The sequence below is a fragment of the Colias croceus genome, chromosome 13 (genome assembly GCF_905220415.1).
Source record: "Colias croceus chromosome 13, ilColCroc2.1".
NCBI lineage: Eukaryota > Metazoa > Arthropoda > Insecta > Lepidoptera > Pieridae > Colias > Colias croceus.
Genome location: NC_059549.1, coordinates 3,282,296 through 3,570,653, shown reverse-complemented (window position 1 = coordinate 3,570,653; position 288,358 = coordinate 3,282,296). Strand labels below are relative to the sequence as shown.

At 33.3% G+C, this 288,358-nt stretch overlaps 15 protein-coding genes and 1 pseudogene across 21 annotated transcripts; 7 read left to right on the top strand and 9 right to left on the bottom strand.

The window, feature by feature from the left end:
* Positions 1–23,223: 23,223 nt before the first annotated feature.
* LOC123697035 lies at positions 23,224–25,624 on the top strand (annotated as a pseudogene).
* A 486-nt stretch (positions 25,625–26,110) lies between these two features.
* Positions 26,111–27,973, bottom strand: LOC123697005. Its single transcript, XM_045643417.1, has 2 exons — positions 27,540–27,973; positions 26,111–27,339 (listed from the first exon to the last, which is right to left on the bottom strand). Exons 1-2 carry the CDS (start codon positions 27,665–27,667, stop codon positions 26,160–26,162), a joined length of 1,308 nt encoding a protein of 435 aa, XP_045499373.1. The 5' UTR covers positions 27,668–27,973; the 3' UTR covers positions 26,111–26,159.
* A 28,200-nt stretch (positions 27,974–56,173) lies between these two features.
* On the bottom strand, positions 56,174–61,526 carry LOC123696997 (toll-like receptor 7). The gene is made up of 2 exons (XM_045643406.1): positions 57,457–61,526; positions 56,174–56,409 (listed from the first exon to the last, which is right to left on the bottom strand). Exon 1 carries the CDS (start codon positions 61,295–61,297, stop codon positions 57,542–57,544), a length of 3,756 nt encoding a protein of 1,251 aa, XP_045499362.1. The 5' UTR covers positions 61,298–61,526; the 3' UTR covers positions 56,174–56,409; positions 57,457–57,541.
* Positions 61,527–66,179: 4,653 nt separating this feature from the next.
* On the bottom strand, positions 66,180–80,323 carry LOC123697000 (UDP-N-acetylglucosamine--peptide N-acetylglucosaminyltransferase 110 kDa subunit). Of its 2 annotated transcripts, XM_045643410.1 has the most exons (10): positions 79,993–80,323; positions 79,593–79,803; positions 79,068–79,251; positions 74,126–74,194; positions 72,501–72,697; positions 70,781–72,422; positions 70,232–70,523; positions 69,265–69,445; positions 68,864–68,968; positions 66,180–68,347 (listed from the first exon to the last, which is right to left on the bottom strand). In XM_045643410.1, exons 1-10 carry the CDS (start codon positions 80,126–80,128, stop codon positions 68,188–68,190), a joined length of 3,177 nt encoding a protein of 1,058 aa, XP_045499366.1. In that variant the 5' UTR covers positions 80,129–80,323; the 3' UTR covers positions 66,180–68,187. The 2 variants fall into 2 exon arrangements, with proteins under 2 accessions (XP_045499366.1, XP_045499367.1); XM_045643411.1 differs by lacking the exons at positions 79,068–79,251; positions 79,593–79,803; positions 79,993–80,323 and adding an exon at positions 73,117–73,223.
* Positions 80,324–84,827: 4,504 nt separating this feature from the next.
* LOC123697001 (protein inturned) lies at positions 84,828–98,920 on the top strand. 2 transcript variants are annotated; one of them, XM_045643412.1, is made up of 13 exons: positions 84,828–85,052; positions 85,158–85,330; positions 85,604–85,707; positions 85,796–86,716; positions 87,104–87,345; positions 87,721–87,811; positions 88,274–88,451; positions 93,781–94,006; positions 94,415–94,511; positions 95,131–95,213; positions 97,245–97,427; positions 97,969–98,124; positions 98,635–98,920. In XM_045643412.1, the coding sequence occupies exons 1-13, from the start codon at positions 84,952–84,954 to the stop codon at positions 98,738–98,740; spliced, it is 2,661 nt and encodes an 886-aa protein (XP_045499368.1). In that variant the 5' UTR covers positions 84,828–84,951; the 3' UTR covers positions 98,741–98,920. The 2 variants fall into 2 exon arrangements, with proteins under 2 accessions (XP_045499368.1, XP_045499369.1); XM_045643413.1 differs by lacking the exon at positions 97,245–97,427.
* A 12,019-nt stretch (positions 98,921–110,939) lies between these two features.
* Positions 110,940–115,109, top strand: LOC123697004. 2 transcript variants are annotated; one of them, XM_045643415.1, is made up of 10 exons: positions 110,940–111,292; positions 111,459–111,584; positions 112,140–112,238; positions 112,314–112,529; positions 113,119–113,271; positions 113,523–113,748; positions 114,214–114,515; positions 114,593–114,728; positions 114,804–114,857; positions 114,938–115,109. In XM_045643415.1, exons 1-10 carry the CDS (start codon positions 111,086–111,088, stop codon positions 114,976–114,978), a joined length of 1,560 nt encoding a protein of 519 aa, XP_045499371.1. In that variant the 5' UTR covers positions 110,940–111,085; the 3' UTR covers positions 114,979–115,109. The 2 variants fall into 2 exon arrangements, with proteins under 2 accessions (XP_045499371.1, XP_045499372.1); XM_045643416.1 differs by lacking the exon at positions 113,119–113,271.
* On the bottom strand, positions 114,981–116,373 carry LOC123697007. Its single transcript, XM_045643421.1, has one exon. It carries the CDS (start codon positions 116,294–116,296, stop codon positions 115,388–115,390), a length of 909 nt encoding a protein of 302 aa, XP_045499377.1. The 5' UTR covers positions 116,297–116,373; the 3' UTR covers positions 114,981–115,387.
* A 2,825-nt stretch (positions 116,374–119,198) lies between these two features.
* LOC123696999 (exportin-4-like) lies at positions 119,199–137,746 on the bottom strand. Its single transcript, XM_045643409.1, has 15 exons — positions 136,561–137,746; positions 136,166–136,444; positions 135,224–136,051; positions 134,868–135,034; positions 134,370–134,537; positions 133,898–134,004; positions 133,439–133,595; positions 132,659–132,818; positions 128,030–128,190; positions 127,186–127,316; positions 126,780–126,931; positions 126,355–126,524; positions 126,021–126,120; positions 122,945–123,130; positions 119,199–119,743 (listed from the first exon to the last, which is right to left on the bottom strand). Exons 1-15 carry the CDS (start codon positions 136,609–136,611, stop codon positions 119,270–119,272), a joined length of 3,291 nt encoding a protein of 1,096 aa, XP_045499365.1. The 5' UTR covers positions 136,612–137,746; the 3' UTR covers positions 119,199–119,269.
* On the top strand, positions 129,067–130,894 carry LOC123697008. Its single transcript, XM_045643422.1, has 4 exons — positions 129,067–129,313; positions 129,411–129,702; positions 130,069–130,378; positions 130,827–130,894. The coding sequence occupies exons 1-4, from the start codon at positions 129,129–129,131 to the stop codon at positions 130,874–130,876; spliced, it is 837 nt and encodes a 278-aa protein (XP_045499378.1). The 5' UTR covers positions 129,067–129,128; the 3' UTR covers positions 130,877–130,894.
* LOC123697009 (putative nuclease HARBI1) lies at positions 130,364–131,678 on the bottom strand. Its single transcript, XM_045643423.1, has 3 exons — positions 131,292–131,678; positions 130,989–131,209; positions 130,364–130,767 (listed from the first exon to the last, which is right to left on the bottom strand). Exons 1-3 carry the CDS (start codon positions 131,491–131,493, stop codon positions 130,390–130,392), a joined length of 801 nt encoding a protein of 266 aa, XP_045499379.1. The 5' UTR covers positions 131,494–131,678; the 3' UTR covers positions 130,364–130,389.
* Positions 137,747–138,065: 319 nt separating the features above from the next.
* LOC123697006 (acetyl-CoA acetyltransferase, mitochondrial) lies at positions 138,066–140,398 on the bottom strand. 2 transcript variants are annotated; one of them, XM_045643419.1, is made up of 3 exons: positions 140,134–140,398; positions 139,694–139,882; positions 138,066–139,407 (listed from the first exon to the last, which is right to left on the bottom strand). In XM_045643419.1, exons 1-3 carry the CDS (start codon positions 140,188–140,190, stop codon positions 138,385–138,387), a joined length of 1,269 nt encoding a protein of 422 aa, XP_045499375.1. In that variant the 5' UTR covers positions 140,191–140,398; the 3' UTR covers positions 138,066–138,384. The 2 variants fall into 2 exon arrangements, with proteins under 2 accessions (XP_045499375.1, XP_045499376.1); XM_045643420.1 differs by lacking the exon at positions 140,134–140,398 and adding an exon at positions 139,956–140,092.
* Positions 140,399–142,094: 1,696 nt separating this feature from the next.
* LOC123696998 (sodium-dependent transporter bedraggled) lies at positions 142,095–159,965 on the top strand. 2 transcript variants are annotated; one of them, XM_045643407.1, is made up of 16 exons: positions 142,095–142,217; positions 142,442–142,677; positions 144,103–145,186; positions 145,296–145,426; positions 145,718–145,999; positions 146,538–146,728; positions 148,618–148,755; positions 149,124–149,358; positions 150,663–150,880; positions 151,201–151,395; positions 153,536–153,664; positions 153,794–154,147; positions 154,663–154,730; positions 155,949–156,075; positions 158,829–159,025; positions 159,438–159,965. In XM_045643407.1, exons 3-16 carry the CDS (start codon positions 144,150–144,152, stop codon positions 159,838–159,840), a joined length of 3,705 nt encoding a protein of 1,234 aa, XP_045499363.1. In that variant the 5' UTR covers positions 142,095–142,217; positions 142,442–142,677; positions 144,103–144,149; the 3' UTR covers positions 159,841–159,965. The 2 variants fall into 2 exon arrangements, with proteins under 2 accessions (XP_045499363.1, XP_045499364.1); XM_045643408.1 differs by lacking the exons at positions 142,095–142,217; positions 153,794–154,147 and adding an exon at positions 142,241–142,306 and having other exon boundaries at positions 153,536–153,760.
* A 10,927-nt stretch (positions 159,966–170,892) lies between these two features.
* On the bottom strand, positions 170,893–180,348 carry LOC123697003 (cell division cycle protein 20 homolog). Its single transcript, XM_045643414.1, has 10 exons — positions 179,760–180,348; positions 179,580–179,686; positions 179,311–179,478; positions 178,845–178,938; positions 178,419–178,648; positions 177,800–177,946; positions 177,367–177,494; positions 176,847–176,994; positions 176,318–176,517; positions 170,893–171,518 (listed from the first exon to the last, which is right to left on the bottom strand). Exons 1-10 carry the CDS (start codon positions 180,058–180,060, stop codon positions 171,419–171,421), a joined length of 1,623 nt encoding a protein of 540 aa, XP_045499370.1. The 5' UTR covers positions 180,061–180,348; the 3' UTR covers positions 170,893–171,418.
* A 5,646-nt stretch (positions 180,349–185,994) lies between these two features.
* Positions 185,995–190,010, top strand: LOC123697010. The gene is made up of 4 exons (XM_045643424.1): positions 185,995–186,375; positions 186,739–186,942; positions 189,341–189,508; positions 189,646–190,010. Exons 1-4 carry the CDS (start codon positions 186,336–186,338, stop codon positions 189,927–189,929), a joined length of 696 nt encoding a protein of 231 aa, XP_045499380.1. The 5' UTR covers positions 185,995–186,335; the 3' UTR covers positions 189,930–190,010.
* Positions 190,011–191,215: 1,205 nt separating this feature from the next.
* On the bottom strand, positions 191,216–215,123 carry LOC123696993. 2 transcript variants are annotated; one of them, XM_045643401.1, is made up of 20 exons: positions 214,956–215,123; positions 210,742–210,899; positions 209,887–210,114; positions 209,355–209,563; positions 208,180–208,480; positions 207,424–207,656; positions 202,490–203,045; positions 201,887–202,077; positions 201,079–201,196; positions 200,493–200,673; positions 199,404–199,748; positions 198,834–199,092; positions 197,920–198,072; positions 196,999–197,275; positions 196,362–196,701; positions 195,724–196,016; positions 195,278–195,415; positions 194,306–194,502; positions 193,542–193,694; positions 191,216–193,151 (listed from the first exon to the last, which is right to left on the bottom strand). In XM_045643401.1, exons 2-20 carry the CDS (start codon positions 210,877–210,879, stop codon positions 192,989–192,991), a joined length of 4,473 nt encoding a protein of 1,490 aa, XP_045499357.1. In that variant the 5' UTR covers positions 210,880–210,899; positions 214,956–215,123; the 3' UTR covers positions 191,216–192,988. The 2 variants fall into 2 exon arrangements, with proteins under 2 accessions (XP_045499357.1, XP_045499358.1); XM_045643402.1 differs by lacking the exon at positions 214,956–215,123 and adding an exon at positions 212,287–212,429.
* A 16,635-nt stretch (positions 215,124–231,758) lies between these two features.
* LOC123696996 (toll-like receptor 6) lies at positions 231,759–236,581 on the top strand. Its single transcript, XM_045643404.1, has one exon. The coding sequence runs from the start codon at positions 231,939–231,941 to the stop codon at positions 235,962–235,964; it is 4,026 nt and encodes a 1,341-aa protein (XP_045499360.1). The 5' UTR covers positions 231,759–231,938; the 3' UTR covers positions 235,965–236,581.
* Positions 236,582–288,358: the final 51,777 nt, after the last annotated feature.

Genomic DNA, 288,358 nt, shown 5'->3' with positions numbered 1-288,358 from the left:
TAAGTGTTTAAGTGAATTAGTTTCATTTTATTAAGAAAAAAAATCCCGTGTCTTATCGAAACAGTGAATGTTACATCCCTATATTGAATAAAATAACGACAAAGTTAATAGCTACGGAAAGTCTAGCGCGGGTAATGGAAAAACTTCTTTAACTTATCACGAGCATAATATCTTGGGTCTGTTAATAATTGTTAATTAATGTTTTATTTGTACTCCGCAGTACGAACTCAGTCTATCGATAAAGCTGAACAAACCCTAGCGTGCTTGCTTACCTAAATAGAAAACAGTTACAGCTTGTAGTGTGACTATGGCTCATAATATTTGGAGACTTCTATATTTTTTTAATTCGGTTAAAATATCGTTGATAGTAATGCATTTGGAATATTTCACTGCAGAATTTATCTTTTTATCGCCTGGTTCCTTCTTAGGTTTTGAGGTTTTTTTTTTATTGTGCTTTAAATGGCATTAACAGTTGATATAAATGCGAGCACTGCCGTTTTTATTATGGACATCTAATATTTTATGAACGCTCCTTTATAATGTCCAACAAAACAGATTTAAATACACAAACACCCTTCACTCCCTCATTTAATGTAAAACTTACAATTCTAAGAAAATAAAGCTATAAAAAAGTATTAACCGCAGTCACAAAGCAACAAGCAAAAAATACGCAACTCTCTCACTTTCTTCTAATTAAATCAGAGACAAAGAAGTTCTCGCTTTTCATTTAAAACATTAAGGGTGGGTTTCACCGCTTGCTGATAATGTCCCTGATAATTAACAGTTAATTTGACACTTTTTGAATTTCATACGATATTTGTCATTTTAATTTACAGTTAAGAAAACGGAATATATGAGGAAGCTGTGAAACCGGCACACAATGTTTTTCTTTTCTATGTTTTTTTTTTATAACAGAAATTATTGGGCTTTTTTTGAAGGCCCCAATGGCGAAATTTTCCGGGAAACACGCAACGGAAACAACAGTCGTTCCAAAGCTTCACCGTACGCGGAAGGAAGTTGCAAGTGTAGAAGTTGCGTCGATGGTGGAGAGGCAACCGCTCAAACGTGACGGAATGTTCATCAAATCAGCAAGTAATAAGCTCCACACAGAGCAAGAGGTCTCACGAAGCAGCTCGGTCTGTGTGGACGTGGTTCGCCGTTCGTCCGGCGACAACTGGTAAAGTCGCAATTTCCCTCGGCCGGGTATTGAATAAAAATAAAAGCTTGTCCGAAGCCCGCGTGTTTCACAGTCCCTCTACTCCAGATGCAATTTCCCTTCCGGCACAATCGCTTGTATGCACAAAACACGGACTCATTAGTTGAATATTACGCTATCGCCAATAGAGATGCTTGCTATCCGGAACGATAACTTTGTACGAAATACAACCGCGGTAATTAGTTCTCCCTGTTTCGTATAATGCCAAATTGTTAAGGAAATGTTAGAGAACTAATTTAAATTGATAATAATGTCGCTGATCTTATAAATAATATAACTATTACAACACAATATTCACTCCTCTATTACTTGTTATTTGTGTATCAAATTCAACATTTTCCTCAACGTTTATGAGAAATTTTTTCAAATAAAAGTTTTTCTTCGTCTTACCTATAAGATACAGATTATTATTAAAATAATCTTAAAAATTTTAAATGCTTTCTCAATCTTCGTTATTTATCAATTTTGATACCTTCTAACGCATAAAACGAAACAACAGAAAAATCTTATATCTTTCGACCAATATTCAATACATAGTCTAATAAATATTAAAAGCATGTACCAGATGAGTTGTTAACTAAATTCTCATGCTCAGAGTTTGGATTGTGTTAAATTTGTTTTTGTTTCCAAGTTGTTAAGTCCAGCAATTGTATTCAACTCGCTAACAAAACTTTGCAGCTTTCTACGCGACCTAATCGCAGGAATTTAAGTTTAGAATTGCAATTAAAGTCTTATTTATTTATTGTGGTAAATATTATAATACTTGGTTCAAAACTAGAGCAAAATTTTATATTTAGCATGATTATAGTAGCTTAGGTATTCCCGTGGGTTTGATCGTGTCGTTTCCTATGGATAAAATATTTAGAATACTAGCCAATTACAAAAAATCACGCTGATTGCTCTATTTCATGAAAGACAAACGAACAAATAATAAGTTCATTATCACTTACACACACACACTCACTCACACACATACATCTGCACACGTATTATATTTGTAAACTTTAGTTGATGAAGAACGGGTCCTCCTGACACAGATTTTTGTAAACTTACTAGGAGGACTCATCCATTTTCTGTCTTTGAAAATTGTGTGTATGAAATAAATATATTTTTCATTTTCATTTTGAATGAACTTCATTATATTATACATATATTACTAGCGGTCCGCCCCGGCTTCGCCCGTGGTACCTACATGTTTAAACTATCCTATCTCTCAAGTTGGATCGAACTGCACATGGTGTGCAAATTTTATTATAATCGGTTAAGTGGTTTAGGAGTCCATTGAGGACAAACATTGTGACACGAGATTTATATATATTAAGAATAACATAAGATTAGTTGTAGTAGTAGGTAGGTATAGTTAAAATTGGTTTATATATTATTTTGAAACATTAAGTGACTCGTTAAATATTTGCCTTTAAAGCCTAACTTTGAATATTCTAAAAGATAGTAATTAATCAAAATGTCTTGCTACCAGATTGAGACTAAACTTTTCGATCTAACTTAACCTAACTTCTGATCCGATTTTACCAAAAATAAACTCAAAATAAGCGTAATTATTAAATTAAAAATATATAATTAATAAACTACATATTTATAAGAGAGAGATTTATAAGAGATTTAGAAATAGTTTATAAAGATATTATAGACTTAATGGTTATTTTGGTACATTTAAATTATTAAAGCTTATGTACACTGTAGCATTTGAATATCATCAGTAATCGCCTTTACAATTTAATATTGATTTGAAAATCAAAACAGTAGAAACAATATTTAGTGAGTAATTTATTACTATAAGCGACTATAAAAACACAATATAACGTTACACTCATAATCCATATACATTTTATTACCCATACCGGCATATTTATAAGGTACGTATGAATTTTGTTATAAAAGCAACACGTGTGCAGTTTATTTTAGATATGAATTCATAAAATTTTTAGTACAAAATCAGCAATATATTTTCGTATAAACCGGCTCATTTTCAATTCACATAAAATCTTTTGGCTATTCATATCTGGTTAGCAAAAAATGTTTGCGACAGACTGAATATTAGCCGTTTGAAACCTAATATAGTTAAGTGTGTGTATTCCCTTGGGCGAAACGTGTATCTATATCGGATACGGTTGATTTTTCTTTCTTTTAGATACATACATACTGAATGATTGGTGTAATTTGCTATATTATTTTTACTATGTTATTTGGGATACATTATGTTCTTTGGGTTTAGAAAAGGGATTTTACCACTTAGTCTCTTTTTGGTATAATGGGTAATGAAAATTCGTGACATGTGTCATTGCAAAAGGAACAAGGAAGGAAATCCTTATAGCACCTCATATTGCGGTAATTTATTGCCTCACAAAGTAGATTAAAAAAAACTGAAAGCTGCTTGACCGAAATCTATGTATTCCAATTTCCATTTTACCAGCCAACTCCTCCTTCTAAATCTGGTTCCACATAACACGGAAGTTCAATTAAAGCCCCACATTTCCCTCAATCAGCGATCAATTGCATTATTGAATCATAGTAAAACAATAACAGCATGTAATACAGCGATCGGATGCTAATTGCGCCGGCGCAGACTTATAAATATCGGTCTAAGTGCATCGACCGCATTTGTATCGCATGGTATTTCGGCCGTGTGGCCTGTCGACGGCTAAATACACTGTAATGAGAATATAAGAAACATTTTTTAAATTCAGATGAATATTGAGGTATGTACAATAATGATAATAACTCCAGTAACGTAAGAACTTCGTTAATCTTATCGTGGTCGTACTTAGTAGGTAAGTAGTGTAATATTTGCCTTTTTGTGGAATGCAGCAAATAACAATCAGGTAAAATTACTTTGATAGATAGATAGATAAAATATTTTTTTGGGAAAATACAATTTATTGTGATCCTAAATTAATTAATAAATTACTATTTATCAAACCATATTCAAATTAAGACCATATTATACAATATTACAAGTGAATCACCGGCTATAGTTTCTTTACCATCTAGTCAGTCCGATCTATTTTTAATTAGAATAAATAGAATGTAGAGAATTACTTTTATAGAAACGCTGCTACATTGTAATCACTTGCTTACTTATTATCCCGGCGCGGCCTAAGATGATCCCTATGACACTGACAGTTATTCTCAAGAGACAAACTTGTAATGGCGTCACCATTAAATTAGAAACGTATTGGAGGCGTCTAAAAATGGCATTTATTAATTTTTACGTAGCTTTATCCTATTATAATGATATTCCGTTGGAATTATAACAATTCTTATCATTTACGAGAAATTATATCAATCTGACTTTACGTTTACGTCCTTCAAAACTTACATCGTTGGCATTTATCGACTAGTGCGGAAAGTATCGATAAACAAATTTCGATAATGGAAACGAGTTCACATTCTTTCCATGCTTAAGCTATAGTTCATTCACTATTGAATGGAACAGAAGATCGCAGCATACTTAATTAATAATTACCGTTCGCGTTAATTTACTTACCTATGATAATATAAGTTTTTTAAAAAAATTAAATGGGGGATTCCATTTTCATGATAAATTAATATACACTGTGTTAAACGGGTTAAAAATTACGAGAAAATGATAAGGTGTATTTTTATGTTTTTGAAAACTTTCGTTTTACTTACCGTTTCGTTTACATAATAGACGTTAAAAATTCATTTTATAATATTTGTAAAAACATGTTTACCGAGGTGGCTGAATGCAAACCACGCCTTTGCCTATAAAATAGTAAAGTATCGACAAGATCCATCATACGAGCAATCACTAAGACGAACTGTCATAGGGATCATCTTAGGCCGCGCCGGGTATAGTTATTAGTATTAATTTTATTGTATTGCCTTCTGCTATTATCACTTATCAATAAGAACAAAAGATAAAATGAACCACAGACAGTAAACGTCGAAATGTTTCCCCCATATCTATTATATTTAAAAATTACCACGCCCAAATCGCTTGCTGAACATTGGTACAATTTACTACAATGATTCGTAGCTGCACCTAGAGCATATATTTTTCATATATCTGTCAGGCTTTCCATTTCATATTCAGTATGAAAATAACGTCTTCTTTAGAGTACCTTTAGTAGTAAATGTGCCTCTTAGTGCATCTAGAGCTTATATTTTTCATAAATCTCTCAGAAGGAAATTCTGTAACCAATTATTTCATATTCAGAAATTAACGCCTTTTTTTAAAGTAGGTACCTTTCACAGTAAGTGTGGTATACATAATGAGTACTAAGAACTAAGAAGCGAGAAACATTTTTGTAAAAGAGCTCACTAAATGTAGTTAGCTACAAATGTAACACGATCTTTATCCCTTTACAAGCCATTCCCCAACGTTTATTGGCTTCTCTGCGGACGTTATCTACCGATGACACTAATTAATAACATAAGTCATTATTCCACATTTGCAGTTGGATTTTAATGGTATACTTTTTAACAAGTATCTATGGTCCTATCAAGGAATACAAAAATCTCAAAGGCATATATTTTTAAAAATTAAAGTACCTACCTATCGATGTTCTTAGTAATTAATAAAAATCTTTGCAACTTATTAATTTGATGGGTTAAAATATTGTTTTCTTATTCACCTTAAAAAAATATCTCAAACACGCATTAGTCGTACCTGCAGACATTTTTTTTTCAGTAGTAATCTATAGATAAAGTGTTTTATCATGTTCAGGAAATTATTTTATTTAGTTTACATTATGTTTTTTTTGTAATATTTTTTTTTAAATATCTGACAATACCCTTCTTTTATAACAGTTTACAACAATAACTAAAGTGGTCCTATTCAATCTATCGAGCGGTCATGTCTAGACCAACGCAAACATTTATACAGCCGATGTACCTACGCAAAATATCAATCTACGCCTAAGTACTATGGTATAGAGATCGCAAACAATACAAGTACCAACCCAATATAATGTTAAGTGAATGGTTAAAAATTCATACATTGTTCATTGGGGCTAAGTGGTTTAGAAAATTGATAGAGTGCGATCAATTTATTACTAGAAAAATGTATTTTTTTTTTATAAAATATTTGTAGTTTTTGCAGGCAACGCTACGCTTAATCTCCTTAGTTTGTCATCGCTTAGTACCCTTAACCTAAACAGAACTGTTTATATAAAGTAGACGCTATAGGAACTAGAAAAAAGAAATTTATATATCCAATATTATATTATTATATCCATCTTATACAAAAATAAGCACCTAGAATTAAGATGAAATCATCAACAAATTACAATTTAGTTAAAAAATTCCGAATTTTGATTGAATGTTCAACAATTATTACGCTTTTCTCGTGAAGGAATGATTTTCAGCTTTTGACAATATTCACAAGAAAAGCAGTCAAATATCAATTGAAAATCCGAGAAATGAAACGTTGTGAAGGTTGTAACAAGGAGAATATTTTTAATTGAACGTCGCTAACAAGGTGTCGCTTTTAAATAGGTCGCTATTTTAATTTATACAAAATATTCCTTCCATTTTACTTTAACAATTAGACGAAACAGGGTTCAATGTAAACAATATATAACAATGAGCAAAGAATAAAACTTTACTTTTCACACCTCTAATCTCTATATTAAATTTCTATTATTACTACTTACTATTAAAACTTTTGAACTGTTTCCGTATTTTTATATTGCAAAATAGGTAATCATTAGACTGACTGACCCGTTCGCATTGGCTTGGTTGGTAGTGGCCCTGCCTTCCAAGCCAGAGGTCGTGGGTTCGATTCCCAACCCAGGGCAAATATTTGTATGAATAACATTAAAATTATATTATATGTATGTTTATCAGCCATCTGGTTTCCATGACACAAACGAAAGCTTAGTATGGGATCAGATCGTGTCTTGTGTGAAAATTGTCCTAAAAAAACATAAATATGTATCTAATCGTTTATTATTTAAACACAATAAACAATCCTCACTTTCCGTAATCCACAGAAATTCCGTCCCTTCAAATTCAATGAATATTGATAAGCAAATAATAATAAAATCGTTACTATAAATCACGGGGCATATCGGACAAAATCTTTTGATTAACGATTTTCCGAATAAATATTCAATTTGGTCCGCATATAAAACAATCGATACATGCTTTAGTGGAACCACAGAGTGGAACTATTGTTTGAACACGGAACTAGTAACCTTACCGTGAAGTTTCTATACAAAAGTTTGACTAATGATAAAACACACACAACATCCATGAAATATTAGACGTTAAAATTCTTCTATAATAATCTAATCGTGTATAGATATAATTAAAGGAACACTGAAATTGGTAAAAATTGAAACTACAGAAGGTGTTTGTTATTCTGTGAAAGTTTTCAATATTCGGAATATTTGTATTGTTATCTGTGTATTCTCATTTTCTTTTATAATAGAGACTGAATAAAATAGCAACTTCGCTTGGATTTTATCGTTATAAAAAAATCTCACGTATTATAAATTTAAGCCAAAAACCTATAGTAATTTGGTCCGTTAAAAAGACAACAAACTACTATTCATAAACGAGACAAAGAAAAAAAGAGCGCCTGAGTTTGCACTTAGAGCTTATAATCTATCTTGCATAAGAGACTGGTTTTCAAATTCTAGACATTAGCTCATCAAAAATGAGCCTCTAAAGTAAGTACTCAGCAAATATGGTCGGGTAATTATTATGAATCACAAACGTGCAAGCTTTGAAGATGGATAGGTATTTGTTACTCTTTCACTCTAAAACACGTACTAACTATATAATAATGTGTGCTTAAGCATCTGAATCAAATTTGGCACAGACATAGACTATATTATCTCTAATTAGGTATATTATGTACTCACAGTATACATAAACAGCATATGTACTACATTTTTTGCAGATACCACGCAAATCCGCCTCTACCTAGCAGGATTATAAAAATGTAGAATGAAATAAGCAATAAGCATTAGCATGCGAGTAGCCTTGCTAACACCGTTATAACTCAATATGTTATAGCTATTCAGTTGTATTGATTTATGAAACATCTCCGCGTGGGTGTTGATACATGCTTTGCAATTTTATATCCTCTGAAATACTTATTAAGGTCACAGGTTGGATCTAAATATGTCATGAAAAATATGAGTATGAATATAATACAGAATATGGAATGTTATATGTTCTATTTTAATAAAGATATCATGAGGAAAGTCTGGGCGTCAGCATTTTACATACTTTTTGATAAGGAATTTGTGAATGTACCTTGAAGTAAAATGATATACCTAATATTTTTTTTTAATCGCAATAATAATATTATCCTAGATTACCTACGTCCTACAGGGTACACATGAATCCTATTACAAATCTTAAATTGAATATACATTCTCTGATATTTTTATAATGTTGATTGAATTTCAGATTTCTAATTCAAAGGGCAAAAGCCGTTATTATGTTCAATGAAAAAGTTTCATTTTCAATATTCGGATAGTACTGAATGCTGTTTTCTCACTTCTTTTAATAAAAGTTGAGAGTTCTTTTTCAAATATTTTTTTTGTTATAACAATATTGAAAAGGGATATTTTCGGATTTAAATAGTAAACGGATAAATAAAATTACCTTAATTGATGCATTGGGCTGGAAAATCAAATAACCATTTCACGTTAAATTAAAATTCTCAGACTCATTTACTAAAGGTATTTTTTTATCTATCACATGACATCTTCGCCTACTTCTGTTACGTCAAATGTTCATTATTTCCACAGATTATTTCATTTCAATATTATAGTCCTTTTCAACAAGGATGATTCCTGTGACCTTGCCTGTGACACATCGATTGTTGACACGTGTAGAGATTGCCTTTACTGAAATCGTATCAATTGTTTCCGATAATCGATAATATTTTATATGGAAATGAAATCGATTTGAATAAAGGACCAAAATCAGTTATTTCGGTATTTCGCCAACAATTAACTAAGGAATCTTAGCAAACAACAGCGACAAAAAGTGAACAATTACAATTAGTAATAATAACACAATACCACGTAAAGTATCAATATAAAAATGCAACTTGTATACAAAGCTGACGGACTCGTACAGACGATTGACGCGATTGACAAACGATCACAAGATGGGCGTCGATTATATGATTTTCCAACTCTATAATTTTTCAACGTTCGATTTCATGTACACGAATTGCGTAGGTATTATTTTTTTGTGTTATTTTATTTTATTTTTCGTTATATTAAACTAAACAATACTGTTTTTGTTTTAGTAGCTTAAGATGTTTAATTTTTATATTTTTGGTAATAATGCCGCCTGGAAATAAAAATATTATGCATTAAAATTATTTTTGCTTTTTAAACATAAAATACGTAATTCGGAACACAATGAAGTGTCGCAGAAATCATCCTAGCTGAAAAGGACTTTAATTTCTACAGTAACAAAATGAAACCAAAACGAAATATAGTTCATCGAAATTAATGCAAAACAAAATCAAAAACATGTATCAAATCATATTTTTAAATCAGATCCACCCAAAACTGAAATAATTTAAATTTAAAAGGATTTTTTTTACTGAAATAACAGAAACATGGGTCTTCCAAATATTGTGGGTTCTGCCCTAAAGCCGTATCGTCATGCGATAAATTAAAAGCTATTCTTACAATAATTGCTAAATGATCAAAGCATTTTACAGCTTACATAATACGGGGAACTTTTTACTGCTTACACAGCGAAAAATGTAGGCTTTTCATTCCACGAGCCGGCCCCTAATGATTCGTTAAGGACACTTGGTTAAATTAAAAATAATTTATTTTTAAAAACCTCTCCTTTTACAGCTGACGGCTTAGTCGCTTTCCCGGCTTAAAATAAACATCCCGTTTTTGTAATTAAACATGAATTTTTGGAAACAAACCACAATAATTGTTCGTTTTAAAATATACATCACATGAAAGGGATCTTGCTTGAAAAATACAACGATTTTATCCGCTTAGTGTAGAGATGAAAATTGTTTCTAAATATTATTTGATATTTTTATTACAATACATCACGTAAAACCAGTATATAAATACAGACAAATTGTAGCTTCATTTATAAAACGGATTTGAATAAAGCTCAAACAAACAAACATTAACCCTATTGTTTTAAAAATCCTCCATCCATAAAATGACAGAACATTATTCGGCAAAAATGTTATCAAATTTAATAGTACCATTTTCCTTTATAGCTCTAACAAAACATAGTTTTTATGGCCATATGAGCCACACAGTGCAGATAAAATTCAAAATGCCATTACAACTTTTGTTCGCGGCCACAGTAAAAATCATACTACAATAAAATGCTTACATATTCATGATTGCATGGTCCGTCATTCCCATTCATAAAAATCATAGACGGACGGAGACATCCCTCTTTCAAAACCACTGCGAAATTCAATCACAAAAGGCCCCAGACCTTGAATAATTTAAATGAAAACTAAGTGAATGATTATAGGGTTGCTACGTAATACGATACTTACGAAAAATCCTTTTATTTTCTTTGATTTATGTATATCAATAATAAATGTCCCCAACAAAGTTTTGGACTTTAAACGATGTCATTTCCTAATCGGTAGATATCTACAGAGTAAATACCAATAGAAATCATATTTTACAGTTTCGTAAATAACTGAAAGCTTGGTTTAGCAAGCAGATACCGTTTAACCGTTAAAGCAAAGACACAGTACCTACACTAAATTCTCTTCGGAATCAGTTCAAAATCTCAACGCTCGGTCAGTTTACTCAACGAGTCTCCGATGTACCAGTTCCTACTGACCCGAGACTCAACCAAGTTATTTATTCTGTGTGAATGTCGGTTATCCAGCCCGATAGATAATTTCTATGCAAATGCACTAGCGACCTGTTCACATTATTCTAACAAAAATGTCGATTTCGTAACGTTATCTTTGTTTGGAGTTTTAATGCGTCTTTCGAGCTATAAAATATTTGGTACGAATAGTTCGGCTTTATGTTAAGCGTTCGTAAATTATGACCGATTCATCTCGTATTTAACGCGCACAAGAGAACAGTTATGTCGCTGTGAAATTTTAAACATTTGGGAACAAGTGTAATAAAATGGCGGAGATTTCTGAACGATTCAATTTTCGAAATTAATTAAAGTTAGTGTAACCGCAAGGGAGCAGCGGACGTTTTTAATTTTCTTCCACGGTCAGCTTATAACAACTGTTCATTGCTGGGTATTATATATAATAGAAGAGCATTAACATTAGTGTATTGTGTAAGTGTGGAAGTGGCGTTATAATGACTTGTGTGGGCGGTTCGCTTTACACTAGTCCGGACATTAGAAAGCAGTTGATTCACAATGTATTGCGAACAACTTGTACCAACTCGGATATAGACGCACACTTTATACCGTAGATAACCATTACTTTACTGGAAATCTGTGTTATTTAGACTGTTATGTTTTCATGTACCTACATATCATTATTTGATTTATATTAATAGAAGAACAAATATAATATTGTTGGAACTGTTTACGTGTATTTCTGAGAATACTATAAGGGTTGATTCATGTTGATCCTACTGACATCAGGATATTTGCTGACAATAGACGATTTCCAAGAAAATTTAGTATAGGTAAATAAATATTGATGTAAGATCAAAAGGCGGAAAAATATATTTGACATCTAAAGTAATAACAAGTACTTATTACTAATAATTTCAATGCAAACGATTTTCCGATGATAGGTACACATTTTTCATAAAGTAGAATGTATTTATACTTTCTACTTTACTGGGTACAATATATATTTGCGTTATTACTGACACTTTTATCAATGATTAAAATTTAAAATAAAAATTTCGACAACAAAACAAACCAATTGAGAAATTGTCCCCAGTATAATTTTTTCAAGTAGGGATTTAATCATAGTATTATAAGAATAGATATTCAAATTACTCTTATTCTCTTTAAATAATCGCAACGAATTCTAACGGAATCATGACATAAATTAAGTACAAGGTAAAATAACATAATAGGTTTATTATGTCGCAGTCGTGCTTTAAATCGTACATATTCTATTCACAATGGGTTAAAATACATTTTAAACTGTATTTCGTAAAGTTAAGATTGAAAATTGTTTGCGTATATATCTTTGTCCCTAACATTGGGCATTTAACTCTGATTGTAAACCTAATGTTTTAGATGTGGATTGTGGACAATAGTTTATAGTGAACCTTGCATTCCACATTTTTACGCTACAATATTATGCAAGAATTTAGTTTTTATACAACTCTATTACAATAGAGTTATCTGTTATTTAACTTACACAGAAATTGATTTCAATACAATTAAATATGAAATATGTGGTCACATTATAGGACCTATCTAACACCTATCTAGGTTAATTCTGATATAATAATCATCATAGAACGTTTCGTCATTTTTAAGTGCAATTGTTGGAAAATACCATTTTCCAATCTAATAATTGGGTATATTATTTAATAAATGAATGAAAATTTATTTGCACAAAAACAAGGCAATAATACGAAAAAACACATACAAAACAAACACGTACAAAAAGGCGGCCTTATCGCTAAAGCAGCAATCTCTTCCAGGCAACCTTTAGTCGATACTATTTTATAAGCATCAAACACAGACAATAATATATAAAATACACAATAGTTATAGTTATACAGACATAGCACCCAGACAATAATCGAACCATGCTATACGAGTTTTATGTTCTATTTTACGACTGGAACACTCATCGATCAGCTGACCGGATAATGGGCGAAACCGTAAAGTACGCTTGAAATAAAAATGTCACAATATACTTATTATATGGTTTTATTAGAACACTATAAAGATCTGTATAACACTGATATATCCTAATTACCTAATCTATGCTTATGAGTATAAAGAAGTAGCGTCTGTTTATTTAATCGAAAACTTCTGGAACACCCATTGAGTTTTGGAACTATTTTCACTACCGCCTAGAAATTTTACTTTTGTAATGTTTACTAAAAGTTCCAGTCCTTCTTTCTTGGCAAAATGCAGTGCACCTGTGCACGTGTTACGGTTCGAATTTAAAATGTAACGACACATCTGGATTTTAATCCAGTTACCAGTATACTAGCCAATACAAACTTTCTGTCCCAGATTTCCAATCGAGAATTTAGTCAGGTCAAAGGACCTTAACTGCAAGCAATTACACAATAACTAACCAACAAATAAACGCATTAAACAACATCCTCCTGCAGAATTTGTTTCGTAATTTTAAATTCCTTTCTTCGTGCGCCTCGCCAGCAAACCCATTTTATCTAAATCACTGTTCTATCTAAGGCGATGTAGCGTGTACTGCATTTATTATGCTTACGATAATCTAATATGGAAATACAGGTTTCACAACTGGTTAAGCCACTAACTTATTGAGCGACTTACATTTTCTATTGATCTCGGGAAACCGCGTTAACTCGTTGGTTTTGTACTTTTGTATGACTCACGTACGGTAACTGTTGGCTAAGCTTTTAGAGAGAAATTAACACGCCTCTAATAATGCTTTTTCGTGTCAGTACTTAACACCTCTTTGTCGTATCGAATCTCTCCTTTTGTTGTTTTGGCGATGAACGAATTCATACATGGATTATGATTCACTGGATTAACAAATACATACCTATTTATAACGTAGAGAAACTATCCTTTTGTCCTGACTCTATCAATGTTTAAGACAATAATAAAATAGATTATGACATATATACATCCTTTTGTTGTAGATATCCCTCCTATTAGAACATGTCGCTTCGAGTCATCTTTCTTAATGAAAACGGGTAAGGAATGGAACTCTCTCCCTAGCTCCATATTTCCCGCACAATACAATCTGGACCTTTTCAAAGCGAGGGTGAACAGGCTTCTTCTAGGCAGACGTGCATCCAAGTAAACCACATCGCCGCTTTCCATCAGGTGGGATCGTGGTCAAACGTCTGCCTATTCATTATAAAAAAAAAAAGATTAACTGCAATTAAAATCCTTCATTGTATGTTGATCGAAAATAAGAAACGAATAGATATGTCATGTTTGTGTCGCATTATTATTGTCGAAGTAGTATGACGAATAGCATCTACCTACCTACAATAAAAAAATAAATTCAAAAATGTAGGCCACCTTCGGTATAAAAGCCTACCGACAGTCGACACTCATATAGAAGATGATAATGTATTTATTATATGTACCTAATATAACATTATGATGCCATTAACACTTATCATTTACGCATCGTCGTGTCAGTTTGCCCTAATTCCCATCACGCACGTGAAATTAAATAACAATTACATATTATTATTTTATTCCAAACAAACCAGAATTACGCCGCTAAAGCAGTTAAATGAATCAAAAGGATGGATAGATGCACAGAAATACAAACATTTTAAACATTATTAGGTATTGCGTATTTTCACAATTGCAAATCAATCTATATTGTTGCAAATACAAACGGGTAAGTACCTACTTCATATCGTTTTATTAATTTGTACATATAATGAAGAACTAATAGCTCCATGCGATTAACTCTATAACAAAGATTTACTTCCAAAATAGTTAAACAAATTACTTGAACGAGGAAAACGCGCGCACTAATGCGCAGTCATTTTCATAGATTCGCACCAAAACAAACAAGATTACGATCAAGGAGTTCCAAGTTATTGCTTCGCTTGTTACTTTATGTTTAAAATTATGTACGTGACCGGATTACCCGAAGTTTCATAATGCTATAACTTCGTACTCTCTCTTTCTACCTCTGTTATCTACGGATGTGTACATTCCGTAACTTTCTTTATTAATGGGGATACGGGCGCAGTAATAAACCTACTTAACTGTTATTAAGAGTGAAAATTACGTATGTATTTTGTGTTACAAACAATCGGTATGGTATTCGCTTCCGTGAAGACACGCCAAGATATTTTGAGTGAGGTTAATTAGCCGTGGAAAACAATAATAAAATGCCATCGTTATAGACAGAAAATGCTACAATCAAATCAGATATTTCAATTAATGAATCGTGTATTTATATGTATATATATTTAAAATACATAATATAAGAAAAAACATATAGCTACAGTATTCAGCTATAGTGTGAACACGTTCATGTTCAATTAGTAACAAAGATGAATTCCCGAATTGAATATAAACAGAGTTTCACATAAAATTATTCGGGGACCAAATCAACAAAATCAATGATAACACTTATAGTTGGATACATCGCCCATTTTTGCAAGTGACTACTATCAAGCTGATTTTCCGTTTGTAGCTTTATTTTGATGAGACACCGAATAATTTCGTGTACGAAACTCTCGATTGTGGTAGCTAACAGAGATAACAAGGATAAAATTTTTTGATTTGATGGTTCTCAAATATTTATTACGCAATTTGTAGGACAATATGTCTGTTGAATTATATAAACATTAACTACCTAAGTGAAAACAAAAAAATCAGCTTGTTAGTAATCATTTATGATTACCTCGTTATCGATACACTTTGGAAAGGGGGACTCTTTGAACAAACCATAGATTTTGTAGGACAAATATTTTTTCGAATAATTTAGGTATTTATCTTGAGATTGAACAAAAAATTCATTCAGTTAGTAATAAATATTTGAGAACCATCAAATCAAAAATTTTTATCCTTGTTATCTCTGTTAGCTACCACAATCGAGACTTTTGTACACGAAATTATTGGGCGTCTCATCAAAATAAAGCTACAAACGGAAAATTAGCTTGATAGTAGTCACTTGCAAAAATGGGCGATGTATCCTGAACTATTATTTCAAACATACAATATACTCGTACAAAGTACCTGCACAACGTTTAACATCTGACAATCATATGCGTATAGAAACATAAAGAAAATATTGTAGCGAGTCGCAATCACTGTGATCACATTATGAACGACAAGGCAATGGGTTCATCAATTCTCTTTATAGGCACTTTTCTTCGCCGTCCTCACTATCTGGAGTCGGGAGAAACGTTAAATTTTACGAGTCTGACTCATTTGAGACGAGCGATATTGTTAGTCATTTTCGATGATAAAATCCCATGGCGATATTTTCGAATCGATTTTGTTTTAACGCAATTATGACGATAAAGAATATCGTATCGCTATCGACATGTACCTTTAAGAACACAATCATAAACTTAATACTTAAAATCATTATAATCATCTATGTAACTATAATACAGAAAGCAATAATCTTGTTTATCCATGTTTAACTAATATGATCAACGTTCAATACACGTCTTACGAAAAGCCCCAAATACAAAATAAATTGAAATACAGTAGCGAAATATCATTGAAGTATTCTGGAAGTGTTTCGGGAATGATAATCTCAAAAGCTTCCAGAATTACAACCGTAAGACCGACACCTAATCTTTTATCTCGAAACTCACAATCAGAGAGCAAGATGAACAAAGGATTAGGCTAAATTTAAGGGCTGTAATGATTTAAGGGCGCGGTTAGGTTCTGCCGCAAAGTTTTATCTGGAGCGCACTGAACGCGCCTTAACGGTAATCCTTATTAATTAGTATGAGATGTGGCCTCAGACATTACGTAAACTCGCTACAGACCGACAACTGGCCAGCGAACTAAAATGGACCTTTCGCACACACAGCAAATGTTATATACAGATACATATATGTAGATACAGTTTGCGCTCTAGTTGCCAACACTGAAATTGTTACTAAGGTTGTGCTCACATGGTTTATGTGAATCTATACGCTTGGTGATTATGCATATTCAACGTTTTCAAAATTAAATTATCGAAGTACTTAATCTGCTTTTTGTATACAATTTTAAGTAATATACGTACACAGCAACGTGCAGGTAGATGCCATTTTTTATAATCACGATGAATTTGAAATGAGATTGTTTTTAAGGAAATAAGGTGATTTTCGTAGTATTTTATATAGAGTTTTTGATAATTGAGCAACGAAAAGCACTCTCGAATTAATATTTGATTTCTCAGAATCTGTCTAATTAATATACCTTAGTACACGGCTGATAAACAATGTGGGTGTAGGTAACTTAATAGATGTATAAAAAATTATATCTTTAAAAATAACTGTAAAAGCCTTAAAGCTTCTCGGTAAAAATCTAGCAAACAAAAAAGAGTCTATACAAACGTCTTTCCAGCACCACAATTTAATTAGTAAGGTGATAGGAACTTCCATCAAATGCAGGTTCGTTAGTTTAATAATATTAAAAATTCATCATGGCGCCAGAGGGAGGTATGAGAACTAGCGAGTACCGACTATCGCTTCCAGCAACGCTTAGCTAAAAGTAAATAATGCTGGTCCCTGTTACGTAATGATGGAAAAAAACAGACATCACTGATGTGAATTCCTCGAGAAATTGTCGAGAGAGCCGTAATTGGACGGCCGGGGAATGTCGCATGCCTCGCGAACTTTTTATATTACGGCCCGGTAAATTGTAATGATGAATCGCGATCTTGGGACGACAACCGCTTTCCACTTGTAAACTATGAAGTATTACCTATTTATTGTGTGCTATTACTCGGTACATCCGCGGTAGAGATGATTGTATCCACGTGTAGTTTTGTAGTACTGCGTGTGATGGAACAAGAATGCATTTGAAATTGTAAGAACAATTTCTAATAGTAGGGGAGCCCAGGATGCTAAATGTGGATTTACTCGAGCGTCACGGGAACCTATTAGAATTGGTAGATTAGACCATAGCGAGAAAAAAAGGTCCTATAATGTTTTCACTTTTAGCGGTGGGGAAGGGTTTTTTGATTTTTTTTAATTTAAAAAAGAAAAAAAATGGCTTGGAAATACTCAAGCGCGTTAGATATTGATATTTTGCATGCTCCAGGACGTCACTGAAAAAAAGTATACGTTAATCTGACGATTAAAGTGGCGATTTAATCGCTATGAAGAAAGGGTAAAAAATTAAAGTAATATTATTCGAGCGCGTCAGATTAATATCTGGGGGGGTTAATTACAATATAAGAAGTCCCCATTTCGCTAATCTGACGATTCGAGCTCAACCTTAGGGAATTATGGATTATTCAAATTTTCCAGCGGGGCCCCTGAGCGCACCCACCAACCATAACTGCTCATATTGACTAGAGGTACTAATGAATAGCTAAGGTACCGTCCCTAATAGTAATCTGACGCGCTCGAGTTAATCCCAAAATCCCCTCTTGGGCTCCCCTACTATAAGGAAATGTTCTAGAACTTACCGCTCTACAATCTGCAAAAAATCTGCATAAGGTACCTATTTTTCTTTAATACTACAATATAACATCATTACAATACGCACAGAGCAGACTAATGACGACGACGACGATGTATTCAAAAGCATAAGAGATAGTACCTACCTTAATTAGACGTACAGCTAAACAAATCATATTTCCAAAATTAAAATAAGGTAAATGAACGTATGCCCACGATCTCATATGTGGTCTAAGTCAATATGTGCATTGTTTACCCAGTTACCGTTCACCATTTCCTCTTTGCAATATTGTTTACTGAATTTTCGTAGCAATGTGAAATGTTCGACATTACTTGCAATTTTCGTGTACGTGGGTTGGAAGAATGTTTCGGCTTCTAAATGACAGTTGAATGTAGGTTATCGAAAACGCATTTGCCTTATATTATTTACTAGCTTCCGCCCACGACTTTCTACGTGCATCCCCGTTTTTCCCCGTTCCCGCAAGAATTTCGGGAAATCCTTTCTTAGGGGACGCCTACGTTATGACATCTACCTGCATGCCAAATTTCAGCCCGATACGTCCAGTGGTTTGGGCTGTGCGTTGATAGATCAGTCACCTTTGAGTTTTATATATATAGAGATACCAAAAAAGCTGGATTATAAAGTATTTATTAAAGTCAATAAGTTAACCAATAAGGCATTCGCTTCTTTGGTTTTATTACGAATTAAAAGTAGACTATCTAGGTTATAATTATCTAACTTTAGATGTTTGATAATCGAGTTGAATTTCCATAAATGTCAATTTTAAACAAAATATGGCTTTATTATCATCAAATCAATGTCTTACCGATATAAGTAGAAAATATACTCCTAAATATGCGTGTGATATATCTTACCGAATTAATTTTTTAATTGAACGATAGAAGATTGATTAGAATGCTTAATACAATAGAAATCCTTTTATTCTCAGACAGTATGTCTGGCATACTTCTCTTATTTAAAAATAAAGTTTTTGAATTCTTCCCTCTGATTATGTAGGAATGTTAGGAATTTTCATTTATACTTATTATGGTACCTTCAAATGGTTTTATTCTATCAGAATATGATATATAGGCTTAAATGTATTATGTCTCTTTGTATAGTTGCATAACCTATGCGCTAAGCTACCTAGTACTTTTCTATGCAAGGAGGTGTAAAATAGCTTCCTAATTCCGGTCTTCTAAGCTTTTATCGCGGTTGAAAAGCATCTTATACACCTATAACTTCTACTTATGGACACGATTGCTGTGTTTGTAGCTTGTACGCATCTTTAATTCCATTGTGTACAAACGTGTTTTACGACTAATTACTTTAAATTTCAGAGCTTTCATAGGATTTTGCTTAACTGTAAAAACAACAAACCTCAATTAAATTGTAAAAATGGACAATTAAATTGAATAAAACTCGGTGAATATTTTTTAGTAAAAATATATTTTAAATAAATCGCAATTCCGAGTTATCGTAAGCTCAATTGTGAAATAAAAATTAAAAAGATTTTCATTTAACAATTGGTCGCAATGCTACGGACAATAGAGCTATAGAAAATATGCTGGATTTATTCTGAACTGTTTAGAATTCTAAGAATAAATACGAATACAAAAGCACAATAGATACCTACTGTTAGTTAAGTTTTTACATATCATTTCATATTTTAGTTCAGCGTTTTAAAAGCATCTATGCGTTCAGGAAGATGGTGATTTCATCGTATAAATTGCATGGAAAAATACTGTTTGCATATAGTATTTTAATTTTGCTCTGCTCGTATGAACATTTTGTCGTTCCTTCTATAGTTTATTATTCACATAATATAACAAGACTCAGGATAAGTCAAGTATTACAACAGAGTTAAATTCTTTAGAAATTTATTTCTATCCAAAACTCATTTTTCATTTTTGTTCCACAACTAAATTTTATTACAATCTGTATATATTTGATTTACATAAGTCCAAATAATATTCCAGCAACAACAAATCAAACTAGGGGCAACACAATCACAAAATGAAAATTGCTAACAAAGTTTTTTCAATATTCACAAAAGCGCGAGTCGGCTTTTAGAAGTTTCCCGCTGAAATATTAAAAAGTTACGGTCGCAAGTCAATAAAATTCTTCATATTACCTTATTGAATAAGGCTAATAATTTCTAACGGTTATATTTAATACTTTTATTAAATTTTCAAAGTAAGTTTAAAGAGATTTCTGAACGCTTCGTCCAAAAGAATGTCTGCGATAGTAGACGGGTACATGCGTGAAAAATTGTAAAATTTTATAATTCAGACTTTATAGCCCATTCGTCTGTCTTAAGGCTGCCAAGGTAAAAAATAATACATAAGTTTTAATTGTCCACATTTCTCGGAAACTAGCTATAATACCTTAACTGATCCACGAAATTATGAATCACTGAGAATAATTTCAAGAATGACTCATTACTATAATGATTGCATTATCATTCTAATATTTAATTTTCTAAATGTATAACCCTATGTCATTTGTAGTAGAGTTTATATTCGGTTAAGTGTAAAAATATCGGGATACGGCTATGTACCGGGAACGGGACATCACGCGATACTTGGCGCCAGGCCTTACCTGGTCCAAACAACAAAAACAAATTAAATTCACCCTTGCTTGACATACTGCGTCTCTATCTAAAACATATTGTATGAATGAGATAAGAGACCATATATTTTGCCTATTTCGACAGCTGTAACTGTATTGATTTCAATTTGAACAATGCTGATGTTATAAACATTGTGGTTTTGGGAAAGTTCATTGCGGCATACGTCCCAAATGGGGTAACTAAATAATTTATTACTTTCGATTTCCCTTCCACTGAATTTTTATGAATAAAAGTTATCGAGGTTTGCTAGTTGAGGTGTGGGTAAATTTTCACTTTATATTATTACGCAAACAGAATGAAATTATGAGATGTAATAAATAGGTACTACTTCTATTATCTATATACAACGAGATTTTATAAAAGGCATTGTTTTCATAATAAATTAAAACTTTATTATCTTGCTTAACAATTCGTGCTGCATAATGGAAAGGTATCCGCTTAAATTTTATCAAAGGATAATTACACATTACTCAACAAAAATACGTTAATATAATCTGCAATAAATTGTTAAACAGTCCAATTATAATTATAATTATTAAAGGTATATTCATTACGATAAGCGACAGATTTAAACATTATTCGATATTCAGTTCCGCTGGATTGCCTTAATTTATTGTAAAGTAAATAAATCACCGCAGATTTTCGTTGCATATAAATTACTTGATTCCGTAAAAACATACATTGGAGTCGCGTCATGTTGGTAATATTGTAAATGAAGTGTCATAACTGTGTTTCAAACCATTAGTACAGATAAACGGCTCCGTGACATGGCGGCTGGCTAACAGCCAATAGCGAATACTTGTATTGAAATTGCTATTTTACAATTACTTACATGTTAAATATTTGATACAAATTGTCACTTGCAAATACACGCTATGCATTAACATTGAACAGCGTCCTTGAATAGGCAATTTGTTGATCTAAATTCTGTATATAATTGAATTATAGTGCCCATTTCACCGTAGATACTTCTTCCCGTATGAAGTTCACTTTTTCAAGTCTATCAACTTTAATTCAAAATTTAATTTTCTAAAGTTTATTTTGTTTCATACGATAGAAGTATAATATACCCCTAATCATAACTTAACATCAATGGCTTAAATATTAAGTAGACACTTCATGAAACATTTATTCCAAAACAATGTAAGCAGCAGAACATCCAGACTCTAATTTACCAATAAAATATCCAAGTAATTTAACCATTCATCTTCATTCCTGAGCCCACTGCCCAACGCCCACGGTTCTGGAATATTCTTCGAGCATTTTACTATAATCCGACCCAACCTAATCCACTCTGTTCCATTGAACGGATATCAATTCAGCGGCAGATGCGACCCACGGCCTCTTCAACTAGCTAATTTCTAAACTAAGACGATTACTTAGCAGATGTGACAAAATCTATATTGAAGTTTGAAGGGTTTTCTAAGACCTCTCGAGAACAATTGCGCATTATTTACTGTACGTGTTTTTAAAAGAAATCAGCCCAGTTTATTTGAAAAGATTGTGAATGATTGATACAGATTAAAAACAAACACCTACGTACTTCTGAGCACGGGGGTATTAACTTCATTGTAAACTTCAGTGGAAACCCAAATAAAAAAGTATACGACGCCCACACAGATCAATTTCTCGCTTTAGTAATTCATGTTTTCTTATGTGTTATGAACCTTGCAGGTCAGAATTATTAAAGTACTCTTTAAAAATATCTGACGTCACTTTTACTACGAGAATAGGAAATTCATCAATTTTTACCCGAATAAAACATTTTTGCTTTAATAACGATTAAAAAAGTATTAGTGAGACGAGACATCAAAGAGGTCACGCAATCTAGTTAAAAGAAAACTTTAAAATCATATTTTTTTTACTCAAGTGACTATCTTTTTTCTACAGCAATAGTAGAGGTAATAAACAAAAGAAATACTTGCATGAATTGTATTGAACCATAAAAAAATTGAATTATAAAAGTCGAATTAAAATGTACAATTTACAATATTTATTTCGATCGTAAAAAGGTGCAGTTAAAACTAAAGTAATAAACTATAGTTTGTAAGCGATTGCAGATTATTTCTTTAGAGGTCAACCATTGTCTACAGAATGATATCTATTAATTTTATTCGATCATGAAATTGTAATCTTTCAAATAGGCTATTTGACAAGGTTTTGAAAACTGTCTCAAATCATTAAGATACGTTTATAGAGCACACAAAACACATATTTCTTAATTTTTTGTAGTTATTCATTGAGAAAATGGAAAATAAAAACATGATATTCAAATATGCCGCCAAAACACAATTTTGAAGAATATGGCGGCTCGCGACCATGGTGACGTCACAGCGGCGTAAACATCAACTTGCTCCTAGTACTCCATGTTCGTTTTTGTTATAATTAAAGTTTATGTTAAGTTAATCTGCTTAAAAACAAGAAAATGAGTTCTTATAAGTGGTGTGTAGTTCCTGGATGCAGAAATACAACTATTAAAACCCCTGACAAACTATTTATATGTGCTCCAAAAGATATAAAAATGCGTAGAAAGTGGTTGCAGTTAGCTCGCAGAAATCCAAGTGATATATCAATTAAAACAGTTATATTTTTTTGTGAAGACCACTTCGATGTAAGTAGTAGTAAGTATGGTGTTGAATACCTAGTAGGCAGTTTATTTTATTTCATTACTTACCTGCTTGAGGTTAGATAATGATATATAATATGATATATTATACTAGACACAATTTCATCTGGTACCTAATGTTAATGACTCGCTTATTTACAGATTGAAAAAGACATGGCCAACTACTGCAAGTACAAAATGGGTTTCAGTCAGAAAATACTAATGGTAGATGGAGTTTTGCCTTCTAAATTTCATTGCCAGCCAGATCGCTGTAAAAGAATTTGTGAGCCTGGTACTTCTCGTTCTGCCTTTGCAAAACGGCAAAGAATCAACCTCATTGAGCAATGTGAAGCTGAAATCTGTCAGCCAGCTGGCACTGAGGATAAATCTCATGAAGGAAAGATGGAAGATATAATAACGGGTATGTAAACAATGTCTTAATAATCTTAGAAAAAAAACCTTAGAAATTTGCCTTGAGTTATACACATAAGTATAAAAGGAAGTCACATTGGTAACACTATAACTCTAGAATGGCTATACTCATTTAACTGAAAAAAAGCGGGGACTAGATATTCGGGCAGAGTTGCAGGCACAGAGCTAGTTATTAAAAAATGTTTATCTTTTCAGAACCTTCAACATCAGAGAAATCTACAACCACAGATCCAATTACAATTGCTGAAAAGTCAGTACAATTTAATAGTTCTTACAAACTTCATTTTAGAAGCAAAGCCGTGCAGACTAAAATTTTTACAAGAGATACATCTGTTTCACCTTACAAATACTCATTTGTCTCCAGCAGCACTTCTCCATTCAAGATTGATCAGCATCCTTTCCATGTTAAACTGTCAAAATCTGGTGTTATTAATATAAAGAAAAGAATTGGTTTTGATGAAGATAAATCAGATGCTGATGCCTCTTCTTTGTATACAGAAGCTCCCAAACAAGATTCGTCATCATACACACCTTCATCAAAGTTGTCAGATACTAGTGCTTCGAGCATTACAAATACAAATGAAGATATTCTGAAATTGCAGTCTTCGCAGATTAACTTGCAGTACATTGTTAAGAAACCAACACTGTACATTGGAATTAGTAAAGAATCTTACTTCATAGTTAACTTAATTCATAAGCACACTAATATACCACATGAACATATTTTGTTGTGTTTAAAAAAAATCAGATTAAATAATACTTTTTCTGAACTTGAAGATGACTTCGGATTCTCGTTGTCATATGGAAGTAAATTATTCACAAAGAATATCCCAGTCATTGCTAGTGTTTTGCGCCCTTTCATTGTTAAACTAGATAATTATTCAATCAAGAAAACCTTACCCATTTCATTTAGACACAATTACCATAATGTAAGTTGTATAATAGATTGTTTAGAAATCGACATTCAAAAACCATCAAAAGCTTTGTTTCAAGCACTGACATGGTCAGATTACAAAAAAGGTAACACTGTAAAATATTTAATATCCTGCACACCAAATGGCTTGGTAAATTATATTTCACATGGATTTGGGGGTAGAGCAAGTGATATCACTAAAATTGTGACTTTTTAGATGGTTTAAATCCTGGAAGTTTCATTTTAGCTGATCGTGGATTTAAGCATGTAGAACAGGTCCTGAATGAGAAAGGAATTAAATTGTTAAGGCCACCTAGTGTACAATCCGGATCAAAATTATCTAAAGCAGAAGTGCGTCAAACTAAAATCATTGCCAGCTTAAGAATTCACATTGAAAGGGTTATAAGGCGTTTAAGAGAATTTCACATGTTAAAACAACATTCAGTAATAAATCTAAATTTTCTGCATATTCTAGATGATGTGATTGTTATAGCATGTGCGTTAATAAATATACAGGACTCTCTTATAAAATAACTGTGCTATTTTATACAATATTAAAGTCTTTAGTTTTTGGAGTTAATAAAGAAAATTTTAAGTATATTTTATTATAAGCTTTTATTTAGTTTCACCTATCCCAGTGTCTGTAATGAAAAGTAATGACTTTATGTAATTTGGTCACAGGTAAAATGAGTGTTATATGGTCACAGCTGAATTTATATTTCTTCAATTTAGGAAGTGCAATTTGGTCACAGGTTTGTTCCAAATTGCTCTATGTTTGTTCATATGTTCCTTGGGGAAAGTTGTTAAGTTTCATAAATCGGATCAGTAGGTACTATTTATGTTATGAGCGCATAAGTATTTCTGTCTTTCTAACTTTGAAATGTTATAGTTTTTTCTCCAAACACTAGTTGGCTGTTCGCAGTGATTCTTTTCTTATTGGTTTAATAAATTAATCAAGTAATAAAAAACAGTGAGTTTCATCAAAATTTCTCCAAAGCAGAACCATCCTCTCAATATTATGGGCACTGTCTCTTACACCCAGTATGTAAACATCATTAGTAATTTAAATAAATGAAAAGACCTTGAAATAATTTATACTTTTAATTAACAACATTTTAATAATTTAAATAGCCTATTAATATGAAGTGCTACGTACTAGAATGGGATAAATATTAACTTTCCAAAAGGTTTCCACATTCTGCAACAAGTCATTAACATATTCATCATCATAATTTATTAGAACTATATCTACTTTTTTTGATTGTTCAAAATCAGGATGAGCCACACAAAAGTAACCTTTCTTCTTATTTGTCACATACATTTGTATCTGTACTTGAGCGAAATACTTTTGCATCACTTGTCCTTCTTTGAGGTAGTTAAGTTTCGTTTCCTCACTAGTTGGACATTTTACTTCAACAACTGCATCTTTACTTATTCCATCTGGAGTAGCTGCAACCATGGGGTATTTTGTAGACAGAAACACACCACAGGGCTTGAATTTCTTCTTCAGTTTGTTTTGCACAATTTTTATGACCGATAATTCTAGCTCTCGGCCTCTTTTCATTGCAGCAGTATCAGGCGTTTTGGCCCCCATAACTGCAGCTACTAAAGATCCATCAGCTGTTTGGCAGCGACTGGCTTCAAAAGCTTTGGAAGCTGTAATACGACTGTATCTCATCTCATACCAGAGAGGACTTTTATACTGGCTCTTAGTTGCTACTTCTATTGAAGTCACAATCTTTTCATCTAGCTGCTCTGCTAATGATTCAAGTAACTTGGTAACATTATTTTTAACATCCCCAGAAGTTTGCATCAGAAAATGATGCATAGAAAACTGCATCATATCACCATGCCTGAAATCATGTTGATATTTCTGAAGTTCACAGTTAGTTATTTTTCTCTTTTTAGCTTCATGAAGGAATTCCGTTAGCAAATCTTTACTTTCTTCATAACGAGAAGCTTGTTTTTTGCTCATCTTGTCTAATGTTATGAACTTCACACTTGTGCCTACTCTTGAAAGAGTACTTTTCTTCCAATAGCACTCAACCTCAGTGCAAGAAGGTTCTTCACTTCTACGATGGGTCCACATTAAAAATGCTACTGCATGCTTACAACCACCAGCTGAAGCAGCACAGTCCGTGCACTGACAGCTTATAATTTCATTTTTTTTCTCATCCACTATCATCACTACTTTGTAGGAACTGGCCTTCACCTTATGCTCTGGGCAGATTTTGCATTTAACTGTGCAAAGGTCAGATTCACGACGCAGTTGGACATATCCAATTGCATCATCTCCATATGATTCTCTTGCAGCCCTGCAAAGGAAAATAATCAATACAAACACGTCAATCCTATAAATCGGATGGCTGACACAGATAACTATTTATTAGGGCTGAAATGAAAAACAAAGGGCATAACCTAAAAAATGTATACTTCATAATTATTGTGCTATTGTGATTCATGTTTGTACATTTAACTAAAAAGATAATGAATGACGATTGAAATATTAACTTACGTAGCTGTTTTCACATTTCTCAATTCAGGAGCGTAAAAATCTGGGTTGTTTTTAAAAAACATGCCAACCATTATAGCGTCCACTTTAGGTAGATTTCTACTGTCTGCTTTTTCGAAATTAGGTTCCATGACAAACAAAATAGGTAACACAAAGAACAAAACTGATTACAGACACCAAGAAACAAAACCAAAAGCGAAATTTAATTTTAAGCAACGACGTGAGTAAACGTTGGGAATTGGGATCACTTGATAGTTACCACAGAGCAAGTAATTATTTACGCATATGTGACGTCATGGCAGATGCGGCCAATCATAGATGTTTTCGGTCACGTGGCAATTTTAAAAAATATGATGTTTTTTCTCGACGATTTATAAATAAATAAGTTATTATTTATATCATTTATTAATTTAAATCGTTTCAAAAACCTTATATATATATGGATTACACAAAAAAGTAATTTATTTTTTATATTGTCAAATAGCCTATTGTATAAGATATTTAATGGAGAATTTATTTTATATATTAGCTGACCCAATAGAAGTCTTATCTTTAGGTGCTTGGTCAAGAATAAGTAGTTAAGTTTTACTGAATTTTCTATAATTTCTCATAACCTTCTTATTTTTATGAATGCTCCTCCTCCTGTGGTAATAAATTTGATCAATCCATACTATATAATATTATAAATGTGAAAGTAACTCTGTCTGTCTGTTACTCAATCACGCCTAAACTACTGAACCAATTTACATGAAATTTGGTATGGAGATATTTTGATATCCGAGAAAGGTCATAGGCTACGTTTTATTGCGATATATGTACCACGAGCGAAGCCGGGGCGGACGACTAGTACATAATATAAAACAAAGTGATAATAAAATCAGTCTTTCCCTTAAGTGTTTTCAAGTCTCACGAATTAAAATACTCAGATGACTACATACACCTTATGAATCGTATCTATCGTGATCTTATTAAGATCTCATATACAAAAAAAAACATATTTTTTCAGGATTTAAGGTAGTAATATGATCTACTTCTGAACACCTTGAAGCTGTAACAACGACCTTGAACTCGTAACGTCTAAGTAAAATCAGGTCTTCAATTACTCCGGCAAGTCGCAATCCTCTCACAATACGAAGCGAGCGACTTGTACAAAAAAAACACGCGAAATGTATGTCACCGGAGTATCTTGTTAAGGCGACTAGTAGAGCTAAACGCGAGTTTGCTGCTAAATTATAATGCTTTAAAGTATATGATTAACAGCAGTAAAAAATCTCAGATAAATATATGATATTCTTCAGGATATATACTAGCTACATAGTGAGTTGAAAACACAATACAACTTATTTTACTCGATAGAAAAAAATCACAAAGGTACCTCTAAAAAAATCTTTTGATGCTTAAAAACCATACCAAACTACATGCAATCATTCTGTTTTTTCGGCAAATAATTCTACAAGCAACATCCTAATATTATACTGAGTTATTTTTTTAGTCCAATCAATAGAATTCGTGTAAATCGCAAATCCGTATTCCCAAACCAAAAACGTACGCATGTGTGCGTGAACGCCTGTGTACCGACACTACCGGCCGAGGCCTGTTGCTAGACGGACGTGTCGCTTGTTTCGCTAATTTTTCCCGCCAGAATTGTTTGTTTTTGAATCCATTTTAGGTACATACTTACTTTAAAACTGATAAATTAATTGTAATTTTGTAAATATTAAGTATGGGAAATAAAACAAAACCCTCCAAGAGGACTAAAAAACGTTCTTATAAATCAAATGCCGAGCATATGAACGATTGTAAAAGGTAAGAGCATTTTAGTGATATTATGTTTAGATATTTAGTATACATATATTTAGCATTATTATATTAGCAATTTTTTTTTAATTATCTTTATGAAGGTTTTCATATCAATATTTTTTACAGGAGAAAGAATGTCGAAAATATCAACACGGAAATTACTTTACACACGTAAGTACCTACACCCCATAACTAGGCTGTAATCAGAGGCGGCTCGTACGCAGGAGCGCTGGTGCATTGAACTTCCATAAATCTATACATATAATAAATCTGTAGAAGGGCCAATTCTGTACATTGAAAATATTGAAAAAATAAATACCAAGGGGTGTTACTGGATCGATACCAAACCCAAATATATGATTAAAAATTTTTTTGTCTGTCTGTCTGTCTGTATGTGAAGGCATCACGTGAAAACTAACGGTTCGATTTCGATGAAACTTGGTATAATTATACTTTATTATCCTGGGCGTAAAATAGGATACTTTTTATCCTAAAAAATACGTAGAAAAAAATTAATCTTAATTTTTCAGTTTTATCCATAGACGTTGTTCTGTAGAACCGCGAACACACGTTGCGTATTATTAGATATAGGCCTAGCCGTATTTGGGTCCAATAGATATTTATTTATAAGATGTCATTGTCAGAGTTACTCAAAATGGAGAAATAAGCCATCCACGCGAAGACCGACATCCGCGCGGACGGAGTCGCGGGCGGAAGCTAGTAATAATTATAATAAAGTTATACCTGTTCATTATTTAAAATCTATCGTAAAAAACTCCAATTCATCAAATCAATAAAATAAGTAACTTTACACATCCATACTAATATTATAAATGCGAAAGTAACTCTGTCTGTCTGTCTGCTACTCAATCACGCCTAAACTACTGAACCAATTTTCATGAAATTTGGTATGGAGATATTTTGATATCCGAGAAAGGACATAGGCTACTTTTTATCCCGGAAAAATGACGCAATCCCGGAAATCCCACGGGAACGGGAACTATGCATGTTTTTCTTTGACTGCGCGGGCGAGGCCGCGGGTGGAAAGCTAGTCTTATATATAAAAATGAATCGAAAAATGTGTTGGTAAGCGCATAACTTGAGAACGGCTGAACCGATTTCGATAATTCTTTTTTTATTATATTTTTTGAAGTACGAGGATGGATCTTATGTAGAGAAAACGTAAACATGTACAACGGGCGAAGCCGGGGCGGACCGCTAGTTACAAATAAAATACATCATTTTCGGAGCGAGCGCCGTTCTCAAGCGACGACGATTTTCTAATTTTGCTAAATAATAATTGAATTCGTTTTGAAATACTTTATAATTTTTAGTGTTTATATAGGTAGACATTTATAAGACATTTATAATGTGGTGCTCATTTTTTTTGTAAGTAATAAATTATACTGCTAACGCTATTGTATTTTCGTTGTTTTATTTCAAGTGAACACCCATACAATTTTGTCACGAGCTGCCTCTGACTGTAATGCATAAAAATAATACTATAAAGATAAGTAATATTTTCTAAAGATCGCAGCCTATTGATATGGCCGGGCAGTAGCTAAAAACTGATTTATCGGAAAATTGCGATGTTGGGTAGTGGGTACCTACCTTTTTTTTTGTTAGTGTGTATGAATGTTATGTAGGTATAGTTAGGAATAAACAACTTGAACATTGGGTGACGGTACTTTCGCGCAGGTCCACTAAAACCTCCCAAGCATATCTAAAATATCGCTTCTGCGCAGCCAAGGTCATTGTTCAAGTTGTTTGCCTACTAGTATAATACCTAGTCTTTTACTTGTACCATCGAGCTCACGATTTCCACAAAAAGAAATAAACAAATATTCCAATATTATCTTGAGAACCATAGAACTAAAAACAAAATAGAACTGACTATTCACGTAATTTTAATGTGTGTGTGTATTTTAGGTCAAAAGGTAGCGAAACTGATGTTCTACAACCCTTAAAGAAAATATCTAATATAGAACCAATGGAAAGAATCAATAATGAGTGAGTATTTAAAAAAAATAAAATTAAAATCTAATATATACATATAATCTTTATAGTCTGTTTGGAACACTTCTGTTAGTCCATTGAAATGTTTTTTTGATGTATAGGGGGGGTCAGTGTGAATCTAAAACCAAGTTTGTGCGGTCGCCACCATTGTCCCACGACCGCCATCTTGTAAATAGCGGTTAAAATGGTTTATACGATATATCTCTTAAACTATTTATCTGACTAAAAAAATTGTAAGCAATATTTGTTGCAAATTAAATTCTCTACAACTTTGGTTTCATAACTTTTTGTCGTAGAACTATAAAAAAAAAAGTTATAAGCGAAAATGTTCAGAAATTCAAGATAGAGATAATTTTACGAGAAAATTATATCAGACCATTTTCGTAGATTGTTTTCGAGGAACAACTTTTATTTTCAACATTTTTTCATAACATCAATAGCTAACGTTTTACAATTTACAGTGCTCCAGTTTGTTCGTAACGAAAAAATGTCACGCGTAACAAAAAAATGTTAAACTAAATTTTTTTTCAACCCCGATAAAGAAGTTTCACTTCAATAATTTCGTTGCGTATTATTTAGAGTTTGCTTTATCTCCTGAGTTATTCATTTGTTTTGCATTGTTTACAGGCAGACAATGTCTTCATGTTATGCTCAAGCTAACATGATAAGGTTTAATATTGTATTTTATAAATAACTTTCCAATAATCGATTTAAAATTGCTCATTTTTACTATACAACTATATGCAACATATTTTTCTTTTGCAGTATACGAGAGGATTTTACAGCCGACTTGGTGAGAACTCAAAATATTGAAGAACCCAATATAAATATTGAAGAGGTAAGTGTCTGATACCTTCCACATGTGTATTTGACTTATGTGATGGAACAGAGTAGGTCATTTGTATGTGATAATAATTAATGTACGCTTCAGCCTCAGTTGAACAAAAAAATAGACTATGGATTATTATTAAGTTTTTTTAATACCTACATAATAAAAGCCTTTTTCTATTTCAGTTTCAAATTTCTTATGATAAGGAAACAGAAATTCATGAAAAAAAAATTAACAGAAGGATTATTGATGTCACCCACTTCCTTCACGAATTAAAACGCATTTCTAACCATGGACCACTTGGATGCGGCTTTACAGAACTTGACCTGGTCGCTGAAACCCAAAGTGGTTTACAGTCAAAGTTTACATTTAAATGTAGGCTTTGTAATCAAAAGTTTGTCATTAATGGAGACAATTGCAGTGAAAACTATCTAAACATTAATATGTGCGCTGTCGCTGGTACTGTTGCAATAGGTGCTGGGCGTTCACAGCTTGATGAACTCATGTCAGCAATTAACCTTCCGTCGCTATCTGAAAAGATATATTCAGAGAACCATGAATTAATCAGTAGAAAATGGCAAGATATTTTATTGGAATCCATGAATCAGGCTGCAGAAAGAGAAAAACAATTTGCAATTTGTAATGGCAGGGTAAATAAAGATGGAATTCCCATAATAGATGTTATTGCTGACGGTTGTTGGTCCAAACGTAGTTATAAAAAGAATTATAATTCTCTTTCAGGCGCCGCTGCCATAATTGGGAAACATACAGGCAAAATATTATTTTTAGGCATTAAAAATAAATACTGTTGCACGTGTGCCCGTGCTGAAAATAAAAATATCAATCCATTAGACCACAAATGTTTTAAAAATTACAATGGTCCATCTACAAACATGGAAAGTGAAATAATTGTTGAAGGATTCAAAGAATCCCTACGAATGTACAATTTAATTTATGGAAAACTCATATCCGATGGGGATGCGAGTACATACTCCAAAATATTACGGGCTCGCCCGTATTCTGATTTTACTGTTGAAAAAATAGAATGCCGGAACCACATTTTAAGAAATTTTTGCAATAGATTACAAGCGCTCACTACAGACACTAAGTACAATATAAAACACCGCAAATTCATTACAAAAACAGCCATACTACGAACAAGATCTACTATTTGCAAATTAATTCAAAAACATAAATCTAACTCTGATGTCCAACTTTTATTTGAAGACTTATTAATTAGCCATCTTCATGGCTTCGGGGACCACACTAAGTGCAGATCATATTTTTGCAATAATATTGGTAAAACAGACTTGCCAAATGATTTTATTTTAAGCCCTTTGTGGCAAAGAATATGTTTTGTAGTACAAAATGTTGCGGGACATGCTCGTAGCCTAATATATGATGTCGACAGCAATGTTGTCGAAAGATTCCATAGCGTGGTGGCTAAGCTGGTTGGTGGCAAAAGAATAAATTTTTCCCTGAAAAATTCTTATGAAACAAGGTGTAGAGCCGCTGCCGTAGCATTTAATGAAAAAAAAAATTTATCTAAGTTATATAAATCCATTAATCAAGACAAAAGCCCGCAAGGTAAGCTAAAACGCCTGGAAAATAAACGAATTTGGAAAAATTTAAGAAATAAGGAAAATATTAAGCCTAAAAAACGAGTTTTCCAAAAATCAAAACCAGATCAGAATTATGGTCCAGATTGTTCTAAGCCAGACATTCCATTGGATATTTTGGACAATCTTAAAAAAAACTTTTTAGAAAATCTAAAAAAAACAGATGAGGAACGGCTTTTAATTGAAAGATCTACCGTGCTGCAAAGCGAATGCAGTGAGTGGCTCGAGCTGCGTAGGTCAATATTAACTGCATCAAATTTTGGGAAAGTTATTGGGAGGCGAAATAATACCAGTTGTCACAACATCGTGAGAGATATAATATATAAAAATAATATAGACCACGTTTTGGCCATAAAACATGGCAAAGATAGTGAGAAAATTGCCATCAAACAACTTGAAAATCAAGAAAGTATAAAAATTGAAGCTTGTGGGCTATTTATTGACGAAGAGTTGCCATTTTTAGGAGCCACTCCTGACGGTTTGCATGGCGATAGCGCAATTGTTGAAATAAAATGCCCTTTATCAGCTTACAAATCCGGTTTAGACGAAGCCATTGCAAAAAAAAAAGTTACCTTTTGGAAGAAAACCAGCAAAGGACTGGAAATAAATAAGAACCATAAATGGTTTTACCAAGTGCAGGGGCAACTGCATATAACCAAAAGAGCGAAGTGCTTATTTGCTGTTTGGTCGAACGCGAAAACATTACTCAAAACTGAGTATATTTTGAGAGATGAAATATTCTGGGAACAGAAAATGAAGAAAAAACTTTCGGATTTTTATATAGATTGCCTGTTACCAGAATTGGTGGATCCCCGCTATCCGAGAGGAATGCAAATAAGGAATCCTCCATACATTGAAGAGGCAATATTATGTAGAGAAAAAATTGACCCCCAATTAAACGTGGAGATTGCGGAAGATGAAGATGTAAATCGGCCTACTTGTTCGAGGTATTTAGATTTCCAGCAATTGTGAACTAGGGCCCGTCCATAAATTAGACCACTTCAGCCGAATTTTACTTTCTAATTTTTTTTTTTTTAATACTGACTGACCTTTATATATAAAATGTTGTGATAAAATTAAGTTGTTTTATTGAATTTATATTTTTTTGGTTTTTATGGCATTCAAATGCTTTATAAATATAAATTTATAAGGAATAGAAAAAATTCGAGAGAGAATTTCGTCCCGCCTCGTGATCGAATTTTTTCTATTCCTTATAAATTTATAAGTTGTTTTATTTTTCTACTTTTGTAATAACCTCCTAAAATCTAACCTAACACGATGACAGGTGATTGAATTCAATATTAAAATTTCATTGCAATTCAATAACATATCTTTGGCAAATAATTACAATGGGCGCCCGGTTTGGCGCGAAAGGATGCGGGTTCAAGTCCCGCCTCGTGATCAAATTTTTTCTATTCTTTATAAATTTATATAAATACATACTTACATTATAACATTTTATAAATTTTATTGGCTTATTTTTTATGAATCATATCTTATTTGGATATCTCACTTAATATATTATGTATTTTGAAATAGGACGAAATCCATCCATGCATCAATAAAATATTCACATAAAAAATATTTATATAATAATTTTAATATAACTACTAGTCTCTCTCACAATCGAATACTATTCAACACCATTCTATTTAATATAATTAACTACACGCAACGCGACTACTAGTACCATGCCCATCCGCGAAAAATCAGCGAGCGCTGCACTTGTGTACTAGTGTAGTACACAAGTGCAGCGCTCGCTACATTCACACGCAGATGCGACGGATGGGTGTTCTCATGAATAATACTTCTCAAGCTTTTATACATAAAACCAATGAGACCACATAACCGTGCCAAAACACTAACAATCACTCCAATAACAAAACGCTCCTTTTGAAACCAGCGCCAGAGCATTCGTTTAAAAAATAACACCGACGAAAGGTCCAATATAGGTTACCAACGAAATGTATATCACGCTAAACATTTAAATTATTTATCCATGTGAGTAGAATTAATTATAACCAAAAATATGAGGTGGCACTAATAAAAAATTAATTAAAAAAAATTTACTGTAACGCCGTGTCTGTTGCTTCTTAGGTCTGTGAATTTAACATACGTATTCGAAATGATGCGCGTTTAGGCGGCCGGCGGGCTGCAGCTGTGGCGCGGCGTGTGTGTGTGAGTGGAATGAAATGCTCAAAGTCCCTTACTTAGGGCAGCGCCTTAAACAAAGTCGAGATGGGATTGTTTTGTGGCACTATTGTGTTTTATATATCAACGTTCTAAAATCTCGCCTAGCTTCGCTTTGGCATGTGCTTTGGCGGTAATTATCTTTTTTTTTTTGGTTCTGTTGCAAGGAGTTCCATTTTGTTTATATACTCCTTCGCATTAAAAAAAAATATATATTTTTCTTAAAGTTTGAAAATGGAATACTATTTCAATAGCATTAACGTCGCCACTTTTTTATCTCCATCGGATGCACGGATGGTTTCATCTTATAATTAAAATTAATTATTTTAACCTTCCCAAATAAAGTCATTTAATATTATTCATACTTAAATTAAACATACAATGCGGGCTTTATTTCAACTAGTATCGTATATTTAATGCAACTAATTAAAGAAAATAAAAATATCTAGTAAGTTATATAGTATATTCTGTATAGTAAGTTCTAGATATTTATCAAGCAAGAATAACCTAATATAACATGTATTGACAACCACACGACACAAACATTTATCTTCATTTCTTTAGCACAACACAATACGGCTCAGTAACAATGAAATAGTAATTAGCTCAAACGTTCATCTCCACCTACATTCACATTTAAACGATTACTCATACAAATGTGCACACATCGATATTTCTTTGATTAAAGCTTTATAAGAGGTTATAGAGGCTCTAATTAAACAAAACAATAGTTCTTCTTGCTCATATATTACTCATTTATTTGTACATTCGTTTCGCAAGACTATATCAGAGAGATGTTTACATTATCATTTAATCTTAGATTAACACTAACAGTTTTAAACTGTAAAGTCAATATAAAAAGCTTTCTAAATTTTGACTCTACAGTTTTAAAACTCAATTCTATTTGACCCGACTTCTAGAAGCATCACCGGATTTGAAAGCACTTCCGTTGTAAACTCTAATTTCTAAACTAACCGTGGACACAAAAATCAGGTAAATAGAAATTGAATGGAAAGACAAGAAATACACATTTAAGGGAAATTGTTTTCTGGAATAGAAAATAAAAGATACACGAAATTCTAGTACCAACAACCATTTACATACTTAACTCAAATAAGAGTATGTAGTCGAAGAAACAATCCAAATACGCGATAGTCTTAATTTTTTTTAATATCCCGTTTCTTTTTTCTAAAAATAACATGTCCATTGCCAGTGCTAAGTATTGAACTATAAAGAAATATCAAAGGTCATAGACCATAGATAAAATAAAATAAAATATTAAATGGCCACGCAAAACGAAGACAAAACTAAGATGTTCGAAGTTCGAATGCGCTCACACACACACACACACTCAATAAACGTCTCTCGCAGATCATGCTCCGGTTTCCCCTGCAACGTGTCGTCAACTCTTTAAGTAACTAAATTAGTAGTCTTGATCGTGATACTAATTGACTGTCACTTTTAATTGGTAGTGCAGTATCCTTTTTAACACTAAACAGGATTCGTTGTTTAACATCATTTATTACAGTAATTGCAGACAAGTGCGAAATTATAAAAGGAAGAATGTAATTGTCTTTGTTATGCATGTATCTGAAGAAAAGTGTTAAAGAAGAAAATTTTAGTTTTTTTTAAGAAATAAAAGGTTAGTTTGCACACTCGTGAATACAAAATTTGGTCAATAGATTTATTTGGTATGTTTTTCCAGCAATTGTTATTGATTAACAGAGCTATTATCCAAATGTAAATGGTAAATAACCTAATCCATTGTCTAACAAAGCATTTGTTCTTCAAATGAAGAACAAACCAGTAATAAAATAAAATAACCATCATTTATATCTGAATCCAAAAACATAGTAAACATTTATTACCGCGTAATAAACATAGAGCTATATAACTAACCACAATCCTTCTTATCAGGTACTATATCTCCCGCTCCCATTTTTATTCAAATAAATCAACTGGATCCAATTTCAATAAAAATATGATAATTTTACAGTCACTTTCTGAAAGTGGTGTGATAAAATGATCGGAATAACCGTGTAAACTGTTTCCCTCATAATTCATAGTTGGAAAGAATTCTGTTATTACAAAAGTTGGAAAGTTCTTGTAGCGAAGCGGCACTCACGTCCTAAGCTCACAATGCTTCTACTTTACAAGGTTTTAAACGTCGCGTTTTACTATAATTTATTGTTATTTTTACATGACATTGTTACGTGACAAATTACTGGCTGTGAATTTGAACAATGTAGTACATTCTAGTAAAACTGAGTTATCATTATCGCGCGCTCGTGCTCATCAGTATTTTCCAATAAAAGAAATAACGTTTACATAAAAATTGAATTGTATATTTTCCAATAGTAAATGGTTAGCTCACATCTTACCCTATTTACTGAAAACAGTATAAAGGAAAATCGTGAAAAGTCTTCAAATAAACTTTATAACACGAAGAAAATAATAAAAGCAACCGAGTTTAATTAAAACCACATATATCAACACAAAAGGTCACATTGACCACGACCCGGAGCGTGATCTTATCTTCCAATCTGTAGCACATCTCACATAAAACATAATGAAAACCCTTGTAGGTAGGATCCTCAAAAGATTTTCGGTACATAATGGATTGACGGCTGAAATGTTTCATGCAAATGTGATTTTACAACATTTTCACACTGTTTGCTGTTTATAATCTGATAAAAGCTTTTTTCAGAACTGTCACATTGTTTATGAATATATTGTGCTGTATTTTTTTATAAAAATATAGGAGATATTAACTTTTGTATATTTAAAAAAACAGTTCCATTAAACATTCAAAATAGCTCAAGGTTTGTTTCGATATATTTTTTTTAATAATTCGTTAGAGACGACTTCATCACAATATAATTTAAATCTTTATACAAAATAATTTATACAGCGTTGTAATAATTTTGTCATAACTCTGTATGAGCCATTTAATTAGAGCTGTCAAAATAAACCCGGGAGCGCGAATACGATAAAATATCATAAAATATCATAAATGTTGCCATCCGATATAATTGAATTTCCGATTTAAATTATAATATTTAAAACCATTTTCTATTCTTCGATAATGCGTTCAATGGAATATTTTATACCTATTTAAATAAAAGAAAAATGGGGAGTCGAATTCTTGTATTTGATAAGGAAATATAGAAGAAGTAGGTATTGATATAAAGAATATAACAAGCACATAGTCAAACACTGTTTCCATTGTTCAATTTCATTTTGTTTAAATATTACTCGTTTATTACTCAGAATAAGAAATGAAATATAAAATATAGGCGCTATTAATATTTCTTAATGAAAATGTAGAAGCCCTTTGGCTAACACTCAGAAAAATAAAATATGTAGTAAAATATTGGCGAGGGTCCAAATTCCGTATAACGGCGAAAATGTAATAAGAAACGCCAAATGTCTATAATTCAGAGAGACCATTAAAATTCGGTTACCTCGGTCGGACCTACGGATGGCTATTACTTCGACGTTAGAAAATATAATAACATATCATTATTTCTCCTTTTAATAATACATTTATTGGGCTGCGTATAATAATATATTGTCGCATTAACAAATTCTTCACGTCCGGTAATGGTATTGACCATCCTACATGGATAATATTTTACCTATGGAAGAGGTTATAAAAGCTTCATATAGCAATTCCAATACGTCGTCGGTCTCCTTAGCTATTCTCGGACTGTCTTTTATATTGAAACTGAAGATTTGAAATTATTTTTATTGTGCAATTATAGATTCAAAGAAATTGTGCCAAATATGGATAACGTCGTGTATGGAATTGAATACAAGTAAGAACAGAAGTATAAACTTATAAAGGCATAGGTAGGTTATGTTTTCAAATATGGATTAAGAATTGAGACAAAATTTTAATAATTTGTTTAGGTAGCCTTCAAGCTGAATAATTTTGCTTTATAGAAAATTAGAAAATTAACACGCAATATCATATTACTTCTAATTGTAGCATAAAGTTAAACAAAACTATGTCCACAGTAGCTCTGAACGTGATGGTCGTCTGAATATCAAAGCAAAATTTAGTTAAGCTTTGTTCAAACTTCTGTGCTAACGTTACAACCTAACCCTATATTATTCTAAACACTGTTTGTTTTACTGGGATGTCTAAAGTGTGACATATTATAATACTATTTTTATCCTATTTCTACGTGATAAAAGATACAAATCGGAAGTAGACACATTTACAGCTTTTTTAATAGTGAAGCTATCAAGCTTTCAATCATGAAAAATGATAAGTTAGAATAATACATAAGTAGTTGTTTTTATTCGTCATGCTAATTTTTTTAATAATTTTTGAAGCTTTTTAGAAGCTTTCAAATCAAATCAAATCAAATCAAATCAAATCTGTTTATTTGCTCGTATATGGTCATACAAAGGTGTTAATATACAATATTTATATCACATATACTGCCATTGTAAATGGCGTGCAAAAATTTTTGAAAGTATAAATAAAATTATTATTATTAATATAGGTACACATTAATACATTCAATCAACAAAAAAAAGATAATAAATTACAAAATACATACAAAATTACAATTAAATTATATTAAAACTCATACATTAATGTCATTATCGTTCAAGTATTCCTTAACACTATAATAATTTTTAGCTTGCAGCAGTCTATATACTTTATTTTTAAAAATATTCGATGTCAGTTCCCTAATTTTTATTGGTAAGTGATTGAAAATAGTGATTGCCATGCAATACGCATTGTTTCTATAAAGCGCAAGGCGGATTTTAGGTAAGCGCAATCTTTCTCTATGTCGTGTGGTGTTTGTTTTTTCATATTTATCAAAGAAGCTAATATTTTTTTTAACGAATAAACATATTTCTAAAATGTACAGACATGGCAAAGGCAAGATTTTTAATTTTTTAAATAGTGGCTTACAGCTATCCATAAAATGGACTCCACACATTGCTCTAATACATTTTTTTTGTATTTTAAATATTGATTGTATTGCTACAGAGTTACCCCATATTATTATACCGTATCTAAGTACCGATGATACGTATGCGTGATAAGCGATCATGGCGACATCTAAATTAATTGTCTGTTTTAATTTTCTTAATACATACACAAAACGATCTAATTTATTTATAACTTTTGCAATGTGTGGTTTCCAGTTACAGAATTTGTCTAGTGTTATACCCAAAAATACACATTCATTAACTGCAGTAGTCAGTTGATTATTTTTGTATTTTATGTCAAGTTGTAAGTTTGTATTGTATGATTGGAAATTAATTATATTTGTTTTAGTCATATTAATTTGGAGATTATTTAGTTTTAACCAATTTATAGCGTCGTCTAAGACTTTAATTGTATCCCTTTCTAAGTCTTCCTTATTTTTACTTTTTATTATAAGCGTAGTGTCGTCTGCGAAAAGTATACTGTCTACGTTTATTGCGTCTGGTAGGTCGTTAATGTATACCAAAAATAAGAGGGGGGCTAATATGCTGCCTTGTGGTGTACCATAATTGTTGCATGTATACGTAGACCTGTATGATTTTTGGTGGGATTTAATGGTTTTAGTGATTTCCACGCACTGTAGTCTATTTTCTAGATAGCTTTTAATCCAATTATAGGCGTTACCTCTTATTCCATAGCACGACAACTTAGACAGCAGTGTTTTGTGACAGACAAAATCAAAAGCTTTTATCATGTCCAGGAATACACAACTAATGAGTTTTTTATTATTAAGGCATTCTGTAATTTGTTTTATTAATGAAAAGCATGCTACGGTGGTGGAGCTATCTTTTTTAAATCCGAATTGTTCTTTTTTAAGGATATTGCAAGATGTAAAGAAATTCTCAATTTTCTGAAGCATAACTTTCTCAAAGACTTTTGATAATATGGGAATTAGAGTAATTGGTCGGTAGTTGCTCATTTCTGTTTTTAATCCTTTTTTGTAGAGTGGCTTTACAATTGAGAATTTTAATTTATTGGGAAATATTCCTTCAGACAGCGATAGGTTAATTATGTATGTTAGAGGGGTAATTAGGTAAATTGCACACAATTTTAAAACTTTAGTGTCCATGTTATCATAACCAACGGAGTTAGTGTTTTTTAACGTCATTAATATTTTATAAATGTCTTCTTCGTTTACCGGTGACAGAAAGATGCTTTTAGAATTTTGAGGGAGATTAGGGTAAGAGTTATCATTGGTTTTGTTTGTAATTTTTGATTGTGATGATAATGATGTAAAGTAGTTGTTAAATAGATCGCATATTTCGTTTGGTTTAGAATACATTTTGCCATCAACGTGAATCTTATCAATTTCGGTCTTAAATATATTGTTATTCGTATGTCCATTAATTATATTCCACGCAGCTTTACTTTTATTTTTAGCATTAAGAATATATCGTTGATTATTTATTTGTTGTGCTTTGTTAATACATTTTTTGAGTATATAATTATATCTATCGTAAATATATTTGTTATGTTTTTTATTATGTTTACATTGGTGATATTTTAAATATAGAATCCTTTTTTTTATACAACATTTTTTAATACCTTTAGTTAATTTTTGGTTTTTTATGTGTTTGCATGTATATTTTATTTTAAGTATGGGAAAACAAAGATCATAAAATAATGTAATCGTGTCATGGAAATTGTTAAACGCTTCATTGGTTGTATGATAGTTATATACTTCAGAAAACGATAAATTTGAGATACTATCTATGAATTTTGCAATATTTTCCTTACTATGATCTCGTATGTTTTTATAATAAAAAGTGGGGTTGTCTTTTATTTGTTTGTTAATTTCTAGATTTATTGAAAGTGACTGTGCTGTCTCGTGATCTGAAAGTGTTAAATAGTGTAGACCCGATTGGGCCCCTGGTATGTTGCTTACTATAAGGTCGAGGGAGGCGTTTTTACGTGTAGGTACTTGTATATGGTTATTTAGATTGTTGTTACTGAGAATAGATTGAAGATCATTAGCTTTTTTTGTATTTTTCAGTGTATCTATATTCCAATCACCGCAGATAATAACTTTTTTATTGTTTTTTTTACAAATTTTACTTAATAAATGTTCAAAGTTGTATAAAAATGTAGATACGTCTGGTGTAGGTGTTCTATATATGCAAATTATTATGAGGTTAAATTTAATTATTTCAACGGCACAGTATTCAAATTGAAGAAGTGTGGGGGGAATGAGGTTATCGATTAGATTGTATTTGAGGTTATTTTTAATTAAGATGCAAGATCCTCCACGGCGTTGGTTTGGCCGAGAGAAGTATGAAACTAGTCTATAATTACTTATTCTCACATTTGGTTCTGATCCATGTTTCAGGAAGGTTTCTGTGAAGCAAATTATGTCAATATCACCTAAATCATTATGTAAGTTAGATAAAGCCATTTCATTTCAGCCATTTCGCTATATTTCAATCACTAGAAATATCAGACCATTACCATTCCTCAGCAGCATGATATATTTCATATTAATAAACATGTAAATTACAATTGTGATTACAATTAAATAACAGATTGTAGAGATAGCATTGCGGTAGCGCAAATCGATCCTTAATCTACAAACCTGAATACGCATATGCCTGAGACATTAATCTTTAAAGTGATTTATGACGCTTAACAGCTCTGAATATTAATTGCTCTGTGTTTGATTGTGAACAATAGGTATCTATGTTGCGGTTAGTGTGATAGAACCAGTAAGTATTTAAAATTGCAGACTGAAATACATTAGTATGCATTGCATTAGCTGGTCAGTAACTGTGTTCAGTTGGAAAGATTCTGATTGAAAACAGGCACATGAGATGTTGACTATATAAGCTAACGTGAACCTCTATTACGTTTTGTATGAAGGAGTTATGTACTATTTTTAAATTAATTTATTTCGAGTAATATTGCATCGAGATTTTAGAAGACATATGCCTCGGAGCTCTAGACAACGGCACAAACAATATCAACTATCATCAACAATGCGTCGTTTTACCACATTTTCACGAGGCTCCTGTCAACACGCCTTTTTTAGAGTATGATAAAAATATTACAATAAGATTTTTATTAGAATTATTCACACGTTAATTATGTTTATGTAAACTACTACTTACATTGTAACTTTTTAGTAATTAATATATGTGCTACTACATTGAAATGCAGTATAGTTTTACGTAGTTTTGTGTTTATCTAAGAGCTTTTTTCTCGGTTTAAATATGTATTTAACACGGAACATCACGTTGCCAATCAATTAAAAAAAATGCGATGAACGGTTATTATACATAATAAAAGAATGTATATTATTAACCGTAACATAGGTACTACAGGCTCGCCGTCGCGTGTTATTCCTACGTTTCGTTTCACGGCTCAAACGCGACGAATCGAACTAAATGTTGAACCAAACACGGGAATTTATACAAATATTTGGATAATTGATGACTAAAGGATTTATCTTCGTGACTGTTGTATACAATTTATGATTTACCACGTACCGTCATGTAGTAATTGCCTGGAGTGGAGGTTTCTTTCATGTGAAATTTATCACTTAGTCCTTTTATATCTAATTTGTACAGAATCGTATACGTAACTGTTAGATTTATTAGACGGCGTACAACTTGGGATTTATTTGTAATAGCATAACTTATCATTTCAAATTCAAGTGAAGAATTTAGAACTTATATTTTTGACAAATTCCAAAGGTTACTCTAATAATTCTAATAAAGGTAATTGTTCATCTGAAAAGCGAAGCTTCTTAGTTACCTACACCTTATATTTCACACACAAATAACCTAAAAGCACGAGATGTGAATAAATCACATTCCTAAAGATTTAGTCCTCTACATAACCACAGACATAACTTTATTTAATATTTTCAGTTTTTCTCGTAGTTTAATGTAAACGTACTTATGTATATTCAACTAATATCATATAGTAATAAATTACGTAATATTTAATATTCCTGTTTTATGTAAAATTATAAAGTGTAAATAAATAAAGAATATAAAAAAATGTGCTCGTATATCCATAACTGTATGACCTTTTTTTTCAAGTCAATGTTACTACTAAAAGTGTGTAAACATAAAACTAATGTAGTAATAGGTTCATAAAAGACTTGACTAAACGATTAAACAAGTCATTGTCCCCATAATAGACGTTGGATGTTATGACTAAGCACTTTTTATCCGAGGTATTACTGTGATGCAATTTAAAAGACACCGTTGAACTGACAGCGTAAGATCCGACTCATATATTTATTGATGCATGTTTTACATTACGCGCAAACTTTTATAATAACTATAATTTATTGTTGGGTTATGCTAAGTTTTAAATAGTATAAATATTAAAGGTAACAGAAGAGAAATTGGGAAAAAATACAGTAAACATTTTGAAGGCTTTTTTTCACATTCGCTACCAGCGCTTTCTATTTTTGGACGAAACATGTTTTCTTTAATCGAAAATAAAGATTTAAACAATATCTTTACTAAAATATTTATTTATTTAATGATTGTCTAATATCCTATCTTTATTTTTAGTATACTTTAATGAAGAGTCTTAATTGGTTCCACAAATATATCCATTGATCTATATCAAGAAATCTGTTCATTGAAATAGCAATAAAGAGTAATTTTATAATATTCTTTCATAAAGGAAAAACTTTTATCGTACGAAATAGCAGACGGGAATGGCCGAAACGTCTCGTCGCCTGTAATAGGTACTCGTAAAAGTAAACAACTATTATAATTTTATTCAATTAGCCTTTAACATATTATGCAAATCTTGTTGCATAAGTCGTAAAAACATTAACCCTGATTCTTGCTCTATAAAATTAAATATTATACTATAATAAAAACGTTATTACTCTTCAACGTTCCATTTTAAAATAACTCGCAATAGTATACACATGAACTTTCATACACACCGTAACTCGTAATAAAATGTTTTTAATGTGTCTATTTATAATAAGGGCACACAATTCGTTTACAAAATATACCATCTATTTTAGATATTTTTTAGTGGTTTGCCTTAGGCGCTAAGAATCTAAATATCATGTAGAGCAATTCTTAAAATAAAAACAATACCTTAAAAAAATCATCAATCGAATACCTGCTCGATAGTCTACACCTACACAAGAAACTATGATTCTACTTTTTAATCTTTTTAATTTAAAACACAGCTCCGAGTCTATAGAAGCAACTTGTAATTTGATCTAACATCCGATAAGTAATCGACAACAGCGCCGCCTGCTGGAGCTGCCGGTAAACGCTCTTGCGATTAACTCTTGACACCTTTTGTACAAAAAACGATGCTAAACGCACTTCTTTTGTTATTAAATTGCTTGCTGAGTCCACAGCGGACTATAATCGACTGTAGAATAAGTATGATTTACTATTGTGAAAAAGTAAGCTTGTATTTTGTTTAAATTAACCTTTTGTGACAAATAACTTGGATTATTTTCTTCATAATCAACCGTTCTGTGATGTAAAAACGCTACAGTAAGAAATACTTTAAACTTTGTAATAAGAAATACTATCTGTCGATTAAAAAAAAAAACATAAAATATAGACACGATACGACAAACTCTATAACAAATCACAAAATACATATCAAAATTGTTATCTATTCCAAGAATAGGTACACCGTACAAGGCAATAAGCGCTAATTGTTCAGAATATCAATAACCTCAAAAGTGAGGGCAATTAATATCAATCTGGTTAGGAGAATTAACGTTAAACCTAAAAGCCTCTAAATAAATATTCCTTGGCAGTATATCTGTTGACTCCGCTAATAGATCTAGCCCGCGCCCCGCAGTATTAAAAGCGGCGGTCTTAGCGTCGAGACGGTTCGAACTCAAATTACGTTACACCGCAATACGTTTAGTATGAATCACCTGTCATTTACCAGCGGCTAACGAAATTAACACTCATTCAAGGCATAAGTTAGTGTCGAACATTTGACATTCAATTTTCTCGGCAACGTATTGAAGGGCCGAGAGCCATTTCCTTATAACTCATGCTAACTTCGAAAGTTTTATTAAACTGCGCGGCCGTTTTATTTATGTTTCCAGTAAATTATTATACTTCTGCAGCTTATACAAAAGGGAATGATCAACTGTGATTGAGATTTCAATGATGAATTCCCAGCTCACAGAAACTCCGAACGTTAAATGTATCATAAAATTATGTGAAATGTGCAAATATTTTTAATGTAATACGATGAATTAAAATAATTTAATGACAATTGAGATTCTTAAGCTTAAATGATTTATATATTCTACATATTTAAATGTCGGCAATTTTGTCATTTTGGCCATCTATCACGGAGTCACTAGCAACAGGTCATAACCACAATTAAACTAAAACACACATACAAAAGTTATAGTAACTCTTGAACTAAAGCATCATAATATTCCACAAAACTGTACAAAAACAGCCCAACTAAGCCTATAAAACTAGCGCATATTTACACTTATATTATCCACGTCGCACTTCAACTTATAAATTAAACATTGGCACAACAAAGTCGGCACGATTTGCGATTGACGTTCTACTCGACCCAGTTTACAGTAACGAGTCTGGAATAAGAGCCAGGTGCAAACCAGTCGGGGAAATTTAACCTTTAGCTGTCAAATGACCTGATTTATACGAGGAAATTGGAGTCAATCATATTGACACCGATACCTCCTTCGCCTTGTTTTTTGGTCAAATCATTATTGGATATTAATTACCAATCTCGGTGAATTTTTAGTCATACCTACCTACGTAAATACAAGAGAAGATGCGATAATCGTGAAATTGTAAAATGTTTGCATTATATTTTGTAATTTAAGTCTCTATATTTGTATTTATTTCCTGGGTTATCAGCAAAAAAGCAGTTTCCGAAGTTGCATTGAAATAAATAAAAGCACAAATAAATAGTCGAATTACGTTCCAATATTAAGAGTAAATACCTACGGTTCCATGCATTCAACTACATATTTACCTTCGCTACTGGCCATGGCTGAGTGAGAGGTCGATTCTCGATTGAATGTGGGAATACCACTGTTTCAACATGAGTATCATCCCACACTAAATCCCATGGACATGTAAAGAATGTTAGTCTTAGTCATACATGGCATTTAGTTTCCGGAGAGATATTTTCTAGAACCATCCTTCTCATTCACTTACCATTTACTTTCGGCAATAACCGACATTCTCGACCAACTCGAGGGACCACGCTAATGATATTATTTCACTGTGTGCATCATTACATTAATAGGTGTTCTTATATTATATCCTGACACTTTATAACACCTATGATTATATTATGTATAGAAACATAAGTTTTTTTATAAACAAAGAAATCAATAAAGGAATCAAATTAATCAACCTCCAATTTATTATTGCTAACGATACCGTAATCTACAAACCAGAACTAAACACCCGAAGGAAATTAATTAAAGTCAATTAAATAGCGCCCAATACCTTAAGATAAATAGCATCGGTTATAAATGGATAAGCAATAAAACACAATGGAGTTAAATCTGCGGTCAGACTGGAGACTACACGCATAGCACTGCAGACCAGTTTAATTATACACGGGCTTCTTAACAGGTATCGACAGATCTGTTTCTCCGAACTAAATTGCTGGCCACAGATATTAAATCTTGGCACAGGCTTTAGTGGTATTTGCTGAAATATATGCGATAGTCTTTAGATGGCTAGATTAGGTCGGAACGTTAAATTCTCTTTAAGCACCTTTCCTCGATTGGCTTGAATTGTGGTTTAAGTATGTAGTTAAGTAGTTTTAAACATACATTCCTTATAGTTTTCCTTTTTTATAGAGACGTAGTAAATTATACAAAAAGAAAACATTGATATGTAATTTAGAACTTTAGGTAAATAAAATATATAAATTTCCTAATAATATAAGGAACGGTTATGGTTGAAGCCCAGAAAATTACTTACAAATGTGTTCTAAAGTATAAGATAAGTTAAACTTGCAGAGCTTCGCGAAATAAATTTAAAAAAGTCGTATACATAGACAATAGACATATTTATAACGTAGATTAGAGCGAGCTGAATCTCGCAGCATACTGAAGTTTGTAACCGGAAAATACCAACATAATTAAAATAATTCTTAGCTCGGAATTAACCAAGCTACATGTAACTTAAGACTCAGTAAGTGTTCCGTAGTTTGTTAAAGAGTCAGTCTAAAATCTACACTAATCGTAATATTCATGGTAAATTTTGCTCTATTTCTTTAAAGCCACTGAACTGAGTCTTGTAAAAACATTTATGTTACCTAATTTGAATGAATATTCGTGTTGATACCCATTACCCAAATATTATAACAAATTGTCGAACTTGAAACGATATCGTGGAATACTTTACTATTCAAGTCACTTACAAAATATTGTAGAGATACAAGATACCTTACCCTTTCACGTCACTTACATATTTATTCTAATAGCTTCAAGAATAAACCAAACTATTTCTATGAATAAAAATGAATTTGTCTCGTCTAATTGGTGTGCTCTTGTACCTTGAGAGCGGCTGCAGCGCAATTGCACTTCTAGCCGACTCGATAGCTCTTGAAGCAAGAATGACTCCTTCGTGCCAAATTGGCCAAGATATCTTATATTAAATTGAACACAACATTGTGTTCGTGAAATTGTTAACAGATGTCTTGTGTTTTATTTACTTTATGTGATAAGAAAAAATGGAATTTTAGTTTTGATTTTGGGACTTATACTTTTCTGTAGTGGTTTGTGATGTTGGTATGTTTACTTAGATCTAACGTATCTCGTGACGTATCTAACAACTATCAAGTTAAATTAAAATTATATTTTATAGATATATAGTTATTAGTTATAAAATAAAACGAACCACCGGTATTCTGTATCAACCTTCTATACCTACTTAAAATAAAAATTGGAAGCCTCCGTCATCTAAATTCCATTTCGGTGAAACTTTTCAGAGCATAAACAAACTTTGACATTTATGACCTCACTTTTGTCATAAAGTTGTATTTTATTTTCTTTCTTCATTATTATTTAGCATGTACTTGTGAATTGTGTAAAATAAAAGCGGATAACTTTAAAAATACGAGAGTCAAAAATATATGCTAAGTGCAAATCGTTGTCGGTAAATCTACAAAGTTCATTTATATACTGTCACTTCCATTACGCTAGTACTGTTAAGTATTATGTGCTTCTATTGAGTACCACAGCACTATAGCTTAAGCTATATATCTATTTATTATATAAAAGTTTACAGCACGTTCGATTACTCGCTGCATTCCTGTAGTCATACTTAATGATACTCGCATTACGTGTATCCAGTTCACACCGTTATGAATATCTACTTCACGTCCGTTTATATTATGTGCACTTACTGTGTATATATACTTCTTAGAATTCATACAACTTTAGTATAAATTCTAAGAAATGTCACTTTAAAAAAAAATTGCTGTGGAAATTCTACCTTTTTCTCCAGCAATTCTGGCCTGCGTTCTGATGCACGTAACACAATGAAGCATACCTTCTACATCTTACAAGTTATTTTAAATACTAGAAAAAATATATTTTATATCATCACAATATTAAAACAGAATAGATTATTGGTAGTTTCGTAGATAAATAATTCATCCTTCCTACAATAAAACTACTCCTCTAAAACTATATTCGAGACAACACTTTTCGAATATTATCCTATACAGTCCGTCGACATCATTGAATTAAATCGCAATTTACTTAGCCCTACAGAACAAAAAGCTTGCAGTTTTTTCTGTGTCATGTGTAAAATAGATGGTACTAAACGATAGTGTAGCCTGTATACACTCTGGAGTCTGGAGTCTCATTCGGTGCGGTCCTTGCCCCGGTGCGCTAATTAGTTGCGTTTAGATACATCTTCCACTGACCCATATACCTTATCTCGACGATTACGTAATTTTGCATTCTATGTACGGTGTACCTACTTTCATTGGAATTTCCTGTTTGTAACATGTTTATTGTATAGGATTAGGTAACCACATTTCTTTATATTGTTATTTGATTGTAATTTTCGCTATTCTAGCTATTTGGCTGTTGTAAATTAAGTAAACAGAGCCCTTTTATTTATGTCTCTGTGTCTGAATAAATTTTAATATTTTAATAAGTAAGGAGAATTTACTTAAATATGGTACATTCACTTTCCTATGACATCATACCTACTATTTATTTAACATGGGGTTTATTCTAATTTTTTTGATATGATATCATTATTATTTTCCTTTATAATTATAACTGAAACCACTTACATTCTGTTATTAAATGTGTCAATTTCAGTTTATATTAAAGGCTACAGTTTGTTACACGCAAATTGATCATACTGTGGTACAAACGCTCCCACTTTATCACAATGTTCGACGACCATTAAATTGTTTAATGCTTTGGTAAGGCCAAAATGGCTTACTACAACACGCAAAAAGCCCCCTGACCTTTTCATCTTTCCCACAATTTTGCTTACGTTTTTCTTTACACCATTCTTTCAAATTAATAATAATTCCGTCCTTTTGACCCTTCCGTTGTTCGTGTTACATAAAAATGTCAGTAATATAAAAGATTCCTATATGTCAGCGATCCAAAATAAATGCCACAAGACAGATTGGAAATCAGTAAAACGATTTCATATGCTATCCTTTTAGAATCCTAATAAATAGATCTGTCATACATCGTACGAATAAACATAAATCGTATGAAAATGAAACAGCGTTCCTATCGAACTGAAGTGGTGCTGAAGGGCCCTCGTAAATAAGGGATCTGTACACCTGTCCTCGGAAAATCTCAGAATATTACTCCATCTGTTTACTTCGCAACGAAAACAAAGGTCACGATGGTATTGATTTTGGTGCTAGATGCGAGGTTGGTCTGAATATGTCAGTCATACTGTTGCGACTTGCGACTGCCGCAAGATTCGCTTTGAAGTAAAGTCTACTTTTGTAAAACTGTAAGAAAGCTCTATATAATATGTAGGTACATTAAAATTTGAAGATGAACACTTGAATGCTTTGTCGCGAAAATTTGAATGGTAGGTATCATCAATTAAATGGTATACCTAACTATCGATTGAAACTTCAACTACGTTAACGTATTTATATTAACTTTCTCGAAAAATCTTATGTTTCACGAAGACTCGTTAAATACATCCGGCCTTCGCAGATACAAGTTGATCTGTTCTAAGTAAGTTTTGTTACTGTTCAGTGAAACCAAATTAGAGAAGATATTATGTATGTAGTTTACTTAAATTTCGCAACAAAATCTCTGGTTGAATAAATCACATTTAAAAACGCAATCAAAAACGACGTGGTCTATAATTGAAAATGGCAAAAGTCTTTTAATTTTTTATAACATTACGTAGAATATGAAAACTGATGAGGTAGATGACTGATAAGAATTGAAAACGTGCCAAGATTGCACGTGAATGAAAGTCTATAAAACGTTTTTGCGAGTTTCCAACTTTTAGAATATTATTCGTGCAAAATTTATGAGCTTTTTTGTCGGACGAAAATTGTAAGCTCCAAATTGTTTTGTTCAAACAATGGGAAACACCTGAAATTTGGTGACAGAGGTGCTTGTTTTGTTAAACGTGTTTAACGTTGACATTCTTGAACTTGTATGGTAATACAGGTGAACTCTATATTTTATTAGCATAGTTAATATAAATAATACAAAAAAATATATTAAAGTTTCGAATAACGTAACTATGAGCTTTTCTAAAACTTTTAATATACGCATTTTACACCCAGTGTGATTAAAAATACATTTAAATACTAAGTATTTTGAATATTTAAAATTTCTGTAATGATTAACCACTTATAAGAGCTTTTTTTACAGTTCTTTATCGCATCACTCCAGAAGCCACAGACTATCAAATAGGCATTCACCACAAGCTAGCCACCCACGTAACAAAGAATATCGCAGTCACATCACACACAATAGAGATTACCATTCACACATCGCACGCGACAGTTCGGAAAGAAGTCAAAACGCGTGTTCGAACAATAATAAATCGTTCAACAGCACGTGCTATAACGGTTTAGGAAATTGATATGCTCCTTGCCAATAATGGCATAATCCCTCGTTAATATTCTGCTTTGTGTTAAGCTGCAGCGGTTATTGGTAGGCCTAACCTTTAACCATTGTTTGAATTCAACGAATTAGAATAGCGTTCTATTAAACGAATTAAGATATATGTATACGAATAGTAATATAATTATTTACTTATCTTATATTTTTCAACTATTTGAGAAAATGTATTATGCTATATTGATAAAGATTAAATAAAGTATATTCTGAGTGAATTACTTTTAATTAATAATTTAAGAAAAGTTTAAACTCAGCCAAGAAAAAGTAAACCCAACAAGTGAAATCAATAGCTTCTTTCGTGATCTAATTTATAAATAACATCATAACACAATAATCAAGTGTTACCAGTTCACATGAATTAATAAAGACACTTTCTTAGTACACATGACGTAAGCTGTAACAATAGTGAATAATGTTCTTCATTGTAACAATGTACAACGCATGCTTGAGACACGCGCCACTAACATCCTACTTATCGCTACTGGACCAAATGTTTTGTTTTATGTATATATGTTACAGGAAATCTATGTAATCCGTCATTGTATACAATTCCTAGGCAATGTATACAATTCCTAAAATCGTACGGAAATGTGTGAAATAAATTATTTTATACACATTTCCTAGGAAATCTATACATTTCCTAAATAGCTATCGGAAATGTAAAACATTTAAGATATTGATATGTCGCAGGCAAGGGTTGGACTAAAGCAAAGGGGGCGCAGGACTTAAAAAATTTTTGATGGAGTTGGTGTCATTATAACACCTATTTATTATTGTTTTATCGTAAAGATTACGCTTATATAAGCATGTTTTATAGGAACAACTTTTCTCTAAAATCAAAAATAGCCGAGATATTCGCCCTCAAAGTTAGGTTAGGTTTAGGTTAGGTCACCGTTAGGTTAGGTTAGGTTAGGTTTGTTAAAAAAAAAACTACACAGAAATAGGAGCCCCGCGAAGCGGGGCTCCGTCGACGAAGATCGAACGATCGAAGATAATAATATGAACATAATATTATTACAATTTTACGGTATGACTGTTACCCGATTGTATCAATAAGAGCTATAATAAAAAAAATAACAACGTGTTTTATAACAGAAAGCATTTACTTTACACATTTCCTAATACGATATAGGAATTGTATACAATTCCTAGGAAGATTATACATTTCCTAGGATATGCATGCATTAAATAGTTTTTTAAACAATATTTTATACATTTCCTAAATGGTATCGGAATTGTACACATTTCCTAGGAATTGTATACAATTCCTTGATTTCATATATTTCCGGTAACATATACAAAGCGCTCTATTTTCAATTCTATTTTTTTTTAAATATACCTAATCAATATATGTATATAATAGCTAAAATGACGCCCTTAATTAGACTTACCATACTCAATATTCTAAAAAAACTTCGACTGCACAGTGCACTTTTTAAGTATTAGCATGTATATTTTTCATTTACAGTTTAGACTGAGGATAAATAATATAATATGGTCGTTTTTATTCATTTTCATACCAAATCAGTCATGGAATATAATAGAACACGGATAGAATTTTTTTGTAAACAACCATGCTTCATAAGTACTAAGTAGTTAGGTATGTGTTGTTACACGAATTATACTAAAACAAATTAGTTTTCTTTGTCGGTCGAACACACATAATTAAATCCAAATGACATTAGACAAAATATTTGATACTTACGAAACATAGGTACTTCATATAATAAAAAAGTGTCGTAAGACTTTAATTTACTAAATTATCACTCATAACAGAAACACAACGAAAGTCGTAATTTTTAACACATGTAACAGTAATAAACACATACAATAGCCGAGACATTTGAGCAGCCTATAAAACACTCCCTACTGTTTCATAACACGAATGACTAATAAAGTTTACATCTGTAATCAATGTTAATATAGATTTTACTTCTTTCTATTACATTATTATTATCTCTCACTTCCGTGTTAGATCTATGAGAATGATGTGAAACTTTTCGACAATAGATATCTACCGGTAGAGAGGTAGAGCAATCTTTGAAGTTGAAAATTGTTAGTTTTTAAATTCGCCATTAGCAAATAAAAATATTTTAGTAAGATCATAAAGATAACTAAAAGTCTATTAAACTAAATACATTTCACTTAAGTGCAAATATTTTATTAGTTTCAATAAGCACCATTCAAAATATTATAAATTATTTCTTAGCTGAAATAGAACAATTCAGTTAAAATGAAACCATCTCAACTCTGTTTGCAAAGTTCATTTTGTCAGTTCAAACTAAAACTGTAAAATTTAAGACAGCTCTTACAAGTATTAAGTCTAATAAAAATAACCCTTTGAATTGTATAAAAAGAAAATATCTTTAATTTAGACTAAGCCTCACCCGCGGCGCCGCTCCCTAGTTTTAGTTAAGCTAACATAATAAAATGAAACTCTAAATTAGCTCCTCGTTTTACAAGCAATAAATTTAATAGGCAGAGGGTGCTTTAGTCAAAGAAATTTAAACTCGACGACAATTCTGTTGCCGCACGGAGGGCGTCAAAATCATACCGGCTAATCTATTTTGACCGTTTATTTAATATACCAACCCCTTTCAATATGTTCAAGAATAAAATTTAATTATTAAAGTGTTTTTAGTCGGTAGTTACTTTTTTTTCAAACTTTTGCTGATTTGCTCTAACAAATTTATTGTCAGTTACCAACATAAAATAGATATAGATATAAATTATCAAGAACAATATCAATATTTATTTGAAATTACATATTCATATTTACTTAGATACTTTTATAAATCTACTGCTCGAAAAGATATATTAGGTACAATACGCAACTTTATTCCAATTCAATTACCATGAAACAGATGTAATCTATCTCGAGTCTCGACCACAAAAATGAAATTGGATTCGAAATAAAACATGTATTGTCCCTCGTTACTTTTATACAAACATCCATCATGCCAGGAGCTAGATACGTTATTTTATTTTATAACAAAAACAATGAGATTGTCTGATTGTAATATTGGTAATGAAATGTTCTTACAGGTAATGGATTCAAAAGGGATAAATTAAAGATAGCGATAAGTTATAAACATTTTATTAATCATCTATACAAACATCAGCCATAATCGAATAATCTACAATAATAATTTACAGTCTTTGAAATTAATACTTACAACATTCCATTTGAAACAAATTTAATAAATAAGCGAATCTTTTTAAATGCGAAATTTGGTATCGTTATTGTACAAAAGTTACACAACTATTAACACTATGAGGTCTATTTACAACATCGGACGACATATTTCATTCAAAAAGGAGAATGCCCATGAAAGTATGGACCACAGTATAGTGTTGCGTCAATGCCAGAGTGGTTTTTAAGGGTTCTTCGATATTCAACAGATTTTTACCAATTGATTTTTTTGTGATAAAAACAGGGGTTTTCAAGATATTGAGAAAAATGTGAATTAACCTCAGAACTTAAATAAACCCGATTTAGTTAGGTTTATGTGTGATTTAGGTAGTATTTTATCGTCTGAAGGTTATTTTTCGTTTAACATATTTAATCTATGCGTAGAGCTTATGCTTTCAGACAAAGTCTATCTGTTCATCGGCTAGTGTAGGTAGGCACCAGAAATCTTCCGGGACGGATTTCAAGAAAACCTAAATATATATTTAAAAAATACCAATAGAGTTTTTATTCGGTTTACATATTGTTGTTGTTGTTCGAATCATTATTTCACTACATATTCGAAGAAAGAAACAAATAAGAAATAACTGGTTAGGTACCTATCAAGCTATGTCATAATAATATTTTTTTTATATATATTTAATATTTATATTATTTTACTTCACTATCTATGTTAAAACAACCTACAGTGTATAAACAATACCTTATAGAGTGATTTTATGTTAATTGATTTTTTTTGTAATTCAATGAAAACAATAATCGATAGTAAATGTCATAATAGTTGCTCGGTTACCGTGGTAACCGGTAATGGATACTAAATCTATGGTAACGGATCTAAACAATTACATGTCTTATTAGATTTTAAAAAACATTCCCTGATCAAAATATAATATTTTCCGATAGTAAGAAGGCCTCTAAATTGCCGAGATTTTTTTAAATAGTATTGTTATCTTGATGCATGAGAAAAACCTGTACCAAAAATGTAAACGGTAATGCACACTAAATTTATAATAACGGATCTAAACAATTACATGTCTTATTAGATTTTACAAAACATTCCCTGTTCAAAATATATTTTCCGATGGTAAGAAGTCCTCTAAATTGCCGAGATTTTTTTAATAGTATTGTTGTCTTGATGCATGAGAAAAACCAGTACCAAAAATGGGCATTCTCCTTTCACAACAAAGCGACATGATCAACAAATGCCTACCGATACCGTTACAAAATGAGATCGTTCTTTTGTTATTTACAACTATGCTTTACACCAGGTACGTTTGGACTGTGTGTTGCAAAACCACAGATTGTGGGTGATTGTGGCGGCCTTGGAAATCATTAGAGGAATAATCAGAATCTATTGTGGAGTATATGTGCTCGGATAACGGGCGATCGCACGGCGAGCGTTCGGCGGAATTCGCAGACTTGCCGCACAGCGTTTGACAAGTGCTGTTTAATACCGATGCGTCCATTGTGTACGTATTGGAATTCCTTCCGTAATTGAGTCTTTTCAACTTGTGACCGCGCCGCTTAGACGACGGCATCGCGTACCGTAACCTTTCCCAAAAACGTTTCTCTTTCCACGTTATTTCTAAACCCGTTTTTAAATATGACTTCAACTCCGGATCTCGCGGTGCGAGCCCTACGGAGACAATTATTAATTTATGTGGAGTCTTACGAAGCGCTCGCTGTAAAGCTTGTCGGAATTCAATCTGAGACCATTCCGTTAAGATAAAGTTCTTTGTCAGAACAACTATTATACGCCTCGAGGCATCGGTCGCTTCGACAACTAAGTCAGGAAACTGAGCGTACGTCGCTTCAAATTGTGGAACGTCTCTATAATGTAAACATAGATGGTACGACGGATAACCATTCTCGAGCTCCCGCGCTAAAGATTCTATAACGAATTCTTCGTCTTTTGGGCTATAGCAAATATAAGCGTCGTAAAGCTTATCAGCATCGTTAAGAGCGCCCGCGAGGGGAAAGAGCTTAATGCCGCAATTTGAGTACAACCACATTCTGCAGGCGTATCTAAACGTGAACACTAAAACTAATATTAATAAAATAAGCATGAAACCGGTAAGGACCGAAGCCAATAATGGTATATTGTTGGAAACAAAAAACGCACTCATCATTGAATTGTCACTGATTTCACTACATACTGTCACATTTAAATTTAATTGTTTCTTCGGTGAATTAGCCTTTTCATTTAAACACCATAAGCTACGGATATCTATAACTTTTTCAACATTTTGTGATATGTAAGTTAGGAATCCTTGTAAATATTTACAATTACAGGACCATAAGTTATTACCGACATACAACGTTTGTAGTTTTTTGTTATTGTCCAAATGCCAAAGGCCATAATTTACGAGTCTATTTCCGTCCAGGCGTAAAACTTCTAAAGAACCCAAAAAGGTGAATGTTAAGTTCGAAATAAACTCAATGACGTTGTTTTGTAAATAAAGTTCTTTTAAATTATTTAGTTTTGAAAATTCAAGGCCCTGTAGGCGTTTTAATTTGTTATTATCTAAATGTAATATTCTTAGATCACCTAGTTCACGAAATGTGTTGTTTTGAATTGTGAATATATTGCTCGAATTAAGATAAATAACTAAAGCTCTTCGCATCAGTTCAAACAAAGTCTCATTAAGTTCTTTATAAGAATTACCGTCTAAGTAAATATGAGTCGCGGCTGATGGAATGTCACGAGGTACCATATCAGATTGCTTCGCAGAACAATCTACAACATTCGTCGACTTTGTCGAATCATGATAACAAGAACAGTCATGCGGACAAACGGCTTTGCAATTGCAAAACGTAAAATCACAACAATTACAATCATCTGGACAATGGCTGTCAAATTTACAAAGGAAATCTTTTACATGTAAAGTACTAACGGGTTGATTTTTGACACCACGAACGTAAGATTCTTTACATACGACATTATTTAAATCCATCACGAATGGGTATTGTCGGGAAGTAACGGAATTTATGAGTAAAAGCCATTTCATTGTACAGTCGCACCGAAAAGGGTTAGCGCTAATATAAAACTGCGGTAACGTCTTATCACCTAATCTCGCGATGCGTAAACTATTCGCGTCCAATGTCTCAATTTTATTAGCGTACATGTCCACACGCGTCAGATTTGTTTTGTCGACAAACGTATCTGGTTCAATAGTCGTTATTTCATTATTGTTCACAAACAACAATTCAATGCTATTTGGAATAGACATTGCCGATAAAGCTACGATCCGATTGTGGCTCGCGTCTAACGTCTTTACGCGTAGCTCGCTTTGAATTTTATAATAATTACCCAGAATTTCGATAAAATTAGCGTGAATATCTAGCCATTTCAAATTGGGCGGCACAAAGGCATAATCAAACCAAACTAAATGATTTTCCGACAGATTAAGCCATAACAACTTCGTCAAAGATACAAATACTCCATTTATGTCCGAAATGAAGTTACCATCGAGCCGAACGGCTTCCAATTGCGAATTTCTTTGAAACGTTTCAGTACCGATGGACTGTATTTTATTTTTCGCCAAATTAAGTACTTGCAGGCTAGGCATTCCCCAGAACATGCCCGCTGTGAGGTTTCCAATTTGATTTTCGATTAAACGCAAACCAGTTAACTGTGATAAATTTTGAAACGAACTGTTCGTAATTTCCGTTAATAAATTTTCACCCAAGTCTAATGACTTCAAAAACGGTAACTGTAATATAGCTTGGGGAACGTTGGTTAATTTGTTTGAACTCAAATCTAATTCTTTTAAATCGGAGCAATTTTTAAACGCGTTTTCGCTGACGTACGCCAATAAATTATTGTTAAGGTTTAATTTGTTCAGTATAAAAAGTCCATTAAACATATGATCTTCAATTGTTCTGAGTTTGTTTAAACCTAAATTCAGAGTATGTAAATTAAAAAGTGGTGAAAATGCATTATCTTCAATGTACCCTATTGAGTTATTAATTAAATTAAGGTTCTGCAAAAAGAACAGATCTTTGAACATATTCTGTGAGATTCGAGCGATAGCATTGTGAGACAGGTCGAGCACGATTAATCTTATTAGACCGCCAAACGTTTCATCTTCTATGTGGTCGCCCCTCAATTTATTCACTGAAAGATCTAAAACAAGTAACTGATCCAACCTGTTAAATATTCTTTTGGGTAATATTTCCAGTTCATTGTTTCTCATATAAATTTCACGAATTTCCCTCGTGTTTTGAAATAAACCTTCTGGTAGATAATTTATAGCGTTGTCTGAGAGATTTACAACTTTTAACGATAGAAGGTCACTGAAAACTCCTGCGGGCAATTCGCTTATTTTATTGTTTTGCAAGTAAAGTTGTGTGAGTCGTCGCAAGTGTAGTATTTCGGAATCAGCTGGTAGAGACATGATGTCGTTGTAGCTCAGATCAATAGTCTGCAAGGTGGAACCACATTTGTGACCGAAACCCAATTCATCGACAAACTTTATCTTATTGCGAGTTAAATTCAAAGAAATTATATTTTCCAAGGCGCAAAATAAGTCAGATGGTATTTTTCTGATATTGTTATGTCCCAAGTCCAAAGTATGTAACTCCCTGAGACCGTTGAATGCGCCGAAAGACATCTCCATCTCCTTATTATAGCCCCATTCATTATTCATGGTGCGTAACTGCAGCGACTTCAAACCGCGTAGACCTTCGAACACATTTCCAGGGAGGCGGAGAATTTTACAATTAGAAATGGTGATCTCTGCCAAGTCCTTCATTTTGCTAAACTGGTGGTCCTTTAGCGTACTTTCAAGCAGTTCCGAGCCGCAGTGGACTGCAAGCTGCTCCGCGCCATCCGAGTGCATCGAACCGACCACGTCCCGGTCTGACGACAGCGTCCGTACATTGCACTCCACACCGTTCTTGCCGGCCACTCGAACACAAGCATCTGCAGCGTCAGGCGCTCCCGTGAGCGCCGCGCCCATCACTAAACAAAAGAATATCACGCTAATTATCATTTTAAACCGCACTTTGTCCATTTCATTTTCACTTGTCAACTTGTTTTTATGAATGAAAGTTTAGTTCGTTTTTCACGTGTGATCATATTAAAACACGACGCGCGATTTGTACGGGGATACGTTTCGATTACAACGAATTTGTGTGGGATAAAAAGAGCGATGCACGAGTCTCATTGTAAAGTATAGACGCGATCCCCCTTCGGCGGCGGACCCGCGACTGCCGCGTACAATGAAACGCCATGAATGCGCGGCAACTAGCGAGGGAATGGGTCGCACCATCGCATTTCTATTGCCGCATATCAAATAGTCCCCGTATTTATGGTATTAGATGAAAAAATATTTAGTTACATGTTACGGCCGTTAAAACCATTTAATATACCTAACCGGTAAGGTTTAGTTTTACTGAACAAACTTATTCTTAAACCATAGGCTCTATGTTCTTTTAAATTCCGATTTGCCAGGTAACATGCGTATACTGAAAGAACTGCATTCCATAACTATAAACTAAGTTTCCTGTAGGTAAATAGGAAGACAATGCCATGCCTTGCCATGCATTGATATATCTATCCTATATGTGCCTATCTAGAGATATTACGATATTATAATACCTATGTAGGTATGATAAATAAGTTTTTTTTTTCTTATCTATTGAAATACCCAGAAAAATGTTAAGATGTTAAAATCATTTTTGCCTATTATTTGTAGCTATATGTTGTAGAAAATACTTACTTGTCTATTACAATTTACTTTTTCGTCGTCGTCTTTTGTTTTATAAATGTATTGTACTTACTTTTTTGCTTTTAACTCTACTAAACATATTGACTCTACATTTATTCGAAAACTCTACCAGACATAAAACTCTATAATATAAAGGCATTAATAGTAAAGGGGTTATTGTAAATTTGCCACAAAGTTAATTCGTCACCTAAAAAAGTATGTGTAAATTTGCCACACTTTTATTTTTTTAAAGTTAATTCGTCACGATTTAATATCAAGTATTGTAAATTCGTCACATCGATAATTTAAGTACAGATAGCAAAAAAATTAAACAATAAATTAATTTAAAATGTCAATTTGGATGGCGATGGACTTTGTAAAAACATAAGGAAAAGCATAACAAAGTTAAATTTTGCTAAAAACCAAGGAACATCTATTTTGTATATGTTCTAAAAATTCACAGCAGTTATAAAGAGTATTACTTAAGAAATATCTAATATCTACATTATTCTACATAGGTAATGGTAAAAAATCACAGTTCTCTCTATAAATATTTTTAAAATGTAATGAAATGAGAGCGGCTCTATAACTAATTAGACCGCCTCCTTCGTACAGTGGTTGACGCGTGAGCGTAAAACCGAGGGGTCCTGGGTTCGATTCACGGTGGAGACGAAGAAAAAAAAATGTCTCGGTCTGGCAGGACACAGAAGGCTGATCACCTACTTGTCCCTAAAGAAAATCGATCAGTGAAACAGATGTGTAATGCATCTGCCCCTTACCCCACTTGGGGACATGGGACTTCACTTCACTATAACTAATATTTATCACAATCGTATAAAAATAAGGATAAAATATTTTTCACCTATTTTGTATACAGGGTGTAAGGGACAGCCTCCCGAAAACTTTAACCATGGAATCATTCTGAGCAATTTTCTCAAAGAAAGCATATTGTGGAAATGAAAAAAAAAATTTCAACCTCCCATACAAAATTAGCATCTCACTCGAAAATTTTGTATGGGAAGCCGAATTTTTTTTTTCATTTCCGCAATATGGTTTCTTTGGGAAAGTTGCTCAGAAAGATGACCTGAGTCCATGATCAAAGTTTTCGAAAGACTGTCACTTACACCCTGAATGTTCTAAAAATATACAACAGTTATAAAAAATATTACTTAACATCTATATTATTCTACATAGGTAATCGTAAAAATCACAGTTCTCTTTATAAATATTTTTAAAATGCAATGAACTAAAAGCGGCTCTACAATATTTATAACAATCCTATAAAAATAAGGATAAAATATTATTCTTTTATTAACAAGTAAAGATATTGCTTACTTACTTACTTTACTTAAATCATATCCTATAATATTAGAAAAACACAAAGCAAATAAAAATCAAAACTCAAACAGACTAGCGCGTTTCATGATCATGACAATTAATAAATCACAGTTAAAATCACATTAATTATTTTTATAAGTCAACTTTCGTTTTCCATAAAAATAAAAATTCTAATACATAAAAAATCATTTCAAACTTTTAAAAAGCGCAAATCAATTTGACTAAATAATGAATTTACCTTATGTTATTGATGAATTTACCTTATGTGAATGATGACTGTAATATTAAAATGTAAATCATTATATTGCTGGTTTCATCGCAGGCTGAAAGGTATAATTCACTTGCCTTGCTTGCTGGCGGTACTTTACTACTTGTGGCAAATTTACAATAACCCGAATATACCTGTGACGAACTTACACATACTTTTTAAGGCATGTGACGAATTTACTTTCAATGTATGGAGTTTTAAAAACGTGACGAATTAACTTTGTGGCAAATTTACAATAACCCTAGTAAAGATAATGTGGCCTCGATGTATACATAAACTACATAAACATGAACGAAAGACAGACTTAATATCTAAGGAATTATAATTATTATTATGAAAGTTTTATGTATTATTAAGTATATGTATTTATTGTGTTACTAGATTAATTCTGCTTGTCCAATCAATTGATTGTTTTGAAAAATTATCAATTTTTCAAGAAAATCAATTGTTTTGACTACCTATATATTTTACAAAAGGATAGAATGAAGGAATTTGTGTTTCATTTACAATTTATAAAATATAGGTACCTAATAGCAAAGAATAAATAGGTTTACTTTAGTAGTATGTGTGGATTCCAAACTTTTCAAGATATTTTATGCAACGCCATCTAGCGCCGTTCGGTTCGCTTACATACCAAAAGTTTATTCGCGAAGCTTTTAGCTTAGGTAGCGTTTAGCTACTATTATGTATTCTGTGGCTTAGGGTCAATTTTATACTACGATTCTGCCTCTATACGAATAAACAATAGCTGAATGTAATTATTATGTCATATTCTAATGAATTACACACAACATATTAGAGCTATTTCAGACTAGCGTATTTTTCTACGCAAATACGGTCGTTTCAGCATACGAGCTTACACGCGCGCTCCTCGCTTCAAAAATCGGACTCGCGAGTAAGGGCACATTTCGGCGAGTTCACTCGAACCAATGGACCCAGTGGTATTGTGAATATGTACGATTCGTTACAACGTATCGTGCTTCTAAGCTTGTATAGTGTATATGTTACCGGAAATGTATGAAATCAAGGAATTGTATACAATTCCTAGGAAATGTGTACAATTCCGATACCATTTAGGAAATGTATAAAATATTGTTTATAAAACTATTTAATGCATGCATATCCTAGGAAATGTATAATCTTCCTAGGAATTGTATACAATTCCTATATCGTATTAGGAAATGTGTAAAGTAAATGCTTTTTGTAATAAAACACGTTGTTATTTTTTTTATTATAGCTCTTATTGATACAATCGGGTAACAGTCATACCGTAAAATTGTAATAATATTATGTTCATATTATTTATTATCTTCGATCGTTCGATCTTCGTCGACGGAGCCCCGCTTCGCGGGGCTCCTATTTCTGTGTAGTTTTTTTTAACAAACCTAACCTAACCTAACCTAACGGCTAACCTAACCTAAACCTAACCTAACTTTGAGGGCGAATATCTCGGCTATTTTTGATTTTAGAGAAAAGTTGTTCCTATAAAACATGCTTATATAAGCGTAATCTTTACGATAAAACTAGTGATGCAACGAATACTACTTTTACGAATACGAATACGAATACGAATATCAAACCTACTATTCGGCGAATACCACAGTGTGGCGAATACGAATACGAATACGAATATCTCGCCTTCGTAATAAAAGACTTATTTATTTAATGAATGTTTACTCTTATAATAATTAAAATTTACAATAGGCAAATTTTTATTTAAGAAACATAAAATTCGTAGATTTTCTGGTTTTAGGCGATTTTTTTTCAGTCTGGATGTTTCCAGCTGTTGAAAAAAGTCGCTGTTGAAATTTTTGGGCGAGTTTTTTCTGACTTGGAAAATGGACATCTTCTCGCCAAAAGGCCAGGTGGATCAGCAGTCTCTGCACACGTCATATTGTTACGCGCGATTTTTAAATCTGTAGTAAATACAGTTGCGTACAAAAATATTCGTTTTTAAATATTGGTATATTCGCCGAATACGAATATTCGGTAAATGTCTACTATTCGGCGAATACGAATATTCGTATTCGTATTCGTTGCATCACTAGATAAAACAATAATAAATAGGTGTTATAATGACACCAACTCCATCAAAAACATTTTAAGTCCTGCGCCCCCTTTGCTTTAGTCCAACCCTTGCCTGCGACATATCAATATCTTAAATGTTTTACATTTCCGATAGCTATTTAGGAAATGTATAGATTTCCTAGGAAATGTGTATAAAATAATTTATTTCACACATTTCCGTACGATTTTAGGAATTGTATACAATGACGGATTACATACATTTCCTGTAACATATACATACAAGCTTCGTCTGAAACCGCTCGTAAGTAGGATTACTAAATGAAACAAAGGGATTTGAATAAAACAACTTTTTTTTTTCACATATTTATTAATCACCCTAATTAACACTAGAACTTAGGAAAATATTTACAATTTGTGAATAATGAGGAAATTTACTAAAATCAACTGGGTAATTCACACTTACGCTAGTCTATTGTAAAATGGCATAATGCATTAGGAACAATGGACAATATCAAAGACGCACTCAATAGGCTTCATAGCTTTTTTTCTATCTTTTATTGAAAAATTGCCACATCGGCTATACAATGATTTCAATTTATTTGTGTTAGGAAATCATAGGTATTAAAAGTCCATTATTCCCTAAACAACATAGCAAGCATTATGTGTGTGGATACCTATCTTATGAATTTTATTCTCGACCTCCTAACTATATCACATTATTTTAACACACAAACATAATCTACTTAGAAATTACATAACAATCTTAGTCACATTATTGTTCTTTTTTGCATTAATGAAAGTAAATGCCAAAAACCAAAAATACTTATGTCAAAACTAAGAGGAATTACAAACAAAACCAAGTTTATTTTTTGAGTTGTTAACTGAATTAGTCATTAAATTCGATGTTTAAATCGTTACGCTAATATTATGATCTAATTCAATAAATTATACCTAGATCTAGTGAATAAACATTTTTTCTCCAGAGAGTTAGAAGCAAGGTCACTAGATATTTATATCATTCCGATTCAGTCTTACATATGATTGCTCCTTCTTAGATGTTCGGTTTCAATCAAGAACATATTTTATTCACTAAACAATACATATTTCGTCCAACATCAAATACAGCTACTACAATGTTTCATCAACATGTTAGTGACATTATTTAGAAACATAGCTGTTGTGACACTAAAACTTTGTATATATTTTTATAACTGTCATTTTTTCTGTGTCCCTCTTTTCTTTTAAAAAACATCAAGATTTGCAAGTATCGCTTGCAATGCACGGTCATAGACCTATGAGACAACAACCAAATACTTCATTTAGAAAATAATCTAATGAAAATACAGTTATATAAATATACCTATGTTTGCAATTATCATAACAAATGCTCTGTAGCTTTATGCTCATCTAACATTACTTATTCATTGTATTCTCTCTCACATTTAAGTGAGATTCTTTAATTTAATTCATATGAATATAGTTGATAATACAGTACATCTAACATGTATATAATTAAAAGCCAAATAGTTTTGTTAAAATACCTAATTACATGTATCAAATTTTAATATAATTTTAAACACTGCGATACCTTTCCTTTCCAATATCATATTAAAATAAGTGTCTTTTACTTACTACTAAAAAAATACTTCTGCAAAATAATTTACTTAAACTATCAAATTACTTTTAATGTTTCAGGAATACTCTGTAAGGTCTCAGATGCATTTTATCAGGTTAATCAATCAAAATGAAGACCTATGAAATAAGTTAAATGTTAATTATTGCAATGTCTAATGGCACATGCTTACAAGGCCACAAATGCTTATTGCAAATAACTTATTGCTTCCAGCAATCACAACTTTTCGTTAAGAATGTGATTAACACAACTGAAGCAGAAAGAAAAACATAACATGTAAAGAATTAAGATAACATATTATGGTCTTCATACTATTACAATATTGAAAATACATGTAGCTCTATACACATTTAATACTCAAGTACTAATGAAAAATTCTGTCCTATTAAATCCAATCAACATAAGTCAGGATAACAGTTTCAATTGAAACAACCCCAACATTATATTTACTACTATTTATTATGAGACGGTTCAAATTGTATTTATAATAACAATAGAAAATAATTCACTATTACATGGACAACAAGATTGAACTATTACATGTACTAACATTGTAACTGAAAATCACATCCCACAGGAATCTTAGTAAAACAAAATTTGTTGATTCTCTAACATGTAAAAATAACTTAAATTATAAAAAAATAGCCCATACGCGTGACTATTAATCAAATAATACCATTACAACAACACAATTTCAAAATCCGTAATAGTAAACGCTACCGGCAGTACCTAAGTCGAATCTACAAAATGGCGCGCAATGGGAACTGTCAAAGCAAAACTCACTTTTTAATCTGTGTCGCACGCCGCGTCACAATCACTGACACTATCTGTCACTGTCACTGTCACATCACTGTCACTTGTCACTGTCACTCAACACCAGCGGCGCTTCTTGGCCGCGCCCTCCCCAAGGTCGCAGTGTGGTTGTGCCTATTTGTCGATCGCCTGCACGTGGTCGGGGCGGTCGCCGCGCGCGTACCGCGACCACATACGGCTGTAGAGCATCTCCAGCCCCGTGGCGTAGGCTTTGCAGTCGAACAGCGGGCTCTCCGTGCGCGCGGCCCACACTTTTGCGCGGATCGCTTTGAGGCTGTTGAATGATAGGCAATGTTAGATATAGAACATTTTTCCCCTTTTATCTGGAGTCATATTTAAATAAAATTAAAATAGGTATAGAATATGCTTCTGCTTTTCGCTGCAATCATACTTAGAAGAAAGGAGTCAAATTATATTATGAAAACACATATAAACTATATTTCCAGCTGATATTGAATTCAGCAGTAATAAAAACGTGTATATACAGTAGTTGCCAGAAAACAGGAGAATCATTGAAGTTTTTATACATGTTAAAATTCCGGATTATGTCCTGAAAATGCTCGTTTTTGTTGAAAAATTTACATTGATGGTAGAAAATTAACTATACTCTTTTATATCCTTTTCAATTGAACAAATCTGTTTTTCTCACAAGGCTGTCTAAATGTTTATTTACAAATGCACTTAAACAAAATCATAAGGTGACATTGCTCTTATCTTTATAAAAATGCACTGAGTAAGATAAGTACATAAGTGTTAATAACAATATTATTATAACTGAGTATGTACTCACTATTCTCTATCAGTTCCTAGTCTTACAGCTATATCTTGATACTCCTGCCGTGTCCGGGCAATTAGTTCCGGACATCCGAGCGTGTTCAATTGTGAAGCCGCAACTCTGCAATAAATATACACACATGCAAAAATAAAACTTTTCTAGAATATGTGGGTAGTTAAAAGGCTCTCAAAGATATTGAAAATGATGAAACCCTTTTCATGTGCTGCTTCAAATCGAAAGTATTATATGAAAAACATTTTTAGACCAAAAAGGTTTAATAAGAAACAATGTGCCAAACCATTATCTATTTTCAAAACAATGTTAACTATTAGCTATTTTGAAAAAAGATATCCATTTAAAATTGCATACATAACATTAAAGAAAGTTATGTATTCAATTAGACACAAAGATGTTACCTTGAAGCCAGCGTCTCTCCAGGCAATGTGACCACAGGGGTGCCAGTCCACAATATATCCATGCTAGTTGTATGTCCGTTACACAGTGGCGTGTCCAGGCAAACGTCAGCCAACTGGCCTCGTCTCACATGCTCCTCTTTGGCCGCTACATTTGAGAATATTATGCGACCTGGTGGGAGACCTGGAAATAATTATAAGTGTTACATTATGTTATAAGAGCAGAATATTGAATTTTGTTACTTATAACATAACTAGCTAACGTCGCGATTCATAATCAATCTCACAATAGAATAATTATATTCTTTAAAATTAATCAAATATTTATAAACTACATTCAACTCTTAATAATAATAAATATAAATAAATGTATATCTTATTGAGATTATATTCTTTAGGCAAGCAACATACGAAAATTATAATTTGGAATGATTAATTGTAACATGTTTACTATTATACATAGCCTTCATGTAGAATTGAAATTCATTATTCAAAAGAATAACATCTCATATTTTACATCATCATAACCATTTAAATAATAACCGGAATTAGAAGATATGATTTAATAATTATTATCAACAACATATATTATAAGATTTAACCTTGAATGAGTAATGATAACATGATAAAAACTATATACAGATTATCGAGTTATCTTTCCATTTGTACTCAATGATAGATAACAAAATAATAGTTTAGTTTTTAAGCATATATCATTGCCGACAAAATAAATTGCGTAGTAAAAATGTTCTATTAAATGTTTTTTGGTAATACTCTTTTTGTATTATATTAGTAATTCATTCAAATCCTCCAGAGTGTAAGCACTGTTTTACTAATGAATTTTGTAAAAACTTACTGGACAAATAAAGTTATTTCATTTAACTTCAAGTTATTTCATTCAATTACTTCAAATTGTTATTTTCCTATTATACATAATATATAACCCACGAAATTTAAAAAGTCTCCTTACCCAATTGTTGTGCCGTAGCTTGCAAGTTCGGTTCACCAACCGCCGGGAACCTCAATAGCCATAGCACACTATTCGGCACATGTTTCAGAATATACACCCACATGTGCAACGTCAGGGGGTCTATCTTGTATAATTGGTTGAAGTTGCAATACACAACTGCGTCATCGGGCAAACCGTACTGTTGTCTCGTTGTTATAACTATGGATTGTGGTACTTCTTCGCCGGTGGCTGCCTTGTTGTTTGTTTGCGTTGTGGCCAGACCGTTTTGCAGGATAACCCCGTTTACGGATGTCTGGAACATGCATTATTATTAATATTTAAAGCAATTTTAATACAAACGAAATATTAAAAAAGATGTTTTTATCAAACTACGGAAATTCGTTTACGTATTGATATGAACGTGATAAGAACTTTTTATGATACAATAGTAATTTAGATTAAAATTAAAACTATAATTTTAAAGTTATACCAAAGATATAGTTTTGTTTTGTAGAACAATATATTTCTTTATTACTCACAATAGGAAATTATTCAATTGAAAGCATTTACCTGTACTTGTCCTGAAGCGATCATAGTCTCAATAGGTGTAGTGGTTGGCAACTCGGCAACCTTCAACGAAATTTCCACAGGTCTTGCTGCTCTAACGATTTCCTTAATCTCCTTTATGTCAGTATTTTCCACTAGCGGTGATAAATCAGTAGCATTAATGACAGCCACGTTATCAGCGACACTTCCTAAATTATTGTGCGATTTAATTTTGTCGCTAAGAATTAGCCTCTCTTGTAGATGCGGGAACATTTGTTTATGGTCACCGACAAAATAGGTGTGCGGCATGTATGCGAGCTTTTCGCTATATTGACTAGCCAATTCCAAAGGTGACGTCACGGCGTCTGTAACTAAATAGTCCATATAACTCGCTCCGCTAGTTCCGGGATAACCCAACCACATGACCTGAACCGGAGCTGGTCTCAGGGCGAATATTTCATTCCTAGCGCCTTTTGTATATCCATTCATGTTCACGAGAATGTGAATTCCATCTCCATAAATCTTATCAGCCGCTTTACCATTACAGGGTAATTGCGATAGGTCAATGAAATGTTCCGCTTCCCGGGCGATTTTAGAGCGGAATGTTGTTCCATCGTCGGGGCTGAGCGCATAACAGAAGATCTCGACTTTAGCGCGATCGTGTAGACCGGGCACGGATTGCATAAGATGGGACGTCGGATGATTACCGAAATCGCTGCTAACGTATCCGATACGCAAGCGCCCTTGCAAATCGCGAGGGAATTTGTATGGAGGCTTGTGCAATACTTGCACTTTCTCTAAACACAAATTGGCATGACGGGCGGCAATAGCCTTTCTGAAATCGTGTGTCAGTGGATACAGCATAGAGTGATGCGGATGTACCGATGGTAGTCTATTCTTTTCGAGCTGCTCAGCTACAATACTAACTAGTTTCTTCATCCTCGCCTCATAATCCGTCCAATCGCACACGATTTGCAAACAATGCGCCAAGTTGCAATACGCGTCAGGGAAGTCCGGTTTGAGTTTCAACGCCGTCCTGTACGACTGTATGGCTTCTGGAATGTTCCCTGAGTCCTTGTGAATACTAGCGAGATTACTGTGAGCGTCGGCGAACGCGGGATTAATTTGAATAGCTCTTGTATAACACTGTAGGGCGCCAGCGACATCTTGCATTTCTTTGAGCGTATTGCCCATATTACTGTATGCATCAGCGAATGTTGGCTGAATGCGAATTGCTTCCTTGTAATGCATGAGGGCTTCATTAAGTTTCCCTTGTTGTTGTAAAACAGACGCCAAGTTGCTGTGAGCGGCAGCAAATTCTGGGAAAACTTCTAAGGCCTTCAAGTACAAACGAGTCGCTTCTTCGATGTATCCTTGTTCACGTTTAATGTTCGCCAAGTTGTTAAGAGAATCAGCATGAGATGGACACAGTCTAAGTGCCGTATTGTAGCATTCCTCAGCATCGACGACTTGGCCTTTTTCCTTGAGAGCATTCGCCAAATTACAGTAGGCATCGGGGAAATTTGGTTGCAATTCAATTGCTCTTCTATAAGTGTCAATAGCTAAGTCAATAAGACCTTGTTCATAATACACACACGCCAAGTTTCCATGGACAACAGCATTGTTAGGTGATAGATTCAACGCTCGCAAATAAGCAGCTACTGCCCTGTGTAATGGAAAATAAACATTAAAAATAGTTTCCTGCCAAAAGCATTATGTAAAAGGAAAGTGGAATCATATTTACCTGTCAAAAATTCTAGCCTCCTTCAGTACATTTCCAAGGTTTATGTATGCATCCAAGAAATTGGGGTCCAAAGCCACAGCCTTTTCGAAATGATGGATTGCCAACCAGATTTCACTTTGTGCGTTAAAAACGCACCCTAAGTTACTCCATGCTACAGCAAAGTCTGGTCGTGTTTCAATAGCTTTCAAGTAACATGCCTAAACATACAAAAAGAAAATGTTAATTCCATTTTTCACAACTGATTGTACAATGATGAAACATCGAAGTATATTTTACGCCAAATTTGAAAATTACACCAAAGCCGCGGTTGGTAGACTGGGTGAGAATACATAAACAATTATCACCGAATCCCAACCGCAAAATAATTTACGCCAAGTGCACCCTACGTTTCGAAGCTACGCTGACTGCAAAGACACATCAGTAGGAAATGCAAACGACCCAATCTACAAATCATCTAAGTAAGCTACGAACGAAACAATAACGTAACGTAAATGGAAGAAATTGAAGACGCTTCCACTTCCTAACCGATGGAGGATGATCACGACAATGAACAATAAGAGCACGCGTTGTGTCCGAACCTGCCATATCAATTTCTCTCAAACCTTGTACACTTTACCTGCGTTACACAGAATGTTGTCATCTCAGCGTGATTGCGAGGGGAGTACCAACCATAACCCAGCTAGATACAGCGGCAGTCACACCTACTGTCTTACCAGACAACACCTTGTGAAAATATAACAGAATTAGTCGATTTTGAGTCAAACTAGTTCAGCCGATTGTCGTATAAAAATTACATCTTTTATGACTTGAGAGGATCTTTGCCAGCTCACGCTGTCTATTAGCAGAGTTGTCAGGCATGATGTGGATGACCAAATAATATTGTATAAATAAACATAACTTACTACGTCAACCACTAATGATATTATAATGATATAACCAGTAATGATATTATAAACACTACTTTGATTCCTTTGATCCTCTTTTGTAATGTATATGTTGTAAGAGATCACTACAAGCCAGGATTAAAAGTTACTAAGTAGTTATTTTGGAAGAAAACAGGACATATTAGTTATTTTATACATTTAAATTTATTCGTATTATTAGAATACTCTCCGTTTATCTTCAATCTACCACACATTGTTTATAAATGTAAAAATTATCATGTCAAAAGGAACACACAATTCTGTTGAAATGTAAATGTAAACAAGCATTAACATTGTGTGGAAAATTGGTTTAGGGTTTTTACGCAGATGCACAAAAAATCAACACAAATTTTTGTCGCTCGACATTATTGTAACAGTTGAAAGGGGTGTAATGAAAAATTCGGGAAACTAATTTTAAGCGTTTATGTAGTTTCCCGCATTTTTCCGCTGCCACAATAATGGTTTAAACAGTGGTTTGCTTAAATAGAATGAGTTTGCATTTTAAAAACCAATAAAGTCTGAAACGGTCGTTGAAACCATTACGTAAGCTACGCTCATGCAGTTGGAGAGTAATATATTTTACGCAATTGCAATGTACGCTGATGCCACAGAGAGTACTCTAATTTTAAACGAGACAAAGGCAAGAGACAGAATCCTGTTAACTTCAGAGCAAACCAGAAAGCGGAGCAAAATTGTATTTACCTTTGCCTCGTCCAGTCGTCCCAATGCCTTGAGCAAATTGCCCAAGTCGCTTCTAACGCAGTAAAGATCCTGTAACAATATTACTCGTGTATTTGGGCATTTGCATACTAGAATCAAGACGTTCAGTTTTAAAATTTAAAAAACCACCATATAATGTGTAAGAAATCAAGTTTGAAAAATTTTTTGCAATAATTATTGTACATTTAATGCACATGTATAACTTAAACAATATTATACATTTTTAAAATTTCTAAATTCCATATGATGACGAATACGTGACGCGAAACATGTAGCTGTTTACATTGCAGTAAAAACAAACATAAATTGAAATAATAACATAACCCACATACTTTTGACTGAATATATTTGTCATGTTTTAAGTGTACATGGCACATCGCCCAATGGGTAATTAAAGAACACGGAAATTATATTTGCGACCTTCAAGGGTGTAGCATTTATCTTAGTTAGCGAACAGACAATGTATATGTTTATGGTGTGCAGATGTATGTATTTAATCGACGAGCTATTCATCTATTTTTTACGATACAGGAAGTTAAACGAACACCTCAATGAAGTTTGCAATGCATACTTTCCTTTATGTAAAGGTTACGTTTAATTGCTACATTTGTTTTTTTATTATTATGTGTAGGGCCCGGATAAATATGTATTTACATATTTTTATTTGAAGTTGTTTTCGTAATTAATCATGGTTTCCAAGGTAAATATGTTATTTAGATCGTGAAAATTCAGGTTTTATTTTCCATATTTTTCCATATTTTCAATGAAAATCCATATTCCACAAAATATCAATAAATGTATCCATATTTCTATCAGCGCTATGAGTTTTCTAAAAATTCTGGCAAAACAATTCGCGTGTGGTCATTGACCCCGCTCGCCGCTCGCACTACCCGCTCAGCTACCCATCCGTATGCAATCCGTACTCAATATTACGAACAAATCAAAACTATTATTTTTGGATTCGAAAACGAGACTGCTGCCGTTGCGAACGCAAAAGAACTTCTCCAAGATGAGACTCTACGCAATGACTTGGTCTACATAAAAAGCAATTATTGCTTTTTATCACACCAGATAATGGCGCTTGAGAATTCTTCCACTTCACTTAACGAAAATTTGAAGATTATCGATAATATAGAAAAAAAGATTTCCGAATCGGAAGGACCCGCAGCTGAAGTTGCTTTCGTTCGTTCGTTGCTTGAAAATTTTAATTTCGAAAATTTAAAGAAACATGTCATTATTTATTGTAATTCAGATGTAAGTAAAACGGAAGATGAGTAAAATTGTATTTTTTTTTTTTTCAATAAACATTAGTATTATTAAAATTGTTGCTTTTTACTGTACATATTTTTTCCATATTTTAGTATTTTTAGTCCATTTTATAAGTACATATTTCGGAATTTTTAATACATATTTATCCGGGCCCTAATTATGTGTATAGAGATGTAAGATGCAGAATTTTGAAATAAATTATAAATAAATGGAAATGTTAACTTATTTGTGATAATCCATTACTCATAAATTAATGCAATTCTCTCTATAAGTTCGATCAATTTGAAGAACATAGTTGTTATGCAAACTAACAACAAAACAACTTTACCCGAATAAAATCTCATTTATCGCTAGTAAGATAATAAAATATATTTGTCGATAAAACCAAAATTACTTTAGTAATACTTTATTATAATAGGAAAATTAATCCGTTTATATCGTATTCACTATGTTATAATATAATCTATTGATTTCTTGATATTTGATAGGACGATAACTTAGACGGTACAAGGGATATCTTATAGGGGAGAAATGAGGAAATTGCTGGAAAAGTTATACGCGAGTGTATTTTATTACAATAGCTACATAATATATTATGCTTCCCGTGTATTCTAAGTTCCTTTTCGCTTCACTTGTATTACGAACCAAGTGTTATAGTTTATCCAATGAAAATTTAATAAATCGGGAGATGTCCAATTCATCAATCGTGTAGAATGTAGAGTTTTGTGTAAAATCATCGGGCACATTCATTTTTCAAATAAAATTGATGCTTCGATTTAAATTCAGACATAATATTTTATATCTTTCTCTGCCGGCTGCGGCGGTTTAAATTAATTACAAAACAACCGCTCGGCCAGTTCAGTCAGGAAAGCGTAACAAACATCGAATATTTTTCAAGTATTATAATCCGAATAGATAAAACATTGGCGATATAATGATAGGTGTATATAAACTACATATAATACAATAAATAATAATCATGTTTACATAATAGTAATTAAGGCTATAATAACCTCTATTGATCTATTGTCTCGTCTATTTTCCATTACATCAACGCTCAAGGCTATAATATGCTCATATATGTCGTATATATGGTTTATAATATGATCAATGAACGGAATATAACATCGAGGGCACAAACGATGTCACCTTGAGCTGTTGTTCAAAGCGGGCGATTATGTGCGACCAGTGGAAATGTTTTGTATGTAAATTTATGAATACGTTGACTAAGATCACAATCGCTTGGACTTGTAAAAGGACGGATATTGTATGGCGATAAATTTATACTGAGACAATGTAAACGTTTCAACGTTTACTTTAGGTGTTCCATTGCGAACTAGGTTTACTGCCGGCCAATAAAGCAACATTTCTTATACCTATAGCGGTTTCGTTTTGAATCCATAATGAATCAAGAACGTTTGGTCAGACGTAATCAAAATTTATAAGACATAGATTACGGTGATAATAAATTTATCAAAGATTTTTAGATTTATACGAAGCCACATTATAATTTATCTAGGTACGTACCTGCAGAAAATAAGCAAACAACAAAAGTATTTTTTAATAAATAGTATGCAAGTAAACTACACCGGCCGCGGCGCATACGTACGTTTATAATTTTCTCCATAAACCCGGATATTAATAAAATATCGCAAAAAAATACTAGGGTACCGGTTGAATTCGTTATGAAACAGAATAATAGCGCATTTACTATAGTAACCTTCACCTTTCCTCTAATTTAATTTCTCTTCGTACGTCCGGTTGTCTGGAAGAAATCGCTGCATAGCGAAAAGACCGCCAATTGTTGTAATGTATCCTTAGATTTAAGTCTTATTGTAATGATTCCAAGAGCAATAAAGTATTAATAAATATATAAATAAATAACCTTGTCAAGCTTGGATCAAAGTGAAATTTGTAAAAGGTGTGCATTGAAATCAGTGAACAGATTCTTAAGGGACAGCTGGAGCCCTGGATATAACTTTTTATGTTAAAAAGAAAGGATACACTGCGAATTGAAAGCGTCCCTCTTTTTTTTGGAGAACTTAGGTATGTTAAAATGGGATAATAATAGTAGCAACTTGAATACTTTTTTTTAATATGAACCAATAATGATCAAAAGTTTTATAATAACGTTTGTATTCTGAATATACCATGTTATTTTAACTTACGCATTCTCTACTTTTTATACATTTTTTTTTATTGCAATGAAAATTTTAGAAGCGGAAATAACTGCAGCGCACGTCAATAAATTTTGAGCGAAAATCTGAACATTCGGTCAAATGTGCTGTGTGACTAACAAAGCCAATTAAAGGCATATAAAAATCTAGTGTGGATAAAAATAAATACATGTCAAATAAACGCTTGTGTGTTACAGACAAATTGAATAGGTTTGTTGTAAAATTGCAAACTCATAGACCAATTATCATAGTCTCTATTATAGATGTGTGAATTTGTGCACATTATAAAATTTTCATAATGAGTAAATTGCTACTACATACACATCTAGCTTTCCGCCTGCGGCTTCGCCCGCGTTTTCAAAGAAAAACCCGCAGTAGTTCCCGTTCCCGTGGGATTTCCGGGATAAAACCTATCCTATATTGTTAGTTATCCAAGTTACTCTCTATATGTGTGCTACATTTCTTTGTGATATGTTCAGTAGTATTTGCGTGAAAGAGTAACATCATACACATAGTAATTTTTTTAAAGCAGATTATTTTACAAATAAGTAACATGTTAGTTTTTTTGTCAAGGTCATAACATAAACTTATCCCATTTCTTTTCTCTAACAGCTCATTTTAAAGTAGCCTTAATTATTTCTCAAACCTAAGGGAATAAAGAAAAACACAGAGACAGACAGAGTTACTTTTGTTGTATAATGTTAGGTCACACAATTTTTTTTATCTCATTTTCAAAGGTATATTTATTATCTAAAAGCTAGTATTCAGTTAAAAAATCTGTCCAAATTATTACTAGACCATAAACAAGCCCTTCTCATTGTTACATCATGCTAGCAGGAAGGCAATTTAACGACAGTCATATCCTACTTAATGATATTCATGTGAATATACTAAAGGTTAATCTATCGTGTACACTACAAAATCAAATTAATTGCAAGGTAGAAGGTAGCAGGTTTTTACATAAATATATCTTATTAATATGCAACTCACCTATTACCTGCTATAAAAATAATATTTTGAAGTAGATTTGCAACAAGTATATTGAAGCATACCTACCTAACAAGTGATAACTGCGTTAAAAACAACCGACTTCAAACTTGCACTTGCAACATTTACAAATACATACAGACAAATATGCTCATAAAATAAAAACTACTGGGCCTATCCGAATAACATTTTTATGGGACCAATTCGACACCATCCCGCAAAAAAGAATCACGTAAATCAGTTCAGAAACCTCGGAGTAATCAGTGTACATACATAAAAAAAAAACAAACCGGCCGAATTGATAACCTCCTCCTTTTTTTGATGTAGGTTAAAAATCAGATACATACTATAGGTATAACAAAACCACCCTAAACTTTTAATTATTAACAGGTACAGAGCTCTCTCTCAGTTTTCCTTAGTACCCATTCTTGTTATCTTTATTAACCAATAACTATAACTACTAGTAAACTATAGTTAACATATATACTCACTGGATTGTACTGCAGAGCCGTGACGTAGGCCTGCACAGCTTGCTCCATATCTCCCGCGGCCACCAGCGCCGCGGCCAAGTTGATGTACCCATCTATGAAGTCAGGCTTCAGCCGCACAGCGTGCCTGTAGTTCTCCAACGCCTCTTGCAGCTGACCCCTCTCTTTGTAGACATTCCCCAGGTTGCTAGGAAGAATTTAACATTTATGATCTGTCTGAATATCAACAACTACAAGACTAAATATTGTATATGAGTAAAGATTATTCACATTTTATAAATTTTCTATTCCAGTTAACCAACTCATAAAAATTGTTGATTTAATACTTGCAACAGTTAGATATATTTATTTTTCTAATATTTTTTGAGAATTCAATTCATCATGCTCAATAATTGAAGAATCTACAAAAATCTGTTAACAATGTCAAGGCCTTTTCATTAACATGTTGATATAAATAACAAATTAGTCTGTATAAAAAGAGTTAGTTAGTCTAGTTCAATGATAATCAAGAATAAAGTTAAAATTTACCTATAAGCTTCGGCTAACAATGGGTTCTGCTTGATAGCCAGTGTCGAGAAATGCGCCGATTTATCAAGTCGTCGGCATTGAAAATGTATAGAAGACAAAAGTAACAAGACACCAGTATTTGTAGCATCCTGTCGCCATAACTGCATACAATGTAATTCAGCGTTATCATAATCCCCCGCTTGGTACTCTCTATGCGCGAGCTCCAATAGTCCTGTGAAAATTACATTTACCACTTTATCAGTACAATAAAACAAAATCTGAAGTAAATAAAAAGGTAAAGTAGGTACTAAAAAAGGCTAGTGCTAATCACCATGCTTTGACATTGGAACTATTTATGGCATAAAAACTTTTGAAATGAACAATGATATCAATTATATAATATTATATTAATAAAACTTACCAACGGTAGATATTTGCTGTATATCAGACATTTTTAATATCACGGCATTAGCTGCAACCCCCACAATTTGTTGAGGCTGAGTCGTGACAGCTTGCGGCACGGCAACATTCGCTTGAGGTTGCATTTTCGTTATCATTATTTCAATTGCAGTCCAAATTAACAAAAAACAACCATACGTTACACTCACTCACTAGCACACGTTGAATTTATTAATCTACAAGTATTTTTCCATGATAAGCCATGGCAATTTAATTGAGAGAAATATATTATTGACGAATTGAAGTGCAATTCACTACAATTCATTATTCAATATCATTCTTTTCTCAAGCGAAGCCAATCCGCATCGCTCTAAACATAGACAATTAATTTGCGACCTGCGTCTTGTCTATGCCACAATGCTTGTCCGCTCCAAGAAGCTTATATCTAATACACTGGAGATTGCACTATGACCATTGACTTGTCACAAGAAAATATAACCTTGAATGACGTCAGTGTTGTTTTTTGTCTCTTTCTGTGGGTGACCACACTGGTTTCTATATTCAGGATTTTTCGAAATAGAAAAAACTAAAAATCATGGTCTATAAATAATAACGACATATATTTTTAACAGTATTAATTATATTATTATATTACTGGCCATACTTTATAGGTACATACAATTTTAATTGGTATAGAATGATAGTTTTAAATAACTCTTGGCTACAAAGCCTGGATATGAACCGATATATAGCATTAACTTTGTAAATAGAGGAAAGTTGTGTTTTGCATCAGATGCTGTTTACCAAATTGTAAGCTACTCAGATCTTCTTTTTAAACGCGTTGCTTCGACGGGTCAATTTCAAGCCAAAATCATCAAAGAAAAACTGTTTATAATAAACGCCTTGCACAAATTTCAGCTAACTTTACAAAGTTTATTTTTCAAAAGGTATTTTTTTCTGGGTCGTAATCCTCAGTAATTTTACCCTTGATGGGCACATATATTTCTTTTTATTTTACTTTTTGGAAAGCTGAAATACCTAAAACAAAAAATATGAGTTAAGTTAAAAAAGTATAAATTTCAATGTAAAAACGAACAATCTTATAACTACATGTGAGTGCAATACCGATGTCGAGTGTTGTTTCATTACTAGTAAAAATCTTGAAAATGGTGTTCTAAATTTCATCATAATATTGTTATTACAATATATTCTCTTCACTATCCATAAAAACTCGTCATCATGGTTACCTTACTTCTTAGATTATGGATTGGTCTCCGCGCGCGCTACGACTAGATACCGCCGGCGTACTCGAAAAATGCGGCAACTAAAAGTACGCCGAAATCGGCGTACCCGAGCCAGTCGTGTCACAAGCATTGTGTTGAGAGGGCGTACCGATAGTTTCTAAAGATTTTGGACAAAACCTGAAGTAAAATGCCTGTTTGTGCCATAAAACTGTTTAAAAAAAATACAACAAATAATAAGAAAGACACTGGGATCACGTACCATCAGGAATAATCGTATTATTCGATATTTCACCTGTACTTTGAAAATGTTGTTTACGAAAATACGACGCCATTTAGTGTTGCCGTACTGCATATCCCAAAAACACACTTTTAATTTGAACTTATTTTATTCATAATGTTTTTTTTTTCAATACCATTACTAACGCATATTATAAAAAAAATGATAATAACAATAATTTATTTCTGTTTAACCTTGTTTAACTGACTCATATATATGTTTTTTTTTTTTATTACCGCTTTTTTACTTTTAAAAAACCTTTGTGATAGTATAGTGGCATCGCAAGTGGATTTGAGTCACATGTTCATGGGTTCGATTCCCGGCAAGGCCAAAATGAAATAAAAATATTTTTCAAACTTCTTTCCAAGATAGCCCATTTCCCATTTTGGGGTAAAATTTATGTAGCTGGCAGTACAATTCTTCACACACACTAGCGTCCTTACAAATTGCCTTACACACACTACAGAACTGAGTTGCCGCACTCACGGAGCTATTGTTTTTAGGTGGAGCGGTATCTAGTCGTAGCGCGCGCGCGGAGACCAATCCTTAATCTAAGCCTTACTTGTTAATTTTGTTTATTGAAAACTTGTTGAAAAATGATAAAGTATTAGGAAAATAACAAATTTAACATGACTGCTTTCTAAAATGATGCGAAATTTTACAATTTTTGCCATTGAAATGATTCTAAACAGGTAAATGCAGGAGTATTGAGGAATATTGTAAATAACGTAAATTTACACTTGCCTGTGAAATTCTATGCCAGAATTTGGTGTCCAAACACTTCTGCAATTTTTCTCAATGCAATACATTATTTATATTCGGAAAATATTTATTAAATACGCAACAGTATTAACTTGAATATTCGAAGCGACGCAATTTTTTTGACACTTATGCCATATTGTCAAAGTGAGAGTTGCTACAATTTTATTATGGTAACTACACATAATCAGGGAGTATCGTTTTTTAATAATTGGTCCAGATACTTATTTTATTTAGCATAAATAATAATTGTCTCATCCAACAATGCTTCTGAATGACGTTGTTGGCAATTTATCAACAAACTCATGTACAAAAACTAACCTTTTGCACAGAATATTACGGCATACATAGTAGCCTTGGGAAAACTTCGTATTAACAGTGGCAATACCAAGTTAGGTGTGAAAGTGATAAAACACAACAATTTCTTCAATACTTTCTAATTTTCTTGACGACATTGTTACTTTCTTAGTCTTCTTTTTGTTTGGTGAACGATTTGTGTCATCATCAATATATTCATCATCAATACAGTCTGTTTTATTATTTGCTGCAGAAGTACTATCTTGCCCAGTCAACGAGCTGTCAGTGTTACTAAGTGAATCTGTAGTATTTTCTTTCTGGCTGCATTTTAACAAAAATTGGAGATGATGTGCATAGACGTATGTTTTTTTAGATCCTTGCCCCGACTTTGTTTTTAGGGATTTAAGAAAGGCATCTTTTATATTAATCCACTTCGTTGTAATTTTTTCACCTAAAACAGAAAAATAGGTTAATAATGAATAAATGAATATTCTGTTCCAGATACCTAGCAACTGGTTCAACATTGACGGATATGTACTACAATTACCGAATCGGCGTTGCGACTCTCAGCCAAATAATAAGATACGTTTGTCAGAAAATATGGATTTTATTAAAACATCGACATCTTCCAAAACCAACAAAAGAGAAGTGGCAAAAGATTGCAAATGGCTTCAAAAAAAATGCTCATTTTCCATTTTGCTTAGGAGCAATCGACGGGAAACATATCCGAGTACAAAATTTTCCACATACAGGTGCATTACATTATAATTACAAAGGATATTATTCCATTGTCCTTATGGCTATATGTGACTCTGAATACAAATTTATATATGTCGATACTGGAGCATACGGAAAAGATTGTGATTCTGCCACTTTTCAGAATACATCTTTTTGGAAACTATTGAATAGTCACGATCTAGAAATACCAAACCCAGAGAGTCTGCCACCAGAAAATTTGAAAGTTCCGTACAGTTTTGTCGCAGATGCAGCTTTTCCAGAAAACGAGCAAATTTTAAAACCGTATGGTGGACATAACCTGAGTGTGAAACAACGAGTCTTTAATTACAGACTTTCTCGAGCGCGGCAATACGTCGAATGTGCATTCGGAATACTATGCAATAAATGGCGTATATTGCATCGGCCACTAAATGTATCGAAAATGTTTAGCATGGATATAGTAAATGCCTGTGTTGTACTTCATAATATTGTCAGAGAGTATGATGGATTTTTCGCAAAAGACTACATGATTTCAAATAACCAAGACGGATTCACCAGTTTATCCTCAAGTAAAACAAAATCAACACACAAATCAGTACGTGGTGTCCGCACGTGTTTTGCGAATTATTTTATTTCCAATGAAGGCTCTTTGCCCTGGCAACTACAAAAGATATAAACATGTTATATCAAAAATAAAAAAATATACCTTACCAACTTGTTTCTTTTCATTCGTAGTTAATTCATCATATCCTTCTTCCAAGAAACGGAATATTTCGTTCCATGCCTTTTGTTTAACAATTTTATCTTTATAAGCTTCTAACGTTTTATCCCATAGGCATGGTCTTGATTCAATAAGTTCCAATAAAGTCACCACATCGTATTTAAATAACGCCATTTCGCTTGTACTATTTGTGCAAAACTGAAGCGGCCGCCGCCGGCGCCGCCCTGCCTCCCGCGCCTCTTGGCTACGCACGCACACATACAAATTTCTTGTAAGCACACACTACACTCTCAACAATGCCGCGACGATTTGATAGGGAGCGCAGTATGCTACGGCAACGGCACGGTAGATCGTTGCCGTTCACGGCGTGCCGTTGCCGTGGACGGTAAATTAAAAGCGTTTGCATACAAATGCATACATTTTGCTTTCCTAATTTACCGTGACGATAAAAACGTGCCGTACCGTGCCGTGCCACGGTAAATTATAAAAGCACCCATTTTCTTGTTACACGTCAAATGTTCATACCGAAATCTCCAGTGTATAAGATATAAGCTTCTTGGTCCGCTCCGAGGCGACATTAGAACAAAGAAGAAAGAACCTATAAAAATATTGTAAAGGGGTAGAAAATATTTTCAGTATCATTATTTTTATTCCTCTAATTATGTAATCAATTAATAACTAGTCATTTTTACACTTTTTGCCCATCGGTTCCTAATTTACATTATGGTCCATCATTTCCGGTAATGCCCTCTGAAATTGAATCGTGAGTAGGCTACTTCACAGGGATCGGGAGTTGCCATTTGCTAAAAACTAAAAAGAAGAAGAAAAAGTGGACATCAAAATCAATTTCACATGATCAAAACATCAAAACAAACTGTACGTGCAGTAAATAGAAATTAAAAAATATGCACAATTTGGCTTTTGGTTAAATAAAATTCATTCTTGTTATATATTAAGTTGATAAAAATGAGTTGTTTTAGAAACAAATTTCAATACGAGAGTCCTTGCGATTCAGACAACGATTGGACCGAATCGTCCGGCGATTCCAAATGTACGGATTCAGAAAGGTAAAGCATAAAATTGTTGTAACTAACACAATTAAATTTATTAGGTCCATGCCATTATTTGTAATCCAACTAATATAATTCATGCTCATTTATTCAATTCATCAGCTCGGTTCCTGAATGGGATTCAGACGTAGGGGAAGATGGGGAACTTACGTTTATTAAAATCAAGGTTTGCAATGAACCTGGAGATATTTCTAATACTGCATTATTGGAAAATTATGAAACATTCAAATTAAGAACAGATTTCAAAAGATCGTCTACAAGACGCTCTACCAAAGGTAGGTACCTTTTATAAAATGTAATTCAGTAAATAATCATACGACTAAAAACTATATTTTTATAAGCAATACCTACATATTTTAACTCAAAAATGAAATTGTTAATATCTGCTATGTTTACATGGCATAACTACAGCACTGATTTGAATGAAATTTAAATTTGAAAATAACATAAACAAAACTTAATGATAAAACAGCTCCTACTTAGGTTTATTCTTAATAATTATAATTTTTCTTTTGTATTATATACCAATACAATTTTCCATTGTTCAGGAAGAATCTTTAAAGCATTAAAATCAAGGAAAACAAGAAATAAAAACAGTACCAATATAAAGAAAAAGGATACTGACAATAATAATAAATTAGTTATTATTCAAGTAAGTTAATTTTGCACTAGTCAAAATAATATTTATACTTTAAAAATATAATATATGATTGCAATAATATATGGTTCCTGTGTTGTAGGTTAGTAAGAGCATGATATTTACTAGTGATAAAAATTGCCAGATTGAAAAGTTATTTGGAATCAGTTTAGAAACACATTCTGACGGGAAAACACTCATTGTAGCAAATTTCTTACCTGAGGCAAAAGCAATCTATAGCCCAAAAGTCAAAGCAGGGTACTTGCTACAAAAAATCAATGGAATTGAAGTGAATTCTTATAACATCAATAATGTTCTACAGAGAGTTAGTGAAGATGTCGATAGCCCAAAACTAACATTCCAAGTTGTGACGGAAGGCATTAATATTGATATAGAGAAATTGCTTCTATTAAAACAGTCACCGGATAATTCTATCACACAAATGCTAAAAGATTCTATGTGCTCTGTACTGTATATTTGTGGTAATGATATTGAATATCAAACCAATGACGACAAAGGAGTGTTATACTGCTATCCGAGACCTTTTAACCAGAACTTTCTATACAATACAAGAGGTGCATATGTTACTTTAAATCATTTAGCACCAAAATCATTGGGAACTAGTGAGCCTATATTATCAACACTGATACATAATTCCACACTAATCAATGTGGCATATGCGACAAATAACAATGATTTGCTGTTAGTTGCATTACCTAACAGTTATGTAGATATTTTTTCAGTTAAAAGAACAATTCAGGACATGGTGAGGATTTTAGAATTCCTATATGGATCATTACAGACTTGCTTTACGAAACCTAACAATGTTGATAAACTAGATGTATTATTTTGTCGTATTTTTGTTACACTGTTGTTTGAAAAACAGAAAAGTCTGAGTAATTCTATTGAAAACAGACAGTTTGAAGATGTAGTAGGTGCTAATGCGGTGTCGTTGCCTTTGGAAGTAAAGATTCAAGTAGATGATGCTATTACTGAGTTAGAGGCTGCAGATTATAGAGAATGGGTGAGTTATAATAATACACATTTACCAGTAATGCGTTGTAAGTAGTTAAATAACACCATATTTATACACAGCAAATTTATGAAAGAATTACGTTTTGAAGTGAAACTTCTTTAGATGTGTTGAGATTAAATTTCATGTCAATACAGTCACGTCATGGAGTAAGGCGACGATTTTGGTATCTTTGAATCTTGCCAAAGAAGTTTCACTTTTGACATGTGTGCTCAGCACACACATTTTTTTTAAACTCACTTCTTTTTTATTGAATAAAAAAATGCATAATACAACTGCAGTAATTCTATTTTATAATGCACACTGCACAGTATTTAATTTTGTGATAAATAATAAAACTAGCAAATCTTTTCTGAATCAAATTATAAAATTTTACAGACTGATGATGTAGAAAGCTTTCAAAGAATGTACACAGTGATTGGAGCTTGCCTTTATTATTCTGGTCATTTATTGAGTTCTCATTTACAAGATAATGATTTAAAGGAAATAAATGCATATCTCAAGCTAAATGGTGTTTTACGACTCAGTGTTGAGAAAGAAATTGAAAAACTGGTTATATGGAGAGAAGTGTTTATTAATGAACATAGGACTCAGTCTAAACAAGAGAATAATGAATACAGGTATTGTTTTACTACAATTTATTTGAGAGTAGAAATTTTTTTTTTGCTACATACAATGACTAGTTATAATTTAAGGGCTAATAAAAATTAAACTAGACGAATGTTGACAAATCCCTACTTTATAATATAAATGCGAAAGTAACTCTGTCTGTCTGCCTGTTACGCCTTCCCGCTTTAACCGATTTTGATGAAATTTGGCACGGACAATCTTTAGACCCTGAGAAAGAACATAGGCTACCTTTTAATGCGAAATATGTACCATGGGAGAAGCCGCGGCGGACTGCTAGTGCTATAAGCTAAGCTATAAATAAAATATTAATTTGGCAAAGTTCTCGTTTCCATAAAACTATTTCATCTGTGTCTTCACTTTTACAGAATTCCTGACGGGCGTTGGTTTATTCTCATAGTAGGAAAAGGACATTTTATTCTGGCAACATTAATGGAGGCTGGTGGTTGCACTGAAGATGTAAGTTTTTTATCTTTAATGCATACCTATAAGAAATTTTTACACTTGAACCTTTGCTTTTGCAAGTCTCATATCTTAAATTAATTACAAAATAAAGAAGTATAATCTTTTAACTTTTAACTTTTAACAAGGATCGTTATCTAACATGTTTTAAGTTTATAGTTGGATTCTTTTATTTAGATACAATTGAACTATCCTTTGCCAGTCCATTTTACTAGCTACTGTAACAATTCAAAACATAATCTGTACTAATATATACATATTATAAAGCTGAAGAAATTGTTTGTTTGTTTGAACGCGCTAATCTCGGGAAAAACTGGTCCGATTTGAAAAATTATATCGGTGTTAGATAGCCCATTTATTGAGGAAGGCTATAGGCGCTATCACGCTAAGACCAACAGGACCGAAGCAATACGGGTGAAACCGCGGAACACAGCTAGTAAATATATAATTTTCTTACAGGCAGTAGGAGTAACACCACCTTCACCGTTCTACGTGGAAGAATGTGAGAGTTGTCTGGAACTTCTATATGATGTAGGTCTCGACAAGTACCTGGCTTCGTGGTTCAATTCCAATTCTCAGCCGCAGTTGCAACTAACTCCAGTGAGGCTTACAAAACATGGGAGGAAAAAGGAAGGATGTAAGTATTTTATAAAATTAGTTGCTGTGCCGCGTGGACAAACCCGCAGGAAAATTGAAAAGTTCGACATGTGACATCCGCCAACCCCCACTTGGCCATTATGGCCTTTACCTTCATAGGAGGCCAGTATTGCTGCAGTGGGAACTATATGGGGCTGATGATAATGTTGATGATAACTGTAAAGTTTCATCTAAATCGGTTCTGATAGTTCATAGTTTTTATATCTGTACAAGTCTTTGATTATAATTGAACGAAATTTTGCGTACCAATCGTGTATACTTTAGAGCGACTTAAAAAGAGACTTAGAATGTAGACTTAAAAACAGCATTACAATATATGCACGAGCAGTTTCCTATGGTTGCGTTTTGGCTATGTATACATTGGAAAGACGCCACGTCGTACACACGCTTTACATCTTGCGTAGTTACCAATGCAGTAAAAATAAGAACTGGGCACGAAGCGGCAACGTCGCGTCGCGTCGTTCTTACTTTTATCCTTCTGATCTATACTAATATTATAAAGCTGAAGAGTTTGTTTGTTTGAACGCGCTAATCTCAGGAACTAATGGTCCGATTTGAAAAATTATTTCGGTGTTAGATAGCCCATTTATCGAGGAAGGCTATAGGCTATATATCATCACGCTAAGACCAACAGGAGCGGAGCAATGCGGGTAAAACCGCGGAACACAGCTAATAAAGAAAGTATAACTTTATTAAATCTATCAAATTCCTATCGAAGAATAGCTTTTTAAATTTATTTGTTCTTTTTTTTTTTTTTTTTTTTTTTTTTTGATATTACTGCGACCAGGCAATCTGTTAGGTAACAATTGGCCTTTATATTGTTTGGAACTCCGTCCGGGAACATGATATTGTTTCAAGGGGCTCGTCCAACGACTCCACCCTTGTAGTCCAGTGTTATATTTGTTTAATTTTTATCTATTTCAGAATCTTTTAGCAAGGTTTGTAATGTCCTGTCTTTTTAGCCTGATGTATTGTTGGCCTCCCTCTCCACTTAACGCTTGAGCAAGGTCGTTGGTGTGTACTGTTAGCCTTTCCTGATATTTCTGGCTGCTTTCGACAATTTGTTTTCGAACTGTGGCTATACCGAGGTCAAGGTACATGTATTTATTTGCAATACATTTGGGGATACCAAGTATTGTTCTGAGAGCCTTAGTCTGGAATCTCTCTAGGATTTCAATGTTGCTATTGCTGGCAGAGCCCCAAAGCTGTATGCCATAGGTCCAGATTGGCTTTAAGATTGTCTTGTAAATTAGAATTTTACTATTGTCTTTCAATTTTGAGTGGTGACCTATCAGCCAATTTAGGCTACGCAGTTTTCCATCAAGTTGCTTTCTCTTTGTCCATATATGTTTTTGCCATGTCAGTCTTCTGTCTAAGTGCATACCCAAATATCTAGCACTATCTTCTTGGGGTATTTCTTTATTGTTTAAGGTTACCGGCGGGCATGTTTCCTTTCTGAGCGTAAATGTCACATGCGTGGACTTACTCTCATTTGCTTTTATCCTCCATAGTTTTAGCCATGTCTCAATTACAGTGAGGTGCTCTTGTATCATGAGAGATGCAGTTCCTGGATCCTTATGGATGGATATCAATGCGGTGTCATCAGCATAAGTCGCAATCATTGTTTTGCTGTTCGCGGGGATGTCAGCTGTATAAATAAGGTACAGTATCGGTCCTAGGATACTGCCCTGTGGGACACCAGATTTTATCTCGTAGAGTTCGGATAGATCTTCGTTGCATTTCACCTGGTAGCTTCTTTTGGTGAGGTAAGATTTGAGAGTTAAATAAAAGCAGTGAGGGAGCTTCTCTTTCAATTTATATAGAAGGCCTTCATGCCACACCTTGTCAAATGCTTGACTTATATCCAAAAAGACAGCAGAGCAGTACAATTTGTTTTCAAGACATTTACTTATTATGTCTACAATTCGGTGGACTTGCTCTATTGTTCCGTGGTTTTCACGAAATCCAAACTGATGGTCGGGCAGTACAGTGAGTAGGTGTTCCTTAATTCTGCTGAGTAGTATTCTCTCGAACAGTTTTCCAATAATTGGCAGCAAGCTAATGGGTCTATATGAGGTCGTCTGATGCGGCGGTTTACCTGGTTTAAGCACCATCACCACTTGTGCTATCTTCCATTGCCCTGGGAAATGTTCGAGTCTTAGAAGAGCGTTGAAGATGTTGACAATTTTCATAATTCCTTTAGGAGGAAGATGTTTTAACAAAGTAGCATCGACCATATCATATCCAGGTGCCTTACCTTCTTTGAGGTTTCTGATTTCTCTAGCGACTTCTTTTGGACTAGTGCTTTTAAGAGGAAGACACATCTGTTTTGCCGAGCCTAGGTATGTATTCACCTTTGCCGTATGATCAGGATTACTCTCAGGGTGTGGTTGAAAAACAGTGTTTAAGTGTTTTGCAAATGTTTCAGCCTTTTCTTTGTCCGATCTAGCCCACCCTCCGTTGCTGTTGTGGAGAGGGGACATATGAGCTTTAGGGCGTTTTAGGGCTTTAGTTACTTTCCACAATGAATAATCTGTGTCAGCATTGGGGCTTAGATTTGTAATACGATTTTGGATGTTTTCATTTTCTAGTTGGCTAATGTAAGTTTTCAGTTCCTCCGAGAATTTGTTGAAAGCTGTTTTGTCGCTCGGATACCCGCTCCTGTGCCATATTTTTCTAAGTCTGCGGCGTTCTTTGATTTTCACTTTGATTTCTAGTGGATAAGAGTTTTGTTTTGGAGGCTTACCTTTCTGTTTTGAAGTGGCAATATTTGCAGCATTATGAATTGTCATATTGAGTTTTTCTATTTCATTTTCTACTTCATCCGGGGTTTTAAGTTTGCATTTCAGATCCACCAGTGTGTTTATTATGTCTTGGTACTTACGCCAGTTCGTGTTTTTACGGTTATATAACTTAGGTTGTGGTTGCAACAGAGTGATTGTTGAGCTTATGTTTAGGATGACAGGAGTGTGATCTGAAGTGAGGTCGATAGGTGATTCTATTGAGACTTAATTATTATCTATATTTTTTGTAACAAAGAAATCAAGCAAATCAGGTATCCTGTTCCTGTCATTTGGCCAATATGTAGGCTTGCCACCAGATAAGTATTCTAGATTCATTTTTTGAATTGTTTTCATAAGTTGTCTACCTCTTGGGTTATAGACTCTAGAACCCCAGTGAAGATGCTTTGAATTCCAGTCCCCTCCACAGACAAATCTTTTATTCAAGGTCGCAAAGTAGTTGTTGAAGTCTTGTTCAGATATTATATGTCTAGGCGGGCAATAGACGGCTGACAGTACAGTTTCCAATTTATTGTCTTCGATTATTATAGAAGTTGCTTGAATTTTCTCTGTGGAATAGTTCTCAATTGGGTAGTGCTTAATATTATTTTTAACAATAATGGCACTTCCTCCATGGCTGTTTCCAGATGGGTGATTAGTTGCATACATTTTGTAATTGTCAAAAACTGTGTGCGATTTAGAAGTGAACCTTGTCTCAGATATAAGTGCTACGTCAATAAATTCTGTTTTTAAAAATAATTCAAATTCTTGACGTCTCTCCGTCAAGCCGTTGGCGTTCCAAGTGACCACTCGGAGGTTTCGAGTCATTTTTTAACAAGGCTGCTGACTAGCTGGACCATGCGATCCATCATTTTGTCTACCATTGTTTCAACCATGGTCATTATTGTCTTTTGCTGTTTGTCAAGCATAGTTTCCATAAGTTTCATGATGTCGTTAAGGTCTGTTGTTTTTTCAAAATGTGTGTCTGTTAATTTTGCCTTGGTAGCCTCTGCATATGTTTTATTGAGATTGGGTACTCTTGAGTACCTGTTATATAAAGTAGGTTGCATATATGTAGAAGTTACGTTTTGTGATGGTGGATTTACTTTTGGCTTTGGTGCACTCTTTAAGACCCGTTCTTTGTATTGCTTGTAGATGCTACAACCTTTGTAGCTAGCCGGGTGTTTCTCTTCACAATTCGCACAAGTAGCTTCGGTGTCTGGTTGTTTAATGCAAGATGAAGTAGGATGATCTTTACCACATTTAACGCAACGGAATGGTCTATAGCATTGGTTCTTTGAATGACCAAATCTCTGGCATCTTTTACATTGAAGTATTTCCTTTTTTTTATATGGCGCTTCAATTGTAATTTTCATGTTATTCAAGTATTTTACCTTGAATATATCTTTATTGTTGCTCTTTGGTTCCAGGTCAACATAGAAGGTAGGTAGTGGCTCTTTTGTAGCCCGGTGCCTTACATTCACCACTTGTCTGACTTCATGTCCTATATTCGACAGCTCTTTGGCTATCTGTGCAGTGTCTTCTGATGCATGTAGCCCGCGCAAGACAACTCTATATGCTCTCTCGCACTTAAGCTGATAAGTATAGTGAGAAATATTGTTCGCTATAAATTTCTCTCTAATAGTTTTATATACCTGGATGTCTTTAGGCATGATTTTTATAACATGTCCAGATTTCAGAGTGGTCATAGTGTATGAACTATTGTCTACTATTTCATTTAAAACTTCCTTGAGAGATGTAATATTTAGGACACCAAAGATAGGCTCAGGTTTAGGAATGTATACTTTTTCTTCTTTCTTGTTGTCTTCTAAGGTATCTTCATTCAAGATTTCAAAACTATTTTGTGTGGGTACTGCAAAAACGGAAGTATTTTTCAGTTTTTTATTTGTGTCGTTTTGTATTGGGCTAGTTTCTTTTCTTTTATTTCTCTTTGTAGGAATTTGGTCTCTTTGCCAGTCCACCTTATTGTTTATTATTTCTAAGGGGGGGCTTTCTGGTCGAAGCTCTATCAAAGTCAGATTACTTTGTTCTGAATTTGGTTTGTCTGAAATTCTCTCTTCAGTTATCAGTTTTGCTGGTAAAGAAGAAGTCGAGTTGCTTCTAGTTCGAGTAAACATACTTTTGTGAAAAGTCTGTTGAATCATATTATTTTGGTTTATGCTTTTTTTTTGTTGATTGGTTTCGCTCATTTTGTTCCCACGAGTAGGGTCGATTTATAACCGTCACACTAGGGGTGACGCCCATTCCCCAGTGAAGGCACGTATACAACGTCGTTAGCCGGGTCCGACGAGGTTGGCGCTAGTAACTTGCCTCCCGCAAGCCATGCATCTTATTGGCGCGTATCCCACCTTAAGATTGGGGTGACTTTTTAAAGAGGTTTTCTACCTCGTAGCCCGGGCGATTAAGCCAAGGCCCCCGATTCCATAGGAAAAGTACTAAGAGTTGCGGGTTGTGTATTTGTTCTAAACACAAAAAACGCCCCATAATTCAACTTAACATTCTTTTCAGCTATAAAATCAGATATCATCAGATCAGCCACGCTGAAATTGTCAAAATCTCAACTAGACTTAAAGAGAAGGCACAATTCCTCAGAGCATATAAATACAAACTCCAATGAGATTTCCATACAAAATGCACATAGTACAAGCCATCATAATCTTTATTCTAATAAATATAGACATTCTAGCTTGGATGTCAGTTATTCAGAAGATTCTGGCAGTGTTAAAAGTACCAGGTATGATTTTTTTTTGTTGGTCTCCTAAAGAATTGGTTAGTCTTGGTAGAAATTAGCCGTCATGATTTATATATTTTGAGAGGGATAATACTGATTATTTTCTACAGCTTTGATAGGTAAAAAAATACATAACTTATGTTATTATGTGAAAATATTATAATGGAATAGGCAACTGGATTTTTTAAGCTATTGCATAGCTTCTATCGCGGGCCTTGAGCGCGGGTGGACCGAATCGAGAAATTCCGTAACGAAAAACCTCACGCTCCCCACTCCGACGGGCGGAGGTGTGGCTTGAAGGTATAGCATGCAATAGCTTTACCGCGGCAGTCCCCGAGTGACACACGTCTTTTTTTCCTTAATTTTATGTTTATTAAAAAGGTATTTGTTGAAAAAATATTATAATTTTAGTGAAATAAGCGAAGACCGTGTGATGGGCAGAAGAGCGGATAGAGAACAAAAGAGTCGCCGCGAGTCTTCTGGCTCAGATTCTGACTGGGATAAACAGGTAATATGTTATCTTATTTTATTTGTTTGCAATTACCCAATAATGGCTAAGTCGATATTGATAAAACTTTGCACATCCTCATCCAGTATTGCTAAATCAATTTAAGTGCATTAAATATTATCACATGTGAAAGTTCAATTTACCAAAATTTTGTAAAACATGTTCTGTCAGTGTTTTTAAAAAATTAGTTTAGTTTAAAACTAGATGGCGTTGTCTCATCTCAATGAATGCTCAAAACGTATCATGGCATTACCACAACATATTGTTAGCATTTTTATTAGAGACACAATGCGAAATTCAAGTTGTGGAATTTCACGTTGTGTCGCTATTTTTTCAATCATCAGTGAGCGTTTTCGTAATTAGGTATTGCTAATATTGCTATAATATCTATACTAATATTATAAAGCTGAAGAGTTTGTTTGTTTGTTTGCTAATCTCGGGAACTACTGGTCCGATTTGAAAAACTCTTTCGTTGTTAGATAGCTCATTTATCGGGTATATATCATCACGCTACGACCAATAGGAGTGGAGCCACGGGGGTGAAACCGCTAGCCGCTAACCGGAGCAGCTAGTCCATAGATATAATAGCAATAATTTAACAAAAACATCAAATTTACAGGACGGCAGCAGATCCAGTAATATTGACGTCTCCGACATAAGAAAATCATTACTCAGCGAATTAGATAATGTTACGGTACATCGGTAAGTTAAATATATTTACTGAAAAAAAAAACACAAAAACAAAAATGAATACGCTTTAGGCACAATATTAAATACGAACAGATATTATTTTAATTATACATATATAGTAGAGTGCCGTAAGGCATAAAAATGGTCAAACCTCGGAACCCAGGGCCAGTCAATGAATCTGTATATCAAGTATGAGACTGCATTATTAAAACCTCAAATAAAAAAGTTAAAAAAAAAAATTGACCGATCTCGATTTACAACAATTTTTAACAACAATTTACTGAAAAATGAGAGGCGGAAGGGGGAAAAAGTGTTTATAGTGAAAAATTTAATTTTATTTGTAATAAATTATATGTGCAGAGTAACTTCAATGTTAATTTATTAGATTAGGTATCGTAAAAAATAAGTTATAAAAAAGAATTATCATTAACTAAACACATTGTTACATCATTGTAAATTGTTGTCGTCGTCGTCGATCTCGTTGATATACTTAGATTGTACCTAGGTTGTTTTTAATTCTGCGAGTGAAAATTGACAATCATTGAATTTATATTTTTTTGGTTTTTATGGCATTCAAATGCTTTATAAATATAAATTTATAAAGAATAGAAAAAATTCGATCACGAGGCGGGACTTGAACCCGCATCCTTCGCGCCATTCCGGGTTGAGTTGGTTAGGCATCCGCCCCGGAATGGCGCGAAGGATGCGGGTTCAAGTCCCGCCTCGTGATCGAATTTTTTCTATTCTTTATAAATTTATATTGACAATCATTATTTTCTTCAATAGTTCAATATATTTGAAAATCTGCTCCATTGCTGCATCTACTTGCATTGTTACTGGATGAATTTTTTTCTCCCTCTGAGTCTGTTTTAGCGTTGTTTTTAAACGCATGTAACAATCCGCGTGATATTTAGCCTATTTAGTTCCCTGAGCTACTAAAATATCTAACACGCCTACAATTCTTTTATAAATATTGCGACAATATTCACTTTTGTCTTCAAATATCAAACTTATATTTTTATATGCATATATGCATAATATAAATGAAAAACAAATACTTACAATTTATGCCCCTATTTTCAAAGTTTTTAAAACTCAGTAATTTTCAGTAATTATTAACATTAATTTTTAATAAACAAATATCTTAATATATATTATAAAGGCGAAAGTTTGTAAGTATGGATATATGGATGTTTGTTACTCTTTCATGTAAAAACTACTGAACCGATTACAATGAAATTTAGCACACATATAGAGAGTAACTTGGATTAACATTTTTCTATATACTATTAAAAACATATTTTCAAGGTTTATATTAAGATTCATTGACTGGCCCTGGATTCCGAGGTATAAACCTTACGGCGCTCCACTAATATTATGTACTTTAAAGATGAAGCTAAATGCAGACGCAATAATTTTATAAAAAGTTTAATTGATTCAACAATGATTAAAATTTACCTTTGTTCCGTTTCTTTACACAAGTGTTAGAAACAATATTTGTGGTTATGTTTCGTCATTTTGATTAATTTCTATTTGCGATTCATCTATGTTCAAAAATATTTATCGTATAATACCATGGCCCGAGGGATCTTTTTCCTCAATACCTGGTGACTGGTCAGTGGTCCTATAAATCCTACTAATACTATAAATGCGAAAGTTTGTGAGGATGTGTGTGTGTGTTTGTTACTCTTTCACGCAAATACTACTGAACCGATTACAATGAAATTTAGCATACATATTATGAAATTATAGAGGGTAACTTGGATTAACACATAGGATAGGTTTCATTCCGGAAATCCCACGGGACCGGGAACTATGCGGGTTTTTCTTTGAAAACGCGGGCGAATCCGCGGGCGGAAAACGTAAATAATGACGTAGGTAATAAAAATTGAGTCTCTTTGTTATAAACTCTGATAAAGCTATTCGCTTTGTGTTACATACATTTATTCGTTTCATTTATATACTAAATAACTTAATTTAAAATGCCTTCTATATGCGATTTTCCGCTTACATCAACGGCTACAATAAGACTCTTGTTTACAGAATAACAGCCGGCGAAGAAAACGTATTATTTAACTTCATAAACCTCGAAACTGAAAGAGGTGTGCTCTTAGCTCCCGTCAAAAGTATTGAAAATCAAGCAAATAATGTCCTTTATTCATACATTTTGAAGACGTTCAGAGCCGCTTGTAAGAAAATACATGAATTGTTGCAACATGGTATAAAGTAAGCTTAGCAATATTTTTAATTTTGTTGTATAGGAGAAATTGTTTGCACAGCTGATATATTTTCGGGAAAGAATTTGTTTAAGATTTATTAGGTACAATAGATAACGTTCAAATTTTGATTAATATTTAACTCAACACATACCTTAAGATAGCAGAATTTATACAGTTTCGAAATTATATATGTACTTATAAAATTATATTATATCATATAATATGTACTTACTTATAAAATTATCTACACTAATATTATAAAGAGGAAAACTTTGTTTGTTTGTTTGTTTGAGTGATTGTAATGAATAGGCTCATAAACTACTGGACCGATTTTAAAAATTCTTTCACCATTCGAAAGCTACATTATCCACGAGTAATATAGGCTATATATACTATCACGCTAAGACCAACAGGAGCGGAGCCAGGCGGGTGAAACCGCGCGGCACAGCTAGTATGTAAATAATTTTGAAATCAATTATCTCAAATTTAATTTATGTTCCGTATTGTATACCAAATTACTAATATTTTTGTTAATTCATTTTTTCAAGGTTTAAAAAGAATCACTCGCCGTCGAATCAAATGAACAAAATTCTAGTAGCCGTAAAAGAATACGGGATGCTGTTTGAAGTGCCGCAAGAAATTTTGACCGAGTGCGGAATAATTAATAAGAAGAATTGTGAACCATTTTGCTTCTGGGTTATTGGGTAAGTTGTAGATAGATCTATAGATATCTTTCTCAATCAAGTATTAAGAAAAATTAAAAAAATACCTACTCCTTCTGATTGTTCCCATAGATATAAATAAATTCTGTTCTATTTATGCATACATTGCGTGCATTACCATTGCACATGCATTGTGTGCAATTTTCTACAAAATCGGGTAAATCTAATTTCAAAAATCTAAAGTTGTATAATATTTTAATTACATGTGAATAATCGGCATATATATACCTAAATAGAAAATAAAATAATGGGATTTATATATTTCTAGCTGCGCTCCATGGTTTCACTCGCGTGGCTCCACTTCTAATGGTCGTAGCGTAATGATATAATATAGCCTTCTTTGATAAATGGGTTTAATCCAACACCGCAATAATTTTTCAAATCGGACCAGTAATTCTTGAGATAGCGCGTTCAAACAAACTAAACTCTTCAGCTTTATAATATTATTAGTAATTAGTATAGATTATATAAAACTAATAATAATTATTACAGGCGTGTATTCAGCGACCCCGAGCCGAGAGAGCTTTACGTGTGTTATCACGAGTCGGTGCCGCAAGATCTCACGGAAATCGCGTATCTATTATCGTATTTAGAATAAGAAACTTCCAGAAAAAAAATGTTGTAGTAATTTAATTCTATAGTATGTAATAATATCCTTAAGGCCAGGATTTTCCGGAGTATTAGGCATTTTTGCTATCCCAGAACGCGCGAAATATATCTCGCGCGCGTGTCTAAGATGTACTTGCGTGACCTCGCCGCCCGCCACAGTATAAAATTTTCAGTAATATCAGTGGCTTTCATCATCATCAGCCCATATACGTTCCCACTGGTGGGACACGGGCCTCCTATGAGGGTACAGGCCATAATCCACCACGCTGGCCAAGTGCGTGTTGGCGGATGACACATGTCGTCGAACTTTTTAATTCTTCGACATGTCGGTTTCCTCACGATGTTTTCCTTCACCGTTCGAGCAGTGGTGATGTTACAACATGCGCAGATAAATTGAAAAATCAATTTAATTCCTGCGCGCTCGCCTGGTCTCGAACCCCGGACTTATCGATTCGAAGTCCGAGGTCTCACCACTGAGCCACCACTGCTCAGTGGCTTTCATATTTATTAAATTCGAATATATTTATTAAATACGAATACATATTATTATTTATAGGGTACAAAAATGAAATAAGGGTTATTTTAATTTTATAATTTTTATTTTTTTAATCATAAATAAACAAGGCGCAGGTAGGTTTTTAAAACACGATATTATTTCTTTAAGCTAAAGATTAATAACAAATAGTGCCGTTCGCAGACCCGTGATATGCAATGACTACGGAACCCAATGATATGGGCGTATCCGACATGCTCTTAGCCACTTTTTCAATAACAACGTAAGTTAAATTAAATATTAAAATTAAACACAAATTCTTAAATTAGGCATGTTTTGTCAAAATATAAATTAATTAAGTATTTAGTCTACTTTACACGTCAGTTGTCAGTGTCAGAGAAATAATTCTGCAATGCAATGCAACCAATTCAATAATTCTGCAATTTTTTATTGTATATAAACACTTATGAAATTGAATTTCAATGTAGCTGGGTTTTAATTGGAAAATCCTTTATGTTGGCCGATAATCATAGAACGTTATTGTTATATAGGTAAACCAGAATCTGATGGCAATTAGGGAAATCAAAATTTGGAGTGTGCAACCCTAGGGAAAATGGACTGAACGATCTTGATACTGCTTATTTTTTATTTTGTCCTCAATATCATTTGTCACATTACATAAATGGACAATACTGTACTTAATAATGAGATATCCACTTAATATTATGTAGGTACATACTTACATGTATAATATACAATTATACATATTACTTTTATACAGGTAATACATATTATTATTAACACATACCTATATTTGTATATTATTCATTACCAGTATGCCATGTGAAAATATCGATATAATCATAATGTAGATCAAAACTGCTCATAATTTTTTATTAAATAAAATAAAAAATAAAATAAAACTATGTTTATTTTCGTAAGTATTAACAGATACACACATTATAAAATTGACTTTACAGCTTGGACTTGACTATTAGCCGTATTGGAAACTCCTGTAATAAGTTTTCATAAAATTATATTCTAATCAACAAACAATATTATAGTTACCTACATATAATATTATTTTAATTTAAAGTATCAAAACGGGTAAGTCCAATGTACCAATAAAATCTTCAAATTTGAAAATTGTGATGTGTTTGACCCTTTTTCATCGAATGTTTTTCTATACATATTATAAACAACACCTATTGCTTGTGATCGCAGCTGCTTTTTCGACATTTTCGAAGATTTTTTAGACAAAATCCTAAAAATTATTCATCAACTGCAAAAAAGACAAATAATTTGACAACCAATTTGATAGTTGTCAAATAAATTGCCACATGAAAATCTTTTATTTCTTAAATATAAATATGCCATCAGATTCTGGTAGACCTATATCTAAGTTGATCTTTTTAAATTATTCAATATTTAGTTGTTGAGTTCGCAGCACCGGCTGGACATTTTGATCATCCTGGACTGGCTGGACATTGTGACCATCACCTGCTGCCAGACTCAGCACCTTTTTTTTTTTTTTTTTTAAGTGGGGAAATCTTGCATAGATACCCACGGCTTCTGGGGATAGGGCCGTGGGTTATGTCGGATTCCTACCGACCAAAACCCCACTGTATTCCGTCAAGCCGCATCAACGACGGGGCCACGGGTATAGGTAGATTTCGTCCGTGACCCCATCAGCAGCTGCCCGTCTCCAGGCCAACACTGCCAGACTCAGCACCTGCTCCGAATTCGGATGTGAATCTAATGTACTAATATTTTCTTTGTCGTTGTCGTCTTCGTCATCTTTTAAACAAATATTCGGAATTGGCATTCCTCTGGCATTTCTACTATCAATTATTTCAGGAAGCAAACACTTTTTTTGTAGAATTTTACTACTCTTGATTCCATTTTTTTCCATAAGCTATCATCTCTTTCTATTTGTATTATGGCAAAAATACATTTTTTTACGATTTGTTATGTGCAATCCGAAGTTTTATTTATTGTCACTGTTTTATTTTTTTACAATATTTTAGTATTTTAATTTTATTTTGCTCTATTGCCTGGGAAAGTCCAAGTTTCGCTGCAACTGTTGGGCACTTTACTTCTACCACTGTGTCATTTCCGACTAGCCCATCTGGTGACGCCCCAATGAAAGGATAGTTTTGGTCTATAAATAGTCCACAGGCTGAAATGGTTCTATTTTGTAATTTATTGTTGCTCTAATTTTTGTAATGCTTGCTTTTCATTTTCAATACCATGGGCAACAGAAGCAATATCTGCCAAGTTTTTTTTATATAATATATTTTTCACTAAAGGAGCAGTGTCTAAAGTTTATTTTCTTCTGCATATTGGTCCAAAATTTGAAGCAGTGATTTTTTTTCTGATTTCTAACCAATCACTAGACTCTCTTTGCAATACTGTTGATCTTTCAATTGCATGGCGATCAGCTGTAAGGGATTCTAACTGATTCAAATGATATTTTTTCGCTGTTTCCAGTTCCTCGGGAGCTGTTGTTCCATGACCATAGTCATGTTGCTTTTGATTGACCTCATTCAATCTTCTCTGTTTTCTTCTTCTTTCTACTTCTGCAATTTTTCCTCCTGGAGCTTAATTCAGAAAAGATTCTTGTACAGATAAAATTGCGCACTTAGTGTTAAAAGAAACAACAGCTGCGGAGCTTCTTCCTTGGTACCCCCGTTTTGAAGAAAAATTTATTATTTTTTCGCCAAAGAATTTAGCTATGACACTGTTAGAACACTCGACTTTATTTGTGTCTACATCTTCAATCAAACTACGAGCTTTCGCAGCTACGTTTGAAAGCAAGCATTGATTCGGAACAAGAAAGTTGAACTATGAATATTTTTTAATCCATCACCGTCATTTTTTTTCTTTTTGGCAATAATAGGATTGGCACATTTGGTGGTTGCCATATGTGTGTTATACTGTATTTATAATATCGTTATGTAATATCCCAATTGCCACATTTTTAGGGGTCTCCGAGGTGTTATGATATTTTATTGATTTTACTATGGCTTTTCGCATTGTCATTATTTTAACATTCGTAAGAGTTTTTCGGTGTATATTTAGTTTCATTACTGATTCCTCTCAGCTTTTTACAAAAATTGCGAAGTATATGATTACGGCACTCAATTTTTTCAACAGTAACATTCTGTTCTTTATATCAGCGTTTAAGATTTTCGCAGATGTTGAGGCATCACCGTCGTCAATCATCCTGCCATGTAGCAAGCCACACACATCGATATGTATGATTTGAAGCCTTCAACAAGAATTTTGGCTTCCATGGAATATGACGAACCCTGAAAGTTTTTAAAACATACATGTTCCTTAGGCACAATGCAATGTTTTTGTTTTCAGCTCGAGCACATATTATGAAATATTTGTTTTTTACGCCAAAATAGAGAATCTGACCAGTTTTTCTGTCAATGATAGCTGCAATGCCTTATAATTTGACCCATAAGATCTTGCACACCAAGCAGCATCAACATAGACATCTATTACCGGATATCCATTTTTAGTTCGTCCCTCGGCGAGTGCGAAATCTTTTTCTTTTTGAGCAGCAGCTTCCATCGAAGCCACTTCAGTGTCTTCCCACTTTGCATACTTTGAAGTTGTGTATAATTTTTTGAAGATACCACGGGAATATTAATCGCCTAAAATAATTCCTCAAACTGAGAATATCCGATTCCGATTCCAATCACAGCAGTGATTGCAGCTAAATTTAGTTCCAACTGATCTGCATCTTCTTTATTTTCATTCGAAATTATGCAAATTCGCTCATAATTGATACCAGTTATTTCAGCGGCTAATTTGGGGTTCTCAAAGAACCTTCTGCTGGTATTTCCATTATTAGTATTCCCAAATTGGATTTAGGCATATCTATTATTAGACCAGTCTCAGTGCGAAACCTTTTTTTTTTTTTTTTTTTTTGATCTTCTAGGTCATTTTCCTCTTTCGATTTTCTTTCCCTGTATTTTTTCACGTGAAGTTTGTAGGCTAAATGTAGGATACATTCAAATATCCGAATTCTTGGGTGTAAGACCGATATGCCGAATTCAAGGGCTTCAAAATTCACTTCTCTCGTATGGTCCAATTTATTGAAATCTTTCGAGGTTGCTCCACAGATGTAGCACCTACGTGTAGACTTTGTGCCTGTGGCTGCATTGCAGACTTTCCGTCTACCATAGTTATTATAAAACTGTGCTTGACTAAGAATTTTTTCCCTGCTATGTCGTGCTCTGTTGGGACTAAAGACCTAATAGCGCTTTTAACGTGTCTTATTTCTTCTTCAGTGACATCATTAGTTTCCTTGATAAATTGGAATCTCAAATTTTAATAAAACCACAGCAGATGACGTGAACGAACTGAACTTTTATTCAAGTAGTAATATTACACATTACATACATGGTGGAGCTAATGATACAAACTGATTTTGTTACCATATTAAAATAATACTTAACAAAATCAAAAAATGAAGTGACAATCACTAGCTTCTTATAAGAAAACAAAACAATAAAATTTTATGAGAAAGTTCTTGTGTAAAAGAGGAACAAACACACACAATTGTATACAAACTCTTACTTTTGTGGGATGTTAAGGAGCGTTTTAAATAAAATACTAATCATCCACAATGAGGCGTTTAATTCGCACGTTACAATAATTACAAGATTAAAAGATTAAACTGAGCGCACATCCGTCGTCTGAGCTAGCCGCCGCGGAATGAGGGGCTGACCGCTGACGAGCCGTCCGTCGCGAACAACTCTCGCGTACGAACCGGCGCGGGCGCGGGGTGAAGGTTGCGTAGTCCCGTTATGCGGTCGCTAAGCTGGCCGCCACACTTTTAACTATAAGTATATAGGATAAGATACTTTAATTAACCGGTAAAATGCCAAGCTTCTTCATAAAATAATAATGTTTAACAGAATTTAAACTTTTCGTAAGAATGTCTGCTGGCATTTCAGTTGTCTGTAAATAGCTTAATTTTATATAATTATTGGCTACAGCCTCTCTAACAAAGTTATATCTAATATCAATGTGTTTTGATCTCCGGTGGAAAATAGGATTCAATGCTAGTTTTTGAGCACTTTGACAATCATTAAATAAAGCAATAGGATCCGATTTTCCAATGATTTCAAACAATAAATTTCTTAAATAAATCCCTTCTTTACATACTTCAGACATGGATATATATTCAGCCTCAGTGCTGGATAATTCTACATTTCTTTGCTTTCGTCATTCAAAAGATATAACAGTATTTGACAACATAAAACAGAAACCAGAATATGACCTTCTGTCGATAAGTTTTCCATAGGGCCTGCTACATCTGAATGTATCAATTCTAGCAAATCCTTAGTCTTGGATGAACTTTGCTGGAATGGTAATCTGGTTTGTTTGTCTTTACAACATATAAACACATGATGTTTTATCTATTTCTGCCATGTTTGCAATCGCTGGTTTCTATGATCTGCGTCCAGGGCCGGATTTAGAGGTCCAGAGGCCTCGTGGCAACAAAGGAGTGGAGGCCCCCTCGCCTCAAATTATTTTCCAAATAAAATGAACAATTTTTCTCAGTCGAGTTTTTCAATAAATAATTTATTGTGAAACCAAGTAGATTCTCTTAGTATTTAACAAACGCATATAAATATAATCGGAAACAAGAATTATCTGAACTAAATTTTAGTGATAACGAACGGAACCTTTCGAGCTTTTTTTGCCCAAAAATCGTTGATAATTTCGCTGGAATCCAGTTCTCGGAGTAAATCGCTTTCAATGCTCAGGAGAGAAAGCTTTGATAGACGGTTTTGTCCCATCGTGGTTCGAAGCCTATTTTTTATAATTTTCATTTTTGAACTCCCTTTTGAACATTTGGGGTACTCCCGCAAGATGGGTAGTAAATTGGAAGTGCTTATCAGGGCCATTTGAGATTTTGATATTTCACTGATTGCCTGATTAGAGTGAACAAATATAGATCAATGATTTCTGTTAATATTTAAGATTAATATAATCAAATAATCATGTACTACAGTGTACCTACAGTGTATGTAGGTAAAGGTAAAAGTGAAAAAAAATATCAAAGGAAAAGATGTTTACTAGTTTTACAAGTTGGAATTTGAAAGATTTTTTTCCGAAGTATCTATTGTGGGGGCCCACTGCTTGTGGAGGCCCCGGGGCTTTCGCCCCGGTTGCCCTCCCCTAAATCCGGCCCTGTCTGCGTCACATACTGCGTCATTGACTCACAGTTTTCAAGTCGAATGTTGATGACATTTCGTAGCAAACCAATCTTCCTTGTATAGCCGGAATCATCAAACATCTTCTTGCGACTCCATAAATCATATGTTGTGACCGCCTGCTTAATGTGAACATAAGTCGATGGGTCGATTGACAATATTAGCTTCGCCTTGGCTTTCGCATCTTCCACTTTTTGCTCTGCAGTAGCGGTTGATTTCAACTGGCTTTGGATGCTCGCCGCCATGCCTTCCAACACCAACAAATTTTGAGCCGCAAAACACCAATCATCATAGTTTTCGCGCCCTCGCAACTTTGGAACACTTGCTAAGTAGTTCGTCATCATTATTATCACAAACATAGCAGTAACTTTAAACTTTAAACTAGGGTAAGGTGGGGTAAATGCGAGTACCATAACTAGAATGACATATTCAACCATAGACAACATTTTACTTTAACAGTATAAAATTTATAATTGCCATATATATGAAGTATTTAGTAGCCTAACGTTTTAAGTTATTTGTTTAATTAAAATCACTCTGATAATATAGATAATCAAATTTAAAAAAAAATTGGGACACTTATTACATTTACCCGGTGTTCAGGGGCAAATGTAATAATGTTGGTCAATTTCTCAGGGCTTTAGACAGTTGCAAATCAGGGGTAATAGCAATAAAATGCGAAAATTGAAAACTTTGGTTTTTTTATGTCAAAGAGATCATGAAAGCTTACAAAGATATGATTTTTTCCTTACAGACTACTTAAAATTTAAATCAATCAAAGTGTTTACGAAATAATCATATTTCTGAATTTGAAATCAAAGTTACTTTGATTTTAAATTGCTTGGTTATTGTAGGATTCGGCAATATTTTCACGATGGAATCAGCGGTGATTGTATCAACATCATCTATTATAGGCCATGCAAAAGTTGCTCCCTTACGTCTTACAAACTTTACCTCCCAACGACTGTCTATCTGTTTTTGCACGAAGCCTACGTAATATTTATGTCCTTTCACCAAAGTATATTTAACCATCACCCATTTGTTAATATGGATATCTAGCCCAGTCTCCTCTTCTGCCTTATTTTCTTTATTCATTTCTGTCATTGCTGCTTCATTGTCTGACTCAATAAGAACTTCAGCTTCCTCTTCCACCCATTCACTTTCGTCAGAATTTGCATAGTGCACTTCATTATCGGAGTCTACATCTGTCGTGTCACATTCTGAATCTTCAGTATTTTTCTTCGCTTTTCCTTCTTTCTTGCCATTTTTTTTGTTTATTTTAGCTTTTTTGTTTGCGACTAACTTTTCTTTTTCCTTTAACACTTCAAGCATTCTAGCAGACGTAACAACTTCAGCACCTGAGGCAACCTTACGTTTCTTTTATTTATTCAAAGGCATTTGTTCAAATGATATTATGGGCACGGTATTAAAGGCTAGCATCTCATTTGATTGAGGAGTTGCTGGTACGGAATTTTTCCTCAGAGTATTTGGGTGGTCCTTTTTTTAGATAATTTCGCACCATCTGGAAAGAAAGGGGTAATTGTAAAAACTTTACATTTGCCCCTTACCATGTTATTACAATTGCCCCAACACCAAAATTTGAAAAGGTAAATGCAATAATAGCCAAAAAAAAAACAACCTTCACCAGTTAAGTAAAAAATTGCATTTAGATTAATTCCCAACACAGAATATTAACATACTAATACAAAAAAAATTAAAAAAACTTACGTTTCTTTCAAAGATGAAAAACCGATTGAAGGTTACCTACGTTAACAAAGTGTGCAACACGCGGCATCGACGTCACTCAACTAATGACGTTTCATTCACTCATCGATTTGTCAAACTCTTTCGAATTGATCGGCACGAATTTCCAAAAGTACCTTACAGTGTGTAAATGGCAGCACCAGTTTTCTTTAGGAGTTAGGCCGTAAACACACCCTATTGCTAATACCCCGTTATTGCAATTACCCCACCTGACCCTATAAAAACCAAGAAAAATACGTATCTGGGCCCATAACCTAATAAAACCACAGCAGATGATGTGAACGAAGTGAACTTTTATTCAAGTAGTAATATTACACATTACATACAGCAGGTGGCGCTAGTGATAAAAAACTGATTTTGTTACCATATTAAAATAATAGATTTCCCTAGTTCCACTTTAGCAACATGTATTATGATCTCTTTTTCAAATTTAGAACGTTAAGTTCTTCAGTCTTTCGCCTCTTGCTCCTCTCACTTGCGTCTTCAAACGACTTGGATGGTCGACCTAGCCGTTTTTGTGAAGTCTCAACAACAGGTATTTCAAAAGTACCTTCCAGCCAAGACCGATTGTATTTAATAAAATTTTCTTCTTTATAATGAGCTTTGGTCCACCTTTGTTTGATTTCTGATTTGAAATGGGCAAAACCACGTTTCAAACTAACAATTTGGTCTTCATTGTAACCTTCACATGACAAAAGTTTATCTTTCAGAAAATTTAATTTGGCATCTAAATTAAGCAAATTTTCGTTCTTCATGAGGTCAAATAAGTATTAACGGGTCACAATCCTTACTCCTGATGTACCCGCTGAACCTAAAACAAACATATACAATTATGGTAAAAGTCGTTAACAAATATTTCCAACTTTAGACGAGTTCCACCGAATATTTTTAATCCCTCTAAACAGTATTTATCCGGACGTTTCCGGGGACGTCTTTGACGTGTTTATAAGGAAAAGGATCAAATAATAACCTATAATAAAAAATATAGCCCGATCTACTCCGATACATAAACAAAAACACTAGCAAAGAAAAAATATTGTAGGAAATCACGCGGCGGCGGGAGTCGGAGAGCGCACGACAGGTCTTACCTCAACAAAGCCTCGCGAGTCGCGGGCATCTGAAGTATTCTGAAGGCCCGCGCGGCCTCTATTTCGCGCGTATCTTGGTTTATTTTTTTATGTGATTTAAACTATACCTACTAATTCTTCAATATTTTATGAGACTTTGCCCTCCGTAATAGTAGATATAATACCTACATAAAATGTCTATGACTACTAAGAGCAATACTATGTCTATGACTAACACGGGTTGACTTCCCGATTTTTATGATCATACAAAATAATTGATATTGTGTTACCGACAAGACTCTGCGTTCAAATAGATCTTTGTGTGTGAAATATATATTTTCCAGTCGAAAAATAGTAAATTTATATTTATAAAGCATTTGAATGCCATAAAAACCAAAAAATATAAATTCAAGAAAAGGTCGTGTTCCATCGTTACAATATTGTATTCACTGAAAAGTGCTTCATATTGGTTGAAATGGTTGTTAAATCATCTCAATAGATGGCGCGCGGTGTGTCCCTTAAGACACATAAAACTGAAAGGATAGAATAAATTCGATTGCTCAGGCGGGTCACGAGTGGCTGAGTTGGTTAGGCATCCGCCCCGGAATGGCGCGAAGGATGCGGGTTCAAGTCCCGCCTCGTGATCGAATTTTTTCTATCCTTTATAAATTTATATTTATAAAGCATTTGAATGCCATAAAAACCAAAAAATATAAATTCAAGAAAAGGTCGTGTTCCATCGTTACAATATTGTATTCACTGAAAAGTGCTTCATATTGGTTGAAATGGTTGTTAAATCATCTCAATAGATGGCGCGCGGTGTGTCCCTTAAGACACATAAAACTGAAAGGATAGATAGATTCGATTGCTCAGGCGGGTCACGAGTGGCTGAGTTGGTTAGGCATCCGCCCCGGAATGGCGCGAAGGATGCGGGTTCAAGTCCCGCCTCGTGATCGAATTTTTTCTATCCTTTATAAATTTATATATATATATATATATATATATTTTCCAGTCGAAAAAAATGAATATTTCATTGTTAAAAATTAATCTAAAAAAGCGCAATAATCGGGAATCCTCCCCATAATACTCATTGCATGTAACAAATTCCTAGAGTAATATTATAAGAGCTCTCTTTCTGTTACAAAGAGAGAAAAGATCATTGTGTTATTTTTTTATCGTTGTATTAGGTATATCTGTTTATCAGATTATGCGGAAATTATTGAATATTTGTGAGTCATTCTTATTATATTCTTATAAAGAAACAGAATATCTCTTGTCACTTCCTAACGTCAGACACGTCTCCCCGTTAAAATTGACTAAAATCGACATCACCCGCGTCACCGGGTCAGTTAAGTTTGTGGCACTGTACACACTCTTGGACATATTTAATTGGCCACTTTCATTTTGTCGATTCATTTAAAATGATTGAACTGAGATTGAGATTATTGATTAAAAACTTAAAAAAGATAAAAAATACGTGTATTGTTTTATAATATGTATAGGTTGTCTGTAATGGTTTTCATCAAAGCGAAATTATAAAAACGATATGAAATGCGAGATGAGTGGACGGTTAAATGGGCTTCAGAGTATATTTCTTGATATTTATAATACTCTATTAATAAAAATGTATCGTTCATGTTGAAATGTATAATATCAAAAATGTTGTGTTTAAAAATATTCTCTTTATTTTAGTAAGTGACGAAAAATGATTTTGTAGTGGGCAGATTTGAGCATAGTAAAAAAATTTTAACCGTGTATTGAAACTATCCGTCCGTAAAATGTGATATATTTACATGTATTTCCTGTATTATTATAGTTAACTACATTTTTTATTTAATATTTAATAATATCCATGATAATATTTATGTTTTTTTTTAACATAAATTAGATTGCATGACTGCTATATTTTTACATTCTTATATTGCCTAAAAGTATTTACTATTAGGTAATAGGTACCTACTACTAAGTTACTAACATGAAGTCCTGTGATGAAGTCTTCCATAAAATGTGCATTTATTAATTCTTATGTATATTGCAAATAAAGACATTAAAAACAATTTATAAATTTATTTTATTTCTATAAAAAATTTCCTTATCATTATTGGATCGACAATTTTCAAAATATTGTTGTGAGATGGTTGTGAGTTGTTCTTTCCAACTGTTTATAGAATACTAGCGGTCCGCCCCGGCTTCGCCCATGGTACATATTTCGCAATAAAAGGTAGCCTATGTTCTTTCTCAGGGTCTAAAGATTGTCTGTGCCAAATTTCATCAAAATCGGTCCAGTAGTTTATGAGCCTATTCATTACAATCAAACAAACAAACAAAGTTTTCCTCTTTATAATATTAGTGTAGATTGATAAGCCGTGGATAAGCCCATTACATCTGTGCCCTCTTTAGATATAGCCTGTGGATATAACAATTTTGATATTCGTCTGATATTATTGATGTTATGGAAAGCTCTTGTAGTAATTACCTAGATCTTTTTAAAATATGAATTCTTTCAGTTTAAAGTTCGGTGATTTTCTTCGCATTATTTTTTAACAAAAAGCCACGAATCAAGAATATAACATGGCGTCTTAGAGCTTAGGGTCTGACAATTTCAATTTGACCGTTACGCTTTCTTCTGGCACAAAATTCAAAATTTCTTGTAACTTGTCTTTACATTTTACAACACAGAAATGTTCAAGAAATTTTTTACACCCAATAACTAAATATCTTTATGGAGAAACTTTCAATATAAATTAATATATTTAACGAAATCATCTTCCATGCAAAATGAAAATAGCGATGAAAATGATTCAACCTGCTCCTTTATTACACCAAGAGATGAAGAGGGTTCGCATCAAAATAACACAAATAAAAAACCCAGTTTGACCCAAACTACTGCAGCATCATTTGATTTCTCTAAAATGTTAAAGGAACTACAATTCACTGAATGTCGGAGTCAACTACAGCCTTGTTGTCACTTGCAAATGGTAGTTATTTTCAAAAAAAATATGAGATAGTTATAACTAAAGCGGCATACTATACATATATTCGTTCGGCATGTAATGAAAATCATATAACGTTGATTGGAAAATCCATGGCTTGACTAATTTATTTGATAAACATTGCAAAGGTTCATTAAATTTACTGTTACAGAATGCAACAATCTGTAAATTGAAAGAAAGCACTAAAAGGTTGCTGGGTATCTTAGATCAAATTCAGTCGAAAACAAATGGAAAATTAGCTATAACTGATAACAATTTGCCTGCTGATGACCCTCAAGTATGTACTTTATACTTAACTAGCTGCTCCGCGCGGTTTCACCCCCGTGGCCCCACCCCTGTTGGTCGTAGCGTGATGATATATAGCCTATAACCTTCCTCGATAAATGGACTATCCAACACCGAAAGAATTTTTCAAATCGGACCAGTAGTTCCCGAGATTAGCGCGTTCAAACAAACAAACAAACTCTTCAGCTTTATAATATTAGTAATACAAGTATACCTACACCTATAAGTTTGTATACATAATTCACGTTTAATTTATCAATATTAAAAACATAGTATACCTAACACTGTAATACCCTTTAGCGAGATATTAAAAAATTGAGATATTTTTTAATAAATATATTCTTAGGGTGGTGTTACAGTTCAATCGTACATACTTACAGCTACGTTATAATTTCGTCTCGGTATTGTGCGAGATTATATTTTGTCAGAATAATGAGTAAAATATGATCAGTAGCAGTAGTTAGTAGTGTTTTCGTTATCTTTACTATCGATCTATGATCTTATAAAAGTTCTAAAACTAATTTATATATAATATATCGTTTTATAGCCTTCGACCTCTACATTCAATGTCGCTGAAATAATTCCATGTGAGGCGTTAAAAAGTTTGGAATATCAAACTAGAGTATTACAAGCGATTAATATCGAGGTAAAATTTTCATTTTTGATCAAACTAATAAATACTTAATATTTTATCGTCATCTACTTATTATCCAATTTGTAGAGCGAAGACGATGATTGTTCCATTTACAAGAAACTCACACGTAAATGTCAATGCTTGAATGTTAAGGAATACAATGATTTCGTCATACATTTTAATGAGAACACCAAGTATACCACGAATAACATCGGGGAAATCGTTAAAAATATGCGCATTTTAAAAAAATTCTTGTATATGGGCAGTGAATACACAAAAAATGCTCTTATGTTTCTTAACGAGGTAAGTCACCTAGCTAATTACCATCTACTAGCTATTGCCCGTGATTTCGTGAGCAAATGAATTTCCGCAGTCTATCGGAAGGAATATAGGTTTATAACCGCGTTATAAAGTAGTTTATGTCGTTTTCTATCATCCTAACTATCCCCAAAGACAAACACGTAAAGATATGGAGCATTGATGCCTATAGGCTTTCAGATGTAAATTTATGGCATTTATTCGCTTGATCAACATCGAAAGGTAAACGTTTATCCGCTTGCCGTAGATATGTGCTGGTAGCTATCCATTGATGAACCTAATAACACACGAACATATATAATTCCTAATGTATGGGACGATGTTCCCTAAATTTTATAAACTACTAGCTTTCCGCCCCTGGCTTCGCCCGTATTTTCAAAGAAAAAGCTATTCGCGTAGGATTTCCGGGATAAAACCTACCTAACCTACGTCCTTTCTCGGGTATCAAAATATCTCTATACCAAATTTCATGCAAATTGGTTCAGTAGTTAAGCGTGATTGAGTAACAGACAGACAGACAGAGTTACTTTCGCATTTATAATATTAGTATGGATTATTGTAATATAATTTTTAGGGTTTATCCGAAAGTAAGTTTAAAGAAAAAATAGAAATCATTCAAGGGTGTGCTCATGCTGATATTTGTAGCATATTTGACGAATACTCCATAGTAACAGTGTGCATAGCCTGGCCTTGTAAAGTGGAATATTATGGCGATTCTGTAACGCAGGTTTGTGTATTCGTTTCTGAAACTAAAGGCAAAAACTAGTTATTTTTTACCTAATCAAATAAATCATCATACTTAACAATTTTCATCTCCTTCTTTAGACGTAAATCGTAATTTAGCTCAGGAAATTGCGACCGTTATCTCGTCAATATTTACGCGAGTACCTACCTATAACGATGTAGTTACATTTTTTAGTACCTATTTTATTGCGGATTTTTCTAGTATTTATTTTTATCATTATTTTAAATTCTCAGGCTTGGGCAGCGAGCTTATTACATAAATTAGCAGATTTAGAAGAAGGTAGAAGGTACTTGAATTTCAATTCAAAAATAACGAACGATATCAAGAAAGTGATTCGAAAAAGAATTTCCCAATTAGAAGCGGATACTGTAGACACTTTGAATGAAGTGTTGAATTTGTTAAGACCGTTGTTTGTCAAGAATCCAAATGTTACTTATGTCAGCAAGTCGGCTAACGAAGGTAATACCAGGTTTACTAACCGAGCCCAAAATACACAAATTATAAGTCCGTATCGATATGGAGTTCCTATGGTTTATCAGACTGAAGTCAAATATAGGAGAACGATAAAACCCACTTATACAGCTTAAAGAAATAGGTAATTATTTGCGGAATTAATGAAGACGCGACGTGATAGCGGGGCTATTAGAATAAATAAATAAATAATATTATAATATAATTAAAACGGTTTCAATCAACTTCGAGTAAAGGCTTCATACTTTAAGGATTAATTAGAACAAAAATTAAAAAAATAATTGATTGTACATAATATTATATTTTTTATGGTTATCATCTTCTGTAGGCGTATGCGCGACAGGCGACTGTTATTAAAACTATCACCTTCACCTCGCGTCTTTATTAGAGCGAATCTAAATGTTCTGTTCCAGTTAAATGTATATCTGTATAATTAATCGTGAGACATTTTAGGTATTGGGACCAGAACTATAAAAGATTTAGTAGAATACCGGGAGCACATGACGATTGACGAGATTTTTATGCATTTAGACATATTACGTAATTTTAGTCAAATTGAATTCGGCAAAGAGGAACTTACATTTAATTTGCCAGCACTGTTGTTATTATTCAAAGATTTACTACGAGAGTATGATAACAGTGAAATGAATATATTGATTATGAATATGTTAAATAACATAATGACGAAACATATTAAAAATAATCAGGACAATAAATCAGGAGGTCTAAGGGCTGTCGCTAATGCTTTAACAGAGGTACCTTTATTTGAAATAAAAACATAAAAAATGTTTAAACATTAAAATAATTGCTCAATTATAATTTTCTATTGTAGCCCATAAAAAGGAAGAATGAAGGTTGTCAGATGCCTCCAAAGAAAAATATAAAGAAACCAAATAAAAGTAAAGGGCTGGGAGTTTCACCTGTTAAATATTTACAAAGAAGTAAATTGAATCAATCTATGTGTAAAGGCAAGCAAATTTTGGGTATTTATTTGTTTTTGCTTTGGTCATACAAAATATCATAAATACACATTTTCTTTATAGACTCAAATAGGGAACCATCCAAAGTGCTTAACCGATCAAAAAAGTTTGATAAAGGTAAATAAAAACTTCAATCAAACTACCATATTGTTATATGAATAATATTATTAAGTAAAAGTATATTCTTTCTTTTACAGATTTGAGAGCTTCTATCATAATAGTGCCAATTGAAAAATAATATACAACAATAAATAATAATTTATTAGTCAAATATAAAACAATATAGCAAAACCTATACAATAAAATGATGTTAACAGTTCTTAAATATGGTTACATATTTATTTTTGTAATAAATTAATAGAACATATAGATTGCTGTCTTAATATTTTTTACAAAACTCCATTACATTTTTCTCCATATCCTTTTGAGTCATAAAAAGAACATTGGTAATATTAATATACAAATGACCGCAGATATCCTGTTTTGTTTTATAAATAACTGTTTATCTTCAAAACTAATTAAATGCATAATGGAATAAGCATATCTTATGAATGATAAATTCTGGTAAAAATATATTTCTTAATGAGATCTAGCATTAGGATCATGACAAAACCTTGTCTAAAATGTATGATGATTATAATATATTATCAGTCAACATTTCTATGATCATAATGATTTGTTCTTTCATATGTGAGACTTCTTTTATTCTGTGGAACAGGATTACTAGGTCTAAAGATCATTGCAACTAAAATGTAAAATCCACCTATTATCTTACTGAAAAAATCTAGAGTACCCAAAAACACTGGTGTAGAATTTTTTACCAATATGGAAAATTCTCTTAACAATGCTAATATAAAGTTTCCAAGAAAGTTTACAAAAGCAGTACTTCCAGTGAATAATGCAATGATAAATGCAAATATAAATGTAAAAAATTCCTTAACATTTCTTATTGACAATGCACTCTTCAATGTCTCTTTAATATCATTGATACTTTCAGTTATTTGAGTTTTTTCTTCTACTTGGCTTTCTTTTGGTTTAATTGTGATATCCTTCTTTGTTGCGCCCGTCAATATTGGTTCTAGCTCTAAATATGCTTCTGTTATATGCCTTATGCATTTTAAAGCAATTAATACTTCATTATCTCTAAATTTTATACCTTTAACTTGAAACCAAAATGCGCCAAAAGGTTCATTATCAATTTCTGTCCATAAGCACAAACTCGACGAAACATTTATGTTCAAAGTATCGGAGTTCGTAATGCCAATCCAATGTAAATTTGGATACACTGAGAGCAGTTTATGTACTGTTTCTAACAAATCTCTTAATAACTCTTTCTCAGCAGGACTTATTAATACAATATCACGGTATCCAATTTGCTGATCTACAAGTCTTCTCTCCAAATAGCGACCTAAGAAAATTCGCGATCTTAGTACGTCTTTTAGATATTTTTTCACGTTCGAAACAGCCATGTCTTCAAAACTATCCAACTGTGACGAAGTTACTGATGAATTCATAGATGGACTTTGTATCGAAACACTCATTTTGAGATAATACATAAATTACAAATAAAAAATTGAAGAAAAAATAAATTCACAACAGTCAACAAATGATCAAAACTCAAATGATATTGTGATTTGTGAATTGTGATTTTGATAGTCGTGCTCTGACATTGACAATGACAAACACTTGACTTTATTATACGTTCCATTTCATGGTCACGTTATCAGATTGAGGCAATATAATATTTCGTGGCTAGCTTTATTAAGTACCGCCGTTTTACCCGCATTGCTGCGTTCCTATTATTAATATTCCTTATGTTATGTCATTCTCGATAAAAAATATTAAAATTTAAACGATCGAACGTTAGAACATCCAGTATTTACATTTTGACGTGCAACGTCATATAATTCGATAAAGCCGGCTGCACGCACGAAAAAACATGACTCATGCGGCGTTACCTCCCTCTGACTCATCTGAGGCGTTCCACGTAAGGCTTGAAGTGCGAGCGAGAGCGCGGAACGAGCGACAAAGAAGCACAATCGGACGTTGTCACGTTCAACTATCGTCTGTAAACCGACTTTACAGACAACCAATTTTTTACGGTACTATATACGTACACTATGTTTTAGTTTATTTTTTACAAACATTAAATTAGGTAGCGTACACGTAGCGTACTGCGTATCATCAATTTCTTATGTACTGGACATTAACCCACTCGCTTTTTATGTAATTTGTCCCTTAGTTCTTTGAACCATGGTCACCTAGTGAGAAAGAGACAAGTTGGAACGAAAAACGCTCTCACTCGTCCGGTTTTTGCGCCATGGTGCACAGTCTAGATAGTATTCTTTGGTATACAGATGTGTATACAGACGAATTATAAAGGTATAGGCATAGGTAATAAAAAATAATGACTTTGTAGATTCTCTTTATTGGAAAATATTTGTACGTTTAATTATTAAAAGGTATCTAATACATATTTAAGGAATTAAAGACGATAAATATCTCGTGTTTGTCATAAAATTATTTTAGAAATATTACGTACACATTTGAATTATTTAAAATAGTAATACACAGTGATAATAAAAGGAAATTGATTTAATTAACTAAACATCGATATTAGCTACAAAATACACATACATTTAAGTTGTTTAAGATAATGTTTATCTGTCTGCAAAAATATTAATTTGTAATTTTTATCAACATAAATAATGTATAACTAGAAACACTATATTATATCTATTAATGTTTACATTATCCATTCTATGCACATCTGGCAATCTCGTTATTTTTAATTCTGTTAGGAATTTGAATTTTCATGGGACATAAAAACAACAACATTGCTAGGAAATATAAAAACTATTTAACTTATAAGTACATACATTTAACTGTTTGATAACACATTAGTGTTACAGACCTATGCACATTCACCATCTTAGGATATCTTATAATATTATTCAGAATAATAAGTACATAATATTATAATGAAAAATTTGAAATACGTATAAATAGAAAAATTCAAAATTTTAGCTTCTAAAATTGACTACAGATAAATGGATTTTCTCCTAACTAACTCATGCTACGCCCTCATAGTCATCAATACTCACAACCATTTCAATAAATTTTATTTACGGTATCGTTGTTATTTCTTGTGTTAATAATATTCTTCAGTAGAAACCCTGTAGATTTAGGCCTCTAACAATTTAAATATTTGCTAGAACTTTTAATTAGGGATTGTTTGCAAGGGGAAAAAGTTTCCTTATAAACACGAAATTTTTTCGAAACCCGTTTTATTATATTATATTTTAGAGGAAGCTTTTCACCAATATTCAATGGAGAGTAATTGAATTTTTGCTGTTCACTTAGTTAGTGGACCCAAAAAAAACCATACATGGCAAATAATCATGAGCTGATTTTAGGTGAATGCCCTATGCATACGTCATAAAAAAGAGCGTGGCACACGTGTCAGAAATGAAACTTCTTTGGCAAGATTCAAAGATACCAAAATCCTGGCATTACTCCATTACGTGACGGTATTGCCCATTCCACTTTAATAAGATTTTTTTTCGTATGGAAATAAAAATATTAGAAAATTACGATAAATTTCAGAACTTAATATCTTTATAAGATGGAGGTACATATTAGGTATAAAAGGTAAGGTAGGTTATTAGGTATTAAAGAAGTGTTAAGCCCTCAAAATGCATTTCTCGGTAACAATCAATTTCTTTCACTAAATCTTAAAATATATGAGAATATTATGTTAATATAAATAATATAATAACATAGTGCGACGCTAAATTATAAACAAAAGTTTAATTTATAATATGTGAAATCCTAAGATTCTTGTTCATTGTTGGACTTAAAAATATTAAAATAAGTGTGACTATATTTTGTTATCTATATTTACAATATCAAGTGACATAAACCTACCTGAATAATTATTAATAACTTGTTGATCGCTATTTACGACAAATAATCCAGGAAATTCATCCATACACATTCCGCATATTTATTTTATTATTTATTTTCATAGCATTCAAATGTTTTATAAAATGATAATTTTTAAGGAATAGAAAAAAAATCAAACACGAGGCGCAATTAGAAGAAATACGATTGCTCAGGCGGGACCACGAGTGACTGAGAAGCAATTTGTCTTGTCATGGCAAAAAGACGCGGGTTCGAATCCCGCCTCGTGATCGGATTGTTTCTATTCTTAAAAAAATTCTCAGCATATTATTGAGTGATGAAGTGAATGATAATGATTTATAACCTTAGTATAAATCTTAACTATATTTTATATATATGTCAAAGAATTAAAAAAAAACGAGAACAATTACTAGGTACAATAAATTTGTACAATTACTTTAATAAAAATTTTATGAGAATTTTCTTAATTCCCAATAAAATACATTTATACTAAACACAGCCCTCTGGAAGGACTACATCGATTGCACTTACATACTTAGTCGTATAAGTCTTTTCACCATCAAACATGGCCGGCACGATTTGAAACCAAAAAAGTCATCAGCTCCTTATTTTACAATAAGGAACCCGTGTACGCTAGCTAGGAACTTATCGAAGTTGTCTTGAAATCTAATTTTATGAGTTCTCAGTCCGTCGAAGAGAACGCCATTAGTTAAAACGCCGAAGGCTTCTTCCAATCTTGGGACATTCCCTGGGTCGTTGGCTGCGAAGGCATCTATGAGTTGTCTGGCCAAACCTTCTAGTAGGGCTGGTTTGACACAAGTTAGCGCGTATATCGCGGCACCGGCTGCCGGTATTGAATCCGGGGGTATTTCCATTTTAATTATAAGCATTAGGAGTAATTCCGCTAGAGACAGAAGTGATACGGCGTAAGGGTTGTCCGCGCCAAGCGTGCGCACTTTGTTCGCAATGCCGACTATTGTATCGCAGCAGAGAGTAGACACATCACACGACACTGCAGTTAAGCCTACGCGTAGGGCTGTCACCACCATGTTGAAGTCTTCTACTGGTAGACTGGTTAGCTGAAAACAAAATTTCGTAATAAGTATTAGGTATATAAGGTAACGGCACCAGTGGTGGACAAGCATCCAGTAATGGACAAAATAAATATAAAATTTAAATAATAAGACCAAAATAAACGTTATATAATTTGGCAATACTTAAAATAAAAGTTTGGTTCATAAACTATCAAAATACGACACTTCGTCTTATTCGGTCAAAATGTTTTGAAGATGGCATAAGTTTGTGTTTAGTTGCTGCGACTCGTTTCTAAGAAGTCCGTTTTTACTAAGGAAATCCTTAAGGAAGTGAGGACACAATTTTGTTTTTAAGAATTTTTATATAAATCTTAGCAAAATTTGACATTACTTTTATTTATAGTAGTTAAGTGTACGAAATATTACACGATTTAGTATCATGATAGGTTAAGTTGTTTAAATAAAATTCGTCAGTGTCCATAACTGGATTTAATTCTATGGATATATCCATTTATGGACAAATGTCGAAACTAAACTTTTTTTTAAGATATTAATTACATGCGCTTTTCTATATTGTCTTTTCTTTCTGATTAATAATATAACTATCACGACCATTTCGAACACAGGGTTCCAATATTGTACAACAATTGTCCATGACTGGATTTGCTTTGGTTCCTATAATGGACATTGATATTTTTTGTTAAAATTACACTCCCCGACAAATTGGTAATGCAATCAATGCCCTTAATAATGGGGATAAAGTAACAAAAGCCGCTGAAGGATTTGAAGTGCCAAGAATAATTTTGCACAATAAACTATCAGTTAAAAGTCCTAAGGTCTGCTCAATGGGTCCAACAACATAATATATATCTGAACATGAAGAATATATTTAAGAACAATGGGTCATTATGTGCTGTGCGACTCGTTCTCGCTTCATCCTCTATCACTGCGTAGATAAATCGCATCCATAAGCGCATTGTAACGCATCTATCATCTCTGATGAACTGTTTGGATAGCGATCCATTCCAATTTAGCAGCAGACAGCGGTCTGCTGCTAAATTCCACCACCATACAGCACACACGCTTAAATTTAATCCACACCATCTTGACAACAGTTTAAAAGAAGCTTTTTGCCTCGTGCTACAATTTGGAATCCATATCGATGGATCGATCAGATTAAGGCTGCTATTGGCGGTTCACTTCACGAGTGTAGCGGAATGCCAGGAAACAGAGAGATATGGTGGAACATCGTGAAGCGGGTAACATCTACCCTTCAAACCTCATGTTGACCACCCTTCACTCTGACTAGAGTGATACGACGAAGAAGAAGAGTTCCCAAAATGGATGGATGTGTGGCAGTACTTTTTTTAGTTATATTTTTCATCCCTGACTTATTGAGTAATAATAGAAAACCCATATTGTTTTTTCTTAACAGACACAACTCTTATTTAACGATGCATTTGTCCAATTTTTTCCTAGAAAATGGAAATTAAGACTGTTTAAAATATTATAAGTATGCAAAATAATTAATAAATACTATTTTTTATAAATACATCTCAGATTTATTGTATTCCAATCATCATTTGCAACATTTTATTGATAACTATAAGTCTTCTCCAAGTGTAAATAACTGGAGAAACAACTTTAGGTACAGTCCATAAATGGGTGTTCATAACTGGATGTTGTCCAAAACTGGTTGTCCATCATTAGATTTTAACTGTCCAACACTGATGCAAAAAAGTGGTTTTTTTAATTTATTAATAACTTCATTATTTATGCATTGTAACACAGAACTATATCGAGATAGAAGGAAAGAGTGTATGTACCTCGCGTGGCGAAAAGACGATTAATCATCGTCTTTGCTCGCCACGATGCTCAGTCTGTTCACGACCTCTCTCCGTGTGTGACGTACTAATGCAAACAGAAAATGGCCCCGTGCTCAATAATTAACTGTGCAAACACCACCAAAAAAAGTTGAAGGTGTCAATGAAAATATTTCCTTTGACGGGTAAGTACTTTTTGCCCTAAAATATCTGTTATTACTTATAAAACAATTTATTTTTGTGCTCCGTAATAATTTAATGTAAACGGTAACGGAATGATGCTACTTTTCCATTACGGCTTTAATTTTACACGCCAGACTGGACATGCATTGAAAACCAGCAATGAAAATAAAACATTCCAAACTGTCGAAACGCGGTAAAGGTTGATTTCTCATTTTTCTGTCAAAAGTAAGTATATAGAGTTGTACGCCACGATTTTCAATGCCGATTTCTTAGTCGATTCAAATCGATACCTATTGAAAACAGAAAAATGATAATTATTTTTTAATCCTATAACTAATATTATTGTTGGGTCGATGGTTTAAAATATATTTACTACATACTTATTGCAAATTTGTTTCAGTTTTCCGAAAGATACTCTTGTGAAAAATAAATGGATGGAAGCAAAAACTGGTTTCCTACGAAACACAGTCTGATTTGTTCCATAAATTTTCACGAAGATTCGTTTACTGGCCCATCAAAGCACTGGCGTGCAAGATTTGATCCGAACATACATACATTCATATGTACACATGCATATACATACAGTTTAAGTTAATAAAAAACTTGTAAAAATTAACATTCAATTTTATTCTCATTCTTCTGTCAAGGTCAAAATCGATTCCCAAATCGATTCCATAAAATGTTTTAACTACCTACATAGTTTCGATTTATTAGGGGACAATTATTTTGACGTTGTGAACATCACTAAAAGACTCGACGTCAAAGTACCTACGCAAAATGTTACACGGTCGGTTCTCATATAAATCGACGAACTATTTCCTTCTATCTCGATATAGTTCTGTGCATTGTAATCTTTTTTCTAACAATGGTTATGTTAAACTAACATTGAACTAAAGGTATTCAAAAACAATATCCAATAAAATTAAAAAACCTATGAGAAATTTGCAAAAAACTTGAATTTTTTCCTTAATCTGTACAAGACTGGTGCGAAGACGTTAGGTTGAATTTTAACAGTGGATAATTTTTGGAAATTATTTTTTAGACGTGTTATGTGACGATCCAGGAAAAGTTATGTCGCAAGAACATCGTATGCACATTGATAATGCAAAATTCTGTATTTATCACCCGATGAATTTTTGACGAATTGGACGTATTTTATCGACTCCTGAAGCAGTAGCAGCTTTTGCAGCAGCACCAGATATTGCAATTCGCGTCACTCGCGGCAGCAGCAGGCGCTCACCTGCACAGTGGTGTCGAGGTCGCGTAGCATGCGGTAGGCGTGGTGCGCGAGGGCGGGCAGCGCCAGCAGCGGCGGCGTCACGAGCGGCAGCAGCAGGCGCAGGCCGCGCGCGCACGTGTCGCCCACGCCGCGCTCGGCGCCGCTGCGCGCGATGCTGCAGATCAGCTCCATCAGCGCGCAAATGTCCTATGACATACGATTACTATTAGAACGATCGAAGCGCGAGTAGAACGCGGCTATGGGACTTCTACGATGTCGCCTGCCCGCGTACCCCACGCCAAACCAGATACGCCACGTACGCTGCGCAGAAACAGACTCAAACATAAGTTATGATGATGAGTGAAATGGATAATGGTGTTCAAACCTTTTTGTCGAATAATGTATTAAACTTTTTTTTTATGTCAGAGCAAGCAATGGAGCAGGTGGGCCACCTGATGTAAGGTGGTCACCAACGCCCATAAACATTTGTAACACTAGAAGTGTTACAGGTGCTTTGCCGGCCTTTTATGGACAAATAAACTACCATTTCAAAAATGTATTCGAAGTACCCATCTTTTAATTTTATTGCACGGATGAGTTTAAACCAATCATTGAAAAATAGGCCCTAAGTCGTATGAATGAAACCAATATAATAAATTCGGCTTGAAGGACCACAAAAAGATATAAATAAATGCGAGCCTTAGTACTACGTAATACTACGTATTACGTAGCAGTAAGGCTACTCCAAGATAGTTTGGGAGTACTGAAAATATTTTCTTGTACAAAATTATTTACAGTACTCCAAAATTAACAATGCGCATGCAGATCTTCGCAAATTATCGTATTTCCAAAAACACCCGAATCATTGAATCGTAAGAGCCCTAAACAGTTTGCACTTGCATTTTACACCTTGTTCAAAAGAAAGTCAACTGGTCATACACAATCGAAAACAAGTTGGGCGGTGGTGACGGTAGCCTGTCAGTCAAAAATCCGTCAATCCTCTTTATATATTGGTGGTGACTGCATGCTCTTTGTGTCGAATTTTATAGGGCTGCTATTACATGTCGCGGAAGAATTCTAATCAATACCCGCGGCCCCATCATTAAAGCGGCTCGACGGAACACAGTGGGGTTTTAGTCGGTAAGAATCCGACATAACCCACGGCTCCTTCCCCGGGGGCCGTGGGTATCTTGGAAGATTTCCCCACTATAAAAAAAAAGAAAGGGCTGCTATTACATACCCTTCTTGGTTTTGTTTTTTTTTTCGATGAAATGATTATTTACACAGGTAGGATAGCAGTAGGGAAAGTGAAAATGAAGGAGAGCATAATGAAAATTCCGATTTATCTACAATGTCAGAAATAAAGATAATACCTGATTCTAATTGTTTTTATTTTTATTTTTTGTAATTGTAATAATATTGTGGAATGAACAGTACTGTAAATACTTTTGAACTGTGATTTTCATGATTAGATTTCTACGATTTGAATGTAAAATGTTTGAAAACCATATATTTTACAATATAAACCTTGTGTTATTTTAACCTTCTTTTCTTCCAACATTACACCAGCTTCAGTAAGATACTTTAAAAGTATTACAAAATTTTCCAAGTAAATCAATCCAACAAATATAATATATTCGCAATCGTGGGGTTATCCTCGCTATTTACTTACGAGGAATTATCGAAACGAAATCGTTACAGGTAAATTAGCTTGGAGAAATTTTTGCGTTTAGTTTAGTAGTGTATGGTCAGCAAATAAAATAAAACAACATTTTATTTTTAGTTTTTATTTTATACAATATGTATATATTATATATATATGGGATTTTAAATTAAACTATATGTGTTTCTCCTCTGAAAAAGATGAGACTTTAATTTAATATTTGCACATTTAACATACGTATAACTTTTACAAAATGAACATGATTTTACAAAATGACAATGTTACTAAAATGAAAAATTTACTAACCTGAAAAAGAAACGACATTTAAAGTTTAATTCTTTAGTTTGAGAAGTCAAAGGCGTGCCTCGACCATGTTTTAACACTGGAGCCATTTTGAATTAACAATATAAAGTTACAACACTTACACACAAATTAAACACTTCAACAAATATTATAACAATAATAACAAATAATAACAACAATTAATCAATTAAACTACGTACATAATAATTATAATTTTTGAATGAAATGTGTGCTTTATGTTCTAACGGTACCAAACAACTGCATTTGGCACCTGCGGACAGCGTAAACTGGTTTATTCTGGTTTTGTGCGTGTTTCCACTTTCCACTATCAAGTGACGATTTATTTATTTGTTTTGTTTCGTAATTATTATGGTCAAATATTAATTATGAAACAAATTATAATGGACACGATATTTTATTGTTTCACGGTAGTCGCCTTGTCGTTTGCTCAAGGACGTGAAATTGAATGATATATTTTTTTTATAAAGTCAAAACCATTTTCTTTCAAATTAAAAGTTGTTTTTATTGAAAACAAAAGTGTTGCTAGGAATAAGTATAAAATTAAATAGTAATGTTAGGATATCGAAACATTTTTGTATAGGCCAGAACGATATAGTGGAAACGCGCTCTAAGATCTGAGTAATATACACACCACTACATATGCAAAAATTTCTCCAAGCTAATTTACCTGTACTTACATATCAATATTATTATGTGGGTATACCTTCGTATTACAATGTACTCTATGGTGTACAACATAATGTCGATATTCAATTGATATGAAACGCATGGGGCTACGGGCCATGCTATGGTTTATATTCCTTGAGTCAGTAGCTCGATGATATAGTCTCGGTACTACCATCGACCGCGCAAGGTGAGCGCACTGAGTCATTATTTAATATTATTTCAGTTATCTACCTAATTATAATTAATTATGGAGAGTTATTTAAATTCTCCGACATATATATCAATATAACACATACACATCCGTCCTCACAAATTTTCGCATTTATAATATTAGTAGGATAGGATAGGAAGTAGGATAGGATTATAAACTATGGTACCAAGTTATCATAATTTATTTGAACGTAAACAAAACACGATATAGGAAAAAAAAACCAATGTACATACCTCATACGCCTCTTCTTCGGCATCTTGTGGGATAGTTGATATTTTCCCTGAATTCCATCGCATGTACACTTCAAATGTTGTATTGCAGATCTCAAGAAATCTAAAAGGAACAAGATACAGATCAATTAATAAAGAGCGTGTGTGCCGAGCACACGTGTCAGAACTGAAACTACTTTGGAAAAATAAAAAAAATACCAAAATCGTCACCTTACTCCATGACGTAACGGTATTGCGATGACGCGACCTTGAAATTTTACTCTCAACGCACCTAAAGAATTTTCACTCCAAAAATAAAATTACAAAAATAAATGAAAAATCTTTCTAATTAACTTACTTATTAACATTCTGTTGTTGCACAGAGTGCAACATTCTCTTCGCGCTTTTGGCAAGGAGATTGAGAGCGGGCAACACTACACCCGGATAGTTATGGTACTTGAACAGAATTCCCGGTATTTTGTCCAATGCACCGATCAACATGAGGAATTGTTCGTCTACTGTTCCAACCTGAAATAATTTAATATTGAATAAGCATGTACGCACAATTCTTGTCTTATATAATAAAAAAATATTATACAGCACATTTAGCAAATAAAAAAACGGTAATTAAAAAGTCGGAAAAGGACAAAACGTTTTGAAATCAAAATATTATTGTGCAGAAATTTTAATTTAATGTTATGTAGTTAGAATCGATAATAATAATTTGCACGCGGTATATTTAAAAAAAATCATTTCATAAATACTTCTGCAAATTGTACATACTTCATGTACACCTTCAGTGACGCCAATAAAACAATCGAGGGTATCTGCTAACATGTTGCGAACTGGTTCCGTATCCGATTGCATATTCAATATATTCTGCAGTTTGTCCGTCAATGCGACTGTACTCGCTAATAGCCTGTTTCGTACTTCACCTAAAAATATAACATAAAAATTTACGTCAAAAAATTATTTTTTTAATTATAAAAGGTATATGACATCGATTTTGTTCAGCATCGTATCAATATACGATTACACGTTGCACATGCTCTGGTTATAAAAAAAAATTTTTGAATTTTTTAAGTCTAAAGTGTAAAATTTTTTGTTCCCTGCAATCAGCTCAAATACATTAAGACAAAACTAAAGTTCTAACTTATTTTAAAAACGATCGCTATTATGCTAAAGCTACCTTCAGAATACGTAGCGGCAATAGCAAAAGCTCTATGTAGCTCTCTTCGTATATCCCCAGGCAAGTTACTGCCAGACGCTTCCCAGGCGACTAGAGACAAAAATTCTTCACAACTCGCTAATGGACTTTCCCTGAAAAGTAATACTATTGATGGAATTTAAAAAAATCTTTATCATCCAATTATTCAAATTCAAATTATTCAAATTATTTATTTCTTCAGTTGTATGATATAATCGGGTGTAATCAATTTTTGAATGTTTAGACGATGGATGTATCGTTATTTTTATTGGTATGCGTTTGCATTTGCATTTATATTATGTCTATTTTTGAAGTTATACTTCTTTTGGCGCGATGGAGAAAAATGATGAAAGTGAATTTTTACGATGCGCGCGCACACCGACATCTAAATTTAACAGCATGAAGTTAGTTCTAGGTGGTATGAAAATTGATAGCTATGTTCAACTTCAAGTTGTATATTCTAGTATTTTTTTCCATACGCCAAAGAAGTATAACTTCTAACGCGTGTACATAAGTACACACACTCTTTTTTTTGCATTTAAGTTTCCACAGGTTTCCATGTGCGTATTGTATGTGCGTGTCTGTGGATGTGCAATATATTGCACGAGCGTGATTGTATATCTGTGTGAGTGTGCTCGCGTCGACCCGTACGCAAGTTTTCAAAGGCATAATATTATATCTCTCTCTGTGTGTGTACGCAACAGACCACACGTGTACACGTATGCGCGTGTGTACGGGCTCACTTTCGGTGGTAGTGCACGTACGTAGTCAGCAAATGTATACATGTGTGCATGTATAGGGTAGACGTGCGTGTGTGCGCGCTCACTTGCGGTGGGTGTGCGCGAGCGTGGCCAGCAGCTGCGTGGCGTGCGTGGCGGCGACGGGCTGCGCGGCGAGGTGGCGCAGTACTGCGGCGGCGCGGCGCGCGGCCCGCCGCACCGCCCACGCCGCGCCCTGCGAGCCCGCGCCGAACGCGCTCTCTAGCACCTGCAATGTTTGTTGTTTACTAGCTGTTGCGCGCATCGATGTCAAATCTATACTAATATTATAAAGAGGAAGGTTTGTAATTATGTATGTATGTATGGTTTTCACGCATAAACTACTGGACCGATTCTGATGAAATTTGGAACAGACAATCTTTAGACCCTGAGAAAGAACATAGGCTACCTTTTATTGCGAAATATGCACCACGGGCGAAGCCGGGGCGGACCGCTAGTCTATACTTATATTATAAAGCTAAAAGTTTGTTTGAACGCGCTAATCGGGAACTACTGGTACGATTAAAAAAAATACTTCGTTGTTAGATAGCCTATTTATCGAGGAAGGCTTTCATCACGCTAAGACCAACAAGAGCACTGCGTGTAAAACCGCGGAGCACAGCTAATTTTGTCTAAAACCTAATAAATTATATACTTAAACGGTCCTCAAAAATCACTCTTGCCCGTTTTCACCAACATCCCCTATACTATCACATAAGTATGGGACCCTTTACTTAAAAGGTCCCCTAAACTAGCCCCTATATAAAATTGCGTTTCACCATCATTTCTATCCCCTAACTAGGGGTTACATAACTATGTGACGTTTTTTTTTTGATGTTAGTGATTGTTTCACTTGTAGACTTATCGATACTTTTAAATAATATCGTTTTTTATAAAATTCTCTGAAGTTTTTACACAAATAAATATAGTTTATGATAAATAATGTTTTCATAGCAATAATAAATATAATTTCATTCATTTTTTTAATTAATTTAATATTTTCTAGCATTTTTACTCGGTATATGCATAACGAAACTTGCATTTAATCTGTGGTAACTTGTATTTGACAGTTGGTTGACATTTATGTTTGTTTTATTCGCCTCTTCCGTGTTATTTTTAAATTTACAATTTATTTAGTTGCGTTCGACAATCGATTATTATAATAAAATGGCAGAAAAAAGGAAGCGTAGTCAAAATTTTACAGTGGACGAAAAAGATAAGTTGGTGAAATTGGTGTGTGTTTTTAAAAACATCATTTTAAATAAAAGAACAGATGGTACAACCAACCAAGCTAAGAACGAGGCTTGGATAAACCTCTGTTCTCAATATAATTCAACGGGAAATATGTACAGGTTAGTTAAATAAACACAAACATGCCATATTTTATCATTATGATAACTACCACATGGTCAACTATACATAACATTATATATCTACATTTTATCGTAGGAGTAAAGATGCTCTCATGAGAGTCTGGGAGAAAATGAAAAGCGAAGCAAAAACGTACAACTCGAGAAACAGGAGTTGTGCAACTGGAACCGGTGGAGGACCCTCAACTATAAAAACAGACCCAATATTAGAACAAGTCTGTGAATTAATGGGTCGAGGTTGCAGTGGTATTGCTGATGTTTTAGACTCAGATTCAGTTATCCCAATTTCATCCATCAATACAAATGTTATTGATCCAGAACTGACCAGTGAAGAATCGCAGGGTATAATTTTAGACGCTGAACTGGTTACGGTAAGTACTGCCAGATATATAATTTTTATTCAATCAACAATTTAATTATAGCTTAGGCAATATTAGTACTGTATTAAGTTAATAAAGTGTAAAAGGATTTTTCTATCTTTTCTTTTCTTCTTAAATTACTTTTTCACTTAATACTCAAGCCGATCAGATCTTGACAAACAAGATGACTCTTTTGTATATAGAAAGAGGACGGGCTACTTATGTTAATTATATAAAAAGAGCTACATGTAAGTAAAAGAAAAAACGTTTATTGGTACACACCAAAGTGCACACAGTAATACAGAAAATAAATAGTATAAAAGAAAAGTATAAAATTTAAAACTAAACAATTTTTAAAGTACATTAATTTGTTTCCAGGACATGGGAACAAATGAAGTTAAGGGAGACGAACACAATGTAGTGAACACACCACCATGTTCTAAAATATTAGAAACTCCTCTTTGGAAAAGGCGTAGACCAATTCTCAAAGAAAATCCCCAGACGGAAGTTGTGTCTACCCTGTGTACAGGATTCAGGGGGATAAATGAAAAAAAAATTGAAATTGAAGATTTAAAAAAGAAATTGCTGGAAGAAGAAATAGAATTTAAAAGAACCTTATACAGTTTACAAATAGAGTCAGCAAGAAAAGATTTAGAAATAAAAATAGAAGTTCTTAACCAAATAAAGGGTATGCTATTATTAATTTATTTCACGTAACAGGTTTTCAAAATAATTTGTAATTTGTAGTCTTCTGTATCCATATGTGTTCTGGGATGTGATGTTGGTAATGTTTCCTATTTGCCCATTTGAAATGAGTTCCTCTATATTAGGAACATTATTTTCATTCACCGGCTCACGTTCTTTTCTTAAAATACATATATTGTGTAAAACACAACACGCAATAATAACATTTATTGCATTTTTCAATTCCAGTCTTATACCAACAGCTAACACAGGAAAACGTCGTTTTAAGACTCCATATTGTCTTTCTACCACATTCCTGGTTTTTATGTGAGCCTCGTTGTATTTCTGCTGACCTCTTGTCATAGGATTTAAATAAGGAGTCAACAAATGGTTCTGAAAAGAAAAAAATATCTGCTGTTTTATAGTTCATAATATTATAATTTACTTTACAGGTGGAAACTTCAATCTGAAGAATTTATTTGGTGTGCCAAAGAATGACTAAATAGAGAAATTGTATTTTTTTAAATAAATTGTTTATCTATGACACACGGATTGTATTTATTTCTATACATATTCTCCTTTTATAAATACTTGTACTTGCTTAACTATTTTACCTTCAACGGGTATCCACTGTCACCCAGTAAATAGCTGTCAGTAAAGTCTCCTCTTTCAAATTTTCTAAATGTATGACTATTTTGATAAATAGCCGAGTCATGTGTTGAACCTGGCCAACGTGCCACAACATCCCTTATTAATAAATTAGCTGATGCTATTGTCTGAACATTTATGGACATGTATCCCTTCCTGTTCCTGAATAACTCTGCATCATCGCCACCTTAAAAAAACATACAAAACGACATTATTTTGTGTAAAATACTGACTTGTTAAAGTAATAAAGTTTAGTCTTGAAGTTTCACCTGGTGATTGAATTTTCACATGTGTACAATCGATGCAGCCAAGAACATTAGGGAATCTTGAAATATTATAAAATTCCATCTTAACGTTTTCTTGCTCCTCACTTGTATTAGGGAAGTTGACAAACTCTGGTCGTAGAGTTACAATCGCTGCAGATACTCGCTTTATTATCCGACTGCAAGTAGCCACACTGATACCACCCATGTCTGCCACAGCTAACAAGTGACTCCCCGTAGCATAAAACCTCAATGTTATTAATAATTGATTAATTGGAGATATAGAATTATTTCTGAAATAAAAGCAAATGAAATAGGTAAGGACAGCATTTGTAACTACACAAGTTTAAAAGAAAATATAATCGTAGCGTAACTAAACAAAAAAAAATACCACGCGCACTATCATAGCATGTGCATAAATACAAACCTATTTATAAAAGCTTGAAATTACTAATTAGTAGATTGTACTCACCTATTATCAGGAAATTCTAAGGCGTGTTCAATCTTTTCCAATAAATACAACACTGATGATTTACTTAACCTATATCTCCGAAAAAAATCAGTTTCATCAAAACTTTCGAAGTAATTTGGTCGTTTTCGGTATATTTTTGGTCTACGATGGTTATGTAAGTCGAATATAGTCGAAACCGTGTCTAAATTTTCTAAAAACTCATATAAATCACTATCCATCTTTGTTTCTTAAAGGATCACTCACTTATGTGCCGGTTTATGGGCCAAAATGTCGGTCTCCTAAAGTTAGGGGACTTTTTAACGTTTAGTTGACCCCTAATGGCTGGTGAAACAGAAACCATCTTTTAACGGTCCCCTAAGCATGTTTAGGGGATCCCATAAACTTAGGGGATGTTGGTGAAAACGGGCATCTATCTATTTAAAAAAGACCGCATCAAAATCCATTGCGTAGTTTTAAAGATATACGCACGCAGACACGAGACAAAAGCCAATAGAAACCAAGATTCAGAAACCCCGCGAAGAGGGCTTTCGATCTATGATGATACTAGCTTTCCGCCCGCGGCTTCGCCCGCGTTTTCAGAGAAAAACCCGCATAGTTCCCGTTCCCGTGGGGTTTCCGGGATAAAACCTACCCTATGTGTTAATCCAAGTTACCCTCTATATGTGTGCTAAATTTCATTCAAATCCATTCAGTAGTTTTTACGTGAAAGAGTAACAAATATCCATACATCCATACTTACAAACTTTCGCCTTTATAATAGTAGTAGGATGATACTATCTACATGTGAAGTACATAATATGTATTTATTTCGTTGAACAAACAAAATAAAGTTATGGAAGCTCTCGTCTTAATTTAAATGATAAAGAAAATGTATTTGATATGATGACGTCGATTTATTTACCTCAGAATATTGTGACGATTGCTGCATCAAATACGAATTAGCCCAAATTTTCAAGAGCCATGACAATGTTGCAGACAGTTCCGGACTGAATACAGATCCCAGACCCGCTTCTAAAGCCACACACTCATATGCACTAATTCTAAGTATTTCGCCGACTAACCTGAAAATTTGTTTGAATTTTTTTTTTTATTTTAACAACCAATTAACAACTAACAATGATATAGAGTTTTTGTATAGATGGCAAATAATACCTCAATGAAATGAAATGAAATGATATGGCGAAAAAAAAATATTTGGACATGTACCTCTCTTATTTATCGACATTTATTTAAATGTGAATTTGCTATTTAAGGCGACTACACCACCGAAACTAGCGCCCCCCCAACATTTTATTTTTTTACTCCTAAACCAAATCAAATTTAAAAAATCTAGCTCGGTACTTTGCTAGTATATTACTTGTAGTATTTTTGGTATTACTTTTCATTATTTTGCATTCGGTAAATTAGGAGAACTTTTGATTACCGGCAAAAGTGGCCACTTTTGGCGGTAATCAAAAGTTCTCTAGAATAATGAACAGTTAGAATAGTGAAAAGTAATACCAAAAATACTACAAGTAATATACTAGCAAAGTACCGAGCTAGATTTTTTAAATTTGATCTGGTTAAGGAGTAAAAAAATAAAATGTTCGGTGGCGCTAGTTTCGGTGGTGTAAGCCTCTTAAGAGTTTTACAAAAACATCAATTTTTTTTTTTTTTGACAAAATGTAATAAATCAACATACTTAAGTACAGAATCGACATTTTCCGTATTGTTGCTTTCCCCAACTAAATACCGTAGCGAGGCATCCACATTGGCATTCTCCGACATACTAAACTGTACTATCTCTTGTGGAATCAGCACTGTTTCACCTTCCACGCAATCTACTGCTATGAAGTGACCTTAAAGTATACATAAATTGTTTAATATTATAAATTAGAATTTACTTAAACAAAAATGAATATATTATCGTTTGAAAATATTATATTGACTTGACTTGATTCAGTATATAAAATATATTGCAAATCTTCAAATTTTTTATAAGCTCAATTACATAATATCATTTTTTCAAAATTAGTACAAAATAAATAAATGGTTTTTTTTTTCGGCAAGTAATAATTTTTTTTGTGTTAACTACAAAATTCTTTTTCGATAGTATTTTTTTTTGTTGCATATATAGATTGACCAATTTTTAGAATCTTACCAGTTATCATGAGAATCCAATGGAGATCTTCAAATAAAGTGACTAGTTGTTCCCCTCCGCTAACTGGTAATTTCCCCATATACATCAATTGCAGCTGAGATTCAAGCCTGTGATATAATCATTAATTTTTTAATACTTTGCAAGTTCTTAAAAAAAGCTTTTTTTTAACATTTCCTTGTGAGGAGATACAATTCAATGTTATGATATTCACTAATATGTTTATCTTATGTACATACATAAAACTTCTTTTCCTAGCGAGGGAGCTAATTAATAAGGAATGAGCAGCAGATAATGTGTCAAAATAACATCTATAAGATATTCAATAAAAAATTGAGTGTACTTAATTCTTTAGGTTCATGGCATTCAAATGCATTAAAAATTATCTATAAATTGGTATTTTCTTAAAAATTTTCCACTTTATAAATTTATTGAAAAAAAAATCTTTTTATTTCTAAGTGTGAAAAAAAATTACCTCTTGCTCCTATCAGTCAACAACGTGTACAACACATGACAGCAATGTGCCGGCGCTTTCCGCGCTATAGCACCTATAGTGAGCAACACATTGCTGTGCAATTGCCGCTCGTCCTCTTGTACGTCATCCTTTATGTCCTCTGAACAACCGTCGCTACTCTCTGCACCTCTGATTGATCAATAGAATAATAAAATATAAGAAAGAAGGAAAAACATTTGTTCCAGGACGTAAATACAACGTAAATAAGGACATAAATACAATAAAAAAGCGTGTTTGCCGAGCACACGTGTCACAAATGAAACTTCTTTGGCAAGATACCAATATAGTCTGAGCCTGAAGCCTGACTCCTTGACATGAAGTTATTGCCATGACATGACCTTGAATTGTGTGAAGAAGTTTATTTAAAAATATAATAATTGGAATCAATTATACATTTGCAACATTGTTTTTAACGACAAAGTTATTAATTATTATTTTTAATGCATAAACTATATATACCTTGTCCCATCAGGAGGTGCCAGCCTACACTGTAGATATGTATTAAATATTTCTATACAAGGGTTCATGAGAGCTTCGTTTGAAAAGCCATCAGTGTCATGAACTAGAGAGCTCCAAGTATGAAGAAATTTGTTTAATGCCTCTCTCCAAACTGTGTCTTCATTTATCTTAAACACAGAATATTTTTGTTAGAAATGAAATTCATGCAATGGTTTAAATTCTTTTTAGTAATGAAAATTTTTACAAAAATAACTGATCCAATAGGTAATTAAATCTTAATCTCATGACTAAGAAGATAAATGATATTCAATATATCCATTAAAGCCAATTAGGGTTACTCAGTTGAAAATACTTACACCTTCTTCAATAACAGACCCTCTGATACAATGACATGTATATGTTGTTAAATTTTGCAGAAAAGTTGGTGGCGATGCAGCTATCATTGGAGGTGTGAAAAACTGTACAAGCCGTCTATAAATATCAGCTATTCCAAGCATCTCCCTATCAGCCGGTTGTATAAAAGCCAGCATCCTCATAAAGTTGTTAATATAATTCTCTAAGTACTGCTCTTTCAGATTATTTGCAGACACAACAACACCACTTAAACTAGCCAATTGTACTAGGCAAGTGAGAGATGGATTTGCTAAATCTGGATTCTGTCTTACATGCAAATGAATTTCAAAGAATAGAGCTATTAATTCAGGTTTCATTATTGTGTCCCTCCAATTTAGACTAAGACGTAATGCTGGAGCACTGTCACTCTCATATATAGCTTCAAATGCACCAATCAATCTCTTTGAAAGTAACGGTGATACATGACTCCAGCATAATATAGATTCAACAATAGTTAACAATTGTTTTGTCAACACTGCTTGATCCCCTTCTGGCCGAACTCCAGAATGTACAATTTGTTCCAAAACTCCAACAATAAATCTGAATATTCTCTTCAGATCTGTCGCCTCAAATGACTTTTTAAGCCAAAAATGTACTTCCCAAGTTAAGCCTACATCAGCAGACTTAACTGTTATGGCATATTCTTGCATTAAAGCCTGAATCAATGCGCATGCTAATTTTTGTTGGCCTATTGGAGACCCTAATATAATTTTCTCTAACTCATCAAGCAATGCTTTTCTTTCTCTTCCAGAATCATTTATACTGCCTCTTTTGATAATAACTGCAATTGTCTAAAAAACATAAATTAACAAACTATATGCGTTATATATATATTTATTGAAGATTTTAAAAATAATCAATTCAGTAAAGATACAATTTATGACACAAAATAAATAAAATTTTACCTGCAACAATTTTTCTTTTAGGAATGGTGGTGTATCTTTTCGTAATAAATAGTTGAGTAAATATTCTCGAAGCGAATTAATATCGTTTTCACTAAGTAAATTCCATTCTCTAATTAGTGCAGATTTTATTAATCCCGCAGCTTCAAATAAAACATAGTCAGAAGAGGATTTTTCTAAAAGTTCCCTACACAATTGATATGGATTTTTTGTACTCCGAAACTCCAGAAATACGCTTTCAGCCTGATGTCTTTGCTCTGAACTGACTAAATTCGGTGGTGCCTGTGTAACAATTAATATAAAATATGTATGTAAACAAAAAATAAATGTCTATATAAAACAACAACAACAAGTTCTTAGCTTACAAGTTACTACAGACAGAATGAGATAATTTTTACCATTAGCATTTGAGCTGCTGCTTCCAAAGTTTGGATAGCTGTATTATCCATGGTGTTTATGTTGAAGAGTGAATTGACATGTAACTAAAATTATGAATGAATTTTATATCTGCTCTAATGGCAACCGCATAATCAAGAAATACTATAAACTTTACTTCGTAGTTGTTTGATTCCAATCACGATTAATGATAAAACGCGCCGGTAATTCTAAAATTCGTATCAACATTTGCAAGTTAATTGTTCACTTTTGACTTTCATTTTACAAAAATTGACATAATATTATGTCAAATGTCACAACTCACGAAGAATATATTTTTAATATTGGATTGCTGATTCTGGATACAAGCATTTTTAAATTTTGTAAATCAAGATGTTTGGCCAATTAAAATCCAGTATAATCGTCCTATTAGCGCATTTATATTGTGTAGTTATGGGGCTTCTCCGAAAATTATTTTCTAGTTTCTGCTATGATAGCTGTGGAAAAAGTTCTATTCAATTTTATGAGTCCCAAGGTGGTCAAAAACTTTAAACTGATGTCGAAAGCCCTTTACCAGCCTTATGAGTAAAATGATAACTTTTTTTTAAATAAAACGGGAAATATCCAAAATTTTTACATCAAACACGCCCACGCCACACACTTAACGATTATGTACATCCTGTACCTATATTATATGTACATAATTATATATGATTTATTTTTTTATGTAACTATAGATAGAAACTAGCTAACTCGGTAAATTCTACTCTTATCACTTATGGCTATAAAAGAGTAGTTGGCCGATTCACTGATCTATTTCATATTATGTACTTACACAAAATTTCTTAATTCTTAGTCAGTCCAACCATTTCAAAGGGGTTCGGTAAAAAACATACATAATAGGTACTTAAACTACCTTGTTTATTACCTACTTATAACATTTTTTACCAGTTTCACAATTATTATTGTCATTCATTTTTAATTAACATTTAATTACCATAAAGCAAGTATTATGTAGGTAATAATAACGCCATAATTCTTACATGAATACTGAAATTATCTTTTTTTGTGTTACATAATGTTTCAAGCAAAAAACCTCATAGCAAAAGAAGCAAGCACTCTGAATAAGCTCATCTACCTATCAATGCCATATAACTAGGCTATTTCTCACAATTATTTATACAATCATCTCATCTTGGTAAAAACAGTTTACACTGATTTATTTTCATTTTCTATTCTCTCAAGCCTTTTGTCCAATATTTCTCGGTTTAATCGATGCACACATAAGAACTTTCCATTTAAAAATAGAACAGGTATATCATGTCTGTACAGCCTTAACCATCTTATGTTTTCTCTGTGTGTTATATCAACTTTATTAATTTTTATTCTATCTTTGTATGGTTCTAGTTCCTCCATAACAATATCACACAGAGGACAAGGATCTTTTGTATAAAATGTTATTACAGGCAGACCATCGGTAGCTTCTGGCCTGTAAATAATGAATGGTGATTGTAATGAAATACCAGAATAAATATTGTTGATTTAATCATAAAATCATGATAAAATACATAGCATAGAGTACATCATAAAATATATTATACAGCACAACTTAACAAACCTTAACTTAAGTAACCCTGATGAAATTAACTTAATTATTCTTTAATAGCAGCAAGGCACTTTTTTATAATTTAATGTTTCAACTTTATAAAAGTAATTTATTAACACATTCTATACAGGGGCTATACCCGTATTATATTTACACTATTACTGATAATACAGGTAATTTAATTATAAATATAATATATAGCCATAACCATAATTTTAGCAGGGTTTATCACACACTAAACTTACAATTTCTCAATCATGATAGATGATGCACCACCTCCTCCATTACAAATAGATGCTACACCTTTTTCACCCTTTTTCAATGCATGGCACAAATGAACCACAATTCTGGCTCCAGACATACCAATAGGATGACCGAGACTCACTGCACCACCATGGACATTGACCTTGGAAGGGTCTAAACCTAATAATTTTTGATTAGCTACAGCTACTGTACTGAATGCTTCATTGATCTCCCAAAGAGCTACATCGTCTTTACTGACACCAGTCTTTTCTAAAAGTTTAGGGATAGCAACTGCGGGGGCAATTGGAAAGTCAATAGGATCACATTCACCATCTGCAAATCCAACAACTCTAGCGATGGGTGTTACATTCAATCTCTGAGCTGCTTCAGCTGTCATTAATACTAAAGCAGCAGCACCATCATTTAATGTTGAAGCATTTCCAGCTGTCACTGTACCATTATCTTTTTGGAAAACAGTAGCGAGTTTAGTAAACTTTTCAAAGTTCACTCTCTTGTATTCTTCATCTTCTGAAAACATTACTGGTGGTGCACCTCTTTTCTGTGGCACTGGTACTGGTACTAATTCATCGGCAAATGCCTTTGTCTCATAGGCAGCTGCACTGCGTTTGTAACTATTAATGGCATATTCATCTTGTTGTTCCCTTGTTATTTCTAATTTTTTTGCTGTATTTTCAGCACAGTTACCCATATGGAATTTATTGTACACGTCTGTTAGTCCATCAAATACAATACCATCAACTAATTGCATGCCACCGTACGTAGTGTCACCTCTCTTTAAATAGAAGGGAACATTTGACATAGATTCCATACCTCCGGCTAACATAACATCTTGAGCACCAGTTTGGAGACCTTGTGCAGCCAGCATTACTGACTTCATTCCTGACGCACATACTTTATTCACTGTGGTGCAAATTGTACTTTTTGGGAGGCCTGCAAATATAACAGCCTGTCTAGCTGGAGCTTGTCCTAAATATCCTGAGCACACATTGCCCATATACACCTAAAAAAATAAAAGATTTATTACATAAAATTTTAAAAGTAGGTAGACTTCATATTGTAGTCATATAAGTCTATTTTATTGTTAATTTTTGGAATTGTGTCCAATAAATTTAATAATTAAAAAGACATGAAAAATATTTTTTCATTGGCTACATATATTTTTTATTATCTTATCACGTTCAGATAACAAAAGCACACACGCGAAGCGAAAAAAAATCGTTAAACCAAACATAGTAGGTCGTATAACTGTACAAATAGAAAGTATGAGTATGTAAATTGGAACTAACCTCTTTGATTTCTTCTTTAGGAATGCCGGCTCTTTCGATTGCTGCTTTGACGGCAACAGCCCCTAATTCCGTAGCCGAAAGATTAGCTAAACTTCCTCTAAAGGATCCCATTGGAGTCCTTACTGCTGATGCAATTACAACTTCATTCAGCGAAATTTTAGTAGAATAAGTCGCCATCGTAGTGTATATCTAATAAAAATATACAATTTCTTACAATTTTTAATAATACAAACAATAAAAAAGTTTAAGAAATATTTTTTACCTATGTAAAAATGTACCTATTTATTTAAATTAAAAAAAATATTTGTTTTAATCACTCATATGCTATACTCGAGGTGCGTTAGCTCGATCAGCTCACTCGATTGTTCAAACACGACTAAAATTTTTATCGTTTCTTGACGCAGGAAAAAGTTAAAGATCTATAAGTACAAACCACAAACCTTGTTCATAGCACGCATTTTGATGTTAATTATTCTACTTCCGTTGGAAAATATCATTGTTATATTTTAGAGAAAAACTTTGGAACAAAGTATTCAGCGCGAGAACACGTCGACTGTAGATAACAAATCTCAGAATTATTTGAATGAAAATGTCGCTTATCAACGAATTGTTAAGAATATAATTATTTGCATCTTTATCACAGTCACTCCCAAATTAAACTTTATAAATGTGTGCAGCAAAGTTGAAAATAGGCAAGCTTACATACATGTTAAATGTTTTCAAGTTGAACTTTGAACTTTATATTTTAATAAAATTAAACTGAATGCCCACAGAATAAGCTATACTATTAATTCTATTTATGTACTTACCATAATATAATATAATTATTTATACTTTTATTTAATACGAACTGATTGAAAAAATAACTAAGGGCAATCTAGTAAAGTTTATGATAATGAAGAGTTCAATTATTATGTACCTATTGCAAAAAATAAAAAGTCAATAGTTTCTGAATTCATTTATTAGTTTCCTGAACACAAGCGAAAGCTTAGTATTCTTTTAGTATTGGATCGATCGTGCCGTGTGTGAAAAATATCCTAAAATATTTATTTATTTAAAAAGTGTAAAAATCACCTATAAATAGTATTTTTTATCTAACTTTAATAATATAGTCGACTCTCGAACTATTTCGAAACTGTTATACCTAATAATATATTAAGTATAATCGCATTGTTTATAGTTATAAAAAAAGCGTTTAATTGTAAAGAATTCATGACCACGATTTTCGGCAGTTTTCAATTTCGCGAGTTTGACTTTAATCACGTTCTTAGGGTTCCGTAGGTAACCAAAGGGTAAAACGGGACCCTATTACTGAGCCTCCGTTGTTTGTCCGTCTGTTTGTATCTCATAAACCGTAATAGCACGTAACAGCTAGAAACATTGAGATATAAAGGAGATATACATATGGAGACGACACCGCCTACATCACTAATGTTCCGCTCACCATAAGCCATATAGCTTAACTGCACGCTCATTTTTTATTTGTTTTAAAGTGAAACGCATCAAATATGCCTTCTTGTGTGTTACGATATTGCACAATAATACAAATAATACGGAAAAGTGCAAAGGAATAACTTTTCATCGGTAAGTACCTAACTAGATAATAATTTTTAAAACTTGCAAAAAAATGCGCCCTGCGCCGGCGCCGCCGCGCTTGGTGCACAGATTTTGTTCGTGGTGTCTCCTCCATACGTAGTAATATTATCTCAATGGCTAGAAAGCTGAAATTTCAACAAAAATAATGTATTTCCGTTGCCGCTGTAACAACAAATAATAATAACATATTAAGGAGTCCCCATACAGTAAATGATTTTCTATTCGGGCACCGCCACAAACGCCGCCACGAGAAGCTAGAAGCGTGTAGCGTGTGGCCGCCACAGGCGTCAACCGTGTGCGGCAAGTCCATATAAAATGTAAATGTATGAAAAGTGCAGGAAATATGCCAGTAGCGGCGTTTTATGGCCGGTGGCCCGGTGGCCCGTGTGCGGTAGCCCTTATAGATGATAGTGCGTAATTACCAAATTACCCTTCTTGTGTGTAATATTTTTTTCAAATGTATAAAAAAAAAGAAACCTCTTATTCAGTTGGATAGGTATTCTTTCTTTAAACATAAAAAGATTACAACAAATATTGAATTTAAGTTAGAGTCTGGTCAGCCAAAGCTGAATATCACTTGAGGAAGCGTTATTCTAGTAATCAACTATAGTCAAGTAGATAATTTATTTAGGTACCATAAGAGGTAAATATTCTATTAATTGATTACCGTAGTCGCACGCATGGCACCACCATGGCACCATCGCCTTTAATCTACAAAGTTACAAACGTCCTCTCAAACGTCACCTTTCTTGACTTTTATCTTGACATTGACAGTTGAAATTTTTTGAGTGGAGTGGTTGATGAATGATGTCACGTTGATGTATAATTTAATCTCATTCTTTGTCATTCTTATTTCTTGATCTTCTTGTAATATTAAAATAATGTTGAATTCCTGCTCTTCGTTTGTGTCATGTATATTTAAATAATGGTATTTTATTTTACAGTATAATTTAACTAATGATAACGTTAAAAATGCAATGCGCGTTGTTTAGAAGTTGCGTGGCATACAAATTTAATGTTCGTGAAGTTACTGCTGTTTTAAAGTGCTTTTGGCTAGTACATAGTTAATTAAAATACTAAAATATTTTATTTTTTATTTTTTATTAGGTGTATAAAGTGAAGTGAATAAAAAATGTGTATTTTGCTTTTTAGTCCTTGGATGAACAGCTACGAGTATAATCTTTTGACATATTGCTGATGTTTTTCAAAGATTCCGTTATTATTGATAAGATAAAACGATATAGACATTATTTACTAATTACTGCAGTCATTAAACAACGAGGATGATATCAGGCTGGCAAAAGAATGTAGAGAATCAACTATGTGCATGATACAACTGAATGAATTCCTTTTTATACTTCTTCAAAGCCTGAATAAGTTTATATAAGGTGAGCGTATTTTGTATTCATAGTATTATAAGATAAAAATATAATTTGCTTTTTCACAACATAACTATAATAGAATAATATAAAAAAATGATAGTATAATTTAAAATTCAAATTTAAATGATCTACAAGTATTCTTATTGCTTGCACTCCTAACAAAATCAACAAAAATTCCTGACAAAGAGATCCTACAAACTAAATTTTCACTTCAAATCAAATTTTGCATTACACATGGTTATGTATGTTAATGAGTCATACAATTGCTACTGAGTTTTGGCCCTGAATATAGGAATTGTGTTGTGAAACTCTTCATCTGAATACATTCCAATATCATTAAGTGAGACCTTAATACTGCATGATTAAATTAAACTATTAATGATGTTAAATAAGAATTTTTTTACATTTAGCTCAGTTGTATGAATGCTAGGTTTTTAGCAATATGATCTAAATATTTAACCTATTTATTAATCTCAATAAGAAGTGTCTAATTCCATAAAATGTAGGTATGTTATTTCATTAATGTTTTATTTATAAATTTCTAATGAAGGTTGTGAACCATTTTAGTTCATAATTTGGTTTTGATCTTACAAAAAATGATTCATAAATAATTAAGTAAAGAAGAATAAAATTTATTATGGTGCACATATTTTTTGTGCATTGTAAACATAAAAGTATTTGTTATATTAATATAATAATTCATTTTTAACAGTGTATTTTTTCCATCAGGAAATATGCTTATAATAATAATAATAAATAAAATGCTCCAACTGTTTATAGTTAAGAAAACTATTGTTTTAATTAAAAATTTTAAACATGTAATGTAACTGTAGTAATTTCTGAGATCCATTATGAAAAAATCATGTAATGAGAGTAAATTTTGTAATCAGTTGGCAAGATGTAGGTCAAAATAATGCAGTGAATTATTGTTGATCTGAATGAAAGATTAGACAAACTAACAACATAATGAGAAGCTCTTTTTTATTTTATTGTTCTTCTTCTTTATTAAAAATGAGAATTAAGTATTTAATTGTGGAATAATACTTTGAAAATTTATAACAACAAAAACATGACATTAATGTATTTCTTTGATCTTGTCATATGAATTAAATAGTATAGTATGTTAAGCAACTTAATATGAAATATGACTCCAAGTATAGATCTATAATTATTGTAGCAAACAATCAATAGTGAATTTGTTGTTGTTGTAATATACAGTGCTTTGTTAGCTAAATGGTTAGCAATACCTGTACTAATTAGTCTAATTAGCTCTGTTTGTATTGACACATACAAAATGGGAACATTAGTGGTTCTAACACAGGCCGCGATGTTTAAGTTTCAGAGTATATTGTCAATTAAAAATTGTTAGAATCTTTGCTTTACAGTATATTTAAACTAATTGAAGCAATATTAATTATAACCTTTTTTTAGGGTTTACATCAAAACATGCAGCCTATAACTTAGAGCAGGGTATTAAAATGGATATTGTCAATATGGATGAAGGCAGATATGAGCCTAGAGAGAGTTTACCCAGCAGTAGTGTAGAAAGTGATGCATCAAGCAGTATCTTTGAAAGCTATGATACAAGTGAACAAACAAGTGACACAGAGAAGCAATCTGACGATGATGAAGACTTGAAAGAGGATTTACAAAAAAATATACCTGAATGCTATAAGTCTGATTCCAACTTTACATCACATACATCTAACATCACAAATGATGAAGATTTTCAAGCAACAGCTTTATGCCAGTTTATGGATATTTTGAATGATTTAGATGAGGTTTTGGACAAGTCCCTTTTAGCTTGTCTCGATGATAGTACAAAAACATTTGATAGCGATGAAGAGGATCTCATATGTAAAATTAAAGAATGTATCGGTGATAGAGAAGATATCGCCGAACAATCTGAATCACAAAGTTCCTTGGACGACAATACACAAGTTGTCTGTTCCATCGGAGAATCGTCAACGCAAAGGACTGAAGTAGCTATAATAGAGGAAAATCCCATAGTTAAGCCACAGTTAAGTACACTAGGACGATCAAAAAGCGTTTCGGACCTTTCCGAAAATTATAGACAACCAAGTCCAACTTTGGAACGAGTTAGCACGACAAATGATAATTTACGAAATTCAATGAGGCGGTTGGATCCGATTTTATTACCAGCAATTTCTACTCAAGAACCACAAGGAGAAGCTTTGACTTTGCCAGTTATTTTGTTCTTAGAGCATCATGTGAACTTACGACCTACAAGTGCCCCAATACAGTTGCAAGTTACAGCTGCTAATTTGAGCCAGGAGAGTGCATCAGGGCCTCTTATTGTGGGACGTAGAACATTATTGATGAATAGAGCTTTATCATTGCCATCTCCAGGTGAAAGTGAAATTACGGCGGAATGGACTGGACGTAACACAGCACGTAGTACTGCGCGGAGTGGAAGCGTTTCGAGTTCTTCAACTGAGTCTCTTAATGGCATACCTCCAGTAAACCAAAGCCCTTTTATTGGCACTGACGAAAGGTAATTTTAAATACAGCTCTTTTAGTATTTATGGTTATAAAAAATATTTTTTTGTATAATTGGTTTATATGGGATAGTAAAACGTAAACTTAAAATAAATCTTTTTTAGAAATGACGATAATGAGGAGCCACCTTTTGGAGTATGGCCGCATCGGATGAGTTCAATGTTGGCATGCCTTAGCTGTACTGTGGGGATATTTAACATTTCCAGATTTGCTATGTTCAGTGTTCATTTTGGAGGTAAATCATTTTTATTAATACACATGCATGTTTATGTAACTTAATCTTCAGTTAATAACATGTTTTTTTCTATTATAAATGAACAATTTTCAAATGCTTTAGCTGGTTTACACTGACTCATGTTATGAGTGAATATGTGTTTAAGGAAAACCCATGTTTCATGGAGATCATGGAATATTTGTAACAGTTGAAAAAGTTTTTTAGGTAATATCTATTTACATGAAAATTTCAGCAAATTTTATAAAATTAGCTGAAATGAAATTATAAATATAAAGTTGCCTTTTTTTTCAGCAAGCTTCATAGTCCAGTTCTTCATGTTGTCTCTCGGGATTGGAATACCCTTGTTCACATTGCATCTATGTTTGGGACAAGTTTTGGAAGCGGGGCCTATAGACATGTGGAGGATATCTCCTATATTTCAAGGTGTCGGAATAACTCTGCTATTGATACAGGCTGTTATTGGCATATACAGTATAATGGGATTATCTTGGATATTCGTTTACTTCCGAGATTCATTCATTACCGCAAATGATAAATACAAATGGGCGCTACCACATGATTTTAGCTTTGATGGTAAGATTTTTTTTTAGTTTAACCTCTGTTTGATATATCAATGACATATCTTAATCTTTTTGATACAGTGAAATGTATGCAAATCTTATTATCTTTTATCAGCGTCTGATTTAGAAAAATAAAGAGAAATAACTATTTCCTATCGCAATTCTTATATAATTTTACGTAACACTATCAATGGGTCTGTACAATTTATTGTCTGTCACCTGAATTAAATGTAATAAATCTACACTAATATCATAAAGAGGAAAACTTTGTTTGTTTGATTGTAATTAATAGGCTCATAAACTACTGGACCGATTTTGATGAAATTTGGCACAGATAATCTTTAGACCCTGAGAAAGAACATAGGCTACCTTTTATTGCGAAATATGTACCACGGGCGAAGCCGGGGCGGACTGCTAGTAAAAAAATAAAACTAATAAAACAATAAAGAAAATGCATCTATATTATCTGAAGTATTATTTATAGAATGATGAGTGAGATGAATAATTAATTTAATTTTAATTTATTTAATAAAGTATTCAAATAATTACAGATCCAGGACTAAGAAATAGTACAAACAGAATACATGAGACGCTACCGCAGTATTTCCATGGGGAAGTGTTACAGCGTAATTTGAACAATAATAACTTTGGATCAATTAAATTCCAAGTGGCCTTCAATCTGGCTGTTGTGTGGATGATCGTGTTCGTGTCCTTGAGTAAGGGGCTACGGTCGTATGGCAAGGTGAGATATCTGGATATAGATTTATATTTTGGATGGAATATTTTGTAATGGTGCGATTCAGATTTTTGTTTATACATTTGTATTTTTTTTTAAATAATGAATTATTTATTGGTTTGTTGTTTTTCTCTGATGTGAATTTACTTAATGAATACATCTTTCATATCTTGTTAGTAAAATGATTTTAATATTTCGTAAAAAATAATTAACTTAGCAAATTTAATTGATGTTAAGTTTTTTCACTCATTAAATTGTTATTCAATAAATACATGAATAATTTACAAATTTGAAGGATATTCTTTGTTTTTATGCATTCTCAATTTGATTAGCTTACAAAGTAGCAATCAGAAATTATTAATTCATGTTTTTGTATCTTTTATTTGTACATTGCGTTGGCTAAGATGTTATGAAGTAACTCTTATGTATAAATTTAATATACAGTCTTAATCAATGCTATTATGCAATCGCAATGTTTGACTGTCAAATGTTGTGGGTTGCATACTAATAGTTAACTGCTTTTAAGTATTCATAACGGCCTCGCTGATCTAATGATGAGATTGTTTGAATTCAGATGTGCGAGCACAAAAACTATCATCAAAGTATGCATATCGTCATTGAGAGCATTTTATATAGGAATTTGAAAAGCGCTCCTGCTGTGCATAAAATAACTATTTTTTTATATGTAATAATGACGTCATGCTCTTGATGACGATACCACTACTTTGACGACAGTTTTCTTTCTCGCGCAATTGAAACGTGTATCTAGTTCAGGATACATCGCCCATTTTTGCAAGTGACTACTATCAAGCTGATTTTCCGTTTGTAGCTTTATTTTGATGAGACACCGAATAATTTCGTGTACGAAACTCTCGATTGTGGTAGCTAACAGAGATAACAAGGATAAAATTTTTTGATTTCATGATTCTCAAATATTTATTACGCAATTTGTAGGACAATATGTCTGTTGAATTATATAAACATTAACTAAGTGAAAACAAAAAAATCAGCTTGTTAGTAATCATTTATGATGACCTCGTTATCGATACACTTTGGAAAGGGGGACTCTTTGAACAAACCATAGATTTTGTAGGACAAATATTTTTTCGAATAATTTAGGTAATTATCTTGAGATTGAACAAAAAAAAATTCAGTTAGTAATAAATATTTGAGAACCATCAAATCAAAAATTTTTATCCTTGTTATCTCTGTTAGCTACCACAATCGAGACTTTCGTACACGAAATTATTGGGCGTCTCATCAAAATGAAGCTACAAACGGAAAATTAGCTTGATAGTAGTCACTTGCAAAAATGGGCGATGTATCCTGAACTAATCTTATTGTGACGTAATATAGACACATGGAATTATTCCATTCAAAATCTGAGCAATGAATAGTTTGGAACTTATTTCTTATGACTCAGGGATGATACATTTATTATGTATTACTATATTTCCGCCCGCGGCTTCGCCCGCGTTTGCAAAGGAAAACCCGCATAGTTCCCGTTCCCGTGGGATTTCCGGGATAAAAACTATCCTATGTGTTAATCCAAGTTACCCTCTATATGTGTGCTAAATTTCATTGTAATCGGTAGTTTTTACGTGAAAGAGTAACAAACATCCATACATCCATACAAACTTTCGCCTTTATAATATATATTAGATATATTAGATGTACTAACTGTACCCTGTATTGCTTTGTTGTGGTTTATTATGCTTGCGTACATAAGAAATAAATAAATAATGACAGATAGATTATTTTACGTATTGAATCAAAATAAGATTTAATATGAAGATTAAAGTAACTCACTTATTCGGTTTCCACTAATTTTGTCCGCAAAAAATAAAATGCGATTAATAAAAATATAATATTTAGATCGTTATCCTTATTTTCAGGCTGTCTACATGTTGATATTTCTGCCAATATGCGGAACTCTGATATTGTGCACAAAACTACTTACACTCATACCTTACGACACCGTGACGAATATCTTCGCAGAAACAGAATGGAGTGAATTCTTCATCAATAGTAATGTATGGATGATTTTAGTAAATAATATAATCAACGATTTTTTTCAGAAAATTTTATTTTGTCTCATTATTGATAGTAGATAATATTTTTATCTACTGGTAAACTAAGAAAAATCTAATAACATCAAAAACAAAAGAACACATCAAAACTGTTTTCTACCGAAACGATATGAATACGAACGAAAAAGATTTTCTAAACTTTCATTCACTGACATTATCCAAAAGGTCTAAATCGCCTATACGTTTATTACATCGCTGCAATTAGCTTTATCCGAACATTTCTAGATCTATGCGCAAGAAATTTTAAAAATAAATTCAGAATATTTCTGGAAATATTTGTCCAAGAAATTATTTACAAACAATATTTTCAGAGTTGGGCAGCAGCGGTCCAAGAAACGTTTCTAACATGGGGTCTCCTCGGCGCTTGTATAATGCAGCTCACAGCACATAAAGACGCTAAACACAAGACTAGCTCGATGTTACAGCGCGAAAGCGCGTGTGTGGTCGCCTTTACATTCGCCGTGCTGTTGTTAGCCGCCTTTTTGGCGAACACGTGCGTGCAAATATTGAAGAATAATGGATACGTGTATATACCGGGTAGTTTTGGTGAGTTACTTAGATGTTTATTAAGTATCTACTATGCTGCTCACATCACATAAAGACGCTAAACACAAGATCAGTTCGATGCTGCAACGCGAAAGCGCGTGTGTGGTCGCCTTTACATTCGCCGTGCTGTTGTTAGCCGCCTTTTTGGCAAACACGTGCGTGCAAATATTGAGGAATAATGGATACGTGTATATACCGGGTAGTTTTGTTGAGTTGTTTAGATATTTAAAAAAATAGGTATATAAATATGAGAAAAACAGAGCGTGTGTCCCGTGAACACGTGTCAGAAGTGAAACTTCTTCAGCAAGATTCAAGATACTGAAATAGTCAGCTTACTCCATGACGTGCCGCTATTGCCCTGACGCGACCTTGATATTTCACTCTCATCGCGCCTACAGAAGTTTCACTTCAAAAACTAGCAAGTAAATAACTTTATTTAAATTCATTGTTTTCAGACAGAAATAATTATATTATATTATCGTATAACATTTGAAAGCGATTCTCCAAACCCAATCAAATCGAATGAAATCGTGTGACCCAGTGTGTAAATGAATGAAAAATAAAACATTGCAAAAACATGTCATTGTCACGAACGCTACTAATCACTCATTGTTCACTGGATTTGCGTTGCGTAATAATACAAACTTTCAATTGAGATAATCATTATATTGCGAACAAAAAATATAAATCTATACTAATATTATAAAGCTGAAGAGTTTGTTTGTTTGAACGCACTAATCTCGGGAACTACTGGTCCGATTTGAAAAATTCTTTCGGTGTTAGATAGCCCATTTATCGAGGAAGGTTATAGGCTATATTTCATCTCGCTACTGGCAACAGGAGTGGAGCCACGGGGGTGAAACCTCGCGGAACAGCTAGTATCAAATAAATGTCGATGATTTATAAAATGTTATGTTCATGTTACGGGAATGTTATGGAATAGAAAAAAATATGATTCAATTTGATATTTATTTTCACAGTATTGAAGGTAGTGAAAATAAACTGCAACTGTCTAAATAAATAGTATAATGTTATCGAGGTTTATATCAAATATATTTATGTCTGAAGTTTTTTTTAATTAGTATACGTATAACATTAGCAAGGTCGGAAAGATAATGACTAGATAGAAATTAAATTAGCTTTTCATGTTTAACACACTTTTAATATCTTTTAAAATTTAAACTGTTCTCATGATTATAATTTAATTTAAATTTTTATGTGAATACAGTAATACATAAAAAAACAACGCTTTTTCACTATTACAACGTATTCATACTAAATACCAACAAAACTAATTGTTTCAGAAACAATAAAATCATCCCAATTCCTATGGCCCACATCGGAGCCGATGCCTGGGAACACAGTGTCCACGCCCGTTAGATACATGACGCAATACGGGAGTTTAGTGGGAGTGTCGGTGTGGCCAACCGGCAACGCCGCTAAAACGTTTAGCGGCTGGCAACCGCTACAACTGGCAACGCAGATCGTGCCCGCGACGTTGGCTGTTCTGCCTTCTAATGTGGTGAGTACACCTACAAATATTGATATGCATTTGACTCTTGAGATGATATTCATTTGGACACAAATAAAAAAAATGTTTTCAGGATTGCCAATTTATGCAAGAAAAAAATAATATAAATTTATAAAGAATAGAAAAAATTCGATCACGAGACGGGACTCGAACCCGCATCCCCATTGGTCAGGTGTCCGCTCCGGATTGGTGTAAAAGGATGCGGGTTCGAGTCCCGCCTCTTGATCGATTTTTTTCTATTCTTTTTAACCCAAAATATCAAATTAAAAAAAAAAAATAACTTCATTCTTAATATTTTGTTATTGTTACAGCTATCACCAGCATGGGCAGTGATATTTTACTTCATCCTAATAATGTTCGGGTTGGCCCAACAGTTGGCCATATGGCATTGTGTGATTACCGGCATAATGGCCATTAATTACGAAGTTCTCAGGATATGGGAAACAACTATTACATTCTTCAGTTGTGTGTTTGGACTCGCAATGGGATTGCTGCTGTCTACTGATGTAAGTACTTTTGTATTTTAATCTTTAAATTTATTGCGATCTAGAATATTATAGGCACTGTTTGCTTTTTAATTATTTTTTTCTTATAAATTGTGTTTGAAGATATTTTGCAAACAATTGATTCTGGACCTCACTATTTCGTACCCAGAGGCGGCTCGTCCTAAGAAGCGCTGGTGCAGTGAACTCCCATAAATACTTAATTATAATAAAGATAAACCTGCTCATGCATTTAATAATTGATATCACTATTTAAGGACGCGTTTACGAATCTGACTAAAATAAGCAGTTTTTCGGTGCATTTTGCGGCGAAATAGTACAAAACCAAATTTAACTAATAATTACCATAAATAGATTACTCCTTAATCTTTAAATGGTACTAATTTTTTAGTCGAAAATTTTGGTTTATAATATTGAAAAAAATAATTTCCGTTGCCTCTTCACACAAAATTGACAATATCATGCTGAATAAACGAACATTTTTCTTGTATTTATTAAAACAAATTAATTTATTAAAAAATATTTTCAGTAAGTAGACATGTCTATCTCAAAAAGGTACTAAATAAAACTATCAAAATTTTACAAATAAGCTGAGAAAAAAATTAAAATCAAATCTTATTTTTTCACATATTTAACTGTAACGCGTGATACTTATTGCATGGAAATAAGGGTTATATTATTTGTCACTATCTTGATTTATTGTACAAAAATTTGTAATGAAATATTTTAGTAATTTAGTCGGCGCTCGGACGCCTTTGTGATTAGACGCTGTGACGCTTGTAGGCAGCTCCTCGTTTACGAAAAGATCGCTGTACGTACATACAAAATATTTGACCTAATAAACTTGATCATTGACGCATTCTGCACCGACAACCAAGGCACACCAAGGAAAGATTTTATTTATAGTTTTTCATACTTATGGGATTTTAAATTTCATATTTAGTTTTTAACTTGATGGAGTGACCTGACGTGTACTTCGAAGACTGCTACTGGAACTCATAGATGAGTAGAGCTAGATGTATCGAGTTTGGGCTCGTTTTGTTAGTTATGTTGAGACCTTACCTCCGGACTTGATGGAATGACCTGCAGGTGTACTTCGAAGACTGCTACTGGAAGTAATAGATGAGTAGAGCTAGGTGTGCCGAGTTTGGGCTCGTTTTGTTAGTTACGTTGAGACCTTACCTCCGGACTTGATGGAGTGACCTGCAGGTGTACTTCGAAGACTGCTAATGGAATTAATAGACGAGTAGATCTAGGTGTGCCGAGTTTGGGCTCGTTTTGTTAGTTACGTTGAGACCTTACCACCGGAATTGATGGAGTGACCTGCAGGTGTACTTCGAAGACTGCTACTGGAACTAATAGACGAGTAGAGCTAGGTGTGCCGAGTTTGGGCTCGTATTGTTAGTTACGTTGAGACCTTACCTCCGGACTTGATGGAGTGACCTGCAGGTGTACTTCGAAGACTGCTACTGGAACTAATAGACGATTAGAGCTAGGTGTGCCGAGTTTGGGCTCGTTTTGTTTACGTTGCACGTAGCACGTAATTACGTTGAGACCTTACCACCGGAATTGATGGAGTGACCTGCAGGTGTTCTTCGAAGACTGTTACTGGAACTAATAGACGAGTAGAGCTAGGTGTGCCGAGTTTGGGCTTGTTTTGTTAGTTACGTTGAGACCTTGCCACCGGAATTGATGGAGTGACCTGCAGGTGTACTTCGAAGACTGCTACTGGAACTAATAGACGATTAGAGCTAGGTGTGCCGAGTTTGGGCTCGTTTTGTTAGTTACGTTGAGACCTAACCACCGGAATTGATGGAGTGACCTGCAGGTGTTCTTCGAAGACTGTTACTGATTGAATTTGTTTTGAAATAGCCTGTACTTTCTAATTTTTAGTGTTTAAATATTTTATAATGTGGTGATCATTTTTTTTTTCGTAAGAAATTATCCCGCTTACGCTATTATATTTTCGTTGTTTTATTTCAAGTGAACACCCATACAATTTTGTCACGAGCCGCCTCTGTTCGTACCTATTTGCGTATTATAAATGCATATACTTTCGCATGCCGCGCCGTCCGTCGATTGTCAGTGCTCGACGCTTATGCGTAGAACAAATAATTACGAGAGCAACTTGAAAATGTGTCAGGCGGGGATCCGCGTGGTGCACTTCGTGGACTACGTGTGGGTGGGCGCGTGGTGGCAGGGCGGCGTGCACGTGGCGCTGGCCGTGGGCGTGTTCGCGGTGCGCGGCCGGCCCTACTCGCCCGACGGCGTGGTGGGCGCGCTGTACGGGCCCGGCTCCCGGCTCGCCGCCGCGCTCGCCGCGCTGCTCAGCTTCACCTGGACCGTGGTGCTGCCCGTGTCGCTCTGTGTGAGTAGCGCCGCCCACTCGCCCGACGGCGTGGTGGGCGCGCTGTACGGGCCCGGCTCCCGGCTCGCCGCCGCGCTCGCCGCGCTGCTCAGCTTCACCTGGACCGTGGTGCTGCCCGTGTCGCTCTGTGTGAGTAGCGCCGCCCACTCGCCCGACGGCGTGGTGGGCGCGCTGTACGGGCCCGGCTCCCGGCTCGCCGCCGCGCTCGCCGCGCTGCTCAGCTTCACCTGGACCGTGGTGCTGCCCGTGTCGCTCTGTGTGAGTAGCGCCGCCCACTCGCCCGACGGCGTGGTGGGCGCGCTGTACGGGCCCGGCTCCCGGCTCGCCGCCGCGCTCGCCGCGCTGCTCAGCTTCACCTGGACCGTGGTGCTGCCCGTGTCGCTCTGTGTGAGTAGCGCCGCCCACGAGCCCGACCCCGTGCTGACGATGGGACTTCCGCGATTTAAAATATACCTACAGAAAACACATTATTCAAAACATACAAAAATAAAATCTGTAAACATCTGTGCAGGTGTGTATAAAACAATTTTAAACCATACAAAAAGTTGATTCTTACCCTCGCCGGCCAGTGGCGCGGCACGCTCGCTTCGATCGCTCGGCACGTGCGTTGGTTCAGAATCAACGTCAGGCCCCTCTGTCTCCCACCGCGAGGTACGTCCGTTAACCCGCGCCGCACTCGAACCAGTCGGTTGTGACGCGCGCGCTCGTCGAGACGCTCGCGTGCTAATATTTTTAACGATATGGATGAAAAAATTGTTAATCTACTTAATTATTTTTGTTATTTTTTTTATTTTTACAAAAAAAGTTCGGTACTCGTCCACTCGAGTGCTAACTTTTGAATTTACAGAATAAAACAAAATGGCAGCTCAATAAATTAATTAATTTTATTCTTTTTTTTGTAGGCAATTTGCGTAATGGACTTCCGTGTCGGCCATCAACGTCAAATGTATACTTGGAGAAAACCTGCAGGGTAAGTAAATAATTTTATAACATACACCGTGATTTTGTTTACCGTGTTAATAAATAATGTTTTTTTAATATTATAAATCGTGTTTGAAGATATTTTAGAAACTATTGATTCTGGACCCCACTATTTCGTACCTATTTGCGTATTATAAATGCATATACTTTCGCATGCCGCGCCGTCCGTCGATTGTCAGTGCTCGACGCTTATGCGTAGAACAAATAATTACGAGAGCAACTTGAAAATGTGATTTTAAGCTATTGCATAGCTTCTATCACGGGCCTTGAGCGCGGAGACCGAATCAAGAAATTCCGTAACGAAAAAACCTCACGCTCCCCACTCCGACGGGCGGAGGTGTGGCTTGAAGGCATAACATGCAAATTGCTATAGCTTTACCGCGGCAGTCCCCGAGTGCCACACATCGTTTTATTTTGTACGTACTCTTTTCTTGTCACAAAATCGTTCTATGTTATACAAACATTTTTCAACACTAAGCAAAAAAAAAAAAATAACCACGCGGACTACTTAATTTCTAAACTTGCCTGCAGTATCGCACGGAGCACGTGACTAATAGAAAACGCCGTGAGAGGTCCCGAACGGAAAGAAATAATATTCGGGGGCGTACAGTTGTATGTTACAGTTAAAATGTGTATGTAGATGTTTGTGAAAAAATCTATTAAACGTTTTTAATTTACTTTTAAGAAGTTTGTGAAAAAATCTATTAAACGTTTTTAATTTACTTTTAAGAATCAATTTTAAACTTTGCTCAAATTAGTCAGTATCATCGCGAGTGTACGTACGGATAAAATTAACAGGGTAAACAAAATCACGGTGTATCTTAAAGTTGCTATAATGATGTCAAATTTTATTTCATCAAACACTTTTTCTTGTATGACCTGACAATTTTGTAGTATTGCTGTAGAATTTTTTGACGTGACAACGTCTTATAATTCGATAGAGCCGGCTGCACGCACGAAAAAACATGACTCATGCGGCGTTACCTCGCTCTGAGGCGTTTCATGTAAGGCTTGAAGTGCAAGCGAGAGCGCGGAACAAGCGACAAAGAAGCACAATCGGCCTTAAGACGTTCGCGTTGTCACGTTCAACTATCGTCAGTAAATCGACTTTACAGACAACCAATTTTTTTATGTTTTTAATCAAGCAAGCAAATACATATAGGAGCTGTTTTAATATATCCAATCACCATTGTCCGTATATTTATAGATACTGGCCAATATGGTGTCGACAGACAGCTGTGTGTGCGCAAATCGGAGCGCTCATGTTGTTGCCTTTTGCTGCGCTCGTTCAAACTTGGAGACACTTAACTAAGGGACCACCTGATATTCTTGAGGTAAGGCATAATAATAAGAAAAAAAATATATTGCGGTAACACAAAACGCTATTTTTCTTCCCTTATTTTTCCTGTCTCTAAATCTGCTAATTTATTTAAATATTTTCAATAACTTAACGCTTCAAGGACTATCCTATCGGCGATTGCATGGACGATTTGGTAAGACTTGGTATTTTTTTTGTATTTCAGCAATTTTTGTTGTATATTGTTAGTCGTATGTGTGATAAAATAAAGTATAGTCGAGCCAATTTAATAGGCAACATTTGACGTCTATCAATTTTATCTTCGAAGAGAGGTAACCTGCTTAAAAACATCGATTGAAGTGTATTAATCGATACGGATTTGAAACATTTGTCAATCGAATTTATTAATTTATGATGATTTTTATTCACAAGTAATCAATTCATTCGATTCTAGATGTCAGATTTCGATTTTTAGAGTAACGTCTCTAGTATTTAAAAAGAAAAAATGTTTATTGACACAAAATTGTAGCGACGTCAGTTCTTCAATTCAGAAATTGTTTATTATGTTTAGGATGGTTTATCAGTAAAATGAAATCTTAAAATTACTTGTATCGGTCATTATTGTTATAAATATATAATTGTAATTGAAAAAAGTTAAGCAAATGTGCAGTTCTAACAAAACGAAATATCATATTATTCTATGTCGTCGTTACTAGGTTACGTTGTTGAATTTTGTTGAACTGTCAAATGTTGCCTATTAAAATGGCTCTACTATAGTGATTGTAACTTTGCACATTACCTTGTAATAAGCTTTTTCTCGATGCATTCAACCTTGCTTATATCACAAAGGTCTTGGTACTTTATCCAAATAAAGTTTCTGGACTTTTGTCTTCATTTTCTAATTAATAATTTAACTAATCACACACACATATTCTTTTACACATTATTTTTATAAACTTTACACTTAAAACTTTCATCGAACCATTGCCATTTGATTATTTTTTAAAGTCATTCATTTTGAGTTTTTATGATTTAAAATACTAAAAATGATACAGGTAAATTAGCTTGGAGAAATTTTTGCGTTTGTAGTAGTGTATGGTCAGCAAATAAAATAAAACAACATTTTATTTTTAGTTTTTATTTTATATATATAAGGGATTTTAAATTAAACTATATGTGTTTCTCCTCTGAAAAAGATGAGACTTTATTTTAATATTTGCACATTTAACATATCTACGTATAAATTTTACATTAACAATGTTACTAAAATGAAAAATTTACTAACCTGAAAGAGAAACGACATTTAAGGTTTAATTCTTTAGTTTGAGAAGTCAAAGGCTTGCCTCGACCATGTTTTAACACTGGAGCCATTTTGAATTAACAATATAAAGTTACAACACTTACACACAAATTAAACACTTCAACAAATATTATAACAATACAAATACATAATAACAACAATCAACAAATACAAAATTTAACAATTATTAAACTACTAATAATTATAATTTTTGAATGAAATGTGTGCTTTATGTTCTAACGGTACCAAACGACTGCACGTGGTACCTGCGGACAGCGTAAACTGGTTTATTCTGGTTTTGTGCCTGTTTCCACTTTCCACTATCAAGTGACGATTTATTTATTTGTTTTGTTTCGTAATTATTATGGTCAAATATTAATTATGAAACAAATTATTATGGACACGATATTTTATTGTTTCACGGTAGTCGCCTTGTCGTTTCCTCAAGGACGTGAAATTGAATGATATATTTTTTTTTATAAAGTCAAAACCATTTCTTTCAAATAAAAACTTGTTTTTATTGAAAACAAAAGTGTTGCTAGGAATAAGTATAAAATTAAATAGTAATGTTAGGATATCGAAACATTTTTGTATAGGCCAGAACGATATAGTGGAAACGCGCTCTAAGATCTGAGTAATATACACACCACTACATATGCAAAAATTTCTCCAAGCTAATGTACCTGTACCGATACAGTCTTATTATATAGTTTCCATATTACGACTTCATCCAGGTTGACCCGGAATAAAAAAAAAGGTGTGCGTGTACTAGTGTACACACGTAAGAAATGAAACTTCTTTATGACCTTTTTTTTTCAAAAAATAATTTACTATATGCAACTTTACAGAAATACGTCAAGTCACGCGTGGTAGGGATAAGAAAAAGATGGCGCGTAACGGAAAAATGTCACGCGTAACGAAAAATGTTACACTAAATTTTTTTCCAACCCCGTTAAAGAAGTTTCACTTCAAAAATATTCTATATCACTACTGAATAGTTTAGCTGTCTGTTAGTGAAATAAATTTCATGATCGGACCCGTACTTCCAAAAATGATCCACTACAAACATAATATTTTTATAGATGCATAGATTAATCTATGCATCACACAATGTACATTGTACATATACCTACGTAAAAAAATATATTTGTACATTAACGTAAACAACTAGGCTTACAATCACGCTAAGAAAAAGCTTTGCCTGCGCAAAGCAATAGAAATTGAACGTTACTGTTACAAAATAAGATATTAATGTTTTATACAGCGCCACATAGACATTTTTACGATATTGTACGAGGTGATTGTGAGTGTAGTTGTTCCTACTACATCTACAGATTACAAATATCAACTAAATTTATTGCTGTACTAGTTAACTTTCTAATCCACACTTAACACGTAATGACTTGCCATACACTTTGTCACACACAAACGAAAAAAAAAATGTTAGGCACTATCCTGACTATTTTTTAATTATCTATTACTCCCCACAGCGCTTCCAGAACCTCTACCGTCCCCGTATGGGCGCAGCGCACGAGTCTCCTCCACCAGGTCCAGCAGTACCGCCAGCAGTACCGGCGAGACAACCGCCAGACCCTCCGCCGAAGTATACACCACCACCGTCGTATAGTACTGCGACGGGTGCAAGGCTACTCAATACATTACGTAGGAGCTTTAGGACGCTGCGAAGGTGAGTGTGTGTGTTTGTGTGTAATTGCGTAAGTACGTCGTCGTTAGATTATAGTACCGCAATGGGCAAAACTACTAATAAATGTATTTTTAAGTAATTTATTATTAAAGGAAATTGATAATAATTGTTATTTCCACCAGATACTGAAGTTAACTGATACTGAACTGTATTGCTAACAAAAAATTATTAACCCATTGAGCCCCAAGCGGCCTGATCGGTCCAAGACACAATAGATTTTCTATTGTGTCTGTGGTTCCGGGGCCTTTTTTTTATAGTGGGGGAGATCTTCCAAAGATACCCACGGCCCCCGGGGAAGGAGCCGTGGGTGGTTCCGGGGCCTGAGTTATTAGGCTTTAAAAACATTTAAATGAAACATTCTTTGTTTTAAAATTACGTTATTTCTTATCAACAGAATAACATCACAACGCGTCGACCAATCAGAAGAAACGGCCCAACTGCCGATCACACTAAGCGAAAGCGTCGACCGCCAACCGGAAATGCAACCGCCAGAATATTCTGGAACATTCGCGGCGCCTTCCATCACGATCACAGACGAGACCGACTCACACAGACCGACATCGTCACACTCACTCACACTCACACGGGACTTCTTGCGACGTTCCTTTGTACGCAAGAGCGATTCGGCGAAAAGCATTCGATCGAGTCTTCGGAGGAGTTTTAAATATGGAATAAACAGCGCGCTAACAACGAGCCACGAACATTTGGTGCGAGATGCCGAACCGATATCGAACACGGTCGCCATGTCCGCCATGTTGGATGGCGCGCACGCAAGGAGCATCGCCTCTGTGATATAACCGCCTTAATAAAATCTTTTAAAACATTTTGCATCACATTTATCACAATTTATCATTCCGATGATGTATTTATGTAGACTATTTTAATTGAAAAATGAAGTTGCATTTACATTTAAAATATAACGTATTAGTTCAGGATACATCGCCCATTTTTGCAAGTGACTATATACGAGATAACAAGGATAAAAAATTGAGAACCATCAAATCAAAAATTTTTATCCTTGTTATCTCTGTTAGCTACCACAATCGAGACTTTCGTACACGAAATTATTCGGTGTCTCATCAAAATAAAGCTACAAACGGAAAATTAGCTTGATAGTAGTCACTTGCAAAAATGGGCGATGTATCCTGAACTATATGTAATATAGATTTTAGTAGGAGAAATGTAATAACGTTTATTGTTTACGTTTTCGCTAGTAAGTTGAATGAAACAAAGTTTTATACTTTTTAGAATAATCGCATTATGAATTTATTGTTGTAGTTTTAATTTTACTGTATCAATGTCGTGTACTTACATCACATATTTTGAAATCGCATTATTAATTTGAACTGATTCTATGATTTAATCAACTATCGAATAATTATGATATTTTTATACATATTGTAATTTGCTTTAAACGTTATTTGTTTTATTAACGATAGTATATAGTTGCATTTTATTAATTTTTGTAGTTTTATTACGAATCAGAGTGAATCTCAAAAATCCACTTAAAAGTGCGTATTTAATTTTCGCCATGAGCCATATTAATTACATTTTAATTAACAATTTAAAATATATAAAACAGAGATAATAAATCAGAGCTTATAAATTTTAGATTAAGATTTTATCGGAATAGAATAAAATAATTAATTATCCCTTAATAAAATTCCTACGAAATTTAATTTAATTTGTATGTATAAGTTTTAATGTGCTCCAGCATAATGAAAAGTACTTTAATTTGAATAATAAGAACACCTATTTTTTACATTTTTTAGTTAGGTGTACCTACTCCTTAATATTTAGTTGTAACTCGAAAAGTATTAAGAATTTTATTATTGTTAGTTACATGTACTTTAGATTGAGAACATACTTTAAGTACAATAAATTAGATAATAGATATACATGTTATCACTGCCATTCAAAATTGTCATCAATTGATTTTGCTTTGTTCAACAATAAAAAAGACACTGAGCGCCTTTTATAGAATTAGTTTCATACAAAATCAAGCGCATGTAATTTTAATTTTTACATTTTCAAATGTAAACGAGGCTTTATCTTTTATTTTGGTGCGAATGCCAGTATGAAAGCTATCAAATTTCTACTAATCAATTTATGAAGCAATAAGGGCCGGCGCAGATATGGCGGAGCGTAGCGCAGCCACGGAAATATAGACATTATAATATATATTCCACGAGCGCAGCGCATTTTTATTGTCAAACTATTATCGACATTGACCTCATTAAAATAACATTCAAAAAAGCGCAGCGCGCTACCTTTCGCGTGTGACGCTTCGATGCTCCCTGAAATAAATTGTTGTTATTTGATTTTTAATTTGATTTTAATGAGAACAATGTTCATAATAGTTTGAAAATGAAAAATGCGCTGCGCTTCGCCATATCTGCACCGGTCCTAATAGATTACTTAGCTTTCTCTTATATTCTCGGTTCCTTCCTTGCATTTACGTAAAGCTAAAATAAATGTGCGTCTAAATTTGCTACTACCTCTAGTCACAATACTGCTTCCACTAACAAATCGTTAGAATTATTTTCATTTTAACCACCTCTATACTTAAGATTAGCGCACGGTTACTACGCACGTATCAATTGTTTTTGTCTTATTTTTACATTCCATACCTATTTACAATGTACTTAGAGAATAAATGTTTTTTTACCTATTTTTGTCTTTTATTTGTGATGTGTGTGTGTGATGTTATGTACCCCAGTAAACATAATTTTTAGGATTCCGAACCTCAAAAGGAAAAAACGGAACCCTTATATAGGATCACTTTCCGGAACGCATCAAGCTGAAATTCATATCGAATACTCCTACGGTCCTTTGATGCTGTGATACTTATAAGCCAACGCAATCAAAAGATACAACCGTAAATGCTAAAATTTTTCGCAAATTTCAACATTCGCAAGGAAATCAAAACTTACCGGGTTGTTCCCGTGTACACAGTCATGAAATATGGTACAATGTAACGTCTTATAACACAAATCTAGGAAAAATTGCGAAAAACATGAATTTTTAATTAGATCATATAAAAATTTGTTTTTAAATTTACATTCTTTTTGCTCATGGACACTTATATGTATTAAACTGATATTCACACCAAAACCTCAGGCCATACATACCTTTAAGGTGTAATAAAATAAAATCATATCAACTAAATAATGTCAACGTAACCAGAAGATAATGCTGAAAAATTATCGCAAATTTCGACAATTGCAGGGCAACCAAAACCTATTGTACCTACTCCGCGTGAACAGTCTTGAATTTTGGCTTAAAGCAATGTACACACAGCACAGATAAATCATAAAGGAAAAATTGTTAAAACATACATTTTAGAGTTACAACATAATAAAAAATATACCGGCTGAATTGAGAACCTCCTTTTTTTGAAGTCGGTTAAAAAGTACGTTCGTTGAGAGCGCTCCGACTCGCTCTTGGCCGGTTATTTAATATTAGGTATGTCGCTGCTAATATAACAATAATTATAAAGATCAAGTATGAAGTAATTTAGATGTAGAAAAAAGGATGAACACAAGTGTTTTCCGTGTGCGTTACCCAGGCAAAATGTTTTGCTTTAGAGAGATGAGACTTAAACAAATAATTAGTGTATCATGAGGAGCAATTTGTTTACTAATAGCAAAATTTGTTTGAATTGTAGTTTTTAAGTTATTTAAGAAAAACAAATTTTGCTGGAGTAACGTTTGAAACGTTACCCAGGCAAAATCGTCTTTCAAAAATTAGTTTCAGCACGGAACCAAATACATGAATAGATAGCTTTTGTTGAGTAGTAAATGTTTATAAATAGCAAAATTTGTGTGTGGTATAGTTCTTTAGTTATTTAAGATTTTGCTGCGGTAACGTTTTGGGATTTCCCAGATCTCGAAAACGGCTCAACGCAGAAGTTTGAAAAAAATACCAATAAAAGACCATAATTTGTTTAAATTTGTTTAATCATTAGTTTTTGATTTGGTTGACGTAAACCAATGTAATTAAATGGTTTCAAAAATCAGAAGAAGCGGGTTTACATGTAAACCAATACACTTATAACCAAATAAACAGCTGTAAAAAATACCCGTGGTTCGACGCTTGTTTACAGCAGACATTTTAGATTTCATACTTTACACGTTATGAAGATAAAAACAAATTTGATTTATTTTAGACTGGTCGTACTTTAGCGATCGAATACGCAGTTCCCATAACATTAAGAAACATGGCATACTTTAAACAAATTAAAATGATTCATGAAAATTCTTTCCTGTTAATTTCAGCCTTGAATTACGGCTCTAATGAAAGTTATCTCAAAAACAAGAATATGTCAGCAATTCTCTAATAAGCCGACCAAATTGAAAAGGTCACGTAAAAGCGACTGCACCGTACGTACGGGTAATCTTCGCAAATTAGCAGCTTGGTAACCGATGTTTTGTACAGTTAAGCAGAAAAACGTTATTCGTGAAGCCGATTTTTTAATATTTTTTAAGTGCAGTACCATATTACACAATTTTTACTAGTTAATAAAAGTGTAATATCATAGTGTATAATTTATAGTGTGATTTAAAACAATACAAACATATATACATGTAGCTATATTTTTAGTACTTAATTTGTTGTTTCTGTTAAACCAAATGTTTTGTGATTTGATGTGATGTGATTAAAAGTTTTGTGATTATATACATTTTTTATAGAATATGCTCGAAACCGTCCCTCATAAGGGCAAGAAATATAGGCAAGCCGATAATACATATTTTGTAAAAAAAAACATTAAATGGCCGTAGATAAGCAAAAAGGATCCAACCCACAACATGACCGAAAATGAGTTAAATATACCAAACTGCTCGTCTAGGTCTATATTTTCGATTAGCAAAAACAATCCAAGTAAAATATGAATATTTTGACGTTAAATTGACACTGGGTACCAACCCACATGTATGGAGAAGCCATATTTTAGTTTCGTAAAAACAATCCATTCTTCTTGGATCATATTGTAAAACGCTCAGTCTAAGAAACTAACACAAAACTAAAATGTTTAAAAAAATCCAAAAGCATGTGGATCCTTTTAGATATTTAATTTTTATGATATTATGATGCAATAGATAAATCACTAAAAAGATTCAGAAAGCATGGATCTCTTTTGTTAAACTGAATTTTTTAGAAATGTATACTGGTTTAATAACAAAAACGATTCAGAACATTTGGATAGACTGAATATTATGTATTTAAAGCTTGAGGCGTTAGGCATGCATTAAGTTCACACTCCAAGTATCTTGATCGGGTCACACATCTTTGCCTTTTTTATACCGATTTTTCTAAAATAGAAGCACTTCGAAAATACCTGAAAAAATTTACGAAGCTGACGAACATGTCGAAGTAACAAAAAAAAAATTACTCGCACAACTATCGATCACGCGCTCATGTGATCTTTATTACCTTCATTCAATGCCTATAGAAGACTGTAAGGTTTGTTGGGGATATAAATTATTAAGACTGAAATCGATTGTATGCGCACCTCCATCGACTAAACAGTTTAGTCATGTTGAATTCAAGAGGAGAATACAGCTCGACAGATCAGTTTAGTCGATGCAAAAGTTGTATGTATGGGCGGGCTCGAAAGGTAAATCTTCGGAGGTATCTGATAATGATTTTCAATGACTATGGCCAAATGTTAAAGAAAAGCCCAATTAGACGATTTGGAGTCAATCTTTGACTATTTATCTAAATACTGCCTGGATTTCTATAAATCAATCCAAGGGGGCAATCCAAGACTTCATGACGATGTAGATATGGCGATGAACCGGACTTTGCACACGAAGAAGAATAGTAAATCGGATAGAATTAATATGTTTTATATAAATAATGAAAAAAAATTGAAAGTTAGTTGTTTTATTTACGAAATTAAAAAAAAAATAAGGATCTTAGTAGCAATTAGCTACTTTGAATCGTTTTTGCGAAATGAAATTTCACTTATCATAATTGAAAATAGGTTTTATCAAAAAGGATCCTAACACACATTTAGCTGAATATTTCAAGAAATAAAACTAAATTCAATAAAATTTGTTTGTAAGAATAAAATATACATTGACACACACACTTTTCCTTAAGAAGCAATTAACACAAGCAAGTCTTTATATGAACAAACACAGGTTAAACTTCAAACTTCAATAACTCAAAAGTAACATTTTGTGGGTTGGATCCTTTTTGGTTATCTACGGCCAAATGTGCTTTGCACATTACACACACAACGCCGACTCAATTCCAACTCAAGTCACACTGTGGTATTGAAATATGAGCTTTATGTCGTGTTACTTAGAGTGGATATTTCAACATTAAGTTAAAAGAAGGTTACGACGCTTTGACAATGATTGGTTCACGGGTTATCCACCTGTGGCAGTCACATGTAATGTTAAAATATTCACTCTAAGTAACACGTAACAAAACTCAAAAATGTTGATGCTAAGGCAAAGCAATACATATAATTTGTATGAGACTGATTTTTTAAATAAAAATAATGAATCTTAACCATTTTATTATTTTAACTAACCTGACCAGAAAACTTTTGTATTCAACTGTACTAACAAAACATCTATATTATCCTGTTCATTTCAGATGGTTGCGCTTATGTATGGTGCGGTCGCTTTTATGTGACCTTTTCAATTTGGTCGGCTCATTAGAGAATGGCTGACATAATCTTGTTTTTGAGATAACTTTCATTAGAGCCGTAATTCAAAGCTGCAATTAACAGGAAGGAATTTTCAGGAATCATTTTAATTTGTTTAAAGTATGCCATGTTTCTTAATGTTATGGGAACTGCGTATTCGATCGCTAAAGTACGACCAGTCTAAAATAAATCAAATTTGTTTTTATCTTCTTAACGTGTAAAGTATGAAATCTAAAATGTCTGCTGTAAACAAGCGTCGAACCACGGGTATTTTTTACAGCTGTTTATTTGGTTATAAGTGTATTGGTTTACATGTAAACCCGCTTCTTCTGATTTTTGAAACCATTTAATTACATTGGTTTACGTCAACCAAATCAAAAACTAATGATTAAACAAATTTAAACAAATTGAGGTCTTTTATTGGTATTTTTTTCAAACTTCTGCGTTGAGCCGTTTTCGAGATCTGGGAAATCCCAAAACGTTACCGCAGCAAAATCTTAAATAACTAAAGAACTATACTGCCGCGGCCGTGATAACTAAGAATGCAGTAATCGCAAAATGGCGGTTTTGAGATAAACGCGCGAAAGACATTTTTACATATTTGAGGAAGATGTTTATATTTTATAGACCTTGAAATCTATCAATAAAATGGGAAAAAATACAAGCTTTACAAAGATAATTATCTTATATTTCATAAATTAGTATATCCATTAATAATGCGTATTATTGCGTTTAGGTTTAGCATCAGGCCATGTGAAAATCACAGGACACTAAGTCTAAATACAGTACTTGCGCTCATTACTGCATTATGTTCTAGCGCATGTTGATTACTGCGTTATTGTTTAGTATTTAATACAGGTTTTTAATGACCGGGGCTAAGAAGATGTATACATATTAATATCTTCTCACTTTTACACAGATTTAAAAAAATGCTCTAGGGTTGAAACCCACTGCGGGGATATCAAAATAAAACAATTTGTAGAAGAAAATTTAGTTTAATTAAGACAACATTTATTTTAACATCAGTTAAACTGACATGTATATATTTATTTAATAGTAGGAACAATATATAATATACTTTTCGGACTCTATATTTATTATTTACGGCATGACTGGAATCAGTTGTAGGTGTTTCATGATATAAATTGTTATCTTGGGGCATTTTGTAGAATGGTTCTTCTATTCCAAATGTCATCTGTTAGCGATATATCCATCAAAGAACTTGGGAAGGTTTCATCACATAACAGACTAAATGATTCATCTTTCTGATTTGAATTAAATTCTGTAGAAGTAGAAGGTTCTGTTTGACGATCCAGCTTACCCAGCACCATGTCTAACATGCTTCTTCCGCGGGAGTTTTTGGCAGACATTATGAAGAGAAAATGTTCTGAAATAAATCTAGGTACATTGATTAAGTAGGAAATATTTATAGTAATAATAAAATTTAAGCTATATATCATCATCACACTTAGAAGCTGAGCAATAAGCAAAAACGCGTTAGAATCCGCGGGCGCCACATAAATATTCTTAATTCTTATACGTACAATCTACTGTAAACTACCTACCTAATTGGAACTAGATTTATCCAATAGATACCTAAAGTTACCTATCGTTGGAAATATTAAGTACAGTCAGCGTGAAAATGATCTGAAGAACAAAAATTCAATTTTATCTTAGCACTCATACTTTAGAGTCTAAAGTATGAGTCTAAAGTTTAGACTCACACTATTCAAATTTTTCTTAGCATTCAAAGTACCAAAAACATCTTAGCGTACGCTGTTTTTGGTACGTTGAATGCTAAGAACAATTTGAATAGTGTGAGTGCTAAGATAAAATTGAATTTTTGTATTTCAGATCATTTTGACCACTTCGTACGCTCAGATTTTTCTGATGCTGGCTGTACCTACATATTACGATTTTAATATTTCTGTCAGATAGGTAACTTTATGTATCTTTTAGGTATACGAGTATGCAAACAAAGTTATTGAAAACCTACAGAGTACAGTACTCCCAAACTGATAACATAGAAAAATTCGTCACTGTTCGGCAACTGTCATATTACCCGAGCCTCCGAAGATGATATGTTTAAAGTGGTTAAATGTATTTTCTTTATGCATAGTTTATTAGAATTATGAGTTTTATTGTGATTTTATGGAAAAATAGATAAGTAACGAAATTTGTTTCGATAATTCAATGTAAGTTAATAGCGAGGATAAGCCACACAATTGCGAATATATATTTGTTGTATTGATTTACTCAGAAAATTATATACTTAGAACTGTTAAAGTGTCTTACTGAAGCTGGCGTCATGATGGATGTATGGAAGGTTTATAATATAAGACAAAGTTTATATTTGAAAACATGATTTTCAAACACTGCTTTATATTTAAATTGCAGAAATCTAATCATTATAATCTCAGTCCAAAGGATTTACAGAATCAGGGGTTATCTCTATTTCTTGTATATTATATCGTAGAATGATCAGAGCTTTCATTATGCTCTTATTCATTTTCACTTTCCCCACTGCTATCTGCTACCTGTGTAAATAATCATTTTATCGGACAATTCAACTTTGAAACAAAACTAAGAAGGGTATGTAACAGCAGCTCTATATGATTCCATCACCACCAATATATAAAGACGATTGACGGATTTTTTAATTTTTGGACTGACAGGCTACCGTCACCTATCGCCTGAACTGTTTTCGATTGTGTATGACTCTAAATTGACTCCTATTTCTTTCAAACAAGGTGCAAGATGCAAGTGCATTGTTTGGAGCACTTACGATTCAATGATTCGGGGTGATTCGGGTATTCCTGGAAATACGATAATTAGCGAAGATCTGCATGCGCATTATTAATTTTGGAGTACTGTACCTACATATTTATACCTAGTAAGAAGCATTTGTAGTCCTGTATTTTTAGGTTATAAAAAACTAAAATCTGACTTGTCACGTCAGATGATAGCTTTTTTATTTCAAGGTCATAATGCTATGTAATACATAATACAATATATATAAAGATAGACTTTAATTTATAACAACTCAACAAAATTTCGTTCCTTAAAAAACAAACAGCGCGCCGGAGCAGCACACGTGCCGCACGTCTCACTTCACCGAACGACGACGACGCACAGATTTGCTTCAACAAAACGCAGCACTGTATCGTACGGTTACGATCTCGCGAACTTTTACTACACACAAATGCAGTAATGTGGAGAACTGCGTTTTGACGTAGCAATTGGTCTACAGACACTAGAATAAAATGTTACAGTAATGGCTATTACTGCACTTTGTTTTAGGGTATACTAACAATTACTGCATTATTTTTTAGCACATGTTTAATACGGCGCTTTTTCTTATCATTGATATAGTTTTCATGTAAGTACTGCAAAAATCGGTAGCTAAAAAACATACTTCCGGGTACTTTTTTTATGAAATTATTTTTTTTTTATGTTAATAAACCCCTTGGGATCCCATTTCTTGCAAAAAGTAAAAATCCCAAAAATGTCGATTACTGCATTCTTTGTTATCAGGGCAGCATACCACACACAAATTTTGCTATTTATAAACATTTACTACGCAACAAAAGCTATCTATTCATGTATTTGGTTCCGTGCTGAAACTAATTTTTGAAAGACGATTTTGCCTGGGTAACGTTTCAAACGTTACTCCAGCAAAATTTGTTTTTCTTAAATAACTTAAAAACTACAATTCAAACAAATTTTGCTATTAGTAAACAAATTGCTCCTCATGATACACTAATTATTTGTTTAAGTCTCATCTCTATAAAGCAAAACATTTTGCCTGGGTAACGCACACGTGTTTTCCAGTTTATTTTATGGAATACTTAACTAATTTCGATAGCTGATTGTGTTAAACCGAATAGAAGTGTAGTTGCGCTAATACGTTTGAATTTTCACATGTTCACTTTCGATTGATGAAATTATTGATGTAGGAATAATATGAAAATAAAAATAAGTTTTTGATTGGAAATTACGAGAGTCGGAGAGCGCCACTATACTTAAGTGCAGCTTGCAAATACATACCTACAATATACATACCTACAGATTTATACTAAACTAGCTTTGCGCCTGCGGCTTCGCCCGCGTTTTCAAAGAAAAACCCGCATAGTTCCCGTTCCCGTGGGATTTCCTGGATAAAACCTAGCCTATATTACTCGTGGATAATGTAGCTTTCGAATGGTGAAAGAATTTTTAAAATCGGTCCAGTAGTTTATGAGCCTATTCATTACAATCAAACAAACAAAGTTTTCCTCTTTATAATAGTAGTGTAGACAAGCTTGGAATGGTTTTACTCTCAATATGGATTTGTAACCATTGTCTTATTATGCTATCATTTGTCTAATTATGATTACTAGTTTAGAAGTTATGGGGGAACAGATGAACATCCATACCTACATACATACAGGTCTAAAGACTAAATCATAACTCCTACTTTTGCTTCGCCGTAGTCGGGTAAAAATAGGTTTACATTACATATCAATCATCAAATATGTAGGACTTTTAATCGATTTGATCGTAGTATTTTAGTTTGTAGTTGTTGTTAGCAATTATTCTAGTTGCCTAATTATTCGAAAATAAGTCAACCGATTTGTATATGAATGCATGAGGATGTTTATAGGAAATGAAAATGTGTAATGAAGTATTCTTTATACTTCTAATGATAAGAAGTTTCATATTATCGTTTTTCTGGTCAGCTAGTGGTACCTACTGTCACAGAATACTTAATAGTAGCTAACGCTAGTACTGTACAAAATTGTGTTGTCATCACAGAAACTTTATTCACACTTATTACCTACTAGGTTTTCGCCCGTGGCTTCGCCCGCATAGTCAAAGAAAAACCCGCATAGTTCCCGTTCCCGTGGGATTTCCGGGATTGCGTCATTTTCCCGGGATAAAAAGTAGCCTATAAAAAAAGTCCTTTCTCGGGTATCAAAATATCTCCATACCAAATTTCATGAAAATTGGTTCAGTAGTTTAGGCGTGATTGAGTAACAGACAGACAGAAAAAGTTACTTTCGCATTTATAATATTAGTTTGGATTTGACATATCAATAATCTGGATATAATTTTATCTTTGAATATGTCCTCGAATGTTTGCCTTGATAGGCACGGGATAGGAATTTTGTTTTTAACTTCCAGATATTTTAAATAAAAACGCAATAGATAAATGGAAATCTTTATTTATTTCAAAAATAACACAGTACTCAAAATATTCTTATAGACCACTTCATACAATATTTATAAATTAATAATCCGCTGGAAATGCGTAAAACCAAAGAAGCCGAGGTAATGAAATGTTTAAGAAAGAAACAAGTAACTTCATAGAGGAAGTAGAAAAACCGTAATTTAGACTTATACCTACTAATAAAAATCGTAATACATTTTACGACCTCAACTTCTACTTGTAATGTCGAAAATTAAAGCATCGAAAATATATTTCGTAGCAAGATATCATGCAAATATATATATCAATGCGTTATAAAACCTTAAAATTACCGATGGGAGAATTATTATTAAAACATAATCATACAGTAACCAGTCATAAAAATAATTTTATTAATAAAAGTTATAACGTCAGTAAAATAGTCAATAATTACCGAAATTAAAAATAGATCTGACTGAATAATACAATTAAATCCTATATCACATGATTTCAGTCGTGCAAATTGATTTAACATAAGTTATTTGTATTATCTAATCAACGAGTTCATATTGAGCAGCGATTTCGCAGCTTTCGATTCTGTCGCTTCTTTCTTCTTTGAAGGATCCAGCATGAAGCACTTCCACAATCTGGAAAACAGTTATATTATTAGCCCCTGCATCATTATAACATATACGCATAGTGTTATAAGAGTTCTATAGTTCAGGATACATCGCCCATTTTTGCAAGTGACTACTATCAAGCTAATTTTCCGTTTGTAGCTTTATTTTGATGAGACACCCAATAGTCCGTTTTCTTATGGGAAAAGGTATACATTTTTGAGTAAAGCAATGCCATTTGATACGAATGTTGTTCTCGTCCACCTAAGCCCAAATCGCCCGGTAGCCAGTCTTTACTCCCCGGGAGAAGGGAGGGAGGGGGGGTTGTAGAACAGAGCGCCCGGCGCTCCGAATAAAAATTCTGGCGGAGCCATTTGGACCTTTGAGTCGAGTTTGGTATCGTTTTCAGGTAACTAGATAATTCCTGATTCATTCCCCATACCAGTTTTTTAGGGTTCCCTAGCAAAATATGCCACAATCCTTAAAATAATGAACTTTTGGTAGTGGCAAAATCCAAACAAACCAGTATATTTTTATATTTTTGTATCAAACCTGGTTTATAAAAAAATACTGTCTGAAAGGCCATTTAATGCAGATTATAAAAACATTAACATGTAATATATATTTTACCATTTTCAATGTAAAATAAATTAAAGAAAGTATAGAAACGCTCGTTAGCGCAGCATAGGGGACGGCTAAAAGACCCGAAAAATAAGCGATACTAACAAACAAAAACCAGCCAAGTGCGAGTCTGACTTTTTCATCGAGTGTTTCGTACTTATTTGTCCCATACCATGTTAACTTGCCTGGTAGAACCTGGTTAACGGATACACACACACTTTCGTCTTTATAATATTAGTGTGATTTTAAATCATCTTTAAATTATAAATGAAGTCAGGTAGCATTGTTAAAAATAAAGATATATAATAATAGAACGTTTCGTAGTAATAATAATGACAACCACCTCCACAAGTACATAATTCGGTACTTTTGAGCTGGCATATTCAATCCGGAACTACAAGATTTCACGTACCAACGTCTTATCAATTCAAAGCTTCTCTTTTCTTTTTATTACAGATGGGCAAGGAATATTTTGATTTTTTTAGGCCCTCAAATACAGCCCCCAATATACAGCCTGTAAAACTGCCCTTGAGGTGTGTTGTTTAAGGGCAGCTTCTGTGGGAGGCAAATTTTCGATCTGCCTATCCGTTTTTGTTAAAAATTTGTTTGCAACCCTCATTTACTGTCACAGCGGGGTATGATGTGAAAAACAAACATGTAACTAGGTACTTATAATACTTATAAAAAAATATAAGTTCTGGATAAGAGCATCTTTAAAATATCGTGACCGTCCTTACCTATCATGCATTGTAATCACAAACTATTCAATTTCACTGTCTGTATATTTGCCTCTGTAAAGTGCTTCAAATCCTCGTGTGACATTCGGATATGTCTTCCATACCTTAAATGCATGTGTACCTATAGTTCTTTTAGACCTTCTAGCTTTGGAACACATGATATTTTGTACTAGCCATATCTTTCGACTGTTCTTATAAACAATAATTCTTATTAACACTATTTTGGCTACTATTACTATATCGTGTGTTCCAAAGCTAGAAAGTCTAAAAGAACTATAGGAACGGATGTCACACGAGGATTTGAAGCACTTTACAGAGGCAAATATACAGACAGTGAAATTGAATAGTTTGTGATTACAATGCATGATAGGTAAGGACGGTCACGATATTTTAAAGATGCTCTTATCCAGAACTTATATTTTTTTATAAGTATTATAAGTACCTAGTTACATGTTTGTTTTTCACATCATACCCCGCTGTGACAGTAAATGAGGGTTGCAAACAAATTTTTAACAAAAAATCGAAAATTTGCCTCCCACAGAAGCTGCCCTTAAACAACACACCTCAAGGGCAGTTTTACAGGCTGTATATTGGGGGCTGTATTTGAGGGCCTAAAAAAATCAAAATATTCCTTGCCCATCTGTAATAAAAAGAAAAGAGAAGCTTTGAATTGATAAGACGTTGGTACGTGAAATCTTGTAGTTCCGGATTGAATATGCCAGCTCAAAAGTACCGAATTATGTACTTGTGGAGGTGGTTGTCATTATTATTACTACGAAAACGTTCTATTATTATATATCTTTATTTTTAACAATGCTACCTGACTTCATTTATAATTTAAAGATGATTTAAAATCACACTAATATTATAAAGACGAAAGTGTGTGTGTATCCGTTAACCAGGTTCTACCAGGCAAGTTAACATGGTATGGGACAAATAAGTACGAAACACTCGATGAAAAAGTCAGACTCGCACTTGGCTGGTTTTTGTTTGTTAGTATCGCTTATTTTTCGGGTCTTTTAGCCATCCCCTATGCTGCGCTAACGAGCGTTTCTATACTTTCTTTAATTTATTTTACATTGAAAATGGTAAAATATATATTACATGTTAATGTTTTTATAATCTGCATTAAATGGCCTTTCAGACAGTATTTTTTTATAAACCAGGTTTGATACAAAAATATAAAAATATACTGGTTTGTTTGGATTTTGCCACTACCAAAAATTCCTTAATTTAAGGATTGTGGCATATTTTGCTTGGGAACCCTAAAAAAACTGGTATGGGGAATGAATCAGGCATTATCTAGTTACCTGAAAACGATAACAAACTCGACTCAAAGGTCCAAATGGCTCCGCCAGAATTTTTTTTCGGAGCGCCGGGCGCTCTGTTCTATAACCCCCCCTCCCTCCCTTCTCCCGGGGAGTAAAGACTGGCTACCGGGCGATTTGGGCTTAGGTGGACGAGAACAACATTCGTACCAAATGGCATTGCTTTACTCAAAAATGTATACCTTTCCATACAAGCATGCCCATAAGAAAACGGACTACAATAATTTCGTGTACGAAAGTCTCGATTGTGGTAGCTAACAGAGATAACAAGGATTAAAATTTTTGATTTGATGGTTCTCAAATATTTATTACTAACTGAATTTTTTTTTGTTCAAGCTCAAGATAATTACCTAAATTATTCGAAAAAATATTTGTCCTACAAAATCTATGGTTGGTTCAAAGAGTCCCCCTTTCCAAAGTGTATCGATAACAAGGTCATCGTAAATGATTACTAACGAGCTGATTTTTTTGTTTTCACTTAGTTAATGTTTATATAATTCAACAGACATATTGTCCTACAAATTGCGTAATAAATATTTGAGAACCATCAAATCAAAAAATTTTATCCTTGTTATCTCTGTTAGCTACCACAATCGAGAGTTTCGTACACGAAAATATTCGGTGTCTCATCAAAATAAAGCTACAAACGGAAAATCAGCTTGATAGTAGTCACTTGCAAAAATGGGCGATGTATCCTGAACTACTAGGAAGTAGTAATAATGAAAATTAAAATATTATTGTATGCGCGAATGCATACACCCTATAGTATATAGATATAAACTATATACTATAGGGATAGTATACTTGATTTCTACCCGCGGCTTCGCTCGCATTTTCAAAATAAAACATACATAGTTCCCGCTTCTGTGGGATTTCCGGGATACCAAATTTAGTTGTAATCGGTTCAGTAGTATTTGCGTGATAGACTAACAAACATCCATACATCTGTCCTCACAAATTCTCGCATTTATATTAATATTAGTAGGATACATATTATGTGTCCGTACGTGCTTTTGCGCATACATTCATGTATCTAAATACATGCAGGTTATCCTTCACCATCTTGCTTATATGATACGAGAGAATTTTCATCCCCATGTGTCTATATTTAAAAGCAAGAATATTGTACTCGCAGGCCAAGGTGAGTGTACACCTCGGCCTGAGCGAGTTCACTGCCTGCGTGCGCGCGCGCTTGGCTCGCGTGTATTGTTTGCGGGATGATGAAGTATGTATGTATACGTGCGTGCGCTGTGATGGTTTCACGTTGCGTTTGCATGTCTGTTTGTGGCCGTCCAGCTCGGCCCGCGTGTGCGTGTGTACGTACCGCAGCGTCTCGTCGGCGCCGGCGGAGAGCACGGTGGTGCCGTCGGGCGACAGCGCCAGGTGCAGCACGCGCGCCACGTGCCCGTCCAGCTCGGCCCGCGTGTGCGTGTGTACGTACCGCAGCGTCTCGTCGGCGCCGGCGGAGAGCACGGTGGTGCCGTCGGGCGACAGCGCCAGGTGCAGCACGCGCGCCACGTGCCCGTCCAGCTCGGCCCGCGTGTGCGTGTGTACGTACCGCAGCGTCTCGTCGGCGCCGGCGGAGAGCACGGTGGTGCCGTCGGGCGACAGCGCCAGGTGCAGCACGCGCGCCACGTGCCCGTCCAGCTCGGCCCGCGTGTGCGTGTGTACGTACCGCAGCGTCTCGTCGGCGCCGGCGGAGAGCACGGTGGTGCCGTCGGGCGACAGCGCCAGGTGCAGCACGCGCGCCACGTGCCCGTCCAGCTCGGCCCGCGTGTGCGTGTGTACGTACCGCAGCGTCTCGTCGGCGCCGGCGGAGAGCACGGTGGTGCCGTCGGGCGACAGCGCCAGGTGCAGCACGCGCGCCACGTGCCCGTCCAGCTCGGCCCGCGTGTGCGTGTGTACGTACCGCAGCGTCTCGTCGGCGCCGGCGGAGAGCACGGTGGTGCCGTCGGGCGACAGCGCCAGGTGCAGCACGCGCGCCACGTGCCCGTCCAGCTCGGCCCGCGTGTGCGTGTGTACGTACCGCAGCGTCTCGTCGGCGCCGGCGGAGAGCACGGTGGTGCCGTCGGGCGACAGCGCCAGGTGCAGCACGCGCGCCACGTGCCCGTCCAGCTCGGCCCGCGTGTGCGTGTGTACGTACCGCAGCGTCTCGTCGGCGCCGGCGGAGAGCACGGTGGTGCCGTCGGGCGACAGCGCCAGGTGCAGCACGCGCGCCACGTGCCCGTCCAGCTCGGCCACGCGCGCGAGGGTCGGGTAGCGCCACAGCACCAGCTGGTTGTGCGCGTAGCCGTGCCCCGTCACCAGCTCCTTGTAGTGCGTGCTCCACACCACCGAGCACACCTAAACGTGCACACATAAATCGATTACACTTTGCTATAACATTACATCATCCCCTTCAGCCGCTTGCCGCTTGGTATTAATGTTAGCTCTATGACCTTATAAGAAGTTTATAGCGGTCTAAATTGCATCGTAATAAGTTGTATAGGGACCTGTATTTTTTAGTTATTCCAGTCCACATTAAAAATGTTAAGGTAAAAAATGTTTGAGTATGTTCAGATTTGTTTTAAATGCATTTGATCTCTCAAGTTGAACTAAGTTATAGCAATAGATAACTTATATACAAGGGGGTGTTATTATTTTATATTTGAACAAGCCAAATTAATGTATACCTGCGATTTAGTATCAACCGTGGCTAGATTCGTTCCAGTCTTAACATTCCAAATACGCAATGTACGGTCAGCCGTTCCACCGCCGGACGCCAGAAGACCGCTGTTCCACGGACACCACGCCAGACCCTTCACTGCTGCTTGGTGTTGGCTGTAATTGTATATTTACTATTAGTTTGAAATAAATGGGACATTGAGAAATATATTGTTAGAGAATTGATACCGAATATATCGTTAACAAGATTAGCATTCACTACTTAATGTACCTATATTCAATAAAACATAATAACGGTTACCATTACGAATTAAGTTACAATGGAAAATATTTCAAATGATATAGAAAAATTTGTAAATGAACGATAAATGATTTAGAACCATTAGAAATATTTTTTTTGTGTTAATAAAAAAAAAACGTAAATATGAATTATACTAACTACAAACTAGATAAAAAAAAATATTATTATCTCTATGAAATAGTCTATAAAAATCTGAACTAATCTATAAAAATTTAACAAAAACTTACTTGAATGAGTACAAATACTGCGGTTGAGAGTAGTGCTGTCCTTGTTCAATAGGCCAGATGTTCAGGAGATTGTCATTACCACCTGACGCCAGATATTTACCATCGGGAGACCATTTCAGACCACACACCTGAAACAAAGAAAGTATAACTGACTATAAACATCTAGACTCACCATTACCTATTAAAAGGTCGTAAAAAATGTCCAAGTGGCGCGTTGCGGTTTTCTAACTTTTTATTCAAATGTGTAAAAATTTTTTCAAAGAAAAAAGAACTTTTAGAAGAAAAAAAAACTGCCTAACAGACGCATCAGCAAAGTTTTGCTTGGGAAAATTTTTTAGTGAGTAGTTTATTCACTCATAACCTTTGGCTTAAAGGGTAAAAAGCTTTTTAAATGATTTAAATGAAAATCATTTTCGCACGCAAATATACTTACCTCAAAGAAGTGAGCCCGTATCGAAGCAACATCATGTTTCCGCTGCCTCACGTCGTGGTGCACAATCTTGCCATCCCGAGCTCCGCTCGACACCACATACAAGTTCCACGCTAGTGACGACACGCGCCCTGTGTGTCCGTCCATTATCTGTGTAAAGATATGAAGGACTGAGTTTCAAAGTATTGAAGTTTAAATAATTCGGCCTGACCTGGCCTGAAACTGCAAGTTTAACATAGAAAATTGATTGGAGAACTATTAAAAAAACATTTACTACTTATGATCCATATTATAATCTAGATTTCCATCCACGGCTCTGCCTCCTTTATTCTTAGCAATTTGTATTCTAATACAGAATACTAGACCAGGAGATATTGACACAAAATTTCGAGTCATTTGTAACAGGATGGCGGTTCTACAGGGGTCTTACTACGCAATGACATGAATGTGTATAAGAGGTGTCCTACCAACACAGAAGGCTGATCACCTACTTGAGAGAATCGATCAGTGAAACAGATGTATATAATGCATCTGCCCATTACTCAACTAGGGGACATGGGAATGGGAGTTCACTTTTATTCAAGAATTACAATCATACATAATTTTGACAATTTATACATACCCTCAACTTCTTCATTTTCTCACAATCCCACAGCTCAACTGTGGAAGACGAAGTGCCGACAGCCAAATGTGATCCACCGCCTTGTACCCACGCTACCGATGATACAGTATTCGAGCCTTCCAATGTTAACAATTCCTCAATTTGTCCAGTACCGGCATTCCATAGATATACCGCATTGTTTAGAGCCACAGCTAAGATATTTGATGCACTCCAGTCAACCAGGTTTAAATCTGTAAACGAAACATGTAAAGGAAATTTTTGTACTAATATTTACTTATATTATTTGTATACATACTTCAATTCCTATTTCATTTTTTAACAGAGATATTTAATAAGAAAACCTACGATTTATGAACGTAAACCAAAAATTTTACGGAAAAAAAAAAACAAATTAATAGAAAATTTAGTACCTAATTTAAAACTTACAATAATCATCAATAATATCAGGGGCATCAAGTATCCTGTCTGGAAGTTGAGGGATATATCTAGTTGTATTTTTTACTGATGATGGAACCTTCGCCTGTAAATGAATAAAAATTATTTTGTTTCTTTGTCCATATAAAATGAAATAAAATTTACAATTAGAATCTCTTAAATAATATTTAATAACTATAGCCAGTATTGTTTTCAAGCTCTAACGAAGCTACATCAAATAAAGCAACAGTAGATATTCTATAATATAAAAATTAATCCCAAAATGTGTTGGTAAGCGCATAACTTGAGAACGGCTTAACTGATTTCGTTAATTCTTTTTTTATAATATTCCTTGAAGTTCGAGGATGGTTTTTATGTAGAGAAAACGTGAATATGTACCACGGGCGAAGCCGGGCCGGACCACTAGTAGTAAATATAACTTGAAATATATATTTACTAAAAATTATTATCAATTTACCTGTGAGTAGACAACTCGTAGTCTGTTTTGGTAGCCTTCGGGGGGAGCTGGGGCTTTGCATCCATACTGCAGCAGTTTGCCAGGCTCTGTGTCATTTAGTGCTCGGCTAATGTTCTCCACAGTTGTAGATTGAGCAATTTCCTTATTTTTCTCTTCATCGCGATTCAGCTTATAAATTAAGAAAAAATGTTCAGTATTTTTAACATTAAATTTAAATTAAATAGAAAACCATAAAATTTTACTAAACAATAATTAAAACTTTTTCTTACCATATAGTGGCATAGATCATAGTTCGAATTACTTCTGGATGGTATAAATCTATCTGCTTTGTTGGGTGTTTTTGATGCTTTATTAGGTGTAGGTGTGGTGGATCGGCCTAAAAACGAAATTATATTTAAAATCCATGTAACAAATTGGAAAAGGTCAATAAGTCTAGAACAGTACTTTACCTGGTGACTTGTTTTTTGAAGGGGACTTCTTATTCTTTCTATTTTCACTCCTTGTTGGCGTTTTATTGCTTGAAAGGACACTATTATTGCAGCTTTGATTAGCAGAAATGGATAATTTCTGCATCGATTGGTTGCATGAACTTAAGTTCACGTTCGTATTGTTCTTGAACGAAGCACTCAGTGCGGGGTTGATGTTTTCGTTTCCCGATTTCTTTGCCCATCGTTGGACTGGTCCACGAGTAATAGGGCCGTCAATTGTTGCTAAGCTATTTATTTCATTGAGATAATTAAACTGAGCCATTGTAGATTATTTTTGTAACGGTATCGCTAATTGTTACACGTAAACTATGAACGCACAAGTTTACAAGCGTCACAACAAAATATATAAAAGCATGTAAAATGCTTTTATTGAATTCTAACTACTATAACATTAGAGATTTTTTCTGAAAAAACACACACACAGTATTTTCTTATAAATTAAACGATTCAATTGCTGCACAAACTTTTTAACAAGCGCTATTACATTTGTGCATCTCCTTGCCCTTGACGATTTTTGAAAACCGTTGGAATTTCAAATTCAAACCGTGCTGATACCCATAGATAATACTGTACTGATACCATTGCTAGCTAAGAGCAATAAATTGCTAGCAAAAATAATTTCGTTCATTTTACAATGTTATTTTTGTGATAGCAATACGGTCGTAAAAAAATGTCCTGTAATTTTTACATTTTTTCTAAGAATTGTTTAATAATCTAAGATAATTATAATACAGGACATTTTCTTAAGGCTAGGTATTCTACCGACATAATTTTGTACATAATATAATAAAATATGTTGTTTATTGGACCAACGCAAACTTAGCACCCCATCAATGGAATTTTGGGTCGAAAATGACCTTGATCGATAGGTCTCCGTTAGGTCCATTAAGGTCCCACAATTTTTTCGTTAGGTCCCCTTTAGTTTTTTTTTTAATAATAAAAGCATATTCTTGAAGTGCGATGTGGGCGTGGCCCACGTGTCACTAGTAAGGTAAGATCACCCAAGATCACCTAACTGACCTAACTCGCTCTCAGTTGTGTGCAGAAAAATATTCGAGTCGGTTGTCAGCTGTCAAACCTTTTTTTCCATATTTATTCATTATTTAGGGCGTGTTGTTCGGTATTAGAGTGGAAAAATGATAGCAGACGAAATAATATCAGCAATCGAGGCATTTCATACCATCGGTAAGTCTTATTTTAATTTATTTTAAATATATTTTATGTTACAACTTCGCTTGTCGTAATTTGTCAAAAATTTATAAAAATATTAAGTCAAAATGAACCTTAATCCATAGGAAATTAGTACTAATATAGATTGAACAGCAAACAAGACTTTCTGGAATATTATTGCAATAAACAAACGAATGTCGGATTAGTGATGCATGTGGCGCATATCGACAGTATCGATACTTTAGAAAAGACAAACATTATAAATATTAAATTTTATTTTATTTTTCCTTAGCTTTCATTTGTCCTTTTTATTTATAGATTTTCGAAAGAGGCTAATTTAGAAGAGAAATGGATAATTAATGCAACGTGACGAGTTAACTGGATGCCGAACAGCAATAAGCAGTCTAACAAAGACCACCGATACATCAAACCTACGGCAGTTCCAAGATTTAAAATAATGCATATTTTCTGTTTGTTTTGTAAATATAGATTTATACTATTCTATTCCGTTTTTTATTTAATAATAATAATATGAAAAGACATTCTTAGTAGTAATAAACATACTCCAAAATGTGGCACATTGTACTATACTCATATAATAGAAAGAAAAAAATGCACAAAAAAATATTTATTTGTGAATTATCGATAACAAGGCTGACATCCCTTAGAGCATAGCATCAGATTAATATCAAGCTAATGTCATTAATGTAGAGTGACACAAATTTCAACCTTATTTCTATGCGTTGAGGTTCAAAGTTATATCCTTAGAGTATATACAATAGTATAGAGCGAGTGTATTGCACAAATTGCTTATTGCGCATCGTAGGCAGATGAGCTATAGATACTATATAGATGTGTGTGTGACAAATAGGGATGGGTAGGTATCAATTGCGTGTTGAACTGTCGATAAGTTATGTAAATAAATATGTATCCTAAGTAAATTTTATGTTCAATAAGTTATTAAAGGAAAAATATACGAATAAAGTATAAATATGTAATTTTAAATTTGTCTACCAACTGAATAAAGTTTGTTTATTCCATTTGAATATTAAATATTATATATGAAATTTTCTTGTATTAATTATAAGTACTTTAAAAAAATATCTTTAATTGGAATATCAGAAAAACGTGAGTACTTTTTAAATAATAAAGTTAATAAAATAAAAGATCAGGTTTAGTGCTATTTCTTTAATAATAAATCAAACCATAATAATAATGTTTTAAAAATGGTAAAAAATATTAAGAAATAATTAATAATTTAAAATGATAATATAATAAATAATATTAATAATTTTTTTATTTAATTTTATCCATTCTACTATCAAAATCTTCAAAATCAATTTAGCGGTTCAGAAAATATATCGTAACATTACATACTTTACATTTACATTCGCATTCATAATATTAGAAAGTGTATCATACAAAACACACCACAAATATATTTATAATACATTTTTAAAAGAGTTTAAAATTTTAAGTTCAATAAATAATTTGTTAAAATATAGTTCTTCTAGTAAACTTTATATCGAGTACAGCGTTGGTCAGGTCACATCACTACGATCACGTGGCGGCAGTGAGGCGCGCGAGCAAGCCTGCGCGTGTCCGCCTCTCACCTACCCTTCACCCCCGCGATGCTAGATTTATTTTCATAAAAATAAGTATAACAATCGACTTACTGATGGAATGTGATAGTGGATTTCAATTTTGTGTATTTTCTAGTATCGTTTTTGCAAGATAGAACAGCACATTTCACCATGTTTATTCGTAATATGAAAAAAAATCCAGAGCAACGCACTTCGTGAGCACTCAACCACGACTGCGAGCGCTCGCGGCGGGAACGTCGTGTTGTTCCCACCTGTGCCTACTGTTCCCACTTGGTTGTTCGCACTCACAGAACAGTAAAAACTAATAGAAGTGCTATAATGTCATAATTAGTATGAAAACCAGTGTCGCCAAACCCACACATTTAAATCGATAGTTATACAGTACACTACAAGTAAACTATGCCTTTGATTGGACAGCTTAATTTGAGTAAAAACTGACTTAGGTTATAAATTCAGCATTTCAATATGTACCCTAACGCACCCTGTTACGGTTTATTTTAATATAACATCTCTAGGCATATTAGCTGTTTTGTTTCTCTTTGCTCAGAAATTCCAAATTCGAAAACATTCAGCTACTCCACAACAGAGGGCGTTAGTTTTCGATACATATAACTTTGAACCTCAACACATAAAGATAAGGTTGAAATTTGTATCACTCTACATTAATGACATTAACTTGATGCTATGCTCTAAGGGATGTCAGCCTTGTTATCGATAATTCACAAATAAATATTGTTTTGTGCATTTTTTTTGCTTTCTATTATATGAGTATAGTATAATGTGTCACATTTTGGAGTATGTTTATTACTACTAAGTACGTCTTTTCATATTATTATATTTTAATAAAAAATGGAATAGAATAGTATAAATCTATATTTACAAAATACAAACAGAAATTATGCATTATTTTAAATCTTGGTACTGCCGTAGGTTTGATGTATCGGTGACCTTTGTTAGACTGCTTAGTGCTGTACGGCATCCAGTTAACTCGTCACGTTGCATTTATCCATTTCTCTTTTAAATTAGCCTCTTTGGAAAATCTATAAATAAATAGGACTAATGAAAGCTAAGGAAAAATAAAATAAAATTTAATATTTTATAGTGATTGTCTTTTCTAAAGTATCGATACTGTCGATATGCGCCACATGCATCACTAATCCGACATTCGTTTGTTTATTGCAATAATATTCCAGAAAGTCTTGTTTGCTGTTCAATCTATATTAGTACTAATTTCTTATGGATTAAGGTTCATTTTGACTTAATATTTTTATAAATTTTTGACAAATTACGACAAGCGAAGTTATAACATAAAATATATTTAAAATAAATTAAAATAAGACTTACCGATGGTATGAAATGCCTCCATTGCTGATATTATTGTGTCTGCTATCATTTTTGGTCTCTAATACAAAACAACACGTCCCTATTAATGAATAAATATGGAAAAAAGGTTTGACAGCTGACAACCGACTCGAATATTTTTCTGCGCACAACTGAGAGCAAGTTAGGTGATCTTACCTTACTAGTGACACGTGGGCCACGCCCACATCACACTTCTATTAGTTTTTACTGTTCTGTGTTCGCACTCTATAGATAGTATATATACTCTAAGGTTATATCTATCGAAAACTAACGCCCTCTGTTGTGGAGTAGCTGAATGTTTTTCGAATTTGGAATTTCGGAGCAAAGAGAAACAAAACAGCTAATATACCTAGGGATGTTATACTAAAATAAACAGTAACTTGTTGCTTTAGGGTACATATTGAAATGCTGAATTTATAACCTAAGTCAGTTTTTACTCAAATTAAGCTGTCCAATCAAAGGCATAGTTTACTTGTAGTGTACTGTTTATCTATTGGTTTAAATGTGTGGGTTTGGCGACACTGGTTTTCATACGAATTATGACATTATAGCACTTCTATTTTGTTCTTACCACAGAACAGTAAGAACATAATAGAAGTGCTATAATGTCATCATTAGTATGAAAACCAGTGTCGCCAAACCCACACATTTAAACCGATAGTTATACAGTACACTACAAGTAAACTATGCCTTTGATTGGACAGCTTAATTTGAGTAAAAACTGACTTAGGTTATAAATTCAGCATTTCAATATGTACCCTAACGAACCAAGTTACGGTTTATTTTAGTATAACATCCCTAGGTATATTAGCTGTTTTGTTTCTCTTTGCTCAGAAATTCCAAATTCGAAAACATTCAGCTATTCCACAACAGATGGCGTTGGTTTTCAATACATATAACTTTGAACCTCTACACATAAAGATAAGGTTGAAATTTGTGTCACTCTAAATTAATGACATTAACTTGACATTAACCTGATGCTATGCTCTAAGGGATGTCAGCCTTGTTATCGATAATTCACAAATAAATATATTTTTGTGCATTTTTTTTCTTTCTATTATATGAGTATATGATAATGTGTCACATTTTGGAGTATGTTTATTACTACTAAGTACGTCTTTTCATATTATTATATTTAAATAAAAAACGGAATAGAATAGTATAAATCTATATTTACAAAACAAACAGAAAATATGCATTATTTTAAATTTTGGAACTGCCGTAGGTTTGATGTATCGGTGGCCTTTGTTAGACTGCTTATTGCTGTTCGGCATCCAGTTAACTCGTCACGTTGCATTTATTATCCATTTCTCTTTTAAATTAGGCTCTTTCGAAAATCTATAAATAAATAGGACAAATGAAAGCTAAAGAAAAATAGAATAAAATTTAATATTTAAAATGTTTGTCTTTTCTAAAGTATCGATACTGTCGATATGCGCCACATGCATCACTAATCCGACATTCGTTTGTTTATTTCAATAATATTCCAGAAAGTCTTGTTTGCTGTTCAATCTATATTAGTACTTATTTCTTATGGATTAAGGTTCATTTTGACATAATATTTCTATAAATTTTTGACAAATTACGACAAGCGAAGTTGTAACATAAAATATATTTAAAATAAATTAAAATAAGACTTACCGATGGTATGAAATGCCTCGATTGCTGATATTATTTCGTCTGCTATCATTTTTCCACTCTAATACCGAACAACACGCTCTAAATAATGAATAAATATGGAAATAAGGTTTGACAGTTGACAACCGAGTTGAATATTTTTCTGCGCACAACTGAGAGCGAGTTAGGTGATCTTACCTTACTAGTGACACGTGGGCCACGCCCACATCACACTTCTATTATGTTCTTACTGTTCTGTGGTTCTTACTGTTCTGTGATATTCTTCTTCTTCTTCTATTGAAGATTGAAAATTTGACGAATCACGAATTCCCTATCCACAGAAAAGTAAAAACCACACTGCCATCCGTGCATTCGCTATTTGTCTTGATTGCCTGTGGCTCAAGGGAAACTTCAAATTTCAAAATATCACAATATGTCAAAAATGTTCAAAAATCAAAATGTCACAACAGCTGCATTAATAATGCTTTTGTGGTTACGGTTGTGACTTTTGTTAACAATTTACAAATAATAAAGACTTTACACGATACAATTTACACTACTAAACAATACCTGTTTAATGTTATAGTTAATAATTATTAATTATGTGTTTCTCATTTCAAAATAATATTCTTTAAAAATCAATTTAGCAAATAGCATCTAGAATCTAGATGATAGTGACTGTGATAGTGATAAGTTTCAGTTAGGTCTGCCTGAATCATAGGAAAAGAGTACAGTAACAATACTGAAGACTGAACTTTACCTTTATTTTGAATCAAAAATCAAAATGTCAAAACTTTGTGTATTAGGTTGCTCCCGAGAAGAACGTACGTTAAACGTTTTAATTATTAATGAAACCAATTTAACCTGCGTTTAATGATTAAAATTTAACTTATTTACTACTTATAAATCTATATATATAAAAGAAAGTCGTGTTAGTTACTCCACTTATAACTCAAGAACGGCTGAACCGATTTAGCTGAAAATTGGCAGGGAGGTAGTTTAGAGCCAGGAGAAGGATATAGGATACTAAATACGTACCACGGGCGAAGCCGGGGCGGACCACTAGTTTAATATAAAAGTTAGAAAAATATTCGATTAATTTTATATAGATGTAGTATTATTATTATTTTTTATATTTTTTAGGATAAAATAATATTGGTTGGATTTATGAAGTTTAATGTTTTCAGGTAAAAAGCTTCATGTTTTTCCAAATCCTGATAAATATCCAGACAAGTTTAAGACTTGGACTGAAATAGTGAATAAACATACTAGTACTGTTTTAAATCGAGATTACCGAAAATTAAGGATATGTGATAGACATTTTACTGAAGCGGATAAAAATCGAAATAACCGGCTTAGTCATTCTGCAGTACCTTCTTTGTTTTTGCCCAGTAAGTATTTACTAAATTAATAACACAGCCCCCGGAATCACAGACACAATAGAAAATCTATTGTGTTGTAGACCAATCGGGCCGCTCGGGGCTCAATGGGTTAAAAAATCTTCAAAAATTGCGCTAAGTAATACTTTTTTTTTTTTTTTTTTAATTAAATAAGGTTGCTAATTAAAATAGCACCTTATACAAATTACAATCTAGCCTACAAGACTAATAAGTAATTTTATGTTAACCTAAATTTCTAAATAACTTATTCTAAGAGAGTGTCCATTGTCACTTGCTTAGTGTCTGTTAAGGGGAAGTAAGTCACTTTGCTCGTGTGCTTTGCTATACAGATAATAGGCATGACGACAGTATCCATAAATCATCGTATTAGTGTTTTTAAGGGAAAATGTATTATAAATAAATTCAATATAGTGACTTAAAAATCTTAAAAACACTAAGATTAATGAGATTATCAATAAAATAAAACATTGAAATTCTGCAGTTGGCCATTTTGACTAAAACACGCGTGACGTCACGCTTAAGTAAACAACTCACGTCAGATGTATTTTGTTGTTATGAATATGTTGAGAATACGCATTTTTATTTATTTTCTATTGTTTCACGTATGCTTTATTGACTCAGAACAGAAATATAATTGCAAATTCACGAATACGTGGTTTCGGGGTTCTCCGCGCCAACTTTATACAATCATTTCTTATTATTTTCTCGCTTAAAATAATAACTAACACATTTTTGAGTATTATTTTAATGTGGATTCACACTGCAATACTACACACCACTTATAAACTTTGAAATTCGTTTCTATAACACATATTAAATAAATATTTCTTTAATTTTCTTCGCAATGCATACAAATAATTACGTATTTACTAAAGAGTGACGTCACGCTCACGCCATGACACCTCCGAGCTGTTTTGGCACAGTTGATAAATATTTTTTGAAAAATGGCTTTTATTTTCGTTAAATTTAAGTTTATTACCGAAATATAGGGTTTTTCTTGTATAGTAAACGTATACACACATTATGGAAGAGGATTTCAAAATCTTTCGTCATGCCTATTGTCACTGTTCACTTTTCACTTATCACTACACTAACTCAAAAGGTTTAGTCCTTTTTAGTCTTCGCACTAGGTCCGTGGTGTCAAGGAGCTGGATAGCCTCAACATTCACGTGATGATGAAGTCGATGTTGATGAGCTTCTGCATGTTTTTGAACAATTTTGTCCACGGTGTCCACTTTTAGGTCACGGTGGAGGTCACCATTACGGATGTACCATGGAGCATTTACAATGTCTCTCAGTTCTTTATTTTGGAAACGTTGTATAATGTCAATGTTGCTTTTTTTGGTACAGCCCCACAGCTGAATACCATACGTCCATACTGGCATTAGGACTTGTTTGTATATGAGTAGCTTATTATGTATCGACAACTGGGAGTATCTTCTAAGAAGCCAATACAATTTCTTATAGCGCAAGCCTAATTCTTCTCGCTTCATCTTGACGTGAGCCTTCCAGCGTAGCTTAGCGTCAAGCGTCATACCGAGGTATTTCGCCGTGTTAGCATAAGGTATTTGTTGGCCATTAAGGAGTATCGGGACAATCTGTGTTCTTTTGTTTGTAAAATTTATGTGAACGGATTTGGATTCGTTCAATCTTATCCACCATTTCCGAGTCCATTCGTAGACCTGGTTCACAGCTTCTTGAACTTTATCTCCTGCTTCCTGGTAAGTGATGCCTGTGGCCATGATAGCAGTGTCGTCGGCAAATGCTAAGTAATACTTGAACGCTCTTTTGTGTAATGAATATGTATTAGAACAACATTTTCAATAATCGCACACATTACTTTAATGCTATATAATATACTAGCTTACCGCCCGCGGCTTCGCCCGCTTTCTCTAAAACGATTTGTGATTAAACTATCCTATCTCTCAAGTTGGATCGAACTGCACATGATGTGCGAATTTTATTATAATCAGTTAGGTGGTTTAGGAGTCCATTGAGGACAAACATTGTGACACGAGATTTATATATATTAAGATTAATAGCTTCACCATGCAATGTCATTAACCAACTTAAAAAAAAGGAGCAGGTTATCAATTTGGCCGGTATTTTTTAAATTTATTTTTTAATACTATTAAACTAAATTATTTTCTTGGGGCATACTTTCTAGGTAGGTAGGATAGTAAACTTCAGCTATAAGCATTACTTTTTTATTTTGAATAGATGGGTAAAGCTCACAATCTCTTGATGTGCAATTATCAACAGCTCTAAAGCTAGTTACCTACTTGGTTAATATTTAAAAATTTTCTCACTCAAGTCCACTATATAATAATTTATTTGCTAATGTTATTTTAAGTATTCATTTCCTCATTAATTTAATTTAATATTTTAGCCAGTTGCCCTTCCACACAGTTGCCGAATGAAAGCCTTGAAGATCCAAAAATATTGGACAATGAAAAAATTGAACAAATAACAAATTCTGATGAAACACCAAAGAGTAGCATGATAGTGGAACATGATTATTGTTTTTCTACAAAACAAGATCTTGTATTGCAAAAAAGTAAGTAATCATTATATTAAACTGATGAGTTGTAAATAAAAATATTTATATAATTATCATCATCACATTATCTTTAAATGATATAATCATAATCCTACTTCATATAACAACAAATTAACGCAAAATCTTATTTCTAGCCACAAAAACACCTTCAATCATTACACCTACATTTAAAAAGAAAATCTATCAAACAACACTGAAAAATCTTCGTCGAGAAGTACATCGGCTAAGGAAGGAAAACTATACACTAATGTTACGTTTAAAAAACGCTGAAGAGTTATTATATACATATAAAGAGGATAAAGGAGTTCAAACCATAAATGATACGAGTGAGTTAGATCACATGAAACCCCTGAAGAAAAAACATTGTTTTATTATGACAGAGGAAGGAGTTTTACATTCAGTGCCTCACTATGCTTGAAACAAAACTATGGACAAAGACTTGTTTGATTGAAAAACTATGTGTTTAAAATATTATAAAATAAAAACTATATAAGTACAATATACAACTTTCATTCTTATACCCAAATACACTTTTTGTTTGTGAAAATTTAGTAATCAAAAATATAATATGTACTTAAACATTATTCTTCTTGTTTTACTAGTGTTACTAGTAAAAAATAAGGCACTAATAAGTAATAACTAACTTTTAAACAATAAATATTTATTATATGTCCTACATTGAAGTCACAGAAGTAAATGGTAGGGGTGTCAGTGCCAATTTTGCAAAATTTCTTTTGGATATTTGACACTTGGATGACTCGGTCCTGAGGAGCGAAATTATGATTGCGTTGTTATTATAATTTAAATGTAATAATATGTTGTTTGAATTATTGGAATGGTATATGTCCGATTACTGTAAACAGAAAAACAATGTTTTGTGCATCAATGCGTGAACACAAAACTACACATTCAACTATTTGTAAGACATCAAACATGAAAGAAGTTGTGAAATAATCACAATTATAATACATTAACGGCCTTAATAATAAAAAGTTAAACAATGGATAAATTTCAACCATTTTCTAGCATAGCTGTGTCCTGCTCTTGCTCACATGAAACGTCAAACATAAAAACGAGACAGGTTATTGCAATAACTAATCCATTGAATAGCGAATGTGTACCATTTTATTAGTAAGACCGTAGGGTCAACTCACACCAAAAGAGCGGCGAAGGGCAGCGCAGCGCGGCGAAGCGCGGAGTAGCGGAGACCCGCGACTTCTCGAGCATTCCAGCGACTTCTCGAGCAGTCGCGGGAATCCGCGCGCCTTCCCGCGATAAATTCACGGGTCGCTCTTTGCGCAGTTCGAATGCCCGCGCGCACAGACGCGTGCGGGGAGCGGGCGCGAGGGGCGGGATATTGCCAGCGACCGCTCGCGAATGCTCGAGCATTCTCGGGAATTCCCGCGACTTCTCGCGCAGTCGCACGGCTCCGTTAATGGAATTCCACGGAATTCCAGCGGCGCCGCGGGCATCCGCGCGACTCGTTCGAGCTTGTCATGCGATAATAAGTATTATAGTAATGAAGATAAAGTTAAAATTCATATGACACGGAAACTGCGCTCCGCTTCGCCGCGCTTCGACGCTCTTTTGGTGTGAGTTGACCCTTAATGCATAAAATAGGTAGACATAAATATATTTCTAATACTTACCTTTTATTAAGGGAATCTTGAAGTAATTTCTCAAATATAAAATGAAACAACATAGTCATCAATAAAATGTTTATTATTAAAAGTAAAGAATATTTCACAAAATAAAGTATTATCTAAAAAATCTAAAAATATGTATAACTTTAACCGGTATTACATTATGATAAAATGATAGATCATGATAATTTGACGCTATATCATTTAAATATTCAATAATTAAAATAGAAAATGTGTTGTGACATGAAAATAACATTATTTTATAAAAAGTAAAACAATGTACTTAAGAACATAAGTCATTAAATAATAATAATAATGTCATTACGGAGAAAAATAATAAATTGTATAAAAAAATTAGGAACAGAAAAGAAAATGCGAAAAAATTGAGCATTATACATTACATATGATATTCCTTATGAGCTACACATTAACAATCTCTTAAATATAAATTGAGATAAACTTCAATCACTTATAGCACCATAATTTGACCTTACATCGCTTTAAATCTCACCAACATGTACTATAAGGCTTACAATCTATACCTTTATTTACAATTACTGCATTCTACCAAAAATGGCACAGTTTTATTGGCATGATGAATTTATAAATACAGACTTGTTCATTTTATGGGACGGTTGTATAGGCAGTGTTTGCAATTTTAATAATTTTATCCTTTTTTTTATTACAAATAGAATTTATGAATATATCCAAGTGTTTGAATAATAATAAGGTACACATCATTTTTATTTCACTAAACATGGTGTATATTTTACGTATTAAGATAAATTTACTGAAATTCAAAGGCCATCGGCCATTTCGGAGAACACTATAATTTGTCTTATATGCAGTGGTGGGTTCAAATATTTACCATACTATTATTGCTTATTAACGGTAACATATATTTACAAGTGCCACTTTTAAAAGCATATAAACCTATCACTTTAATGTGCGTTTCAATGGTTGACAAATTTGAAAAAACCTACTTTATCACAAAGTTTCATATTGCCAGCTTATTTTGCAAGTATAAAAATGCATTGGAAGACATAGTTAAAGTAACAAATGATGATGCCGAGATATGTATTACTATCAATTAATAATGTCCAATATAAATGTTACAATAAAGACAACCTCACATGTTTAAATGTGTTTTAAGCCAAAAATTAGCAAATAATGAGAATGTAAAAAGCACTATTCGAAGTTATCTGTAAAGCTACAAATAATTAAAATTTTACTAAAACCATTGTCCGAGCACAATTCGTTGCCTAAAAAGTTAAAATTAAAAAATGGCAGCTATTCTACTAAAAAATTGTTCTAAATTATAAAATTATGATTAAAAAATTATCTAAACAATTAAAAACATTTATATTTGCTCAAAAATGAGATCAGAGAGCACATTAAAAATATCTTTCGATGAAGCTTAAAGCATTACATAAAATAAGTTATAATAACTGATCAGTTTTCATTTAATAACCTAAAATAATTTGAGACAAATAACTTGGAGCAGTATGTTACTGGTGAATAATCATTTCGAAAATACCGTTTTTAGTTTTTTTTTATAAAACACCTTGCATTTAAACTGGAATGATTACATGTATATCTATCACTGACGAAGGAATTATAATTATTATAACACGTAGAACGATTGGCCCGCAATTATTGAATTGAGAAAAGTTACAGGAATGCATGTGACTCATCACACAAATTTGACTTTATCTACAATATATTTCCAGATATTTAAACTTTTCCATACACAAATTTAAAAAGAATATTAACTATCCGTGTAACTGTACGAATAATAGATTTGATTATTTCCTGAAAATATATTATCTGTAATTTAAGGTGCTTGTGAGTCCATGAGCGTCATTATATGAACATGACCAGTGTTATCAACGGTTACAAAACAGCAGAATTTTTCATCATGGCGGATACATTTTGCGTACATACCGTAGAGCTTTATGCACGCGAGTATCTCTTTCCTTTTCGATCCTTCTTTGCATCTGAAACATAAAATTGATGATGTGAGTTGCAGGAGAACATTTTAAATGAATTATGAAGACTAGACTGATCCGCACGAGCACCCGGGAACAAGCAAGTATTTCTATGCCTTATGTGAAGCTTACACATTTACACAAGCTACATCACTGCCAAGTATAATTTAAATCCTCGTGAAAGAGTAATAAACAACCAACCATATATTCTTACAAATTGTCGCGTATCTTCCGTGGGAACAACCGCGCGGCACAGTTATATAAGGAAGTAACATACACTATATTTTATTTCGCTTATAACCTGGGTCAAAAGCGGGTCAGACATTAATCAGAACAAAATCTCAGTATAGTTTTTATCCTTGTAGTGGCTTGTTAACAAATAAAGTAAAGGGAACTCACGTCTTCCGCTTCCAGTGCAGTTTCCAGTGATAGTGCGGGTCCAGTGGACTGTCGCCGAAGAAGAAGTGCGTGTTCGAGTTGGTGTCGGTCGGCGTGAGGCCAGTTTTAGGTTCCAGTGGGCTTGCTATCGGTGTCACTACGTTCCAGTTACCCCTGGAATATTATACAATAAGAATTATTGACGTACAATTATAGGCAAATAAACAATTGCAATCGAAAATTGCCTGAAACAAAACTCTGCCTACCGGTTTATCAGGCAGTTTTCCGATGAATGATACTATAGATTTTAAGCCATGGTATAAGGTGTTAATTTATTTAAATTATTGATAGTCATGATTTATACGACGTCGTTGAGACATAAATTTAATAGGCGATTGTCAACAGAATAAATTTGAGACATAACTGTTAGGCATTAATAGTTAGTCATCTTCTTTAGTGTAGAATATATTATGGAGAAAAAGAATTTTATTTCACCATAGACAGGCAAAAGATCTCAAAATTAATTTTACCTACGGCTCTGCTTGTTCTACACCCAACCCAATTCTATTTTTGAAAATTTGAAAAAATAAATAAAAACGACGTGTGTCACTCGGGGACTGCCGCGGTTGCGCTATTGCATGCTATGCCTTCAAGCCACACCTCCGCCCGTCGGAGTGGGGAGCGTGAGGTTTTTTCGTTACGGAATTTCTTGATTCAGTCCCCGCGCTCAAGGCCCGCGATAGAAGCTATGCAATAGCTTAAAAAAAATGTCCAAATACACTAACTTCCAGGCCCGGCTCGGCTTGCTCCGTATCAGATAGGTGACGTTCCACCACACGACGTCGGCGCCCACCGTCAGCAGCACCAGCGGCGGCCCGTCGTCCGCTGTGCGCGTTGGTGACGGCGAGAAGCCGCACCATTGCACCTTGCTCTTGTGGTGCTTCAGCAGACGCACTTGCCGTTTTAGCGGCACGTTCCATATCTGAAAAGAGTATTTTTATTTATACAATACAATACAATACAAAAAGATTTATTGCAACCAAACAACACAATGATAAATAAATAAATAAATAAATAAATAAAATCTTTATTTGAATTCATACATAAGTTTGTCATATTGGATTGGGGTTCAGGCCCCCTTACTAGGTATAACCTGTATTAAGGGGACCTGTTCCTTCCCTAGTATTGATCCCTTGCATGAATGAAAACATAAATTTAAGAAGTTAAGAAAAAGCCAAAGTCCAAAAACAAACAGTGTGTGTATGGATGGATGTATAAATATAAATGATAAGCTTATACATTCTAAGACACCGTCAAAAAATACAAAAATAAAACATATGGTAACAATCGAATTATAACTGATATTAATTACTTTATCAAACTTGCATTGTAGCTGCAAAAAGGCCCTGGCTCAGCATATTCAATTATGATTATTAAAGCTCTTAAATTAAAGATTACTAATGCTAAAAACGCGCAAGTGAGTTTGTGTTTCTTTCACTTAGGTTTAAAGACTTTATTACTCATAAGAACAATAGTTCACTTCACGATAACATTCAATTTAATGATTTACTTAATTTATGTATTAAATTCACAAATAAACTTTGCGATGCTAAATGGCATTTACATCATAATTCACGAGATATATGCTACAAGCTAGATTACAGTTAAACATCATTAAGATCCTAGACTACTATATTTAAAACAAATGAAAATTTTTACCCGATTTTCTTTTTTAATACTTATTTTTTACATCTTACCGCGACATCTCCCGAATCGAGTCCCATAGCTAAAATATTCCCATCTTCAGTGAGCGCGCAGCAAATAATCCTGTTGTTGAGTTGACTCTCTTGTATTACTCGTAACGATACATGATCTCGTTTCTTTAATTCAAACGTCTGAAAAAATACGACTTTTTTCTATTTTTCTATTCTTTAAAAACGTATAAATATTTATAAAGCATTTGAACGCAATAAAACCAAAATATTAAGTATGTATGATTTTTGTGTTGTTTGTAAAAAGAGCATAAATGGAAATATTGAGTGATTTCAATTAAGACTAAATAGGGATAAGTTGCAAACGGAGTAGAAATACAGTCTTATCCCATCTCTTCTTATTATAAAATTTAGTTTAAGAAAGTCAGACAAAAACCTTAAATTATTGAAGTTCACGAAGAAAAAAATGATAATCATTACACATAATATACCTGAAAAGCCAAATTACGGTCATCGCATATAACAAGCACATCCTTTTCAAACGCGGAGCACCGTATATTAACATCTGCTTGCTTTCCATTTAACACGCTGGACAATTTTAGATCTTCATCCCATAGCTTTATGGTCGCATTTGACTCGATGGTAATTAAACCTATATCCTTCAACCAATAGCAGTCTACGAGGTTACTTGGCTTGAAAACTTTATTATCTACGATTGTTCGTGACGTCATACTCATTTCGCTGCTCGAGTTTGAGATTTGGTCGACCTGCTTTTTCTTTACGCCTGAAAATCACGTAATCAATAAAAATCGAATTTCTACTTATTTTTGTTGTAGTAGAACCAGTGATGTAAGTATATGTATAAGAGTATCTATTTCATTGGAAAGAATTGTTATGAAACCATTAAAAACTCTAAGTTGTTAGCAACATCAGTCAAAAATATTATTTCTGGTATTCGTTATCAATCACTACAAAAATTAATGAGCATTTGAATTGAATAAAAAAAGAAACTATTAAATAGCTCTGTCAATAGCTTGAATATCTTTCCATTTCTCTCTTATATTGCCTGTGGTTATCAAAACGAGCGGGCGATTATTCTAATAATATAACAAAGTAAAAGAACCCTCACCCTGCCAATTATTAAGCAACTCCTGCGAGCCCAAATTACAATTTCCCCTCTGCAACATCTCCGGTTTCCAATCACCGTTTTCCATCAACCTATACGCCATAATGCATCTATTCTTTCCCGCCACTATTAAAACATCAGGATTCACGAAATTTAAATATTTCACAGCACTATACACATCCATTATAGTGATATTCTCTTTAGTACGTAGAGAGAATTTCCGAACAATGCCGGATTGTAAGCCGTATATAACGTGCTGGTTGCAAGGCGATATTTTTACTGTTGTTATGATTTGTTCGATGTCTGTTGATATTTCCGTTAATATTTTTCGACCACGCATCACCTGTTTTAAAAACGTCAATTCAATATTGGATAAAAGACCTATATAACTTAAAAAAAATAGCATATGCACAAAAATAACAAGTTGGTAATTTGTGGTAAATGGTACTATGACGATTAAAAAGTGCTTTTAGAAGAAGTCTAATTGAATGAGTAGATGTTTGAGTTTGATTATTAGCAACAAAATTATTATTACAAAAACTGGCACAATTTTTTTTATTTTAAATTACACTTATTGCTATATTCCATAACAAAACATAGAAACAATTTACCTTAATCCAATTTTAAAAGCACAACATACCTGTATATTATTCTTATCATCGACCACCGCTAGCAACGGTTGTCCCTGACCTTCATTCCCATTACAAATTCCCTTCAAATTGAGCGGTTTCAGCATATGCCTATCTAGACTCATAGTGCTTTTTAGTATTTTCTTAACTTCCTTAGCACTGGCGAATGATTGGTGTCTTTGTGGGGTTGTGTGCGTGCTGTGTGGGGAACTGTTCGCTTGTGTGGGTGTGTGTGGTGATAGTGTTGCTATGAAACTCGCGTCGAATTTCGTTGTTAGACGGACCTTCCTGAAATGTGGAGATTAGTTTGAAACATCTTTGGTTATTTTGTGAAAAAATACAATTACTTCTACAAATTGTAGGTTGTGCTAATGGCTAAAATGAGCTTATATGATATTTGTATTGATGCTAATATTATGTTTAAGTTAAAACATACCGTATTCAGTTGGTTAATGATTTATTAACATGATAATTTTTTAAATATTAGTTAAAAAATTCAAAGCACACAACTCGCTGTCAAGTTTCAAGTATTTTTTATTATTGGGTATAATTTATTTAAAAACCAATTTACTAAACATGACGACGCGGTTGGCGCAGTGGTAAAGTACTGCCTACTGAGCCGACGGTCCCGGGTTCGATCCCCGGTCAGGGCAAATATTTGTGTGATGAACTCAATTATTTGTTCTTGGGTCTGGGTGTTATTATCTATATATGTATTTATTAAATATTATATTTATCGTCGCCTAGTACCCACAACACAAGCCTTAATTGAGCTTACTGTGGGACTAGGTCGATTTGTGTAGTAATGTCCTATAATATTTATTTGTTTATTTATTGATACTGATATGATTTTGTATACAATAATGTTCATATTTATATCAATCTTTCTAAATTACCAAGCTACATTAAAAAGTAATCATATTAAAACTTACGCATTCTTATGAGCATTCTGCGACACAAACGACGGGTCTAAGAACCAAACTTTCAAAGAGTTCTCAATAGTGCCTGTGCCTGTTAATAATACATCGGAACCAGGTTCGAAGTCGTCCATGAGGAACTCACTCATCGCCATTGTTACTACATTCCTGGAAATTTTAGTTTTATATATATTTTTCATTATATTCTACGCTGTATAAAGTGAGGCAATTATAATTTAAGAGAAGAAATAAAACTGTTATGTTGAATTGATTTTTTGACGTGATAACGTCTTTAAAATCGTTTCAGTCGGGTGACATTTCAGAAACGTGTGTCACACCATAACCTCACGAGCGCGATCGCAGGTATAACGAGAGAGAGACGGACCGATCTCCCGTCTCATCACGAGCGTCTCATCTCATCATAAGACGTTATCACGTAAACATCTCGATCGTAAACCTACTTTACAAACAACCATTTTTTTTCCAATAATATTTTGCATAAAAATGTATAAGGGTGGCCGTACACGGACCGCTTCAAGCAGTTGAGACCGACGGTTTGAAGCCGCGACCGCGCGGTGAATTATAGACATTCATTCACTGCCGTACACGGACTGCTCGAGCAGTCGCGACCGCTTCAAGCCGTCAACGGCGCAGTTTGAGCAACAGCTCGAGCAGTCAACGACCGACCGCTCGAGCCGTCCGTGTATGGCCGCTCTAATACTAAAATCTATCACCGATTAAAATTAAGTAAATAGTTTTCTTTGAATGTATCCACCCTGTATTGCAATTTTTTTATTTAATTTTATAACAGCAAGAATAGTATGAATTTCATACATAAAATAAATAAATATATTCAATAGTTAATTAATAACATATTCATACTTTTAACATTTGCTTTTTGAACATACAATAAAAATTCTAATACTCACCCTCTCCGATTTTCCAAATCAAATATATGAGCTGACGTCTTGAGATCAATGCACAGTACTCGACTATCATCAGTAGATACAAACAACAAAGTACCGGATTTGTTCACAGCCATAGACAGAAAGGACATGTTAGGCTTTATACTTTGAGCTGTTATTATAACCCTGCCCTTACATGTTGTGCATGTTTGCATTATATAGGTACTCATTTTACACTCAAATTCCGATATTTCCCTTTCTTTTAACGTTATTATTTTGTTATCTGAAACAATTTACTAGTATTATAAAGATTTGTGTGCATATTTGGTTTTGAAAGTGGTGAGAAGGTGTATTATAAGGAATAAACAATGTGCAAACATTTTCAAATGAATGTTTTGAACTTTCGATATATTTATTCAATCATGTAACAAACTCTTCGACTTAAAAACTGTAAGCCTTTGTTATAATTTATTTTTTTTGTTTATTAAAATACATAAATCGTAAATGAGTAATAGAAATTTAGAAATAGGCCACAATTTCTATTTTACATTAACAACAAAAAAAGTTTTATTCATTAACAGTAAATAAACTCACCAGAAACAACCAATATATCCAAAACTAAACCGCTCTCTGCAAAACTATGTCTCGTCTTCGTCTTCAAGTCGATAACATCCAACGCGTACGAACTCACGCCCGCAGTCGCAACTATCGCGTGCTTATCGAAGCTACACAACACACAACACAACATATCACTGTTCCTATACAAATTGTCTATAAAATGGTGCACTTGTCCATTCGTCTTGTATATTATGATCTCTTTGGCTGTGTGCGTGATGATCAGTTCGTCTGTGTTTGCCCAGCGAGCGGATATAAACGGCCCCAGTTTTGGTTGTATTATTGTGTTTGTCGCGTCGTTGTTGTTTAACGGTTCTTCGTTTTCTGTAATTAGGCATAAAGCTACATAATATACATAGCGAAACTAGACTAAGTCATCACATTGCAGCTGTTATAAAAAGTAATAGACAACAGTACCAATCTTCCGCAACAAACCTGTCCGTTCCAAATCTAGCATCTGGCACCTTAAAAAAAAAACTATCAATTTTCTTAAATAAGTTCGTTCGTGTTCCAAATTCAACAGCCGGCACCTAAGAAAAAAAAAACGACGTGTGGCACTTGGGGACTGCCGCGGTAAAGCTATTGCATGCTATGCCTTCAAGTCACACCTCCGCCCGTCGGAGTGGGGAGCGTGAGGTTTTTTCGTTACGGAATTTCTCGATTCGGTCCCCGCGCTCGAGGCCCGCGATAGAAGCTATGCAATAGCTTAAAAACCAACTGGCACCCGAAATAAAAACTAACCTTCTTCAATAACTCCGTCTGTATCCCAATCGAGCTCGTCTACATAAAATAACGCAAGAGCCCCGTTACACGCGAGCGCGGCCACACGTGCGGGGCTCGCGGGGCACACGCCCACCCACTTGATAGCGGAGTCACCATATACCAACTTAAAAAAAAAAAAACAATACCAACCTTCCGCAACCAACCTGTCCGCGTTCCAAATACACCTTAGAATAAAAACTACCAATCTTTTTAAATAACTTCATCTGTGTTCCAAATTCAGCAGCTGGCACTTAAGAAAAGAAAAAGAAAACTACCAACTGGCAGCTTACAAAAAAAAGAACTTACCTTCTTCAATAACTCCGTCTGTATCCCAATCAAGCTCGTCTACATAAAATAACGCAAGAGCCCCGTTACAGGCGAGCGCGGCCACACGTGCGGGGCTCGCGGGGCACACGCCCACCCACTTGATCGCGGAGTCGCCGGTTTGGAGCTCCTTTTTGAGCTTGTTTGTTGATATTTCGAAGAACTGCAAGATAAAGATAGAGATTTGATAATTTACAATTTAAGCAAATACATGGATACAACATTTTTTTTCATGGTTTGTGTGAAAAAGGTCTATAAATTAATTAACCCATTGAGCCCCAAGCCGCTCGATCGGTCCCAGACACAATAGATTTTCTATTGTGTCTGTGGTTCCGGGGCCTGAGTTATTAAGAATAAAAAATAAGAACTTCAAACAAAAATTTAATTGTTATTGACTCACTTGACCACAACATGATTAGCATATATTTTGAGTTCTAAGCCCTGTTATGGTTTACAAAAGAAACAAATTCTATACTAATCTTGAATAGTTTCGGTATTATCACGTGATTCTAAAATAAATTGTATTCGTATAAATTAAAACAAAAGTAGAATAATCTTGAATGGAAACCTTTATAGCGCCAGTGACAGTACCCGCTACGACGTAATTCCTCAGAAAGCACACCGTCGTAATTATTTCTTTGGCGTCTATCGTCGTGTGTTTTATTTCTTCAACATTTTGCTCGTGTCTGCGAAATTAATGAATATAACTTTATTAAAAACTCGCTGTTCCCCGCGGTTTCACCCGCATTGCTCCGTTCCTGTTGGTCATAGCGTGATGATATATAGCCTATAGCCTTCCTCGATAAATGGGCTATCTAACATCGAAATAATTTTTCAAATCGGACCAGTAGTTCCCGCGATTAGCGCGTTCAAACAAACAAACTCTTCAGCTTTATAATATTGGTATAGGTTCAAAAAACACAATATCAAAATAAAAATGTAAGAAATTAGAAAACGCATAGATAACAGCGATATCTCTCAGGTAAGGACTATTGTCGTCGCAATACACACGTCATGCACACGGTTTCGTCAAATGACTTCCATCTTTCAAAGAAACAATCAAAACTGAGTGCACGAAGCGGCAGCGTCGCTCCAGTCGTTCGTCATGCGTGTATGTCACTACTCGATCAACTCTCATTAGTTGGAAGAAGACATATTGTAGAGTGATTGACGATTGCATGAAGCGGTGTGGACTTAACAAATCTATACTAATATTATAAAGCTGAAGAGCTTGTTTGTTTGTTTCAACGCGCTAATCTCAGGAACTACTGGTCCGATTTGAAAAATTCTTTCAGTGTTAAATTATTTTTATAAATTACAGAAAAGTTAAAAATATATTCTAACGTTGCTATTACTAAAAATAAGAAAATACTCACAAGAATTCAAAATAAACTTCATTCATATCGCAGCCCTGTTGTGCAACAGACGAAGCTTTAGTGTACAATATGCCTTTACTCTCATGTTGTAGAATACTTTGCACTACATCTGTGCTGGGCGAGCGGTATAGATCCGTTCCGTGTGTGCTGAGGTACAAACGGATGCTGTATAGTAGTTCTCTGTCTAATTCCTGTGGGATTTTAGATGTTTTTGTTAGGGATTAAAAATGTTAGTTTTCCATTACTAGAAATACTGGAATATTTTTACGTATACTTTGGTACTAGATAAATTAATAACTTTTTGAGTCATATAGCTGAAGGTAAACTATGTTTTTTTATAAGGCAATTTTAGTGATAACATCAAATTTATGTTTTGTTTAATCGTGACTAAATGTTTTGTGTATTATCTGATAAGTAATTGTTTGTTCATGATTTATCTTATGTATCTTTAAGTATGAATAAATATAGTTTATTTTTGTGCTTTCGCCTTGCCTTTTATTTAGACATTTTACTTAAAAGGATAAATCTAAAATTTATATTTTAAAGAATTTAACTCAATTTATTTCTAAAAAAAAAAATAGAAACTATAAACAGAATACTTGCCCCATCAACTATATGATCTTCATATTTCCGCAAATCCAATATAACATCGGCCGGTCCGGTCAATCTCACTTTATTGCCCAGGAACTTGAGATCCAAAAACAGTTTACCGAACAAACTCCATAGTTTGTTCAAATTTTGCGTATGAAATAAATGATAACCGATATAAAAAGCTATATAACCATCGTCTTCTATTTCTTCGGGAGCATTATCCGCATCGTATTTGTAACTCTTTAGGAAGTCTCTATGCAATCTTCTCACTTCGTCTTCCGTGACTGTAGTTTTCAAGTAGTTCATGATTAAGTCATGCACTTCATATATATAATTCCTTTGTTCTTGGTCATAGAATTCGATTATTAAGGATTTGCTTCGTAGCTGTTTCATAATACTTTCAACTTTGCTTATATCCTTATTCCACAATTTACTGAGCACCTTTGCCGATACTTTGGCATTGTCCGGTAAGATTGAGAGCATTTTGAACAGTGGTAAAATATCTGGTTTGAGGGAATTGATGCACATTTCTATTGGTTTCATCGGATTGCCGTTTTGTTTTGATAAACTGTAAAATAAGGTGATAATTACGACATTAATGCTATAATCACGCATTGAGACTGATCTTAGTTTTAACATATACCTAAATTAAACGAAGAAAAGAAAAACAATTGAAATAGTGATTAATTAACTTTAAATATTATTTGATACATTAAAAAAATGCAGGATTCAATCCTGAACAGTTTTGTTAAAACATTATACTAATTTGTTCACTATCCTTTGTTTTGCCTAATTTTAAGGTGGATGTTCCGACCGTCCCTCCATACATTTTTGATTACCTCTAAACACTTAACACAGACACTATTTCTTTAAAACTAATCATTTTATCACTTCTCTATAATGAAATGTGTGCGCGTTCGACCTTTTTAATCAATAATTTACAATATTTACTTAGAAAAACAACAGTAAAATACCGGAAAAATTTGACACTTCTACAGTAGTGTGCGTGACTTTTGCCAAGCGAAACACGACATAAAGCACGACATCTAGCGCATAGACTATATACTTATTACAGATCTAGCGCGTCAATGTCTAAACGAAAGGCGATGTTTAGACATAAGACGCGCTAGATGTCGTGCATTCGCGTTCGTTATCTTATATACATAATGAGCATAATTCTAATAAATCAAAGTTCTGTGTAAAAATTGAGTAATTTCATTTCCAATCGTTCAAAGAAAATAACAATAAAATAAAATAAAACTAATGACCTTAGAAACTATGTTTTTTTTTGTAAACAATTTATTACTCATTATTGTTCGTCCGTCGTAGGTCTGTAAACTGTATTGTACCACAATTGTACACTGAAGGTAAATGGTACTGTAGGTACTTTAGTTCGGCGTCGTCGTCGGCTTGATATAAATTACATTCTTGATTTCATTGACACGCGCTATGATTTGCGCGCGGAATTTCTTGTGTTGTGAATTTATTTTTGTATGCTATGCATTTTAATTGATTCAAATTGCAATGTTTCTCTAGTATGCATTTGAGACTATATTGTAAATTGAAATAATTGATCGTGGGTATAGTAATTAATTATTCTAATAACGCAATTAGTAATATATATGTATTTTCGGTGGGATTCAAAACAAAAAATTGGCCCGTGATTTTTATGAAATTTCACCACATTGCAAATCACATCAATCATAGTTCATACACATGTATGACGAAAGTGATTAGTATTGTGGCTAACATTGACTCATCAGTTCATCACTGAAACCAGTGATAAATCAGTACCTATATCATATTGTGTTTGAATATTTTTAAACAATGATATAAGTATACAATTATTATAAATCGGTAAACTATCAAAGTAATCACAAACTTGCAAACATTGGTAAAATGTCCAGTAGTTTATGAGCCTATTCATTACAATCAAACAAACAAACAAAGTTTTCCTCTTTATAATATTAGTGTAGACAAACACTATGAATACGATCACGAATGCAAATTCGGGGATTTTCTAATTATTGCTAAATAATAATTGAATTCGTTTTGAAATACTCTATAATTTTTAGTGTATAAATATTAAATAGACATTTATAATGTGGTGCTCATTTTTTTTGTACTGCTAACGCTATTGTAGGTACCTATTTTCGTTGTTTTATTTCAAGTGAACACGGCCATACAATTTTGTCACGAGCCGCCTATGATTGTAGGTACTTTTGTTAGGCTCCTTCGTCGTCCGCGTCGCGTCGGCTCGAAAGTTCTTGATTTCATTGTCACGCGCTATGATTTGCGCGCGGATTTTCTTGTGTTGTGAATTTATTTTTGTATTATTATTATTTTTTATTTTTTTTTTATTTTATTGATTCAAATAAAATATTTCACTAGTATGCATTTGAGACTATATTGTATTATGTATAATTTATCGTAGGTATAGTTATTCTTATAACGCAGTTATATTTTCGGTGGGACAATTTGACCCGTGATTTTTCTGAAATATCACCACGTTGCAAATCACATCAATCATACACACGTATGACGAAAGTATAGTGGCTAACATTGACTCATCAGTTCATCACTGAAACCAGTGATAAATCAGTATATCATATTTTATTGTGTTTGAATATTTTTTAAACAACGATATATACAATATTATTATAAATCGGTAAACTACCAAAGTACTTCCGAATTTTCAGACAGACAAACAAGTAGTTTGAACACGCAGTTTTCTTATACTAGTAGCAAAAATCAAAACCATAATATTATGTTTACCTACTATATTTTACTAAAAGTCGAGTGCGTCGAAATCGTAAATAATAATATAATGTTTTTCACCTTCCTGGTTATTTTCCCATAGTAAATAGTGTTTTAGGTTTGTTGTTGTAGGTAGGAATAATAATAATTATTCTTACTTGTTGGTTATGAAATGTATATAATTGAAATAATTTACTTTTACAAATCATTAGTGATATTAGTTTTGAGTGAAAATGCTTGGATCAGCATAATATTATATGGTACTTCAAATACATGTTTTGATAAAAAAACAATAGTGTAATAAAATAAAACTGCGTTTTATTGTAATCAATGTTGACAGTTTTAAATTCCAAAATTATTGATCAATAAAATAGTTTACACCAACAAATATAACTTTTATTTTTATAACCATCGTTCATAATATAAACCGTAGCAGGTGGCGTTTTGAAGTTCTGTCTACTCATACAGAAAAATGGAAAACTTGTTTTTTTTGTAAACAATTTATTACTCATTATTGTTGTTTGGCTGTGTGTTTGGCAACTCGAAGCGTGGTCGTCCGTCGTAGGTACCGGCGTCGCGTCGTCGCTCGTCCGCGTCGGCTTGATATAAAACATTCTTGATTTCATTGACACGCGCTATGATTTGCGCGCGGAATTTCTTGTGTTGTGAATTTATTTTTGTATGCTATGCATTTTAATTGAATCAAATTGCAATATTTCTCTAGTATGCATTTGAGACTATATTGTAATAATTGATCGTGGGTAGGTATAGTAATTAATTATTCTAATAACGCAATTATATTTTCGGTGGGATTCAAAACAAAAAATTGGCCCGTGATTTTTATGAAATTTCACCACATTGCAAATTATATATTATACAATTACAATTACAATTATTATAAATCGGTAAACTATCAAAGTAATCACAAACTTGCAAAATATGCTTTTCCGAATTTTCAGACAGACACACAATTTTATTAGTTTGTTTTAGCAAAGTAGGTACCTATACCTATACGCTTACGTCGCGCGTCGCGTCGCGTCGTCGAAAACGGTGCGCCCAGAAACAAACATACCTACCTAATTCAGTTACAATCCTTTTTTTGTTCCGTAATATATTGTATTCTAATACGATTTTTTTTATTCGTCGGCCAGTTCTACTAGGTATAAAAAGATAAAATTGAAATATAATAATTATTGTAGCGACAGCTATATGTTACTATGTTTTCGTAAATATGTTTTTCACCTTCCTGGTTATTTTCACATAATCTTATATATATATAAATGAATCGCAAAATGTGTTGGTAAGCGCATAACTCGAGAACGGCTGAACCGATTTCGATAATTCTTTTTTTATTATATTCCTTGAAGTACGAGGATGGTTCTTATGTAGAGAAAACGTAAACATGTACCACGGGCGAAGCCGGGGCGGACCGCTAGTCTAATATAAAAATGAATCGCAAAATGTGTTGGTAAGCGCATAACTCGAGAACGGCTGAACCGATTTCGATAATTCTTTTTTTATTATATTCCTTGAAGTACGAGGATGGTTCTTACTTCTTATGGAGAGAAAACGTAAACATGTACCACGGGCGAAGCCGGGGCGGACCGCTAGTAAATAATAAAATAATAAATAGTGTATTAGATTTGTTATTGTATCTTGTATACCTACGAATAATTATTCTTACGTCTTGTTGGGAAATGTTCAAATACCTACATATTGAAATAATTTACTGTTACAAATCATTAGTGTTATTAGGTAGTTTTGAGTGAATAGGCATGGATCAGAAATTCAGAATATAATATGCTACTAACTACTCAAATACATACACGCCAAACTTGTTTTACATTCACGCCATCTAGAGTTCAATCTTTATCATTTTTGTATACGTCTGTGTGTGTAAACGACCCTGTATGCAATGACAGATGTTAAAACGCATGGTTTTACCGAATTGGGTGGATTTTAAGGCAATGATATGACATATTTAAATAAAATATAATATTCAGTAATCGCCATGACTATTCCTACGACCTTAATCTTTTCCAATTACGCAAAAACTCAAATAAACTAGAAATGTAGAATTCAGCGCCATCTAGCGGGACATTGGCTGGGAACAGATCGTAGCAATCACCTTAAGTAAAACCTTAAAAACTACAGACATATGTATAAAACAAAAGTCGAAAATAACTTACAAAAAATACTCCTTCTTCTCCAGCTTGTTCAAATAATAATTCCAATGCCTTGTATCGTGGACCAATCTCTCCTTATTTTCCGCTAATTCAGCACCAATTAGTGCAATATGGAACGGACTGCCTTTGCATATCTCGTGCAATCGTTTCGCTTGTCTGGGAAGCTTTGATTCTGGTATATCTATACATGATGATATGAGAGACAGAGATTCTTCTTCGGTGAAATGGTTTTCTATCTGAAATATTATATTGAGAGTATTTTTATATGGCTCATCCCGAAAAAAAAATTATCGTTTATCGAAAGTATCGATGTTAACAGCACATTTGGTGTTAAGATTACAAGTATGTGACTGCTCTTTTAATATTAGAGTACAATTTTCAAAGGTTACAAATATTAATCCAAGTAGGTTGATTCAAAACATAACTAAATCATGTAAGAATGAAAAATTAAAGTTTAAGTTGTCCCTACACTATTCATCTAAATAAAAAAAGATCGTTATTTTTCCATGACTTAAATTTATAAATACACTAGCTTTCCGCCCGCGGCTTCGCCCGCGTTTTCAAAGAAAACCCCGCATAGTTCCCTTTCCCGTGGGATTTCCGGGATAAAACCTATCCTATCTCTCAAGTTGGATCAAACTGCACATGGTGTGCGAATTTTATTATAATCGGTTAAGTGGTTTAGGAGTCCATTGAGGACAAACATTGTGACACGAGATTTATATATATTAAGAGAAGATAATATATGATTTTACTCACTCTAACAATCTGCGGATGAAACGTAGATATCACATCTGTATCCCGTGTAGTGACCAAAATCTTACACCCGACATCAAATGCTTCCAAACATTTCTTTTCATTCACTTCATCGAGCACCAATAGCGCTTTCTTTAAAGCCGGGTCTGAGAACATAGCTCGTAATCTATCTTTTAGTTCTTGGCACGTCCAGTCTGTACTAGATATTGAGTCTGCGTTGGAACCGATACTAGACATCGATATTGAAGAATTCATGAAAGAATTGTTCGATTGATTGCATAGTATTGATGCTTTTCGGTATAACCTGACAAAACGTAGAAAAAGCGATATAGAAAGTAAAACAACTACATAAAAAATAGATATAAATAACAGCTCTGCAAGGATCGTGCGTCCTCAACGGAGTGGAAGAGAAAAGTCTATGCTGCATCCGAGTTTTAATATATTTTTAATATAAGTAAGTATATTGTTTAATGCGGGTAGATACACATATTTGTTAATAGTAAAAAATCTGCATGATACATTTGAATAAGAAGTAAAAAAACTAAAAAACACGCTTTTTATAGAAAACCGAACTAAAAAATAGAAAATTTTATCAAATTAGTGTATTGTCATCGGTCCTCAATAAATCTACAAAGTTTGAACGAAATCTGGCCGATTAAAGTGGCTCAAAATCGCGCCCAAAGAAGTCGGTTACAAACAAACATACAGGTGAAGCTAATATAAAGCGTGTAAAAATAATGCTGATGAATCCTGATAAATTGTAATTGACTAGTGTGAAGTAAACCACGTGTGTATATATAAATGAGTAATACCAAATATGAATTGACGAATAGGCCGCGTGCTATAATAAATTAAGTCCATTTAGTCTCAAATATGGTTATTAACTCTGCAAGATTACTAGTTCCCATATTAGGCTTAAGGGCGGTACATTTATCTTTCTGTATAAATTCGAATCTAGACCATAACTTCTGTGATTGATTTCCGTGTTTGAGTGAACATAACGAAAACTAATACGTACTTACATTTATTTATTGTTAAAAAATCTAAGAAAAATTCTTTAAAATTAGTTAAATTCTAAAGCAGTTCTTAAATAATTTTTGACATAAATCATTGTTCAACACGAATCACCCATACATAATCAACTATGAAATTAACATTTTTCACCATAACCCACTTACTTATTCTGTTGAGCGATGATATCATCTTCAGTCTTACAATTGCCGAGATTGCGCCAAAACACGACGCCATTGAAGTCATCGGTGACTAGTTCTGGATTGTTCCGCAGCACACTGATGGCGACACATGTCTTGCCTGAACCAGACATGCCATGGAGCGCCAGGATTTTGTGACGAGTTAGCGCTTTCAATTTATTCGCTACATCTTCCTCCTGGAAGTACATTTTTAGTTATAAAACAAATTGCAACATGCAAAATTGTGCACCGGAGATATATTCATGTACGGGCACGTCATGATAGTCATGTTAAAAAAGCGTAGTTAGTGTTATCATAAAATGAACGAATTATTTCAAAAACTACTCAAACAAATATTAAAGTTCTCACATCTAGCTATGACTTGGTTTTGTATTATCTAATCAGAGCAAACAAATTTTTTGCATTCATTTCATTAACTGCAAACCTTGGTAAGCTTTTATTTTATAAACTCATTTTTTCATAATTAACTATTAAAAACTATTAATTGCCCACTACATACCACAGCAATCCGTCTAACGAAATGGTCGGGCAGCCTCGGCACATCTCCCCTACTGATGCTATCCTCGAAGCTGTCTTCAATCATCGCTTTACTGTCAGCCAGCGCGAACTTCTTCCATATCCAATTGTAGTCCTTCGCCAAGCTGTCTACGAAGGCATCAAATGCACTGTTGTTGCCATTTTGTAGGATCGTTTTTATTAGAAAACGGACCCTGTCGGCTCTATCATTCTGAAAAGAGCCAAATTTAGATGAATTTCCAATACCAATACGCAATATGAAAAGACATGAAGTCGGTTAATAAAACGAAGGAAAAAAACAACACCCACCTCGACTAGAATGTTTACGTTATTATAATAATATGATAGGTACAAATTTAGTATGATAAACAAAGAGAGATAAAACTTTCTATAAAACGATAATGCTATCACTACACATGCAATTAGATGATGTTAGTGACCGCGCAAAGGCACTCCTGCTGACCTCTAAACGGCAGTAGAGGAGAATGTTAGAACAATAGACTTGAGTTCCTCAGTTATTATCATCCGGGAATTCGGAATTGCCCAATACCGGTCCAGATCCCCCTTATATCCGTCCACTCTTGTTAGTTCAATGATTTTGTTGGTCCAATACGCATATTACATAAACTGTGGTGCTATTCGATTATTTGGAAAGAAAATATATATGTATAGGACAAAAAGAGTTAAAGGACAGTCCCTTCTATGTATATTCATATAACAAATGGGAGATTATACATCTAATAGATATTTTTAGAGCGTTTTCAGCTTTTTCGCTTTATAATACTCGTATCTGTGCAATTTCGTAGTAGTTATTCAAGAAATAATAAGAAATACTCACCAATTGATAAATGTGATCGAAATCCTTATGAGAGATAGCTTGCTTACTAAACAATTCGTCTAGTATGTATCTCACGTCCAGATCATTCACAATTAACTGCTGATGTTGTTGCAATAACATGCGATTTCTAATATCCATTTTGTCTGCTTCTCAATCATCTGTGAATCAATTAGTTCCGTTTTTAATAACATGCTTATTACTGAACGATGTACTAAATATAACCTAGGTAGTTATTAAAATATGTTACTTTATTTTAAAAGTTGATTTAGGATATGGTCAATTCCTAATTATGGTTATAGATGAATTTGACTTATTCTTGTGTATTTTCAAGACGATCATTCACCCGAGATTACATGAACATTATCATATGAGGTAAAAAATCAGCCACAGGTTGCCCTATAACCTAAAGTAAGTTTAGTCTAAATCTGGGTAAGAGTATAGGGTACTCTAGTACCTATACTTTTTCGAAATCCTTGCAAGTTACCTCGATGTCAAGGACAGTATTGTCCTTGAATTAACAAGGTTTTAATCAATGAATAAACCTTCGTTAATAAAGGTATTTAGTTTAATAGGTTCGTCAATTTTTTCCGCCAGTTTTGTTACAAGTACATCCATTAATTGCGTTAATTATGCATATCCACTCCTGTCGAGGGCACCTTCGAAACGGCTAATAGTCTTTGATAATAGCCGTACGATCACTGATTCATCCAAGCACTTAATGTTTATGAAAGCATCCATTGTTTAGTTGTGTGTCAATAGATAAAAGAGTGATAACAGAAACAGGAGGATGGAGGTAGGTACATACAATGTGGACATCATGATAAGGAATTGAAATAGAAAAAAAAAAACATTACGCATAAAATTTAAAGTAGGTAACGTGATTGATACAATGTTATATTTTACATGTAAATCGCCCACGCTTCTTTTGGGTTTCGCTTTTGTTGTAATCTCACCGTTATAACTACTTTTCATGATGATCTTGTGTTGAGAGTATAGGATATCTTGGAAGTTGGAACTTTGTTAGTGTCTATAGACTCGATATCAAAACTTGAAGGGACATAGGGAATCGCAATTTGTTTGGGGAAGTACCTATGGCCGTATTTACAAACAAGTTTAGGAGCGGAATACGTTCCGATGCTATTATTCAAAATTTATAACTTAAAATACCCGAGTTGACTTATTTAGAGATGTGGTATTTTCATCATTGATTTTGTAGTAATTTAATCCCAACAGTAGATATCTGATCGGAAAGTTGTTTGTGAATCATCCCACTTCTGTGGCGCGATAATTTCAAATGCACGTGAGTAAAGCCGCGGTGAAAATTACTTATATTTAAAAGCATTCTTTAACAACAATAATATCTAAACATTTTATTCTCTATTGTAGACGTGAGATGAAAATGCGCAAAAAATGGATATCGATGCGAAGATAGTATTTTTATTGGAACAAAATCCGGTGCCGAACGTCAACTGGAGTCTACGAAGAAACAAATATTATACAACGAATTTACATTTACAGATTATAATTATTATCAAGTAAACTTACTTTTGCAGACGATTCAAGTAATAGAACAATGAATTAGAAAAAATCACAAACAAATCACCAACATCTTTAAAGTTATTTCCTTCAAATATAAAATCGATAAAAATTTCGACGAGCGTCTGGTATGAACAAATCGCGGCAGATTAATGAGTATTGTTAAGTTATTAGCATTCGGACCAAGTTTACGCTAAAATATTGAATGACCTTCATGATGAGTGCCACCTACACGACGAATCTTTAGTGGGTATATACCATGTAATGAACCGCGAATTAGGTTTTTGACCGCACAACCAACTATCACGAATCACGATTGTCAAGGTTGTATACAAACTATTGAGATGATAATTTTACTACAAGCAAAATTATGTTTGTGTGACGAATACAAAGTGTGATGTCAATGTGCACAATGTAATAAGATCATATTTGAAGAATATTGAACGCAAAAGGTTGAATGTTAAATCACAAGTAATTTGATATCTTATTTTTAGATTTAAACAATAAATTAATACCTATCCTAAAAAATTTTGAGCATAGTTGAATTTTAATTTGTTTTTCTAATCAAATAAATTTGATGGATCTTATTTGATTTTTGTTATGCTGTGGCTATATTACATAGAATGAATCTGGAAAGTCTCTATCTATGTAAGAAATAAAAGCCATCAAATAGTTATTTATCTAGTTGTTGAACTATCATTGCCCAAATTCTTTTTTTGCGAACGCTGAGACAAGATATTTGATATGTTACACCATGATTATTATTACTGATCAGATTTCATAGCGTCAACAATTTAAAAAGAAATAATTAAAGTCCAATATTCAATTACAAAGTTCTAAAGTAAACATTGGAACTCATTTGTGTATTGTTTTTCAACTTGTCAGTCCTAGGTTTCTTTTTTTTTACCAACAATATTTTCTGTATAAGTACTTTAATTGATACCTCAATGCATTCCTATTATAAATGGTCTTGATAGACAGACGGACAAAACAAAGTGATCCTGTAAGAGTTCCGTTTATTCTTTTTATGGTTCGGAACCCTAAAAATAGCGTACAATCTATTATATCACAGTAATTTATTTTGTGATACCTCAACATATTTTCTAGGTTAAGGCCAGTGGATCATTAGTCATTTGTCACCGCTAGTAACATTGATATTGGTGTCACTTACAAATACAAGTAATTTGATAACAAAGTGATAAGACCAGGAATTCCCACATTATTTAAAAATAGGTTTGCGCAATGACTATAATGGTGTTACCTAAATAGATTCAACATTTAACATTGATCGAAAATACCCTTAATAGGTACAGGTTGTGGTCTTAGAAAATGATTTATTTGAATTTTGTTTGTTTTCCTACAATTTACTAGTTGGATTTTGATGTTGTTTTAGTATGAATCATTCTTTGGAATGGTTAAGTGCCCTTACGCACTAGCGGTTAACCGCGGGGGCGGCTAGCCGCGCGGTTAGCCGCTTTCCCATTTTAATATGCAACCGCTTATGATTGTATGCACTAATCATATAAGCGGTTGCATATTAAAATGGGAAAGCGGCTAACCGCGCGGTAAGCCGCCCTCGCGGTTAACCGCTAGTGCGTAAGGGCACTAAGTGGCATGATTTATATGCTCAATTGGATGAAATAGGAAGCTATTTTTATTTTATTAGGATTTTATTTCTATACTTTGATGATAATATGAAGCTGCTTCAGAGTATTCCAACCAAAGAGAATAATTTCATTGCCGTAGGAAAATATTACATAAATGATTAATAAAACTGATAGTAACATAAAGCCCTAATATGAAATTGATATTATTGCATTCTAGTTCTTTTCACAATTGATTGAAATATATATTTCAAGTATATACTTACTGTTCTAAAGAGACTTGATTCTTATAATAATTTAGATTAGATAATCTATAAACAAGTTTACATCAAAATAAATGGTACATATACATACTTAATAGTAGTGAATACACAGTTTTGGCTGATAAATTAACTAACTGATACAGTAACATGGAAAATACAAACCTCAGGCAGACTTGAGCACTCATACTCAATTGATATTGACAGAAGAGTACAACGCATACAAAAGTTGATGTTAAAAGAAATTGTATAATTTTGAAATCACATTGATTTTAAATTTTAGTGTTTTTATGATGTTACTGTGAAACAATTTTTTTAACATTGACATAAATAAACTTGCAAATATTGTGTACAAGATAATATCTTGATCTTATTTTGATATAATGCTTTTAATAGAAATAAATGAAGTATGTGTTGACATTCTTTATTTACAAATGAAAATAGGTATAATTAGTTTTAGTGACTGTATAGTCTCGTTACTGAATAATTTTAATAGACTAAATTAAGTTGCGAGGAGAGTGGAGATTTAAAGTTAAAAATCTTTAAATCTGAATTAAAGGAATTGGTAGGTAACTGAACAATTCTCAATGATTACGATGTTCACAAAATATACTTTTTTAAATTGTACATACGATAGGTATAAAGTTTCAAATATATAAATCTACGGGCTTTTTAGTTTATTTGTAATAAATGTTTATTCAATATGAATATGTTTATTACCTTTGTTAAAACATAAAGGCTAAAACTTTTGATTTAGAAAATCAAATAATGTGCATGGTGCGGTGATTAATACAATGAAAGTTTTTGTACTTACCCCTGTAAAGGTTCATATAATTCGATCTTCTTTTAATAGGGTTGTAAGTTAGCTCTTGATTTTGTTAACTACTATAATAATTTAAAAGAACACTATTTCCATTTATCATAACGTTAAAATTACACCACAACAACAAAGCAAACAAACACTACATACTTGTGCTTCAGATTAAAAAACTGTTTTATTTGATGGTTGATTATTGATAGCTGTTGCATTTAGATGCATTATGCAGTTTCTTGTCAAACTATTCATTGGCTAGATTGGAAGGTTCATAACAAAGTAGAGCTTTCCCATTGGTTGAAATACGTTACGAGAGGTTGGACACGCTTGTAAATGGTCAAATACGAATTAGAATTATTTAGAACTACCTCAACAACAGATTAAAAATGATACAGTCTATGAAAGTGGCACCATAAAGTGTTTTAATAAAATTTTAGATTACCTATTTAATTTTTTTACTCTTTGTTTTATATTTTGTATTAATTATGAACAATGTTCGATATTTAAGAAATTCGAGAAATAAAACCTTGCTGATAAAATAGATGGCGCTGTTTTCAATAATAACATATTATTAATTCTAAATAATTAAGTAAAGAGCTCATAGATGTCACTTAAATTGGTTTTACGCTTGGTTTTACGTATATCTAGAATGATTGTATGTATATTGAATAAAGTATAAATAATTATTATTATAGATTATTTTTTAGAAGCGTATAGCAACTATCTCTACCGTTTTTTTTATTAATCTTATCTATTATCCGTAAGATCTAGATTCTAGTTCATTGTTTAGTGATTTTGACTTTTTGGTTTTATACCTAAGAAAAACGTCTACGGACAATTGAGAAACAACAACCCTTTTTTATATTGCTTAAAGATGCATATATAGGCTATAGCGAAGAAAATAAAATCATAATTTTCATGAAACTTGAAAGTGCGATCCGCGAGCACTCCATAGATTATAGACACCAATGTAATCCGTTAATTTAATAACGTTATGTACATGTGCGTTACCTTTGCGTTACATTCATTATCTACCGATTACCGAAGGTACAAAATTTCTTCCGAGTATAAAAAAAAAAAGTTAATGATGACCGTTGTGAATCAAGAAAAAAAAACTGAGTAGGTACGTAACCTAATAATTTTACCCAGGTATAGCAGATGCATAAGCCACAAAAGCTCTAGCAATATCCGCGGTTTACTGTAAACAACTATTCTTTAGAATCTATCAAAGACACCTATGAATGGCTGTGTGAGGCTTAACTTTTAATAAGATTTATTGTAACCGATCTTGTTTTGACACTGACAATAGAAGGAAATCTTGGCGGCAAACGATGTCTTTTGTCATATGATACTGTGTGGTCTTGGTCCGTGTTGGCTAATATTGTAATAATTTTGTTTGCGATAACACACCTGGGATAGAAAAAAAGCCTGATTTTGACTTTAAATTTTACAATGTATTGTGCTCGAATTATAAATTCCCTTTTATATTCGAAATTACAAGATACGTTCGAAAGGTAAAGGTAGGTAATTTTAATATAAAATTTATCTTTATCTAGGCCATTGAGATAATATTTAATATGGAGACGATACCGCCTACATCACTTATGTTCCACTCAACATACGTCATGTGGCGTAACTGCACTCAGTCGCTTGCTCGCTCATTGGCGCGAACGTCACGCTCATTTTTTATTTGTTTTAACGTGAAACGCATCAAATATGCCTACGTGTGTGTTACGATATTGCACAAATAATACAAAGAATACGGAAAAGTGCAAAGGAATAACTTTTCATCAGTAAGTAACTAGATAATAATTTTTAAAACTTAGTTAGAGCAAAATTTTTGGCGGGCGACATTTTGTCATAGATTAAAAATTTAAGATATGACATTGGGCATGAAATAAGTGTTGTTAGTAATATTTGCTGGCGTATATTTTTATAGTATAAAATAATAATTTTACATATTTAGAAAAGCATAGACTGGTTGTTAATTGAAAAAAGGTGAAATCATGAAATATGAAAATCAATTACTCAATCACCAATTTTTTTTTGTTAATTGATTTTAATCAAGTTTTTATTTGATATTGTATAAGCTACTGACTTGAACGTATAATTATTATTTATTTATCTGCACTAATATAATAAAGAGGAAAACTTTGTTTGTTTGTTTGATTGTAATTAATAGGCTCATAAACTACTGGACCGATTTTGATGAAAGGAGAATGCCCATTTTTGGTACTGGTTTTTCTCATGCATCAAGACAACAATACTATTAAAAAAAATCTCGGCAATTTAGAGGCCTTCTTACCATCGGAAAATATATTTTGAACAGGGAATGTTTTGTAAAATCTAATAAGACATGTAATTGTTTAGATCCGTTATTATAGATTTAGTGTCCATTACCGGTTACCACGGTAACCAAGCGGTAACTTATTACATTTACTATGGTAAATAGCTAAATGTATTAATATCGATTATTGTTTTCATTGAATTACAAAAAAAATCAATTAACATAAAATCACTCTTTAAGGTATTGTTTATACACTGTAGGTTGTTTTAACAACGATAGTGAAGTAAAATAATATAAATATGTATATATAAAAAAAAATATTATTATGACATAGCTTGGTAGGTAACCAGTTATTTCTTATTTGTTTCTTTCTTCGAATATGTAGTGAAAAAATGATTCAAACAACAACAACAACAACAACATGTAAACCGAATAAAAACTCAATTGGAATTTTTTAAGTATATATTTAGGTTTTCTTGAAATCCGTCCCGGAAGATTTCTGGTGCCTACCTACACTAGCCGATGAACAGATAGACTTTGTCTGAAAGCATAAGCTCTACGCATAGATTAAATATGTTAATCGAAAAAATAACCTTTGGACGATAAAATGTTACCTAAATCACACATAAACCTAACTAAATCGGGGTTATTTAAGTTTTGAGGTTATTTCACATTTTTCTCAATATCTTGAAAACCCCTGTTTTTATCACAAAAAAAATCAATTGGTAAAAATCTTTTGAATTTCGAAGAACCCTCCAAAACCACTCTGGCATTGACGCAACACTGTACTGTGGTCCATACTTTCATGGGCATTCTCCTTTTTCACAGACAATCTTAAGACCCTGAGAAAGAACATAGGCTACTTTTTATTGCGAAATATGTGCCACGGGCGAAGCCGGGGCGGACCGCTAGTTCAGAGATAAGTAATTAATATTTTTTCTATTCAAGGTTTCCATGTCTGGGCCGTGAAGAAAGGGAAAAATTATTTTTTTTTCTAAAAAAGGCTCAATTTGTAAGGAATAAAACTTCCCATAGCCCTGACTGAACCTAAAACACGAAAAAAATTAAATTATTCCATATGACGTCACTATTTACATCATCCTATATTATATGCCAGATATTGTTAGCCCCGCGTAGTAAAGTCAGTTTATACCTAAAATAAATATTAAGTAAGTACAAAGAAAATTTCAAGTCAACGTGCATGTAAGGAGTGGCACCCAATAAAATAGACAGAATGAAACAAAGTGTCGCCTCTATAGCGGTGAGTCGGTGACATCGCATAATCTATGACTGTCTAGCCGTCATTCGCGCGCCCCGCGCCGCCGCGCTTGGCGCACAGATTTTGTTCGTGGTGTCTGCTCCATATTAATATTATCTCAATGATCTAGGCAGACTTCATACCTATTTATTTTTAATTTCGCGTAAGTATCACCACAGACTAATAATAATATACTACGTATCACAGATTAATAAACGATTGATTAATCAGAGTAGGGGAGACCGGGTACAAAAGTAACACTTTGTACTTTAGCCTTGATTTCTCACTGGGTGTTACTGTTATCATTAAATTAATATAACCATATATAAATTTAGTTCATATTCTTTACACTAGCGTTTCAATTTATTACATTATGTAGTGTTTTATATTAATAAACGAAATTTAAAAAAAAATCGTCAGTTGTTACTTTCGACCCCGTAAGCAGGTCGAAAGTAACACGTCGTGGGTCGAAAGTAACAAGTTAAAGGGGTTTGTAATTAATACAATATTATGATGGTAAATCAACAAATTATATTTTTAAAGACTTTGTATTAGTAAAACAAACCAACTTTTGTATTTTAAATATAATACTTACAAATATAATACAAAACAAATCGATAAAAAATATTCTTAGTTTAAGTAATGAGATTAATTAAAATCATTCTTTTATAATTAAAAATTCTACATCCTGCATCCATCCACAAGCATTCCCAGCTCCATCACAACCACCAGGACCCTCAGCAAAACGAAAAAAGCGGGATGTGTTCTCCTAGAGCATTAATGGCAACAGTAACAGTTACTAATTTTCCAGGCTCTGCTAAGGTTATGGCACCTATGTACTTGTTTAATGCCTTTTTATTCTACAATTTTGTTAGGTTTTGGTATTATAGTGGTCACCCCTGTCTCGTCCATATTCCAAATATCTTTTGGCTCAAATTGGTACCTTTCCCAATACCTCAGCAAGGTTAACAAAAAAAAAAATATTCACATTATGCTCGTTGATGGAGATAACCGAAAATAAACTGTAGAGCACTCGATTAAATAGTCGCGTAGATCAATTTATTTGTTATTAGTAAATCTCGATCGACGCAAGGTAGCTGAACTAGTATTCCCGGCTTTTATTTTTTTTATAAATCTAATAATATGATAATATGGCAAATATTATATTTTTTTGCAACGCCTCTAAAGCGCGTCACACACGTTGAAGATACTATAATGTTTTATGTTAAGATTCTCTAATATAAAACGTTTTAGTATCTTAAGGTATCCGGTATCAGCGTTCTAACCATCATTTTTCTTTTTGTCATTGCGTACTAAGAACCGCCATCCTGTTACAAATGATCCACAAAATTTCGAGTCATTTGTAACAGGATGTGACGTGTGCCAAAATCATCTTTCAAAATGCTCGTCAGCCGTGTCGGTAATTCCTCGATCTAGTTCGTTATCACGGCATTCTGTTGAAGTAAAGGTGTAAATAAAAATATACATAATCATAATGGGACAAAAATAACATGTTACTTTTGTACCCATAGGGCTATGTTACTTTTGTACCCGTCTATATTTTTGCCAAGACGTGCAACAAAACTTTAAAACGGAACGTGCTACATTAAAATGATTATGAGCAATTCACAATTACTCTAATCAAGAATGGATATGCAAACATTCAGATTTCTATCATCCTTTTAAGACTACGTAAACGTTTAATAAAAAAATGTCGAAAATCTTACTTTTGATTCGTGAAAACACGTTGTGTCCTGTCACACAGCCTAACAACGCGTGGCGCACGCGGCGAATGAATACAATTAAGGGGGGCACTCTCGGCTATCACCTGACAGAGGCTAAGCGGTGTTCGCCCATTGGATAAATCTAGAGAGCATTTGTTACTTTCGACCCACCGTTACTTTTGTACCCGGTCTCCCCTATTCAAATTATAAGTAGTAAATCAAAGAAATGCCTATTTTAAATTCGAAAAGATGTTATAGGATCTAAAGGTTGACTAAATAAAAATAGCGAATTGTAAATAAGTATATTATGTAGGTAGTACCTATAGGCAGATTTATGGGAACAACATGCTGTAAGCACTATACATATTTTCCACACTTCATAAATACGACGTAGTTGAAACATCCTTAGACAATTTTATCACAAAGCTTTTTGTGCTTTCCTAAAACCTATGATTTGTGAACTATTCCGTGTAAATATCACTATGACATCCTCGTACCTTATTCCATATAAATACGGGTTAATGTTACTTGAACAATAATGTACAACTGTTTGTTTTATGGACCTTCGTACTTGTAAGTTACAAATGCATGAGAATGATAGCAGAGAAAACGTTTGAGTTATGCTAATGCACCCTGCGATACTCTGTAGTCATTCACGGCCCTAGTTTGATACGTAAAACACTTATCTTAACGACATATAAACATAAAGTTGTCCAGTATAGCGTCACTAAAAAGCAATTGTTGTTAAATTTAACGGCACATTAAATAAAATGAATCCATCGTGATTCATGATAATTAAAGTTTTTTCTAAATTAAAGTTATAAACTGCATTTATATAAATTTATACAGAATAGAAAAAATTCGATCACGAGGCGGGACTCGAACCCACATCCTTCGCGCCATTCCGGGGCGGATGCCTAACCAACTCAGCCACTCGTGACCCGCCTGAGCAATCGAATTTAATCTATTCTTTCAGTTTTATGTGTCTTAAGGGACACACCGCGCGCCATCTATTGAGATGATTTAACAACCATCTCAACCAATATGAAGCACTTTTCAGTGAATACAATATTGTAACGATGGAACACGACCTTTTGTTGAATTTATATTTTTTGGTTTTTATGGCATTCAAATGCTTTATAAATATAAATTTATACAGAATAGAAAAAATTCGATCACGAGGCGGGACTCGAACCCGCATCCTTCGCGCCATTCCGGGGCGGATGCCTAACCAACTCAGCCACTCGTGACCCGCCTGAGCAATCGAATTTAATCTATTCTTTCAGTTTTATGTGTCTTAAGGGACACACCGCGCGCCATCTATTGAGATGATTTAACAACCATCTCAACCAATATGAAGCACTTTTCAGTGAATACAATATTGTAACGATGGAACACGACCTTTTGTTGAATTTATATTTTTTGGTTTTTATGGCATTCAAATGCTTTATAAATATAAATTTATACAGAATAGAAAAAATTCGATCACGAGGCGGGACTCGAACCCGCATCCTTCGCGCCATTCCGGGGCGGATGCCTAACCAACTCAGCCACTCGTGACCCGCCTGAGCAATAGAATTTAATCTATTCTTTCAGTTTTATGTGTCTTAAGGGACACACCGCGCGCCATCTATTGAGATGATTGTTCGTTCGTTCGCCTCGTGATCGAATTTTTTCTATTCTGTATAAATTTATATTTATAAAGCATTTGAATGCCATAAAAACCAAAAAATATAAATTCAACTGCATTTATTTTAATTGTAATTGTGATCTCATGGACAATTTTTTACATCAGACCTTTTTAATTACAAAAATAACTGAGATGAGAAGAGAAGAAAGTCAAGAAAATTAATATTCCCAACCAAGTTCCCAACATTCAAATGTGCCAACGGGCAATGTAATTATTGTAGGTAACAATTACTGTGTAATTGTGAATTAAGTGAAAAAACATTTCTATCGCTCTACCCTAATTTTTTTTTTGGTTTTCTAATACCGAATCATTGTCTATAATGTGACATTTGAAATGTCACATTTTAGATTATAATATTTTATTGCAAAATCTTATTATAGTAACACTCCTATAGATAGGCACAGAAAATCAATTACATTACCGATTCTTTCTGTAATATGTGTTCGGGGTCTAAATACCATCTTACATGCATTCCACGTTCTTAACTGGTCATTCCAGTAAATCTTAGTAAATAACATAGCAGATTCTAATTCTTGACGCAAACGAAATGTAACTCAGGAACTCTTTTGTTTAGGTACCTATTTTATAAAATAACATTAAATAACTTGAATTTTTTGTGCGTACGTAGGTTACATGCGTAAGTAATTGTATTTTTAATAGTAATATTATTATGTAAATTAATAAACGTATATAATAAAATTATAAATTACCTACCACACAACTCTAACATTACGGTGATTACATTTATATAACTAAAAAAATAACTACTAGCAAAAATAAAAGCTTAGCATCTTAAGTCAGTGTGATCAATAACTGGGATGTCCGATAACATCGTTGGCATAATATAATGAATGGACCCTAGTTATTACTATGAATATAAAAGACTACATCTTCGCCCCTGTCCAGTATACACGATATCATGAAAACGCTTTACAACCCTATCCGCATTAAATCATTAGCCATAGCCACATATTGTACTTCCACCATTAACTGGGCTTTAGCGATTTAATTTTCAACGTCCCCCGGATATATTGCCGAACGTCGATGGCTCCTAATCACGGCCCACGGACAAGATAATCCCTTCGATTTATTGCCCATAACAACGGTATATGTCGTCAATCGAATTGATATTGAGCCCGTACAGATTTATAAACAGTTCGGTGGTATTGGTGCTAATGAAATGATATTGGCCTGCCATAAATTTAGTGGTCAATGACAATGCTGCAAGGTTGGACACAATGATGGCTGTTTACAAAGAACCACTGGTTTAAATTGTAATGCGGTCATAACATCCCGACCACCCTAACTTGTGGTGCCCGGCGGTCTAAGGATTGCTATAGAAAGCGCTTAGTAATTTATGGGGCCATGTGTATTGGCACGAAGTTTTATTGGCCATTTGTGGGAGCTGTTAACAAAAAATCATTGTTAATGAGTAATTTGATTTCAATGACGACAGATAAGATTGTAAAATACATGTAAATTAATATGTGTATAACGCAATTCGTTTACTAAGATAATAACTTAATAAATAGCATTTTTTGTTTTTATTTTTTTAAAAGCATTTAAGAATTCGAAATAGAAAGATTTGCATTGGTTTACAAAGAAAAGAAGCTTCTAGCTCGTTTGATTTCTCTCATGATTTGTTATCGTCTCTCAGGACCATGATTTCAATACGCTCCTTTCTATGAAAACGCGTTTTATCATTATAATATAATTTGATGAAATATTAGGATTCATTCTCACAAGCTTCCTTCGGTCCATGACGTGACCAAAATTCTTGTGGACAAAGGTACGGTAGGGAGCGTAGGTAGCTCGCCCTACCGTCAATATCTTCGACAGCGGGACACCATTGTCACTGTGCCTATTGTACCCTGACGCAGCACTGCACTGACCAAAAAATCATTAATTTTATATCACAAAGCAAGAACCCACAAATCGAGGCACTGAAAAAAATTAAGAGCATTCAAAACCGGTCACTGACATAGGTCGGACGTACGGTCTGTGCTTATTTTGATTTGAGTTTTAATTACATGATTTGATATGAAGTTCGCCGACAAAGGCTGATTACGAATATGTATGATAACGAGTAATATTTTATAGTGAAATTACATGTTTCCGTTTCGTTTGATGCGACGTTGAGTTTAACGATCAAATATTATGACATAGAATATAAAAATGTGTAGGTATTTATATGCGGATAAAGCGTGTACTTGTATTATTTGCAATGTTACTTGTATCATATCTGATAATTTGAACAATCAAATGTTATAAGTGTATTAGGGCCTTACCACACAAGCAGCTTTTTACAGCTACGCGTGAAGTAATAAACGGAAATACTTTTAAAGTTCACATTCTTTCTTTTATGCAAAAGTTTCTGACCAGTTCCTGAAGAGCGGTTTTAGATCCGTTGTGTATAATTTTTGTGTACTTATAGAAAATTTGTTCAATTGAAAGCTTAATTCAGTAAAGGTTGCTTCTGCAGAGGTTATACGTTTGATAAGTTCGTTTATCAGCTGTCAAGTTTCTAAAGAACAAATCGCGCATCGAATATTGTTTGAGATGTCCATGAGTGTTGTGATTAAAATTTATAGCTTCATATCTTTCGCAATTTCTTCATAACTTTGAAAGGTTACCACTCCGATTGTAAGCAGTCTGTAACGGACATTGGCCACAACCTCTGTACAAACATATCTAACCTGTCAATCTTTCATCACTCATTTGTTCTACGCGTCCGAATCAATGTGCCATGTTATTTTTTATTCAAGCAAGCTATTATGCTTATCACTTATCTAAACTTGTTATTGCTTAAGGCGTACCTGTTCCTATGTTTGATACAGTACTTTACTGATTGTGAGATAACCGCGCATCGTGTGAGTCCTCTTTGTGGTTTTAGGCAATGCAATGTAGGTTTTAGCGATAATCATAGGTGCATAATGCATATCTAGATATCTAATTACATCGTTGTGAACAAATGTCTAAATCTTTTATAATTGAATATTTGCAATTTGGAAGTAAGTATTCAATTCATGTTCACCGTCATGTATGAACAGGTTTTGCTCTACTATTTATTAAGAACTGAATATTGTTTATAATTTTGAATGGTGCAGTTTACAATATAGTGTTAACTGTCAGTTGCAATATTCAAATAAGTATAGGTACTTTAACAAGTTAGTAGTTGGTAATTTCGTAAGTGTGAAGTCACTGGTGTGTTAGGCACCTACTGTGGTAAACAATGGTGCCTTCTTTTCCTTAAAATGTTCTCGTTATGTCGTATTTACATTGCCAGCCACGAACCTGAAATTATGAGCTGTTACACCACACCACGTTCCATAGAGGCTTCTTTGTTAAAAATAATTTCCGAACGCCGACACGTGTCTAGCGGTCACTCGAAAAGTTATAAAAATAGCACTTTTATTCTCTCTGGTTATAAAATGTATAATGCCGCTTTGTTGACGTCTTGGCTTAAAACCGAGCATAGACTAAACTCAACATCGATCCGGATTGTTGTTAAATAAATCACGTGGGGTTTTGTGATTAATGTCAACGAAAAAGCGTAAAGATTCATATGCAGTGCACCTAAGCGTGCGTGACAAAACCGACCGGATTAACCAGATCTATAAAATGTGGGAGAAAATAAAAACTTTCTGCTCACTGTTTATACATCTTGTGTACCTAATTATTTATTAAAATCCCCACATAAATTTAAATTTATCCGACTGAATGGAAAAACGGTTTAGGGTTCTTTCGAATTAAGAGTGATACTTATATTTTGTATTAGGGATATTAAATGGAATTATTTATTAATGGTTAGATGTCCGTTTGTAACTTTCATAAAAAGTTTCTATAGAAAAATAATTTGTTTTTACGCAAGGAAAAAAATCAATTTGTATGATAATTGATAACTTTTGTAATGAGTAAGATTTTTTATATTCTGTTTATTGACCACATACCTAAGTATTGGCTAGTTAAAATGATTAAAAATCATATATGGTGAAAACTGATAGGTCTTAACTTATCAGTTTAAATATTAAATGAACTTAATAAATTGATAATGCTGATTGGGTTGCTTTTAGATTAAAAAAAAATTAAGTTTAGGATATCTTGAATACCTATCGTGAATAACGCGATGCAACATACGGAACCACTATTTTGCCGCATTGTCCCATAAATACCAAAACAAACCATTGAGCTTTTCAAAACACGAAGCGTAACAAACGCGATTATGTCGCGTATTCGAGATCGCACACATGTTAGAAATTTGACAAAAAATGTTGAAAAAATCGTTTTTGAATTGGGCAAATTCGCTTTATCCGTAAACCGGAATCTGCGGCCCCTTCGAACCTAACTGAATAATGCTAATCATAATGGCATTACATTCATTCGAATTTCGTCAAGTATCTCGATGGCTCTCGGATTCTCATCTATTTTTTGTGATTCGGCTCAAAATGAATTTCTTGTAATAAGCTAATCTAAGTCGCGATTGTGTTAGGTAATGAGATTTGTAATTGATTCAGGGCTTTGGTGCAAAGTCATTGGAGTCAAAATTAGTATAACTTTTTAATCATATTTCTTGAAATGAGAGAAATAATTATGATGTTCAAATTTGTATTTTTTAATCGATTTTATTATCTAGGTTAAACACGATTACAAAATAGATATTTATTTCTATAATTAACTTTTTCTAACTTCTTCGTATTCAAAACTCTTTTCTAGGATTTAGTAGAGCACTTAATATTTTGAATAAGTACATTTAATGTATATGGTATCACAACATTATCTAATAAATAACTTGAATTACTTATTTATTTGATATTTCGTGTCACTAACGATGCACATTTGGCGTCAGTATTCCCGGATCACACAACAATGCGATCTTAATGCTAACTTTACAAACCGCAACCATTAGTATACAACTGATGGAAAATATTTTGACATTTGCTGTTGCCAAATACGCATCGGTCCTGCGGGATTTCGTGCATTATACTCAGACAGAAAGATCGATTCGATTTATGCGTTTTTTGCGGTAACACAATAGAGTCTATTTATCGATAGATAATAAACGTTCGGGAACAGTTGGCGGGAATCGATTTGACTTGTAACGTGGTTAGTTATGGTGATCAAAATCACATGTTGTTTCATTTCAACGCGAAGATCCGCTGTGACAAAGAGCCCTCATAATGAGACATCCGTTAGATTAATATTTATGACTTAGTCACTGTTGAATTGAAAACAAAAGTAGGTAGCGGGATCTCGGCATTCATTATGTCCTTAAGTACGACAAACATATTTGTTTTTATTGTGAGAGGATTATGTTTTATTGTTTTTCTGAAACTTTATATAATTTATGATTTACAGAAGCGCGATGGCTCCTTGTTATAAAAACGAAGAAGAAGAAATTCAAATATCATTATTTACTGGCGGTTTATAATTAATAAACAGTACTGATATTCAATAGGTTTCTTAATCTTTTGTTTTTCTTAAAATAACAATAATGGCATCAAATTCCATAGAATTAAGTAATCTCTATGCGCTCGAATTATCTTACTCGCAAAATAATTAATTTGTAAACAGAACTAGATCTTAATTAAAACGTCATAAGTACAAAGCACGTGTATAAATGATTTAGGTGGTCATTAACAAACGAGTTGTTGTCATCATTGATTTACGATAACATCAAAAGCTCTATTTCTTGGGAAAAATAAACTCTACGTTATGTGAGTAACGGTTCAGGATGTGTAGGCCATAAAAAGTAGATTATACATTTTCAGAGGTGCCCCTTACCACCGGCCAAGATAAAGTGGCCGAGGATTCGTCTTGTTTTTACCGACAGCGCGAGGAAAATATGATTTTAAAGTCTATGTATGATCAGAATCTTTAAAGAAGGTAATTTACGGAAATATGATTGTCTGATCTGTACATTGATAAATAAGTTATTATGTATTTTAAATTGTCCTATATGGTGTACAATAAATAATTATTCATTCATTCAATACTAGAAGTAAATTCTAATCTATGTGCATTTTTCTATGATCTTCAGGTTATACGGGATTGAAGTTTCGAACATCCTGAAACAGATAATCTGCAAGACACTTTTAGGTACTTATTGTAATTTTTATTACATATGTTTAGATGATTGAATTAGTTTTATGTATGTATATGTGTTGTATTGTAAAAGGCAGGGGTCATAGAATAATGGTCGACTTTAAGTTTTAAGAGTGCAAGAGATGTGTGCCATGATTTACCACTTCCTGGCTAAGAACAGTATCTATATTTTTTTGGTTTTTATGGCATTCAAATGCTTTATAAATATAAATTTATAAAGGATAGAAAAAATTCGATCACGAGGCGGGACTTGAACCCGCATCCTTCGCGCCATTCCGGGGCGGATGCCTAACCAACTCAGCCACTCGTGACCCGCCTGAGCAATCGAATTTATTCTATCCTTTCAGTTTTATGTGTCTTAAGGGACACACCGCGCGCCATCTATTGAGATGATTTAACAACCATTTCAACCAATATGAAGCACTTTTCAGTGAATACAATATTGTAACGATGGAACACGACCTTTTCTTGAATTTATATTTTTTTTGGTTTTTATGGCATTCAAATGCTTTATAAATATAAATTTATAAAGGATAGAAAAAATTCGATCACGAGGCGGGACTTGAACCCGCATCCTTCGCGCCATTCCGGGGCGGATGCCTAACCAACTCAGCCACTCGTGACCCGCCTGAGCAATCGAATTTATTCTATCCTTTCAGTTTTATGTGTCTTAAGGGACACACCGCGCGCCATCTATTGAGATGATTTAACAACCATTTCAACCAATATGAAGCACTTTTCAGTGAATACAATATTGTAACGATGGAACACGACCTTTTCTTGAATTTATATTTTTTTGGTTTTTATGGCATTCAAATGCTTTATAAATATAAATTTATAAAGGATAGAAAAAATTCGATCACGAGGCGGGACTTGAACCCGCATCCTTCGCGCCATTCCGGGGCGGATGCCTAACCAACTCAGCCACTCGTGACCCGCCTGAGCAATCGAATTTATTCTATCCTTTCAGTTTTATGTGTCTTAAGGGACACACCGCGCGCCATCTATTGAGATGATTTAACAACCATTTCAACCAATATGAAGCACTTTTCAGTGAATACAATATTGTAACGATGGAACACGACCTTTTCTTGAATTTATATTTTTTTGGTTTTTATGGCATTCAAATGCTTTATAAATATAAATTTATAAAGGATAGAAAAAATTCGATCACGAGGCGGGACTTGAACCCGCATCCTTCGCGCCATTCCGGGGCGGATGCCTAACCAACTCAGCCACTCGTGACCCGCCTGAGCAATCGAATTTATTCTATCCTTTCAGTTTTATGTGTCTTAAGGGACACACCGCGCGCCATCTATTGAGATGATTTAACAACCATTTCAACCAATATGAAGCACTTTTCAGTGAATACAATATTGTAACGATGGAACACGACCTTTTCTTGAATTTATATTTTTTTGGTTTTTATGGCATTCAAATGCTTTATAAATATAAATTTATAAAGGATAGAAATGAATGGCGCGAAGGATGCGGGTTCAAGTCCCGCCTCGTGATCGAATTTTTTCTATCCTTTATAAATTTATATTTATAAAGCATTTGAATGCCATAAAAACCAAAAAAATATAAATTCAAGAAAAGGTCGTGTTCCATCGTTACAATATTGTATTCACTGAAAAGTGCTTCATATTGGTTGAAATGGTTGTTAAATCATCTCAATAGATGGCGCGCGGTGTGTCCCTTAAGACACATAAAACTGAAAGGATAGAATAAATTCGATTGCTCAGGCGGGTCACGAGTGGCTGAGTTGGTTAGGCATCCGCCCCGGAATGGCGCGAAGGATGCGGGTTCAAGTCCCGCCTCGTGATCGAATTTTTTCTATCCTTTATAAATTTATATTTATAAAGCATTTGAATGCCATAAAAACCAAAAAAATATAAATTCAAGAAAAGGTCGTGTTCCATCGTTACAATATTGTATTCACTGAAAAGTGCTTCATATTGGTTGAAATGGTTGTTAAATCATCTCAATAGATGGCGCGCGGTGTGTCCCTTAAGACACATAAAACTGAAAGGATAGAATAAATTCGATTGCTCAGGCGGGTCACGAGTGGCTGAGTTGGTTAGGCATCCGCCCCGGAATGGCGCGAAGGATGCGGGTTCAAGTCCCGCCTCGTGATCGAATTTTTTCTATCCTTTATAAATTTATAAGAACAGTATCATTTGGAGCTCCAATGACATTGTTGTAGCTGTTTGAAGTCTTATTATTCAGCTTTTTCATAATGTTTTATCGTAACTAAATTATCTAAGATGTTCATAATGAGCTCTATAATAGAGAAACTTATAGAGAACAAACATAATGATCTCATTGTGTTTTTAACTTTTTTACAACATCATATGTTTTCATATATCCATAATATGATTAATTAGTATTCACTTAACATAACAGTCCTACTGAATTCAATATTACATTACATATTATGAAAATTTTGAGAAAAGTGATATCGCTAAAAAGAAGAGCTAGAATATCTCCTACAAACACACTGCGACTGCGGTTTGATAATCATATTATAATACTCATGTTTTATAGTGACGAAACACTGAGTCTTTTAATAAAAATTAAATGCAAAACCTGCACACAAATTGAGCGAAATAATGGGGTATTTGTCGATATGTCGGTGCCTTTATACAATTGTCTCAAATCGCATCGATTGAACGAAATCAAAGGGTTTTACGTATGTAATTCCGGTGCATTTCTTATTTATAACTTTTTGCATTCCAATCGAGATGCTTGCCATCAGATAATTAAGTCTTTGTGGTACAATTTTGTGCATTGCCGACACGAGAGTACTAAAAATTGCTTTTTATGTTTACCGAAAGCTTTTGTACATTCTCAATGAGCGAACATGAACCATTGTATGTTTTCAATATTAAAATGTGCGTTCTTGGATGTTAATAAGTATCTCGTGTAATTTGGATAGAGGAAAATAAATTATTACCATACCTAATGTAACAATAATTATTACTTAACGTGTGACATTACGTGGTACGAAAATCTTAACGCTTACAAATTTAAAGGTGAATTCATTCAGAATAGTAAAACATATGAAAGGAATTTAAAAAGAAAGGGTTCCGATTGAATGATAAATTCTTGCACTGATGATGTCACTAAGTGATTACAAGTCCAACTGATAAGCGTTTATCTAGAAATGCGTCATATTCACAGGTACAACAAGGGTTGAAGAACAAAAGGAAACAGCAGGAAATACGGCTCCTCACCTACTGTAATGATAAATATTGCGTGGATAAAGATAAGGGAAGTATGGTATTAATCTATATCGCTGTAGTTAACGTGTGGGAATGCTGATAAAAATATAAAAAAGACTAATCAGCGCTATTTAGGCTTTTTTTGTTAACATTTCTATAACTTATCAGAGTTCCGATTATTTATGTATTATTTGGGATGTTGCATTAAATTAAATTATACCATAAAGTAGATAATTAATATCAACATAGATATGATGCGAAGTATTAGCCTATAATTATTTTTTATGATTACAGAAAACAAACAAAGCAAGCAGCGCCATGTTTATAAAAGCTCGCGAAGCGCGCTCCTGTTCATGCCAATCTCGCGGTGAGCAACTTGTTGCTGTTGTGAACTTTTGTAGGGATAGAGAGCTCAATATCGTGCCTCTCTGTCAGGGGAGGAGCGTAGTGCGGGGAGCACGCCGGCAGCCGGTCGGTCAACTTGCCGAACGCACTCCGTCAGTCAGTCGGCCCGCACGCTTCAGAGAGAGCGGTTGTGTAGCGCTATTTAACGTGAACTCGAGCCGTTATGTGGCGTATTTCGAAACAAGTTTGACGTGAACTTTTATAAAGTTTTAAGTGCAGCTGGATATTATAGAAATGTGCCCATATGAAGAAGTGACTTTATAAACAGTGATAGTTTTAGTGAGGAAATAAAAATGTTGTCGATGGGATTATTTACATTGTGGTATGCGGCATGGTGTTGGATGTGTTCCGGGGCCAGTGCGGCATCTTTGACGAGTCGAGTGGCAGAGGCACCTCAGGAGTGCGAGTGGCAGCGTGTGTCGGGCGGCGCGGGCGAGCCCACACGGGTGCAGCTAGCGTGCTCTCTGCGCACCGCCGCAGGCGCCACCGACCTGTTGGCTGGACTGAGCACTTCTCAAGCTCAGCGTATAACGGCGCTTGATCTCCACTGCACTGATGTTCTTCTATTTGAAAGTTCTCTCGATGTGGGGAGACGAAAAGAGGAAGGAACAGAGCTTTTATCTCGATTCCATAACTTAAAAGAGATGAAAATTGAGTCGTGCAAAATAAGATATGTGCCCTCCGCAGTGTTATCACCTTTGAGTGGATTACGCAGTTTAACGATTCGTACACATAACACGGATTGGTCAGCGATGTCAATGGAGTTTCATCGAGATTCTTTCAGAGGGCTTACCGATTTGCGGTACTTAGATTTGGGCGATAACAATATTTGGATACTTCCTCCTGAAATCTTCTGTCCTCTTTACAATTTAAAGGAGTTGAACATAACTCAGAATAGGCTTCAAGATATATCAAACTTAGGATTTTCTGACTGGGGCAATGGCCCAACCGCGCCTGGAAAATCTTGTAACACAGTATTAGAAACACTGGATATGTCGCAAAATGAAATAAGTGGTTTACCTGATAACGGTTTATCTAGTTTACGCGCTCTTCAGAAGCTACTTTTACAAAACAATAGAATTTCAACTGTCGCAGACCGTGCCTTTGTGGGATTAAGCGATTTGCAAATTCTTAATCTGTCAACGAACGCTTTAACTGGGTTACCTCCTGAAATGTTTCAGTCGTCGAGAGATATAAAACAAATATACTTGAATAACAACTCTCTTAGTGTGCTCGCGCCCGGACTATTAGAAGGATTAGATCAGTTACAAATACTGGACATGTCTTTCAATGAATTGACAAGTGAGTGGGTAAATAGAGACACGTTTTCCGGCTTGGTTCGATTGATTGTTTTAAATTTATCACACAACAGAATAACAAAAATCGACGCATTACTATTTCAAGATTTGAATAACTTGCAGTTTTTAAGTTTAGAATTTAATAATATCGCTCGTATAGCTGATGGAGCGTTTGCTAATTTGAAGAATCTCCATTCTCTCTCATTAGCGCATAATAATATTATTGAGGTTGATACTAGCCATTTTTCAAACTTGTACGTGTTGAACCAATTGTTTTTGGACGGCAATAGAATAACAAAAGTTGATATGCGTTCGTTCGAGAATATAACGAAGTTACATGACCTGGGGTTGAGTGGTAACCAGTTATCAGAAGTCCCGGAAGCTATAAAAACACTGAGATTTTTAACCTCATTGGATTTGGGCATGAACAGAATAACAAAAGTATCAACTACACATTTCGAGGGTTTGGATGATTTATACGGGTTGCGGCTTGTTGGCAACAAGATCGAAAAAATATCAAAGGACACCTTTGCCGCTTTACCATCTTTACAAATACTAAATTTAGCTTCAAACAACATTGATCAAATCGATGACGGCGCTTTCGCATCTAACCTACAATTAAAGGCTATTGGACTGGATGGTAATAAGCTAGTGGATTTGAAGGGCATATTCACTAACACGCAACCACTCGTTTGGTTAAACGTATCGAATAATGAATTGTTATGGTTTGACTATAGCCATATACCAACAAACCTTGAGTGGTTAGACATGCATGAGAATAAAATCGAAAGACTTGAAGATACATACGGCGTTAAAGAAACATGTAATGTTAAAATGTTAGATGTCAGTTTCAACAAGATAAGAAACATCGATGAGTTTTCGTTCCCAAGTAGTATAGAAACTATCGTTATAAATAACAATCACATAGAAAAAATAAATCCGGGAACTTTTCTTCAAAAGTATAACCTCAATAAAGTTATGCTTTATTCTAATAAGATTAAAACTTTAGACGTTGGGGCTTTTGCGATATCATCAGTTTCCGAAGATAAAGATTTGCCCGAATTTTATATCAGTGAGAATCCATTTGAATGCGATTGTACAATGGAATGGTTACAAAGAATTAACCAATTAAGTGATCTCAGACAACGCCCTAGAGTAATGGATTTAGAAAGTGTAAGGTGCTCTTTAACACATTCTCGAAGCGAATATGATATGCTCTTACTGGAAGTAAAATCATCGGAATTCTTATGCGAGTACGAATCTCACTGTTTTACTCTATGCCATTGTTGTGACTTCGATGCCTGTGATTGTAAGATGACTTGTCCAGATAAATGTACGTGTTATCACGATCTCACCTGGAACTCCAACGTCGTCGATTGTTCGAGTGCCGGCTACGATCACGTGCCAGAACAAATACCAATGGACGCGACCGAAATTTACTTGGACGGAAATGATCTCAATGAATTAGGAAATCACGTATTTATTGGTAAAAAACGCCTTCAAGTACTTTATCTTAACAATAGCAAAATTAACACCATAGAAAATAAAACGTTTAATGGAATAGAATCATTGAGAGTTCTTCATTTGGAGCACAACAACTTAGAAGTACTACGAAACACGCAGTTTACCCGGCTTCAAAATCTCAATGAACTTTACTTGAGTAGCAACAAAATCAAAGTTATAGAGAATGATACGTTTAATTATTTGCCGTCCCTGGAGTTCTTAGACCTTGACAACAACGGTTATGTTGATTACATGCCATGGAGAGTAATTACGGATAACAATCCACGCACGCGTGTCTCTGTAGATGGTAACAATTGGGTGTGTGATTGTAAAGATGTAGCGCAGTTGAATCAGTGGCTTATAAAAAAGTCAAAAGATACCGAAAACATGATGTGCTACTTTGCTCACGGGCAACCCATGAACAAAACTATAGCTAATGTTACTAAAGAATGCAAGACTGAAGTTACCACCGAAGAAACAGGAACGGAAACCCTAAAAAGGCTATTCATTGAATCAAATGACGGCGTAGAAAATTATATACCCTATATTGCAGCTGTTTTAATAATAACTATCATACTTTTACTAATGTGCGCGTTGCTGTTCATGTTTAGAGAAGATTTTAAATTATGGATGCATTCGAAATACGGAGTTCGAGTATTTAGTTCAACTCCAAAGGACATGAACGACAACAAGAATAAACGTTTCGATGCTTTCTTTGTGTATAATCAACGTGACGAAGACTTCGTGACTCGTGCAGTTAGTTCCGAGCTTGAGAATTCGGGACACACATTGTGTTTACAGCATAGGGACTTGCAGTTAATCGAGAGACGATCTGGCGATAGTCTAGTTAGTGCTTCGGAAAGTTCCAAAAGACTAGTGATAGTTTTATCGATAAACTTTTTACAACATGAGTGGTACGCGCCTGAATCAAAAGCGGCCGTACAAAGTGCAATTAACTCAGTGAACGTTAGGCATAGACGACAAAAAATTATTTTCCTAGTGACGACAGACTTAAGTGCCTTAAACATAGACCCAGACTTGAAAGTGTTGCTTAAAACGTGTACAGTGATAGTGTGGGGTGAGAAAAATTGTTGGGAAAAACTAAATTTTCGATTACCCGATGTAGACGTAACGTTACCCAATCGGACGCTTCATAACGCGAGTAGTACGAAATGTGGTAATAGGGAGGGGTTCGGGAGACACGGGAACTTGAGGTACACGGCGCCTCCTACTTCTCACGACCCTTGGTATAAGTATGGGATGGCGCCTCCCATACTGATGATGTCGAGCCCGATGCACTCCACCAGTGCTAGCGCCGAGGTGTCAGCCCGCAGCACGGAGGACGAGACGTGCTCGGTGGCGAGCAGCGAGGGTCGGCCAGACGACCGCTTGCCTCATCACCATAGTTACGTGTCTATAGATAACCATCAGTGCGAAGAGCGACCTTTAAGGCCGGCTCAACAGATTCCTATGTCGAACACGAGGCCTAACAATGTAAGAAAGACTTATTTTGTATAATACCTAATTTTGTGATTATGTAAATATTGTTTTAGTAATTAATATAAGTATTATAACGAATCTAATTTCTATATCACTTGAATATTTAACTTGGTGCTGAAAAGTATATAAACGTAACAGCATTTACCGAATTTGTAATATAGACTCTACATAATTAGTACTTTAAGTACCTAAACGTTTCTAGTTATGTTGTTAAATGTATTGCATTTATAAATAATCGTACCTGTGTTATCATGACTGTCGATGTAATTCTTTGCCTTTATTTGTAGTAAAGTTAAAAATACTAGAACATTCCTCATTTTTACATAGCTTATTATTATTCATAAGGTTCCTGATAGTGTAAATGTTTCAGAAAATAATAACTAACTTGTGATAATTTAGGTACTTATGTTAAGATACAGTGAGAATGAGCCGTGTGTAAAATATATAATGTACATAGATAACGATTTATGATTAATCTTTCGAAGAACTGAACTGTACCCTAGTCAATTGTAAATAAACATCGTCTTTAATAATAAGTATATAATTTGTGATGTAATTTTTAGCTAGATTGTATAAAACAACGTATTTATTACGCTTCCAAATGCAGAGTATAAATAAATTAATATTTTCTCTAATATATTGATTTTTATTTCTACCTTTTAACAACTACATATTAGCAGCAGTATACAAACACAAAATTTAAAATATTTTTTAATTTCAATATTGCAATCACTATAGCTACTTAAAAAATAACATACAGTTTCTTGCTATGCGATCAACACCTCTATTAGTTTATTAGATGAGATAAAAGGGCACAGAAACGAAAGTTCCATCGTCATAATCAATTTACTAAATCGCTTTATTCACCCGTCCATATTCGGATGTATAAATATTTATTTTATCTAAATTGATCGAGTTGGATAAGATCACAGTGAGGCCTAAGGTTTTAATTTTAAAGAGCGGCCGCGACAGTGCGCGCGCGCCGATTGCCCGCTGCGAAAGAATAAAATAATAAATCATCGTTCGACCTATGAATAAACAACTTTAATTGACTTTATACATAAATGTCTTTTCATATTTGAGAGGTGAAAGAGAATTCAATTTAAATAACGATTCTTATTTTACAGATTGTATTGATAGTAAACTTGAACATTATATTATTTTTTCATTATTCGATTATAACAAATTTCACGAATTAAGTAACATGACCCATAAAATGTTATTCAATTCATAAGCAAAATCTACCTTATTATAATATTAATGTATTGTCATCAAACTTGAATATGAACGATGATAATGTTACACAATAGAAATGCAATTTTATCTTTTTATTTTATGAATATACGTTTTATTTTATAAAGTTACATGTTTCAAACATTGCATTTATTTATTTATTTAAATAAGTACACATCACAGCTGACAATTTTGACTAATTATACACAAATTTAATCACATGTTGCGGTAAAATGCCAGCCAAATTGTATGTACACAGCACAATTGAGGTTAAAAAAATTTATTAAAAATTACATTATTTAGCACAATTCATAGATCAAGTAAAATATTTTTTTAAATACATGACATAAAATAAATTGAATCTAAATCATAGTACAGATAAATATCACATCACTATAGCTACAATACATAAAATTACATAAAATACAGTTAAATCAACCTACATTACATTCAATCACATAAAATAAAATAGCATTGAATTAATGATTTAGGTATAAAATGGTAATGTGTAGAGTCTGTACAAGATTCATCTCAGGTTTTATAAACAAAATAAGAAAAATAACGTCCATACACGACGAAAGCGAATATCTTAATTATTGACTGTAACATGATCCAGCTAGCTATCGATATCGTGTGTTGTTTTCATTTAAAGTTAAATCGTGTCTATCGATTCCACCCATGTCTTGAAGCGAGAGTCATCTATTTGCGACGACCAACCCATACACTCATCACCTTTTTTCTTGCAATACGATACCCCGATCGTTTTAGACGCCATCTAAAACCAGTTTCAAATGGATGTGGGACATCGAGAACTTAGCTGGAAAATATTCAATGGAGAGGTGACAATTGATTATGTGTCCGGTGGAAACAAAAAGCGGAATGCCTCGATTAGTTACGCGACGACTACGCGTAGGACGCCAAACAATAGATCGCTCCTTACTTTATGATTCTATAAACGTTTATGTCCCTATAAACGCTCTTTTAGCTTTTAGTCAAAGTTAAGATCCGATGTTATCGACCCCTGACAGGTTTATTTAGTGTATTAAACGTTGCGTATTAAAAATAAATTGGCAAACTCGTTACGCGAATTGATTTGGCGTGACTGAAGCAGCATCAGGTCGATTGCTGTTTCTAAAGAATTTTAGTATCCCATCCTGAATATGTTGCTCAATCTAGTTGAAAGTATCCATTATTTTAAACTGGTATATTATTTGTAATATACATATGAAATGTTAATGGTCGAAAATCTACATGCCTGAAGCTATTGCCATATTATAATCTTATATTTGAGTACAGAGACGCATCTAACTCGTAACCAAAAGTTATGCGTAGGATGTAGAGTCCATAAAAAATCCGTTATAGCTTTATAAACAAATAATATATTCATTAGATACTTGTCATAACTTGGAACGTTCATAAAACATGCATGCTTTTAAGTGAGATGTTTTTCAAAGTTTCGTGGGCAAGTTTGACAAGAAGTAAATAAGTACCATTAAGAATTAATTATTGCTGTTTGAGCAAAAAACAATGTTTATAATATCCTGATAATACAAGGTTTCATCGTCAAAATTTAATTCTAATGATTTACGTAATAAAAACAGATAAAACTTAAATTTTTTGAAGTCTATGTAATCTCTTTATCATCCGATTTTCATTTATTTTTACCTATATAATAAACTTAATTCAATCATGAAAGTTTCAAAATAAATAACTTAGTAGTAGTTAATTACAATATATGTAATTCTAAGTTATAAGATTTAGGAAGTTAATGCAAAGCCATAGTAGTATTAAATATATCATTAGCTAATTAATTAGTCTCCTAAATAAAATTTATTAATTTAGTTGTCTAAGAATAGTCATTAATATTTACAATACATTTTTACTTTCTATAATAAGATTGAATGGCATTTGCATAAGAATAATATTTTTCTGTAGAAAAAAATAATACATTATTAGATAATAATCTATATGTATTTTGTTTAAATGTAAGTAGGTAGCTCTAGCTAATTCGCAACTAGATTTATATAAGACCTTACACAAATAATAAATTAAATGCTTTATATTATTTCGTGTAATTGAATATATATTGTTTACTATTTACATAATATAATTATATTCAAATAACCATTTTTATTATCATCAGTAAGACAAATAATGCCGCACTGTAAAACTTTGTATGATAATTTTTAGGTTTTATTCTTAGTTTCATGTAAACACACTTATTAATTTTATTCGTAAAACATAATAATATAATAGAGCGCATTTTAAATCAATTATAATAATATATATAATTAGGGAAAAGGTTTTCGTAAATAAATTCTTAAATATCACATTTATTAATTTATATTCATTTCTTTATAATATTAAATATAATTATTTAAATAATTTCCAAACAATACCTGTTAGAGATCGCTCTTATAAAGAGAGTCAAGTAGTTCCTTTATGATGAATTTATGTAGAGACATAGAGTAGTGACTCTACCTATATTGTACCATATTTGTATTTGTTGAGACAAGCAATTGAATTCCGTCCAATAAGAGGTTTTGTTAGTGATCAACTATCAATTTATTCTATAGATGTAGTATGGCGATATTAAATGTAACTTTTAAAAGACTCAATACTCCATAGTAACAATTGCTAACTTTCTATTTTCGAACAACAAATACTACATAAGGTATCGTATTTATATGAATGTTTGTCTACGTTCCAGTGCACAGGGTTCCATAATTATTATACTGCAGCTGCTTCCGCCGATGGGTGGAGCTCCGCGTTTTTTTATTAGTGTTTCATAGTCATTGGTGGAAGACATGTTGAGGTATTACAAATTTAAATTCGCGGGGGACGTGTTGAACTTGAAGAATGTAACGCATGTGTTCATGTTTCGGAACTCATTAAGTTTTTGCGTGTTTCTATTCTGAGTTATTTGAGTCATTATGCGTTGTTTGGGCACAGGTAATAATATAATTAGCGTTTTTGTGACGATGTTTGTAGGCTTTGGGTATGATGGTACTGATTGTTGGATAGTAAAGCCATACTAAACTTTCCTTTAAAATTAAATAAACCATAAAATATATGCGAAAGTTTATTGGTATGCTCCAAAAGCTCAAATTCATCATTAAAGTAAAAATAACGTAATTCGGAGAGTACGTTTAAATGTATGACTTAATTAGTGTAAGCAAAAAGCAATATTTAAATCATAACAAAGATAATGATGACGATGAGACGTGTTGGTGCTAAAAATAATAACATGTGTGCCTATACCTATATAGATTTTATTATATAATGCAGTGCAAGTGCAATGCTATTTTGACTAGTCGTTATGACTTATAAATTATAATAGAAAATATTATGAGGTACATACTTCTTTGTTTCCTAGGTAGAGATTACGGTTTTGGAAAAATGTTCGAATGCTTATGTTCTATCAATTTATATCGTAGTTTAATGTTGTTTATTGTATTTATATGTTGCTACCGGCGAAGCTTCCAATAAGCTTGTATGGTAGGCCTAAATAAATAAAACTTTAATTACGTCAGGAGTTTGCATAAAATTTATTCCGATGATAAATTTCCAAATTAGGTCCAAGAGTATTCAGGTGGAAAGGTAATAAAAAATTATATTTCGTTCGTCCCCTATAAAAATGATGGCGGTACCTCGTCATCTTCTGGTAATACATTATTTGATTACTTACCTTTTGCAATTTTACAATTTGAGAAGTAATAATTCATGTCATTACAGGACATGTGTATTTTCATCTCGTGTCATTCTTGGAGATCATAAAAACTAATTGAAAAATGCGGTTTCGTTAGTCATTTTAAGGAATACATTTGTTGGACAATGTAGAAAGGAAAAGTTGTCGAGATATGAGTAAATGTACTCATTTAACTTAATTTACATAATATTATAAGGCCTCTTTGCATCATTGTTCAATTTTATTACCTTTCAGCTAAACAGCACCAATCCGTGTACAACTTTATAAATACATATTATTATTGTAACATTCATCATTAGGTAGGTACAAGGAATGACGAAGATAAAGGTAGAATGATAAAACAGTTGAAGTCTTTATCAAAGTCTTAGATTACAAAATAAAGTACAGATGGAGCATGACAACCGCCCGTCGCCCTTGTCAAAGAAAATACGAAATCAAAAACAAATACGTCGCTGCACCAGTGCTATAGCGCATATAGTGTCATGCAATACGTCAAAAAGGGTTTGCAATTTTAGTAAAAAAATGCCGTCTTGTGATAATAAAACGCGGTAAAATTTGTTCCCGAAAACAAAAAAAAAGATAAAACATCGTTTCACAGGTTTTCTGTAGATTATTTGGCTGATTTATTTCTTTAATACGAATAATAATTTTACAGATATGAAGGAATACAAAACTTCAACGTATGTTGCCAGTATTTTGAAAATGAATTTGCCATTTTTATTGGTAAAACGGTAAAATGGTTAAAGGATCTTCAGGGTAATGCTGTTGGATTTTTCGATCGTGAATGTGATTATTTGTATAGTGCACTAAAGGTTCATGATAATTATTAGATTATTTTAATAAGCATAATACATTATTTTGTTACTTTTATAAATCTTAAAAACGTCATAGTCGTTTTCGCTAGCGATTTAATTTATGTGAACTCCATGATGGATATGATGAAAATAAAATGTCCCGTATTCTCGACTAGTTAATATTGAAACTTTTCTTATGTAATTTATTTAATAAAAAATTGAATACAATTATTTTGTCTAAATATAACTTTAGTAGGCAGGTACTTTATGTAATAAAAGAATTTAAATAAAAATTAAAACTTGACTTCTCATTAATTATGTATATAGCCTACGTCACTACCGCCACTAACATAATAATTCAGATCATTGCAATGAAACCTCACAACTCAAAATCGGTCCAACGGTTAATACTGCAGGGCGTGTCAAAGAAATATTATACATACATCCATAAACTCGAAAAACATAACCCTCTTTTTTCCGTAGTCGGGGAAAAATTTGGGAAATTTTTCAATATCTGGCAACATTACACGCAACACAGAAGCACCGTGTACGTACAGTGCAGCGGCGAAATGACAGCACACATAGCTTTATTGAAAATGACGATAAATTATTCGGTTTAGTTCGGCAACGCTCCATCTGTCTTTTATTTTGTAATCTAAGATCAAAGTATATTTAGGTCCTAACTTCCATAAAATATTGTTTAAAACGTAAAATAGATCTTCATCCAAAGTTAAGTTTTGACATTGATAAAAATAATTACATTTTTTGACTAGAAATAATTGTAATTACTTCACACGTCACTTACCTAACAATTAATATGTCAAAGAGCTATTTATCGAGAAATATTTCGGAATACAATATTTTATAATAACTTCCGTTAAATAACCACAACGTTACCTGGGTGGCGAGATCGTAGATAACGAATATTTTTAATTATTACCTTCAAAGGGCGAGCATGTAACCCTTAATTTCTATTTTTGATCTACGTTTTAGAAAAACATCTGCGCGCCATTAGTCATAGGTGCATGAGAGATTTTTTATCTGTTGCTTAAAGTTACTGATAGTAGAGTTACGCGCTAAAAGGTATAAAAGGCACTCTACCGCTGATTGTCCCAATTAGCAAGTATCCTGAATGTATGTAGGGTAAAAGAGATGTTACTTTATAATAATTATGTAAGTGGTTTCATTTCGTTTATTGCGTATTGTAAAATAGAGTCTTTTTATGACAGTTGAGGAACTTGCTAATATAATATTTTTAGATAAAATTTTATTCTCAGATAAAACAATTATACCAAAATTTTACTCCCTTACTAAATGTTCTCCAGTACTTTGGATACTACACGTATATTTTTATGTAGGTACTAACCTATTTACTTATTTAGTTAAAGTACCACATTTTATTGCCTATATTTTTTATGTAAATTTTTATGTAAAACATTATTCCACATACAATCTGAAACGTAAGAATATTTACAACTAAGGACAGGGGTTGTACTTTTACAGCATTTGCGATAAACTCCGTGCTAAGAACGTCGAAGATAACATTTTGGGTAAGGTGTTAACATTCCAATGCGATTCGTCATGCACATGCATTATATGTACGTAATTTGTAATATGCAATTGTTAGTCTTGTCATATATTTTTTTTCAGCTCAGTTCAAATCATTAGGTTAATAAATATGGTTATAACAATGACATCATACTAAATATCACTTTACAGAGTTTTTTTTTTAATATTTCAATGCTTATATAGCTGTTAAATGCTACTACGTTAAAATGTCACAGTTTATTGATGGAAACGTCCGCATCAGATTAAATTATGCAGAAAAAGGCTTATTAAAAGCGTGAAATTAAAGAAATGGTCATAGCGAAAGAATGCATGCAAATTACATACACAATATTGTATCGAATTCTAATTATGCAATTCGTTGTTTCTAGTAAATTATTGATTTTTCTTTAAGACTGCGTACACGAGCTATCCCTCTGTAACTCGAGCCAACATTGGTAAGTTTGGCTTCACGCAACCGAGGGGTTAACTTAATATGATTTAAGGTCGTGGGTTAGTTAATACGCATACAAATTAGAGTAAAGAACTATCTGTATAATATATCAAATATTTGTTTTTGATGCTTGTTTCTGGAATTATTTGTTTGTGACTGTCTAAGTTTCATTTAATCTAGAATACGAATTTAATCTAGACTACGAATTAGTTTGTGGATATGTCTCAATAACTGATATTTCTTAATAATAATATATATTCAACGTTATCATACTTTGTAATTACCAACATAATCATTAATCATAATACAGGACCGCAAAACAGAAAATATTTTTGTCTGCCTTGTCTGCGAATGCTGGACCAATTTTAGCGGAAATTACACAGGTAGACAGCTGATGATATAAGGCTATGTTTATTTTTGGAAAATTGGTTTCATAAAAAAATCTTTGCGTATGGAACTAAGCTAAATCCGTCAGATAGCTAATATTATCATTTTGAATATTGTTTACTCTTGAGAGCATTCGTTTTATAGTCATTTTAGTTACACAAAAAATAAGAATATTTAACATAACTAAATAAAACTGCGTCGTTTCGAAATATGGCCCTATAAAGTATGAATAAAGCTTATTAAGCCCACAGAACTATAGATTAAAAATCCGCCATATGTGAACAAAGGGGAGGGTTGCACTTGTCACAAAAAGTAAGTGGATAGCATTGAATATGGTGATTAGAGCTTATGTGTACACCAAGCTTATTATATAAGTTTGGTAGTTCGTTAAATTTAATATAGAAGAGAATGGATACGTAATTTATACTTGGGGCGATTTAAATGAGCAATATAATTTTAAGAAACTTCCAACTGGAGTACAGTTCTGAAATTTATCTTTATTTTTATGTTTTGGAATTCAACTATTGTAATTTGATAAAAAACTATCTTCGATAAGAAATATGAATCATTTGTAGGTATGATTTGCAGAATCATTGTGTTGTGCCGACCAGCTATGATATTGATTATATTGAATTGAAAATAAAATGTTTCTTGTTATACGTTGGTTGACTTCCCGGCTACATTCTTTAACTTCTGTTACAAACGCTTAAATTTATTAGATAAATATTATACTGAACGAATCATACCTACATCATATTTCTCGTATTTAGTTCGGACATTCAATATTTTCGATGGTCCGATGGATGTTTATTTAAGTGACTCTATAGCCGTCTTTTCCCTTCCGAAGCGGTTCACTTGGCCCCTGCTCCCTTTACAATTTGCCGACACAATACACTGTATTCTATATTTTTTTTAATTCGGTCATGGTCCTTGAATTACGTAATTAGCGGTTACTTATTGGGACTTGAGAGCGGGTCTCTTACAAATGTTTTTTTTTATCTCCAAATTCAATTAATTAGACTGAAGAGCGTAACTATATGCCCGTTTTGGGGGCATTTGGCAATTGGAATTAGATAAATGGTGAATTTTAGTTAACTACTAATATAGTTAAAATATCGATAATATTTTAACTAACTCTTGGTTTGAAAATGTAAGTGCTATATATTAAAATTATTATCCTAAAAACTGTTTTAATCTTTGGTATAACATCTAAAGAAGAATTATTATATGTACTTACTTACGTATTTTCCAAGCTCTGAAGAAAGAACTACACGGAGAGAGGAAAAATATATTTTAAACAAATTATACCATCAACTTATCCAAATCATAAGACATACGCTTTAACATAACGTTACCTCCTTTTTACTAGTACAGAATATGCATATAAAGAAAGTTATAAAACACGAAGTATAAAGAATGAAGACATATATCTTTAACAGTTTGCAATTACAAGTGGAAACAGGAATGGGGCCGTAGCAACGTGTAGTACCCGTATAGTATTATTTTACAATAATGTTTGCGTACAATACAGATGCTTGTAGTTGGTAACAGGCTACCTGCTTTAATTAGTACTTGAACGAGATTCGTTTTATAAATAACATTGTCAGGACATTCGTAACATAGTTTCGTGCGTAATATAAATTGTAACGTTTTTGCTTGGCTTGAGGATGATACTTGATATGCTAGTTCTAGGTGAATGAAAAATAGTTGTGAAAAAGACGCTATGATGCTTACAAATTGGTTTCTTAAATTATTGTGATTATTTATATAGGTAATTTAAAAGATAAAATTTTACGAATTAAATGTTTTACGAAGATGCATTTGATAAATGGAATGTGTTAAGGAAAAATAAGACGTGTACGATCTATAGAATATAATATAGGTTATATAGCTGACGAACAGATATTTTATTATTAGGAAAACATCAGCAGGCGTTCTTATTAAAAACTTATAACGCACACTTGTTAAGTAATAAAAAATTCAATTAATAACAAGTGGTCACAAGTGCGACCTACATCATTCATTTGTTATTGTTGGTGCAAACGTTTTGCGTGAATCACCCCATTCAAGGCACCCTCATGAGTAGCGCATTTGGTCTGACATTTACACAATAGATTAAAAAACGCGGCATAAAAAGCATCCGCGGTTATCTATTAGTATCTAGTTAGAGTTACAATCGCAGATGTTACAAAAATAATAATCCGTGCGTGTTCCGCGCCCTCACGTTTCTGTAAAAAAAACATTCCTACCTGAACGGTAACTTTTAAGACAGTAGGGATTTGTTCCGTTAAATAAATAGCTGATACTTAAAGCTTAGCTACGAACAAATTGTTTTTTGAGTTGACTTAATATACAGGGCGGGGTTTATCTAAATTTGGAATGTTTAAGCCCCCGCCGTGTTTAAATTAAAATCGAATGAAATTAAAGTATATTTTGTTCACACAAAATTCGTTTTATTAATATCATGCTTAGAAAAGTATGCAAAACGTATACCTATAATTGATTTGTCTGCAATAAAAACTTTAGCGAGATTGTCACCAACGATTGGGTGAATTTAAGTCGTGCGTGAAAGATTAAGAAATAACATAGTCGGTGCTATTTCGTTACGAATCTGATTTATTTTATATTGATTGAATAAACAGTATCAAAACAAGTGTCTTTACTGGAAAATAAACCTTATTCTGTGAGGCATAAAATACTTTTCAGTTTCGCGGTGCAATGCAAACAGTAATACGATATCCACAAAAATCGCAAGTGAACTAAGGAAGAGGAGTTAGTAGCAACAAGTTTGAGATTTCCTGTTACGAGAGCCACCCATCTGCGAACAAATCACTAACAAAAATATCGTATTACACACATACAACCATTGAAACGGATGTACAGAGCTATGGGAGTTTTCTGGGTGCCTTTTTAGTTTTTTTGGTTGGACATTGAATGGTAGAGGCCAATTAATACTTCAAAGCCTGATGGGCGTGCTGCCTTGTTCCGACCGGAAAAGTTTGATCGTCACGTACAATGGTCAGTAATACGATATGTACTACACCTGTACACAGCGCACAAAGCGTGTGCGAATTGCATCGCAAACATGCGTATATCACGACTTCAATGCTCTTTTATATAATCAAAAGTTATCGTCAAAATAAATATTACCTGTATTTAAAATAGTTCTATCTTGTGTATTTTAAGAATCAGCATTTGCATTTATTGACTACTTAATTTATGGTTCTATACTATGATGTCCAATTTTTATAATTCACTATCAATTGTTATAAGTTCAACACCCATTAATCTTTCTATATTATCATAATTATTATGGTAACTTGATATCGAGTAAATTTTTGTCTACAGTCTATTGTTGAGTATTGAATCAGAAGAAACGTGAACTTCACAATATTTGAAGATATTTCGAATCCAACGTCGGTGGGAAGTGTATCGAGTTTATATTCAAACCCTTCAGTATTCAGGAAACGCAATTGTAAAGTCCTAAAAAACAAGAGGGCGCTGTTTTCAATAACTGTTTCGTCACTATTTTTATTTTATTTCTATGTATCTCTATTATTAAAGTTTTAAACTAAGAACATGCGTAACACAAGATCATGTATGTAGTTCTAAAACTAACGATCTAATCTCATAGTTACTATCACGACCATGAATTTAAAGATAATAGGAGTTACTGCAAGATAATATGATTCTGAATTACAACTTACGTTACACCTGTCCATATAAGTTTATCACTAACAACACTGTACAAATAAATCGTGTAATGTATCTACGAATATCGCATAAAACCTGAGAACCGATAAACTAACGACTAGATAGAGCAAATCTTTAATGAAATCTAGACTGTGAAATCTTTACTGGATTTTAATTGAGGAAGAAATTATTTAGCCACTATCACATTGCATATGCATAATATTAAACAGGTAAGAATTTATTTTATTATAATGTCTTAATTTAAACAGAAGAAGAAAATCGACGAACATGAAAAATAACACTCATAATTAAAAGAAATATTGTGTCGCTGTAAACTGATACCCATAACCTTTAGATGCAAAACGTATCATAGTCATTTATATGCAGAATGACATTTAATATCTGCTGATAAATAAAATATAGGTAGAACAAATGTTTGCCTTGTGGGGGGCGGTGGTCGTATATTATACTTTAATAGGAACCCTTAAACGATCTTAAGTTTTATTACCTAATCGTAGAGATCATCGCTAGGAGGTCCCGCTGCGATACCTTATAAATTGGAGTATTTTACTATACTTGGAAGGAAACAATCGGCAAATAATTAATTAATAAAACATGGTGATATGTGGAACATTAAAGCGAAATAATGGCTGTGTCCTCGTCGACTTACGTGTACAATTACGTGTTTAGGGTATAAAACTATATTAATTTAGCGAACTACCTTTAACTTAGAGCATTAATGACTTGATCTTACCGTGCAAAATCTATAAATAGATAGCAATTATACTCTGATATATTCGATTACATCTTTATTATTCGAGACGTTCATTTCATATTCAGTTTATGTTCTATAATTAGTTTATTCATCGAGTTTAATTACGTGACAATCAATTTAATCGATAATAATATAGAAAATGAAAACAATTTACGTCGGACTCTGATCGGTAATTTATAAAGCTTAAGTATTGAATGTCTAAAGCGCAATAACAATTATGGGAACATAAAATTTTAATAACAAAGAGGGACGAGTATTACTGAGCGCATAATTATTATAAAGTATTCTAAAGAAATGATACGACATAAAGGTGAAGCTTAAAGTCTACACGCTGGGTGTCGGCTGGTGACCATTAAACAGGATTTGCTTTCGTTTTGATTTTGTTGCGGCTTATGAGAACGTTTGTCTATGAAACCACTTTCTTTGATACCTTGTGGGATAATAACTTTGTGATTTAAATTCATTTCTGTACAGAGCTTTTACAGATACATTGGATTTGCTTCAATGTTGTGAATATTTGTCTAGATGTTGTTGATTGGATAATGAACTTACCTGTATAATATTATATTCTTTTTGAGTACTTACCAGGCAAAAATATTTGATTCTTCAATATCTAGATTTATAGATTAGGCTTCAGATATCCAATTTAGCATTGTATTTTGAACGCATATTTTAATACTAATAATGGTTGAACGACCTTTGTTTGAGATGTGGGAAAGTGAATGTATGGAATTTATTTACTATAAATTCAGTAACCTCCTTATTATGTTTCAAATTTGCATTGCAGATATTAAGTTGGTCAAACAGTTTTAAACTATTTTAATTATGATTAAAAATATTTCAATATCTTCCTTTTAGTAAAAAGTTAATGTATAAAAACTACAAAATTTATAAACAATGATACAAAAATAAAACAAATTCCAATCAAAAATTGTAACTGTTAAATACCTATAATGGCCGTTCACAATGAATTTAAATTTAATCTTGTAATTTGTGACTTAGATAAATATTTAAATAACATTTGGATAATCAACGCTGTATTTACAAACATCAGATAGATATGGTGTATATTAATTTAACTGCCATAATAATAATAAAACGCTTTTGGACTTTTTGCCTAATTAATTAACCTCGCAATTGAAACAGGCTACGGTTTATTGCATTATGGTATTTTGGTGCTATATGAATAATTAATGAATTAAAAACGCTTTTAATACACTTCAATATTGCATTCCATACTTGATGCCATACTGCATTTTTTGTCTTCGTATGAATTGCGTTATGAAGAGCCGTGTAATAATATTAATCATCCATTAAAATGTCAACGAAGACTTTATAATACGTTTTTCTACTTATATGTTTAGCAACTTCTTCTAGTGTAGGTAGTTATTATAAAGTTGAAAACATTATTCATCACATACCTGTCTTTAATATTAAAATAAAGTACACATTTTAAACAATAGGCCTATTAAGTGCAATTCGCGAATTCGTACTAAGGGAGCCGCACGCATATTTTCCCGCGCAATCGAACTCAAAGCGGCCGCCATGTTTGCATTTCGATCTGCGGAGCTGTGTTTAAGTTGACTCGGGAATTATATCCCAACGATTAGTGTAATAACTGGTTACTTCACTGGGTTTTGTTTTTTCCAGGCATGTGCTTTCTGACGTCCATACGAATTGAATCGAACCCCGATTGTTTGGATCAGCTGCATTGTTTTACGCGCAATAGAGATCGCTGCGTTGTTTATTTGCGTTTACTTTTATTTTATTACAACGAACTTACAATCTGATACAATAATTCTGATGTGTTTAGGTTTAAGTCACAATTAATGAGACTAATATAGAAGTTAGTTATTTGAAGTTGTGGATTAAATATTATTTAATAGGTACCTATCTATGATTTGTAAAAGTTCAACATTCCTATTATAGGTACCTATCTGTAATAGTCAATCAATCTTTCCGTACAAAAGGTAGTCAAAATAGAAATGAAACAAAGAAATACTTACAACTAGAACCATTAGATTTTTAACTACCAATTTATAAGAAGAAGTTAATTCTAAAAAATAAAGGAATTCCCGCTATTCCCTGTAGTATGTTCAACAATGTTATGTGAATCTGTTAGAAAAACAATGCACGCGTTGTAAAATAAATAAGACTAAAGCGAATATATTGCGCGCATTTATTAAATCAAAGTCAGCTGTCATGTTTTTTAATTTAATAATTGCATCGGATAACGAAACGAATGAGTTTAAATGAGTAAAACGATAATGTATCGCAATATCATTAAGCTGGAAGATTGCACGGCCGGTTATTTATGCATGAACACCGGCGAACGGGAAGCTCTCGGCTCTACGTCAAAATATTGCGCCTGTGTGCTGCCTTCAAATTATTGTGTGTAATGATTGCTGAATAAGAAAACGACGAATGATACGTAAGTGATGTTGAAGCAGCAATGTAGCATTGTCGTGTATTTGTATCGTAAATATTGATTGCGCTGCGAGGAGGCGCTTGTAATTGCGTGCGGCTCCGAACGAACGCAGCTTTTATAAAACTCGTTGGAAACCGCACGGAATGTAAACCAGAATCCTCCAAGACATTAATGTGTATTTATTGTGAGCGTTCCGTAATGTTTTTATCTGCGGCTCGTTCGTACGGGACGATTTACTCGTATACGCGTTAGAACAAAAGTTATTTTTTCGTGTCCATAATACGGATTTCAGGTTTCGATAAATGACGTTTTCGTATCGTATTTTGTCTTTTTTATCGCGTCGTAAACGTTTAACGAAGTCATTATTGGAGTCGTTCGTAAACAGTTTTAACTGCGTTTTTAAGCTACTTAATGTATTTATCTAGAGCGGACGCGATTGAAATATAAGCAATTACGAAGTGAGGCAGCTGCGTCGGTGAATGTGAAGGTATAGCTCTGTAGGACTATTAGTGCCTCGGGGAAATTAAAAAGCTAACAACTGGCCTGTCCCGCGCCAAATTAACTTGTTCACTTGACGTGTGGAAACACAAGACAGTCAACTGTGTCTTAAGACAGATAATTTATTAATATTTCCTGGGACGAAAATGAGAGTAAGAATAATTTTACGCTCTCTTTGAGAAATAACAAGCAATTCTGGTGCAAATATAATAATTAATTTTAACGAAAATGTGTTTATGGTAAATACATATTTTGTGGATGGAATATTACATAAGAATAATTAAAATATACTTGACGTATTTCTAAAAGATATTTTTATTCAATAAATTCAATGAATGAAGAAATATAAATAAGGAGGTATTTTATTGTAGCTTGACATTTAATAACCGTACAAAATGAGGTATCCATAGCAGAAAATCGATGCATCAACACGCACTAATTATTTCTTTCAGGATAAGTGATTCTTTACAATCCTTGGCAGCATTTGAGTTGTCATCTAAATGTGGAAAGTCTTTGATCAGCGAATATTCCAAGAAAGACAAATTATTTTCGTGAGTGAGTTGTCGCCTTTAAATTAATTTGTGGAAGGATCATAATGATTTGCCGTAAATAATTTTATATGTTTATTTCGTTATAAATTCATATTTTGATCATATTTCTTGGAAATTGTCACATAGAATACAATTGTAAATAAATTGCTTATTTATTATAATGATCTCGATAAATGAAATGTTGGAATACCTATGCTTTATTTTCAATTGAAAGGTACTAATAACGATGTTCCTATTTTTACTCTTTATATAGTTCACATATCTCCGGATACTCATCGACATCCATTTTGTTTTTTTTTTCATAACTTTTAATTAAAGAAAATAGCCATGATACCAATATTGCTCATAGCGCGTAATATACTCAATGAAGTCATACTGCAGTCTGCAATTCCAAAAGCATTCATAATGTACTAAATTACAAAATGATTAGGATCGATTGTCTCAATTAAATCAACTAGCTCCAACAAGGTGACTTGCTATTGAGTATGTTTACAGATGACAACCTCTGTCATCTCTAATTGACCCTGAATGGATTTCGAAGAGGGACATCCATTTTGGTCTTTGGTATTGTCACAGGCTTGTTATATTGGAATGTTTGGATGATGTGCTTTGGCTTTTATTTCCTTGTTTGCCTAAAGGGTAGGAAGTTCTTTTTTAAATAAATTTTATCATTAATTAGAATGATTCATCGAGAGTTGATAAATACTATTGTTCTGAAGTTGTCAATAATATAAAAAAGACGGGTTGCACTCTGGGAGTGCCGGCATAAGTGAAAACTTGATTATTAACGTTCAGCATTTTGGAATGGTATCCGTCTTACGCATGGAATATAAGGTCTAAAAAAAAATCCGTCTTACGCTTTTTCGATCAGGCCACGTGTCCTGATGCGAGTTTAAGATTTTATACCCAACGCCGCTAAAGAAGTTTTCACTTCAAAAATAGCCTAAATTTCGTTTGTCACCAAATTAATATTAACATCTCCAACATACAAAACTTCATATTAAAACTAGAAGGCACATTCAAAATCTCCAGAAGGTACACAAATAACATTAAAACATTGGTATTTGATAAAAAAGATTCTAACAAAATAATATAAGTAGGTGTGTCAATTAACGCCCTCTGTTAAATAACGCCCGAACTTCAAAAAACCCACTTATATTAAATGGACCCGCATCGTACCTCACGCACACATGAATTGCACCAATAGGAACGCGCCTAGCGCGGTTTCGTAAGTCTGGAGTCGCCATCTTTGCCAGTAGCAGCTTTCGTTTCAAGAGCGTTAGACGTGCACTGACTGTTATAAAAATTTCTTCAAACGAAACTATAAGTTTTCAGTTGTTTTTGAGTTATTTCTTGGATTATTTTATACTTTGGCAGTAATATACATAACCACTTCATATTCTGTAAATATTTTCAAAATGATTTACTTAATTACTTCAAAATTAAAAAAAAATGTCAATAACGCCCAGTCGCGTAATAACGCCCAGTAAACGGACCTTGGGGCGTTAAATTAGTTTTTTTTTTGTTTAAAGTATGGAAGAAGATTTCTAATATTAACGTTGATTATTTAAACTAAAATAAAAAAGTATAAAATCGTTAAACTTCAACTAGAAGAAACAAGTCACTTTATGTGAGTTACGAATTTTATAGTTTTAATACTAAATTTTCTTTCTTGAGCTTCTTTTATTTTTAATAAAGAAATTTTATAACGTGCTTTTTATATTTTACTAAGCAGAAATTCTATAAGAACGTATTTTAGGCATACACAATTTTCTTTCATAAACGGGCGCTATTTAACACAGTATTTCTATAAACGCCCAAAAAAAGGTTTTTAAAAAGATGTCTTTATGTCATGAAACATAAATAGTTTCACGTTTTAATTGGTATTTTTCGGTTTAGAAAGAAATATCAAACTTACTCGTCGTCTGTTTATGTGCTTTAAAGTAGTTTTAATAAATAAAAAATTAGATTCTTGTTAGGCGGGCGTTAATTACCTCTTCTACTTAATTAGATATCCACTGCATAAATGGCTTCTTAACCTGTAGTAGTAGCCCCAGAGTTGCGTGTACAACCAGGCATTTCCTTATTCAATGATGATGACTCTAATTTTTGAATGTTCCACACGAAAACAATTGTCAAATAAATAATAATGTGTCTGAGCAGGAAGTTATTACACTAGCGAGATGCCTTAGAATTGTTTTAAAATCCATTACGCTTCGATGTCACAGGCTAATTTTCCAGTAGTTGATTTCGGCCACACACAGTCGAGTTTGTGTAAAGAGCTAATAACTATTATCTGGAATAGTAAGTGGAGTGCGTCAATGAAAATTATGATTAATATCAGTTTAAATAACGGTATAGTGAGAGTCTCGTATCGTGCGACCTCTTACGCCGTCTTTGTCTATATTCGTTGTAAAGCAGTTTATATTAATTTACAATTTGACGATCTGTATCTTTACAGTTATAATGGTGATGGATAAGGTTCAGCTTTTGGCAAATATGTAGATATTGTTCTTTTATCAATTTGAAGTATTACATCTTGAGATGTCATTGACCGGATTTCAATGTCGAGCATTTAGATAAAAAAAACATTGTACTATAATTTTAAAATTGAATACGATTTTGTTAAATAAGTAGTATAATTTGTAAAATGCATTAATATTATCTTTTACACATTTTGTAATAATTATTAAATAAATATTAACGACTCTACATTTTGAACTTTCATTCATGATTCTAAGCTCAATCGCGGCGTTAACAATCGTTCATAAACATTACTACTTACCTCTCATTAATATTCTATAGCTACAAAAAATACCAATACATATTCACATCACACAAAGCGCCGACAAATCAGTAGGAGATTGTGTGAATTGCAATGCATCATTCAATTGCTACCTTCCTGTTTCCACGACGCGTGGTGAGATAGTGGTCAACCGTGACTTAATTATCCTAGAACCATGTACTTCCTTTGATGGCTAGAAAGCGATTGCATAATCGGTGTAAAAAACATGTAAATAGGCGAAAGAATAAGTAGAAATAATTCAGCGGACGCTACCACTAAGTTTAAAGGAAGTTTAGTCAGAAAACACATGCTGCATACTGCACGTTATAACTATGATAAACTAGCGGTCCGCCCCGGCTTCGCCCGTGGTACATATTAACGTTTTCTCTACATAAGAACCATCCTCGTACTTCAAGGAATATAATAAAAAAAGAATTATCGAAATCGGTTCAGCCGTTCTCGAGTTATGGAATTACAACGAAAAGTGGCATTGATTTTTATATATTAGATATATTGTATGTATATTAGGTATATATTCTCACCATCTCTCACAATATTCACAACTCAGTTAGGTTAAAAAGAAAAATCATATTTGAATGACTAATTAATGTTCTTAGGATTTCTTGTAAAATCTCAATAGTAGCATTATGAAGTTAAACAGTAGGTACATTTGTCTATCGTGATATGTAATAATGATGCAATGTTTAAAAGTATTTTCTATTCGTCAACTGAATATCAACCGAGATAAAGATAACATATCGTAGGATTTGCTGAAGATGTTATGTAGATAAACAAATAAATATACACGTTAGTTTAAAACACAATGTCATCTTATTATTATACATAACAAAGTTTTGCATATTATAAATCTTAGTCTTTTTAACGTAGTTCCAGTTTATAAGCTCTCTGATCGCGGCTCTATGTCTTGATATAATTTATTTAGCGTTCAATACGTAGGTACTTATAAATAAAATTTTTGATATTGAAAGTTGCATGTAAATAAATATCATTTACTAGTTGTCGTAATTCCAGTCGACTATAATCACGTAATAAACCCAAGCACTTTCGTATCGAGTGGCGAACGTTTGTTTAATGTGGCCACTTGATTACATCGCTAACCATTGTCGATAGAGTATGGAGATATAGCCAATATAAGTACGTTAGTGGTTACTAATCTCATTGTATTCATGTCTGATTTGCTCCGATGATTAAGTGTATCCGGTGCTTAAGGTATTTATAGGAAAAATAGTAATATGTTTTTGGTATACAGTCGATTATGACTTTAATAATATATAAATCGGTTGTAATCACACATATAAATAAAATAAATAAATAAAATTTTAATTTTAACTTAATTAATTATAATGCATAAAGTTTGTTAGCTTTATTAAGGTTTAATTATCTTGTTTCAAGCTTGTTTCTATAATACTTAACTGGAAAAGTTTCATTTCATTTGACCCATTGAGCCCCGAGCGGCCCGATTGGTCCACGTCACAATAGATTTTCTATTGTGTCTGTGATTCCGGGGGCTGAGTAAGTTGAAAAAAAAAATCGTTTTTCAGGTATTCGAACATGTGGGAGTTCCCTATAAGAATATAAACGTTTTATGATACGTTTTATAGTTAATATTGACATTAGCAACTCCTGAGAACGTCCAAGTGAAGCTGTATGCACTGACAGCCCTATATTTAATAATAGTTCTCTGAAGATTATCTCAACGTCCGCCCAGAGCGGGTGGTAGCCGTCATTATGCAATTGAAAACTTAGTGAATTATTACGCACGATAATAATCTCCATAAATAAATAAACGGTGGAAGCGAGGCGGAATTATGTTGTGATAGCTCTGAAGGTATGTCAAGAAGGCAATCTTAATATTATAATGCCCGTCAATCAGGAAGAAATGCCTTTCTCTATTATTGTGCGTTGTAAAGGTTAAATGCTTTAGCTGTTATAAAGATGTAACGGTCAAGGAAGAGGATAATTAAAATGCCATGATTTATAAATTATTATTATCAAAGAATTGTGTCATTTACATACAACATATTTGGAATACACAACACTGTATGTTTGCGTTATTTCGTTAAGATAAACCACAATAATACAATCGGTAAAATACAATTGTTTAAAGTAGGTATTTCTCTGAAGATACATACCAAGTTTATAGTGTGTGTGTGTTTGTGTAAGGAATTTATCCTACTGTCTTGACATACGTACTTACTAACGTCTTAATCCGTATAAATTCATGTTCCACCTCGTAAGTCTTTCATTTCGTCTCGTAGTACGTCACATCGCAGTCACTCTGACGTCCGCAATGTGATGGAATCGTCTAAGTGACGTATACCTTATAAATATCCTTGTATTCAGCTGCTTTCTCAATGCCTGGTACTGCCTTTGAATTACTGTTGTACCTGTGTGGATTATTACACAATTGATGTAAAGTTATTTGATTAAATACGAGCTTTATTATGCACTATAGCTTCCGCCCGCGACTCGGTCCGCGCGGAAAAGTTACGATTAATTTTTTTTCTACATATTTTTCCGGGATAAAAAGTATCCTTTTTTATGCCCAGGATAATAAGGTATAATTTTACCAAGTTTCATCGAAATCGAACCGTTAGTTTTCACGTGATGCCTACACATACAGATAGACAGACAGACAGACAGACAAAAAATTTTTTAATCACATATTTGGGTTTGGTTTCGATCCAGGAACACCCTCTGCTATTTAAAGTTGTATCGCTGTTCATTCAAATTGGTTTCGAAGAAAATTCAGTTTCGAATTAGTTTATCCTTAACAAGTACACAAGTACACAACACTTATTATGTTGGGTTGATACTTGATAGTAAACTCTGTTTTTTATTACTATTAGATCAAACAAGCATTTGACCACTAGATTGATGGTAAGTAGACGGTGATCTTGATGGTGACATGCCCGCTTGAAAGAAACCTATCCACTCTCGCCTTGAAAACTCGATATACTTATTACAATTTTACGAAATCTTAATATATATAAATCTCGTGTCACAATGTTTGTCCTCAATAGACTCCTAAACATCTCAATCGATTATAATAAAATTCGCACACCATGTGCAGTTCAATCCAACTTGAGAGATAGGTTAGTTTAAATCTCAAATCGTTTTAGAGAAAGCGGGCGAAGCCGCGGGCGGTGAGCTAGTGTGTTTTATATTTTCATTCATCCATTCCCCACAACAAGCATCAGGTTACAAACGATTTATTAATTAAATAATACTCTGTCAAACCGAACATAAGCTGTTGTGGCGAAACAAAGGTTAAGCGTTCAATATTAGTGAAGTTCTTGTATTAATGAAGTATTGGGTAAAGGTTTAATTCCTCCAGGGTCCTGGCTTCGATCAATTATTCCATAAAGTTGTCTCTGTAGCTATTGGCCACGGCTGAGCGCTTACGTCTAATTGAATTTATGCATGATGACGACCCTGGTTATTGCTAATTGATTGAATATCGGTAACCATGTGGGGTTATGTGAATTCGTTATTAATTGTGGTCTGATCTTTGTTCGGTATTATTGACTTTGAGCCTGAGGCTGCGTATGTAGTGTTTGAGAAGGTTGAAGTTTGTAATGGATTTCCGTTTCCCGCCTATTCTTAGATTGGATTATAAATCTATATATATAAAACTCAAAGGTGACTGATATAGTGATCGATCAACGCACAGCCCAAACCACTGGACGTATCGGGCTGAAATTTGGCATGCAGGTAAATGTCATAACGTAGGCGTCCCCTAAGAAAGGATTTTAGAAAATTCATACCCTAAAGGGGTAAAGTAGGGGATGAAAACTTATACCATGAAAATTTACCTTTTCCACGCAAGCGAAGCTGCGGGCAACAGCTAGTAGAGTATAATTCTTGTAGAATAATATTATAACAACTAAATAGGTACAGATAACAAATTAACTAAGAAATAAGCAAATGAGAATGAGCAAAGCCTAAGTAGATAATAACTTTTTGTTTGCATAGTCGCAAATAAATTAAATAAAACATCCAAAAGGGAAACAGAAGAGTTTGATAGACACGATGAAACCTTAATTAATATTTACCTTCCACGATTTACTTGTGTGGCATCTAGAGTCACGATCAATGGCATGTGAAAAAAAAAACATGAAGTTAATTACTAATCACTATAAAGCAAACATTCAATTTCCGAGGCGGGCTAATTGCGCATCAGGCTTTGTAAAAAGTTGGCTAAAAAACTCTATCTTAACTTATTTCTTAATTATAGACCGATTCATAGCGTCGCGAGCATCGTGCCAGCACACTTGATGTGATATTCGTAAATCGTTTAACACTAATCCGTCCTTAATAAAAGGATCTAAGGTTCATTATCGTGTGCGCCATTTACATAATTTCATCGTCTTGGCAAACAGTACCCCAATAATTACATGGTTCAGAGAGAGGTTATCAGCCTCTTAATATATGTTATGCCTTTATCTTTGAAATATCTGCACTATTTTGTTATAGAAAATTGAGTCTACAGATTGTTGAATTAGGCATTTACAGTATGTATTGAATATTTATTATGGGAACCGCTTTCTATACCATAATAAGGTGCTTGAGGGAAGTATTCTCGAACAAATATCGGCAAAATGAAATTGCGTTGATTTTTTTGATTTATAATGATTTAAGATATTGAATAATTAGTTTCTTAAAACTCTAGGAAACGTAACTTGATGAGTAATAAAAATTGTACATACCATATTATATTCATTTTTGCGTGGAAAAATATTAGCCGTTATTTTCTTAATTGAATGTATAATAAATTAACATACAGCAATTCTTTATCTTATTATGGTAAATTTTAGTCCATTAAAATTAAAATATGGTAGCATACTAATTAATTCTCTCAGTACAACTGTGTGCAATTTATAATAGCGTAAAGTTTCATATTAGCAGGCCCCATAAAGAGCTTATAAAAGCGAACGTCAGAGGTTAAATTTAAAATTCCCTCTAATAAAACTTTCTACTTACGAGCTCAAAAAGGCTTAGATGCCTATTGTAAGCGGCAAAGTTAAGGCTAACGACAAATGGAGGTGCATAGTTGCCTCAGAATTAAGCCCAGCAACGCCGTCTAATTTGAAAAAGCCAGACGTATAAATTGTGCTCTAATCCCGCAATTGTGTGAGCTGAATTGGAGGCAGTTTGGTACGCACCCACTTGGCCCTTAGGTTGCAAATCGTGTCGCCTAATGAGTTTTGGTCAACCGAGTAGCGACTATCCAGTGTGCAACTTTAGGTCATCTTCAGATTAACTCGCTCATAGGAGGTATTGTGTGCGACTTAGACCGAGCCAGCCTGTGCATTATTGTATCATTTTTATTACATTTTACTCAAAAGGATTGAAATAAATCATACGTAGGCACTAGTGTTATTTAATGTTTTTCTGTTTATGGTTTAGGGAGAACACAGAATGACTATTGAGCGCATAGAATTTTTATATTTTAAGAAGAGTTAAAATTATACAATATGTTATAGAGTTTCTTGCCGATTCTTCTCCATAGATACTGCTTTCCGAATCGGTGGTAAATGTTAAAAATACTTATGTAATGACGATTCGAAAGTGCTACTAAACAGTAGTCTAATTGAATAAATGAATGTTTGAGTTTGAGTTTGAAATTATTATTATTATGTTATATTTAATATTTTATACTTTATAAATATAAACGTGACGACACTCTTTTATGATAAAAGACAATGTAATGCGTGTAATAAATTTCTCGGTTCACACAATAGTTTTCACATTTATTATAATATGAGAGAAAGTTCCATAATACAAGATTTAATGGTAGAAATTTAAAAATGTTGAATCAATAAAATTTAATGAAAACTTTTACTCTACCAAAATCATTATCGATAAAGATTGTAATAACGAATAATATTTATGGCTAAACAGTGTACGATGGGTTTCAAAACAACACATTCGGTGCGTTCTTCACCGTTATACACGTTTATAATTTTCAATCACACAAATCGAAACATTAAGAAGCTATGTAAAATTAAAAACACCGCGGGCCTCACCGCGGGACTCCGTACAATTCTGAAGAATTCGTGTACATTGCCGTAATTTGTAGAAGTGGCGGTAAAAATCGTAATTGTTTTAATTTAATTCGCCCGGTGTCGTGTATTCCGGATCGGAGGCCATTTGTCGCCGTGAAATCTGTCTGAGTGACAAACAATAGGCCGTTACGGACATAATGCTGTGGCGGGCGATTCGCAACACGCTACATCGTCTGCCGGCATCCTATGTCTCCGGGCCACTGCTGGTCGCCGGTTAGCCCGTAAAAGGTCCCGGCGAATATAATGGAGTGTAATTGTGTCCTCATAAGCGACTGTGTCGTTGCTTCGATTGAGACAGCGATACCAGCGTAATTCTGTAATTGACGTTCGATAACTTTTTGCTACCGCTCGCTTTGTTCATTGTTCCAATTTATGTGTCAATAGTCGGATTTACCGTTGTTTTCTTGTGAACGCGTCGCATCGCTAAGTAAATAGATGAATGAGCAATTGAAAGCAAAATCTTGTTGCGTTCGAATGGGAGCGTTTGTTTCGATAAGCGAGGAAAGTGGAATTTCCGTATTTTATCAATTCAATACGTAGCGGTACTATCTACAAATAATTTCAGGTGTCAGACTTTAGACTTTTAGAACATTCAATATAAAGTTCCTAATAAAATATCAATAGTTTCAAAATTTCTAAAGCTGACTCTATAAAATACAGCAAATGCCTTGCGGCTGATCTCTAATATCCTGATAATACGTATTATTTTAAACTTTTTATAAAATACATACATATATAGGTAACTTCAGAAGCAAGCACAAATATAACAGCTGTTGGATGATCATATTTAAACAAGATTTAAAACATATTTTGAAGAAGGTGCAACGACGCGAAGAGAAGATTTCAAGAGTTAAAAATGTTATTTCAAGTATTTATCTAGACAAACCATGCGGGTTTTTTGTTTTGCAACACATTTAAATAAAACATTTACCTACCTAATTTATAATAATCTAAAAAAATACTATAATATTGTATGTAATAATATATTGTAGTTGTAAACTTTGTATAAAGTTGTAGCGAGTAGCAGCAGTAGCAGTAGCGTGTAACTGTTATAATCCCACCAAAAACATAAATGTAAAAATTGGAGCCGAGTTCAATCGTTGACTTAATTTGCCAAAAAAAGAAATGAGATCTAAATGTGTGCCAAGTTCTGCAGACAGTCCAGAAATTTATTTACAAAGATGTATTAAGGTCTTAGGTTGACTGAAAACTCAATTGTTTTATTTTCCCTTAGAGAACAATGTTTATTCAAAAATATAACTTTTTTAATTTGAATAATATAATTATTTTCACAAAGCAAACAACTAATGACCTATTGAACCCCATAATTTGATGAGGCTAGTTTTTAGAACCTCACAAAATATAAACAGTATGTAAAACTAGCCTCTTCAAATTATGGGGTTCAATAGGTCATTAGTTGTTTGCTTTGTGAAAATAATTATATTATTCAAGTTAAAAAAGTTATATTTTGGAATAAACATTATTCTCTAAGGGAAAATAAAACAATTGAGTTTTCAGTCAACCTAAGAACTTAATACATCTTTGTAAATAAATTTCTGGACTGTCTGCAGAACTTGGCACACATTTAGATCTCATTTCTTTTTTTGGCAAATTAAGTCAACGATTGAACTCGGCTCCAATTTTTACATTTATGTTTTTGGTGGGATATCATTACTTTTTGTACAGAAAATTACTCTGCAAATTTGATTTACTTTATAAATATAATACTTTTTATATACGATTTTTTTTTCTTGCGGTTTCTCTGTATGGTTTGTTTAGTATTATTTTCTATATTTTCTTGTATGTTATGAATGTCAGCGCACATTGCCCCGTCATTATCTGCAATTTTTTAAACTCGTTTTCTGTTTAAAAGATTACATGATTTTCTAAACATCCAGCGTGAATTTGTACACACACTATTACCAAGATGCAAAGATCGTTGTAGAAGAATCGTCGCCTTACTCCATGACGTTACAGTATTGCCATGACGCGATCTTGAAATTTTACTCTAAACGCGCCTAAAGATGTTTCACTCATATTAATATTACGCAAATTAAATCATTTCGACCTTCGACGAAGCCTTCTTCCATTACACCATTAATTATGGTAATTATTTTTGCATGCTTGTATTGGCTAAACATGTTTGTGCTTTATTAATATAATTGTATCACCATTGAATACCATGTTTAAAGCAAAATAAAGATTTTATTTATTTATTTATTTATTTACACTGAAATTAAAACTAAACTAAACACTCATAAATAAAGAATAAATAAATGTGAATATGTAAAATAATATATTATTTTTATCTGTATGAGCAATAAAGGCAATATTTTTATTACAATTTTCTTTTATTTTAACAGTTTTGAATAAAGAAATCATGCAATCGAAGTAATCCGCCCTAGCGATACTAGCGCGAGTGAGTGTGATGTCAGAGGCGCTTCGAATCTACAGATGTTTCGTCCTAAAATATGTAAACTTCAATAATCTATATCTCAGTCATTTATTGATGGATTTCAAAATTTTTTTCGGCCACTGATTAGTTTTGATCTATTTTTTAAGACTAGTAAGGTGAATATACTATTTTCTCTTTTTTTAAACTTTTCCATTTTTCCATACAAACAAAATTTATGTCATTGAAAAAAAAATTAAATACAAATAAATTCAGTATTTTCTGATTTTTTCCTTTGTACACTCACTATTACCTAGTTGATTACAAAATTTGAACTTTCTAGGTCATCTGGAAGTGGGTTAGGTTTTGTATATGTCTATAAGTCAGTCAGTCTTAAAAATTGCGATTTTTGGATATTAATATCTACGCAACTATTTAATCTGTATTTATGAAATTTAAGCTTCTTGTTTATCTTGAGGTCCTCTTGATATGTACCAAATTTGGTTTATATAACTTAAATAGTTTTCGAGTTATGAGGGGGTGAAAAGTGGCTCGAAATGGTTCGTGTAAATATACACACGGCTGCTGCTCGCCAGTTCTCTTCGCTTGAACTCGGCTTGACACGCTGCCGCGTGTCTAGAAATAACTAGCTTTCGGCCCGCGGCTTCACCCGCTTTGTCTAAAACCTAATAAATTATATACTAAACATTCCTATTGAATCACTCTATCTATTAAAAAAAACCGCATCAAAATCCGTTTCGTAGTTTTAAAGATTTAAGCATACATAGGGACCGAGAAAACGACTTTGTTTTATACTATGCAGTGATACAAAACTAATACAATATATTATGTATAACACAAATGATCTGTGAATAGTGGAATTCTGTGAAGTTTGTGTGGCGATACAATTTCGACTACCGTGCGTTGCGTGACACGGATCGATTTACATACACCCTGCTATAAGTGCTACTGTCTTGGTTATAACAAGTTTTTTGTCTCTAAATTTCTTATGATTACACGAAGATTTGATTTGTGCGTTTTTAGCTTTTTTATGAATTAGTTGCTTGTTAAGCAGGGTCTGTAATTGTAGTTTGATCATTGTCTCTATTATTAGAGAGTTTACGGTGTATTAAAATATTAAATAATCCAATCTAAAAATAGGTTCTAAAAACATTATCCAATCCCAAATAATGCGACAGCTAAAAGCAACGAAATGTATTTTTTCTTTATTATTATCTTGTGTAATATGTTTTAATTTCTAATACGGAGTTTTATTAACCACCACCAAAATAAGTCCAACTGAAGATTTCGAAAAAAAAAAAATTGAAAAAAAAAGTAATATCGTAGTAATCTAAAGCGGTTTTCCTACGTATATTAAGCTGTAGCGCTCTGATAGAAATTGTCGCGTTTATCTTGAATGTGTTTATGTAACGTTAGCTCTTTGTCAGCTATATATTATGTGATAAGCGTGAGAAACGATATAATGTAGCTGGTTAAAGTGTGAAACCGATCGAAAACTTTATTGTTTCCATATTAACGTTAGCAGTAAATAGTTATCACTTATAAGGTTATGTTTTGAATTAAAATGTAAGTCGAAAAGATACATTTATATGTTGGATGTAAGTTTTGGTCCGGTTCACTGGCCACTGCCTTATTCAGTGAATCTTTGAATCTTGTCAAAGAAGTTTCACTTCTGACGCGTGTGCTCGGCACACAAGCTCTTTTCTTTTTTTTGTCGATAGGGAAGCGCTTGACCACAATCTCGCCTGATGTTAAGTTGAGATGTGGTCTAAGATGGAAAGCTCTTCCCTAGAAGGTACTTGAAAAAACCTACTACCTTTTCTATTATAGATGTTTTGACTATGTATTACCAATTATTGAGGTACGGTTTAAAGCAAGTTTAAAGACTGTTTTTTATGAAGATAGTTAAAGTCGTCGATATCGTCTTATTGGTGATACATAAACTCATAAAGAATTAAAATTTAACCGCGAAAATTTTCTCAAAGGCCATATATTTTATGCAGGCTATATCCATTCTCATTCGGTTCACACGGGCGGCTATAATTAGATAAATCGAGACGATTGTAAGAAGAAAGCAGAACGAATGTCGCGCGCTTCGATTTGTCACAGCTGTAGTTCCGTGCCTTACGATTTGGGGTTCAACGTGTTGTTTAAATGTTAAATTGTATAGCGTAACAATAGTATGTAACATCTAAGATAGACACATAAACTAAAGGATATAATATCTTTAAGTATTTTGAATTAGTTAATATCTATTGTTATATTTTAGGGCATTCGTTCTAAATCGAATCGGGAACTCAACAGGATAATAACAACCACAGACAGTCCTTATTATTTATATTAAAAAAAAACAAGATAGGTATAACACAAATAATGTTGTTCCGTTTCCAATTGCCATTACTACCAAGGCAATCTTACAATGAAAAATACTAAATACTGCTCGACCACTGCGAATTGCTCTTCTATAAATATCACAGCGTTAAAAATATTTCTTAAAGTTATAGACTAAAATACTATAGATTTCTTCTATAAATTTTACTCAGAGCCTAACCCTAGGTATACTTCGGCCTTGGCATCGCAGGAACATCACTTCCGCCGTCCATTGATCACAAAATCGATTGAGGTAGAGTACGTATTGATTACACGGTCCTTTTTTATAAATTATTGCTTGAATTGAGGCTTTTTTTCAAACGAAGTATTTGGCTTTATGTTGTTTGAGTATAAACTCAATACATTCAAATGTACACTGTTTAATTAAACCATTCGATTTATCTTTATGATAATTGTTAATAAAGATTAACTAAACTTTCACAGTTTAGATAATCTTTATTTTATATTGACTAGTCCTTCTATAGTTGGGAAATGGTAACATTTAAAATTCCTGTATCTTTAAGTGAAATATTCGATTATGGATCAATATAAAAATAAAACACAGCTTCATTTCGTTTTAAGCACGTTTTGGTGAGGGAGTTCGTGGAAGCGTAACAGTATTGAATTCTCAAATGATAATCATAATACACACCTTCAATAAACATTACATAATTATTAATGTTTTATTTAATTAAAAAAAAAATAGTAAACACAATTTCGATGTAAAACAGGTTTCATTTAGACATCCCATTTGCTGACAGAAAAGCCCAATATTCAAACAATAACATAAATCAAGATGCTCTCCCGTTCAATCCACTCATTTATTTGTAGGGAACTCGTTCTAAATGAATAAAATTGATTGCTTATACAAACTGAGCGCCCAAATACTCGGCCATCACATTAAATAAGGGTTTTAAAAAAGGTACAAGAACACGGTCTGGACGTCGGGCGTCGGGATGCGGAGTGGAAGCGACCTTGGCGCTCCGGTAAGACAGCCGATTTCGTTATTTGTTTACACACAACACTACCTGTCCAGTGTTCACAGCCACACACACAGCGGCCAAGGCGCAGGCTCGCCGCTCGCGCGCAGCCTAGCGCTGAGCATCGCCTCACATCGCTCCGAGATATTTTACGGCGATTTTCGTAATGAACTTCGATTTATTATGACTCCGGCATGCCTCTCGAAATTATAGACAAACCGATTACAATCTATATTGAAACTGAACGCTGTTGCTTATTGTATGTTTATAGCATGAAATCAATTAAATATCGGAGGTTTATGATCGGATGAAACATTTTTGTAAGACTTGACTTCATTTGTTAGGAGTATTTATGGGTCGTCGCCTCGCATTATGTCAAACCCCGGGGCCATTATGGGACGTTTATCAAGATAGTGACATAATGTTTTCGTAAGCTGCTTTATAGCGGTCTTGTTATAGAAAAATGTAACTGGATCCGCTGGGACAGTATGAAAGACACGGAAGCCGCCTCGAAACGCCATAAAAATATTTTACCGCGGTACATAGTGGCTACCTGATAAGGATACGCAGTCGTTTGTAGTCGAAACACGAGGACTAGAGATACGACTTATTACTGAATAATCTTCAAGTACGTTATATAATGCCTGTTTTGTAAATAATCTAAGCATTGAGTACGTTGATGCCGCTGATGTTGAATTTCCTGGGACTACATTTTGCAGTGTAAAATTATTGCAACTTTTTTTTTGCGTTGTTATTTTTAGAATAATTCTCAGAAGTAACCATTACTATAGAAAATAAGTTAACCTCAACCCATTTATCAATAAATAAAATGCAAATCCGTATTCTTGTAGCAAGAAATCGCTCAATCTCAATCGAAAATTCGGACAACAATGTTCGTAAAAGTTTGTTGCTTTGTAAACGTAATCGGGCAAAACTTTTTGCGGTAATAAATAATGTCGTTCGGGAGTGTTTCGTGACCTCTGCTTAAAATCTTTGTTGTATCATCCGATGATTTAGCCGGGCTATTACTGGGTCGCCAGAAATGGACTGATTTGAATTATGGTGTTCGTTCGCAGACCGTTATTGGTTTTGCACGGCTATTAGATGAATGGTAATTACTGAGTCATGAGTTGGTTTTATGGAGTGCTTTATAAGTTTTTAGGTCTCAATTATGGATTGTTATGATGGGATTGTTGAGGACAATCCGAATAGAGCGGAGCTTTATGTTTTATTTGTGCATCAGTTAATGGTTCATCTAATTGAATATTTTCACATAGTAAATTTATAAGATCATGTTGGCCGTTGGGTTTAAGTATTACCTATGAATTGATTAAAGTAAATTTTTAAGTTAAAACCTAATAAAAACGATTTAAACAGATGACTATCCGTTTTAATGACAAAATTTATCATCATGTTTCTATAAATAAAAAAATATGGTGAATTATTCTATTAATTAAATAAGTAAAAACAGATTAAATCAGCCATGTTCAAACGTGTTGCTAAAACAGTAAATACAATGAAACCGACGTGAGCTTTATTCAAATAGAGTCGCCGTGTATTTGTCAATCTTGTATCAAGCGGTTGAACCAAAGAAGAACAATAGCCTTAAGGTAATATTCTCAAACACTAGGTACAATGCTTGTACAAGTCCTCGCGTGACTTGCCCGCGATCCCATCACCCGCCCATCTCACATTCTCACGACAATTTGATATTTCACTGAACAAATATAGAAGCCATTTTTGATTGGGCCCGCGAATATGAGTGGTATGCGAATGAATCATTTTTTTTTAATCGCCCTGACAATGATCTTCGAGTACAGCCTGTACATGTGTTGGACAAATATAGATTCTATATAATGAAATACGATATTCGAAATAAATTGGTGATATGATACTTGGGTCAATTAATAAATATATCCAGGGACAAAGATAAAATTAATGAATTGTTTATTTATCATGCTTATAGTTGTATTATATTATCTGTGCTTAAAGGATAAAATAGTGATTAAGTATTGAATTCGTATGAAAGAAACAATATCAAATAAAATATAATACGAATTTATAAAGGTCAATTAGAATTATACGGCATTATTTATTTTGAAATCTCGTAAATGACTCTGAATAAGCCTTTGAATCGCCAATAATTTTATTGGACCCTATAATTTAGGGCTGTCCAGACGTACACATGTCATGGCCAAATTGGAGGTATTTATTTTAAAATAATACGTACGTCGAGCCAATAACATTGATCATAAGGCTGATTCAAATTATAAATCTAAAAATTATAAGTCCAAGAATTAACCTTAAAATATCGATTTATGAAAACGATATAACTTTCAATAGGTATTATATATGTACAAGGCAGTACAGCTGCCAGAATGATATCAATTTAATACAGACAGATGTTTTGAATAAGTTATTTAATAATTAAAAATAACGTTTCAATTCGGTCTCGATTGAAACACCGCGTCGGATTGCTTGCTACCGTGGGTCTGCATACGAAAACTCAATCAATGCATGAAATTTACAAGCAGATAAAATTTAATGTTTTACCGTTGTGTGTGTGTGTATGTACGTGGTAATTATGCGTTGGTAGGTCGGCTCGGGCGCAGCGCCGGTGGTCTGCCCCGCCCCGCGCCCCTCTAGAAAAGCTCTCCTTGATATTAACGGATGCTTTTATGATTACACTGTTGCTTATTCACTTTATTCGCCTATAATTATGTTCTATCAAGTGACACATGGATTGATGATTGGAGGTAATAGATATGGTTGGTTTGGTTGAAATTAGGTTTTTAATAAAAAAATAATTTGTGTAGGAAAAGAAGTATCAACATACCTCTCTTAATTTAATTCATAAGTTGTTTAAATAATGATATTGAAATACAAATTATTTAAAATGATATCAATTGACATAAAACATTTCGAAGTTATTCAAATATTCTCAACCTCTACCAGTTTCAATCGATTCTCTCAACAAATAGGCTTTGTAATATTTATGACTTAGCAAAACATTTGAGCTTTTCAATTTTAGATCAATTGTTGAGGTTAATAAGTTAAGATTCCTCGAGCGTATTGTACGGCAGTAAATATTAGAGCATCGTATTGGTATTCAAGCAGAGTTCTTAGAATACCAATATATTATCATCACAATGCAAGGATGCATGGGAAGAAACTGTTTGGGAATGTCGTTAGTAAGTTTATTTTTGAATGTATTTGTTAGATTTCTAATTAAATACTAACTGTCAATTGTTTTTTTCTGATGATTCGAATTTGATTAGAAATAGATTTAATAATATCCCTTCTTCAATGGCCGATTTTTGGTCCTACTAACAATATTGTTGGTAACTTGATAAAAATACATGATTTATAAAACAACATCTTCATCTTCAAAGGAGGTTTAATATAATATAAAGTGAAAAAACTAAAACCCAACTACGACAATAACCGGCGCTGAAAAAGTATAAAACAAGATTTCAGAATACTGAACTGAACAAAGTTGCTAATGTAGTTGCAAGTAAATGGACACAGTAGACTCAACCAAGATGCCTTCGTTGTAAATTGACAATAATGTCATACAATACTTTTCTGAAGTATGCAATATTCCACTATGTAAAGATAAATTTTCATGTTTGGAAAGGCGTAGTCACACGTTACATACCTAATATACCTATCTACCGTAGCACTTCAACAACGTGTGACTACGCCTTTCCAAACATGAAAATTTATCTTTACATAGTGGAATATTGCATACTTCAGAATAGTATTGTATGACATTATTGTCAATTTACAACGAAGGCATCTTGGTTGAGTCTACTGTGTCCATTTACTTGCAACTACATTAGCAACTTTGTTCAGTTCAGTATTCTGAAATCTTGTTTTATACTTTTTCAGCGCCGGTTATTGTCGTAGTTGGGTTTTAGTTTTTTCACTTTATATTATTTGTACTATTTTGGTGTTAAAGTGTATTTGGGGGCATAATATTAACAAAAGTTAAACTGATGAACTAATAAAGAAGCTATGGACGAAAAGATGTGAATTATATGCAATCAGCCCATGAATACAGGTAAAGTCACGAGGAAATGCTAGTAATATATATATATATATATATATATATATATATATATATATATAGATATCTCCATGGGCACTATGTTGATCAAACGTGCCATATAGTTAGTAATTATTTGATCCGTTTTCACTTGTTGATCCGGTTGGTATTTGTGGATCCATTGCCACATCACCGTCCGTATGTGGATCCGAACGGAGCCACAAGTGTCACCATCAGTAATAATAATAATTACGTGCTTTTTATACAAATCCACCTTTTTTGCGTTATAGCTCTTGTTGATCCGATTCAAATGAGCCAATCAGAGCCCACCGAGCTCAGCCATTGGTCGCTTGCGGCCTTAGCCACTTGAAGGTTTAAAGACATTTATTCCCGTTATAAAAACGTATGTTGCCGTTCGCCTTCCATAATTTGTTCGGATCTTTGGGAGGGCAAGATAGCTAGCTCGTCTATTAGGATAGTGACGATTTGATGTTGAGATTGGATGAACATACACGTATTATAAAAGTATAATTGTTTTTAATTCATTATTTTAGTGTCGTCGTAGATTTTATTTGTAGAAGTTAAAAAAGGATAGTTTAAGATGATTTAATGATTTTATTTTGTAAAATTTGGAGTGGCGCTAATTTATTTTTGTAAGCACTCCCCCAGACTTCTATTAAATACATTAGGTGCGGCTTTGCTAACGTGTTGTAGATGGTGTGGCGTAATTTATGGGGTATGCAAGAAGTAATATTACGCAGAGATCTAAGAAGTGCTGATAATTTATTTTTTAGATGGTCGATGTGATAATTCCATTTCAGAGAGCTGCCGATTCGCAAATCTAGGTTATTTCTCGTGGGTTTTATGTTCTAATACAACACCGTTAATTTTAAATGGAGCGTATGGCGGAATAATTTTGTTATGAGCTTTGAATTTAGATATATTTATTTTTAGGAGATTGCATTGAAACCATTTATTTAATTCATTTTGTGCTTGCGCTATCATGTCATGTATAGAGGGAACAAAATAAAACAGACAAGTGTCATCCGCATAAAGTGTTAGGTGACCCTTTAGCTTTAAATCTTGTAAATTATTAATATAAATTAAAAAAAGCAATGGGCCTAGAATCGAACCATGTATGCCACATGTAATTGGTAAGGGAATGCTATCGTGGTTATCTATTTTAACTATTTGTGAAATTTTTATCGATTTTTTAAATATTATGATTTCAGCATATCTAGTGCTTTACCATTAATGTTAATGGATGTTAATTTCTTTATTAAAAGTTCGTGAGAAACGGTATCGAAGGCCTTTTGTAGGTCAATAAACACTCCCAAAACTATATTGTTTGTGTCAATGTTCTGTTACATTTAAATAGTTAGGTCCATAGTCGCTGACAGAGTGTTACTTTTTGGCTTAAATCCGTATTGACGCACTGAAATAAAATTAAATGAGTCTAAATATTTTTCTAATCTCGTGTGTAAAATCTTCTCCAATATTTTTGACAATACTGGCAAAACCGAAATTGGCCTATAGTCACCAGGTTCAAATTTTGAGCCACTCTTATAGATAGGAGTTACCTTCGCTATTTTTAACGAGTCCGGAAAACGTCTTTGAATTATGGCTTGGTTAAAACAGTCGCTTAAGGTATGATTTCATTTTTCTTTGATGCATTTAATTGCTTTTGTAGTAATACCATCAAGACCTGTACTACAGTTTGAAGTAAGTTTTTAAGCTTATTTATAATTATATATTTTTACTGGCTTCGGTAGGTCTGAACTTATTAGTGAGGTAATTTTTAAAATTTCGTAGTTGTCTTTAGATTTCCTCTCCTCTGAGTTATAAAATGTCAATTCTGGGAAACTAGCAAAAATTACATTTTTTTCGCGGCTCTTTCTGTCCCGTAGTTCCTTGATTAAGTTTTTATTTATAATATGAAGTTGATTTTTAGACGTAAAACCCGATGAGTTGGCTCATGACTGACTGATTTATTGATTGAAGATTTAATTTCAGTAATTTTATTTTACTCTCACCCTGGTTTATCTGGGATTCTAATTGAGAAATAGTACTCTTCAATAATATGTTTTGTTCAGTAATTATCATACATGCTCATGACTTAATTTCATTGATTTGATTCGTATTTTGGCGAATTAAATTCAAAGATTGTTCGTTGGACGATTTAATTTCGGTAATTTGTGTTTTTACCTCAGAAATGTTTTCATGAATTTTGTTTACTATTTTGTTCATTTGAGCATACATATTTTTCAAGTAATGTACTAATACGACTCAACTCCGACCGAATATCCTTCATATCATCACTAAATCTGCAATCTTGTTCTAGCGGTTGTTTCCGTTTTCTGTAAGTAATTTGAGTATCAGTTGGCGTAGAACTCGTAGAAAACGAACTTAGCTTCGATAGATAGGGATGCGATCCACCGGTAGTACCCACTGCACCACTGCTGGTTAAACGTGTTGGCGATCTGCGTACACTCATATTTACTCCGCAATGGATAATTTGTGCAGGAATATGAGTCGTCATTTGTTTGAACTAAATCTAACATTTTAATTATTTTATCAGATTGATATCAGAATCAGGGCAAAGGCGAACGCTACATGTCAATAAATATTATGATAATTATCTTGATATTTACTGATGATTCAAGAGGTAGGTTGTTATTTGTAGGATGCATACTACTTGAGAATTATCACCGTCACTGTATGACGAAAGGTTCGTCCAAATATCTATCTTCTGAGGGTTTCGTATTTTTAGTTTCACAACGTTTTCTATAAGTTTCAATTGAATTACGGTCGACTTCTTCAACTTCCATAAAACTCAGGAAATTTTTTTCTAGCCCTAATTTCATATCCCCATGTCAATGTCATGCAAGTGCATATAAATGGAACAGTACAACATACGACTAATGATTTGGTTTTATATACCAAACGGAGTCTAGAAGTGTTTGAGCATTTCAAAATTTGAACCGTTACTGAGTCGAGTTCGTCTAGTCTAGGCGGATTTAGCAATGTATGGAACATTATCCCTAACTATAATATGTTTGTGTACGGAGCCAACAAATACTGCAGTGTTTACGAAAAATTAATCTACGTTACTTAATATACAGTTTCGTTTTGTCGGATCAAATAAAGCTGTAATATTGATAATATAAATGAATCTGATCAACATACGACTTTGGATTTGGTATATAAAACGGAGCCAACAAGTGTTTATGGGTTTCTGAATTTCGGCCGTTACGGAGTCGATTCAGTTCGAGATCTTAGCAATAAAAATGTTGAGTATATCAATTTCTCCATGAATACGTTTGGCAACATCGCCCAAATATTTGCGCCGTTGCCACTCCGGGCAAGATCTATGCAACCGGAGTCGAGTAATATGGGAGAAAAGGTGGAGTTATTAATGCACGGCAGTCAGGCTGGATCAACTTAGTGCCCAGGTTGGTATTAATATATATATATATATATATATATATATAAAACCATGTTTATATGGAGCACTCTTAGCTCACAATAGTTCTTGGAGAACAATTAACATTTCGATTTTATAGACCTAACCTTTGTTGGTATCGATGTTTGCGGCGTGGGAGATAATTAGTTTTGGAGGGAAAACGTTTTATGGCTGTCATGTATGATTGCCATTGAACAATTTCAAGTTTATATTAAAGTTAAGTGGTTGTTTTGTTTATTTATATTGAGATATTGCTGGGAATAATATTGTGTAATGACTAAGAAAGAAAACAACTTTTTTGTTAAACATTTTTAACTATCTATAGGTAGTACTTACAAATTATGTAAATGTTATATGAGTGATTTATTGCAAAAAACAAGACTACGTGTTCTAGAACATGATTTCGGACATAATTCTTCGTACATAAAAACTTTACGACATGCTCGATCGTAAACCTATAGCAATTTAATAAAATGTTTATTAATACAGGGTCACTGTGGGGTGTAGAGCCACACTGACAGGAGCAATAAAAACTTGTATTTTTTTTAATGTACACATATTATTTAAATTAATAATTTATTTTTTTATTGGTTTCATTAATTGTATTTAAATAATACAAAATAGATGATATGTATTTTATTTTTATATGTTTTACTATTACAATTATGAAAAATTACAAGACATCAAGTTATTCTTATTACATGATCTACTATCTCGAAGATGTTTCTGTTGACAATGTTTTGAAAACACGAAGAAAACAATAAAAGGAAGCAATTGTTGTAAAATTAACAGTAGCATAATATTTCATAACGGTATTCCCAATAAAAATAACTATTTGCAAAAATGTTGGTTTGTTTATACTGTTTCAAATCCCGTTATTGCAAATGTTTTGTTTATTTGCGAAAGCCTTTCTTTTATTATTTTATTTGGGGCAATAACCCTCATCCCTTTAACGTTTGCACAGACAACAGTACCGTTATTTGTCTATTGTTTTTATTTGCAACTCTTTGCCAACCCTTAAATCTTGTTTGTCTATGTCTAACGGAAGAACAATAAAAATCGGCGCCTTTTACTTTATTAGCAACAATTTGCTTAAACGACCGTCATTATAGTGAGATTTTTGGAATTAGTAGTGACGAAACATGTCTGCTTTTAGCAAAACGTACTAATGGAATTCTTTATGGTTTTATTGATTTTTTAACAGCGGTGTTATATTTCGTCAGAATGTTCAATGAGTGTGAATTTTTATTTTTATTGATTATTTTTTATAATATTTGTGACTGGTTATAGACAACTCGACAACTCAAACACTATAGAAAAATATTGAAAGAGACTCTACATGTTCGTTTTAACAGATTAAATCGAATATAAGTATTTTTAATTATACTTTTTTATTGTTAATTAGCTAGTTAGTGAATTATGTATAAGCCTATGTAAAAAAAAGAAAAGAAATAAAGGTTATTAATTATAATGTTCGTAAAAATATTAGTGTAGGTACACAACAATAGTCTACATAGTACATTTTATATACTGTATAGAATATAGACAATTGAATAGAGTTTCGCGGACACCTTCGCTATCTCTTCACTCCAGAGCCTTCCTATTCGATCAAAACTGTTATATTTATCTGATTTAGATAATCCTATGTATCATGATTCATTGTCATTAAACTGTATTGATCATAAACTGATAGTTATAGAGCAAAAAGGAACTGTAAAACGTAAAATTATTGAACAATAATACACAGCATAATTTATTCTTTTCATTCGTTTAATTATAACACAAAAAAGATTTTTAGTAATAAAAATTCTGAAGAAAAACTATTCAATTAAACACAATATTTAATCTGTGGTCTATAGCTTTGATCTCAACGTATAGAACGGGTATAGATGTTGAAGATTAGATCATCATTGATACAGTCTTCAAACTGGTTTCACTTATAATCCAGTATAAACTATAGGCCAACATTTCTTAGCTTAAAAACACATTTTTTAGCTAATAATATAAGAAACGTTCATAGATATCCATCGGATGTTTCTAATTAGTGATTCATTATCATTCCTTATGGTTTATGTATTATTTTTATGATGAAAAAGTATTTTAGAATTAATGAGATTAAGGTAAAAGAGGAATCTAGTTTAAAGAAGTTTAAAGCCATTTTTGTCAAATTTTTGAACAGTCAATGTCTCGATGTAATTTATTAGATATTCTTCTATTAGATCCAGACTGCATTATTGTATTTTTGTCTATAAACGTTAAAATTGAATAGATTGGTTCGATTTTATGAAAAAAATAAACTGGAATATATTATATACTGCAATTCCAGTTATATTTTCTTTTTAAACAAAAAGTTTTAATATGTTGTTACCCTAAATACGTAGCGTTTCGGCAAATTACGATTTAAAAGATAGTTACACAACGTAGACGGTAATAAAACTAGAATGAGTAGTATTGATATAAGTTTTCAAGTATTTTCATGTATAGAGCTGTGTTAACTCTCCCGATTGAACCATCTGGGCACAAGTATTTGTCCACTCTAACCAACCCAAACATCAACGCAGTAAAATATAATAGAAAGTAAACCCGTGTTATCATAGCAATGTTTTCCAAACATTTCACTATGCCACGTTTATTTTTCCTATTGACATTCGACGGTTCATTAAATTTATTCCAAAACTCTGTTTGTGTATGGTGATGCCACCGCATATTGGTATTTCGTCTTTATAGTTTTTTTAACCGACTTCAAAAAAAAGGAGGAGGTTATCAATTCGGCCGGTATATTTTTTTTTTTTTTTTTTTTTATGTATGTACACCGATTACTCCGAGGTTTCTGAACCGATTTACGTGATTCTTTTTTTGTTCGATGCGGGATGGTGTCGAATTGGTCCCATAAAAATTTTATTCGGCTAGGCCTAGTAGTTTTTATTTTATGAGCATTTTTGTCTGTACTCGATGACTTAATTTCAATGTAGCAAGTAACTTTGATTCACTTCCCGGTAACCGATTGAGCTGAAATTTTGTATACGAATGTAAATTGGATAGCGATGAAACATTATCATGACATGGAGCTGATCTGATGATGGAATCGGAAGGTGGCCATAGGAACTCAGTAATATATTGACTCAACTTTATCGAGTTTGGGCTCGTTTGATTCGTGTTGAAAAATACACTAAAAAGTATTAAATAAAAATAACTGCGTTAAAAACAACCGACTTCAAAAACGGAAAAGTAAGAAATAAAAAAGATTTGATATTATTAATTACTACATATTATTTTTATGTGCTATTTATTAAATAGGTTTGAAGTCGGTGCCAAACACTAAACACTTAGTATTAAGCCCATGCACCGACATCAAACCTTTTTAGTAAATAGCACATAAAAATAATATGTAGTAATTAATAATATCAAATCTTTTTTATTTCTTACTTTTCCGTTTTTGAAGTCGGTTGTTTTTAACGCAGTTATTTTTATTGTAGCGTAGTTTTTTTAGATTAGATTGGATACGGTTATATGCATACTGTTATGGATTTATGATTTCGTGGGGTTGTCATAAACTGTGTAGTCATAGTTGAGTTTATACTAATGTTTTAAAAACGATACTTATTAAAAATAATAAAAAAATATTTTTCAAGAAACAGGTACAGCATTATGTTCAGACCCTGACCTTCGAACTAGTGGTAAACTGTGTTTCGAAGGCCAGTTCTTGCTTATGATGTTGCTTATGATGTTAGCTATCATGTCCTGCGAGGTTGCCGGTGTTTTACAAGTAACCCTGTATACAGGGTTTTTCTACTTTGCGAAAGATGACAACTATAAATGATAATAATTGGTCAATGAATGAAAAAATTAACCTTATGCCCTAAATTTGCTAAGAGAGATTTTATGAATATCTACGGATCTACTATGCTATCAACAGGTACCTTTAGTATTAGTACCTACCTCAAAAAGCGTTTATACTAATGCTGTATAAACAATACAGCTAATTCTATTCCTTCATAATTAAAATCCACTTGAAAAGTACTAGCAAAGCAATCCAAATAAAGTGTAGGTTTATTTTAAGTAGCAACATTGTTAACATAATTAACATTTCATAAACATCATTTAACATAATGAAGTACATTACACTCTGAGCTCGACGCAATTTGAAATAGTATACACCCACAAAAATTCGAGTTCCATACAATAGTTTCTTTATTTATTTAAATGAGCCGCTTAATTGATACTTAAGTTCGTTCAACTCCTACTAATTCCGCTCCTTTCTTCGTTCATTATCTACTATTTTATCATTATTTTTTATCTAAAGTGCTCGATGGCTATCTGCTATCTATAAGACGTATTTCATTGAGAACAATGATTAATTTGCGAGAGGAGGCATTCAATGGTTTTGTGTAATTATACAAATAATAATAGTCGTGTCGACATGGCGATGCAATGTCCGAGCTTTATTTACGATCTTGAAAGGGAAATGTCAAGATGTCCTGCGTTCGATATTATCGCGATTAAATCGTTGCGAGCGATTCCATGATAGCGCACCTACTGTTCCATTCAAATTCTTTTAAGGGAATTCTAAAGTACGTTACTTTGTAACAAATATCTTAAGAGTATTATAGAAGGTACAAAGTACCACTTAAGCTCATGAGCTTGTTAAAAACATCTATTATTTACCATAAAATAATTATCTAATTAGACTGCCTGCTTTACTTATTTTCTTTTCTGTGATTAAAATACAAACACGCTAATATTGATTTCTTGTGTCGAAAATTATTTTCAAATAAATGTCTTTAGTGTGGCTATTAATAGTAAAATAGTAACAGATATTTTAAACAAGCATTGTGGTGGTTCAAAAAAATAAATATAAAAAGAATCATGCTTGAAATCCCCTTTTCAATGGTCAGTGCGTTGATTTTTTTGCAATTACATTTCCATACATTTGAAATACTCGTACCTTCAGTTTTCAGCGGTACTTGTGTAAGTAATAGCTTATCGAAATACAATGGAGCCTCGCGGATTCGTATTCATTATAATTTGAGTCCACTCATTATTGTTCGTGGCTTTTACATGTCTGGATTATGATGAATGAGCCGCGTTTAGGACAAAAGGTTCGGTGTAAGTAAAACGTGTTGTAATGAAATTTAATTGGTGCTAGATCCTTTATTAACACTTATAACGGCTAGTTTAGAAGTCTCGTCGTAGGTGGTTATGTATTGTACATAAATAAAAATATGAATTAGTTACACTTCACTATTGTTTAAACCATTCTATAGATTGCTCCTGTGACTATTATAAATTATTGGTTAGCAACAAAAAATCCCGAAACCCGCACAATACAAGTAGCCTCGAACGTAAAGACAAAAACCACAAAACAATTCAGCCAGGCCCATTCGTCATTCCCATCACCAAGTCGCGTCACACCGCATTAATTTTTCCAAAGTGAAACAGGTTCCAAACATTAACATTTGTAAGGAGGCCGCCCATTCATGCAACAGATCTAAATTTTAGCGTATCAAGACAAAAATCTCACAATTCCTAGATATACCACAAAGAAGGTAATAACCATATCAAACAGTGTGTCCCTTTGCTGAGTTGCATACATATAGCCCGAAGGATTCAAACGCCTTTATACAAAAATAAGTAAAGAAATACGTTTTGTTTCCGTCACAGCGACTCTTCCATTCCTAATGTTTTACGGGCTTTGAATACCGGACGAGTGGAGTCGGTGTCGAAATGTAGGACACTACACACGAATATATGCCTTATTCCTAAATAGGAAATGATGGGTTATGTCTGAAAGGGTTATTACTTATTGCATGTTCCATGATAAAAAATAAATTATACGAACGCACGTTAGGGTCTGTTATTACCTAATATGTAAAGTTTGAGAGCTTGCGATAACGGATACAATTCCTTTAACGTTAAACAAAACTGTATAAGCTCATTAGTATTTATTATATTCCCATTTCATTTTGTCACTATTTAGCGGAAATCGGCTTTTATAAGTTTACGTATAGTGAATTTTTTAACACTTAATTGTAATATTTATTGTAATGGCTTCTATAACGCCTACACTACGAGTTTATCTGATGATGCTTTGTGTTCGTTTGAACCTGATTGATATTAATGGTCATATGTCTGAGGTGATCACTACTAGCCTTGGCTTGATAAAACAAACTATTCATTTATTATTATCTTCGTCTTTTACACACAATCTTATGTTATTTTAGTACCATCTGCTTCTAGTCTTACTTATATTGGATTTATTAGACGTTAACAGGTAAACAAATTAAACACATAAACGCGATAAGCGTCATCATAAAGATAAAACATTCTATGAAGAGCTCGTTATTTTTTATAATATTTAAATCTCACGTTAAATACGCGGACGTCACAAATAAGCATACCTCGGCGTAGTATGGGACAGGTATCGTCACACGTAGCAATATGTATAAAGTGTATGCTATTGTGATTCTTATTTGAATGGAATTGGAAGGAGAATGCAATAATAAAATTAGGAAATTACGTGAGTAGTTTTGTTATAAGTGGTGCATTTGTACGTGAGAGACATGAGAAGTACACTATTACAACCCTACATATAATTTCAGTGCTCTCGTCCTTTGTGTTGGACGTCATTGTTATTAAAGTAATCACGGCCGCCCTCCATCATTCTCCAATCGGAACATTATGGGATATAAACAAAAGAAAGCAAGAATTCAATGAAAAGCCATTATTGTCGCAGTGGAGGGCCCACTTCGACCTGTTGTCTCAATATTTTTCTTAGTGGATAGAGTTGACGCGTCATTCTCTCGCGTCGTTCAAAAACGCCGAACGGAATTTTGAAGGGCTTTCGATAATGGCCCATATTTACGACATTTAGATAATGTTATTTAAACGCTGGGGATTGAATTATTGAAATAAAATAAAACAAAATGTCACGCGCACGGCCATCATAATTTATAAAGATTTTCGATCGAAGAGTGTAGTATTATTTATTTTTAAATTTATGTACACAATGGGACATTACCGAAATACTCTCTTTAATAGAACAAATGAGTATGTTATGTTGGGTAATGACGATTTACTAGCCTGAAAGATTGAATGCGACTTTCCAACACGTTTCATAAATATTCGTAAATAAATGATGTTGATTTGCTTTGTTTCAGGGTTACATTGTAACATGGAAACAATAAAAGTGGTCTTATTTTGATTTATTTCTTTATTTACACAGATCATATCGACATCGCTAAAACTATGAAGACTTCGTGAAGAGAGAATAATATTCTAAAATTAATATTTTAATGTAATTAAATCATAAGAACTTTTGGAAATAATCCGCCAATACTTATTTTCAAAGATGTTTATCGCGGAGGGCATTAAAATCATATCAATGCTAAAGAGCTCAATCAAAGCAGAAACTTAACCTTTTAAGATATTGAATATCATTTGTGTTTTGTTTGACATGACTTTTTGTAAAGGATCACGGGTGGAGGCTTAAATAAGGCCGATATTATACGATCCAGTTAATGCTAAGAGCCGGTGTCTTTTACTTTACATGTGACGTAGGTTTGAGACGGATTAGTCGTATCATTTGTGATATTAAGTCCTTTGGAATGCACCTGTGTGTCTTTAATATTCAGTTAAATGATACAGACTTTCGTATATTAATATGGAGATTAAAATGAAAATATCTTTCGATTTTCACAGTGGTCACAGCAAAATAAAGAGTAATATTTTTGATATTATAAGTATCGTATATTCTATTAATCTTTCTTAAAATATGTTTAAAAACGATAGGGAAAGATAATGTAATAGGTACCTATAATGAAAGCCTTCGTAAAGCAAGTTTCAAAAGCACTTCTATTTCATTCAAAGACTAAGAAAGTTATTAGAATAGTAGATCCCATAGTAATTCAATCCTACGTTTGCTCAACAAAATTGAAACAAATAAATCTCGGAAGAGTAACGACGAAATAAAAGTAAATTATTTACATTTTTACATTTCAGTTCGGATTAAAATGGAATGATCATGTTTTGAAAGTCGTAAGATTATTGTGATCTATGAAAATGCCAGTCGTTTTTGTGGAGGAAGCTTTGAGACGTGATCGTAAACTGTTACTTTTCGAGATCGTATTACTTGTTGGCTATTTGGAGCTTCGGAATTTTTTACGTTCTATCGTTAAAATAAAAGCGACTTTATTTTATTGTGGCCACGTTATAGACGCTTATTTATATTCGGTGTGTGTAAACAATAAATTATGGATACATAAACAATTTTATTATGTGCGTTAGGTACTTACATGCGTGACCCAAAATTATTAAGCCGTTATTATGATTATCGTGCCAGTTACTGAATTTTATGAATATGTAGAGTTCTCATATTATATTGAAATGGAAAATATCAATTACATAATAGTATAGAGGTGTCGTCTGTATAACGTAAATACTTTAATTGTTTAGAAATTAAAGACATATCTTATGAAGTGGTTGTTGTCCAGTGTGTGTTCTCATACCGCAGACTTCTTGTGACGCCGATGCTAGATATCCGCAATGTGCTCCTTGAGTCGGTCTAAATCAGTCAGTTCTAAATGTATAATACTCGCGTAAAATCAAACCCTAGAAAATACTTTAATTGTTTATTTGTAATATTAACAAAAACTACAGATACTACGTATCGGAATTGTAAGGGTTGAAATACATTTGATCAATTGAAAATGAGAAAACATAATATTCTTGTTACATTCTAAGAGTGATGTTACTTATGTTTATTTTGTAAAAGTTTAGGTCACAATAAATGAAACAATGAAACATTAATATCGTAAAATGATTCATAGCTTGTTATTTTAAAATGTACAAACAATGAGTTCTTTAAAATGCCTTAGTAATAAAAAAAAAAAAATGCAAAAACGCAATATTAACCCGTTATATCATTGCAAATATTTTTATTATCTGCTATTAGGTATATTTTTAATGGCAAAATGTTACAAAGAGTTTTCAAGAGAAATGCTTTTTAAGTGTCTAAAATGATTTTGTTTTATTGCAGTTGAGTGACAGTAAATGTTCAGTCATAAAACCTTTCGACACCTTAAGCTTTTATGCAATTTTTATGTGATGTTTTACACTATTGACAAACGTACCTAAGCATATTTTTAAGTTAGTTTCGCCAAAAACCTTTTTTAACAACCCAGAGCCTTCAAATTACTGTTTATACATAATTACTATTTTTACATTAATGACGTAATTATACTATTAAATAAAACTAATAAAATTATTGAAGTAAGAGCCGATTTTTCAATCTTTAGTTAAAACTTATTCATCGAATATCGTATTAAACAACCATTTTAAAATTGTGTTACTTACCCACTTTTTAATACTTTATTGGACAGATAAGATTTAACCAAGGATTGAAAAATAAGCCCTTAGTATAATAATTTATTTTGCACGTTTGTTTCGAACTAATTCAAAATATACGTCAAACCTATTAGGTATAAATCAAAGGCCTATTATAAATTAATCGCATTAAAGTACCTACACGACAACTTGTTATTTAAATTAATTAGTAAACCGTTATTTTACATTGTTAATTCATTAAGACATCGCTTATTCAATGTCTCAGTTAAATCAATGTAATTATGTGTGGAGTTTTTGCATTGTAATTTATACTGCAAATCCCTTCGGGCTGTATTGCTTTTCTTACAAACTTACCGCACAATCGCTTCAGGCCACTAAATGCTACTACGATCATAAAATATAATGCTTTTTCTGATCTCGCTACATGTTAATCCAAGCAAACCATTTTGAACTGTAAATCTATTAAGTTATAGTTGTTATTCGTTCGAATAGTTTCAAAGGTCTATATTCAATTTGTTGGACGGAGTTTACACAGGACGAAGTGCAACGTAGGGATAAACATTGGGCTTTGTGCTGCTCATAGGAAGAGTAAATATTAGCTTCTATAGTTCGTAGAAAAATGCGTTTTGAAAACACAGGCGATGTGTACGGTTTTAGTTATTAGAATTATATCGGGTGTCTTTCAATCGTGGCCGCTTTGCGTCTCTATTATAATGCGTTCTTTAAATTTGGTGCGGGTTTGAAGAAGCCGACGTTGCTGCGTGGCGGGCGGTGTCCGACTCCATAGAAAATTGATCGCGTATTAATTTTCGTGGCAATAAACCTGACCGTTCTTTATTTATATAGAACGGTAGTCACAAATGTTTCTGCTCGTATATTTTAATTAGGTTTTTGGCGTTGTTTGCCGGAGGCGATGAGATTAGTGTTTGATCAATTTTTTATACTTTGTCATGCTAAAATGGAGTTCTCGTTCTTTTTTGGTGACGGTGAAATTAGATTGTGTTATCTGCTTTAGTTTTTTTATGGTATTAGTAGATAATCTAATCTACAGGTATCATGAGCTTGTATCTTAAAATATTCCTAAATTCATAATTTTTAGCAGGTAAGTACTCTAATATTATCAATTATTGAACATAATATAACTAGTAGATAAATCACATAATTATTTATGAATTATACGATTGATAAAATGAAAACAGTTTTTGTCCATTAATTTTTAAAAACTCAATAATGTACCAATGAATCATTATACGAGTTAAACTGCGATTAAAATATTTATCACATTTTAAACGTCGTTATATTTTAATAACCGCGAATGACGTTTTTATTCACAAAACCGGACGCGGAGTTGAGAACAGGTTGCTACAATTATTTAAAAATGTTTAAATGAAATATAAAAGAGGCATTCCGCCATAATAGCAATAAAATGTATAAATAAGCTACCAAGTTGATCGGTTTTATTTGAAAGCACAGGAGTAGCATAACCCCTGTGTTGCTTAAGAGGCCGGCGGACGACAATTTTTCCATACAAACGTAATTCCAAAATAATTTTCAGTTTGAGCATATTTCCACTTTATTGTGCTGTTATTCGGAATAAGACAGTATTTATCTAGGTTCCCATATTATTTTAATTGCAAAATACTTAAATACAACGAATTGTAAACGATTTGTATTTCTCACATTTTTAAAGTATAAATGATATGTTTTCTACTCATCCATTCTGTAATAAAAACGGCAATATTCTTAATGTAATGTAATTCGAAACATGGTTTACATTGTTAAGTTACACAATATGCAAAAAAAATTGGAAAAGCATTGAGTTTTCATTCATCGTTTTTGGTATTACGGCACACGTTCAAATTAATCACAAATTTTCATCGGTCGTCGTGCTGTCGCATCAAGCACAATATACAGATACATACAGTAAACTTCATAGTATAGAAAAAAGTTTGTATGTGTTGGTAATATTTTCGATGTGTGAAAACCACGTCACCACTTTGTCAAGCACAAGCCTGTCAAACTATTTTCTTTTTCATCCTAAAACAAAAAGGTGGAGGTTCTATGCTCGTATAATAATAATTTTAATTTATTTTTGCATATTTTGTGTTTTTTAGTTTAATTTAATTTATCGTTTTAAATATAATTAAGTAGGTATACCTAAATACAAGTATTGTTAATTCTGGTTTAAAATAATTACTTTAATAATTATTTTAATTAAAATAATTTGCGCCTGTATAGGTAAACCAGAATCTGATGGCAATTAGGGAAATCAAAATTTTGAGTGTGCAACCCTAGGGAAAATGGACTGAACGATCTTGATACTGCTTATTTTTTAGTTTGTTCTCAATATCATTAGTCACATTACATAAGTGGACAATACTGTACTTAATAATGAGATATCCACTTAATATTATGTAGGTACATACTTACATGTATAATATACATATTACTTTTACACAGGTAATACATATTATTATTTACACATACCTATATTTGTATGTTCATTATCATTATGCCATGTGAAAATATCGATGTTATATCGATAGAAAACTAGACTGCTTATAATTTTTTATAAAATAAAATAAAAGTAAAATAAAACTATGTTTATTTTCGTAAGTATTAACAGAAACACACATTATAAAATTGACTTGGACAGATTGGACTGGACGAATAGCCGTATTGGAAACTCCTGTAATAAGTTTTCATAAAATTATATTCCAATCAACAAACAATATTATAGTTACCTACATATAATATTTTTTAATTAAAAGTATCAAAGCGGGTAAGTCCAATTTACCAATAAAATCTTCTAAATTGAAAATTGTGATGTGTTTGACCCTTCTTCATCAAATATTTTTCTATACACATTATAAACAACACCTCTTGCTTGTGACCACAGCGGCTTTTTCGACATTTTCGAAGATTTTTTAGACAAAATCCTAAAAATTATATAACAACTGCAAAAAAGACAAATAATTTGACAACCAATTTGATAGTTGTCAAATAAGTTGCCACATGAAAATCTTTTATTTCTTAAATATAAATATGCCATCAGATTCTGGTAGACCTATAATCACTACATATATTAGCAACATAATAAATTTTCTAGTGTATCAATTTTTTTTCTACGAATTTATTTAGGTAGCTCAGTCGGCCGCGAAAATCTCAATATTTTAAATATTTTTTTAAAAATCGTGTTTTTAAAATAAAACTCTGGGTGTTCTACTCGTGTAAAGAGAAGCTCCTTAGATATTTCCGATAAAAAAGGGTCAAAGGATGTCACTTTTTTGCGCCTAAAAGTAAAAAGATATAGTGCATTGTGCGTGCGTATTTTTTGCCAATTGTATTGTAATATTTCTGACTAGCTTCCACCCGCGTCTCCGTCCGCGCGGATGTCGGTCTTCGCGTGGATGGTTTATTTCTCCATTTTGAGTTACTCTGACAATGACATCTTATAAAAAAAGAATCCACTGCGGGTAACGCAACGTGTGTTCGCGGTTCTACAGAACAACGTCTATGGATAAAACTGAAAAATTAAGATTATTTTTTTTCACGTGTTATTCCAGGATAAAAAGTATCTAAAAGTATATATTGTAGGTATGCCCAGGATAATAAAGTATTTAATTATTATGCCAAGTTTCATCGAAATCGAACTGTTAGTTTTCACGTGATGTCAGCATACAGACAGACAGACAGACGGACAGACAAAAATTTTTTTAATCACATATTTGGGTTTGGTATCGATCCAGTAACACCCCCTCCTATTTACTTTTTCGATATTTTCAATGTACAGAATTGACCCTTCTACAGATCTTTTTATTATATACTAGCGGTCCGCCCCGGCTTCGCCCGTGGTACATATTAACGTTTTCTCTACATAAGAACCATCCTCGTACTTCAAGGAATATAATAAAAAAAGAATTATCGAAATCGGTTCAGCCGTTCTCGAGTTATGGAATTACAACGAAAAGTGGCATTGATTTTTATATATTAGATGTATAGAGTATAGATTATATTTGCGAAAAAAATGTACCCTGATTTTTACAGCTACATTTTTTTTCTACAAAGCCTAGATGTTGAGATATTATTGAAGACTAGATTTTCGCCCGCGTTTGCAAAGGAAAACCCGCTGCGCCGTCAGCACATTACAGCTTACTTATTAGGTCATGCATCATATAACATTAATATGTATTGTGTCACTAATTGTACTTCAGTCTTAAATTGGCTCAAATATAAAGAGGTTGTCAATCCGGTGTTTAATTTCCGCTATCCTAAATATATAAAGCCGCTACAATTTGGTGACCCCGACGTGATCCCGTTCCCGTGGGATTTTCGGGATAAAAATCCTATGTGTTAATCTAAGTTACCCTCTATATGTGTGCTAAATTTCATTGTAATCGGTTCAGTAGTTTTTACGTGAAAGAGTAACAAACATCCATATGTTACAGTCAAAACCCTGAACCAGTCAATAACGTTATTGACCGGTAAAATCAGTTAATAAGGATATTGACTAAGGGCGTCGGTTAATATCCTTATTAACTGATTTTATCTGATTAAACCAGTTAATAACGTTATTGACTAAGGGCATCGGTCAATATCCTTATTAACTGATTTTAAGTCGAGACATCTAGTCAATATAGGTTTTAACCGACGTGCCCAGTCAAAACTCATAAAAAGTTAAGGACGTTATTGAAATTATACTAGATAATCATTTGAAAAGGTTCATAAAACTTTTTAAAGTGCAATATTTAAGAGTTTTATGTTTTATTAATTAATTCGGGGTATTGTTTGTAAACTGCAACCGAGCGAGAATACGTGCCCCAAAATATTTTTGAAGATGGCAATTGTGTTTTAA

What these genes read in the sequence shown, in the direction of transcription:
- LOC123697008 (XM_045643422.1), top strand. Translation starts at nt 129,129, where the DNA reads ATGGCAGAAAAAAGGAAGCGTAGTCAAAATTTTACAGTGGACGAAAAA. An exon ending in TAGACGCTGAACTGGTTACG is followed by an intron (nt 129,703 to 130,068) that starts GTAAGTACTGCC and finishes ATTTGTTTCCAG; the next exon opens with GACATGGGAACAAATGAAGT. An exon ending in AGTTCTTAACCAAATAAAGG is followed by an intron (nt 130,379 to 130,826) that starts GTATGCTATTAT and finishes TTTACTTTACAG; the next exon opens with GTGGAAACTTCAATCTGAAG.
- LOC123697007 (XM_045643421.1), bottom strand. Translation starts at nt 116,296, where the DNA reads ATGTATTATCTCAAAATGAGTGTTTCGATACAAAGTCCATCTATGAAT.
- LOC123697009 (XM_045643423.1), bottom strand. Translation starts at nt 131,493, where the DNA reads ATGGGTGGTATCAGTGTGGCTACTTGCAGTCGGATAATAAAGCGAGTA. An exon ending in TGTGAAAATTCAATCACCAG is followed by an intron (nt 131,210 to 131,291) that starts GTGAAACTTCAA and finishes TGTTTTTTTAAG; the next exon opens with GTGGCGATGATGCAGAGTTA. An exon ending in ACAGTGGATACCCGTTGAAG is followed by an intron (nt 130,768 to 130,988) that starts GTAAAATAGTTA and finishes TTTTCTTTTCAG; the next exon opens with AACCATTTGTTGACTCCTTA.
- LOC123697004 (XM_045643415.1), top strand. Translation starts at nt 111,086, where the DNA reads ATGCAAAATGAAAATAGCGATGAAAATGATTCAACCTGCTCCTTTATT. An exon ending in TACAAGCGATTAATATCGAG is followed by an intron (nt 112,239 to 112,313) that starts GTAAAATTTTCA and finishes TCCAATTTGTAG; the next exon opens with AGCGAAGACGATGATTGTTC. An exon ending in GAATCAATCTATGTGTAAAG is followed by an intron (nt 114,729 to 114,803) that starts GCAAGCAAATTT and finishes TTTTCTTTATAG; the next exon opens with ACTCAAATAGGGAACCATCC.
- LOC123696997 (XM_045643406.1), bottom strand. Translation starts at nt 61,297, where the DNA reads ATGGACAAAGTGCGGTTTAAAATGATAATTAGCGTGATATTCTTTTGT.
- LOC123696996 (XM_045643404.1), top strand. Translation starts at nt 231,939, where the DNA reads ATGTTGTCGATGGGATTATTTACATTGTGGTATGCGGCATGGTGTTGG.
- LOC123697006 (XM_045643419.1), bottom strand. Translation starts at nt 140,190, where the DNA reads ATGATATTTTCCAACGGAAGTAGAATAATTAACATCAAAATGCGTGCT. An exon ending in AAATGCGTGCTATGAACAAG is followed by an intron (nt 139,883 to 140,133) that starts GTTTGTGGTTTG and finishes TATTTTTATTAG; the next exon opens with ATATACACTACGATGGCGAC. An exon ending in CTAAAGAAGAAATCAAAGAG is followed by an intron (nt 139,408 to 139,693) that starts GTTAGTTCCAAT and finishes TTATTTTTTTAG; the next exon opens with GTGTATATGGGCAATGTGTG.
- LOC123696993 (XM_045643401.1), bottom strand. Translation starts at nt 210,879, where the DNA reads ATGGATATTAGAAATCGCATGTTATTGCAACAACATCAGCAGTTAATT. An exon ending in GAAGTTTATTTTGAATTCTT is followed by an intron (nt 201,197 to 201,886) that starts GTGAGTATTTTC and finishes TTAATTTCGCAG; the next exon opens with ACACGAGCAAAATGTTGAAG. An exon ending in CAGAATGCTCATAAGAATGC is followed by an intron (nt 197,276 to 197,919) that starts GTAAGTTTTAAT and finishes TCCACATTTCAG; the next exon opens with GAAGGTCCGTCTAACAACGA.
- LOC123697005 (XM_045643417.1), bottom strand. Translation starts at nt 27,667, where the DNA reads ATGGAACCTAATTTCGAAAAAGCAGACAGTAGAAATCTACCTAAAGTG. An exon ending in AGAAATGTGAAAACAGCTAC is followed by an intron (nt 27,340 to 27,539) that starts GTAAGTTAATAT and finishes TTTCCTTTGCAG; the next exon opens with GGCTGCAAGAGAATCATATG.
- LOC123697003 (XM_045643414.1), bottom strand. Translation starts at nt 180,060, where the DNA reads ATGGCTCAGTTTAATTATCTCAATGAAATAAATAGCTTAGCAACAATT. An exon ending in TGATATTATTGATGATTATT is followed by an intron (nt 178,649 to 178,844) that starts GTAAGTTTTAAA and finishes TTTCGTTTACAG; the next exon opens with ATTTAAACCTGGTTGACTGG. An exon ending in GGCGCCGACGAGACGCTGCG is followed by an intron (nt 171,519 to 176,317) that starts GTACGTACACAC and finishes ACTGTTTTCCAG; the next exon opens with ATTGTGGAAGTGCTTCATGC.
- LOC123697000 (XM_045643410.1), bottom strand. Translation starts at nt 80,128, where the DNA reads ATGATAACGAAAATGCAACCTCAAGCGAATGTTGCCGTGCCGCAAGCT. An exon ending in GACGACTGGACGAGGCAAAG is followed by an intron (nt 72,698 to 74,125) that starts GTAAATACAATT and finishes TTGTATGTTTAG; the next exon opens with GCATGTTACTTGAAAGCTAT. An exon ending in CTAGGAACTGATAGAGAATA is followed by an intron (nt 68,348 to 68,863) that starts GTGAGTACATAC and finishes ATCATTCAACAG; the next exon opens with CCTCAAAGCGATCCGCGCAA.
- LOC123696998 (XM_045643407.1), top strand. Translation starts at nt 144,150, where the DNA reads ATGGATATTGTCAATATGGATGAAGGCAGATATGAGCCTAGAGAGAGT. An exon ending in GTATATACCGGGTAGTTTTG is followed by an intron (nt 149,359 to 150,662) that starts GTGAGTTACTTA and finishes TAATTGTTTCAG; the next exon opens with AAACAATAAAATCATCCCAA. An exon ending in CCTACTCGCCCGACGGCGTG is followed by an intron (nt 153,665 to 153,793) that starts GTGGGCGCGCTG and finishes CCCGACGGCGTG; the next exon opens with GTGGGCGCGCTGTACGGGCC.
- LOC123697010 (XM_045643424.1), top strand. Translation starts at nt 186,336, where the DNA reads ATGTCAAAACTTTGTGTATTAGGTTGCTCCCGAGAAGAAC. An exon ending in AGGTTGCTCCCGAGAAGAAC is followed by an intron (nt 186,376 to 186,738) that starts GTACGTTAAACG and finishes TAATGTTTTCAG; the next exon opens with GTAAAAAGCTTCATGTTTTT. An exon ending in ACCTTCTTTGTTTTTGCCCA is followed by an intron (nt 186,943 to 189,340) that starts GTAAGTATTTAC and finishes TTAATATTTTAG; the next exon opens with CCAGTTGCCCTTCCACACAG.
- LOC123697001 (XM_045643412.1), top strand. Translation starts at nt 84,952, where the DNA reads ATGAGTTGTTTTAGAAACAAATTTCAATACGAGAGTCCTTGCGATTCA. An exon ending in AAATGTACGGATTCAGAAAG is followed by an intron (nt 85,053 to 85,157) that starts GTAAAGCATAAA and finishes TCAATTCATCAG; the next exon opens with CTCGGTTCCTGAATGGGATT. An exon ending in TTGTTGCAACATGGTATAAA is followed by an intron (nt 97,428 to 97,968) that starts GTAAGCTTAGCA and finishes CATTTTTTCAAG; the next exon opens with GTTTAAAAAGAATCACTCGC.
- LOC123696999 (XM_045643409.1), bottom strand. Translation starts at nt 136,611, where the DNA reads ATGGATAATACAGCTATCCAAACTTTGGAAGCAGCAGCTCAAATGCTA. An exon ending in CAACAACAGAATGTTAATAA is followed by an intron (nt 126,121 to 126,354) that starts GTAAGTTAATTA and finishes TGTTCCTTTTAG; the next exon opens with ATTTCTTGAGATCTGCAATA. An exon ending in ACCTCGACACCACTGTGCAG is followed by an intron (nt 119,744 to 122,944) that starts GTGAGCGCCTGC and finishes TTTTGTTTTCAG; the next exon opens with CTAACCAGTCTACCAGTAGA.